Source organism: Marmota monax, unplaced genomic scaffold (genome assembly GCF_021218885.2).
Source record: "Marmota monax isolate L192 unplaced genomic scaffold, Marmota_monax_Labrador192_F-V1.1 WCK01_AAM20220418_F8-fsc00079, whole genome shotgun sequence".
Lineage (NCBI taxonomy): Eukaryota > Metazoa > Chordata > Mammalia > Rodentia > Sciuridae > Marmota > Marmota monax.
In genome coordinates, this window is record NW_026694099.1 from 8,073,098 (window position 1) to 8,316,890 (window position 243,793).

The window sequence follows — 243,793 nt, forward strand, 5'->3', positions numbered from 1 at the left end:
CCTAGAATATGGAACCCTTTCTTAAGATTGCTTTGATTACCTGATAAAATTTGCAAAAATTTTATCCTTCATAGAAACCTAATTACTTTCATTACTATTTATCTTTCTCCACTCCTATTTGTGTTTGTGTGTGTGTGTGTGTGTGTGTCTCCAAGAGTAATTTCATTAGGTCCATGATAAGACCTTTCATTGTTCTAGTCTCAATATGAAGAATTTCAGAAGGTTTCTTTTTAGTATCCTTCACATAAATTCTACCCGCAGTCAATTATCAAAACATCATAAAAATTTCTTATCTGGAGTTGTCCCTGAGATTCTGGTCTTGGGAAGGACTTCCTCTCTAAACCTCTCGATCCACAAGCAACTACATAAGCTAGGTTTGCAGCTGGAGATGGAATGGCTCTTAGGCTGGAGATTCAATTGACAAAGTGCTTAAATAGCAATTATAACTGTTCATAGGCTATTCGTGGGTAAGTCTCAGTATTCATCTATTTTGGGGTATATTTCTCCTTCTCCTGTGAATTTTCGCTACATTTCAGGTTCTTCTACTTATCTTCCCAAAGTAACATAATTTCACATGATAGAATTTACAGTAGTCACTTTTTTCGCTTTATAGGAACAAAATTATTCATTTGAAGGGCATCATAGAACAACAACAACAAAAAAAAAAACAAAGTGCAAATGGTGTACTGTACGTGTTTTTATTGGTATGAGAAAGTATGCCAAAGGAATTCAGATTCCAAAATTGCTCTATTAAAATATCCCTTGGCTAAGGCAAAAGAAATTTTTTAAATTAAAATTAGCCCTCTATAAGATATCTTACATCTCAACTGGAAACAAATGACCTCCATTCAACTCTTCTTGTTTGTGCTCCTGAATGTCCTATCCCTTTCTTCCTGACCTAATTCCCTTCCTTGCTGATAACCCAGTAGCACCTAAAGCTTAATTGCCTCTTAAAATTGAACGTACCTCAGAACAGGAAAAACACTGATGGTAGACTACAAATTCTAAGTAGAGAGTCACTGTGAAACTTCACAAAGCCTAGACAAGAAAAAGAAATTTTAGAAGAATTCAGTGTGATTTCAGGAAGATAAACTCCAGAACCTCAGCTCTATAGCAACTGGTTCATATATTTGTGAAAATTTAAATTTCAACTGTAAAAAAAATGGATGGAAGAAGTAATATGGGAAGATTCTAAGAGTAACTTCAGGACCCCAAATTTTATAGGTAATCCTAGCTGTCTAGAAAAGCAGTAGATATTGGAGGTTTTTTGGAGACTCCCCTAAGTTCATTTTATGTAAAAATATATTTAATTCAAGCTTCTATTTTTCTTTTTCAATTTTTTTTTAGTTGTCAATGGACCTTTATTTTATTTATTTATATGCAGTGCTGAGAATCTAACCCAATGCCTCACACATGCTAGGCAAGCACTCAACCACTGAACTACAACCCCAGCCCCAGAAGATTCCATTTTCAATTCCTCATCCAATGGAGTCGCCACTTCATTCTAATGAGTAAAATGCTGAGCAGGCTGGGAAAAAAATTACTCTTTTATGATCTGTAAGAGAGATGAGGAAACAGGACAAACGGTGGCCCCCAAATTAGATAGAAAAGTACAAGGAAGTTATAACTTATCAGAGCAGAAAAACTAAGCAGAAGAAACTTCAGCAGGAATCAGTGTCAGTGTAGAGAAAGCTGGACTGTAAACTGTCGAATCTCAGTGTGGACAAGCCAAAGAGCTAAAAGCTCCAAAGGAAGCCAGTCATGGAGGGGTGCTCCACAATTTTGTGAGGTTCACCTCCTGACGTTTGACCAAGTACTCTGGTAAATGTTCCGGAAAAATCCCCCCATGCTTCTGGCAGGGGGAAAGAAAAAGGAATCAAAAGAGTACACTGTTCTTCCTGTCAAGGTCTCCCCTAAAGAAAACAACCTGAATACAGGAAAATACCCATGTGGGGAGAGAGCCCCCACTACCATGCTGTCTCACCTAAGGGAGGAGAAAAGAAAAACCTGAGAAACTCTCATAAAAAACTGAGACCTAACCATAGGTCTACGGCAGACTTCTCCCTCCACACCTCACTGCCACATAACTGAGACCTATTTATGGTAATTCCTTACATCATGTCTAGATATCATGAAAAAATTACAAAGCTGACATGACATGGTATTAGAACTATCAGACAGACAATTTAAGGTTATAATTTTACTGTACACAGCCTAGTTGTGCTAGGGCAGCGGAATAGGTTTTCAAGAGACCAAAGACACCCAGAGATGAGATGTGAGACATAGTTTTATAGCTTGTGGAAAATGTCCAACGGCAATGGATGGATAAGTAGCAGACTTTTTTCTCACAGTGCCTCTAGTGCTTTGCCAGAGTTCCTCAGGCTGAAAAAATAACATCTCCATTTTTCACAGTATCTTGGACGCTTTGCTAAAAAGTCCTGTGGCTCTATGCTGGACAAGAAGCACTTCTGTTTCTCATATGCCTCCAGCCTTCACAATGCTTTGTCCAGTGGCAGCCAGCTGGATTTCCACCAATCCTTTCCACCAATCCTTTCCCCAGTTACCACAGGGAGAGGGGTAATATAGGTGAGGATACAGAAGCAGTGACATCGCTGACTTACCTTGCTTTGCCCCACTGTAAGTCTTTCTAGAAGGAAGGAATTTGGCATGCATGCAAGAAAGCAGTTTTCTATAGATACCCAAATTTGCCTTAATTCCCAGAATACAAAAGAGAAAACCAGTGTCCTTCAAGATTATATTTATATGGACATTTCAGCCCAGACTTGCTCTCATTGATCCCTATTGTGGCTAGCTTCTTGGGAATGGGGAGGGGCATTTCAGGGACATGGTGTTTTACTGTCTTCCTTTTCCCCAAGGATGATACAATGATTGTGGTTTCCAAAGAAAGAAATAGAGAGCATGCAAGAACCGGTGGGGAATGTAATTAGAGACATGCAAATCCTAAGGGGGAAAAAAGAACAAAACAATGCTAGAGATAAAAAACACTTTAACAGAAGAAAAAATGTCTTTGATGGGCTTAGTAGTAGACATGACAAGGCTAAGGAAAATCTGAGCTTCTGCATATTGTGCATATAAAAATAGAAAATTCCAAAACTGAAAAGCAATGATAATAAAGACCAAAAAAAAAAAAAAAGCAAAATACCTAAGGACTGTGGGACAACTACAAAAGTTATTAAAAATGTGACTTGGGATACTAGAAGGAGAAGAAAGAGAGGGGGAAATAAAAGAAAAGTATTTGGAAATACCACATGAAATTTTTCCCAAATTAATGTCAGACACCAAACCACAGAACCTGAAAGCTCAGAGAATATCAAGTAGCACAAATGCACCCCCCCAAAAAACACATATATTTGTCATTATCAAACTACAGAAAATTAAAGATTTTTTTAAAACATGAAGAAAAAACAGGGGAAGGGGTCACCTTACCTGTAGCAAAATAATAATGAGCATTACATCTGACTTCTCCTCAGAAACTGTGTAAGCAAGAGGAAAGTGAAGTACTCAAAGTGTTAGGAGGAAAAACAACACTGCCAACCTAGAATTCTACCCTGAAAAATATATTTCAAAAGTGGAAGATAAACCAGGCACAGTGGTGTACACCTGCAATCCCAGCAGCTCTGGAGGCTGAGGCAGGAGGATCACAAGTTCAAAGCCAGCCTCAGCAATGGTGAGGTGCAAAGCAACTCAGTGAGACCCTGAGTCTCACTAAGTAAATAAAACACAAAATAGGGCTGAGGATGTGGTTCAGTGGTCCAGTGCCCCTCAGTTTAAACCCCAATACTTAAAAAAAAAAGTGGAGGATAAATACAGGCTTTTCCAAACAAACAAAAGTTGAGAGAACTCATTGCCAATATACCTGCCTTGCAAGAAATCTTAAAAAAAATTCTTTAGATAGAGGAAAATTCTATGGGTCAAATCTACACATAGAAAAGAAGAGCATCAAAGACTATGTAAAAGTAAAATAAAAACTTTTACTTTTTCTTATTCTTGACTGATTAACAGATAACAGCTTGATCAAAATAATAATAGTAAAAAATGTATTCAGTTACATATATATACATATATATATATGCATGTTCATGTGTGCTTATATATAAGTGAAATGAATAACAGCAATGATATAAGGAACAGGAAAAAGATATTAGGATTAGTTTTCTATTATTAAAGCATTCCTACTACCGTTTAAAGGGCATCGTATTTGAAAATGGGCAACTATTAAGAACAAAATTTAAAAGAAGATATTCTAAGAAAGAAGAGAAAATTGAATCATATATTTTGTTCAGTTATATGATTTTGCTCAACAAAAGGCAGGAAAAATTCAGAAACCACAATGAAAAACAAAGAACAAGGGCAAAAAATAGAAAATATGAATTAATATGGTAGATATTCATCTGTATCAATAATCACTTTGAATATGAATGGACTAAATGCAGTAGTTAAAAGACAGAAATTGTCAGAGTGGGTCAAAAACAATACTCAACTATACATTGCCTACAAGAAATCCACTTGAAGGACATATTGAATAAAAGTTAATTATGGAGAAAATATAGGCACTAATTTTTTTAAAGCAAGGATAATGATATTAATTTCAGACAAAGCAGATTTTAAAGCAAAAAAAAGTCAAAGATAAAGAGGAGCACTACATAATGATAAAGAGGTCAATTTGCTAGGAAGACATAACAGTCCTTAACGTGTATGACCTAACAACAGAACAATAAACCACATGCAACAAAAACTGATAGAACTTCAAGGAAAAAATAGATGAATCCACTATTATAGTTGGTGACTTCAACATCACTGTATCACAAATGGACAGATCCATGACCAATGCAGCAGTACACACCTATAATCTCACCAACTCAGGAGGCTGAGAAGGGAGGATCACAAGTTCAAGGCGAGCCTCAACAACTTAGCAAGAGCCTAAACAACTTAGTGAGCACCTGTCTCAAAAGAAAAAATAAAAATAAAGGGATAGGGATGTAGCCCAATGTTAAGTGCCCCTGGGTTCAATCTATGGTACCAAAAAAAAAAAAAGAGAGAGAGAGAGAGAAAGAAAGAACAGATGCACCAGGTAGAAAATCAGTAAAGACATAGCTGAACTCAACAATACCAGCAATTGGATTAAATTGACAACTATAGATTACTTTATCCAACAACAGCAGAATATACACTCTTTTCAAGTTCACCATTATAGACTACATTCTGTGACATAAAACACACTTCAACAAATTTTAAAAGAATATTTAGGGGCTGGGATTTGGCTCAGCAGTAGAGCACTCACCTAGCACGAGCATGGCCTGGGTTCGAACCTCAGCACCACATAAAAAAATAAAGGCATTGTGCTATATCCATCTACACCTAAAAAATAAATAAATAAATATTAAAAAAGGAGCTTGCTAAAAAAATATTAGTTATCCTACAATATCTCTCCTCAGCCCAGAATAAAGTTAAACTAAAAAGCAATAACAAGAAGATAACTGGAAAATCCCCAAACCACAGAGAGATTAAGCAACATACTTCTAAATGGCACGTATCAAGGAAGAAATCTCAAGAAAAAAAATTTTTTAAATATTTTGAACTAAATGAAAATGAAAACACAATAAAAATCTGTGTGATATAATGAAAGCTGTACTGAGAGGGACATTTGTATAACATTGAGTATATATATATATATATATATATATATATATATATACTCTCTATATATGTATATATATAATATACACATATGTTACAAGAAAATAATACAGATTTTAAAATCAATAAAGTTTTACCTTAGAAAAGTAAGAAAAAAGAAATCCAAATTAAATCAAAAGTAAACAGGAAAATGTTAATTAACATATTGTTATTATCAGAACAGAAATCAATAAAATTGAAAACAGAATATCAATACAGAAAACCAACAAAACCAAAAACCATTCTTTTCAAAAACTAAATAGAATCAATTTACCTCTAGCCAGATTAAGAAAAAAAAAGAGAGAATAAAAATTACTAGTAGCAGAAATGAAAAAGAGAACATCACTATAGATCCCCTGGACATTAAATGGATAATTTTAAAAATACTGTTAACAGTTCTCTGCCCACAGATATGATATCCTAGATTAAATCAACCAATTCCTTAAATGACACAGAATACCAAACTACACACAATAAGAAATGGACAATCTGAATAGGTCTTATTTAATAAAGAAATTAAATCAATAATGAATAATCTTTCAAAACAGAAAGCATCCAACCCAAGTGGGTTCACTGGTAAATTGTAGCAAACATTTAAGGAAGAATTTGTAATAATTCTCTATACTCTCTTTTAGAAAATAAAAACAGAAGAACTACTTCTTAACTCTGTAAGGGACAGTATTACTGTAATATCAAAACCAGACCTACACACTCAAGCAAAGAAAATGTCCCTCATAAATATATATGGGGAAATACCCAACAAAATATTAGCTAATTGAATCCAACAATACATAAAAAGAATTATACAACAAAATCAAGTAGAATTAATTCTGTATATACAAGTCTGGTTCCACAAAAAAAAAATTAATGTAATTCATCACATCAACATGTTGAAAAAAATCCCATGACCATATCAACATATGCAAAAACAAGCATTAATAAAATCTAACACCTATGAATGATAAAAGCTCACTAAACTAGCAATACAGAGAAACTTCCTCAGCTTGATAATGTATGTCAACAAAAGAACCTACAATTAACATTACACTTAATAGTGAGAAACTCAAAGCTTTCTCACTAAGATCGGATTTGAGGCACAGATGTCCCCTCTCACTACTTCTTTTAAGGATCATATTGGAAGTCCTTGCTAATGCAATAAGATAATAAAAATAAATAAATGTATATAGGTAGGGAAGAAGGAAATAAAACTGTACTTATTCTCAGATGACATGATCATTGATGTAGGAAATCCAAAAAAAAAAAAAAAATTAAGGAAAAACACCTGGAACTAATAAGCAATTATAGGAAGGTTGCAGAATACAAAGATACTATACAAAAGTCAACAGTTTTCCTATGTATCAGCAATGAACAAGTGGATTTTGAAACAAAAACACAATATCATTTTCATTATCACCCAACAAATGAAATACTTTGGTATAAATCTAACAAAATATATATATATATAAAATATATATGAGGAAAGCTACAAAACTCTGATGAATTAAATCAAAGAACTAAATAAAAGGAGAACTTGTCCATGTTTGTGGGTATAAAGACTCAATACTGTCAACATGTCGATTCATCCCAACTGATCTATAGGTTTAAAACAATCCCAATCAAAATCTCATGAATTTAAATTTTGCAGAGATATATAAAATGATTCTAAATGTTATGGAAAGGAAAAAGACCCAGAATATCCAACATAATATTAAAGGAAAAAAGATAGAGGAGTGACACTATGTAACTTCAAGACTCATTATTAAGACAGTATGGCATAGTTGAAGAAGTAGACAAGTAGATCAATGCAACAGAGTAGAGAGCCCAGAAATAAACCCACATAAGTGCAATCAAAGCAACACGATAAAGAAAAGATAGTCTTTTCAACAAATGGTGCTGGAATAACTGGACATCCACATAATTAAAAGACGAGTCTAGGTATAAACACTACATCCTTTGCAAAATTTAACTGAAAAGACTATAGACCTAAATGTAAAATGCAAAACTATAAAACTCATATAAAGTAACATAGGAGAAAACCTATATAATCTTGGGTATGGCAATAACTTTTCAGATACAATAATAAAATCATGATCCACATAAGAGAATTGCTAAACTAATTTGTTAAAATTAAAGACTGTTCTATAAAAAACAAAAACACTGTCAAGAGAATAAAGTCACAAGCTAGGTATAAACATTTTATAAAGACATATATAGTAAAACACTATTCTCTAAAATATACAAAGAACTCTTAAAACTTAACAATAAGAAAACAAACAACCCATTTTTAAATGGGCCAAGACCTTAATAGACACCTCATAAAAGAAGATACAAACACAGCAAATAGTCATGCAAAGAAGCTCCACATCATGTGTCATCAGGGAAATGAAAATTGAAACAACAATGAGAAACCACTACACAACTATTAGAATTGCTAAAGTCCAGAACAGTGATAGCACCTACTGCTAGTGAGAATGTGGAACAACAGGAGCTCTCATTCATCACTGGTGGGAATGCAAAATGCCACGACTACCTTGGAAGACAGTTTGGCAATTTATTATAAAACTAAAAATGCTCTTATGATATAATCCACCAACTGCCCTCCTTTGTATTTACCCCAAAAGTTGAAAATTTGTATGGCCATACAAAAACTTGAGCATGGGTATTTTTGGCAGCTTTATTCTTATTTGTCAGAACTTAGAAGCAACAAATTGTCCTCCAATAGATGAATGGATAAACAAAATGTGGTATATCTAGATAATAAAATATTATTTAGCAATGAAAAGAAACAAGTTATTGAGTCCTGCAAAGACATGGAGAAACTTCATGTTACTGAGCAAAAGTCTACAAACTTTACAATTCCAATTATATGCATTCTAGAAAAGGCAAAATCATGGAGATAATTAAAAGATCAGCAGTCATTGCCAAGAGTTTTTGAGAGTAGATAGGCAGAAGCTTTTTAAGACTGTGGAAATAGTTTATATGATACTATAATGATGGATATATATCAAATCCATAGATTTTGTACACAACACCAAGAGTGAATTCTAAGGTCAATTACGGGTGATAATAATGTGTCAATGTAGGTTCATCAAGTGTAACAAGTACACACTTTGATGAGAGATGTTGAAGATAGAAGAAACCATGTATGTATGGGTAAGGGGGAGGGGAGGTATCCAGATAGTTTTCTCTTGAATTTGTGATGAACCTAAAACTGCTCTTAAAAAATAAACTCTTTTATAAAAATTAAAATAATTAAAAATAACTCAGCTTTATAAGCAAAAAGAATGAATCCACTGACAAGTTCAAGGACAGCTCTCAGGAAAAACCTGTAGTGGCACCAGAGACTCTCAATTTAATGCTTAGAAAATTTACATGAAATTACCCACCATGGTTAGGAACAAGATTGCCTACAGCACTCAGTGGGGAAAAAACTTAAAACTTTCTGAGTGTGCCTCTGGTGCATGTCTTTGTAACCACCTGGTGTAGTTCTAAAGATGTAGAATTCAAGAGCTCAAAACCTCTGTGTTCTCTGAACATCTCCAAATGTTTTCCATATAACTTTCTGATATGTTTGTAATATATTCTAGTTATTGTTTGCTTGAGTTGGATTGAAATAATCCTTTGCCAGAGAGCAGTATTCCTCAGAGTAACAAAAAAAAAAAATTACTTGATTTTGTGTCCACTATTTTTTTACTGGAATTTTGCAATGCTCTTCTACTTAGAAAATCATGGTCCATTTCATCCCCAATTTTCAGGAAAGGCAGAGAAAACAAATGATCAAATTAGCATAGTTCTTAGGACATTTCAACTTCCATGAGCCAAAGTATTTTCATTTGTTTTAATAACAATGAGATCAACTTCTCCTTGAGTTCATACTCTTGTCTTACAAATTATACTGTTGCATGAATCTAAGAATATCAGCTCTAATTCCATACTCTATTTTAAGTAGACCTAACTAAATATTGCTAGGTATTCATGCTGTGTACTTGGTCTGATCATCAACATATATGAGCTACCCTTTTTCAACATCCTGCTAAAAAAATTCTTGCATAACGTAAAACCTAGAGACCCTGTGCCCTGAAAGAGACATCAGGGAAAGATAGCTTTTGAATTCCAATTCAATGAGCCTCCCTACCTTGTAATATTTATAACTAACATAGCAGTAAAATTGAAGGTGTTGATTCTTAGACTCATGTCCTTAAATTAAGGAGGAAAGTTCTATCTTTGAATAATTAAAAGACTTTCCCAGCCAGAATCTTTAAGCTAAACATTCTTAGCAATCCTCCAAAAGTTGACAGTCTTCAGAGGCAGAGTTTCCACCCAAAATCTGTGAATCAAAATCTTTGATGTTTGTGTGAGATGTCAACAGCCTCACCCAAAGCTATGGAATAAGACCATAAATTACAACACTTTAATTTACATTCCTTGACTCTTTTTCTAGTTGTCTTCTTGCTTCTTTTGCTAGCTTTAAGACTATCTTTAACTGTGTTGCCCACAAAACATCTATTTAATGTTGTTTTTTTACATGCTTAGTTACATAATTCCAATATACTTACGAACTAGCTAAGCACACAGCCACTCTTACTGTTGGGTTTATATAAATTTTCCTTTGGAAGTCACCCAGCTTCCTTTGGTACCAGTACTTTATAACTATTGGTTTCCTGGGTAATTTGGTTCAACCATTAAGGAAATTTAGATGGCAAATACAACAGACAAGAAATTCAGAAATCTAAAATGTCCTATTACACTGTGATGAAAGGGAGGCTTCTATCTCTCCACCAAATAGTGGAGGACCTTTGTGAGAGCTAAATTTTATAACCAATTGCAAAACATAGAACATAAAAAAGAACTAGAATATGTATATTTGAAAGTAATGTCACTCTCACAGACCTTACAAGACTCAATACACAAGTTGCAAATACTTTTGCTTTAGATTGTTTGGTTTTGATATGTATATTTATATTTATTGCATGGCACCAGACCATTCTTAATGAATAGCCCCAAAATTTTACATTAGTATTTAAGACACCATATGGGTATTTGGTACAAAACATTAATTTCAGTCCTCAACAACTTATATTGGATTTGCTACATAAAAGTCCATTGACTTACAGAGTAGATGCAGTTGTTTATTTTTTATTTGAAAGACCTCTATATTAAGTGAAAATAAAGCAGATTGCTGAATAATATAAATGAGCCATATTGATAAAATATGTATGTAGAGAAATATTTTCATTTCCAGAAGAATCTTTTGATTACTTCAATATGCCTGTTTGGGGGATATAGTCCCTGATATTACTCTGGGCCCCCCCCCAGAAAAAGAAATTATAGGTAATTCAAAAAGTAGGAAAAATTTTAAGAACCAAAAGCCTAATCACTCAAGAGGATTTCTTTTCTCAAGCCTCTTAACTTCATGCTTTACAAGAGGTTCAGAAGGTACTACTATGAGTCACAGAAGACATGGCCCAAGGCTTTAGAATTTACTGAAAATTTCATGAAATGGGTCAGGAAATGATTCAAAATTAGAGCTCCTTTAGATATGACATTGGCTCTTTTAAAAAGTGTTTTTTTAAAGAAGGAATACTGTATTTTCTTTTTGGGGAGTAGAGGGTTTCTCAAATATTACTAAAAGGTACAGAAGCTAGCAGTTTAAAACCACAAAATTAGAAAATATGCCTAACAACCCCATATCTGCTGGTTTGGAAATAGTATCCATCTCCCTTGGTTTAATTTGGCCATGCTTTCTTAGTTGAGAAGATACTGCAAATTCTCACCATTATCCATCCTTCAGTATTTATCTGTGATGCAATGCTTGGATGTATGAAGCCCAGTCTTAAATGCAGCTATGTAGCCACCACTCAAAGGACCCAACAAATAATTTATCCAACAAAAAGAACAAAAAAAATGATGTTTCTACATAGAAATAGCCACTCTGGAAACTTGACATGCAGTCTTATTCACATAGATAGATAGCTAGAGGTGAGCAGAACAGGAGAAGAGGGAGATAGAGGAAGGGAATGGCTGTAAAGGACCCCTGACTGTTAATTGACCAAGAAATACCTGTCTTCTTGCACATTCCAGAAAGAGGATTAGCATTCTCTCCCTAGATTTGTGGGCACACATCATGTTCCCAAGGTCATGCATGCACCCACAGGATGTTCCTGTGTTATCTGATCATTATATGACTTTCTGCTGACAATGGTAGGCCAGAAAGGGCAAAAGTGACCCAAGTAGGCAGACACATGTCCTTAGTTTTTACACAGCACAGGTGTATGACTTCCCCCCAATGGTCAGCACCACTCCAAGGTTTCATATCACTGCAAGTTTCCACCCCCCTCCTAATAAGAGCCTAAAGTTTAATCATTCTGAGAGATTTCAGTCCCTAACCAATGTACCCACCCCTCTCTCTGGGGCTTCTCTCGCTTTACTTTGCCTTTTCTTCATCTTAAAATAAACACTATCTCTGCCTTGCTATATCTCTGTTTCTTCACAGAGGTAATTGCCCAAATTTTAGGCATTACACCCAAGAACCAATGACCAATCCATAGTGGACCCTCAACCTCTGGTAACATCAGATCTTCTCATACAATAGTAAACATACAAAGTGATCACAGATGCTGACCATCTATTCTGCTCAAGCTGAAGAATGCCCATAAGTGAATGGAAGACACCAAAACTAAAACCATATCTGTCCACACAGCTGACTATCTGCATTAATTTGCATATTGTTCCAGGCAGTTCTTGCAGAAGAAGATGAAGTTGCAAATAATGTAATTCAAACAGTACATTACTCAACTTTTTCTCATTAGAGTAAATACCCTCTTTCAAGACAATAGCTCAACCAACTCATCAAATTCCTACTTACTCCTTAAGACTCACTTCAAAATCCTCACTTTGCTATGTATACCAATTTAAAATAATTATTATAATTTTGCCTAATTCTTTAACAAAGCTCCCCATGTTAAAAGACCTATTTTGAACCAGATCCCAAAACATCTTAAAAAATCTCACCTTTCCTTTCTACATTTCAAGTTATTACTAAACTTTGTCAATATAGGATCTCCTGTTTTTAGTCGGCTTCTTTGCCACTTCAATGAAAAGATCTGATGGGAACAATTTTAGGGGATGAAAAGTTTATTTGGGGGCTCACAGTTTGAGAGGTCTTGATCCATGGACAGCAGACTCCATTCCTCAGGGCTCTAGTTGAGGCTGAACATAATGGCAGAGTGTGTACAAGAGGGATGCAGTTCACATGATAATCAGGAAGCAGAAAGAAATCTGGCTCCCACTCGCCAGATTCAAATATATACCCCATAGCCACGCCCCCTGTGAACCGCTGCCTCCAGCCATATCCCAACTGCCTCCAGTTACCGCTCAGTTAATCCCATCAGAGATTAATTCACTGATCAGGTCAAGGCTATAACCCAATCAATTCTCCTCCAACCCTTACATTGTGTACAGACCCAAGGAGCTTTTGGGGGACACATACAAACCATAACATCCACCCTAGTCCATAAGCCATAAACTCAGAAGTACTTTATTAATAGACTTGTGGGATGGTATTTTGGAAGAACCAACATTCAAAGCCACCTTAAAGTTTGGCACCTTGTTTTAGCAAAATAGAAGCGTGTCATGTTGCAACAGAAGCAGAACCCTGAGCCAATTTTGAAGTGAGTCTAATGCCCAATCTGGGCAGTAGATTTCTAATGTTCATAAATAAACAAAATAGATATGTATGATTCAATCCAAAGCTAGAATTGAAAACGTCTATTAAAAAGAACCAGTAGGATTGAATCACCATGTTTTCCAAGAGGCCCACAAATGATAGAAGTATAGTAAAAGCAATTATAGGTGCTAAGGAAAATAATTTTAAAATGGGATGTCAAGGCTCCTTACCCATGAGCCAGCTCATGTAATTATTTCAGGAAAGTAAATAGATGAATACATAAATAGCTACCATGATGTAAGCCGTATAGGTATCAAAATAATGCTTCACAGTCCTAAAGGAGACTGTGTATCAAAATAGACATTTCCACTTTTCTCTTTTTATGTATATTTTTAGTTGTAGATGAACACAATACCTTTATTTTGTTTATTTAGTTTTTTAATGTGGTGCTGGGAATGAACCAAGTGCCTCATGAGTACTAGGTAAGTGCTCTACCACTGAGCCACAACCCCAGCCCCATCTCCACTTTTCTTAAGAAGATGTTTCTTACTAAAGCTTTCAAGTTTATAGAAAGATTTTTGGTTTTGGTTTTGCTTTTACCGTTGGGTCAAGAGTTTCCAGTCCCTCTCAAGAAAGTGAACTGTCATCAGTCAGTTCTGGAAAAACTAAAAGAGTAAAAAGGATAAGAAAAATAACAAAAATAAGAGGAAGAAGAGACCATGAGAAATCCTAGGACAGACTGAAGGCAGTTGTAAACTGGGTGGGGAAAGGTGACTGTAGTCTGGGCCAGAGAGTAGAAAGAACAGGTCAGAATTACATATCAGACAAACTCAGCCAGGCAAAGGACACATATCCTAGGACAAACTCATTGAGTTCTCCGTTAAGGGAGAAAAGTCAGGGACTTAAAATGCTAGAAGAGGAAGGACAGCTGAAGCCAAGAGGAAGGACAGCTTAAGCCAATAAGCCCCATCATTTACTGGTTTAGGAAAGAGTGTTCAGGCAGATCTGGTGAGGGTCTGATGTCATGGGAGTAGGGTGAATGTCATGGTCTTTATCACCTTCAACTGGTTAGAACCAGTTATGAAGAAACAGCAAGACAGTGATATCGTCTAGACAACTGTTGCATATAGAGGAAATTTTCTTTTACAAAAACGTCTTTATAAAAGGTATAAAAAGTTTTGGGTGCTTCTTTTACCTCTCCTTTCCTTAGCTCAAGAGAATTTCTGCCCACCCAATGAATGCCGAAATTTGAAAACATAGCCCAAGTTGCCAGTGTCAGCAGGAAATATCAGGGTGATGCAAAACCACTTCTGGGGAAGAAGCTGATGAAAAAAAAAACATGGAATCAATCATTCTCTCCAAATCTGGGGACTGATGGAGACTGGCTTCTTCTAAGGACAAAAGGTACATCCATGATGAGAGTAAGTCAGTCAGCATCAGAAATGGTCAGCAAGGATCCTGCAGTTCCCAGGGCTTTTCAGCATAGCGCCCAACACTTCCCTCCTGAGGATTACAGAATGATCTTTGGCCCCTCCCGTACTCCCACCGCAAAGGAACCTCAGCTCCAAGAATATTTAGACACCTAAGGACTTCAACAACTTGAACAACATGTAACCAACTAAAGTGAAAATATTGAAACAGGTATCATAAGAATATAAAATAAATATAATAAATATACTTAAATAGATAAAGTGATAAATAAATTTAAAACAGAAATAAGAATTTTTTGTTTGTATGTCCCTTCCCCCTCCACCCAGTGCAGGGGATGGAACCCAGGGCCTTGTGCATGCTAGGCAAAAACTCTACCACTAAGCTCCGCTCCCAGCCCAAGAAGTTTTTTAAAAAGCTGGACCAATTCCTGAAAAATGTATATTAGAGATTTAACAAAAATCTGACCAATATCAGATCCTTAAAGACCAATGATATATTGGGGGGCAGAGACAGCATGCTATTTTACTTCTAAACCAGTTATATGTAGTGTTACAGATAATCCAGTTGTGAGTTAAAACTGTTTTAAACAATTGGAATTGTGAGTCACAGCTAGGATTGAGAGATTCTGCTTATGCTCTGTTTCCCCATTTCCCATATACACTAAAGAAAAAGAAAACACAAAAGCCTTGCTGGCATCTATTTGAAAAGAGAGAAAAAGAAAGATTCCAGAACCTAAAATTTGGTTTTCTGTATTGAAAGCATATTGCTTTTATTACAAAAGAAAACTTTATTTCCAGAAAAGAGTCAGTGTTTCTTCTCCTACCTTGGAAATGAGAGAGACCACTTAGTTGTAACAGTTCATTGATCTCAGATTTTATCTAAACCCACAACCACTAAGAATCAATGCTAAGTGAGCAATAGGTAATATTTCCCCATGCCTGTATTTGATTTCTGCAATTACATTCATTTAAACTGAATTTACAAATTGCAATGCACCAATGTAAGGAAGCTTTTGCTTTTTTTGTTTTATTTTTGAATTGAATTCCCAGTATGTTTTTTACTCTGCATAAATGATCCATAGCAAAACCACACAACACCTTTAGACATAACTTCCTTAGAAAAACAATCTGAAATAACTGTAATTGTTATCAATGGAAAATGCCAATAGAATTGTCCAAGCATTATCTACAGAGATACATAACAAACCAAGAGTGTTTTATAAGAAAAATTATATCTCTAATGACTCTGAAATATCATACATATAAAAACTCAATTCTGTTCAGGGTTCTATCTTTTAGTTTCTGGTCCCATACAAATAATTTAAAAGATGATAAACAAAGCAACACTGAACACCTAATCTTCCCTTACCATTCTCCAATCTGAGACTCTTTCAGGGTTCCCTGCTTAGTGAATGTCATTATATCCCTTCAAGCCAAGAAGTCATCCCTGACACATCTCTACCCCCATACCTAGTCCTTTCCGAAACCCTATGGGTTCGTCTCCTGGTTATCTCTCTGATTTTTCTATTACTGTCCCCTGTCACCATTCTGAACCAAGTTATTATCATTTCTGGATTTGACTACTGTAGAATCCTATCTCCTAAAATCCACTGATTCATATTTGAATGCATTCTTGAACTGCAACCAGACAGAACTTTCCTGATTAAAAGCTGATATGTCCCATATCCCCATACCTTGTAGTCAAAATTAAATAAAACAAAAAGCATCTAAGCAATCTAAATTAAGAGCTAAATATTTCCTTCCTAAGCAAGTAAACATCTGCAAGTGAAGAAATTCACAGGTAATCCACTGTGGGCAGGGAGAACTCAAGAGGTGTTTAAGTACAAGAAGGGGAGAATTCATGGTGTTTGTACTAATTAAGCATTGAAAACCAACACTCTAGATTGAATAAAATGAGCCCAGGGGTTTTTTGTATAGTTGGTTAAAATAAGTGAGTCCCACTGTTCATTGGTGATGAAAGAGCCTTCAGTTAGATCTAATAAAAGTCTGATATCCTAAGGTGGCAGGGCTGGTGGGCAGAGAGAATCATTTAAGTTCAGGGTCTTTTGTCAGCTTCGCCTGGTGAGAATCATCTGTGATGAAACAACAGTTTCATGAAAGTACCATTATTTGGGGCTAACATTTTTTTTTTTACATTACCTCCCTCATTTCCAGCTTCTAGTTATTCTCTGATCTTATCCTTTTCTCTAGTTCAGTCATGGTCCTCTTCGATCCCTACATATATTTCCCTTGTTTCTTTTCTAGATATCTTGTACTTTTCCTCCTGCACTAAGAAATACTGTTCCTGCCAATGCATTCTGCCTTCAGTTTCGTTGTCTTGGCATTCTTGAGATCTCAGTCCAACTATCATTTCTTTCAGGAAGTTTTCCTTTTCCCTCTAGGGCAGGTGAAACTCTCATGACATAGCTGCCAACAAAGCCTGTTTCTATTCTTTAGGATATTTGTCTCAGTTTATTCCGTCGGTGGGTTTAGTTAGTCAATGCATGTCTCTTCCCCTTAATTAAAAGCTACCTGACAACATTTCTTATTGCTCACCACCTTGGCTGCCAGTGTCTTCCCATATGCCAAACAGAATCAATGCTCAAAAACAAAAAATGAATGAATATATTGTTGGATAGAAAGATGAGTGTTTCTTTACTAGTGAGAGGTTCAGACTACAAATATAATAGAAGAAAGGAAAATTTATCGAAGTCTTATTCTTTTTTTGTATAAGATTGAATTTTAAGGATATGAAGAAACTTGATCTATGGTTTAAATAAAACATTTGGTAATATGAGAGAAGCAATGAGGAGAAGAAAGAAATCACAGTCTCAGTTATTTCATTACACCTGCCATGAACTCATGAAAGTCATTTTTGGACTATCCTACCACCTACATAACTTGATACTGTCATTCTAATATCATCCTCAGGCTCAGAGTGGTTATAGTTAAATCTACATTACCAACCACAATTCTCAATTTCATTATTTTTTGTCAATTGAGGTCACAAGTATAATGTTAATTAAATGACTATTTCTGTACTTGTGCCTTTTGTTTTTAAACCTTCAGCTGGTTCTGTTAGCCATAGTAAATCCATTCTCTAAAAAGCAGGTTTGTGTAAATATGCTTTCATTAAATGGACTTATGCAAATGGACTTCAGAGAGAAAAAAAGATACCTATAGTTACATATGGTGTTAATGACAATAAAACAATTGTGAAATAACTGAAGCTCAAAATACTGTCTGAGTTTATGGAGTATGCCTTTACAATAAGAATTATAAAATTATAGGAGGAAAATCAGATCACTTCATTAAGCTATCATCTTCTATTACTTATAGTCATTATCACTAAGCACTTTTTAGAAATTGCATTACCATTATACATGACAAATTAAACCCAAGTTTATTTTGAGTCCCTTCTGAATGACAGTGAAGGAAGATAGCCTGCAAAGACAAAAAGAATAGAGTTACCACTAGTTTAGAAGCTGGAAAGCAGGTACATGGATGATGGTACTGACTTACGAAGTCAAAAAAGCATAAATTCAAGCCTGGAGGAGGAAGCCAGCAAGGAGCAAGTCAGTTCTCACCCTCCCTTCAGAACTTCTGAGGGGTTTCAGAATTAGAAGTACCTGGAGCATCAGGATGGCTTGGGATAGAGCTGTAGACTATAGAATTTGTTAAAGGAAACTATAAATCGCTGTGAGATTCTCAAATCCCCCTCCACAACCAGAAAGTAGGTTCACTCTCCCACTCTGCAGAAATTACTCTCAGGGGAGATTATCCTAAGAACTCTGGTTTTGGATCATCAAATACTGCTAAGGGCAGAAGTACCATAATTAAAACAAAGAAATTGGCTCAATGTCTGTGTAAGTCCCAGAGCTCCCTTCCCCCATTTGACTCCAAAAACACTGGCAGTCAAGTTTGTATCCCTTAAAACAAAAAATTAGAAGGAAGTGCTCAGGACCACCACCCCACAAAAAATGTCAGTATATATACTGACATTTGAGGATTCCTCAAAGAAAGGGTTCCTAACATCCTATGCCAGTAAGTAAACACCAACTTTTAAATTTAGAACATTATAGTGTATCATTCTCAACTGTAGACAACCAAAAAGCATTTGTCAAAATTCTATCATTCTTTTAAAGCTCTCTTTGGTCACTTTCTCAATCAACGAGAGTTTTCCTGTGTCATCAACTTAGTGTGGCATTAACTGTAATCATTAAAAACATGCATTTTTGTGTAGTGATTACATATGTCAACATCTATTAAATGTGTGCTGTCCTTAATAGCAGGGATTTATCCACATGCATAGCTACCTCCTAAACGGCCACTTAGATAGTCAATATGTTCTTCAAATTTAACATGTCTAGCACTGAACTCATTCTCCTGCTTTCCATACCATGTTTCACCAAACATTGCTTCCATCTCTCCAGTTGTCCTTGTCCCAAATCTAGCCTCTCTTCTACTTCATTACCTTTCACAAATTTTCTTCATTCTACTTTTTATATATATCACAAATATATCTCTGTCTTCACTTCTTACTAAAACACTTCAGTGGCTTCCCATCCCACTTGAAATGAAATCTGAATTCCTTAAAAGAAACTAATGATACCTAGCACAATCTGGTTTCTGCCTCCTCTCCAGCTTTAAAGGCTCCATACTCTCCAGAATAGGAATCTTATAAGACTTCTCTCTAGTTGGAATGCTTTTCCTCCCACTCTTCCTCTAACTCCTAATTATCACTCCCATCTCAGACAAGTTTTCTCCCCTTGCCCCAAAGCACACCAGATACCCCATCATCCTCTCTTGTGGCAACCCATAGCACCCTGTACTTTCCCTAGCATAAATGATGTGTAGATAACATTTATATATATGATTATTCATTTAATAGCTGCCTCATCTATAACCCATAAATTATGTGAAAGCATGAGAATTGCTGTTTTGCTGACTACTATATTCCCAGCTCAGGGCATAATCTATTAGAGGTACTCAAATACTTGTTGAACAAGTGAATGTCTATTGAATGAATGATGATGCTTTATTTACTTGAAATTCCAGTGCCTCTCGAGTGCAGGAACAGAGAATCTTTAATTCCTGGCAACAAAATGGATGTGGAAGACGAAAGAAGGAATGAAAGATGAATTGGAAGTCTGCTGTGCCTAAGGAAAGGACAGAGCCACCAAAACAAGTAGGAAATTTAGAAAGAGATGTTTAGATAGGGAAATGATGGATTTGGGTTTGTTTGGGTATGTTGAGTTAGAGATGCTAATTTCATCTAGGTTTAAACTGCCAGTATGTAATTTATAATAAAGGTGTACAACTTTGAAAAGAGGCTGTGATTAGATAAAGCTAATTTTTGACAGTGGCTCAGGAGGCTGAAGCAGAAGAATCACAAGTTCAAAACCAGCCTCAGCAATGGAGAGGCACTCAGCAACTCAATGAGACCCTGTCTCTAAATAAAATACAAAATAAGGCTGGGTGTGTGGCTCAGTGGTCAAGTGCCCCTGAGTTCAATCATTTATATATATATATATATATATATATATATATATATATATATATATATATATCACAGTTTTTTGAGTCATTTTAGTGGTGACAGCTCTTTCATTTTATGAAAATTGAAAATTTATATATAATATATAAATTTTATCTAAACATCATATATATTTATATATTTATATATATATATATATATATATATACATATATCTTGGTCTTATCTTTTGTAAAACTTGTCACACTTATAATGGCATATTCAGGCTGCTTTTCTCCCACTAAGCTGTAAGTTCCAGAAAGACAGGATTGCTCTTTCCAGGAAGGGAGGCCCTTGGCTACTTACATGTAAGAATTCAGGGAACTCAGAGGTTATAAAAGCTGAGTCTCAGGTTGTTGAATGGAGAAATATCCCCTTTTCTCCAACTGTAGCAACAACAGTCACTTTAAGAAATTGGCATTGCATGATGTCTCAGCTTTGTTCTACCAGTGGGATGAACAAATTGTTGTGAATCAGTCAGTTGGCTAGTAAGATAGTTACAATTAAATTTGTGGTTCCCAATCCAAGAACCTGTCTGGTGGGTGTGCAACTGCAATGCACATGTCTACTAAATATATACTGCAATCCACCCTGACTTAAAAACAGATTGTCCCGCTACCTTATGGATGTAAGTTTGCCAATTTTGGAAATACTTTAAGGCTTTCAAGATATAGTTTGATAACAGAGGGACTCAGATTCTGATGTATCTACCCAAATACCTTCTCCCTCTGCTATTTTCTATATTCTGCTATTTTCTATATTCTGCTATCTTCTACCTCTGCTTTCTTTCACAGAGATTTATATCCTATTAAGTCTTTAAAATTAATTTTGAAGCTCAAATTGTAGGCTTTTTGGTTATGTTATATAGATGCAGCTCAAAGAACTTTCCCAGAAGTTCTATCAGAGGAAGTGATTGCTATGAGTAGTGTGTCTTCTATCTACAGGTAATATGAGTTCTATTAGCTTACTTTAATGTTTTAATATGATGAAAACAATCAACATTTTCTCCCTTTATTAATCTTTCTGCTCCTTGACTTCAATTAAATTTACCAAAACATATGCTTGAAGCAAAAAGGAACATAAGTATTTCCTGAAACGAACTGAGAAGTACTGCTACATCATTCCCTGCTACTGGAAGATAAATTAATACAGAGCCTACCTTCAAACAAAAATTCAAGATTTCTGCCATTAACAGTAACCCAGTGCTGATCTACTCTTAATTCTGTTTTACTTTTTGTGAACTGTGTTATATTGTGAAACCTAAAAACCAATATTAAAAGCTAAATTATATGCCTGCATTTATATAAATTATATAATTGTTCATGTGGTAGATTATTATAAAACATTATCAATTCATGAGTTATAACAAACCTCTTTTCCAAAGAGTTATATAAAATACACATGGAATTGCTTCATTTTTAGTTTTTCCCCCCACAGTACAAATCATTTTTTCTTGGTATAAGATGTCACTATTTCTCCAGCAGGTTAATCCCAGGAGGTTTGGCAACTGCAATTACTACATTTAAATATTCCACATATCTGTCAAGACTTAAAAGAATTCTGTGGTGTCAGTTTAAATATAAATATATAAAATTCTAGTTAATCATCACTTAAGGCAGTTTTGAAAACCACATTACTTGCTGCTGCAAATGTCAGTGTTACATTGTGTATGTTGTGTAGTTGGCTACATTGCAACTCTTTCTATTGATTTATTGGTTAAGAAAATGTCCATACTGATTCTGCCAGGCATAAGTGTTCTCTTTATACAGAAAATACATAGTTTCTCACTGAGGTAAACTTGTCAAGATCATTTCACCTAATCGTTGAAGAGAAAAGAACACCAGAAAAAATCACTTTGTGCTTTACGTAGAGCTCAAAGTGAGGTTGGAAATCTCATATAAATACAGTATTTCAAGAAAATGCTAGTAAAACATATTACAAGCTTTTCATTTGTTTCCTCTGCTTCTAAAGGAAACCTTTATATTTACCAGTGACCACACTAACGGTCAATAGCTTTCATTCTTCTTTTGCTTTTTAATGTAAGTGCAGATTTTGTGCATTTTGTAATTTCATCTTATAAACAGCTTCAATGGCCCTGCAATGAAAATCAAGCATTTTGATGGAATAGTAACTACAGCTACATAATTTTGCACCAGGATGGGTCATAGGGTTGCTATATTTACCTTTAAGTTAGATTTGTTCATGTGTCTGTATTTATTTATCCTACTTGAATAGCCCTTACAGTGAAGATAAAAGTGTAATTATTTTTATAACAATGAAAGATTCAGGGTGCCAGAACCTAATATCTTAGTGCCCAGCAACCATAACTAGCACCAGTGAATAGCACTTCAAGGCTTTTAATCTCCATGACAACCTACCTTGCGTTCTTCAATAAAATACCACTTTGCATGCATACAAACATATTCTTTACACAGTCTACTTATTAATAAATATCACCTGCACTGAACATCAAGAAACCAGACTTTCCTTTTATAAAACTCTGAGTTTTCCCTATAAAACTAATTAATTGAACTCAAAAGGAACTTAATTTATATCTTTACATCTACAGCACACCTATGCAATAAGCCAGCAAGATTTTCTGAAATGGATGTTGAAACTGATACCTTCTCAAATATGAAATGGTATAGAGATGCTACCCCAAAACCCTCTTGGTCATTGTATCAAAACGACTTTCTTGCAGTGAGTAGGTCATTTCACCGTAGACCTAGTTGTCACTGATGTTCTGCTGTGTGGGGAACATACTGCTGCAGGACTCGACTTTTATTCACTCAAGTGTCAAAGACAACTCCCTAGTTTTTAGGGTAAGTCTCACAGGTTTGTTGATTGTTCTGGTTCTCACCTTCTCTCTTGGGACACAACTTTTGTTTGCTTTTACAATCAAGAATATTCTGGGAACAACTCTGGAACTTCCTGATGGTGCTTATTCCTGCCCACCCTATTTAAAAGTACTGAAATAGAAAAAGAAGATAGAAGAGGGAAGCAGTATCTACAGTAAGATTGGAGCATCTCTGTTCATCTGGTTTATCTCTATCTCATTTTTTAAGGGGAACAGAACTAGTTTATTTAAGAGAATCTCAGCATCTTTTAAAAATTGTCAGTCTAATCAGAGAATTCACAATGTGCAGACCATTGAGGGTTCTGGCCAAAATAGATGACAGTTTACTTTTACATGGTGCTTTGTCTGATGAAGTTATTTCTTCTTTTGTGTCTCTGGTTCCTTTATGAAATAGATTTTTGTTGTTTTCTTTTTAATTCTGTTGCCTACCTAAGAGAATAAGTGCTGTAATTACTATACTGATCATACGAGACTCTTAATAAATTTGGAATAACTATTTTGAAAATTTCATCTAAGGAAAACAACTAAAGGACCCTTTTTAAATAAATATAAAGCAAAAGATAAATCCAACTTTCCTGAACTAGCATTTTCTTTCCAGTTAACAGGTTAGCTGTATTATTATACTGAATTATTCTCCCGATGCCAATAATTTTCCTAACATTATAGTATCAGCTTCCCCAAACTAAAATAATGTGGCAGCAAAGCTCTTCCTGTCTAGATAATTCCAAATAGGCTATATCATCACATCTGCAGGACACTCATTTTGCTGTTACCTGAACAGGATGGCATGTCTATTTTCCTGTCTTCTCCACCACCATGGCAACATTCTGAAGATCCTTGGATTCATGCTACTCGTTTTATCAAACAGGCAGGAAAGAATCAGAAAAAGCAATTATGCGCTCTAACAAATTCTAACAAACATTTTATTAAAATAATTCATTGTTTTCTTTGAATTTTGCAAAACAGCCAATTTAAATAACATTTTTATTGTACCGTATTTTTTTCCTGAATTGGCTGGTTATTTTGTTATGTAAAAATACTTTCAAGTGTACTAATTATCATATGACTATGGCAGACAACCAGACAACCAGCTTTTTCAGGGTTCTGAATACTTACACAACTAGGTATACTTTATAAAACACCATGAATCTAGTGTTGAGATTTGTGTAGCTCTCTAACAATGATGGCTTTTTTGTTTGTTGGTTGGTTGGTTGGTTCGTTGGTTGGTTTACTGGCAGCCCCTCAACTATACTTCGACCTCCTAGAGAGCCAGAAGTGTATATTTCCTAATGGTCTCTATTTTAAAACAGTAACCACCATAGAAAAAGTGTCCCACAAATGTCTGTTTAATTGAACCAAGTTGAATTCCTAGTAAAATCACTTTCAAGCACAACATTCTTTTTTTTTTAATTGATTTTAAAAAATGACAGTGGGATGCATTACAATTCTTATTACACATATATACCACAATTTTTCATACTCTGTTTGTATATAAAGTATGTTAACACCCAATTCGTGTCTTCATACATGTACTTTGGGTAATGATGTCCATCACATTCCACCATCTCAAACACAACATTCTAATCTTTAGTTTTTAGTGCCTTTCTTGCTTGCTATTGAGTTAGAAATCTTCTGCATTTAGGAAATTTTAAAACTGGTCCACTTAAGCAATTTCCAATTGCTTTGATCAGCACATTAAAATCAAGTGTCAACATTTCTATATTCGTGTCTTTAAATGTTGCTACAAATAGTAATAATGCATCAGCAGCAGTAGTCTCATTCGCTGACAATACCATGGTGAGAAAAGCACTATAGTAAGACCTGCTAACTCTGATTGAAAAGAAAATAGCATTTCCCCAGCTTATTTGTTTTTAGGTGAATATAATTCTTAACAAAAATGTGCCCACCAAAATAAGGTTTTATAGCTATAGAAATCTAAAAGCAACCATCAGAATGCCATGTGATTTCCTGTCTGCCCTTATGAAAAATAAAATCACAACCTCCCAAAACCAGCATTCTAGACTCTGGAAAGTATCCATAGAAGGAGACATTAGGATATTAACTTGTCATACATTCTTATGATTCACCACACTTACACACAGCCCAAATCACAAATTCAGCTAAACCATAAACTTAACATTTCCTGCTTAGCCTTCAATATAGCAGTAAAATGTCTTATTATATAAGGGATATAATAATTCTCAGGCCCTTTTGACATTGTTTACTGCAAGACCAAGAATTTAGAGCCGCAATTGTTCTTACTACCCCAAAATTCACTATCCAACCAGACAGCAATTTAATGTTTTCATTTCTGGTGATCCATTTGCCAAGCTCATGTGAGACTGGGTTTTACCAAAATGAATGAAGTACATAGGCAGCCCTGTCTCCACTCCTGTGTTTCTGCAGAATTTCTAGTTAATTTTTGTACTGCAAACTGAAATATTCTTTCAGGTCGTACAGAGATACTGGTTACCTATGGTGTCCTCATAAGCATACTTTCTAGCACCAAAACCTTAATTTATAGTGTTGCCAGTTATCATGGTATAAATGCTGCCACCATGGTTGATGTCCAGTTGCCAACATTGGGTTACTGGCAGGAAGTTGGGAAGGTGCACATAATATGTTCCCCTGAATCAATAAGAGCCAATTCCAACACACCATACTATTGAGAAATATTTTTTCTTTATAAAGTAATTGGGATAGAAAGTTGGAAATCATTAAAAGTAAAAAAAAAAAGTACTAAAATAGCCTGAAATTCTAAATGTCAGTGATATTGTTAATTCTAAACGTCAGTGATACACATGGTTAATGTGATATATATATATATATATATATATATATATATATATATATATATATATGAAGAATACAAACAACAATAAGTGTTGGCAAGGATGTGGGGGAAAGGCACACTCATACATTGTTGATGGGATTGCAAATTGGTACAACCACTCTGGAAAGCAGTATGGAGATTCCTTGGAAAACTTGGAATGGAACCACCATTTGACCCAGCTATCCCACTCTTCAGTTTATACCCAAAGACTTAAAAACAGCATACTACAGGGACACAGCCACATCAATATTTATAGCAGCACAACTCACAATAGTTAAATTGTGGAACCAACCTAGATGCCCTTCAATAGATGAATGAATAAAGAAACTGTGGTGTGTGTATATATATATATATATATACAATGAAATATTACTCAACATTAAAAGAGAATAAAATCATGGCATTTGCAGGTAAATGGACGGAGTTGGAGAATATTATGCTAAGTGAAGTAAGCCAATCCTAAAAAACCAAAGACCGAATGTTTTCTCTGATATGTAGATGCTGATCCATAATGGGGGGGGGGGGCGGGCATGGGAGGAATGGAGGAACTCTGAATAGGGCAAAGAGGAGAGAGGGGAAGGGAGGGAGCATGGGGGGTAGGAAAGATGGTGGAATGAGATGGACATCATTACCCTAAGTACATGTATGAAGATATGAATGGTGTGACTCTACTTTGTGTACAACCAGAGAAATGAAAAATTATGCTCTATATGTGTACTATTAATTGAAATGCATTCTGCTATCATGTGTAACAAATTAGAATAAATAAGTAATTTTTTAAATGTGGTATATGGCACTAGCACTTACCAAAAGTAACCCTTATGCGGAATTTTAGAATATCTGGATGTATTTCAGTATTTTTAGACACCATAGAAATTTCAATATATTCTCAAACTAGAATCACTACAAATGAGAAGAAAAGGATAATTTGGAATTCATGAGGAAAGCAAAGAAATTGACTAAGCATTAGTAGAGGATTTAGCAATGAATTCTTAGTGAAAGATGGAAACAAACACAGAACTGTGTCCCTATGTTTGTGAACTCAAGGACACGAGGTTGAAGAAGGAGCATGTGCTTTGGGCAAGATATCATCAAGGCAAACATCACATAACCTTGTATATTGAAAATATTTGAAAAATACAAGGCAACTAAGATGAATTAATTAAATAATTGCACAATTTTTTCCATCTCAACTATCTGAATAACTATGGATCTCTGACACCAAAACATGACCCTAGAAGTGGGAGTCAGCAATTCTGAGTCATATCACAAAAGCAATGAGCACAGAAAAACATGAGTTTTCTTACTATGCATATTATCTACAACATAACAAAACGATTTTATAAATATTTTATAAAAGAACATAGAAAGATGAGAGACCTTCAAGAGTAGGGATGGTAATAAAAAAATATTACAAATTTCAAGATATATAAAGAAGCATTAAAAATCTCCTTAATTATAGTACTGCCTTTATTTTTTTAAATAAACTACCAAAACATTTACAAGAGATTCTATAGGGTCACCCATAATGTGGTTAAATATACATGATTATAAATTATGGAGGCCTTCAAAATTTTTATAGTCAAACATTTCTTTTATATATTTGCCTTAAAATATAATTTCTGTGGACTGATATACTTCTCTTTGTGAGATGATTAATTAATTGTGCAGCATCTTTCAAGAATTTAAATAGCCTGATCCTAGCCATTTTTTAAAATAAACTTGCTTATTGAAGTTTATGCCTATGGAAAAGTACACAAATCCTAAATGCCCAGATCAGAGAATAAATAACAAAGTAAACACACCCATATAAACTGCACCTAGATCAACAAACAGACCACTGCTAAGCACTTTAAAGGTCCCCTGGTCCCTTATCCAGCAGTTTCTCCCCAATGAGACCACCATCCTAACAGCAAACACCAGAGATTAGTTTTGCCTTTTTGAATTTCACCATTATTTTTACCTAATATACAATATTATGCTTATTGTTTGCATAGCATATATTCTTGTACATCTTTTTTTTTTCCTTTCAATTTATTTGTCTTTTTTTTTTAAATGTATATCTCTTGCAGACAATTGGGTCTTTCTTTTCTTGACCCGTCTGAATTTCTGCTTTTTAATTGCACTATTTAGCCCAATAGTATTTTTTAAATAGTTTATTAGTTGTCAACAAACCTTTGTTTTATTTATTTATATGTGGTACTAAGGATCAAACCCAGTGCCTCACACATTCTAGGCAAGCGCTCTACCACTGAGCCACAACCCCAGTGACCTCACCAATCGTATTTCTAGTAGTAGACCCAAACCCACCCATATTTACATGCTTGGATTTAGAACTACCATTTTGCTATTTGTTTTTCATTCATCTTCTCTTTTTTTGTTCTTTCTCTATTCCTGTTGTTCTGCCCTTTTGGGAGTTAAATATTTTCAGTGATTCCATTTTAATTCTTCTATTGGTTTTTTCACCATGCTTCTTCATTTCTAAACTAGGGATAAGTATATTTAACTTTTCACAATCTATTTAGACTTGATATTATACTACTTCATGTGAAATATGGGAATCTTAAAATAGTATAGTTCCATTTACCCTCTTTATACTGTCAGTGTTGTGAAAGTCCATTAATATAGAAAGCAGTGTTATAATTTCTGTATTTAATAATGTCTCTTAAAGGGCTAGGGCTGTATCTCAGTGGTACAGTGCCTGCTAATAAATAAATAAAGATATTGTGTCCATCTACAACTAAAAAAAATTTAAATAATAATGTCTCTTAAAGAAATTAAGGGAAAATGTGTATACAGCCTTTATGTTGTTTATCCATATATCTATCTATCTATGGTGCTGGGAATTGAACCCAAGACCTCACACATGCTAAGCATATATTATACTACTTACTGAACTACATCCCCCAGCTCCTATATAATCTTTTATATTCACTCAAATAAATCATTTATACTTATTATTTCTAATGTTCTTCATCCATTCCTATACATACAAATTACAGTTATCTTTGTTTCCCATCAACCTAAAGAATTTTCTTTAGCATTTCTGTTTTACAGTCTGAACAGCTAAAAATCTGTTTTTGTTTCTCTTCAAATGTCACTATTTTACCTTCAATTTTGATGAATTTTCTCCAGTTTTAGAATTCTGGCTGATTTTTTTTTCTTTCTTTCTTTCAGTGCTTTAAAGATGTTCCATTGTTAACCGACCTCAATCATTTTGGTTGCAAAGGCAGTGACATAAGAATGTTAACTGTTATTTCCTTGAATATATTATGTTTTTCTCTGGCTGTTTCCAAGGCTTTCTCTGATTTAAAATTTGTACTGTGATGTTCTGAGGTGCAGTTTTCCTTGTGCTAATTCTTTTGCAGGGTTGTTATTTCTTGAAACCATGAGTTTATGTCTTTATAAATTTTTTAAACTTTTTAACCACTATGTCATGATGTTTCAAAGTGGTTGTGTTTTCTTCTTCTTCATTCTTTCTCCTCACCTCTGGAAATCCATTTATGCATATTCTCAGACCTCATGATACTGTCTCATGCGTCTGAGACTCTTCATTTTCCTCCAAACTTTCTCCTCTGTGCCCTTCAAAATAATAATTTCTAGATCCATTCTCTCGATGCTTTTTCTGCCACTTTTAATCTGCTTTTACTACTATCCAATAAATTTTTCATTTTAGTTTAGTACATGTTTTATTCTGGAATTTTTGTTTGATTCTTTTTTAAAAAAAAAGTTTCTAGTTCTTTGATAAAATTTTCCATCTGATGTCTTGTTTTTTTCTTTAAGCTTTTGAATGTATTATAAATAGCAATCTTAAAGTCTTTATTTTTTAATTGTGGCAGCTGAATCATTTTGACAGTAGATTTTAATACCTGTTTTTTCTCCTATGGATCACACTTTTCTACATCTTTGTATATCCAGTATTTTTATTATATACTAGACACTATGAAGGCTATTTGTCCACATGTAACTGTTTCCTGTTCTGGCTAAACTACTCTACTATTTCTAAAACCTGAATCTAATATCTGTTTTCATAGTCTGCTCTTTTGTTTATGTTATTATCTTAAGCTGTTGCATGAATTTTTACAGTGTGATATTGCTTTATGTGCTCTAATATGTGTATTCATTACATCTGCTGATTATCTAGATTCAGAGCCTTTAATTGTACCTTTGTATGCAAAGTCCTAACATTATTCTGTACAATTGGTTCACTCTGTTAGCAGATGAAAAATCAGTCATTTGATGTTATGAAACCAAATTGAGACTTTCCTTTAATTCACTTTTGAACAATATAATTTAATTCAAATAATAGTATGTCTATAATCATATTTAGTTATAAAATAATTTTCTTGTTTTTCTCATGTTAGAAACTTCTCATTCTTCTGATTTAAAAAAACTAAAATTGATTTTCATTTTTCTACTATATAAATTTATAAGGAAGAGTTGTGATTTTCTGTTTTACAGTTACAGACTCAGCAAATTTTGACATAAGAGAAATCAATAGTTTTTTCATCTTTTTTAATTTTTTTTAGTTGTAGTTGGACACAATACCTTTATTTTATTTATTATTTATTTTTATGTGGTGCTGAGGATCAAACGCAGTGCCTCACACGTGCTAGGTGAGCACTCTACCACTGAGCCACAACCCCAGCCCTTGTTTTTTCATCTTTATGGCAAAAAGTTCACTTCTCCATGGGTCATATGAAATTTCATTCACAGAACATTGAGCTAAAGTTCATTTATTCAGCAACTGTCTCAAAAGTGTTTCTTATATACAAATGTATGCAAGGAGAAGGGACACTAGAATAAATAAGATACCGTCCAGCTCCTCCAGGACTTATAACCTATAAGCAAAGACCAAGTTTAAAATGACAACAAATTAAAATGAGTATTAGTGGTAACAAAGAGGAAGAAATGATAAAATTATAGGAAGAAAATACTTAACTTTTGGAGAAATCTAGAATGTCTACATAAACATCAACTGTTGTGTATTACCTGGAAAGATGACTATATTTACAAAAAGCAAGGGCTTAAGGAGAAATATCACTATACATGGAAGTACTTTATTGTAACAGATGCAGTAAGCAAGGGGGAAAATGAAATTAGAAAAGTAGGCAAGAGCCTTGGTAATTAAACTTAGTATAAAAGTATCTGAACTTTATCCTGTGATAGATGATGAGAGAAGTTGGTGCCATATTTTAAGCAAGAATAACACAATTAGATTTAAGTTTTTGAAATATCACTCTGATTGCATAGAGAATAGATTATGTAAGAGCCTAGCAAAACTTTGTCTATTAAAAAAAAATATATATAGCATATATTTGGGGCTTACAACTACTCAGCTCTGCTGTTGAGGCATGAAAACAGCCATAAATAATATGTAAATGAATAGTCATGGCTGTGTTCCAATAAAACTTTATTTAGAGGGCTGGGGTTGTGGCTCAGTGGTAAAGTGTTCACCTAGCACATGTGAGGCACTGGATTCAATCCTCAGCACCACATAAAAATAAATAAATAAATTAAAGATATTGTGTCCATCTACAACTAAGATATATATAATATATACAGTATATTATATATAATATATAATACATATTACATATATAATATATTTTATATATTTATATTGCATATAGTTCCCAAAAAAACACCTTATTTACAGAAAACATCAGCTGGATTTAGTCCATGAGCCATAGTGTTTGCCAACCCTTGGATTCCATTATTCCAAAGCAACAAGATTGCTGGGAACCTACTGCAGTAGTCCAAGTGATAATAAGAGCTTGAATTAGAGCAGTGAGCATGAACATGCAAAAGATAATTCCAGAAAAAAAATCCATGGAAGGATTTGGTTACCAACTGAATTTTCTGGCCATAGGGGTAACTTAGTACAATGCCAAGGTTTATAGTTCGGGTGACTGGAGAGATCATGTTACCACCAACACCAATGAAAAAAATAAAGAATCAGGAGGTCAGTCATCCAAAGACCTGACCAGGTCATGTTTATAGTGTATCTTATTCAGTTGCTATAATACAGTAAGTATTTTAAAATCACTAAGTGCAATGAACATTTTTTAATAGAACATTTTATTTTAGATCATGTCAAAGGGGAGTGTGTATAGTATAAAAACAGACAGGATAAAGCTCAAAATGAAAGCCCCAGAAAATTAGTCATTGGATTAATGTATCATGATTATAATTAATTAAATTCAGATTCTTTTATTCATACCTCTTATTATTTTGCAAAGTTTATTGTTACCCTCTCTAGATTTTCATTTTTCCAGAAAAAAATTAGTTTTGCTTTTTCTTCCAAGTCTTTTTTTTTAATATTACATTCTTTTCTTTTTAAAAAAATTTTAGTTGTAGATGGACACAATACCTTTATTTTATTTATTTATTTTTATGTTATGCTGAGGATCAAACCCAGGACCTCATACATGCTAGGCAAACACTACCACTCCAGTCCCTTTTTCAAATCTTAAGTTAGTTACTCTGCTTAGTTAGTTGTCACTATCTAGATTATAGCTGTCTTTTTTGAGATACAAAAACCAGGTATGCACACAACCTTCCAGATATGGATTTGCTGTACTTCTATTAGGAGGTAAGTTTTGTTGTGTTTTTTTTTCTGTTTCCTAGTCTATGCCAATTATGACAGATATTTTTAGTATTTGGGGCTCTGGGGACAATAGATTCTTACGGAAACTTTATCATTGTTGATTCCTGAAAAGATGATTTGTAATTTAGCATTCAACAAGTTGTTAGTTTTTAAAATTCTTATCAAATTAACAGTCTTTTACTAATATCTAAGGATATATGCTATACCACTTCATTAGTCCTTCACTATTTTATTTTATTACCTAGAAGAATATTGTCGGACTCCAGCTCCAACAGGGAGTCTCAGGAGACTAACGGATGGTGAGGATTCGGCGAAAGAGGGGTGGAGAAACAACACAGACACCAAAGTGAAGGTGCTGAATCCCAATCTTTACTTGTGAAGTTAATCATATATACTTTTCATTTTGGCAGGCTCATAGTACTTTGTGGTTACAAAACAGGAATCATTATTCAAAGAAACAAAATATTACCTAGCTACAATTAGATAAGAAGAATGTCTCTTGGCTTAGGCATAAGTAAGCATTTTTCCTTTCAGTTCATGTTTTGCTTTGAGCTGTTTCTGCTTAGTTATCTTTAATAATAGTTAGAAATGTCCCAAACTATTGGCCTATACCTTGACTATTCTTTCTTGACTTACTGACTGAAACCGGTGCCGTGGTTACAGCAAGTGGTTAACTTGTTATTAATTTTAATCAAACAAGAGTAAGAGCACAAACCATTGTGCACAGGAACAAGAACAAGTTGCCCAGTACTAAGCACTAATCTGTCTTCTTAACATTAATTCTTCTTCTCTAGATTTTAATTTAATTTCTCAAAAACTTCCTTGACAGGAATACAGGGAGTTTTTCATTAAACATTAACAATTTACTCTCCACAGCTGAATCATTGCATTTAGAGCAAACAGATCTATTCTTTAGAAGTAGTTGCATTAATTGGGAAAGTCATGTTTTTTTCCTTCATACTTAATGGTCATATGAGAAGTCGCAACTATACTTATTAAAGGAATACAAAAACAAACCAGCCCATTCCCAGAAACATACTGCGCTCCTCCAGAGGATGGATGCCTTGCACCATCCACCTCAGTAGGGCCTTGCCATTGCCTGAGTCAGGGGACGGGCGCAGCAGAATATAATGTCATCAGCCAACATCTAAGTCTATTTGGACTGCTATAACAAAGTACTTGAGATTAAATGGATTTTATACAACAGAAATTTATTTCTCACGTTGCTAGAGTCTGCAAAGTCTAAGATCAAAGAACTGGCAGATTTAGTGTCTGCTGAGGCCCATTTTCTGATACATAGATGCGGACTTATTGCTGGGTCCTCAAGTGTCGAAAGGGGCAAGATAGTTCTCTTGGGTCTCCTTTATTAGAGCTTAATCCCTTTAATGAGCATATATTCTTCATGATCTATCACCTCACAAACACCCACTCCTCCTAATTCCATCATGTTGGGAATAGGACTTCAACTCATTATTTTTAAAAATTTTTATTTGTTCTTTTTAGTTATACACAACAGTAGAATATATTTTGACATATTATACATACATGGGTATAGCTTCCCATTCTTGTAGTGGGGCATGATGTGGAGTTATATGGTACATCCATATATGAATATAGAAAAGTCATGTCAGATTCATTCTACTGTCTGTCCTATTCTATCCCCTTCCCTTCCCTTCATTCCCCTTTCTCAAATCCAGTGAACTTCTATTCTTTCCTACCCATCATCCTTATTGTGTGTTAGCATCTGCATATCAGAGAGAATATTCAACCTTCGTTTTGTGGGGATTGGCTTATCCCAATTAACATGATAGTCTCTGTTTCCATCCACTTACTGGAAAATGCCATAATTTCATTTTTTTCTTCATGGCTGAGTAATATTCCATTGTGTATAAATACCACATTGTCTTTGTCCATTTATCTGTTGAAGGGCACCTATGTTGGTTTCATAGTTTAACTATTGTGAATTAAATTGCTATAAACATTGATGTGACCATGTCACTATAGTATACTGATTTTGAGTCCTTTGGGTGTATGCCGAGGAGTGGGATAACTGGTTCAAAAGGTAGTTCCATTCCAAGTTTGCTAAGAAATCTCCATACTGCTTTCCAGAGTGGTTATACCAATTTGCAATCCCACCAGCAATGCATGAATATACCCTTTTTCCCACACCCTTGCCAACATTTGTTACTTGTATTCTTGATAACTGCCATTCTGACTGGATATGAAATCTCAGAGTAATTTTAATTTGCATTTCTCTAATTGCTAGAGATGTTAAAAATTTTTTTCATATATTTGTTGATCATCTGTATTTCTTTTCTGTGAAGTGTCTGTTCAGTTCTTGTGCAAATTTATTGATTGAGTTATTTGGGGTTTTGGTGTTAAGTTTTTGAGTACTTTGTATATCCTGGAGATTAGTGCTCTTTCTGAGGTGCATGTGGTAAAGATTGTCTCCCATTCTGTAGGCTCTCTCTTCACATTCTTGATGGTTTCCTTTCCTATGGGGAAGCTTTTTAGTGTGATACAATCCCATTTATTGATTTTGATTTTACTTCTTGCACTTTAGGAGTCTTGTTGAGAAATTCAGTTCCTAAGCTGACATGATGGAGATTTGGGCCTACTTTTTCTTCTAGTAGGTACAGGGTCTTTGGTCTAATTCCTAGGTCCTTGATCCACTTCGAGTTGAGTTTTGTGCAGGGTGAGAGATAAGGGTTCAATTGCATTTTGCTATATATGGATTTCCAGTTTTCCCAGCACCACTTGTTGAAAAGACTGTCTTTTCTCCAATGTATGTTTTTGATGCCTTTGTTTAGTATGAGATAACTGTATTTATATGGGTTTGTCTCTGTGTCTTCTACTCTGTACTATCGGTCTATGGTCTATTTTGGTGCCAATACCATGATGATTTTGTTACTATAGTTCTATAGTATAGTTTAAGTTCTAGTATTGTGATGCCTCCTGCTTCACTCTTCTTACTAAGTATTGCTTTGGCTATTCTGAGTCTTATTTTTCCAAATAAATTTCATAACTACTTTTTCTATTTCTATGAAGAATGGCATTGGGATTTTAATAGAAATAGCATTAAATCTGTATAATGCTTTTAGTAGTATGGCCATTTTGATAATATTAATTCTATCTATCCTAGAACATAGGAGATCTTTCCATCTTCTAAGGTCTTCTTCAATTACTTTCTTTAGTGTTCTGTAGTTTTCATTGTAGAGGTTTTAACCTCTTTTGTTAGACTGATCCCAAGTTGTTTGTTGTTGTTGTTGGGGGGCTATAGCAAATGGTGCAGTTTTTCTAATTTCTCTTTCAGAGGATTCATCACTGATGTATAGAAATACATATTATTTATGCATTATGGGGGTTGATTTTATGCCCTGCTACTTTCCTGAATAGTTTATTAGCTCTACAAGTTTCTGGTGGAATTTTTTTGATCTTCTAAATACAGAATCATGTCATCAGCAAATAATAATAGTTTGAGTTCTTCTTTTAATGTTAATTTTCATCAACCAGAGATTTCCCTTAAATTGGAGAGGGAGGTAAGAAGGGAGGAAAAGAAGGAGACAGAGAGAATTATTTTCTATTTTGTTTTGTTTTGTTTTTGCCTAATGTATACCAGATGAACATACTGGAAACATACAAGAGAATACTCCTTTAACTCATTTAATAAGCAATATATCAAGAGTGGATCCAGGTTTTGTGATACTTAAAACTTATATAATCTGGAAGTACCATCTTTAATTAAAATAATATAAATTTAAGTATGAAAGCAAATACTTGTTTTTAATAAAAGCAACTAAAACATTGAAATTTTTAATATTTATTTTTTAGTTGTAGTTGGACACAATAACTTATTTTATTTTTTATTTTTATGTGGTGCTGAAGACCAAACCCAGGATCTCGCACAAGCTAGGTTAGCCCTCTACCACTAAGCCACAATTCCAACCCCTTGAAAATTTTTGAAAGTTAAAAAATGCTATAAAAATCTCAAATACCAGAAAAAAAATATAATAATTTTGTGAATTAACTGCCTGATGCAGCTCTGTAATACTTTCCTCCTACATTTCTTGGCTCTGTTTTCTTTGAATCTTCTTCATATAGCAATGATTTTACAATAGTCTCTATAGAAAGAATAATAGTACCATGACAGGTTTGTGCACTACAAACATAGGATCATGAAATGAATTCTATCTCAAAAAATTCCTATCAACAGAGGAAAAATTGTAATTGTCTCTATTGTATTATCAAACCTGATAGGAAAGAAATTCCACTTTGATTGGGATCAGTAGGAACTCCATCCCACAATTTTCCACAGGTGATGATTAGTTTCAGACTAGTTCTGGCTTGATACATTTTCAGTGTATTTCTTCCCTACTACACACATATTACTGCTAGTTATTTCATAACATACATATATATATATATATATGATAATCCTCTGTCCCTGAATCTTTACATTATAGCATAGTGTGAATTGGCACATAGATAGTAGAAGTATTCTCAAGCACTCTCGCAAATAAAAATATATTGGCTTCCAAATTAGGAGAGGGTTTTTGCTTTGATATCTTTGATAGTTTCCTGGTTGTTATAATCTAGGTATATTTTGCATATCAAATGATAATATATTAAAGATATTTTATCTTTTGAAAATGAGAAAAGTTCAGTGACTTTTAGCCAAAGGTTTTTCTTTCATTCGCTCCCTGCTTCTTGATGCAAGTATGCCTGTGATGGTGAATAGAGCGTGGCCTGTATGCCAAAGCTGGGATCATCAAGTGGTTCTAGCACTGATTAGATCCCTCTTGAATCTCCTAATCAACTTTTATTTTTATTTATTTATTTATTTTTTAGCAAAGTTGGGGCTCAAACCCAGGTCCTTGCACATGCTAGGCAAACACTCTACCACTAAGCTACACCCCCAGCTCTGACCAACTTATAAGTAGCCATGAGGTGCAGTGGTACACACCTGTACCCTTAGCAACTCAGAGGTTAAGGCAGGAGGATCACAAGTTCAATACCAGCCTGGGCAAACTACTAAGACCCTGACTCAAAATAAAAATCAAAAGATCTGGAGATGTAGCTCAGGGTTCAGTGGATATAGTTCTAGTTTCAATCACCAGTACTGAAAGGGGGGAAAAAACTTAAATAACAGATCTAGGGGCTGGGGTTTTGGCTTAGTGGTAGAGCCGCTTACCACGCATGTATGAAGCACTGGGTTTGATTCTCAGCACCATGTATAAGTAAATAAAAAATAAAGGTCCATCAACAACTAAAAAACACTTTCAAAAAATAACAGATCTAAAGCTAGTTGGGCATGTTAGAGCTGTCAACAGAAGTATATAACAATGAGGGCAAGACCTGTGATATCTATGTCCTCTCAGGCAGTGGTTCACAGTGTGAGCTGCATGCAAAACTCCATGGGAGATTTAAGAAATCTCAATGCCTTAATTGATCCCTAAATCAATTAAACTCAAACCTCTGAGGATAAGATCCAGGCACCAGTGGGGAATTTTGTTGTTGTTTTATTTTCTTTAAAAAAAAAAAATTCTATCGTATAGCCAAGGCTGAGAACCACAGGCCTTAGCCTTGCAGGTATAGTAAGTCAATCAAGGCAACCTAATCAGCACTCAATTGCACTTTAACTCACCATTGGGGTGACATCTCTCTGTACTCTTGTATAATTGTATAGTTCCAAAATTTTCTTACTGCCTCGCCTGGCATGACACTCTCAGAAAGAGGAGGAAACACAGCAAATTTAAAGAGAAAGGGCACTAAAGAACTTGAACCCTGCTTACTCATCTAATTAATGTTTCAAAGAAAATTGATAGCAGGAAATTGTACCATCCCCAAGATTTACTGAGAATAGTTTACCAAAAACAGCACACTACTGAGAATTTACTGAATTTCTCAAAGAGCAAGTCATTTTACATTCTGAGCAAGGTTTATTTTATAACAGTGTTTTGAAGTCAGCAAAATTGTGGGGGAAAAACAATTCTTTTGTAAGTCTGAGTAAAATATTCTGCTTATGTTCTGCCTTTCCTTTGAAAATCCTCCTATCAGGTAATAACTGGAGATTAGGCTACAATAACTTTGATTAAGAAGAGCATTTTTCAATTTATGTTTCTTGAAATACAAGTTTTTTACAATGTTAATAGGTGTTATATGAAATGATACATATTCTTCTTTGAGAGTCAGAACACATATTTGTATGGCAAAAGCTCCGAGTTTTGCATAAATAAATCTATTTAATATCATCTAACCAAATTTCCCGAAGTCATGTGACCACGGAATCACCCTCTCCCACAGACACAACATCTCAGGTATTTAGTGGTTTGGAGGGTTGGAAGAGTTGTTCTTGTTTGTATTTTTGTTTTTCTCTGTTTGTTTGTTTGTGGGTACCAAGGATTAAACTCAGGGGCACTCGGCCACTGAGCCACATCCCCAGCCCTATTTTGTATTTTATTTAGAGACAGGGTCTCACTGAGTTGCTTAGCACCTTGCTTTTACTGAGCTGGCTCTGAACTTGAGATCCTTCTGCCTCAGCCTCCCAAGATAGTGGGATTACAGACATGTGACACCGCACCTGTCTCCTTGTTTATTTTTTAACAGAACACCTATAGGACTAGTAGTGTTCTGAGAGCCATGGTCTGGAAAAACAATCTCTCTCAAAGAAATCAAAACCAAAGCTAAAAGATAATGCTTTCATCCTGGAATTTTAGGCATGTAAGGACAGTAGATTTTCTCATAGCTACTTATACTCTTAGAGATAGGCAGTTATTTGTCATTATCCAGCATAAAACCCCTTATTATAACTATTGCTGTGTCATTAGTTCCAGATTTGGGGTTGGCCACTTCTATGGCACACAGAAAGCTATAGCAGATTGGGCCCATTTTGAGTCACAGGCAAAATATTCATAGATTAAGTATTTACTGAATTTTACTTGCGAAAAATTTTTCATGGCATGTGTAATGTTTTTAGCTCACTAGTGATAGTCTTTAACACCAGCCACATTTCACATTTTACATGAGATATGCAGTCCTATTTCGATAAGGACTCCCTCCTTGGCTAAACCCTAGTCAGGCTCCGCTAAACTCTGTTCTCAACCAGGCCTCAGCATTTGGACTTCCATGTCAGTCTTTGTATTACTTGGTTTTAGGGGAAAATCCTGCTAGATCAATTTAGTAAAAATCCCCCACCTTTGATATCTCATCACCCTAGATATCTGAGCAAATCACTCATTCCACCAGCCACCCCCACATAATATGGGATCACCTCCACCTGCCTTCAGTAAGAATCCTATCAAGTTGGTTCAACCAAAATTCCCCCATATCCCTGATGTTTCTTTCCTCTTAGTAATTTTCCATTCTACCAGCTCCCATCCTGTTCCTTGGCTATAATTCCTCAGTCATCTGTGCCATATTCAGAATTGAGCCTAGTTCTGTTCTAAAGTCCTTTTTCCCATACTGGAATAATTCCTGAGTAATTCTGTTTTTACCACTTTGATTACTGTTTTTTCTTGAATAACACATAAGCTTGTGATAATAAATTTACGGTGAAAGTAATAAACATTTGCATCAACTTGGAAAGTTTTTATTAAAAGTACTTAAATATATTGAAAAATTAGACTGACAGCTTTGAAACACAAAGTCCTCTGTTTATCCATAAGATGCATTTATGATTGCCACCAGCAATTCTGAGCTTCCTTTATGAGTGTACCTCTGTCTACCCCTCAAGAGAGTGAGAAGAGGGTTCAGATTCCAGGCCCATTAGATTCTTGGCTCCTCTGCTGAGACTGCCAATTAGAGCATTTTGTGATATGGACATCTGTCCACTGGACTGAGACCAGCTCATTTCACAAAGCAGTTGTCAAATGGTATCAACTTTCTGTGACAACCTGTGTTGGATTCAAACCCATGCCCTTTGAGGTCACATGGCTTCCTCTTCTATCACTAAATCTTTCGGATGCCCAGAAGTTAGGCACACTTATTTTCAAAGCTAGCTAATTATAAAACCAGAAAGTCATCCTCATTTCCCTTAATTCATGGAAATTTTATTGATGCTTGCATTTATTATAGAAAAATGATCCCTTTAAGAGCATATTTATTCTTGGAAATCTGGACCTTTTTCAAGTAATTTTGAAAGAAGTTTATATATTTAACATTGTTTTAATGGGTGCTTCTCAAGAAACTATTATCTCACGGTGGTGTACAAATACTACCTGCTTCCTTTTATTGTTTTTGTTTCCAATTGTTTATTTTTCTGAACATATCTGCTAAATATCTGAGAAATACATTTTGTCTCTTCACTATAACTAATTTTTCTTTCCTTTTTTTTTAATTCAGTATAGTGCAAGGTAAGAAGTTTCATAAGGGGAAAGGTAATGTTTGAAGTTACATTAGTTTGAGTGTAGTTTAGTTTTTCAACTATATATAATTACTTTGAGAAGAAAATCATAAAAATAGCTTTATTGTTACATTTTTGCCAGTGGGTGTGTGAAGTGATTTAACTTACAGGTAATGATTATGTCATTGTATCGATAGGAGGGCATGCAGCCTCCCAAGCTTAATGAATCATCCAGACTGACAAGAGGAGGTGTAAAGATCCTGCCTCCTTCTTTTCTGTCTCAGATTCCTGCACTTATAAAGGAGAGAAAATCTTTCTCACAACTTGGGGAAGGCAGTGGTAAGTGAGGAATCAAAGCTCCAATATCACAGATATAAAATCATCAAGATAACGAACGTGTCAAATCCTTGAACTAGAATTTAAAAATTAATGAGGTCGTGGTGAAGCACCTAGCCCAAATGATGATGGGGGCATAAGACATACATTGTAAATGGCTGTCAGAAGCCACCTACTGTACAGAAGGAAACAAAGCTCTAAACTTTATAAAGCTAAACTCAGAAACAAATTAATCTCACAGAACTATTCCATGTTGTTTGTCCCTGTTTTACCTCTATAGGATACATTTGTTGCATAACCCAACCATTTATTTGGACAGGAAGAAACAACAAAATATAAAGGTCTAGTCATAGCACTGCATCCCAGGGTAATTAAAATTTCTATTTTTGCAGCCAATATCCCCTATAACCGCAGCTTATTAAAAGAACAAAAATTTTATATCTGGAGAATATTTGTGCCAAGGACAATGCTTGACCAAATATAATTAGCTGAATTTAGATAAATTCTCAATCTGGCTTTCTTTAACTTGAATAGAAAAATCACACACTTCATTGAACATGAATGGATTTGAAAATGAACATTTGGATTATCTGTGAGGATATTTTCCCAGAATAATAGGCCTAAGATTTTTTGATGTGCTGCATAGAAGTTCTTTGTTGACCCAAAGAATGTATCAGCCTTCTGTTTTTACTTTCTTGTTCTATTTGCTGATTTTTGTTAGTATTTACAATAACAGAAATAGTAGGCGAGGAAAACCAGGAGAATAACAGATCCATTTAAATCTTTACTCTTTGTTTTTTCAGTGCTTCTTGTTCTTTTTCTTAGGGATAATTAGAGATAAATGGTATGGTATTATATTTGCTCAGATAGCAATACAAAAATGCCTATTTCCATCATTTTCAGTAATAGACTTTCAAGCTATATTTTCCTCAAACTTGATCCTCATTATTCCAGTAATATTTAAGCTATTAATTTCTCCAGAGAGTGCTTTTTGAAAATGGTAAATTATAAGACAAATCCCAAAATTACATTTTCTTTAATTTACAGTATTGTTCAAGCTCTACTGTTAGCATAAATGAATAGTCTGAGCTGCAGTCTGAAATAAAGCCTTGAGCATTAAACAGTTGGCTTGGAAACAGAAACATTAAGAATATGATTGAAATTTTTTTACAGAAGATGAAATAACAGCATGCGCAAAAGCTCATTTATGATAATTCTAACATTTCTGCTAACAGTTATAGAAAAGTAACAACATTTACCCAAGAAAAAGGAAGAAAGAAAGGTTGAAAGGTGAAGGGTTTCACTTTCTGAGCAATTGCAGTGATATCAATTTTGCCCTTAGTAAAAACTGATTTTCATACTTACATAGGTTTTTTTCCCCCCTTCTCAGTTTCAAGTTTACCATTTTAAAGGAACACTAAGCAGGCCTTCTCAAAACAAAAAGTCAATGGCAAAAGTTTTCATACTTGATATCTAAAATGCTGTCATGGTATAAACATGTAACAACAGCAATAAATTCAGAAAAACAGCTCAGAAAGATAATGAAGTCTATACAGGCCTATAAGCCTATAAACATCAGCACGTTGAGCTTATTTTATTATAAAATGACATCAATTATGCTAATGTGTAATTAAATTATATGAAAGTTTTCCATGCTTCTGAAAGTACATTTCAACCATTTATTTAGCCTGTTTCATTATACACTAATTTTATCTGCTGGCTTTTTTTTTTTTTTTTTTTTTTTTTTTTTTTTTGCCTTTTTTAGTGGTCGGAGTGTGAGAAAGAGGATATACCTTTTCTAAAATTATGAAGATCGAACTTCTTGAAGATTCTTATAATATGGTAAATTGCTAACAATAACCATCAGATGCCTGAGCAAGCATTTGTGATTCTTCAAATGAAAAGCTTCAAATTCTCTGACTAAGAAAATCACTACCTCCATCTAGTGGTAATCGGTTGTGGTTTGCCCAAAATTCCAGGACCCTTAAACTTTTTAAAAAAGTGTCCTTTTGTTTTTACATCCATGCTTGTGTCAGTAATTTTCCATGTACTTACGTGGAAAATTAAGCTAAATTTTGGTAATTTTCTGGAAGATTTCACTATAATCTGAAGAAACATGGCATTATGGCCTATAGTATTTCACTCATAAGTCAGAATGCATGAAATACAGCCCTTGTCATTGTGGGGTTTATAATCTAGTTACGGAGGACATGTATATATAAAAGATGAACGAAAGAGAACACGTATTAATTATCAAAATTATAATGAATGATAAAGGCAATTCCAAGACTCAGAATACAATGCCCCACCAAATACTGCACATTGAAATATCAAGTATTTAAGCCGAAGGAAATAGAACCCCAGAAGCAAGAGCCTCTGTCCTCTCTTGAAGATCCTCACGTGAGAGGTATACTGCCCTATACCTTGAAGGAAGGAATGAGACACCCCAACATGTTACAAAGCAGAATCTGAATGAATAGGCCTTGCTAAATCTTCCCCAGTTTGTTACTACAAGATCACATCCCCTTTCCTACACAACCATCCATTAAACCTAAGCATAAAAATAAACTTTTTCCTCATTTGTTGGGTCTTCCTTTCTGAAGGCTTCTACATCAGTTAAAACTATCATTAAATAAATGTGTTGTTATCCTCTTATTTATCAGGGTTTTGCTTTAGTTGGTTTTGTTATAGAGATGTCAGCCATGAACCTTCTGATGGGTGAAGGAAGATGTCTACAGAAGAGTTCCCTTAAGAGGACGCAGAGGAGAGTGTGGGTTTTTGTTGGTCAGAGGTTATTGGAGAGGATTCAGAGAGTATGTGAAATTGAAATGACCTTTAAAGAGGGGATGGGAATTAGATACCAGGGAACACTGAGGACGCATCGCAGGGAGGAGCAACAGTGTCAGACAAGATTGGGAGACAAGATGCATCTGGCTCAGGCATTTGGGGAAGATTACAGGTAAATCCTTCCCCACAAAGATAGTTCTGTGTATGATAAGAGTAAGGGTAGGGTAGAATGTAAAGTTATTATAGCTATCATAGATACAATTATCATAGAGGTTCTTAAACGTCAAGATTTTAAAATGCTGGTCTACATCCATGGGCCATTCATGGTTTATAATGGACTTTGGTGTCCAAAAATTTCTTGAAATAGTAGGGGAAACCTGTACATGATCATATATGTAATTTTCTAGGAAGATGTCCATAATTGTCATCAGATTATTGATGGGGTTCATTGCTGTGTTAATGAGCAAATATCGAATGTTTTAAAGAGCAAACTGGCATATTGAGCTTTGGAAAGGTTTCTCTGGCATTGATGTGTTGAAAACTTTGAAAAATCTCCATAAGTGTGTCCAAGATTTAGGCTCAATGAGTGTGTGTGTGTGTGTGTGTGTGTGTATTTAACACTGATGTGCTTTCTGCTTCTATCTGCCTTGGATTCAGAGCTCATAATGATGGCAGCAATCATAAGTGTTTCCATTTGTTGAAGACTATATACTTAGCACAAAACTAGGTACGTTTGTTCAACAACTACCTCCCGGTTGGGACTGGGGTTGTAGCTCAGTGATAGAGAACTTGCCTCGAACTTATGAGGCACTGGAATCCATCCTCAGCACCACATAAAAATAAACAAATAAAAATAAAGACATGCTGTCCATCTACAACTACAATAAAATTGTTTTTAAAGAAATAGAAAATTTTAAAAAATACCTCCTGATTGCTTATTATGTTTCAGATAGGTTATTAGTTATTCTTAAAATAATTGAATGAGTTAGTTATATTCCCCTACTTTTATACAGCAGGAAAATAAAGTTTAAAAGGAAGGCAACATTCACATTGTCATCTTGTTGATAGCTAGTACAGCGTTGATATCAACCTAGATCTTTCTGACTCAAAAAGCTGTGTGAAAAGTGAAACTGTAAACGTATTTGGCCAGAATGCAAGATTTTTAAATGCCTACATCTTGCCCTTTTATAGCTTTACCTTTTCTTTCCCTTCCTTTCCCTCCCTCCAACCTGTCCTTACCCTCTCTAACCTCTACCATTACAAAATACGCACGAGATACAGGCACAGAGCCCAAAGCCAGGTAAATGTGCCTTCTTTATTACTATGAAGCTTTTATCTAAAACTCCAGTGTATGAGCCAATGGCCAAACCCCTTTTCTATAGGTTGGTGTTTCCCAAACTGTTTTCCTAAAACTATCAGAAATAAGCTACTTGGTATAATAGAGCACCAATAAAAGTAACATCTTTTCCTCAATTATTGCAAGGTTCATGACTAAGGTCCCCATAACAAAAAAACAGATTAACAACAGAAAAAGTATACAAATTTAAGTTTTACATAGTATGAGGAGCCTTAAGAAATGAACACCCAAAGAAACAGAAAAACCTGTGCATTTTTATACTGACATTGATAAAGAATAGACAGAAGTATGACTAAACAGAGAGGGTATGATCCAAAGGTAATAAACTAAGGGGATTTAACCAGGCCTGTTTGTTCAGATTCTTCTTAGTGTCTGTCTGCCTATGTTCTTTTCCTCCAGGTACAGAGAGGAGATCTCTGGAACACAGGTTTTATTATCTGCTCCAGGGGAGAAGAAACGGGGGGAGGTGAGAGAGAACTTTGAGTTTCTGTCCTTTTCTCAAATACCGATGTGCCATAATTGGGGTAATGTGTTCTGAACCCCATCAGTATGCCACTTAATGCCATATTATTATTCCAATGGAAAACATTATGGAAATATCATATTGCACATTTCTCTTCAGGCATTTAAGAATGAACAATCACAGATTTAAAAAAAAAATCCAAGAAACTCTGCAAGAAGAAGATAAGTGAGCTCAAGACACCTTTTTTCAAACTTGTTTGACCAAGAACTCCTCACCATAAAGATACTATTAATAATATTGCAGAAAGTGACCCATGTTTGGGAGGGGGCGGAATGACAGGTTTAAATAACTGACAATGCTAAAATAAGTCCCCTCCTCTTCTACTGAAGTTAACATCACAACTTCAATACCTACAAAATCAAGTTTCTCTAACCCCCAAAATTTCATGTATTTAATTTTCCTAAATGCCAAAGATTCAGCATGATAATAAAAATGAGTGCAAGCCTCATACTAACACATACACACACAAATACAAAACACAATTAGGTTACAAAATCAATGCAACTACTGCTACAGAACTTTACAATGTAAGCATCAATTACTTGTTAAATTTGATTTCCAAACAAAACCCAATGCTACCAAATCAGGAAATACTAAAATCTAGAACACATGATTCTAACCAGCCATAAAGTATGGCAGAGAAAACAGAAGAGAAGAAAGCAGTCTTCTTGGTTTCATTTCCCCTTGGGTGCCCTTCATTTCCTGTCTCAAGAGCCTTGGGGCCTCATCCATGGACTCAGATTTCTTTTGGGTGAAGGATCCCATGAGGAGTTCAACTGTGATCCTAGAATCCCATATCCGAGGGAAAATGGAAGCAGATGGGGAATCCATCGTTCATGCGCACTGCCACCCTGCCTCTCTCAGAGAATACTTTAAACGCTCTCGTTTTCTTTGGAACTTTACAAATTGCTCTTTTGGTGCCTCCACTTATAAAGTTTTTCCTGGAAATCCCATCTATTTAGTATCTGTAGAGTCTCCAACTTTCTCTTCTTTCTCTTTGTTTTCTGCATTCTTATCACAAAGGTCTGCATTGACAATGGGTTCCCTCAAGGAAACTTCCAGGCCTTCTTAAGATCAAGGAACACCAACCACAACAGTATCAGGCAATTCTCACAGCCCTGATCATTCATTCATTCATTCATTCATTCATTCATTCCATTTTCTTTCCCTCTCTCCCTGCCCCTCACCCCATGTGATACCCTGATTTGGGAGGCCTAGGGCTGCCAGACAGGCTGCTGGTCTTGTCTGCTCCTCTGAAATTCCTCAGGCCAGTCTTCATTTTCCTAGCAGAAAAAGCTCCTTCTCCCCACATTTTTGCCACATGGACAGGAATGGCTCCATCATTTTTAGCACTAGTCACTGTTGGTGGTGTGTCTTTGGGATCTAATGTTAGAGCATCCATAGTCTCAGGATGAAATCTGGGCCTGTGTTGCTGTTTTCAGCTGAAGCCCTAAACAGAAGGCATCTGCAGAAATCAGACCCAAAAAGGGAGGAAAAAAAATAAGAAAAACCTCATGCTTTCAAACGTACCAGAGTATTTGTCAATTTAGCCTGGAGAGAACAAGCATCTTTGTAGTGAGAGACTCTCGAAGAAATCATCATGAGAATATTTTCATTTACCATTATTTGATTACTTAATGGACAGTGCTTTAATTCTTATTTGCTAGAAAATATGAGGATCTTGGCCTTAAAACAAACAGTCTCTCAAATTTATAATTTTATTTTAATACTTATATGTGTCCCACAATAAGTATTACTGCTAACACTACATGAGGGGTGCTACCTCAAAGTTATAATAAATCATGCATAATTTAGTCTCTTTGAAGGTCTATAAATACAGTGTGAAATGTTCAACTTGGTATTTGATGCAACATCTGAAATCAGATTGCTCTGGTACAAATGTTTATCTCAGTGTTAGAATTGCGACATGAATTTACTTTGTTTGCAAAGAGCATTTCATTAATTAGACTCAAGAGTATTTGATTTTTTTACAGCCATCATTGTCAAAGCTTCTGCAAATATAAATATAAAAGTATGACTTATTCTTTTTTAAAAAATATTTATTCTTTTATTTTAGTTTTTTTTTTAGGTAGACACAATATCTTTATTTTATTTTTCTGTAGTGCTGAAGATCAAACCCAGTGCCTCACGCATGCTAGGTGAGTGCTCTACCTATGAGCCACAACCACAGGCCATGACTTATTCTTAAGAATAAGTTTCATTAAATGATTATTAAAATACCACTAAGGGGTATATTTTCTGAAAATTTCTAAGCATTGAAGTTTTATCACTCCTATTGCTTCTCATTACCATTCCATATTGTTATTTTCACAAAAAACAGAGGGTAAGGATCTTATCTTGGTATTCAATTGCTATTAACTAAGATATCAATCCAATATATTTAGCTTATTTTATGAAAAATTGTCTATAATTCTTACTTTGATTTTTATTTCTTATTGTCAGACTATTGATTGTGTTTAATTTTCACATAGGAATGTGTTAGCTCCATTTATTCCCATTTAAAAGTATGACTTTCATTCTTAAAATACATATTTTTGTGTGTTTTATGATTTTTTATTGCAAATTCATGCTTACTGGAACTTTGTATATGAGATTTATTTAAGGGCTGAATTTAAAGTGAGTTTCTTCAGAAAGATTTTAGTTTGCTTCTAAAAAGTACCTATGGAAACTGCCAACCTGAATTTTTTGGAAAAGACGACACAGATAGTAGGATTTCTTTCCCCAAATCTGTAAGCACCAAGCTAGTAATATTCAGGTGAGACTTTTTTTTATTCCATCACTATACTAATAGCATAGTGATTAAGACCACAGGTTGGAATCACAAAGCAGCCAGTTTATACCTGTAATGTTATGAACCTCCATGTCTCCTCATTTGTAAAGTGGGAAACATAGTTGCTGGGATTATTGTGAAGATCAAGTCAGCACTTTCATAGTACTTGGAACTTGCCTGGTACATGGTAAAAGTCTCATAAACATTAGAAAATGTTATCTCTAAAATATTAGTAACTGATTTTCTGTTCTTATGTCAATTCAAGTCTTCCAAAAACCAAATACCCAAACAAAATTTAGACATAAGAAATGTATTGGGAAAAACACCTGAGAATGATTAAGGGGAAGAGAACAGAAATAGGCGGGTAGAGCCTTCAGAACACAATACAGGAAGATTTTTCAAACTATACACTTGTTCTGAGAAAATCTTGGCCAAGTTAGAGGAGTTTCACTGAGAAAGGGCTGCCATTAGAGAAGTCCTGTGGTGGGCAGAAATAAACCAGCTCTAATGCCATGCTCATTCACTAAGAAAAACCTTTAGGAAGCATAACCTTAGCATAAATGCCATAGTGGATCTAAAGATACAGCAGCTAGAGGCTGTCAATCAATTATGCTCCCAGCAACAGATTCTCTTGAATGGAGACCTAAAAGACATACTTCCATGGCCACCACACAAGTGCTAGGGAATGTATTTTCTTATATCATCATGGTGGCATTTCCGGGATTAGAGGGAAAGAATAGCCATGCAAACTTCAGGAGTTTCAGAGTTGCCATAGGTATCTGAGGTCCACAAAAGGAATGTAAAAAATCAAGAGATGAAACAGAAGCAAAAGCTGTCTTAAAGAGGTATTGCTCAACTAGAGAACCAGTTTACTATATTGAGGGAAAACAGAAAACACTACTCTGTAGAAGTAGGTAATCACTGCCATTTGTTAGAACACATGAAACAGCACAGAAATATCCTTGAACCAGGAAGAAACAATATGAGGCTAATTGGATGAGGTCCAATTTCAAGTCTTTTATTTAAATATTATTATATGACCTGTTTAGGGTATTGATTTAACATCTGAGCAGCCATCTTAAATGTAAACCACCATCTTATGAGATAAGTTTCACTTTCCTGTACCTTCTTTTACCGGAACTCCCCCCACCTCCATTAGTGACCTACCCCATGGTGCTATAACCTTAAGCCAATCCCAGAAGGATACGAACCCTTTGCTCTGGAAAGCCCCATGGTGCCATTGACCTAAGACAATCCCATACTATTCCCACCCACCTAGCTCTGATGCAAGCACCCCCAACCTAACCCATAGCACCACAACTACAAGTCCAAACCCCTACCCCACAAAAGCTGAACACCCAAACATCTCAGACCTCTCTCTCCTATAGAGAGATGGTCTTTATTTGTCAGCTTTGACAAATAAACTTTCATGTGGATCTCTGCCTGGTCTCTGTCCTTCATTTCTCACTTGCCCGACTCTTGCTTTTCTCACTTTCCTTTCAACCTGGATTGTGGGTCCTAGGAAAACTGGAGCTACAACTACATACACACACACACACACACACACACACACACACACACACTTCCATTCTCAATGGTTTGATTAAACTAGCACTTGTTTCTGATTTCTCCTCCCTATTTCAACTGTTTTACCTTTGGAAGCTATCGCAGTAGCTTCCAAATTGGCCCGGGCTATCAGAGTTCAATCTTTTTCAATCTCAACGTATTTTTATTGTTGTTACAAGAATTCTGTGTCTTAAATTCACCTCTAATTACATTTTCCTGTATAAAAACATTGCATCGTTCAACACCACATAAAGGATATATTCTAGCATTCTTTAAATGGCATAAGATTCACTATTAACATAAACTTAACTAGGATGATTATTCCAATTCTCTTCCTTCATTAAGGTAGTGAGCAATATTTATTGAGTGCCTACTCTTTCAAGTATGCATTTTACCCAGAGTCACCTGAAGTTGCTGTTGTTTTAACCAACATGGTCTTTCATTTTTCTATCCTTTGCACATGATATTTCTGATGACTTGACTTCAAATTCCCAATCATTCAAGACCTAATTTAAATGCCTCATCTTCTGTGAAGCTTTTCATGACCTGCTGCTGTTTGCTTCTGTCTCCTATGTACTTCCTCACATTTTTGTATACAACTTAATATAACGTTATATTCAATTTACCCAACATTTATTGAGTGTCTATTGTATTTCAGGAATAGTACTAGGTATCAAGAATACATAGATGAGATGTGGGCCATTCTATTGAAGACCTTAGAACTTCTTGTCTCTTTTTCTGCATTAGACTTGGAAGTCCTCATGAACTTGAGTTTATGGTTCCTGAAGCATAGCAAGCCTTCAACTGTTTGTTGGAGAAACAAATTATCAAGTTCAGTTGCTGCTGTCTTTTTTCAAAAAAAAAAAAACCCTTCATTTTATTTTACATGTTTTTCTTCAAAACTTGTGTGTTCTTTTGAAGCCAAGCAAAGGTTTGTTTTTTTCTAAGCCTAAAGATATTTCTAAGGCCATCTACTCTACCAATTCAATTCACCTCATAGTGGTATTTGATGTTCTTTTTACTAAAAGGTGACAACTACTTCTCCTTTTAAATATGGGGTAGCCATACAAACTTAATTTTATTGAATAGAGGGCTGCAAAAGAGATGCTGCATGTCTTTCAAACCTGGGTTAGGGAAGTTGATATTGCTTCCACCTGGTTCACTCTTGGAACCCAACCAAGCCACCATGCAGGGAGGAAGCCATGATGCTACTTGTACTTAAGCATTCTGACCATAGCCCCAGCTGAGGCCCCAGCTGACAATGTTATTCACTGCCTGATGTAGGTGACCCCCATCAGATGATTCTAGCCTTCTCAGTTGATGCCAAGTGCAGCAAAGAGGAGCTGAAATGGCAAACTCTGCAGAATGAAAGATTTATAAACCAAACAAATATCATTATTTTATGTCATTAAATTTCAGAGATATTTATTATATAGCAATGGATAACTGAAACAACACTACAATGAATACAACAGAAATGCTAAAAGCAGCTCCTCAGATAAGTCACCAAATGTATACAAAGTCCATTCTGGAGACTCACAATCACCAGAATGCTCCAAAACAGCATTGATGCAGTTGCTCCTTAAATTTACACTTGGATTCTTTTATCAGCAAAGTTCAAGATGCATAAAGTTGGTCTAAAGCTTATCTATGTTATGATATTTATCTGTTACAAATCTTTCTACTTCCTCTCTTGACCACCATGCATGTACTCTATTCTCCACACAGCAGCTAAAGGAATCTGCTTAAAATATTAGTCTTATATTGCCCTTTTCCTGCCCCCAAATTCTTCAGTAACTTTCCATTTTACACAAAACATAATTCCAATCATTCTCATAGCCAAAAGGTCTACAATCCAGCCTCCCACCTACCTCATTTCCTTCAACTCTGTCCCACATTCCTCCTACTTCAATCAGTTGACACCCTTCCGGTTCCTAGAACTTGCCAAGCACATTTCTGTCTCAGGATTTCCCTCAGCTTATTCATTCATATTTGTGTTCAAGATCACTTTAGTGTAGAGGATTCCAACAACTTCTCAATACAAAATAAAATCTCCCCTACTCTCCATTATTTTGCTTTGTTGTTTTTCTTCATAGCTTGCTATCATCTGGTATATTATATAAATATTCATTTATTTTTTTATTTTGTGTCTCCATTAGAATGTAAGAACCATAAAAGGACTTTGTTGCTCTGTCTTCAGGGCTTAGTACAATACCTGGCACTCAATAATCACTCTTAGTTACATGAATTAATGAACACTTTTAAAGAGGAGAGCCAAGAAATATACATTTTAAACCATGTATACTCATTCTAATTGTCACAAGGGTATTCGCGTACTATTTTAGCCACATGATTTATGTTTCTGTTTACAGAAGCACAAGGAGTTATAGAGATTTTAATAGGAAACATTGACTACATTTCATGAATGAGATGAAAAATACCACATATATAAAAGATATAGCGTGAAAAAGCTCAGATGTAGAAAAATTAATTGGCAATACTTCAGAAGGTTTAATGTGAATGATTTTCTATATATTTTTTCTATCATAAATATTGTTCATGGATATTTAAAACCTTGTACTATAGTTAAAAGTTCAGAGACACAAACAATGGACAGTTCCTAGAAACAACTTATAAAACTGTGATCACTTTAACACTACTTACCCATTTCCAGTATTCTTCATTTCTTTCCATAGGTGTAAATTTCCATCTAGTATCATGTTCACTTTCTTTCTACTTGAAGTTTCTTTAACATTACCTATAGTGCAGATCTGCTGGTAATAAAGTCTGAAAGGATATTTAGTTGATCTCTTCTTGAATGACTTTGGTAATTCAATCCTTGTCTGTTTTGTCTAAATTGTCAAATTTACTTCAGAAAGTTATTCATATCTCTTTACCTTTCTGAAATAACCTAAAGATATTACTGATATTGGTAATATGTAAACTCTTTCTTTTTTATTTGCTAGTTTTGTTAGAAGTTTGTCAATTTGATTAATTCTTCTTTCTTTCTCTCTCTCTCTCTCTCTCTCTCTCTCTCTCTGTCTTCTTACTTTGTGCTTATTTTCTGTTCTTTAAAAAAATTGTAAGGTAGAAGCAGGCCATCAAAGGTCATTCTTTTTTATTACATAGTTGTTAGTTTTATAAATTTCTCCATATGTACTGCTTTAAGTGGCTTTAAACTATAAATTCAATTGCTTTAAAACCTTCCCAGAAACAAAACTCAAAACCTAGTCAATATTACTAGTGGATTCCACAAATCATCAAACTTGAATGCCAATTCTACAAAAACTCTTCCACAAAATACTGAAATATTCCAGTATCATTTTCTTTCTTCTTTTTTATTTATTTTTAAAAAATAAATGACAGAAGAATGCATTACAATTCTTATTACACATATACAGCACAATTTTTCATATCTCTGGTTGTAAGAGGCCAGCATAACTCTGATATGAAGTGTTAGAATGTTTGGAAAAAGTGAAAATTATACATCTTATAAAGATCATAATATGAGAACTCTCAAATTCTGTAATGAGAAAATAAACACCTGAATAAAAACGGATGAAAAATTTAAACCCATGCTTCACTGAAGAAAGTACACACATGGAAAGATGCCCAACATCATTAGTTATTAGAGAAGGAAAATTCAAAAGCACAATAAGATGCCACTAAACATCTTTTAAAATGAATGAAAATTAAAAAGACTGAAGTTAATGAAACTGTCATTCTACTACACACCTATTACAATAGCTAATAATAAATAGGTTAATCATACTGAGTGTTTGCTGACAAGAATGGAAGTACTGGAACCGTTATGATTTGCTGATGAAGTGTAAAATGGTACAACCATTTTGGAAAACCATTCAGTAGTTTATTAAAAAGTTAAGTGTTGAGAGCCACAGCCCAAGGGGCCCCAGCAAACTTCCAGCTGCCAGCTGATGATTGGCTCACATCAGCCACAGCAAACTTCTAGCTGCCAGCTGATTGGCTCCTCTGCAGTGATGCTCATTGGGCTGTTTCCCCGCCCTTTCAGACCATGGAGCTGCTCATTGGGGGACTTTTTTTGGCTCCACCCATGCGACCCAGCCAATCGGTCTCAAGAGCAGGAGGAGTGGGGGAGATTGAGAGGCTTGTGGGAAGCTGGTGGTGGCAGTTGGGCTCTGAGGGAATTCCTGAAGAGCTGTGTGGTGAGGGTGTATTCTAAAAATAAAGTTCGTTTCTTTTGACAAGTGGCTCCTGAATTGTGCCCAGCCAGACTGCGCAGTTAAGCATACTCTTACAATGTGATCCAACCATTGTACTCCAAGGCATTTACCTGAAATCATATGTTCAGATTTGTTGCATACACATAATTTTACAGCAACTTCATTTGTAATAGCCCAAACCTGAAAACAATGAAATACTCTATCAAGATAAACAACATAATATACAAAACAGTGTGGATGCCTCTCCAAATAACTATGCTGAGTAAAAGAAACTACACAGAAAGGAGTACATATTTTATGATTCTGTTCTTATAAAATTCCAGAAAATGTAAATAACTCTATAATAACAGGAAGCAGATCAGTTGTTGCCTTGAGATAGAGTAGGGCATTAGAACACAGAAACAGGAGAGATGGATTACAAAATTTATCTGAAATTTTCAAAAGAGGAAAATTGGGGGATAATAGATATGTTCATGTTGTAATTGTGGTGATGGTTCCACAGGTGTATACAAATTATGTGCAGTTTATTGTACGTCAGTTACACCTTAATAAATCTACTAAAGAAGTGGATTTTACAAAAAAGATAATAACTTGGATCTTATTTAAATAAAGACCTCCCACTAGGCCCCGCCTCCTGAAGGTTCCACTGTCTCCCAATAGCACCATAGTCTGGGGACATGGTCTTCAACACATTGGCCTTTGGGGGACATTTATCCAAACCATGATAATGGTCATGACTGGGTTTTCTGATGATGGGCTGGCAGTGTAAAAAAACTCATAAAACATAAATGATACATATTCTGTAGTACAAATAAAATAGCAATAAGCATTGGGGCTGTGGTGTGGCTCAGCAGCTGAGTGCTTGCCTCGCATGGATAAAGCGCTGGGTTTGATCCTCAGCACCACATAAAAATAAATAAATAAAATAAAAGTATTGTGTCCAACTACAACTAAAATTTTTTAAATAGCAATAAGCGTTTATATTTATATATTTACCCTACAAGTGCCTTTTCTTACATTCATTTTAGAAACTTCTTCAATCACTTTAAAATCCTGTAAATTTAATTTAAACATTTAAAAATGTGTAAATTAAATTGTATTTGTCAAGGTTGACGATTATAATGTCTTATCTAACAGTTATCCCCCAATTTAAAGCATTTCAGTTAGCAATATGGCAGAAACACTTGTGCTTTTTTAGCTCAAGGGACATAACTTATTGTAGTCATGCCTTTTAAGATAGATTGAGAGATGGTGAGACTCCAGGATCCCAAACACTGCACTCCCATTATGCCACAGCTCCACTTCTTGCCACATTCCACCAGGGATTTATATGCAGAAAGGACAAGGCTAGGTAAATGTTTGCTAACATGAGGATTTTTCTCCAAACTCTCTAGTGAGATGAAAAAAATGATCCCCCAGATGAAGAGTCTGGCATTCTCTCTACACTAAACCAGTACTGTGAACCTCTTCATATCTCTCTAATATTTAGCTGATGTAGATGTTTAATAAATGTGTTGAAAAAATGCCTGTGAGTAGAGTAAAAATAAGAAAATCATTTCTAATGTATATTTGATTAGAAATTATTAAAGAAGATCTGATATATTAGCTGTCTAGCAGAATCTGTTAAAATATAAATATATATATTTAAAATTTAGAGCCTGGAGAAATACAATGTGTAGTATTTGGCTTCTAATCAGAATTTTTATTGAAATAAGCCTATTATTTCTTCCACGATGAAAATTTTTATTTATATCTTCTCTCTGAACAAAACATTAGCAAGCGTTAGCAAGGGTTGATTGGAGGCAAGAGAAGAATAACAGGAGGGAACCTGAATAGATGCTGGCAAGGGCTCCCTTCCTGCTGACTTTACTATTTTCAAAAGGCAAATGAAGAAGTATGGAATTTATTTAGTGGAATATGTAATAGTTTTTTAAGGAGCTTGGTTTCAGTGTAAAAACACTGACAAGGGCTATTGACATTAATTTACTTGAATAGACGGAAACATAGTGAAATTTTATTTAAGAATATTATAAACAATAAATTTCATGAATATTTATTGCAAAACCTACCAAATTATAATTCTTTACAGTGCACTGTTCATCTAAAATTTCACTGTCATAAAGTCATAACACAGTCAGAGTCTGGAATGCCTCATATAAATATTTACTGAGTGAATTACAATCAAGAGAGGCTGCCCCACTATTCCAACTTTCTCTGATACCAACAGAGCTTTTCCTTCTGAGTCACCACACCTAGAGGAACTATAGGAGGTCCCTAGAGGAGGAGAAACTTCCCTAAAAGGACCCCATTCTTCAATAGCAAAGGCCCATGCTGGTATTCAGTTAACAAAAGAAGGTGTTCATACAATGCATTGAATTGGACACTCAACCAATTTTCAGGCAAATGTGGGTATCCTGAGGAGGTAGGTAGGATCCTTGAAGGGATCCAGTATATCTGCATCCATTTTAGTCTCTTATCTTTGTTTGGTATCAATAATGTGCTTCTATCCTTTCAGGACCCAAATATTTCATTCTTAAGAGACTTACCTGAACCCTAAAAGTAGTAAAACTTGCATTGATGCTGCAAAGCACTTTAAATTTTTCCCAATACAATTAAAAATGATGCTGCCAACCAGATAACAAGTTCAGAAGTGAAGGAAAGAGGGAAAGTCACAAAGAAAGAATAAGTCAGAGAATCAAACACTCTCAATCAAATGGCAAAGATGCTGTTAAATAATTGTTGGCAACTACTGGCTAGTGAGTTAATGTAAAAGAGTGAAGACATTTTCACTCACTATTGATCGGTGAGAGAGAAAAGGAAGGAAAGGGGGGGGGGGACTGCAAAAAGAGTAGCCACATTATTTGCAAGGTTTATTTTAACTCTAACAAAATATTCTGCAATTCGATCTTTGTGATTTACAAGTCTGTAAATAAACCATCATTGAATTAAACACCAAACACCAGTGAATTTTATGGTATGGGAATTATATCTCAAAGATTTTTTTTTAAGTTAAAATTGATAAAAGACTAAAAGTTTAAGTTTCCTTAGCACTAACAAAGTAGAGAAATATATTGTTCTAATGGCTAGAGAGCTAGGTGGATATTGAAAAGTTAGACAAGGGTCTCTGATGTTGACTAACAAAAGAGGTCCCATCTGCACCAGCTTGTTTCTTTGCTGAAATGCTCTTCCCATTTCTCTACCCAGTCCCACCTCCCTATTAACAAGGCTTCATTCATATTGAAGGCTCCATATCACCTTTTTATAAAAGTCATCTCCAAATGCTTAATCTGGAATAGCCATCAATTCATTCTATCACATACCATTTAATTCTTTCATCAACTATAATTATCTGCTATGTTTATGATGGAAACTAAATATACTTGTTTCAAAAACTGAAACCATATACACCATTAAGTTACTGTCTACATAAATATGACTTCACTAATCTGCTGTCAAAACTTCATTATTCCTCTTCATTGACATAATTTATTTTCCAGAAAATTCTCACCCAAAAAGATAAAAGTTGCAAACAAGTTTTAAAAGAAGCTTGGGTCCAAGATGGCAGGCTAGAGGGAGGCTGCATTCTGTGTTCATGACCTGGGATTCAAGTAGTGGGAATACTTTTTCTCTGCAAGTGATTAGAGCACAGGAATCACGGCCACCGTGCCCTCACAGGTCTCCAGGCCTCAGCATCAGCACAGGACTACTGGCCACCCACCCATGCAAGAATCCCATTCACCACTCCCATGCAGGACACCCAGATGCTGCCCACATGCAGGACCTCCAGCTGCCACTCCCCATCTACCAATGTGAGGCTATCCTGATCGACTCCATCTTGGGACACTGAAACCAGTGCCATAGTCCCCAACACATGGTAGACTGCACTGGGGACATCACACAGAGTCTGGAGACAGCCACCAGTTACAACAATGCACACCATGAAGCTGCATCAACACGCTACCCACCACTACCTCCCGGCCCCACCCAACCTGACACCCCATCATTGAAATCAACCACCTCCATCTTGTGACACTTTCATCGCCATCTTTAGTTGGGGCAACTCCCAGCTTGGAACACCAGCTGGGGCTTAGAAGCAATATCAAGGCACCTTTAGTCTGCAACTCCCCCCTCCTCCTGGCAGCTGCTAACCTGGCACAGTTCTTGCAGCCAGTCCATAGCTCGAAAAATGTGGTTCTGAACTGCCCAATACAAAATAGCTCTCGGTGACAGATGCACAGCCCCCAGAGCACAGCCCATAAGACCTCTGGAGAGAAACATTCCTGATTGGGAAGTATAAAAGGAGGGGGTGAGTGAGATACAGTTTACAGATCTGGAATTGTGAGGTTTACAGGTGACATAAGGAGATAAGACCAGGAGCCCACATCATACAAGTGGCCCCAAAGGAGATCATAGGGGTATAGTTTTCCATCAGGAACTGGCAAGTGCTACACCTCACCTCCAGGAGTCTGCCCCCAAGACCAATCCTCCAACCCTAATAACCTTCACCATCCTGAGGGCAGGAATACCAGCAAACAACAGACAACCCCACCTATTAGACAAGAAGGGAAGCAAGAAAGATACTGATCTCCAGCAAAAACAATCCTTGTATCTTCCTTCAAGACTTTTTTTCTCTTTCTCTCTTCACATCCCCAATATTTGTGAAACCAAGTACTTTTCATGAATTAGGTTACTGAGGACTGGGATGTCTGAATAGTATATCACAATTATATTTTTTATCTCCTATTTTTACATTTTTAATTTTTCTTAATATTTATGTTTGTTTGTTTGTTGTACTCTATTGTCTTCCCACTTATATGTCTCCCCAAAAATCACTTTCTGTCTCTTCTCCTGCTACTAACCAACTTCTTTAGATTCCTCTTTCAAGTTTTCTAAGATCTAATAACTCTATATCCTCACCTCCTACCCCCTCAACATCTCATCCTACACCTCACCCCTGGTTCTTTGTCCACCATCAGAAACTATAGACCCTTTTGAAATCCTACTGTTCATATTGTAGATAATAATTGAACTCACCATTTCTGTATATTGTGACAAAATCATAAATGTTTAATAGCAGCTTTTTGGTTTAAGGTTGTATATTGTTTGTATTGCGATCTGTTAATATTGTACTCTCTCTTAAAGGAGAGCTATTAGAACCCTGGAGGGACACTATAAGCCTATAGGATAAAAACTGTAATGCCTTGGATCCGCAGTGCTAGAAGGGAAGACACACGAACAACATGAAAAATCAAGGAAAGTAGTGCCCCAAACAAACCAAGATCCTACATTATTAGAATCCATGGGCAACACAACAGAAGAAATTACAGAGAAGGAGTTCAGGAGGTACATAATTAAAATGTTCTGTGAACTAAAGGATGGTATAAGAGAGCAAATACAGTCAGCAAAAGATGATTTTGATAAAGAGTTATATGAGCAAATATAGAAAGCAAAAGATTACTTCAATAAGGAGATAGAGGTTCTGAAAAAGAAAAACAGAAATCCTTGAAATGAAACAAAGAATAAACTTAATTAAAAACTCAATAGAAAGTACCACCAACAGATTAGATCATCTGGAAGATAGAACCTCAGACAATAAAGACAAAATATGTAATATTGAAAAGAATGTTGACCACACAGTGAAGATGGTAAGAACCTTCAAAAATTATGGGATAACATAAAAAGACCAAATTTAAGAATTATTAATATAGAGGAAGGCATAGAGTTCCAAAACAAAGGAATGAACAATCTATTCAATTCAATGAAATGATATCAGAAAATTTTCCAGACATGAAGAATGAATTGGAAAAATCAAATACAAGAGGCCTACAGAACACCAAATGTACAAAATCACAATAGATGCACACCAAGGCACATTATAATGAAAATGCCTAGCATACAGAATAAAGAGAGAATTTTAAAAGCCACAAGAGAAAGGAATCAGCTTACATATAGGGGGAAGCCAATTAGGATATTTGCAAATTTTTCCAAACCCTCAAAGATAGAAGATCCTGGAACAACATATACCATGCTCTGAAAGAATATGGATGCAATCAAGAGTCCTATATCCAGAAAAATTAAGCTTTATATTTGAATGCAAAATAAAATCCTTCCATAGCAAACAAAAGCTAAAAGAATTTACAACAAGAAAGCCTGCACTATACAACATCCTCAGCAAAATATTCTATGAGGAGGAAATGTAAAACAACAATGAAAATTAGAAAAGGGAGATATTACACTAAGGGAAAAACCAATCAAAGGAGAAAACAAGTCAAATTAAATACCAAAAATAAATAAAATGATTAGGAAAACAAATCATATCTCAATAATAACCCTGAATGTTAATGGCCTAAACTCACCAATCAAAAGACATAGACTGGCAGATTGGATTAAAAAAAAAAAAGACCCAACAAATGACTTCAAGAGTCAAATAGACCACAACACAATAATTCTAGGTGACTTTAACACACCTCTTTCACCACTGGATAGATGATCTTCCAAATAAAAGCTAAACAAAGAAACTACGGAACTCAATAATACAATCAATAACAGACTTAACAGAATATTTCATCCATCTATGAGTGAGTACACTTTCTTCTCAGCAACACATGGATCCTTTTCTAAAAGAACCATATATTATGCCACAAAGCAACACTTAGCAAATACAAAAAGTAGAGATACTATCCTGCATTCTATAGGATTACAATGAAATGAAATTAGAAATCAATGATAAAATAAAAAATAGAAGCTACACCAACACCTGTAGACTAAATAATATGCTACTGAATGAACAATGGTTGCAAAAGACACCAAAGAGGAGATTAAAAATTTCTTAGAGGTAAATGAGAATACTGATACAACATATTGAAATCTCTGGGACACTATGAAGGCAGTACTAAGAGGAAAGTTCATTACATGGAGTTCATTCCTTCAAAGAAGAAAAAGTCAACAAATAAATGACTTAACATTACTTCTCAAAGCCCTAGAAAAAGAAGAACAAATCAACACCACAAGCAGTAGAAGACAGGAAATGCCGCAGTCCGGCTGCAGCAAAATAACTGGGGGGGGGGGGGGGGGGGGACGAACAACTTGTGTACGTTGATACAGCAGGAGTGGGAGCCGTTTATTGAAGGACAGGAGTGGTATTTATACATTCCACACAGCTTATCTAATTAGCATAAACTAGATACATCAGTCAACCAATAAGGAATCTCCACACTTAATGGCTCAATGGCATTACTTCACAAACCACTCCCTCTGGCATTTTGCCAGGCACCATCCAGACTTGTTTACGAACTCTAACATTCCCCTGGCAAAATGCCAGGTGTTATTTTGACTTGTTTACAGACTCTAACAAGGAAATAATTAAATTTAGAGCTGAAATCAAAGAAATTGAAACAAAAGAAACAATCGAAAAAATTGGCAAAACAAAAAGTTTGATCTTTGAAAAAATAAATAAAATTGATAAACCCTTAGCCATGCTAACGAAGAGAAGGAGAGAGAAAACTCAAGTTACTAATATCTGTGATGAAAAAAGGAAATATCACGACAGACACTACAGAAATACAGAAAATAATTAGAAATTATTTTGAAAATTTGTACTCCAATAAAGTAGAAAATATCAAAGGCATTAGTGAATTTCTAGAGTCGTATGATTTGCCCAAACTGAATCAGGATAATATATACACAAGTTAACAGATTAATTTCAAGCAATGAAATAGAAGACACCATCAGAAGCCTAGCGATCTAGAAAGCCCAGGACTAGATGGATACAAAGCTGAGTTCTAAAGACCTTTAAAGAAGAACTGATACCAATACTCTTCAATTTATTTCATGAAATAGAAAAAGAAGGAACACTTCCAAACTCATTCTATGAGGCCAATATCACCCTGATTCCAAACCAGGCAAAGACACATCGAAGAAAGAAAATTTCAGACCAATATATCTAATGAACATAGATGTAAAAATTCTCAATAAAATTCTAGCAAATCAAATACAAAAATATATCATAAAGATAGTTATACCACAATCAAGTGGGGTTCATCCCAGGGATACAAGATTGATTCAACGTATGGAAATCAATAAATGTAATTCATCACATAGATAGACTTAAAGATAAGAACCATATGATCATCTCAATAGATGCAGAAAAAGCATTCCATTTAAAAACTAAGCATGTGTAGAGCCAATAGATTGTGGACTCTCTTTTCTGTACAGCTTGTGTTAGTGACAGCCTCTGCACAATCTCAGAACACTAGTCCTTTTCTCACTTCTAAAGAACTTTGGAATTTACAACTACCTCACCTCACGTAGTTATACACCACAGTATGTGACTGAATTAAACCCAGACCAACCCTTATAACAGTAAAGACATTATGGTATTCCCGGTGACTATGCTAAGCTTTGAAGTACAAATTTCACTTCTACACAAGCCCCTATAAAGGCATTAGGTGTTTGAAAAAAGTTTAAATGTGAAACACTGCATTTAGTTTTAGGAACTTGGCTATGAATGAGATCACTATTCATTTAGTAGTTCCCCAAATGAGTTAGAAGACTATATAAAAAGAAAGGAAGGTCCCTTGGAGACTTGAAATTCTGCAGTAGCACAATCCCATCTTCTTTGTTCAAGAAGACTGTATTCATTTTCAGAATTCACTCCAGAATCCAGTGATCTTGGGATGTCAGCAAACCCACCAGGGCAAGAGGTACACAAAGAGGAACAGCACCACGTCCAGGAGCACGAAGAGCCAGAGGTCCAGCCAGTACGAGTGTTTCTGCAGCCGGTTGGTCCCGGACTGCTGGGCCTCTGGCTGTCCGACCAACCACCGTTGGCCGCATGCCTCCATCCTGCCCGGGCTGTCCCTGCCTTGCGGGACCACTCAGGAAGCCCGAGGTGGGCGGAACCCTAGGACCAATTATTAAAAAGACTATTTTTCTCCCACTGAGTTGTTTTGGCATCTTTTTCGAGAATCAATTGACCCATGAGAGGTGCAGTGGTGCACTCCTCTAATACCAGCAGCTCAGGCTGCTAAGGCAGGAGGATCGCGAGTTCAAAGCCAGACTCAGCAACTTAGCAAACCCTGTCTCAAAAAAAAAAAAAAAAAGGCTTAGGATGTGGGTCAGTGGTTAAAGGCCCTGGGTTCTAACCCTAGTACCAAACATATATATATATTTGGTACTAGGGATATATATATATATATATATATATATATATATATATAAAATTATATTGTGTGTGTGTGCCTTAGCAGTCAAAGTTACCTTGATAAAGAAGGAAAAAAGCTAAAGACTCACATTCCCCATTTCCAAATTTATTACAAAGCTAACTATAGTAATTAAACAGTATGGTACTTGCATAAGCATAGACATATAGGTCAATCGAAACAACAGAGTCCAGAAATACCCAATATATATAATGAATTGATTTCAGTGAGTGCCAAAACAATTCAATAGAGAAATAAAATTTTCTCTCCAACAAATGGTACTGGACAAATGGATAACCACAAGCGAATAATAAAATTGGATCCCTACTTCATGCTATCTACAAAAAGTTACTCAAAATGGATAAATTTAAGACTTAAATATAATAATTAACTGTAAAGCTTTTATTTAAAAAAGGGAATTAATCTTCTTGTGTTTGGAAATGTATTCTTAGAAATGACAGCAAAAACACAAGCAAAGGAAAAAAAATAAATGGGACTTCAAATCTTATAGTCTAGTAATCAGAATATATAAAGAACTCTTAGAACACAACAGGAGAAAGACAGAAACAAAACATAACAAAAAAAAGTCAAGGACTTGACAAAATAGTTCCCTAAAGATGTATGAATGTGCTGGATTCAGTGGTGCATTCCACTGATCCCAGCAATTCAGGAGGTAGAAGGAGGAGAATTGCAAGTTCAAGGCCATCCTCAGCAACTTGGTGAAGCCCTAGGGATATAACGCAGTGGTTAAAGCACCCCTGCGTTGACTTCCCATTGTAAATAAATAAATGAAAAATATATATATACACACACACACACGAATAGTAGATAACACTTGAAAAAATAACATACTTAGTCATAATGAAATACCATTTCATATACATTGAGATAGAAAGGAAAACAGAAAGAAGGAAGGAAGAGAGGGAGGAAGGAAGGGAAAAAAGAGGTAGGTAGATAGGAAGGGAGGGGAGAGCACAATGTTAGTGAGAACCATCACGCATTACTGGTGGGAAGGTAAAATGGGACAGCTACTGTGGCAGTTTGCCTGTTTCTTAATAATCCAAACACATCATCACCATTTGATGAAGCAATGGAACTCCTAGATATATATCCAAAAGAATTGTAAAGGGTGCTATAGTTTGGACAAGTGTTCCCCAAAGCCCCTGTGTTAACAACTTGTGGTACTATTGAGAGGCGGTACAACTTTCTGGGAGGTGGGACCTAATGGAAGGCTGTTAGGTAACTGGGGTCGTGCCCTTCAAGGGGATACTGGCATCCCAGCTCCTTCTTAGTTTTCTCTTTGCTTCCTGACACCATGAAGTAAACAAGTCTCCTCTGTCCCATGCTCCCACCATGATATACCATGCCACCACAGGCACCAAGTAACAGGAACAAGCAACCATTACACTGAAGCCTCTGAAACTATAAGCCAAAATAAAATTTTTCTCCTTTTAATTTTCTTAGGTATTTTGTCACAGTAATGGACAGGCATCCAAACAAAAATTTGAATATGAATGTCTATAGCAACACTATTCATGACAGCCAAGAGGTAGAAACAACCCAAGTGTCCATCAACTGAAGAAAGATTAAACAAAATGCAATGTGTCCGCAGAAAAGAACATTATTCAGTGATTTAAAAAAATGAAGCACTATACACGCTTCAGTGTTGTGAACCTTAAAAACACTATGCTAGTTAAAAGAGGTCAAACACAAAAAATCACATGTGTATGACTTCATTTATATGAAACATTCTGAATAGGAAAATCTATAAAACAAATAGTTGCCTTGTGATTTCCAGTGGATAAAGGGATGAATAAATAGGAGTAAATGCTTGCCGGGTATGAGATTTTCTTTTGAGTGAGGAAAATCTCTTGGAACTAGAGAGAGGTAATAGTTGTATAATATTGTGAATACATTAAATGCCACTTTACGTACTTAAAGTGGTTAATTTTTATGCTTTGTGAATTTTACCTTAATTTAAAAAAAAATCATATGAACGTAATGTAAAGGTATCTCTCAACTCTCAACTTGACTCCCTTGATCAATATGCCTACCTTTATACTACAAAAAAATTTTTTTTGGTTCAAGAATCTCCTGAGGGTGCTGGGGTTCTGACTCAGTGGTAGAGTGCTTGCCTCGCATACATGGGGCACTAGGTTGATCCTCAGCACCACATAAATAAATAAAATAAAGGTATTGTGTCCATCTACAACTAAAACAAAAATTTAAAGAATCCCCTGAAAAACTCATTTAAGTGAACGCCAAAGTTTTTGTCTTTCCAATAAATATTATCAAATGACTACTTACTCCTAAAGACTTCAAGGGATTGTTTCAAAATTCTTTCCTTGATGGGCCCACCAATCATAAACTATGTGATCACAATCTTCATCTAATCCTAATTAAAACTTCTTCTGAAAGAATTACCTTAAACCATGCTCCTAAACTGAATAAATATCCTATGTTTGTCCTCCCCACTTTCAAAAACTATTAAAACAATTATCATTTATCAGGATGATAATCTCTCCTTCCACAGTAAGATTAAATTCAGCTGGGTTTGATTCTCAGCACCACATAAAAATGAATAAATAAAATAAAGGTATTGTGCCCAACTATAACTAAATATATATATAAATGGGCTGGGGATGTGGCTCAAATGGTAGCGCACTCACCTAGCATGCGTGAAGCACTGGGTTTGATTCTCAGCACCACATAAAAATAAAAAAAATAAAGATATTGTGTCCACCTAAAAACTAAAAAATAAAATATAAAAAGAAATCAGCCTAGTCTCATCAACAAATTGTTCTATTGAAACTTTCAGCAAGGCAGCATTCAATGATCTTGCAGTTCCCATCAAGAACCTATGAAGGTTGTATTTTTTTTCTTCCCTTCCCCCTCACACCATCGTATATGTATTTTATGTAACCATGAGGGTCTCCTTCCATCTTCTGTGCAATCCCCCTTCTCCCTCCCATTCCCTTCCACTTCTCTTCCTTGTTTCGTAGTAATCTTCTTCTCATGCTCTTCCTCCCTACTCTGTTTTGAGTCACCTCTCTTATATCAGAGAAGACATTCAGCATTTGTATTTTAGGGATTGGCTAACTTTGCTTAGCATAATCTGCTCTAATGCCATCCATTTCCCTGCAAATGCCATGATTTTGTTATTTTTTAGTGCTGAGTAATATTCCATTGTGTATAAATGCCACATTTTTTATCCATTCATCTATTGAAGGGCATCTAGGTTGGTTCCACAATCTAGCTATTGTGAATTGTGCTGCTATGAACATTGATGTAGCTGTGTCCCTATCGTATGTTCTTTTTATGTCTTTTGGGTATAGTCCGAGAAGGGGAATAGCTAGGTCAAATGGTGGTTCCATTCCCAGCTTTCCAATGAATCTCCATTCTGCCCTCCAAATTGGCTGCACCAATTTGCAGTCCCACCAGCAATGTACAAGTGTACCTTTTTCCCCACATCCTCTCCAGCACTTATTATTGTTTGACTTCATAATGGCTGCCATTCTTACTGGCATGAGATGGTATCTTAAAGTGGTTTTAATTTGCATTTCTCTGATTGCTAGAGATGGTGAGCATTTTTTTGTGTAATTGGTGATTGATTGTATATCCTCCTCTGTGAAGTGTCTGTTTAGATCCTTGGCCCATTTGTTGATTGGGTTGTTTTTTTGTTGTTTAACTTTTTGAGTTCTTTGTATACTCTGGAGATTAGAGCTCTATTTGAAGTGTGAGGGGTAAAAATTTGTTCCCAGGATGTAGGCTCCCTATTTACCTCACTTATTATTTATCTTGCTGAGAAAAAACTTTTTAGTTTGAATACGTCCCATTTGTTGATTCTTGATTTTAACTCTTGTGCTATAGGTGTCCTATTAAGGAATTTGGAGCCCGACCCCACGAGATGGAGATTAGGGCCAACTTTTTCTTCTATTAGACGCAGAGTCTCTGGTTTGATTCCTAGCTCTTTGATCCATTTTGAGTTAACTTTTGTGCATGGTGAGAGAAAGGGATTCAATTTCATTTTGTTGCATATGGATTTCCAGTTCTCCCAGCACCATTTGTAGAAGATACTATTCTTTCTGCATTGCATGCTTTTAGCACCTTTAGGATTGCTGTATGTATACACATGGATGTGATCCTGCAATCTGTACACGTGGAAAAACGAGAATTCATACCCTATTTGAATCAAATGTATGATATGTCAAGATCATTGTATTGTCTTGAGCAACTAATAAAAGAAAAAAAGGAACTATGAAGGGACTCTGGCTCATGGTACACATCTCTAATCCCAGCAACTCAGGAGTCAGTCAGATAAGTTTTGAAACAGATAAACACCCAGGAAATCATCACCACATTCAATCAAACAATGAACATATACATGACTCCCCCAAATTTCCTCATGCCCCTTTATAATCTCTCACCCGTTCATACCTCATCTCCAGGCAATCACCTAGCTTTCTTTTATCTCCATAAGTTGCATTTTCTGAAATTTTTCATAATTAATATAGTATGTATTCTTTTTCTGGCTTTCATTAAGCATAATTATTTCTAGGTTCATTCTTAAAATAATAGTGTGTATAAAGTACTTCTTTTTTATTGCTATGTTGTATTATATAACTATACCATATTTTGTCATGCATTTATCAGTTAGTGAACTTTTCCAGGGTTTGGTTATTGTATACACAGCCACTATGTACTTTTGTATGCAAGTCTGTGTTATAATAACTGGGTCATATAGTAGGTAGGTTTCTGTTTTCTAAAGTGGATGTATCATTTTAAATTTCCACAGTGTATGAGTTCTAGTTCCTCTGTATTCTTGCTAACACTTGATACGATTACTCTTTAATTTCAGTCATTTTAATATTATTATAGCCACCTCCCTGCTTTTGATTACTATTTACATAGAATATCATTTTCTACCCTCTTATTTTCAATCTGTTTTTGTCTTTGGATCTAAAATTTAGTCTATTGTAGATAGTGTGTAGTTAGATGTACTGTCTGACTTTTCATAGATTGTTTTGGTTTGGTTTTATCCATTCTGCCAATCTCTTTTTCCTGGAGAGTTTAATCCATTTATAAATAATTACTGATATGGTAGGATTTATTTCTGTCATATGGCTATTTGTTTTTCAGATACCTTATTGCTTTTTTGTACCTTATTTCCTGCATTACTATCTTCTTTTGTGTTTAGTTGATTTTGTAGTAAAATGTTTACCTTTTTTTTCCTTATGCTTTTTTGTGTATATACTTCAACAATTTTCTTATGGTTACTATGAGAATTACATTTAGCACTCTAAAGTCATAAGTCTGTAACTTGAATTCATACCAGTTTAACTCCAATAATATACAAAATATTCTGCACTTGTGTGTGTGTGTGTGTGTGTGTGTTTAGTGCTGGAGATTGAACCCAGGGCCTTATGCACTCAATGCAAAAGCATTCTACCAACTGAGTTATATCCTCAGCTTTCTACCAAGTTATATACTCTGTACTTTTAACAGCTCTGTCAACAACCCTTTCAATCAATGTCAAAAAATGACCTCTTTATTTGTGTTTCCAAAAACATGAACTAAAAAGTTTTTAATACATGAATGTATCAATTAATGTAGAGAAGATAGTGTAGAGTTACAAATGAAGGTTACAATAACACTAAAATAATAACTTTTAGAGTAATAATTTTAATAATTGTTAATCATTAAATTAATAAATAATTTTAATAATAATAACACTTTTAGAATAACAATTTTTAACATAACAACCTCTGAAATCATATAGAAAACAAAAAGTGGAATAATACATCATTGTTATAATAATAGAATCATTTCTGGGTATCTGTGGGAGATTGGTTCCAGGACCTCTGCACAGATTCCAAAATCTGCAGATGCTCAAGTCCTTTCAATAAAATGGTATAGCATTTTAGTATAACCCATGCACATCTTCTCATATACTTTAAGTCATTTCTAGATTACTTGTTATACCTAATACAATACTTACACTATGTAAATATTTACTATGCAGTATTTAGGGAATAATGACAGGAAAATATATCTGTACCTTTTCAGTACTTACGTAATTTTTGTCCACAGTTGGTTGAATCCACAATTGTGGAATCCACAAATACGGAGGGGGAAAAGGCTGACTGTCTAGCTTTTGTAATTGTCCATGTATTCACCTTACTGAGATTATTAGTTCTTCATGCAGCTTCAAGTTACCATCTAGTATCCTTTCATTTTAACTGGCAGGACTTCCTCTAAGCATTTCTTGCAGAACAGGTCTGGTGGAAATGAATTCAATTAAGTTTTTGTTTATTTGGGAATGTTTTAATTTATTTTTCAATATGGAAATATAGTTTTGCTTTGACAATTTTTTCTTTATTTAGTACTTTGAAAATATTGGCCCACCATCCTCTAGCCTCTAAAGTGTATCTTAAGAAAGATATGTGCAGTTAATCTTAATGACAATTCCTTGTATATGACAAGTCACTTTTTCTGCTTTCAAAATTATTTTTTTTTGTTTTTGTCTTTCAGCTTTTTTTTAGTACAATGTACCTTGAGTTCCTCATATGTTGATTTCTTGAACATTTATATTGCTGTCTTTCATCAACTTGGGGAACTTTTCAGCCATTATTTCTTCAAATATTCTCTTTCTTTCCTCTGAGACTGCTATAATGTGTGTATTGTCTACTTGATGGTATCCCACAGGTTCCTTGGACTCAGTTCACTTTTCTTTAGTTTTTTCCTTCTGATTCCTCTGAATCTGTTATTTTCATTGTCTTATTTCCAAGTTCACTAATTTTTCCCCTCCACCTGCTCAAATCTGCCTTTGAATCCTTCTAGTAAATTTTTTTTCATGTTAGATATTTGTGTATTTTGGTAGTATATAATTTCTTTTTTGGTTTCTTTTTAGGCTTTCTATTTCTTTATTGGTATTTGCATTTTCTTCCTACATCATTTTCATAATTCTCCATGTCTTAATTCTTTGATCTAAAGATGCTGTTTTGGGGTCTATGTTTGTCTAGTAGATCTACTGTAATGTATTTTGCAGGGATAGTGTATTAGCTTATTTTTTTTTCCTTTGTATGGGCCAGAGTTTTCTGCTTCTGTGCATGCCTTGTGTTGGGAGTCTCCCTGAGAGCTCCCCGGGCCTTTCAGACATGGCGGCAGGCAAATTGCCAGTGGGCGGCTAGAACTCCCCGGGCCTTTCATATAAGGAGCCCCTAATGCAACATGGCAGCGGGCAAGTTGCCAGTGGGCGGATAACAAGTTTTGAAAATTTTCTAATTGGTCCTCCCGTTTTCCTCGCTCGTGGACAGTTCGTGCCCCCCATGAATCTTATGCAGGGCGGATGAGCGTGCACCATAGGTGATAACCTGACCTTTACTGTGATTGGCCCCGGGAGCTTCCTGGTTTAAGATAACGGACTCTCACTTTCTATATAAGCTAGAACCAGCTTGCAGTAAAGTGCTTCATCTTTGTCACTGCTATCTGTGTGTGTGCATTTTAATCTCCGATGACAAACCTTGGCCTTTCACCTTGTGACTTGTGTTTGTGTGGAGAATTGGAGGTTTGAATTTAATAATGTAGTAGTTTGGAAACTGGATTCTCCCTCTTGGCCAGGGTTTGATTGTTTTTGTTTTTAGTTTTTGATTGCTGCATGCTGTCTCTGTGCCAAGGATCAGCCTGAGGTATAAATTTAAAGTCTTCTTGGTTATTTGCTGAGCCTGTGCCTTCACCTGTGCATGCATGACTTTCTAGTTTCCCCCATAAATGTGGTTTCTTTTAAATGTCCTCTTCTTCAATATGTGGCTCCTAAAAAGGCAAAAAGAGATAAATAAAGGCAGGAAAGCACTGGTCCTTTATGTCTCCTGGATACCACTTTAGCCAGAGGGAGAGGGGTCTACAACAATGAAGGGTGATGCAATTGTAATGGCCACCACCTTTTTGTCTACCTCTGTGATCAGATACAGCAATCACTCAAAGTACAGATCCCCAGTGTTTGGAAATCCTTTCTGCCCACCCTGGTTCCTTCAAGCTGTGTCCAAGCTGCTCCAGGAACATAGGCAAACTACCCAACACAGAGGGAATGGGTAGCTACTACTCCACTAAGAGCTGCAATTGACCACACACACACACACACAAAAAAAAAAAACCCTGCAATTTATCCTTGAAGACTTCCCCTGGAAGTTGCAAGTTGTCAATAGATTCCAGAATTCCAAAACGGTTACATCAAACAAATTGTCATCTAGGTGGATAGACAGATTTCTGGTGCTTCCTACTTTGCCCTCTTTGAAGAATTTTCCTCCTGAATTTTAGTCATTCTCATAGGTAAGTAGAACCTCATTGGTTTTAATGTGCATTTCCCCAATAACCAGTGATCTTTTTCATCTGCTTATTTGCCATGTATATCTCTTCTTTGGTGAAGTGTTTCTTAAAATTGTTTGCCCATTTATTAATAGGACTTTCTTATTATTGATTTTTTAGTGTTTTTAATGTATTCTGATTACAAGTTCTTGATTTATAAGTATTTTTTCCCAACTTATTTGCCTTTTCATTTTCATTTCACCACTTAGATTTCTAAACAGTGTCCTTTGAATAGCAAACATTTTTAATCTTATAAAGTTTAATTTATTAAATATTTCTATTATGGTTTGTGGTATTGTGTCTATGAAATCTCTACCTGGTCACAAAGATTTTTGTCTTTTCCTTTCTCTACAAATCTTATTGCTTTGTATTTGGCATCTAGGTCTGCTCCATTTTGAGTTAAATTTTTTTAAGAATTTTTTAATATTTATTTTTTAGTTCTTGGCGGACACAAACAACATCTTTGTTTGTATGTGGTGCTAAGGATTGAACCTGGGCCCCACGCATGCCAGGCGAGCGCACTACCGCTTGAGCCACATCCCCAGCCCCTTGAGTTAAATTTTGTATGTAGTTGAAGGTATGGATAAAGTTCATTTTCTTTCTTTTTTTTATTTATTTTTTAGTTTTCGGTGGACACAACATCTTCATTTTATTTTTATGTGGTGCTGAAGATCGAACCCAGCGCCCCGCACATGCCAAGCAAGCGCGCTACCGCTTGAGCCACATCGCCAGCCCCAAAGTTCATTTTCTTACAAATGGATATAAATTGTTCCAGTGTAGTTCACTGAAAATACTGTCCTTACTCTACTGAATTGCCTTCCACCATTGTCAAAAATTAGTTGTTCATGTATAGATAGGTCTAATTCTGGATTTATTCTGTTCTATTGTTCTGTTTGTCCATCTTACAACCAGTTCCACACTCTTTAATTATTGTAGATTCATAAATGTCTTGCACATAGTTTTAGTCTTTCAACTTTACAATTCTTTTTTACAATGTTTTGGATATTCTAGATTATTCACATATCTATATGAATCTTAGAATACCTCGTTACTTTCTATAACAAAAAACTTCTGGGATTTTAGTGGAAATCTTATTGAATCTATTAATCATATTGGGGAGAGCTAGTATCTTAACATTATTGATCTTCGTGGTATATCTTTAAATTTATTTAGTTTTTTTTTCATTTCTCTCAGCCATGTTTTATAGTTTTCAGTGTATAATTCTTGCACAATTTCATTACATTTATCCCTAATGTATCTTATTTTTATTTCTATAGTGAATAGTATTTTACAAATTACAATTTCAAATTCTCTATTGTTAACATATATACAAATTTTTTTGCATATTGATCTTATATCCAGAAACCTCATTAAACTTATATGTTAGTTCCAGTTTCTTGTTGGCAGATTTGTTTCAGGATTTCTACATAGACAATCATGTCATTTACAAATAATTTTATTTCTTCTTCTCCTATTTAAACCTTTTTTTTTCTTCAAAGACTTGTTCTTAATATAAAGTTTTGCATTTTTAATTAGTTGGCATAAATCCAATACCTGGTTGTAAACTACTCATGAATTGGCTGAAGCATCCAGTTTGACTCTTGGAGTTTGTATACATTTTCCTTCGAGAGACACCCATTTTTTTCTTGGCACCAGTTTCTTGAAATGAATTAGTTGGCTTCCTATGTAATTGGACTCAATCATTAGATGAATCATTTATTTTACCATCAGATGGTAAACAACATAATAGGCCAGAAAGCATAAATTTAAAGTATCCAATCATATCATTCCTATGGCAGAAATGGAGTTTCCTATCTTTGCTGAAACAATCCTCAGGGCTCTTTCATAAAGGCTGGCTTTTGTAACTAAGAATTTATAGAGACAGAACTTTGAAGATCTCTAGGGAGCACATAGTGTGCATCTGGAGGCTGTCTCACTGCTACAGATCTTGCAAGTAGGAAACACCACTTAGATCTATCCCAGCCTCTCCATACCACTGATGACATTGCCTGGTGTCAGATGATGAGTGAAGCCAAAATGTTACCACGCTATTTGACAACTCCTGAGGGAATATTTTAGCAGAAAACATATCACTGGGTGGTCCTCAATGACTGGGACTGGATTTGTGGTACAAAAGCCTACTGACTACCATTTACAAACTGGATAGAGGCTTGTTACCTTGATAAAATGATGCCAGACTTTACCTGGGTTCACTTTAGAAAATAAGTTACCCCTCTTGGAAAAAGAAATCTTTATATAAACTTAATTAAATGAGAAGAAAAACTGGAGCTAGATTTGAGATCCAAATACTCACTACTCAAGGGAAATTAATGACTGCTTTCTGTTCTACATTCTTTCCAATACATGCTTTATAAAAGGCCCCTAATTTTAGTGTAATTTTACATGTTGTGTCTCAGAGAGTAGTGGAAGTGTTAGACAATGCCATCTGGGCTATTGAACTTTTTGCCTGGGAGGTTCATAAAATTGGACAGGCAGTGTTTTAGAACAGAGCCACATAGATGAAATATTGGCCTCTTAAAGGGTAACATATGCTCTTTTAAGGAAAGAATATTGTGATTACATGCTTGCAGACATCTCTAGAATTTTTAATATTACTTAAATGGTTTAAGAAGCAAACAGACAAATCTTTGGTGCCTTCAGATTGGTGATGAATCTATTCTGTTGATTTAATATTGACACTCTTGATTCTGGATGAGAAATAAACTTCAAAATCTGATCATGATCCTTCTGCCAGCATTTTTCTGTGAGGTAGTGTTCAGATGTGTTGTCCCTCTTGTGTTCAATGCTGCTGCATAGATACTGTGTCATCAAATGATTTAGCAAATCTTGCTAAAATGCAATTTAAAAAAAAAAAATCATCGATGACCAAAAAACACCATGACCCCTGATATCTATGGAAATAGGAGAGCCAAAATGACACCCCAAAACCTGATTCATCATCATGACGTACAAATAGAGTAGAAGGTGGGGAACTGATATGTCCCCAGATGTGAATGATCTATCCTTCAGTTTAGGGTAATAATGACCATAAGGAGGAAATGCTAGGAATGGGCCAGCTTGCTGACCACACTAATAAGACTATACTATTTTGCTGTCTTCACTAAAAATCATTTTCCCCATGTCTTCTTTAACTTGATTTCACAATTTCAGGAATTTCTTGCCCTGGAAAACAAAAGTGACAAATAACTTTAATTTTGTTTCAGAAATGTTCTTTAAAAACCTCACTTAAGTGAAATCAAACGCTTCACAATTTTAAGACAGGATTAAATAACTATTAATTCTCCAGATATTTTTTATACCTTTGCCTGGAAATCTTCACCTTGATGTGTCCACAGTCTTAAAGAGATTATAATCCTTACCCAATCCTAATCAATTCTCCCACCCTCATTGAAATATCCCTCTTAATTCAAATCTAAACCCTGAGCTCTTCCCTTTTGGAAATGATATGAAGACTCAGTCAAGGTTGTCCTCTCCCTTATTATGGTGAGGATAAACACAATTTTATCTTTATAACAAGTTACTTGACAGTATTTTGGGGGCACCTTGCTATAGTTCATTTGATTATCATCTTTCTCTTCCACTGTTTTGTATGCTCTGTAAGAACAGAGGTCAAACCTTCCTTGTTCACCAGGCACAGTGGCACATGTCTATAATCCTAGTGGCTCAGAGGCCGAGGCAGGAAGATCACAAATTCAAAGCTAGCCTCAGCAATTCAGTGAGGCCCTCTCTCAAAGTAAAAAATAAAAAGGTCTCAGCTGGGGTTGTGGCTCAGAAGTAGAGTGATTGCCTAGCATGCGTGAGGCACTGGGTTCGATCCTCAGCACCATGTTAAAAAAAAAAAAAAGGTAAAAACAAAATAAAAAAATTAAAAGGTCTTGGGCTTTGGCTCAGTGGTTAAGTGCCCCAGGTTTAAATCCCTGGTACAAAAACACTTTAAAAATTTTAAAAATTTTCCTGTTTATCTCAGAATTCCAGTGCCTAGAACAAGCCTGGCAATATCAAGAGCTAAGTAAGTATTTGTCAGGTGAGAGAATGAAAGCTGAAAATGTTAGAAGAGTTAATGAAATTGTCCACACTAAGAAAACAACAAGGATGGAGAAAAGAGCCAGAATGGAATCTTCATATATTTGGAGTGTTTCAATATAGAAACTTCTGAATTATTAATTTTAATATGATTCCATTATAGAATTATACTTTGACTACAGTATACATTATTCACTTATATACTCATATTGCTATATATGGGAATTTAAGGGAATGTTTTAGAATAATGTTTACTATACTTAACCTTAACCTTCTTGGTTGATCTTAGAACATAATTTCTTTGCATGATGTGACTTTGCCATATTGAATTTTTCCTAAAATATAAGCATTTTAAAGTATGATCTTCTTAATTAGTTTCTTTCAGCTTTTTGGTGGGAAAATATTTTATATTTTATAAGATGGTGTTCATGTTAATGACAGAAGTTTTTTTTCACTTTTTTTTAAGTAATGCTAGGGATTTGAACCTAGGGTCAGGATTTTCTGTATGCTAAATAAAATTAAACAGAAGTGTACAGACTTAAGAAGCTCTACCACTGAGTCGCATCCCCAGTCCTTCTTTTCTACTTGATGCTATGAATTGAATGCATTCCCCCTCAAAAAAGATATTTTGGGGTCCTAACCCTCAATACCTTGGAATGCATCTTTATTTGGTTATCAAGTTAAAATGAAGTCACAAGGATGAATCCTAATCCAATATTGAAGGTATCCTTATAAAAAGAAAATTTGGACAGAGACATGCATATGGGGAAAATGCCATTTGAAGATAAAGTCTTAGGTAAGGGTGATAATCCACAAGTCAAGGAATGCCAAAGATTGACAGCAAACTACCAGAAGCTCAGAAAGTCATAGAACAAGTACTTCCCCACAGTCCTCAGAGGGAGCCAACTCTGCTAACAACTTGATCTCATATTTCTAGCCTGCTAAACAATGAGATAATACCTTCTGTTGTTTAAAGTATCCAGTTGTGTTTTGTTAATGTACTCCTAGCAGATGTATACCATTGGCAAAATTAGAAGTGCTGCTGCCCAAAATTTTGGAAGGATTTCTGTCTTTTTGTTTGTTTGTTTGCTTATGTTTACTGGCACTTAAAAAAATCAAAAGCCTAAAACTACTTTTTAGTTATTACTTAGTTCTATAGCCCTTGAAATTTTTGGATTTCTTTATGCTCTTAAAAACTGAACACCACCAAAAGATCTTATGTAATGGAACTGCAAATTGGGGCAACCACTCTGGAAAGCAGTATGGAGATTTCTCAGAAAATTTGAAATGGAAGTACCTCTTGATCCAATTATCCTAATCTCCAATATATACCCAAAAGACTTAAAATCAGCATACTACGGTGACACAGTTACATCAATGTTTAAAGCAGCTCAATTCACAATAGCTAAGCTATAGAAACAAACTAGGTGCCCTTCAACAGATGAATGGACAAAGAAAATATGGTGTATATACACAAGGGAATATTAGTCAGCCATAAAAAAGAATGACTTTATGAGTTTGGATGGTACACGGATAGAACTGGAGACTATAATGCTAAGTGAAATAAGCCAGTCCTGAAAACCCAAAGGCTGCCAAATATTCTCTGATATGTGGATGCTAACACACAATAAGCAGTGAAAGGAAGAATGGAAATTAAGTGATTAGACAAAGGGGAATGAAGGGAAGGGAGGGGAGATGGGATTAGGAAGGACAGTAGAATGAATTGGACATTATTTTCCTATGTTCATATAATACACCACCAGTGAAACTCCACATCATATACAACCACAAGAATAAGATCCTAATTAGAATAAGTTATACTCCATGTATGTGTAATACACTCTACTGTCATGTATATCTGAAAAGAACAAATAATAAAGATTTTATGTGACTCACGTTTATTATTATTTACCATACTAAATATTTTATTCATTTTTTGTATTCTTTTTTTAATTGGTTGCTCAAAACATTACAATGATCTTGACATATCATATATCATACATTTGATTCAAATGGGGTATGAATTCTTATTTTTACCATGTGTACAGATTGTAGGATCACATTGGTTATACAGCCACGTTTATACATACTGCCATACTACCATATTAAATATTAAAGCTAAGAAAGTTTTAACATGTATATTTAATTCTGTTAAAATAAGTATACATAGTACATGTTAACATAATATTTTTATTTTCCAAAACAAAAATAATTCAGTGAGAAGAGTGGCATTTATGCAAATCTCTTATTGTCTTATTATTAGAAAACCACTGGATTTTCATATGAGTTTCTGCATTTAATCTGTTGCAATATCATATCTCACATAGTCTCCAGAAAGCCCCACTGTACACTTGTGGGAGAACATAAATAAGAAAGGTAAAAAGTCTTAGTATTATAATGAAAATGGCTAGAAAAACCATTACAGTAACAAGTACTTGAGATAATCAACTTATGAAGAAAAAGTTTTATTTTGGTTCACAGTTTTAAAGGTTTCAGTTCATGATCAGTTGCCCCTGTTGCTTTGGGTTTGCGGTGGCACATCATGGTAGGAGTGTGTGCCAGAGCATACCCACTCACCTGATGGCCAGGATCAAGAGAGAGAGGAGGAGAACAGACCAGGGTTTCACAATTCCCTTCAAGGGCATGCCCCCAATAACACAAAGACCCCCTGTTAGGCCCCACCTCAAAGGTTCCACCATAACACAAAGCCCTAATAGGACCAAGCCTTTAATGTATGGGCCTATTGAAGACATTCCAGATCTAAACTATAGCACCTCATGAACCACATTTTGAGAACCAACAATCTAATTCAACCTCCAGTCTAGTACTAGAATCTTCTCTGTAGTAATATTAGTAAAGCTTCTACTAAAACAAGATAATATTTTAGGTCCTATATCAAATTAACATCCTACAATTCTACAGATGAGTAAACAAATCTTCCATAAGAAATAAACTCTGCTAATAACTGATTGTTTTAGGTTAATATTAGGTTTCTTATAGCTACTCATATACAGAGTATGTGAATTGAAATATTGTAATGGAAAAAGAACAGGTTTCACATCCAAACAAGCTGGAGTTAAAATAAACAATTCTGTTTACTGTGGCCTTGGGCACATATTTAACAATACTTAATCCTAGTTTTATCATCTATTTTATCAGCATTTAAAATCTACGTTTAAATAGTTTTTTCACAGTATTTATAAAGATATAAAGTATTGAATAAAAATTAACTCTCTTGGGCTGGGGATATAGCTCAGTTGATAGAGTGCTTGCCTCACATGCACAAGGCCCTGGGTTCAGTCCCCAGCATGGCCAAAAAAAAAAATAGTTATCTTTTTTTTTTTCCCGAAGGTCTTTTATTAGTTAGCCTCATATACAGGAACCCTCACTGCCCCATTATGATCACTGGCAAAATATTGAAGTACAAATACCAAAGAAGAGTCACCTTTGAAATAATAGACTTGCAAAAACTAATAATAATGAAAAATAGAGGGGGGTTAGATAGAAAATATCACATGTGACTACCCCATAAATTCTCACTATACAGTTCAGCTACAGGTATAACTTATTAGAGCTAATCTATAAGACCCTTATATTGACATGGGTTAATTTTTCAGATTAGCTTCCAAGATGAAAAGTAGGGAACAGGTGACTGAGGAATTTATCATGCTATGAAAGGAAGAAGAGCAAGAAGCTAAGATCCACCTAGAGGAAAGAGTCTTTTCCTGACTCAGTGGATTGCCAACCTAAGAATGTTGGGCTTGAAATTCACCTACCACTAAAAGGCAAAGAAAGGGAACATCAGCCTTATGATTTTCCCATTTGTCTAATCATTATTACCATTTTGAATGTTTTCTCATTTAGCATTCACAAGAAACCAAGGAGGTAGTTATTATTATTTACGTTTTACAAATGACTGGTAAAGCTCAAAGATGCTTCCAACTTAGCTTGGAAATAATAGAACTAGTGTTTAAACTTCAGCCTGTCTAGCTTTAAAAAGTCCAGACTCTGGACATTGCACTTCTAGGTCTTGCTGAAGATTTTTATTTTTCCACAAGAATGCCCTAGGGTTGAAATTAAGCATTAAGCAAGTGCTTGCTTCCTAAGTGGCAATTTGATGGCCAAGACCCTTATAAGAATTTGAGGTTTTCTTCCACCCCTATCAAGACACAGGTGAGAATTGAACTGCTTATAACTGAGTCATTTTTATCAACTCCTTTTCCTCTAGTATTCTGAGAGGAAATTAAAAAATTAAAATACACAAAATAAACTGAGAACACTTTTGATTGCCAGCAACTATATCCAAGAATGTTAAGACTCAGTTCAAGCATCTTGCTCACTACTGGGTGGTATTACCAGTGTGTACTCTTGCATTTGGAGTTATCTTAATTGTAAAGAGGCTCTGGTTTCTATGTAAACACTTCAGGACAAAGACTGCAATTAAAAAAGCATTCAGACAACCATTTATTTGAAACACCAACCTGAAGAAGGATAATGTGAACATAAACAGTCATACTTTTGACCTGCATTAGAATACCGTGTCTCATGTCCGCCTCAAGGAAATTTTCAGACCTTCTTGCTAAAACCACACAGTTACTCAGCAGGAATAGTATCATTCCAAATCACTGCTGTTAATATACCTACTCATTATCCAAACAACCCTGAAAGAAGAGACCTGAAATTCACTGTTTTGGGTGGTGCTTCCTGCTGCCAGGAGGTGGTATGTTTTACTTAAAAGACACTTAACCACAGTTAGATTACAATTGTAGATCAAAACATTCAAGGGAATGAGACAATGAGAAAAAGATCCCTGTTTGGTAGCAAACAACCTACTTTTCCTAAAATATATTTTAATTTAAGTTCAGAACTAGAAATAAAAAGATTGGTCTGGCAAACTACAGTAAGGAACATTTTGGTGAACACATGAATAAAACTCCATTCAGAATTTAGCACTGCTAACAGCATAATAAATGTTTGACAAATACATACTAATCATGAAGTCATAAACTAACAAATGATCATATACTTATTTTGTACAATATTCTCTTTATAACTTAATGCAAAAGGTGATTAGTCCAATTTTTTTAAATTATGGAATGAAAACTTCATACATAGCATTCATGCCATCATTAGGGATATTAAGTATATGCCAAAGAATTCCAATATTTGAGAATCAGAAGAACTAAGAAACAGACAAGGAAAATAAGCACAGAGAGGGATATGGTCAAATAGTATGATACATTCTAATTTATTCATTCAGTCATGTCTCTCTTGATATTTGTTTTTAGTCAGGAGCCACTACAAGTACTGTTTTCAAAAAGCACTAGCATATTTATCTCTGTAGGTGAATTCCAAAGTTGAGAAAATTTGGTGGAATTTGCTTTCCAAAAAAATTGTAGCAACGTATGCCCTTGTGACTAAGGGTACATTTTATACCATAACTTCCCAGTGTTGGATGTTATGCATTGCTTTAACTTCTGTTGATCCAAGAGAGGAAAATTGGCATTTGGTAGTTTAATTTGTATTTCCAAAAGTGAGGTAGTGAGACTCATATTTTTGCTTATTGTATTCTTTCATTTTCTTTTCAATGAATTACTTGTTCATTTCTTCTACCCATTTTACTGCTTTGTGAAAAAAACAAATTTCAAGAAGTTTTTACATTAGAGTTGTTGATCTAGTATCCTAATTTTTATAAATATTTTCACACAGAATCTCTTTATCATATAATGTTTTATGATGACTTTTTCATACAGATATTTTACACTCTAACTTTAGTTTTATGGCTTCTAGGATTCCTGCCTTAAGTGTAATGGCACCCTCTTTCTCCACAGAAATTCTTCACTGGGCTTCTCCAGAAATCTTCACCATAGCGGAGTTTAGGACTGTCAGCAAAAGAGTCTCTATAAAAAAGTTCAATGTAGATAAACTTCCTGTTTTCCTGTTGCCCTGTTTTACTTGGCCTCTGGCCAGGAAGAAATCAACACTCCAGGTGCTGGACACCCCCTTACTAGTTTTTCACAAATATGTATCCACTATAGTATTTTGTAGAAATGTGTAAAGAAGGCATCTGGCCTTGAGCTTGGCTTCACAGAGATGTCTACATTTCTAAGATAAGAGAAGTTACCAATTGGGCTCCATGGTAACAGCTGGCAGGGGAAGGAAAGAAAAGGGAGAAGAAACTCTCCCCTTCTCAGGTGTTGTCCTTGAAAGGTTAACTTGCCCAGAACAGTAAAAGAAAAAAAAAACAACTGTTTTTATGTGAACTTCTGCAGACTGTAAACCTCTGAGCTTCTCCTCTACATGCTGGGTATAAAACTCTAAAACTACCTGAACTTGGGGTTCAGGGGATTAACATTACAGCAAAAGCTGTGCCCTCTGAACCTGGCTGCACCAAATAAAACTGTTTCCTGCTATCTTTGGTGCCTTGCCTCATTTGTCCCTACAATGAGAGAGAGAGAGAGAGAGAGAGAGAGAGAGAGAGAGAGAGAGAGAGATGAAAGAGAGAGAAAATAGAAGATTAACTGTGACTTAAGGGAAGAAAAGACTTCTTATGTTGTAGGGACAAACGAGGCAAGGCACCAAAGATAGCAGGAAACAGTTTTATTTGGCTGCAGCCAGGCTCAGAGGGCACAGCTCTTGCTGTACTCAATCCCCTGAACCCCAAGTTCAGATAGTTTCAGAATTTTATACCCAGCATGTAAGGGGCGAGGCTCAGAAACTCACGGTCTGTAGAAGTTCACATAAAAGTAGTTTTTTTCTTTCACTGTTCTGGGCAAGTTAACCCTTCAAGGACAATACCTGAGAAGGGGAGGCTTCTTCTCCCCTTTCTTTCCTCCCCCTGCCAGCTGTTACCATGGAGCCCAATTGGTAACTTCTCTTATCTTAGAAATGTAGACATCTCAGACATCTTGAAGCTCAGCTCAAGGCCAGAGGCCCTGTTTACACATTTCTACAAAATACTATAGTGGATGCATGTTTGTGAAAAACTAGTAAGGGGGTGTCCAGCACCTGGAGAGTTGATTTCTTCCTGGCCAGTGGCCAAGTAAAACAGGACAACATAAAAATAGGAAGTTTAACTACATTGAACTTTTTTGTAGAGACTCTTTTGCTTATAGTCTTAAAATCAATTATGGTGAAGATTTCTGGAGAAGCTTAGTTAAGATTTGTTTGTGTGTGTGTGTGTAGGATAGGGTGCCACTACACTCTCTCAGTTGGTCTCTCTCTCTCTCTCTTCCCCCCTTTCTCTTTTGTCTCTCTCTTTCATATATCTCATATATATAAGTATATACATATATGCACATAAATTATTTGTTACTGTTTAATCCTTCTAGAATTTTATTTTGGTATATGGTGCAAAGTAGAAGCTTAAGTTTGTGTTTTCCATGTGAACAGCCAATTATTTTCAGCATTGATCAATTTATAAATGAAACTTTCCTGTTCCTGAAACTGAAATGCCACCTTTATATTAATGTAATGTAACAGGAGTCCACTTTGTACTTTTGACTATAAACCTTGTGGCTCACCCACATGTAGCTTATTTTTAAATTGACGTTTTTGTTTTGTTTTTCCTCTTTTCTTCCTGTGGCCCACGCACAACAGGAGAAACAAGACTAACATTTTTTCCACTCCATGCTAAGCTATTGTGTCCTTCACTCCTCAAAAGAATATCACTGCCCACAAGAATAAAGAAACTCCAAACCTGGAGCAATGACTTTCTCAAGGACACTTTATATCTCCTGACAATATTTGGATCTTAGCCCTGAAGTTCTCTCTTCTCTTCAGAAGAAAGAATCACAGCCTCTGGAACAGTAGTCCCCTGTGTTTCTCGTTAGCTAGCCAATCAATCAAATTTCTTTTTCCTTTTTCTCAAAACCTTGTCCTTATTATTGAATTGTCAAAGGAGACATGGCACTAGTATGGCAATATGTAAATTAATGGATGTGTAACTGATGTGATTCTGCAATCTGTGTATGGGGTGAAGGTGGGAGTTCATAACCCACTTGAATCAAAGTGTGGAATATGATATGTCAAGAAATTTGTAATATTTTGAACAACCCACAATAAAAAATTAAAAAAAAAGGAGACATGGACCAAGCTTTTAGTATCATTAATATTCCCTATACAGTTAATTCTAGATTATCTATGTATTTGTTGTGTCTGTGTGTGTGTGTGTATGTGTGTGTGATATATACTGGGAATTTAACCTAGGGTTTCACATATGCTAGGCAACTGCTCTACTACTGAACTACATCTACCAGTTCTTTTTATTAACTTTATTTTCAGTCTGACCTTAAATTTACAATCCTCCTGTCTCAGATTTCCTAGTATGACCCCACTCCTTGTATTTGTCTTTTTAGGCTAATACTTTTTTTGTCTGATCTGTTTGACTTTTGTTGGTTGGTTTGCTTGTGCAATTGTTTGTGTGTGACTACTAACCTTTGTATTAGCTTTGTGGCAAGTTTTACTTTAGCTTTGTGGTAAGACAAAATATCTATCCTCAGCATTCGTGAATCTTTTTTTTTCCCCTAAACTATCTTAACAATTCTAATTATTTTTTATGAACATTGCAATCACTTATATTCTCCATTACATTTTTTAAAATGTCAGGCCCTATATTATTCTTTAAATTTCTTTCTAGGACTTTTTACTGTTTTTGTCACTTATGTTGGTTGTGCTAAGAATCTTTCAAGGTAAACTGTTGGAGCTCTTCTGCTGAAGCATTTTGTATTGGCTCTTGCATGTTAAGCTGATGGCTGTTGGTCCACAAATGTTTTTGTCTTGCTTTCTGCTACATGTGAAGTGAATGAGAAGGGGAATACAAGGAAGAGAGAAGTTAAATTAGCTATGATTGAAATTGTCTATGGATTCAGTTCTCAGCTTGTTCAGATTACTGAGGTGTTATGAGAAACTAAAACAAATCTTTGTATTCTTTTTCTTCTTCAGTTTTGCAGCTTTTATTAGATGAAATACTTATATAAGTATATTTTACTTAATTTAAAAATGTTATTACCTATCAGATGATGGCCAGATTTGTTAGTATGTCCAATACAAATATTTTCTTTAAAAAATGTGTAAGTCTGGGGGCTGGGGCTGTAGAGCGCTGCCTAGCACATGTGAGGCCCTGGGTTTAATCCTCAGCACCACATAAAAATAAATAAATGAAGATATTGTGTCCACCTACAACTAAAATATATATATATTTACATGTATTTTTTTAAGAAAAATGTGTAAGTCTGTCCAGACACAGTGGAACACACCCATAATCCCAGCAACTTGGGAGGCTGAGGCAGGAGGATAGCAAATTTGAGGTCAGCCTCAGCAACTTAATGAGGCCCTAAGCAAATCAAAACTTACGAATGGGGATGTAGCTCAGGGCTAAAATGTCCCTGGGTTTAATCCTCAGTACCAAAAAATAAAAATAAAAAGTAAGTCTGTTTCCTCCAGCTCTTTGGTGTAGTCGGTGGATATTTACTGAAGATTTTATTTTGTTCATGAAATGTTGTAGCATTACTTATTATAATTACCTATACTAAACTCTGATGGGAAGAAAGAAAAGTTTAAATAGTGTAAATAACTGGAAATGCTACTCAATGCATGAGTGTTATAGGCAATTTATACAATTAAGTCTGGATAATGTTAGGGGGAAAATATATACAAATGAAGGCTGGGGTTGTAGCTCAGTGATAGAGCACTTGCCTAGCGTGTTCGAGGCCCTGGGTTCAATCCTCAGCACCACATAAAACTAAATAAACAAAATAAAGGTTGATCTATAACTAAAAATATATTTTTTAAAATATACATGATTGACACTACATAGGGTCCTTCAATGTTGGTAAGAAATTAATCTCAGCCTGACTGATAGCTAGGCTGCTGGGTGATGGTGACTTTATCAACATTTTAGTGGAAGAGATTGAAGAATTCATTAAAGGTCCTAGGGAAGGATTGAACACAGGAAACAATTATTTTTAGAATCTTGCCTATAGTTATATAAAGACAATAATTATATAATTGTCATTACATACAATATAATATATAATATTTTGTGATTTTTGTCGGGGCTTTTCAAGGGCAATTTAAGAATATTTAACTTTACTTGCAGGTCAACTTGAGAATTTAATTCCTGTGAAGTAAGAAACTTTAATGGTGGGAAGGTACCAAGAATTATGAAAGACAGGAAAATATGATTTAGTTTCTGTCTTTGAGCAACTTCAAGAAGTTATATGTTTAATGGGGACATATTAGAAATGTGGAACACTGAATAATACAACATATCATGAATGATGAAATGTGTGGTCCAATCATTGAAGGAATTGATGAATGAACGCAGACTATCCAAACATTGTAATTTATACATTTATTAAATCGAATTCTGTTTCCAGAATATACTCAATTTCTAACAATCTTATTTAAAAACAAAATTCCAAAAGTAAAACATTCTTATTATTTAAGAAATTCGGCTGGTTATAAAGTGAAAAGTAAAAAACCTCCATCTCTTACCACCCCTATTTGCCACTCCTGTAAATAACTGTTCACACTTTTTATGCATCTATCCTGAAATTTTTTATGCTGATATATATTTACAGGATACTGTAGTCATTCTAAAACTCGCCTTTTCCAGTATTTGAATAGCTACTGATCGTTACTTTTCGTGCCTGCAATGTATGCCAAATCCTAACATATAACTTACTTAACTATTTCTTTAACCATTTCCTTATTGGTGGACACAGATTATTTATTTTCCATTGCTAAAAACAATACAATAAATACCTTTATACTTCCTTGTGTCAGATTATCTGTAAGATAAATTCCTAAAAATCTAGCAAATCTTTCAGATTGTATTTTTGACAGAGACAGAAATGTTGCTGCCATGGCTCAGTCTGAACTCATCAGTTTAGGTAAATCAACGCCATTAACTGTGAGTACGATCCCTCTGGTGGCACCATCAATCAGGACCCCAAAGGTTGGAGTTAAGATTCTTTCTCCCACCCCGCCCCCTAAAACCATGTTCAATTCTTTCTTTAATTTCTTAAAGCTCCCAGACGTAGCCCTTCAGAAGCTTAAGACCTTTAGGATCAAAAAATATGCAGTTCTTTGTTTAAAAAATAGGACACTGCTGTCCCAAGAACCTTACAGAACGGTACGTAATAGTCTTGCAAAATGATCCTTTATACGGGGTGGGGACAGTTATTGCTTTCTAATATTTATTCTCATATATTTTGTTTGGAACCGGGAACCGCTCTGACCTCTTATTTTCAATTTGTGGCCGGGTGAGGGGTGACTGGCAAACTTGTCTTTTTGTCTTCCTCAAGCAGCGGATGGAAAGCGTTTAGAGGTGCTGTCGGGCGCGGTTCCGGAGGGCGAAGGAAACCTGTGCAGAGTACGTGGAGGTTTGCCTTTTTCCTCTGGCTGCTCCTGCTTCGGTTTACGCCAGGGTGAGGGGAGAGGTAAAAAACCTCCCGGCGCAGTAGTGCTCCCATTTTCCCCATTCCTTGAAGACGAAGAAACTTTAGCACGTTTCCATCCATTTTAGAAACAAGCAGCTCAAGAGTCACCAGGCAGAAGCCACCGCCCGGCCCTCTCTGAGAACCTGAAAAGAAGAGAGACTGGAAAAAGCCAACAAGCCGCAAACGGAAAGGCTAGCGGAACCAGCACCCAGCAACATAGCCGGGGCGCTATAGCCCCTACCCCACAGCCCGCGCCCCGCGGGTTCCTCCCTGGGGGGCGGGGCCGACCGCTCCTTCCGGGTTGCGGGCGGAAGTGAGAGAATTTGAATCCTACGGGCCGTTGGATGGGGCTGGTCGCTGGTGGCTTGCAGTAGTGCTGCGCGAGAAGGGAAAAGTGACGCGGCCACCCTGGAACTTATGCTCCGCGAGCCTCTGTGAGTAGATGGGGAACCGGAAGAAACTGAGTATTCCAGGGAGAGAAGCGGGGCCATCGGATGGGATAGCTGGGTCGGGAGGCCGACTGCGTAGCGGGGCTTTGGAGAACCTTTGCGGGTGTCTGCAGGGACCAGGTGTGCAGACCATGGGAAGTCGGGGCGCGGGGGAGAGTCACCCTGGCCAACACTCCCGAAGGTTGCGCATACCAAGCCAACCCTGAGCATTGAGGATTTGGAGGCCTGGCCGGCCCCTGACATCAAGACTTGTTTATACGCTGTCTGGGTGACTCTTTCATAATCGCAATTTAGCGTTTCCATCAGTTCTGCAGCTTTCTCAGTACGTGAATGTCATAGCGAAAGCGATACCACAGGTAAAAGAACGACCCTTTATTAAAGATGGAAGGTCGGGGGCAGCTTTAGAACGAAGAGATGCTCTGTGGCTCCGAGTTCCTCCTAAGAGGGTACTCCAGCGTTCTGTATTACCCTGGACCGCAGGGAAGTGACAGTCTTCGAAATGCCTGGTGGGGATTTAAACTGAAACCCGAGTCTCCTTTGTATTTGAAACCCGGATATTTTTCTTCCACGGTTGACATTTTTCGTGTACCGCAAAAATCCGAGACTCTTGCTCTTTTAAGTTGGTCACAGTAACCGAGATGATTCGCTGGGTCTTAGTTTCCTAACAATAGGGATAAGGTTTAGTTCCACCGCCCTGCTTTTTCACCCTCTTTATCCATTGGCCAACTGAGTTAATACGGGGTCATTTGTGAAGAACTCAAATGCTTCAAGAATCGGGTTTTGTTCGAATTTTCTTTTCTTTTTTGCTCATTTTTAATGAACTAAACTCTCACCCGCCCAAATAAAGTCATACCTTTTTGAATAGTTTAAATGTGGATGGTAAATGTAAACTGTACTTTAAATGTTTGTAGGTTTTATATCCTGCCTTATTAAAAACTGTCAGACTAATTTTGTGTTGCTTTACAGGAAAGGATATTAAGTTCCTTATAAGGTTTTAGCATCAGGGTATTGTACCATATAAATGTATAGATATCTTTTTTTAAAGTAGGACTTAATATTTAAGAATAAAAACATTCCCTCATCCAGTGCTGACTCCTCCTCCTCCCCTGCCCGGGTCCCGCCCCAGCGGGGTCCAAAGGGTCCTGAAGGATGAGTGGCATTGGCGCAAGGAATGAGACAGGAATCGTTTTCTTGGAGCAATCTCCAGAGAGAGAGAGCTGTAATGCAGCTTTCTCTGGGTCATCTTTTATTACAATTTTTCTCATCATTATGAATTCAGAATTATTAATAGAATACATCATTGATTTTTGCAATTTTCAGATTTTCCGCGAGATGTGACATTCGCTTTGCAATCATATGGGTATAGAAAAATGTGTCATCAATTTACATTTTCCCAGGATGTGATATTTCCTTAACAATCATTATGGGTACAAAATCATTAATAAAATGTGTCACTAATTTGCATTTTTCAGATTTTCCCAAGATGTACTATATTTTCTTATTGACAGATGCCAAACTATGTAACCAGACTCTAAGTCTCCCAACCTATCATTAATCTTTAAGTTTAAAGTACACCTGTACTTTATTTCTAATATAAGATCCCCATTTAAAGAAGTCCCCTTAAATCTTTTTTTTTTCTGATTTTTTATCTTGTTTTTTTTTTTAATTTTTATTGTTGGTTGTTCAAAACATTACATAGTTCTTGACATATCATATTTCACACTTTGATTCAAGTGGGTTATGAACTCCCATTTTTACCCCGTATACAGATTGCAGAATCACATCAGTTCCACATCCATTGATTTACATATTGCCATACTAGTGTCTGTTGTATTCTGCTGTCTTTCCTATCCTCTACTATCCCCCGCTCCCCTCCCCTCCCCTCTTCTCTCTCTCTACCCCCTCTACTGTAATTCATTTCTCCCCCTTGTATTATTTTTCCCTTTCCCCTCACTTCCTCTTGTACGTAATTTTGTATAACCCTGAGGGTCTCCTTCCATTTCCATGCAATTTCCCTTCTCTCTCCCTTTCCCTCCTACCTCTCATCCCTGTTTAATGTTAATCTTCTTCTCATGCTCTTCGTCCCTACTCTGTTCTTAGTTACTCTCCTTATATCAAAGAAGACATTTGGCATTTGTTTTTTAGGGATTGGCTAGCTTCACTTAGCATAATCTGCTCTAATGCCATCCATTTCCCTGCAAATTCTATGATTTTGTCATTTTTTAATGCAGAGTAATACTCCATTGTGTATAAATGCCACATTTTTTTAATCCATTCGTCTATTGAAGGGCATCTAGGTTGGTTCCATAGTCTTGCTATTGTGAATTGTGCTGCTATGAACATCGATGTAGCAGTGTCCCTGTAGTATGCTCTTTTTAGGTCTTTAGGGAATAGACCAAGAAGGGGAATAGCTGGGTCAAATGGTGGCTCCATTCCCAGCTTTCCAAGAAATCTCCATACTGCTTTCCAAATTGGCCGCACCAATTTGCAGTCCCACCAGCAATGTACAAGTGTACCCTTTTCCCCACATCCTCGCCAGCACTTGTTATTGTTTGACTTCATAATGGCTGCCAATCTTACTGGAGTGAGATGGTATCTTAGGGTGGTTTTGATTTGCATTTCTCTGACTGCTAGAGATGGTGAGCATTTTTTCATGTACTTGTTGATTGATTGTATGTCCTCCTCTGAGAAGTGTCTGTTCAGGTCCTTGGCCCATTTGTTGATTGGGTTGTTTGTTCTCTTATTGTCTAATTTTTTGAGTTCTTTGTATACTCTGGATATTAGGGCTCTATCTGAAGTGTGAGGAGTAAAGATTTGTTCCCAGGATGTAGGCTCCCTATTTACCTCTCTTATTGTTTCTTTTGCTGAGAAAAAACTTTTTAGTTTGAGTAAGTCCCATTTGTTGATTCTAGTTATTAACTCTTGTGCTATGGGTGTCCTATTGAGGAATTTGGAGCCCGACCCCACAGTATGTAGATCGTAGCCAACTTTTTCTTCTATCAGATGGCGTGTCTCTGATTTGATATCAAGCTCCTTGATCCATTTTGAGTTAACTTTGGTGCATGGCGAGAGAAAGGGATTCATTTTCATTTTCTTGCATATGGATTTCCAGTTTTCCCAGCACCATTTGTTGAAGATGCTATCCTTCCTCCATTGCATGCTTTTAGCCCCTTTATCAAATATAAGATAGTTGTAATTTTGTGGATTGGTTTCTGTGTCCTCTATTCTGTACCATTGGTCCACCCGCCTGTTTTGGTACCAGTACCATGCTGTTTTTGTTACTATTGCTCTGTAGTATAGTTTGAAGTCTGGTATCGCTATACCGCCTGATTCACACTTCCTGCTTAGAGTTGTTTTTGCTATTCTGGGTCTTTTATTTTTCCATATGAATTTCATGATTGCTTTATCTATTTCTACAAGAAATGCCATTGGGATTTTGATTGGCATTGCATTAAACCTATAGAGAACTTTTGGTAATATCGCCATTTTGATGATGTTGGTTCTGCCTATCCATGAACAGGGTATATTTTTCCATCTTCTAAGATCTTCTTCTATTTCTCTCTTTAGGGTTCTGTAGTTTTCATTGTATAAGTCTTTCACCTCTTTTGTTAGGTTGATTCCCAAGTATTTTATTTTTTTTGAGGATATTGTGAGTGGAGTGGTTGTCCTCATTTCCATTTCAGAGGATTTGTCGCTGATATACAGGAATGCCTTTGATTTATGCGTGTTGATTTTATATCCTGCCACTTTGCTGAATTCATTTATTAGCTCTAATAGTTTCTTTGTAGACCCTTTTGGGTCTGCTAGGTGTAGAATCATGTCACCTGCAAATAGTGATAATTTAAGTTCTTCTTTTCCTATTTTTATGCCTTTAATTTCTTTCGTCTGTCTAATTGCTCTGGCCAGTGTTTCGAGAACTATGTTGAACAGAAGTGTAGAGAGAGGGCATCCCTGTCTTGTTCCAGATTTTAGAGGGAGTGCCTTCAATTTTTCTCCGTTCAGAATGATGCTAGCCTGAGGCTTAGCATAGATAGCTTTTACAATATTGAGGTATGTTCCTGTTATCCCTAGTTTTCCCTTAAATCTTATACTTAAAATATCCTGAAGTCTATAAACTATTCTCAAAGCATCTTAAGGACCCATACAGCTAAAAATTTAAGAATTCTAAACTTAAGAATCTAAATAATATTTCTAACATTTTTCTAAAAATGTGTCTTATAAAGCTACTTTAATTAATTCCTACATTTATTCAAAAAACTGGTTGAGCTACTTTCTCAAAGAGTTTCTTTTTTTTCTTAGTCAAGGTACACTAGTTCTTATATCTTTGTAATCTCTCTCACTGAAAGGCAAGTTCTGAACATCAGTCCACTTACCGCCAATATTAACTATGCTTATCATAAGTCCCTATATGAAGTAAAGAGGATTTATAGAAAAGGGGGAATGTATCTTTATTTGCCTTAGCTTTCCTAAGTGTATAACATAACTTTCCCGTAATCAAATAAAACTACATATGGTGGGCTTTGTGCAATAAGCATAATAATTAGGCTTCCTAGAGGCCCAGAGATATGGGCCTGGGTTCTTAGTTGATATTTAGTGTGGTGCCTAAAATTCTCATGACCTTTCGGAAAATGATTGTTAATTGTCAGTTTTGTCCTAAATGTACTGAGATAGGAGAACAGCCTTCTATTTTGTCCTCAGTATGCTGAGAAGTAGTTCAAGGCATGCACTACCTGTTGTGTTCTAGCCATCTGAAATTTAATTTGGTTTAGCAATAAGCATACTCATGCTTCCTGTAAGGAATATGAGCATGAAAGTAAAAAGTCCCAATTACACAAAAAAGGGTCTCATGGTTTCGGTTTCCCACCAGTGCGGCTTTGCCAGCACTTATCCTCACTGTGACCTTGTCAAGACAGTGGGAAAATGGGAGTGTCTTCACCACTCCCCAATCCCTGCCAATGAATTTTTGTTTTCAATGTTAGGGGAAGGGGGAAGAAAAGGTTTAAATAGGCAGTGTTTTAAACATTTTTTATAAGACTGCATCAAAGACCTTGGCTTTCCTTTGCTAAGTATTGCATATAGACATTCTGCTCATTTCATATATGCCACTAGCAAAGGCTAATCTCTCTTAAGGATTCATTTCTACATTCTAATTTGTTACATTTCCCTTCTTGGACTCTTCATTGAATTTTCGTTTTATCCACCTAAATCAGTGAGTTTCATACTTTATATTGTGTATACACTACTTTGTGGGTTAGGTAAATGCTGATTCCTAAACTTCAAATGTCAGAGATTCTAGATCAGTCGTTGTGGAGGATGGGATGAATAATCTGCATATTTAACTGAAAGGTTAGAACATTCTACCAGAGTTTTAAAAATACTCACTTGTTCTTAGAGAAGCAAGGTACTGTATTTTTTAAAGGCATGGAACTGGAATTGGATTGCCTTGGTTTGAATCCCATCTTTTACCATGTGATAGCTATGTGACCCCCTAAGCAAACTGTGTAAAACTCTCTGTGTTTCAGTTCCTTCAGCTATTTATTGAGGATAATAACTACCTTGTAGGATTATTGTGAGAATTAAATGAGTTAATACATGCCGGGTTTCTGTTCTCGCGACTAAAAGGCTCAGGGGTTACTCTAGTTAAACTGGGCTAACTGGGCTGCACGAAAAACCACACAAGAGACACAAATACCTTTTTCTTTGGGGTCACTGTGACGGCTTCTCTGACCTTAAGGGTCCGCACGCAGAAAGAGAGAGAGCAAGAGCACACGCTGACCCCTTTTATTGAGGGAAGCTATTCAAATGAGGCAAGGGGTCAGGTTTCAGGGGGCTGAGTATCTTAGTGATGTCCACTGTCAGCAGGTTGACTGACACCTGGGTAGGCCACACCCAAGGGCACAGTTAAAGGAGGGGACACACACAAGGCACTTCCATGGAAGATTCTATCCTAAACAGGGCAAGGGGTTATATTACAAAGGAACAGGTGAGCATAGCTTCACCCATGGGGCTGTAGCAAGACACACCCATACATGAGACACCGACCCTCGCACCCAAGAAGGGTGCCACATTTCTGCGACTGAGAGCCTCTGCACCCAGCCGGGGAGTGTGACCCAGTCACGTTTAAGGTTGGTCTCCCACAAATACATGTAAAGATTTTAGTGTGTGGCACATAGTTAATAATCCATATGTCTCTTGTTATATTGAGTTGCAAAACATTGTACAAACCATATTACATAAACTATCATTAATCTTTACAATATCAATGAGGTAGCTACTGTTTTCAGATAAGAAAACAGGTTAAGAGATTCAGTAATTTGTTCTCACACAACGAATAAGATGTTTGAAATAGGATCAGAAACTAGATTAACTGAAAAAAAATTGTCTTTTAAATAAATGCTTCTTACCTCTTTGCACTCTTCTTCCAAATGTTGCTCCATAAAAATCTCTAATGACTTTTTGTTGTCTACCATGTATAATTCAAAATCTCAGCCTTTTTCTTTTTTTAATATTTATTTTTTAGTTGTAAGTTGGGCGCAATATCTTTATTTTATTTATTTTTATGTGGTGCTGAGGATTGAACCCAGGATCTTGCACATGTGAGGCGAGCGCTTTACCGCTGAGCCACAACCCCAGCCGTCTTTTTTTTTTTTTTTAACCCAGCCCTGCATAGTCTGGTTCCACTCTATTTCCAAGCATCGACTTCATATTTTTCCACACTCTTTCTGACCTGCTGATGTTCCATCCTTACTACTATGATTCTCCAGATCTGTTCTTTTACCATTTTTATGTATACTTTGCCTCTGAACTTTTCATTTACACTTAAGATTTTACCCATATCCAGCAGAGTGTTTCTTCCTCAGTTCAATTTGGTTATAAACATAGCATTAGATGATAGTTCTTGTCCTCATCATCATTATGTTTGCATTGTGTATTTATACTCTGAATGTGTATGTTCAGTCAATACTTGTGTAATTTTAACAATTAAGCACATCATGTCTTATGTTAATCTGGAAAAGTTAAAAAATAAAAAGCTTTGCTTTTTATCTGATAGAATATAATTCTGTGTAGTTCCTTAGAGATTTTAGTGATATATGGTTTGTAAACCTCACAAATACGAAAAAATAAGTATTGATATCTTAATCTCAAAAGACATTTCAAATGAGAAAAATCAAGAGCAATGTTTACTAATATTCGTGGAATTCTAAATGCTTTATATATATTTCTCACTTAATCCTCACAACCATTTTATTGTTATCCCCAAATTAAGAGGAAACTGAGGTGTCAAAATATTTGGTAATATTACATTGTATTTTCTTATATTTGATTTCCTGGTGACTTTTTTTAATTATTAGAATGATATATGTTAAATATAATGAGAAAAGAACTTAATTCAGAGCGTTAGGAAATTAAAAGAAAAGGTTGCTTCTCTTTTTCAGTTTGAACAGTTAAGACAGTTACTTGATATCCAAGCTACCCAATATTTTAGGGTCATCGTTCTAAACACCAGTAGGTGGGGTTAGTTTAAGGAGCATATAATATTAATATGCTCTCAACTAACACCTCTGCTCTAGCCAAAGCAAAACAGATATTTGAATCCAGCTGCATGTTTACAGTGTAGACTAGACCACTCACATGATTTCTTCTTGAATTTTGGCCAAGCTGGGAATTCTTTTTATGTATTGGTTGACATTGGAATCATAAAGAAATATCAGCACTGGGCATAGGGAGCCAATATGCAGAGACACAGGGGAAATTTGTTTCCTGAAGACTAGATATATAAGTCAAGATAAAATTTAACTCAATTTTCTTTTAATTTAAACAGATATCCTTAATAAATCCATCTGGTAATTTCATTTATAAGAGTTCATTGAGTTTTAGTGAATATATTTCATTGCATATATGCCACATTTTTTTAAAATCCATCCATTGATGATTATTCAGGTTGCTTATAGTTTTTAGCCATTATAGATAAACCTACAATGGACATTTGTGCACAAAGAAAAATACACCATCATTTTTCTTGGCCATATCATATGTACATTTGACAAAAAGTAGGTGTACATTTGATTCTTTTTTAGGGAAAATGTACATAAAATTAACCATTTTAAATTATAATTTAGTGACATTTAGTGTATTCATAGTGTTGTAAAACTATTGCTTCTATCTAGTTCAAAATTACTTCCATCATCCCAAAAGAAAACACCATATACTATATTAATCAGTCAGTGCCTACTTCCTCATTCCTCCAATCCCTAGAAACCACAAATCTGCTTTCTGTCTCTACAGATTTACCTAGCCTGGATATTTTCTATACATGATATTATACAATGTGTGACCTTTAATGTCTGCTTCCACTTAATATTTTTGAGATTCCCTTATAGTAGCATATGGGTTTTGCATATTCAAATTCAACCAACCATAGATTGAAAATATTTAGGAAAAAAATGTGTCTGTGCTGAACATGTAGACTTTTTCCCTTGTCATTCCCCAAACAATACAGTATAACAAGTATTAGTATTTACATTGTATTAGGCATTATAAATAATCTAGGATACTGGAGGTTCTGGTAGGCTATATGCAAATACTCTACCATTTTCTATAACACTTGAGCATCTAAGAATTTTGTTGTCTGTGGGAAAGAGTTGGAGGGAGATGTTAGAAACAGTCCCTCACACTTACTAAGGGATAATTATACTTCATTCCTTTTTTTTTGCCAAATAATATTACATTGTGTAGATATACTGCATTTTGTGTCCATTCATCATTTAATGGACAATTGGATTTTTTTTTTTATTTGGTACCAGGGAATGATCCAGGGGTCTTAACCACTGAGCCACATTCCATCCTTTTTTAATATTTTGTTTAGAGACAGAGTCTTGCTGAGTTGCTTAGGGCTTCGCAGAGTTGCTGAGGCTGGCTTTGAATTCATGATTCTCCTGCCTCAGCCTCCTGAGCTGCTAGGATTACAGGCATTGCCACCACTAGTCTGGTGATTGTTTAATAATGATTTAAATAGTGCTGCTGTGAACGTTTGTGTACAAGTTTTTCTTTGAATACCTGTTCAGTTCTTTGAGATATACACTTGGTAGAATTGCTGAGTGAAATGACAGTTATATTTAACATGTTGACATACTGCCATACTGTATTCCCCAGTGGCTGTGTAATTTTACATTTCTACCAGCAATGTATGAGGGGTCCAATTTTTCCTTATCCTTGCCAACACTTGTTATTTGCCTTTTCTTTCGTTTCTCTCCACCCACACTTTTTTTGACAGCAGAGATTGAACCCAGGATCTCCAAACCACTGAGCCACATCCCCAGCCCATTTTGTTTTTTATTTTGAGACAGGGTCTCACTAAGTTGCTTAGGGCCTTGCTAAATTGCTGAGTCTGGCTTTGAGCTGGCTATCCTCCTGCCTCAACCTCCTGAGCCACTGGGATTACAGGCTTGCTCCATGGCTCCCTGTTCCACTTTGCCTGACTCGGTGGCACACACATTTTATCCCAGTGGTTCAGGAGACTGAAGCTGGAGGATCTTGAGTTCAGCAACTTAGCAAGACCCTGTTTCTAAATAAAAAATATTAAAAAGTTTTCCTGGGGTCGGGGGGAAGGCCTGGGGATGTGACTTGGTGGTTAAGCACCTCTGGGTTCAATTCCCCAATCGCCCCCCCCCCAAATAAATAGCAAACCTAGTATGCATTAAGTGGTATCTCATTGTGGTTTTGATTTGCATAAGCCTGTAATGATGAACATTATTTCATGTGCCTGTTGACCATTTGAATATTTTCTTTGGAGAAGTTATTCAGATGTTTTGTTCACTTTTAAATTGGGTTACCTATCTTTTTGTTGTTGAATTGTGATATTCTAGATACTAGGCTCTTACTAGATATATGATTTCCAAATATTTTATCCCATTCTATGAACTGTCTTTTCATTCTCTTGATGGTATTCTTTGATGCACAGAAGTTTTAATTTTTGAGGAAATCTAATTTATTTTCTTTTTGCTTGTGCTTTTAATGTCATATCAGAAACTGTTGCCAAGTCCAAGGTCACAGAGATTTGCTCTATATAATATTATAGTTTGGGTTTTTATATTTAAATCTTTGATCCATTTTGAGTTAATTTTTTTGTATATGGTATGAGGTAGGAATCTGACTTCATTTCTTTTTATGTGGCTTTTCAGTTGTCCACACCATTTGTTGAAAAGAGTAGTCTTTCACTTTTGAATGGTCTTGGAATCTTTATTAAAAATCAATTGACAATAAATGTATAGGTTTATTTCTAGACTCTTCTTTTCCACTGATTTATGTCTGTCTTTATGCCAACACCATTTATCACTGTATCTTTATAGTAAGTTTTGAAATTGGAAAGTGTGACTTTCAACTTTTGTGGGTAGGGGTTGTTTTGTCTATTTAGGGTTCTTTACAATTCCCCATAAATTTTAAGACTTGTTATACCATTCCTGCAAAAAGGTCATTGTGAATTTGATTGGAATTAAACTGAATCTATAGGTTGCTTTGAGGAATATTTTCATCTTAATATAAAGTCTTCCAACCCATGAATACAGAATCTTTTTATTTATTTAGGATTCTTTAATTTCTTTCAGCACTGTTTATAGTTTTCAGTGCACAAGTCTTACTTGTACCTCCTTAGTTAAATTTATTACTAAGTAGTTTTTTATGCTGTTGTAAATTAAATTTTTTAATTTCCTTTCTGGATTGTTCATTCTACTATATAGAAAGACAACTGATTTTTGTATGTTGATCTTGTATTCTGTTACTTTGCTGTATTTATCAGCAATTAACAGGGTTTTTTTAATTCTTTAGAATTTTTCTATACATAAGATCATATTGGGGCTGGAGCTGGGGCTCAGCAGTAGAGCGCTAGCCTAGCACGCATGAAGCCCTGGGTTCAATCCTCAGCACCACATAAAAATAAACAAGTGAACTAGAGATATTGTGTCTAACTACAACTAAAAATAAATAAATAAATATTTTTTTAAAAAAGATATCTTCTCTGAATAGTTAGTTCTTGCTTTCAATTTGGGTGGATCTTATTTCAAAAGCCTTATTCTGGCTAGAATTTCTAGTATGTTAATAAGAAGCAGTGAGAGTTCATATCTTCATATTGTTCCAGATCTTAGGTGGAAAGCTTTCGGTCTTTCACCATTCAATATGTTAGTTGTTTGTCCCCATAGATAACCTTTATCATGCTGAGGAAGTTTCCTTCTGTTCCTAAAATGTTGAGTGTTTTTATCATGAGAGAGTAGTGGATTTTCTCAAATACCATTTCTGCATCACCAGAAAATTGAGATGAACATTTGACTTTTTTAATCTGTTGATACAGTATATTACACTGATTGATTTTTATATGTTTAACTGCCATTGCATTCCTGAGATAAATCCCAGTTGATCACGATTGATAATTCTTTTTAGTAAGGATTGAATTTACTAGTATTTTGTTAAGGATTTTTGCATCTTTATCCATAAGGGACATTGGTCAATAGTTTTATATATTTATCTGACTTTGTATCAGGATATTACTAACTTTATAAAATGAGTTAGGACATATTCTTTCCTCTTCTATTTTTTTTTTTTTTTTTTTTTTTTAAGAAGGGTTTGAAAAAGATTGGTGTTAATCTCTGGTGTAGGTTTGTTGAAAATTTCTTTTTGAGTCAGTTTTGTTAGTTTATCTGACTTATTTAACTTGCTAATTATTTAACTTAGCATTACAGCTATTCATTGTAGTCCCTTATTATCCTTTTTACTTCTGTTAGGTCTGTAGCAATGTCTCCCTTTCAGTTCTGATTTTAGTAATTTAAGCCCCCCCCCCACCTTGGTCAGTATAGCTAAAGTTTTGTCCATTTGAAGAACTATTCAAATAACTTTTTTTTTCATTTTTTCCCTAGTCTTTATTATATTATATAAACTCTAATCCTTATTATTGCTTTTCTTCTACTAACTTTGGGCTTAGTTTGCTCTTTTTTTTTGTCCTTCAGTTACAAAGTTAGGTTTATTGTTTTGGGTCTTCCCCCTACCCCTAGTACTGGAGATTGAACCCAGGGGCACCTTACCACTGAGCCACATCCCCAACCCCTTTATTTTTAATTTTCAGACCGATTTTTGCTTAGCTACCCAGACTGACCTTGAGCTTGCTATCATCCTTTCTCAGCCTCCCAAATCACTGGGATTACAGATGTGTGCCACTGTGCCCATCTCAGATCTTCTTTTTTAATGTAGGCATGTACAGTTATAAATTTCCCCGAGTCTTGTTTTTTTGCTGCAGACATTAAATTTGAATATACTGTGTTTTTATTTCATTCTGTTTTTAATTTCCCTTGTGATTTCTTCTTTGACCTTTTGTCTAATTAAGATTGTGTTATTTAATCTCCAAATTTGTGAATTTTCCAGTTTCCCTTCTGTTACTGATTTCCAGTGTCATTCCATGTGGTTGAAGAAAATACTATGTGTGATTTCAGTCTTTTAAAACTTATTGAAATTTCTTTTGTGGTCTGACATATGGTCTATCCATGGTGAATGTTCATGTGCATTTGAGAAGAATGTGTTGTATTCTGTTGTTGAATGGAGTGAATGTTCTATGTATCTGTTTGTTAAGTCTAAAATTATTTCTCCATTTCTGTCAATTTTTACCTCATATATTTTGGAGTTCTTAGGTGAGGGTTTGTTTATATTGTTATATCTTTTTGATGGATTGAACTTTTAATCAATTTTTAATGTCTTTCTTTGGGTCTTGTAACAGTCTTTGATTTATAATTTATTTTGTCTCAGTAGAACCACCTAAGTTCATATTTGGGTTCTATTTATTAGGAATACTTATTTCCATACTTTAACTTTCAACCATTTATGTCTTTGAATCTAAAGTGGGATTCTAGTAGACAACATATAAGGATGAATCTATTTTTTTAAATTCTGTCAATTGCCACCTTTTAGTTGGAGAGTAAGTTTTTTATTAAAGTAATTACCACTAAGGAGAAATTTCTGCTATTTTCTATTTGTTTTCTGTATTTCATATCCCTTTGTTTCTCAGTTCCTCCATTACTGCCTTCTTTTGTTTAATTGATTAAACAAATTATCATTTTAAATTATCATTTTAATTTCTTTCTCATTACCTTTTCTGCATTTTTTAGTTATGTTTTTAGTGGTTATATTGAGGGTTACAATTAATAATACAAATTAATGAAAATACAATTAATATCTTAATTTTATAACAACCTTGTTTGATTAATATCCACTTAGTTTTTATAGTGTATGAAGAATATGCTCCTATGTGAACCATCCTTCCCCCTTTATGTTGTTATTGTGATACATTACATCATTAGGCATTTTAGTGCCCATTTTGTTTATATATAAGGTGCCCTTAGTTTATACATATTGTGTCCAGTAGCATTGCTTTATAATTATTTCATCTATTTTTCTTTTGAGTCATATCGGAAAAAGGAGGAATTACACACCAAAAATATAATACTTTTGGCTTTTATGTTTACTTCTTCTTCTTTTTTTTTTTTTTTTAGCTGCAGATGGACACAATACCCTTATTTTATTTATTTATTTTTATGTGGTGCTGAGGATTGAACACAGTGCCTCGTGTGTTAGGCACAAGTTCTACCACTGAGCTACAACCCCAGCCCTATGTTTACTTCTTTAGTTACCTTTTACCAGTGTTTTTATTTTAGCATATGACTTAGAGTTACTGTCTAATGCCATCATCATCTCTAGTAGGCAGATCTGCTAATAATGAAATCAACTTTTGTTTGTTAATGTCCATAAATAACAATATTTAAAGAAAAAAGTGAGAAAATTTTTCATTTTTTTCTCACTTTTTCTTTAAATATTTTTATTTTCTTTAAAAGTTATTTTTTAAAAAAAATTTGAAGTAATTTTCATTGAAACAGTAGTATACTCAGTGGCTCAGGAGGCTGAGACAGGAGAATCATGAGTTCAAAAGAATACACAAGGAAAAGGTCTCCCTCCCACCTCAGACCCTGGATCTTCTGATCCTCTGCAGAAACAAATCACTTTTATCTACCTCCTGGATGACTTTCCACACAATGCAAGCTTTTTAAAAACCTTTTTATTGATATATAAGATCCATTCCAAGTATATTTGATTACAAAATAAATCATGTTCATTGTAAAACATTTCAAACTATACCAAAATTTATAAAGAAAATTCTTACCCCATCTCTTCCCCAGAGAAAACCATGATTAACAATAAGAGATCTGGAAACCTTGTCATTCTTGAAGTTAGAAACCTTAGATACTTGCTGAATTCCTTCCACTCTTCCTCTTTCCATTAACTCTATCTTCCACTTTGCATATAAGAGTCCTAACAGGTAAGTGGTAGAATCCCCATTTTGCCACTAAGGAATTTGAAGCCCAAAGAGGAAGTGGGCTGTTCACTGTTACAGGGAGAGCCAGGAATGTGTGTGAACTAAGTCTTGGATTCTTTCTCCCCTTGTTCCTTTGCCTGGTTCCTATTCAGAATCTTCACGGTTTAATTGCTATGTGTCAAATGAAGTAGCAGATAAATTTTCTTATTAGGGGCTCATTTTTTAGGAAAGAGAGGACTTGGTCCTCTTAGAGCTGTGACTGAACATCTTTTTGTTGCTTAAGCCCTGACCATAGGTGGAAATGTTGACAGAACTGGTTGCATAGAGCCTGACTTGGTCAGTAGGAGGGGAGCTAGGATTGGAATGAGACCTTGCCTACTGAGGAATAGTCAAGCCCAGGCGGAAAATGTCCAGGCAATGGAAGGCATTGTATTATTATCTAATTATCCAATCCAAGAAGATTCATATAGTTCAACCACATGGTGGAATCCACTAAATTGCAAGAAGGAATTCCTAACATTCTTCAAACATCTGTGATCAAGTACACCAGTATACTTTTGCACATACTCTGCTTAGAATGCCTTTCCTATCATACCTGCTCAACGTATTTATCCTTTACAATCAAATTACAATGTCATCTCCTCTATGAAGCCAACCACTCTCTGTATAGAATTTACCACACTGTTTATATGAAATACTTGTTTACTCACCTGCCTCCCATAAGAGTGTATGAACTGACCTCTATTTGTGAAGCACAGTTTTGCTGCATATAGAATTCTTTATATATAGGTCAGTTTTGTTTCTTTGTTTTTCATTTCTTGGCATATTTCATCCCACTACTTCCTGGAACCCTGATTTCTCATGAGAAATTAGCAAATGATCTTATTAAGGATTCTTTTGTGTGATCAGTCACATCCCTCTTGCTACTATCAAGATTCTCTCTTTGTGTTTACTTTTGTCCCTTTGTCTTTATTGTGTCTAGTTGTGGATCACCTTGAGTTTGTCCTGACAAGAGATCCTTGAGCTTCTTGAAAATGTGTAGATTGAGGTCTTATATTAAATCTAGGGAAGTTTGGAGTCATTATTTTTTCAAATATTCTGCCTGCTCCTCTCTCCTATTCTTGGACTTCCATTAAGTATATGTTCCAGTAAGCATACTGTCATAGTATCTCACCATGTCTTAAGTTCTGTACATTTTTCTTTTTGCTCACCAGGCTAAATAATCTCAATAAACTTATCAAATGTGCTATTGAATGCCTCTAGTACATTTTCCATTTCAAATATTTTACTTTTCAGCTGCAGAATTTCTGTTTGTTTCCTTTCTGTCATTTCTGTCTCTTATTGAGATTCTCTGAGACATTTTCAATTACAACAATTTTTGCCAAGTTTTTATGTTTCTGAGGAGATATAGACCTCTCCCAACCAGAGCTCCTGGCTTCTGCCATTTTTTAATGTCCCTTATTATTGAGTTTTGACAATTTTTTCCAAAAATATATATACAAGTCCTTTTTCAGATTATGATTTGCAGATACTTTCAGTCTGAAGCTTGTCTCATTTTCTTAACACTGTTCCTTGATAAGCAAAAGATACTAATATTTAAGTGTCTGTTCAATCTTTTGTCCATTTTATTTCTTAATTGTGATATCTTTTTATTGAGTTGTATTATTATCATTTTTTGCAAATGTTTTCTTCCCAAGTGCCTTGCTTTTGTATTTTCATGCCAGTATCTTTTGATACGGAAATTTTAATTTTGACATTTAGTTCATCAATTTTATTATTATTTTATTATTTTTATGGTTCACAGTATGTCTATCTTACATAAGGAATCATTGCCAAACATGGGATCATAAAGGTATTTCTCTTTTTCTTTTTTTAGAATATTTTTTTGTGTGTGTGTGTTTCATTTTTGAATTACATTCAGTATGTAGAATCAGTGTTTATTTTTCCTCCAAATATTCAATTATTCTAGTACTATTTATTGAATAAACTCTGATTTCCACAATTGAATTATTGTGATATCTTTGTTGGAAAGTAATTGTCTGGGTCTATTTCTGGCCTTTTTAATTATCTTCTATTATAATCTGCCTGTATAATCTTGTCTTGATTGATATAACTCTATTGGAAGTCATGGATCATAGTACAAGACCTCTGACTTTGACCTTTCCATAAATATTTTTTGCAAACTTAACACCAAAAAAATAAATAACCCAGTCAACAAATGGGAAAAGAAACTGAACAGACACTTCACAGAAAAGAAATACAGTTAACAAATATATGAAAAAATGTTCAACATCTCTAGCAATTAGAGAAATGTAAATTAAAACTACACTGATATTTCATCTCACTCCAGTAAGAATGGCAGTTATCAAGAATACAAGTAACAAATGTTGGCAAGAGTGTGGGGAAAAGGGTATGCTCATACATTGCTGGTGAGATTGCAAATTGGTGCAACCACAATGGAAAGCAGTATGGGGATTCCTCAGAAAACTTGGAATAGCATCACCATTTGACCCAGTTATCCCACTCCTCAGTTTATACCCAAAGGACCTAAAAATCACCATGCTACAGTGACACAGCCACATCAATGTTTATAGCAGCTCAATTCACGATATTTAAACTATGGAACCAACCTAGGTGGCATTTAACAGATGACTGGATAAAGAAAATGTGGTATATATACACAATGGAATATTACTCAGCTATAAAGAAGAATGAAATTATGGCATTTGCTGGTAAATGAATGGAACGGAGACTATCATGCTAAGTGAAATAAGCCAGTCCCAGAAAACCAAGGCCAAATGTTCTCTCTGATAATGTGGTGCTAATGCATAACAAGTTGTAGGGTAGGAAAGGGAATGGGGGTGGGAATAGGAAAGACAAAAGAATGAGTCAGACATAACTTTCCTATGTTTATATATCAGTGTAACTCCACACCATTTACAACCACAAGAATGGGAAGTTATACTCCATGTATATATAATATGTCAAAACACATTCTACTGTCATGTATAACTAAAAAGAACAAATAAAAAATTTTTAAAAACATTTTTTGCTTTAGGTACATTTTATGTACTTTACATAAAGTAATTAAGTTGAACCTTTCTAATTAATGATTTAAATCAGATCATTCCTTTAGGAATGTTTATTTTTAAAATGCTAAATTTAAAAGTCAAATAATTATTTCATCAAACATATTGTGGGTTTTTTGTGGGTTGTTTTTTTTTTTTTTTATGCTCATATATCCTTTATTTGAGCTTTACTATTATCAATTGGATTAGAACTTTAGGAAATGTTGAATGGGCAAGATCTGAAGTTTGTTTATTCAAATGATTACTACCAGGTGGAAGAGAGTGAATTTGACATCAGATGCCCCATGAAATGAATCTCCAGTTGTTAGGCTGCAATCATTTGAACACTTGATTGGGGCAAAAGGTTTGCTTCTAAGATGTCCCTCACTCAAGGGTCAGGAGGTCTCTATTTCTTCCTAAATGGGCCTTCTTCCTAAATGGAACATTTTGAAAGCTCTGTGACAACTGCAGCTAGCTTCCTTCACAGGTTATGATTCATGATTCATAGAGAAGGAGGAAGTCACAATGCCGTTTATGACATATCACACATCGTCATTTGTGCCATAGACTTTGGTGGAAGAAGTTACCAAGCACTAAGTGCATTCACAATCAAGGCAAGGGATATCAGGCTTTACCTACTGAAGGCAGTATCAATCTATATCACTGACCAAGTAGAGGTAAGCAATGGAAGACATATAGAATACCTTTTGACAGTGACTTCCCAGAACTTCATTAAAATGTTCTAGGAAGAGAGAAAATTTGACTTCAGGTACCCCACGAAATTACTCTTGGGTTGTGAGGCTGCAGTCATTTGAAGGCTTGATTTTCCAAGGAAAATAATTTTGACATTGTTTCTAAGACCAAGACTATTACTAACACTTGGACTGTTATTGAGATACATACTTCTGTACCATTGCTGTACTCATTCCACTTAGGAAGTCTAAAATTCATGTATCTGAAGGAAAGCACCTAAAACAATTATAAAATTCAACTTTTTTGCTGAAGTTTTGTTTAGGAAATTTTTAAAATAAAGTGATTCTCAATTAGGACTTAGAAAAAAGTCCTGTTTATTTCAGATGCTGGGAATTGGGAAGAAGGCTCATGTGAACTGGTCAAAAGTATGAATTATAGAATGTCTTTAGAAAATCCAACTTTTGAGTAACTTAATTTTGTTATAATTTCAAACTTAGAGAAAATCTTAAGAATAGTATAAGGAACTCCTATATACTCTTTCTCTGGATTCACCAATTATTTTCTGCCATTTGCTTTATTATCTTGCCTGAGCCAAATCAACTTAAAACCATATGGGTAAACCTATAGTTGATAAAATTAGGTTTACTGACTCTTGGAGTGAAATTACAGACCAGAGGAGCCATAGGGCTTTTCACAAAAAAGGGGGAGAAAAAGCATTCTTACAGGGTTTTGGAGCATTAACATTTAGGTGAAATATTAATGAAGCAGAGGGCTGGGGTTGTGGCTAAATGGTAGAGCCTAGTGTATGTGAGGCACTGGTTCAATCCTCAGCACCACATTAAATAAACAAACAAATAAATAATTAAAGATGTTGCTCCCATTTGCAACTAAAAAAATAAAAAGAAAAAGAATATGTAAATGCAGCGCCATATAAAAATAAATTAATAAAATAAAGGTATTACACCCATCTACAACTAAAAAAAAAAATTAAAAATATAGATAAATGAAGCAGTGTTTTGATAGGCTCAGAGCAAGCCAGGGCTGTGTTTAAAGGAGTCAGCATCAGCTGTGGACTACAGAGTGGACCCAGAGTCTTGTCTCCTCGAAATGTATAAAATGATGTGTTCCAAAAGCCCTGATCTAAAATTCTGTACATCTGTTGGAAAGCAAGATTTCTTCTCTGCATCAAAGTTGCTTAGGGTTTCCTAACAAAAAATATTTCAGAAAATTTCCTTATTTTCCATTCCAGTCATTTTCCTACCTACAAGGATTGTTCTGATATTTTTCATAATGGCATTGCTTTGCCTGTCTTAGAACTTTATATGAATGAAATCAAATGTATTTAAATAGTGTGTAGTTTCATTTGCTCAGCATAATGGCTGTGAAATTCATCTGATGCATCTTTTCATTGCCGAGTAATAGATTGTGATCCTCAATAACTTGACCAGTTAGGGCAGTCTGTAGTCATTGTATGAGCATGTACAAACACCAGAAGTACCGTCATCTACAGAAAATCATTAGTGCATGTCAAAATATAAATGTGTGTGTGTGTGTGTGTATATATATATATATATATATATATATATATATATATATATACACATACATACATATATATGTATGGGTGTGTGTGTGTATGTGTGTGTGTGTGTGTGTATATATATATATATATATATATATATATCCATCCAAGAGACAAAGGATTACTTCTTTAACCCTTCTTTAATAATTGTGGATTTTCTTAAGAAATAGCAATCTTGGTAACATAGAAGTTGAATTTTTAAAAGGAAAAAAACAAAATATTAGTCTTGGGATCAGTATGATTTGAAAAGTTGGGCTATAACTGTTTATGAAAGCACAAAAGCATTGTATAAGAAATTCATATTTAAATTCAGAACAGTTCTTATAGTCAGTATGAAATCTGAAGTCTAAATTGTAAGAGAATGATATCAGTTTATTTTCATGCATAGTAGTAGCACATTATCCTCTAGCCACTCAGTTATGGGTTGTTCTATTTCTACTTTCTATAAACTTTGACAGATGTTTATCTTTCTGTGCATTGATTTTGCAACTATAAAATGAGATTTATTTACCTAGTAGCATTACAGTTTATTCTTTTTCATTTAAATTTCAAGAACTTTTGCATACCTTATTAAACTTGAATCTCATAATAAAATTTCAGTAAGCTGTTCATATGCCTCTAGTAAAGTCAAACTAATGTTATTAAGATGTCTTCTTCAGGCCTTTGATCTTTTAGGGAAAAAGTTGTATTTCAGTAATTGTAACTAGTTTTATTTGCTTAATAAAAGATAGTTCAATTTCTTTAAGTATTTGAGCAGTTGAATACTACTATACTACAGAATGTAATGAGGCAGTCAGATGCTCACAGCTCTATATTGAATACCTTGAATGCAACAGCCACAAATATAAACTTAATAAAAGGATTATTTTATATACTAATCAAATACAAACTGATGATGTGATTTTCTTTTTCGAAACAGTGAACAATTCTTGGTAAAATTTTGAACAGAAACAAATTTATATGGACATTACAGTCTACAAATGTTGATTTAGTCCTAACGGGGGAGGGGGTGGAGAAAGACTTGCTATTTATGTATAACAAAGGCTCTAGGTTATACGAAAATCTAGACCATTTGTTGTAGAGGACTTCTTGGTGTACTGGAAAATGTCCTGTAGTTCTGACCTCTTTCCACCAAATATCAATAGTCATCATAAGTGTTTTGATAACTAAACATTCCCTCCAATTAAAAACAGTCTTCAGACTCTGTCATCCTTGCTGATAACTAGTGTTCTTATTTGGGCTAAGGTGAAGAAATTAAGTACTATACTAGAGTAAGAAATGATTATGTGACTCATTTAATCATAACTAAATTTAATTTAAATGATTAATTTGAGACTTCAAAAATTAAGTTGGGTGTATGTTCTTATTTTTCCTAGTAAAATGAATGAAAATAAACCTGGTGACTCACAGACTCTTGGTAAGTAACTATATTTAAAACATTTCCTTTACAGTACATCTTTTTAGAATACTGCCCAATCAATAGGAATGATTTTTCTGATGCATGCATACTTTCTATGGCCATGTACTAAAGTATATTATTAAGAGTATTCATTTTCACAAACAAATCTATTAGAGGACAATTTTTTCACCAAATTTTATTTGTAGTCTGTATATGTTTTATATTTATTTTATATAGTATCTGTTGGCTTACAACCATGAGAGATGAAGAATCTAAATTGTTACTCTATACTCTTCTGCCACTATTTCTCCCTCGTCCAGTTTTTTAGATTTTTAAAAATTCCCTCTAAAAATATTACACTTACATTTCTCAACCATCAATTTTAGAGATTTTCTGTGGACTCTACCTCATTTGGAATAGGGAAATTGGTTCCTAAACTTCCCTCAACTCTCTTTTCTTTGCTTCTGCCTCCAGTCTTCTATCAACTATGCTGATAGTTGTAAAATTTTAATAATTTGTGTACTACCTTCATTCATTTGCCAAATGCAAATTCATCCGTACTTTTTCTTCCTTGATTTTTCCCAAGATTAACTTTTTACTTATACGAATGCGTTTAAGGAGGAAGCTTTATTCTGTTATTATAATGAAAACCAGTATCATTTGCTATCATAGAGGGTAATCTTAATTATAAATATGATGAAGTCAGAACAATTTTACTGAATTTTAAACATTGAAAAACCAGCAAGTACAAATACATGCAAAAGTGATTTTCTAATAAAAATACTTTCCTGAGCCGGGTGCAGTGGTGCACACCTGTAATCCCAGCAGCTAGGGAGACTGAGGCAGGAGGATTGCTAGTTCAAAGTGAGCCTCAGCAACTTAGTGAGGCCCTAAGAAACTCAGTGAGACCCTGTCTCTAAATAAAATACAAAAAAGGCCTGGGGATGTGGCAATGGTTAAGTGCCCCTGAATTCAGTCCCTGGTACCAAAACAACAACAACAACAACAACAAAGCATGTCTGAAACCTACTCTATCCTACATCCAAGGCCCTCCATATTGGGAGAAAGGAGACAAGAGAAATGGAAACAAAGGAAATCCACAATAGCAAATGCACCTTAATACAGGATTTGTGAGGACTGTGGTCCCTTCTATGGTCTCTGCTACTTTATGAGGACTCTTCTTTCTACATGGTCTCTGCTAATTCTGTGTATTTCTCTTCCTCTTAATAGCAGCCTGTACACTATAACTAAAAGTATAGCTATTAGGGACAGAAGAGTTAACTAGTGTGTAAAGTGTCTGATATGAACAAATGGTAGTTTGCTGGTGTTAATGTGAACAGGTTCTTTGTATGGAGAGGAAGGGAGCAAAGATGATGAGGGGCTCTAAATTATGATATATTAAACTAGAGTTAAAGAGGGCCATATAGTAAGGATATTTCACATTATGAAATTTAGCTGGTACTGTTCCTTTTAAGTGCTGGATCTATTTTATGAATAGCCTGTTAATAAAGTACTTTTCAATGCATCCATTATGATTACACTTATTTATCAAGGTAAATAACACTATATATATATGTATACATACCTGCTGTAGTAGGTAAACTCTGAAGTCTTAATGCTTTAACACAATAAAAGTTTATTACTTTGTCAGGTTATAGTCCAGTGTGAATTTAGGGAAGATAGAAGGTTATGCTTTGTTTTTAATTCAAACTCCATCTTGTATGGATCTGCTACCTTGAGATGTTCAGCCTCTTCTCTTTAGCTAGTGGTAGTCTACTTGTTTCATTGTAATATTAATAGAATTTTAATAATTGCATAAGGTATGTAAGATAAACATGAGACAGAAAGACTGGTAATTATAGTACTGACATTTATTCATTTCTTTCTGTGTGCCACACCCTTCTAATTATATTTATGTGCATTGTTCCTTTTTATCCTCATTAAGGACACACATAGTTTGAGATAAATACTATTGTTGTCCTTTTTTGATGGGATGTAGAGGCACTTAACCACTGAGCCATATCCCCAGCCCCAGTTTATATTTTTTATTTAGAGACAGGATCTCCTTGAGTTGCTTAGGGCCTAAGTTGCTGAACTCATGATCCTCCTGCTTCAGCCTCCCAAGATGCAGGAGTTATAGGCATGCGCCACCACACCTGACTGTTTTCCTCATTTTTAAGATGAGTAAATGGAGTCATAAAGTACTATAGTGAAATGTGCCAGGCACAGAAAGACAATATTTTGCATGATCTCACTTGGATGTGGAATATGAAAAAATAGAACTCAACACAGCAGAGTAGAAAGTTAGTTACCAGGGGCTGTGGTTAGTGGGTAAGGTAGCAATTGGAAAGATGCTGGTCAAATGATTCAAAATTTCAGTTAGGTTAATTTGACCTTCCTCCCCCCACTCTGGTGCTGGGTATTGAACCTAGTACCTCACAAATGTTAATAAGAAAGTAGAGTTTAAGGGTTCTCACCACAAATACATGGTAAGTAAGTATTTTAACTCTAATGTATGTGATGATTAGCCATTCCACAATATATATATTTTGAAACATCATGTTGTATACCATAAGTATATATAATGGTGGCGGGGCGGGGGTGGAGTGGGGAGTGTGAAGCCAAGTCTTAATTTAGATCTCTCTGACTTCCCAAGTTTTCTTTGTGTGTGTGTGTGTGTGTGTGTGTGTGTGTGTATATGTGTGTATATATATATACATACATATACACACACATTATTTGAACTATTTAGAAGGGTACATTTTATTTTATTTTATTTTGGGTACTGGGGATTGAACCAAGGGGCAGTCAAGCACTGAGCCACATCCCCAGCCCTTTTTTTTTGTATTTTATTTAGAGACAGTGTCTCACTGAGTTTCTTCCGGCCTCACTAAGTTGCTGAGGTTTGCTTTGAACTCAAGATCCTCCTGCCTCAGCTTCCCAAGCCGCTGGGATTACAAGCTGTGCACCACCACACCCAGCCAAAGGGTACATTTTAGTTTGTTCACAAGGCTGTGAAACCATCACCATGATCTAGATCACCTACAAAGGAGACTACTCATTAGGTAGTCACTTCTCATTTTCCCTGACTGCAACACTAATCTGCTTTTTCTCTAGATTTACCTATTCTGTATAATGTAACCCATTATGTAGATGAAATCATATAATGTCTTTTTATGCATGATTTCTTTTGCTTAATGTCATTTATTAGCTTATCTGTGATGTTACATATATTGGAACATCTTTGCTTTTAATTGCAAAATAATATTATATTGTATGGAAATACTGTAGTTAAGGTTTGTTTCTACTTTGGCTATTGTGAAAAGTACTGCTGTGTACATTCACTTGAACATCTGTGTTCAGTTCTTGGCTTGTATACCCAGGAATGGAATTGCTGTGTCATGTGGTACCTTTCTGACATTTTGATTTTAGCTTTCTTTATGTGTGTTAGGTGTTATTTTATTGTGGTTTTGTCTGTTGACTGCCTAGTGATATAAAGCATCTTTAATGTGTTTAGTGATTATTTGTGTATCTTCTTTGGAGAAATAGGGATGAGATCCTTTGCCCATTTTTAAATTGGGTTGTTTGTGGTTTTGTTATTGGGTTGTAAGAGTTTCTTACACATTCTGGATACTCCCTTAACAAATGTTTCCCAAATATGTTCTCCCATTTTATAGAGTGATTTTTCACTCTCTTAGTAAGAGCACAGAAATTTAAATTTTGATGAAGTCTAATTTATCTAGGCTTTTGTTACTTCTGCTTTTCATGTCATGTGAATTATAAGGAACTATTGCCAAATCCAAGGTCATGAAAATTTACCCCTATCTTTTCTAAGAGTTTTATATTTTTGGCCCTTATGTTTAGGTCCTTGGTCTATAGTGAAATCAATTTTTAGATATGGCATAAGGTGGGGGTTCAACTTTATTATTTTACATGTGGCTGTGCAATTGTTTTAGCACCATTTACTGAAGAAATTTCTTTCCCCATTAAACTTTGATAACCTTATCACAAATAAATTGTTCATAGATGTTAAGAGTTTATTTCTGGATTCTTTTGTACTGATTTACTATCTCTATACTGATTTGATCACTGGTTTTGTTGTAAATTTTTACTCTTTTCTTTTCTCTGTCAGTCTAGCTAAAAATTATGGAGTTTGTTGATCTTTTCAAAGAACTAGCTTTTATATTAATTGATTCTATTGTTTTTCTGTTCCCTATTTTGTTTATATCTGTTTTAATCCTTTTTCTTTCTTGCTTTTGCTAGTTTTGGATTTAGTTACTCCTCTTTTTCTAGTTCTTAGGTATAAAATTAATTAGGTTACAATTTGAGAGCTTGCATTTTTTTCATATAGGCTTGTATGAACCTAAAGATCAACCAAAGGTAAAAGTTTAGGGTTTCTGATGTCTTTTTGAAATTATATACCTCCATTGGTATGCACATGCATTCTCCTGTGTATATAGGAATTTTTTAAAATCCCTTATTTAACCCATATTTACTTTTATTTTCTAGTCTCTCTCTCTTTTTTTTTTCCCTAGACATTTTGGTCTGTCAGCTACTTTAAAGCTATTATCTTCTGTCCTTGGCTATTGCAGCTAGCATTTTTGTTTTAACCTTATAAAAGTTCTGAGGTAGACAAAAACAAAAATAAGTATCTGAGCCCATCCCTCAGGGACCTGCCATATAGTTCAAAACACATAAATCACATATATTTTGGAACAAGGTTCAGTAGGTATTGGAGGGGCTGGGTTTGTGGCTCAGCAGTAGAGCACTCGCCTAGCATGTGCAAGGCCCTGGGTTCGATCCTCAGCACCACATAAAAATAAATAAAGGTATTGTGTCCAACAACAACAAAAATAAACATTTAAAATAAAAAGAATTTAACACATCAACTGAGAGAAACACCAATTCCATGAATCATTTTGAAATTTTAAAATATATTTTGTCTGTTTACTTTTTTATTATTAGCTTGTGTTTTCTGCCGAAAAAATGATGACTGTCCTAATAAATATGGAGAAAAGAAAACAAATGAGAAGTGGAATCTCACTGTACATTACTATTGTTTGGTGAGTACAATTTATAATTAAATTCTATAAATTTGGTGAGAATTAGATTCTGACACTGATTTCTGAGAACTGGACAAATTGTTTCTATGTGTTAAGATGGTACTTTTTAATATATCAAATTCTACAGCTCTGAAATTACATTGTATATATAAAGATCTATCATTACCTGTTTGTCTAACTGGGAGGGGGAAAAAAGGAAAAAATGATTAGGTCTGTAAAGGAAGGGTTCTTTTTATCACTTATTTCCTTACTTATTAGTGACAAGTCTCAAAAGAGGGTTCAGGGAGTAGAAGGAAAGTATTTATTTCACAGACTCCAGAAGGAAAAGTTCTGGCTAAAGGTATAACATATAAGTGGAAAAGGAAACAGGTTAATGTATAATAGATCACTCAGAAAAAAGTAAAACTGATCTGTTTCCTCTTCTCTCTGCCAACTTCTCATCACACTGAATCTCTTCCTTAAGGTAGCGGTGCCATTAATACCTTAGCATGCCAAGGTTGTATTTGTACATATCTTAGAATTTGATAAACAGGTAAGTTATCATCATTTAACAAATTATTCTGAAATTTAGCAGATTAAACCAACATTTTTCCCCCAACATTTATTATCACAGTTTCTGAGGGTCAGGAATCTGATATCTGCCGAGTTGGATAGTTCTGACTCATAGTCTCTCATGAGATACTTATCATCATGTCAGCCAAGTTACATCTGAAGATTTTACTAGGCTAGAGAATCTACCTACAGTGGCTCACGTGCCTATGACCACAGTTCCTCCTGGCTATTGACAAGAGGCCCCAACTCCTTACCATCCTGTGCGTCTCAGTAGGGCTATTCATAGTATGTTATTTGGTTCCCCCCAAAAGCAAGGGATGAGAGACACAAACCAGATGGAATCATATTACCTAGTCTTCACAATCACCTGTCTCTATCCCTTTTGCTTTATTGTATTTGTTAGAAGTGATTATTAAGTCATAGCCTATACTCATAGGAACAGGAATTAAGCTCCATCTCTTGAAGGAAGGAGTATTAATAGATTTATGGACATATTTTTAAACACACCACCATCTGGGTTAAATTCTTTAACTGCTTCTTTGGAAAACCATCTAAAGTATTCCTTTGTGGTCCTCTAAATACTAAGGTTTTCTGTCTCAGGTACTCTGTCGGTTAAATATACTTGAACACTGGTCTAATCACCTTGTACGGTGTCTTCAGAGAACATGAAGTTGGCATTCTAAATATGCTCATATCTAGTTCTTAATATGTATCACTTGTTTTTCAGAACACTATATTGATGAAAACAAACTTACATTTTTTAGAACATTATATTGATGAAAACAAACTTCTAATTATAAACTTGCTCTGCTGAAGCATATTTTAATTATTTAATTAAGTTGAGCATATCAAAATTTATCTTAGAGTCTGTCTTATAAATGAATATAATACTTCAAAAGAAGTATTGACCCCAAGTTCAACCCTTTTAAGATTCTGTTTCATTATGAACAGGGAAATATTGTAATGTTACAAGTGGAAACAGAATGTTAGAACCAAAAGAGACTTAGAGACATGTTTAAGGTAACAACTTTAAATTCCTTGCCTAGAGGTTCCAGAAGGTTAGGCACAGAGCCTGGTTTGTAGGCCAGTCCTTTTTTTTTTTTTTTTGATTCATGCTTCCTTAACATATTTAAACTGTGAAGTTAAAATGAGATTTTTGAAAAGAGAAACATTTGTTATCAATGATTGATTCGATAGGTTTCCCTACAACTATGCCTTTTATGGTTCAGAATTCCAGTAGATTTAAAGTTAGCCTGAAAGAGCACTGATAATCTGTATTGGCTCCATGGATTTCAATTTATTATTACATTTACAGTATTTTGTATTTACCACTCCTTTTTTCTAAAACTAAATTTTCGGTGTTCTTCCACCCCCCCCCCCCACCAATTTTCCTTCCCATCCACCTATATTCATACATTCCCTTTCTACCATCTTTTTTATTGTTGTTGTTCCTGAAATACTTTTAGAGTTCAGTTTGGGTATATGAACTATTAATATAGTGTCTTCCAAATCAAAGGATGTAAATAGCTTCTTACTTTGGCCAGGAAAAATAGTAATTTTAAATATATATTTGAAATTTGAGTCATTTATGTCCATTTTTATTAGAATAAATTATAGATTTTAATCCAAATTAGTTTTTTGGAATTTATTTTCTCATTGAATATGTTCATAGTTGATGTCAAGTGGAATTTGGCAGAGAGGTAAAGAAGAAGAGGGAGTTTATGGTTTTCTAATAGAAGACATCAGGAAGGAAGTGAATAGAGCATCTAAATTGGTAAGTAAGTTATTTTACTCATTACACTAGAAATTTATGACTTTTTAATCTGGGCATGGTGGCGCACCCTTCTAATCCAAGGTTCTTTGGAAGCTGAGAGAGGAGGATTGCAAGTAGGTCAGTCTTAACTTAGGGATGTCATTCAGTTGGACATCTTGGATTCAGTCACCAGTACCACTAAAAGGATATAAAGGGAGAGAGGGAAAAAAAAAACTTAACGACTTTAATTTTGTTTCAATGTATATTTTTGTTTAATATAGTAAATTTTAATAAACAATTGGTATTTTTGCAAATGAGAGTTTAACTGACCCTGAATAAATTCATATGACAATACTGTAATTCATATGACAATACTGATTTCTCTTTCTTATTCAACCTACCCATTATTTTACTCACTCTTAAATCAGCATATGACCATAGTTCTATCCCTGCTGATCTACAAACATTTAATTCTGAATCACGACAACCATTTATTTTTTTTATTTCTTATAGCTCAATTGCAGAGGTTGAAATGAGTGGAGGTTAAAATTTATACAACTATGAAATAATTTATGATCTCCATAACTCTTGTGACCCTGATATGACATTGTATGTTTATGTTCAGTGAGTGTCCCCTTCTATTCTCCAAGATAGGCTTTCTAAATTTTAACCCCTTGTCCATTAAATTATTTGTGAATCTTCTATATGATTGCTACCTTGCTATGTGCAAGGAAAGGGACTGTAGGTCTCCCTATGGTCTGAATAGAAGTAATGATAGAGAATGAATGAGAAGATTGAAATTATAGGAGCTTAAACATCCTTTTGGAGAACACTGTTCATCCCACTAGAGGTATCTAATACTTCTTCATTTTGGTTAGGACAGAGTAATTTTAGCTAGTAATTTACAAATTCAACTTTATTATTATTTTCCTATTCTTGGAATTTTTAAATTTTTATAATTTCCATTAAGATTTTATTGCAACTTTCATTTGTAACTATTATGTTTATAATATTTAACTCATTACACTATATACCATAAAAATTGTCAATACTTGCAAAGTCTTTTCTATCAATTTCTGAACTAGAAATTTATGACTTTAAGCCAGGCATGGTGGCAAATACCTGTAAGTTTAAAATGTTTTAGTAAGTAGGAAGGAAAGGGGACTTCTTCCTTATAGCAGTGAGTCTTTGATATCTTTAGATTATTTCAGAAAAATTTTTTAAATATACTATCATTACAACCATTATGATGAAAATAATACCTTGATCATATTATAGTACTCAATTTTTTTTTTTATTGTGGCTCTGTTTTCTTGTTTTCTTCTAGAAATGCTGTGTTTGTAAGAAAAATGGTGCTTCAATTGGATGTGTTGCACCTCGATGTAAAAGAAGTTATCATTTCCCATGTGGACTTCAGAGAGAATGTATTTTCCAGTTTACTGGCAACTTTGCGTGAGTTACTTAACTGTTAAACATGAAATGTGAATGTTAAAGAATAGTTGAAAATGAATATCACAATATAATTCCCTTAAAATTACAAAGTAATTTTACATGTACATACTGTACGTACTGAGTTTATATGTACATGCTGTATATGTTTGGGTGTGTATGAAAGATATTTATAAGCTATATCACCCTCTTATAGCATTATTTTTGTCTGCTGAGTCTTGAAAATAGCAGTGTTTAGAATGGGCCTGATGATTAATAGTCACCTGCAACTTTCAACTCTAGGAAATAATATTGAACTTCAGATTTATTTATATTCAGTAAAAATTTCTACCTTACATTTTTCTAGATTTTGATGTCACTGTTTAGAATTAGTAGTCCAACTTTCTTTCACAGGGCCATATATATTTCTCAAGAAGTAAATTGAAGGGCTGGGACTATAGCTCATTGGTAGAGTGCTTGCCTAGCACATGTGAGGCCCTGGGTTTGATTCTCAGCACCACATAAAAGTAAATAAATGGAATAAAGGTGGTGTAGAAGATAATTCTTTTAAAAAGAAGAAGTAATAAATTGAAGGCATATAAATTTTATTGAGTCCAAAAAAATAAATATTGTGCCCTGGGATGCCCCTGAAAATATTTGCTTCCTGAATAACTTCAAATGGTAATATTTTATAAATTTTGGAATTAGGTATTTCTTTTTAAGTCTTCATATTTTGACCTATGTAATGGCTGTTACTATGTAAGAAAACAACAGTTTAGAAAATACAAGTGGAAATAAAGTAGATTAGTAATAGGTTATTATTATTTACATAATTCATATGATTAAAATATTTTAAGTGTAAGTTCCTGCCTCCTTTAATTATATACAGTGTTGGGTTTAACAATATGTATACTTATTTGTTGAGACAAAAGTATACGTAATTTATATGTAATATTACATAGGATTCTCAGTATAACATTAGTTTTACTGAAATTTTGTATGAAATCTCACCACCAAAATTTTTGTTTTGAAAGGTCATAGAGACAAATTTTATACTGCAAGGCTCTAGTCTGTTGCAGATTATTTATGAGAGAGATGCAAGCAAATTTTCTCTTAAATTGCTGGGTCTTAAAATTCATGAGATATTATTCTTAAATATTTACATTTTAGGTCATTTTGTTGGAAACATCGACCTGTTCAAATAATTGCATCCAATAATTACAGAGATTCCTTACCATGCACCATTTGTTTGGAATATATTGAGCCTGTTCCTACTTATAACATACTACGAAGTCCATGTTGTAAGAATGCTTGGTTTCACAGAGACTGTTTACAGGTAAGATATGTTGTATAAGCTTTCTCTGAATGATATAAAATTTTATTGTTTGCTGATTTGAATTTTAAATTAGAATTGGAACGTGCAGATGTTTGGGATTGAACTCAATGCTTTGTGGATGTTGGGCAAATACACTTCTACTGCTGAGCCACATAACCATCCCTACTTGGTACTTCTTAAAGTAACTAAAGCATTCAATTTCTAGCATATTATTCATATGAAATTTTTCCTATTTATGGGTACAGTGAGCATTTAATAAATACTTTAGATGCCACCTTTTAATATATTTTTGCTTATAAAATTTTGTTTTTACCTAAGGAGTTTGTATTTCACAGTGAATAAAACACAAATTTTAATTCCTAAGTTCCATTTAAATGTTCAAGCTAGAAAACCAGGAATTGGCTACTAGTAAGTAATACTGAGGACTTAAATTTTTTTTTTAACTATAATAAACTCTTAATCATAACTCCTTGACAGGAAAGTGATTGCTGTTGGTGAATTGAAAATATTGGTTCTTCTAAAGTCAGTTTGTACATCAAACACATTGACTATTTTTCAAATAAACAGTATTATAAAACACTGGACATTGGAGCTAGGGATGTAGCTCAGTGGTACAGCACTTGCCTAGCATGCACGAGGTTCCTTGTCCAGCACTGCAAACACCCACACACATACAACATTAAACATAATTTACTATTTCTTTGTTTAAGAAAACTCAAGAATATTTTAATAAGATCCCAACTATTAATAATATTAAATATGTAGTATACATGTGTGAAAGTTCTACCTGTTAGACATAATGCAATGCCAAATAACAAAGGATTTACTTAAGTTTAATCCTTTTTTTTTTTTTTTGGTAGTACTTGGGGTTGAAACTAGGACATGCTAGGCAGTCCGCCTCCCAAGTAGCTAAGATAGGTATGTACCATCCCACCCAGCTAGGTCTGGTTTAACTTTTTTTTTTCCTTAAAATTAGGATATATAAATTTATTTATATTTCAATGAAATCTTAAAAGTCCTAACATAGTCAAAGGACTTTAGTAGATCTTGGATGGCTATTTTCTATTTCGTACTTTTTACTTTTTTGTATGGTCCTTGAACTTTTATACTTAAGACCATCAAGGAAAATAAGAGCCAGGTACAGTGGTACATGCCTATAATCCCAGCGGCTCAGGTGGCTGAGGCAGAAGGATTGCGAATTCAAAGCCAGCCTCAGTAACCATGAGGCACTAAACAATTCAGTGAGAATCCTGTCTCTAAATAAAATATAAAATAGGGTTGGGGATGTGCTCAGTGGTTGAGCTCCCCCCTGCAAAAAAAAAAAAAAAGTTGCATCAGAGCCTATTTTATTGGGGAAATATTAGAAATTCTGGTAATTGTTGCAAAACGTGTGCATAAAAGCATCCCAGGGACTGCAGTTAATAAACAACATCATAAAGTATTATCCTTAGCTATTGAGGAAGAGGTTCACATGTGAGAATTTTTAAAAGGTAATTTTTCCTAATTTAACAGTTTATATTTGAATAAATGTAATTGCCAACAAATTGTCTTGTTAATTTTCTGTTATTATTCAAAACAAATAAGATTTGCCTCACTTATGTGTTAATAATGAAGCAGAGAGAGGGTCTACAACTTGACCTGGTATTTGTAGGGGTCTTGTGAAACTGAAAATACTGAGTTTTAATTGTCATTGAAAAGTAGAAATACTATTCCTAACAAAAAAGTAGAGCTATTTTATGCAAATTAATTTATAATCACAGCCTCACAGACACTTGTCTGTGATATAAATATCAATAAGCCATTGTTACTTGATTTTCACATACTAAGGACTAATTCTAGAGTCACTTTCTCTAAAAGACCTTCAGTGGCTTTTTCGTTTTGGTGCCAGAATCTCAAATGAAATATAGTATGTACTCTACCCAGCCTAGATAGCTGTATGTTGTTAAACAAATATCATTATTTGAAACCACTAACAAGTGCTATACGTAGGAATTTTGTGAGAAGAGATTAAAGGTTAGAATCAAAGGAATTGGTAAGAACTCACACTCTCCCCCCCCCCCTTATATATATAGCCTTCTAGTAGGGAGGAATTGTCACTATTCTTGATTAGTTTGGATATCTCTGTCATCAAATTGGTGTTTTCCATGTGTCCTATACTGTTTTTTTTTCCCTCCCTTCCAAATACTTTCTTATAAAATATCTTATATTTAGTAAGATCTCAGCATGTATCTTCAATTGCTTAAAGCTCCTTTAGGTTCATAGATTTTGGTAACTTGTTGCTTCTCTCTCATGTGTTCAATGTTGAGTGTACCATTTATTAGTTCTCTGAACCTGAGCTCCTCTTTACTTACTTTTTTCCTTCACACTAACTGTTCTGCTTCTGGTTTATATTTACCCATCTGGCTTCATTACTTAGTTCAGCTTCACCAGAATGTAATCCCTAAATATATTATTAATTGTAGTTTCCTAATTACTTGTTCTCTGTCTTTTCACAGAGGCTTGATATATGCCATTCCCTATCCTTGGACTATCTATTATCCTATTTTCCTAGTAAACCTCTATTCTTCAAAACAGCTGTGGCCTCACTATCCCTGTAATACTTTTGTCATTGTAGACTAGGTACTTTTTCATTTTTCTGTCCATGGAGTTTTTAAGAAATCAGCACTTGTACACAATATTATGGTTGTATACCTGTATTGTGTACTTGCTAAAACTCCTTGAAGTTTAGTCATTTTATGTCTCTATTTTTGATTCACAACATAGTATTTTCATCTATAAAGTATGAGTTAACATTTTTGTTTTTAATGAATGTGTGTGACTGGTTTTTTATTAGGGACTGACTACTCTTCCTAGTAGGCTTATAGCTTCCAGTTTCCTTCTGAATATACCACGTGACTTCTTTATTTGTGTTTGCTATAGCATTGGTAACAGGTTTTATACTTTCCCCATTTGGGGAAGAAAATTCAAGAGGTATAAGTGAAAAACAGAATCAGTAATGATTTATGAATAACATGTAATTAAACATTCTTTCTGGATGAAGTAGCTAAAGATTTTCACTGGTTTTCCCACAGTGTGGAGGACAACACAGTATTTAGGAACTGAAAATGCATTAGGCTACAAAAATTGAGAAAAATATTGGTGATGAATATAAAGCTGAACCATCTATTCGTTAGACCTGGGAATCGGGGACTCTCCAAATTTTGGCCGTGGGATAGCTTAGTTTATAAGTTTTGAGAACCACTAGTTATAGAAAATGTTTTCATAACATATAAAATGAAAAACAGCACATGTTCTATTATGTAATTCATAAACTGGTAACAGGCTTAAATTGTTAAAAATAGATTTTCCATTTTCCACTATAGGTTCAAGCAATAAATGCAGGAGTGTTTTTCTTCAGGTGTACAATATGCAGTAATACTGACACCTTTCAGAAAGAGATGTTAAGAATGGGAATTCACATTCCTGAAAAGTAAGTAATAGTTAGTCTTTTGACCAAAAAAAAAAGTTATTTTAAATGTTTTAACTTTAGGATTTAATAACATTAGATATAATCATTTATGTTTGACTAAGTGATCATGGACAGGTAGCCATTTCCAATGGCAAGATATAAAGCTTACTTGTCCTCAGATTGCTGAGGGACTTTGACATAAATGTGTCATTTACTAATTTTTAGTCTCATTTTAGTAAGTATTCCAACTGTCCAATTGATCAATTTATACACAAATCATCTTCGAAACAGTATTTATAAATTATCTAAGAGAATCAAAATGGTTTTAAAATGAGTGAGAAGAATTTTCTTAATGCTTAAAGATGAATCCAGAAGTAATTATAGTAAACCTGAAACTAAAATTTGGAAGTGAAATATTAGAAAAATGTAAGTTTTAGAAAATTTCTGCTTGATTTTTCACTTAAATGTTTGAAAATTTACTGTGAGATTAATTATAGGTTAAATGACATGATGGATTTATATATTGAAAAAAGGATATCCTAAAAACGACAGGTTTTTATCCTTGTTACTAAGTATGAGAAAGGTTTTTAGATTTATTACCAATCCTTTTATATAACATTTAGGTCAAAGTATATTTTATATCTTGCTTCATTTATAGGGATGCATCTTGGGAATTAGAGGAAAATGCTTATCAAGACCTTCTGCAGCACTATGAGCACTGTGATGTTCGAAGATGTCGTTGCAAAGAAGGGCGAGACTATAATGCACCTGATAGGTATTTCTGGAAATTGAATTGTGCTTAATGGTTCCTTTAAACCTTTAGCTGAGAAAGCTAGTGAAACAGTTTTGCTCTTTTAGGGAGTTTGATGTTTTAACTTGAGATAAAGTATATTTACATCTGTGTATGGAGGAATTTTTTTAGTACAGCTAACCTGTTTCTCTGGTATATTTTCATGAAGGTCCTTTTCCTAGATAAACGACATCCCATACAGTAGATATTAGCCATATGTGGCTATTGAGCCTTTGAAATATTGCTGTTCTAAATTGAGAGGATGCTTTAAGTTTAAAATACACTCTAAAGATTTAGTTCACTAGGACTGCCATAACAAAAGACCACAGACTGACAGATGACTTAAACAACAGATATTTGTTTTCTCAAAATTTTGAAAGTTAGAAGTACAAGATCAAGGTGATTACAGGTTTGGGCTTCTTCAGAGGCCATGGCTTACAAATGACTTTCCTCTAGCTGTGTCCTCTCATGGTTATCTCTCTGTTGGCTATGTCCTAATCATTTTTTTATGATGGCATTTGTCATATTGTTTTAGGACTTAACTATAGACTTCATTTTACTCTGATTACCTCTTTATAGCCCTTTTCTTCAAATATAATCATATTCTGAGGTAGTAAGCATTAAAACTTACCTGAACACTATATGAATTTTAGGGGATTGGCACAAATCAACCTATAATCATATGAACAGAAAAACTTAAAATTATCTTTAAGTTTGTATTGATTAATATGTTAAAGAAAATGATAGTATTTTGCAAATAAAACATCTGAAGTAATTTTACCTATTTTGTATTACATTTTTAAATGAGGCTACTAGAAAATTATTGTGCTTCTGTTGAACAGTAGTACTCTAGAGGGTAATTTAGATAGTTTAATCTGTTTCTTTTGGGTCATTATAAAATGGGTTTGGCATTTGAAATTTATTGATTACTCTTTTGTAATGTCAATACATATCTGCTTTTATTTTTAGCAATCATTTTGTGTCTTGTGTATTTCACTAGAGATCAAGAGTCTCTTTAAGATGAGGATAAACGTCAACAAATCGAGTTTTATTGAAATTTATGTAGGAAGTTTTAGTACATTATTATTCCTGTTACATAGTCTTCCTTAACATAGTCAACTTAGAGTGTAGAGTAGAATATTAGGAGCCTTATTTCTCATGGAAAGTGATTTGGCTGGATCAGCTACTATTTATTTGTGAAGAATTAGCTGAGGTCTGACCAACATTGGAAAGTTTACCCTAAGCAATTCTTCCTACTCCTGATTCCACATTCAAGGCTACAGATTTCCTTTATTGTGCTTGGTACAATATGTTTTCTGCATGTCATTTTCTGCATGTATCTATAAAGCACAATCCTTTTTCTTTTTAGCAGCATCTTTTTGAGATTGTTATCACATATTGCTTTTTCTCCTTGGACACAGATATCTGCTGACTGAACTCTTGCATTGTAAACTTAATCCCTCTTATCCCAGTGAGAGGAAGGCAGTATTGATGAAAAAGCAGCATGGTATAATAGATAAGAATATGGGTCTGAAGCCAGGTAAACTGGGTTGGAAACCTGACTGAGGCTTAACCAGTGTGACCTTGATTGGGCAAGTTATTTCTCCCTCTATGCTTAAATTTCCTCTTCTTGACAATGAAGGTAGCAATAGTTTGCCTTTAAAATTGTATTAAGCTCTTCATATAAAGAGTAAGAAGTTGACCTGTTGAATGAAATATGTATTCATGTTAGTTGTCATCTTCCTTCTCATCAGTGAGCAGACCTATTTGAGGAAGAAGGAGAGACACATGCATACACACCTGCACACCAACCCACAGAGGGGGATGCTATGACCAAACCTACAGCAGAAGTGGGAGTATAGTTAGCTACCCATCTTGCCACCCACATTTACACATACTCAAGAAGCTTATATCTGTTTTTGTACACTACTATCCATACAAAGAGGAGGGAGCCTCACACCACAATTCACACCCATACCGACAAGTAAATATGAATATGAACTGCCACATGTCACATGGCATAGTGGGGAAACATGGAGTGGTAGGGAGAAGATGAGAGAGAATATGAATATAAAGCCAGGTAGAAAGTCTGAACCCTGTTGTGCTCCATAAGACCTGAAGTATCTGAGCAAGTTTTAGGAGATATTTACCTTGAAATGTACTGAATGTTTTTTCCTTATCAGACATACTGATACAGTAATCTTCTTGTGAACAAAGTCATCAAATATAAGAGGAAATGCTTTTTTTCCCTCAGTCATACAGCCTTTCTAATGTTTCTATTCTTTGTGCATGTGCCTGTATGTATATATGTTCATACTAGCTTAGGGTTTTAAGTTAGGGGGATATTTAGAGAAGGTGATTACAAACATAATAAATGAAATTTTTAAATATATTTTAGAAAAAAGTAATATAGTATCAAAGCAAGATAATCTGTTTTTCCCTCTTTCATAAAAGGGTTAGTATTTGTATGGCAGAGGGCAGACCTGCTGGTGGTTGGAACTAGATTAAGATAATATCAAAACATATGCATCTGCTTTTCTTTATGTCCTCAGCAAATGGGAAATAAAACGCTGTCAGTGTTGTGGTTCTAGTGGAACACATTTAGCCTGTTCCTCACTACGATCATGGGAACAAAATTGGGAGTGTTTGGAATGTAGAAGTATTATCTACAATTCAGGTAATAGTTTGTAATTTTGAATAAAAATGTTTAAATGCATGTTATTAGAAATTTTTCACCTATATTTCTTTTAAGCTAACATTGGAATTTAAATCTGTAGATTTCCAAAAAGCAAAAAAACATGCATTATCCAACTCTAATAATGTGGCAATTACTGATTGTTTGTTGGAAGAGTCATCACCTAAGTTACCCAGACAGTCACCTGGAGCTCAGCGTAAAGACCTGCTGAGGTGTGTATTTTGAATTTGAGAAAAATATAAAAATCTTTTTGGAAAAAGAAATTAAAGGAAGTGCATCTACACTTAGGATGTTAGCTGATCATATGATAGTCTAGAAGAGTATTTTTCAAACTGCAGAACCCAATATTTGATCAAGAAATACATACAGCCATCATCTTAAAAGAAAAAAAACGAAATGGGATAGGATGGGATGCAATAGAATGCAAAATATGTCGAATTGTATTACATGTAGAAAGAATGTGTATGAAATCATTTATTTATTGTATATTGAATCATATTGTAAAACATTTTTTATTATAGATCATTTTCAAGATAGTTTGAAAAACACTGTTCTGGAAAATGTCCTTAAAATGTTATTTGATTATAAAAATAGGAAGTTAAAATATGAAACATACCATGTAACTCTGTGAAAAGGGTGGAATCTTATTTAACATGAGCTGGCTTATTGGATACTATAATCATTGTTTCCTTAATATATTCATTGTCAATGCTAGAAGTTTAAATGTCAGCTCTTTAGAAGGTTTAAGACATACCTATAAGTATTGTATTAATTCCTATGTCCACTAAATGGCAAAAAACTAACTTTAAAGTCATAAACATTTAAACAAGAATGGAATTACAAATTTATATTGCATCAGATATTTGTTCAATCGTAGTAATGATTTATGTTAACTTGGCAAAAGTTTTTAGAGCTTTGGTTTACCCAACAGGAAGAAAGTAGAAAAATAACATTTGTAGCTAAGCTTGATGGAAATATTTGATAATTCAATTTGCCAGATGGATAAAATATTAGGGATTTGTCAAACTGAGGAATTACTGTTTTAAAAATTCCACTTTTGTTATTGCAACTGTAACAGCTATCTCATTTGTTATATTTTTCATATAAAAAGATGTTCACGTTATTTTTAAATAATTTTAATATCTGGTTTCCAAATATGTTACAACAGGGAAGCTTGACTCCTTGCTCCTGCTTTCACTTGCAGTCGTATTCTAGAAGAATAGCATCAACATTATCACTGATCCAGGTGGGAGCAAGGAATCAAACTACTATAAGAAGGTGTAATTTTGATTTTTCTTCAACTTGGACTAATGAGTAGTGGATCCTTTGGGGGGGAAAAAAGTGAAAAAGCAATGCCTGGACCACAATGGCACATTAAATTGTCTTGGTATGGGAAAAATTTATACTTAGATATAGAAAAGTGACTTTTGGGCATAGAATACATTAATTCCAATTACAAGTGGAGCAACTGAGGCAAAGAATGGTTAAACTGGTTTATATAATTCACCTGGATTGTTAAAATAGTAGAGATTATGATTGTGTAGATGTGCTATGGGACTCAATAATTTGCATTTCTAACAAGTTCCCAGGTGATGCTACTGGTCAAGGACCACACTTTGAGAATGACTGGTCTAGACTAAAAGGTACCATTTAATGGATTGTGAATTCTGTAATATTAGCTCTATTATTGATTATAACTTTATGGTTTAAAATACATTGTGTAATCTCTCAAAGCCATAGTTTTCTCATACATATGCAGAGCTTACATTTTCTTTTTTTTAAGATATAGCAAGTATGAAACAAGGTACAGTTAAGTTGCTTTAGCCATTACCCAGGAAGTAAGAGTTGAGCTCTAAAACCTGAATCTGCTGGATTGGTCAAATTTGAGATAATGATCTAACAACATTCTTATAAATGATTTTAATTTAGTTGAAGATGGGGGTGAGGAATCAATAATTTAAAACCTAAGATTATCAAATAACTGTTTTTGGTTCTAGTAGCAGCCATTATTTTGGTTTTGGGTCACATTCAGTAAAGAATTTCCATTTAAAATTTTTCTTTTGTTTTATTGTCAATATAACTCCTGTTTCACATAAAACACTTTGAAATACTTACCTCTTTGTTTAAATTCATGTTTTTATAGGCAAGGCAGCAAGTTTAGAAGAGATATTTCGACTATTCTGATAGAGTTAGGATTCCAAATTAAAAAAAAACCTAAAAGATTATTTATCAACAAAGCCAATATATGGAATAGTGCCTTAGATGTATTCAGGAATCAAAAGTTTAATCCTTCATACGCAATTGAAATAATGTATGTTAATGAAAATGATAAGTTTGCAAGAGAGCTTCCTGGATCAAAGCAGGAATTTCTGAGTCTTTTGATGCAACATCTTGAGAACTCATCATTGTTTGAAGGGTCCTTATCAAAGAACTTGTCTCTAAATTCTCAAGGTAATTATTTTATTTATTCTTATACATATTTTATATAGCAGATATAAGAAGTGAAATGTTAGTTAGAATTAATATTCATTAATTGTGATCTGACTATAATTTAAAATAATAAACTACCAATATGATCACAGGAAAGGGATAAGATACGTGTTGTTGGGGCTAGGGATACACAGCTCAATGATTGAGCACTTGTCTAGCAAGCACAAGACCCTGGGTTTGATTCCCAGGACCCCAAGTAAAAGAGAAGTTAAGTCTTATGATGAAACATGATTTAAGAATGTCTATGCTTTTAGCAATATCCTTAAAATCAATTTATAAATGAGTATAAGTTTGAATACATTCACTTGAATTTCATTGAATATAGTAGTCAGATGGAATATATGATTATTTGAACTCTTCTTATTTATATATTTATAATTTGCACTTGGCATATTTCTTTAAAGCATAGAATTTGTATTTAAATGCTTTTCTGGACCACATATTACGTTTTTTGATGTGCTTTTTGTTTCCAAGAATTTTCTTTTTACACAATTATGTGTATATTTTTCTTTTTGGTGAGAACTTACTACAATAGGAAATTTAAAAACAATGAGAAGAGTTGTTCCCTTCCATTTGAATTTCTTCCTGTAGACAAACTCTAGATAGGGCAGAGGGGTGGGAAGGGAAGGGAGGAGGGCAGGGGTTAGAAATGATGGTGGAATGTAATGAACATCATTATCCAAAGTACATGTATTAATACATGAATTGATGTGAACATACTTTATATATAACCAGAGATATGAAAAATTGTGCTCTATATGTGTAATATGTTACATATGTGTAATATGTTATGCATTCCGCTGTCATATATTTAAAAAAAAACAATAAAAAAAGAATTTCCTTCTGTATTTTCCATAGAACTTCATCATTGCCACAAACATTTTTACAATAGTTTGTATAGAGAGTTTAATTCCCCATTAGGGTGGGTTGGGGAGACTCTCAAATAATCAGTAATGTAAATTCAAACTTTGTTACATGGAGAATGCATGAATTTAAGTCACAGAATCTGGATTCGAGTTGGTACACATCCACAAGTCGTGGTGATATACTCCTGTAATCCCACCTACCTTGGAAGCCGTGGCAGGAGGATCTGAGATCAAGGCCAGCCAGGGCAACTTAGTGACCATGTCTAAAAATTCAAAAATAAATATAAAGGGCTGAGGATGTAGTTCACTGGTACAACACCAACAATTTTGAAAACCTTTAAAGCTGTAAGGGTATGGTAAAGTAGCATATACTATTGGGAATAAAAAGTCTGTATGTTTTTGGCAGATAATTTAATGACATACATTAAGAACTTAAAAATATTCATGTCCTTTGACCCAGTAATACCAGATGTTAGAATTTATCCTAATCAAATAAATACATAAATATATGTAAATAGATGTTATTTATGACATTATGTTTTATATAATAAAAAATGTCACTCAACCAGAACAGCCATAATAGGGAAATGGCTTGCCTTGTAGTACATCTCTAAGTTAGCCTTAATGCATCCAATTAAAATTGAGTAATTTTGAATAGCATAAGGAAAATCATATAAAATAGTAAGGGGAAAAAAGCAGAATTCAAATTGTTTATGTATAGGTTTATATGCAGATAAAAACTACACAAAAGAATGTACTGTGATTATTATGGTGGGATTATAAGTATTTTAGTTTTTTAGAAGACTTTCTCTATTTGTCTTTTTCCCCCCTATGATAGACTATTACTTTATATTCAGATTTATTTATTTATTTATTTATTTTTTACATATTTTAGTAAGGCCTGTGTACCAGGTTGCTTCTAATGATTACTATTTTACATTTGTCTAATGTTTAGATTTGGGGATTATTTTTAATTATATATATATATATATATATATATATTCATTTAAAATGATGGTTATAATAATAAATAAGTATGTTCAATGAATTTTCATCTGTATTTACAGCTCTGAAAGAGAATCTTTACTATGAAGCTGGAAAAATGCTTGCCATTTCTTTGGTTCATGGTGGTCCTTCACCTGGTTTCTTTTCTAAAACCCTGTTTAACTGCCTTGTTTATGGACCAGAAAATACCCAACCAATTTTAGATGATGTTTCAGACTTTGATGTAGCACAAATTATAGTAAGGGTAAGAAATGTACCTGTTTATTAAAATGTAGATTTTATTCTATTTTAATATATTTTAATATGAATGAATGGCTTGCAATAGTACTCTATTGGAGTAGTTACATGTTGTCAACATACAATATTGCGTTTACCAGCAGAGTTCACAAAACAAGTGATAAATGTAAAATTCAGATAGCTGGAGGTGAAACTGTCAAGTTTAATATTCATAAAACTAGTTGGATAATGTGTCTTAGATTTGTGGTCAAAATGACTAGATGGATCGGTCCAGGGTAGAGCTAATATGTGGCAGGTTCCTAATCTGCTTGCTAAAGAACAGATGAAAGCGCACCATCTTGGAGGCAAGTAGTTTTGAGGAAAGGAAAGATTTGTGTCTCCAGTGGGAATGTTTACCCTTCTTTCTATGGGGAAGTAATAGAAGGAGAGAAAGTAAGTCATAGAAGGAAAGAAAGACCAGGATTAATTTCTTCCACATGGAACAAGTAGGCGGGTGGTCTCAATGCTTCCCACCATTCATTGTGCACTTTACTACACTCAACATATGTATAAACTCATTTATCATAATGCCCTATAAGTGAGATTTTGGTTTGAGTATTAGGCCATTTAACTACTGTATGACCTGGGCATGTTAATCTTGTAAAGTCTTGATTTCTAAACCACAAAGTAAGTACTATGGAAGTATGAGTTGCTATCTGTTGAGGTTTAACAGGTCTATTTATTTGACCTAAGACTGTTCATCCTAAAATCATATTTTGAATTGACTCCAACTTCATTTTTCTTTTTGTCTTCTTTCTTTATCAGAAGCAGTTTCTTTAACTTCATTTTCTCTATTTTCTACATATCTTCACTTCTTAAAATCATTCTTCTGTTCCTACCACCAGTCTCCTGAGTTAGCTTATTCATAACTTCTATTCAGTGATCCAAATCCTCAATATTGAACCCTTTCTTTTCTAATTCTTCATCTTTGTTGTTGTTTTTTCTTTTTTTTTTCCTCCACGTGTACAGATTGCAGGATCACATTGGTTATACAGCCACATTTATACATACAGCAATACTAGTGTCTGTTGTTGAGGGTCTCCTTCCATCTTCTTTTTGTGGTACTGTGGATTGAACCCAGGGGTACTGTACCACTAAGCTACACCTCCACTGCTTTTTATTTTTTAATTTAGACAGGGTCTTACTGAAATGCCAAGGCTAGCCCTGAACTTGTGATTCTCCTTCTCAGCCTACCGAATGACTGCAATTATAGGCATTATCTTCCCTGACTTTTACAATCAGTACTTTCTTAAAATTCCTCCCTATTGTTTTCTTTAATTTTGTACTACTTCCTACTCTTGGTTACTACTATCTTCCTTAATGCTTCTTCTCTTACCCCCCCTGACACTTAAGAATTTTTCAGTGTTGTCTTTAACAGTACTCATTCTTATTCTCTGAAGAGTGATTTCTCTCTCAAAACCTTTCTGAATGATTCATAGCCTGTATTTTTAATCCCCATATTTTATGCAGATATGATCTGGGGCTTGCTAGCACACTAGGCCGCATGTTTAACCCATTTTGTCCCATTGCCATAGATATGGCATACCTATAAAACTTAAATACAGTATGTAATAAGAAATATAATTGTAGTAACAAGAATATGATCATAGTATAATGATGTTAATATATAATCTCTAGATTATGATTTCCAACCTATTTTTAGGCACCTATGTCCATTTCATTGAAATGTTCACAGAATTGAAAACTCAGGATTTAATGGGTTAAGACAAAACTAATCCCCCCTCCTAGACTTTTTTAAACAAAGTTTAAACTCACAATAAAGCATTTCATGGCTTTATATACTCTGCTTTCTTCACTTCCTAACAAGAAGTGTTTTTTTCCTTCATTTAGTCAGCAACTACACACAGTCAGCAAGATAACACACAGTGTAGTATGTTATCATTGAAGACAGAATAATGAACCAAGTTTCTGTCTTCTTACAGGAAGGAATACCACCATAATACAAGAAATACCACCATAAAGTAAATATATATTATGAAGATATATATAGCAGAATAAAAGGAGTTGGATAAATAAAAGTTGATGTATATTAAAGTTAGGGTTTAAGCTAAGCTTCTTTAACAAATAAGCCCAAAAAGATGGTGGTCCAAATAAAGGTAGATGTTTATTTCCTTCTTAAATCTTGTCTAGACCATGTCTGCTTATTGGAATAAAACCACACCCCTTTGATATGTATCTGTCTGCTTTCACATTTCAGTGGTAGAGTTGAGTATTTGCAACAGACACCATATAGTTCACAAAGCAGAAAATACTGTCTGGCCCTTGACAGACGAGGCCCCTATTTTAAAGTACAGTTTCAGTACTCTAAATCATCTAGGGTAGTATTGGGTTCCTTCTTTTCATTTTGTTTACTTAGAACATTATCTTCATCTTGTTGAAAGTAGCAGAGCGCAGAGAAGTTTGACACATTGTTTTGACTCATATCCCATTAGATAGACCTTACTCATTAGCTCCAGAGAAAGTCTGGCTGGGTGTCCAGCTAAAACTCAGGGATTTGGGGGAATGGAGCAACATATACTAAACTATGAATTTTGACAGAGAATACAGGTAATATTTTGATCAAAGTAATGAGAAAAAAACTTAAAAGAGATTTCAGCAGAGATTTCAAAAGAATGAGGGAATCATTAATCTCTGGAAGAAGAATGTTTTGGAAAGAAATTTTCTATGAATGGATTATTGATTGCCTCTGTTTTTATCTTTCTCCTACTATATTTTTAAAAATATTTTTATGTTGTTGATAGACCTTTATTTACTTATTTATATGTGGTGCTGAGAATCGAACCCAGTGCCTCACGCATGCTAGGCCAGCACTTTACCTCTGAGTTACAACTCCAACCCTACTGTATCTTTTTTTTTTTTTTTTAACAGCTAATCTATCTATATGCAAGTATCTGGCACATAAATAGTTAAGTATTTCTTTGTTTCTTTTTTAACCCTTTATTTTATTTTATTTTTATGTGGTGCTGAGGATCGAACCCAGTGCCTTCACGCATGCTAGACAAGTGCTCTACCACTGAGCCACAACTCCAGCCCCAAGTATTTCATTTTTAATACTGAATTTTTTTTTTTTGGTAAATTTTATGCATCTTTTAGGTTTCAGCCAATAGTTTTTCTCTTTTGTGAAATTTCCTCACGTCATCTCTTTTGTCCCTCTAGAGCTATAAAATTCTCTATTTCATTGATTTTTATATAAACAATTTCTTGTATTAAACTGGCGTTATACTCTAGATCTTGAAGGCAGAAATATACAATATTTGTTGAACCAGATTTCAAACATTGATTCTAGAAAATATTTTTTAGTATATTCCACTCTACCCTGATGTACTCAAAAATTGAGTATAAAGGGGCTGGGGTTATGGCTCAGTGGTAGAGTACTTGCCTAGCATGGGTGAGGCACTGGGATCAATTCTCAGCACTGCTGAGAAAAAATAAAGTAAAATAAAGGTCCATCAATAACTAATAAAAATATCTTTTTTAAAAAATTGAGTATAAAATAATGTGTCATTTGAAATGTAAGTATCACTCACAATAAATGGGTAAAGTAGGTATATTTTCTCCTTCATTACAGATAAATACTGCAACAAATATGACTGACTTAAACTCAGTAGTAAATGAATGCTACAACTACCTAGAGCTTATTGGATGTCTTAGACTTTTAACAACATTAAGTGATAAGTATATGTTGGTAAAAGACATACTTTTCTACCATGTAATTAAGAGAGTCCAAGCACCCTTTGAAAGGTAAGCAGCTTTTATGTTAAGATTTTCCCAAATTATGTTCAAAGTGGTTCATTATCTTATAATGAGATACATTTGTTTATTTTCAGAAAAAAAAAGTTATTTTAAAATAATGCCTTAAAATTAACCTCTCAATGATGATCATTATTCTTTGATCATTCTACTTCATTTTTTGGGCAGTGCTGGGGATTGAACCCAGCACCCTGTACATACAGGTGAACACTCTTACCACTGAGCTCTATCCCCCAGCCCTTTTCTGATCAATCTATACAGAATTAATTAAATGTATTATGCTTAGGAGAAGTAACCATTACTTCAATTTATAATTATTTTTCTAAAGAAAATTACTTTGAAAACTTTTACTACATATGCTTACTATTCTGTCTATCTCATTCTTTTAATAAATATTGAGTACCTCAGTCTGCTAGGTAACATAGGTCCTAACCATGTAACAAGGTAGATCTGATTCTTGCTCTTCTTCAGTTTAGAACATTGGTCTTCAAAATTTTGTCCCAATAACCCTAAAAATATGTCTGACAACTTATGTCTCCCCTCACAGTCATTTTTTTTAATAATGAAAATTTTCAAATATATATGGAAGTAGCCTGTGTGATCACCGTCTAATACTAAAAGTTATCTACCTGTGGCTAATCTTGTTCATCAATGTCCTATTCTATATTCTTATTCCTATTATTGACTTCAGTATTATTTTCAGTCAACATACAATATTATTCACCATACACAATATTATCTCAGAAGTGATCATTCATTTTTTAAAAGTTCAGTATCACCTATGGATTTAAATATATGTGATGTGTTTAAAATGATTATTATTTATCTTTACTGAAGTTTTGTATTATCTTATTTTTGACCTTTTTAACTTTTTGTTTCTTTTGATGTGACCCTTAATAGACTTTGATAGCTTTCTTTCTATATTGTGTGATGAAAATATTCAGATTCATTTTGTACATTCTGGCCTAAGGAAGCATTGTTTCTTTTAATGGGAAATGGTATTTCAAAAACCATTGTGGGGCTGGGGATATAGCTCAGTTGGTAGAGTGCTTGCCTCCCATGCACAAGGGCCTGGGGTCAATCCCCAGCACCACAAACACACACACAAAAAAACAATGTGGATGGATGCTAGGGATGCTTATTTTTCCAGGATGATTACTGTTAGCCTTTTCAGTGGTTTTGTTTTTTGCAGGGTGGGTACAAGGGATTGAACTCTGGGGCACTTGGCCACTGAGCCACATCCCCAGCCCTATTTTGTATTTTATTAGAGACAGGATCTCACTGAGTTGCTTAGGGCCTTGTTAAGTTGCTGAGGCTGGCCTTGGACTTGGGATCCTCCTGCCTCAGCCTCCCAAGCCTCTAGGATTACAGGCATGCATCACCACACCCAGACCCCTTTTCAATGGTTTTATTGAAGTTGTTTTGCTTTGGTTTGTGAGGGTTTTGTTGTCGTTGTTGTTGCTATACTATTTGTTTCCTTTTGTTTTTGCTTTTTGTGGTTGGTTTTGTTTTGTGTTTGTGTTTGTTTTTTGTTTTGCTTGTTTTGAATACTGGGAATGAACCCAGGGGTTCTTTTTTCTCTCATTTACCACTGAGCTACATCACTAGTCCTTTTTTTCTTTTTCTTTTTAAAGACAGGGTCTTGCCAAGTTTCTGAGCCTGGCCTCAAACTTGCAATCCTCCCAATTTGCTGAGATCACAGGCATGCACAATCATGTCTGGCTGGTTTTTTTGTTTTGTTTTTTTGGAGAAGAGTTTGAAAGATAAAAATACATCATGGATTCATACTGATACTTCAAATTCATTATTACATGACTTAAGTTTTTCTATATCCCATGTTAAGAATCCCAATTTTAAGGACACCAGGGAATTAAAGTATAGTTCTTTACTCATTCCTCATTTCCTAAACGTTTGTCTCAAAATAACAATACTAACATTTTTACCAATAACATAATATTACTAAAACAAATTTAACTTATTGTCCTTTTGTTTTTTTGTAGAACTGTACAATTTGTTTTTCAGTTATATGGAATAGTTATTCCCTGTGTTGCACTATAAGTTGGATATACTTTTCGTTTTTAATATTTTTGTGATTTTTTTTATGAAATTTTTACTTAATAGTTATATAAAGTATTTGCATGGTTCTGAAGTCAAATAAATAGTAAAAGCATATAAAAATATGCTTTTGTGATGCATTGTGTATTCAAAGAAGTGTAGCTTTCATCCTAAACACATTCACCTTCCATCCCCTTATGAAGTAATCTTTTGGCTTTTTTTTTTTTTAATGATTTCTCCTTACATTGTTTGTTTTTCTTTTTAAAAATAGCAGATAATATGTGAGGATATGTATGTATGTGTATTCCTTTTATTAGATAAATAGTAACATGCCATCCACCCTTTCTTCTTCTAATTTTTCACTTGACAGTGTATTTGGAGTTCTTTTCTGTGATAGTACATGAATAGACATATTACTCATTCCTTTTTAGGGGTACTCAGAATTCCATTGTTTGAATATATTGTTTTTTCAACCAGTTTGCTGTTGATAGACTTTTGGGATGTTCCCTAGCACTCTTGTACACCATAATAATACCATCATAATCTTAAATAGTTGCAAAAGATGTGATTTTCAATATATTTTTAATATTGCAGCTTAAAATACTACTATCATACAGCAAAATGTTCTCTGGTATGACTTGAATAGTAAAATTTTCTTAGGAACAGAATTATTACTTATAATTATGATTATAAATTATATATAAGTCATATATAAGGTTAGTATATAAAATCCTAGTATATTTTAGATTTGGTTATTATTAGTAAAATTTTATTTGAAGTGCATCTCTTAGTGAGGTATGTGTCCCCCCCCCCCCAGTTCATTTATCTACAAATGGATTTTTCTCTAAATTAGAGTAGAATCATTGTCATTTATTTCTTTTTTTGTTTTGTTTTGTTTTGTTTTTAGAGATATGAGTAGTCTAGATGTCAAGAAAGGCTTCTGTATGTAAGAGTTTTTAAATTAAAACCATAATGATTAGTAGTTGTTAGGAAAATCAAAATGAAGAGGCAAGAAAAAAGAAGTTGAAAATTAATCCCTCCTTTTATATAAAACATACAAAGTTATATAGCAAAGTGTGTTTTGACTTATAAGAAAGTAGCCCCACAGATGTAAGAAAGAACAAAGAAACCAAATGCTAAAGTGCCTTAGCTGTCATGGAAAGAAACAAAAACCCTCCACTTGCCTCAAACTTGTTTTTGGACTTTCTGTGTGGTCCCCAGTCTAAAGAAGAATTAAGAATTAATTTAGGATTCATAATAGCTTGTATAGTGCCAGACATAAGCAAATATATAGCAGCAGTGTAGGGAAATTTCTATAGCTCAAGTCTAATGGGAATGCTTAAAGGTAAAGCAGTCCTCTCAAATTGGGGTTCCCAGTAAAAAATGGCAAAACTTACATCTGGCTGAAAAGCAAGAATTGGGAGAAATAGCACAGTAAAGGATTTGGGCAAGACAACAAAGTATTTTTGCAATGATTGTAAAGATTTTTTTTTTTTTTAAGTTGTACCTTCATTTTATTTACTTATTTTTATGTGGTGCTGAGGATCGAACCCACGGCCTCACACATGCGAGGCGAGCGCTCTGCCATTGAGCCACAGCCCGAGCCCAAAAAGATTTTTTTAAAAGCATTGGAACAAAATAGAAAATATAAAATTAATCAAATAGTATTTCTGTATTAAAATGTTTGTGGACTTCTGCTTCTGAATAAGATGTAGACATCTTTCTATTTCTCCTGATATCTACTGTTCAAAAACTCCAAATGTTATATTAAAACAAGCAAAAGAAAACTTTGAAAGGTGGAGAGCGAACTGTCTGTTTCTACTAGGAAGGACCCAAGGAATGACACAGCAGAGTGAAGGGGAAATCTAAACAATCTATGTGAAGGAAAACTCAAGAAAATTTGTCACCAGCAGATATACCCTTTAGAAAATGGCTATACAAGTTTTTGAAACAAAGCAAGTAATTCAAGATTGAGTCTTGGAACATTCTTTTTAGTGAAAAGAATAAAAACATGTTTCTCCTCCTGTGTTTTCTAAGTCATGTTTGATTATCGAGGAAAGAATTGTAACATTACTTCATGTGGTTCACAGTGTATGTAGAGGAAATATTTAAGACATTAAATCATAAACATGGAAAGGTAAAGGGATTTAAAGGGAGGGAAGTGTTCTGTATTTTACTTGAAATGGTAAAATGTTGATGCTAGCAGATTTTTATATATATATATATATATAAAATATTTATTTTTAGTTGTATTTGGACACAATACATTTATTTTATTTATTTATTTTTAATGTGGTGCTGAGGATCAAACCCAGGGCCTCACACGTGCTGGGAAAGTGTTCTACCACGGAGCCACAACCCCAGCCCGATTGTTATATATTTTTTTTAAAACTGTATACAGAGACACTAAAAAGCACTATAAATTAAAAAATGGAATTTTTTTAAAGCCACAGGAAGATAGGAAAGACCAACAAATGATCATGGAAATGAAAACCTGATGGTTATATTAAATGCCAGGCAGTTGAAGAGAAAGTGTAACTGAAGAGGAATAGGAAGGTTTGATTAGAACAAAGAAAGGAAGATTGAAATAAGAAATCAGTATTAAAGTTAGAGTAAGAGCATCCACTTAACTAAGATAGGGACAGTTTACAGAAAATACTACTTGAAAAATTCCTCAGATTCACAAGGCTTAATGAGCCAAAGTAGCTTACTTTGTGATGGAACAGCAGCATGTGCAAAGACATTTGTAAAAGTGAACATTAATTATATTGAAAGCAGAAACAGCCAAAGTTATAACTTCATGAAAGTAGTCTGCATTATTCAAGGGTCAAGAAAATAAAAGTAGTGTTGTGGTTGTAGTTCAGTGGTATAGCGCTTGCCTCGCACACATGAGGCACTGGGTTCGTCAGCACTGCATATAAGTAAATAAATAAAGGTCCATCAACAACTAAAAATATGTATATATTGAAGAATATTTCTGGACAAAGTTTACTTCTTAAAGGATTAGTAAATTATATACTTCAGGAAGAATGAAATTGTAACCAGAAGTTTAAGATAAACAAAACAGCAATGGACAAAGAAGTGAAAAGGAGTGGGGTTGGGGGCAGAAACTGGGTAAATAAAAACAAGCAACCATTAAAATACTACTACTTTTTTGGCAAGAAAAGTTTCAAATAATTGAAATTTTAGAAAAAGAGTACTATGTAAAATGGTAAGGGAAGTTAGTGGAGTTATTGTTTTAAAGAGCTTGTATTGTTGAGGTAGTACTATGGATGCATTAATTGGCTTTAAACTTTATTAAATCAAGTATAAATATTTTAAGGAAAAGCTCTGAAATTATACAGATAGACTGTATATATCTTCCAAATAGTTTGAAGAGGGGATGGGGCAGGGGAAAAATCAAGAAAACCTATTTAATCTCATAGCTTAGACTTTTGTATTACAAGACTAAGGACCTTAAATTTGTTAAACAACAAAAAAAGATAAAAGACTCTGATCTTTAAAAAATAAATAAATAAAACCTGATCTTAAAAGATCCTCAGTTCTTTTTTTTTTTTTTTTAGAGAGAGAGAGAGAGAGAGAGAGAGAATTTTAATATTTATTTTTTAGGTTTCTTTTTGGCGGACACAACATTTGTTTGTATGTGGTGCTGAGGATCGAACCCGGGCCGCACGCATGCCAGGCGAGCGTGCTACCGCTTGAGCCACATCCCCAGCCCGATCCTCAGTTCTTTAGAAAGATTAAACAGTCTTGAATCTGTTTGCACCTAACTATGTAGTTCCAGAATATGTAACACTAAACTAATAAGATGCAAGAAATTGCTAAATTTATAGGTTCTGTTAAGAAATTTGAAACAGATCTCAAGAGTTTATTTTAAGCATGCAAATAATTACTGAAGTCCTATAATAGCAGTGAATAAAAATATCAACTCTGAGGAAGATTTACATCAGGAAGCAAGTTAAGTGCAAAATTGAAAAATTCATTGTGTACCATGCTAATAGATTAAAGGAGAAAAAAAGCTAAGATCCTTTTATAGTCAGAGACACAAGAAAGCATTTGACACATCTAAACATTTATAGTTAGTTTTAAATTAGCAATTTAGGAAGAGTATGAATAATGTTAATCTCATATAATGAGAAATTAAAATGTCTCTGTTGATAAAAGAGTATCTTATACATATTCAGCAAACATCCCTAATGGCAAAATATTTTAGGTATATCCTCCCCTTAAGACTAAAACAAGTCTAGGATACACACAACTAGTCCCTTCTTTTAATAACATGTTGGAGGTCTGAGCAGAGTAACAAATTAAACAAACAAATGAATATTATTAAAGTTTAGAAAAAATAAAATCATTACCTTTTTAGGCTATGTAATTATCTGTATAAAACAAGACATTGTATTTAGAGTTAAGCAAGGTTACTGGATATAAATGGTAAGAAGGATTCTAACAGAGAGGTTTTCAAGGGAGAAAGAGTGGTGAATAAAGAAACCGATAAAAATAAACACTGGTTGTACAGAAAATTAATGTCTAATTTGAGGGATTACAATACAAGTAGGAACTAAAATAATTTTTAAATAGCATAAGTAGTATGAGAGTGAGTAGAGTTATAAACATAAGGTTTTTTGTATTCCTCAGGAAGAAAGTAAATATATTGATTCACTTTAGATTTCAAAATGTTTGTTAAAACCTTAAGGGAGCAATAATTTTAAAACTAAGAGTTACTGTGACATTAAAATAGGGTGAATTGGTAGTTTAGAAAATCAGTAAATACAGAAATTGGCAAGGAGTAAAAAAGTATTTATAAAAGATAGTTCAAACTGCCCTAATTAAAGTGGCAGAAATGGTTTCACAAATAAGTGAAAATTACTCTGAAAAAAGCAAGTAACAGAAAAACATTTATTTAGCTTTTGCATTGCTGTGACCACAAAAGACCTAAGAAGGAGGAAAATTTATTTTGACTTACACTTTCAGAGGTTTGTTGTCATCTAGTTCCATAGTTTTGGACCCAGTGTGAGGCAGAATATCATTACACAGGGTGTGGAGGACGAAAGCTGCTTAGGACATGATAGCGCCGAAGCAGAGAAAGGGACAGAATATAAACCACAAGGTACACCCCCAGTCATCAACTTCCTCTGGACACACCCTACTTGTCTATACTTATCACCCAGTTAATCCATTTAAGTGGATTAATCCACCAATTTGGTTATAGTTCCGTTGGGGATGCAAATCAGGTCGAGATGGCGCCTGGCACTTTGCCAGGAGGAGTGGTTTGTGAAGCAATGCCGGAGCCATTAAGATGATGAGGATTCCTTATTGGCTGACTGCTGTATCTAGATGATGTTAATTAAGTTAAGCTGTGTGTAATTAGTTAAGTAAATATACCTCTGCTGTCTGGCAGAGAAGCGGCTCTATCTCGGGTGCCCTCTACTTTGAGTTCTCACTCAGTTCCCGCTGAGTTCACTTGCAATAAAGTAGTTCCCGCTTCAACCTTCAAGTTGCTTGTCACCTCTCGGTTATTTTGCCCAGCCGGACTACGGCATAGTTCTTACGATTAATCATTTCAACCCTGACCATTTCTGCATTGTCTCACATAAGAGCTTTTGGGGGACAGCACATATCCAAACTATAACACCATATGAGAGCTTTTGTGGAAAGTTCTAAAAGGAGAAATAAACCAATCTAAGCAGATTATTTGAGGAAAAGGTTAGGGAATCCAGAAAGTCAGTCTGATAGACAACACTGGTACCTCTGTTCTTTGCTTATTAATGAGAATGTGCATTTGAATATTCATTTGTTATTTGCATTTCTTCTGATAACTATACATATTTTTCATGCACATTTTCCTATTGGATTATTGATCTTTTAGAAAAAGATTTGTATTTTTTGTATATTAGAGAAATTAATATTTTGTCATGTATACTAAAATATTTTCCCACTTTGATGTCTTCTGATTTCTTTGTAGTAATACGTTTTAAATTTTATAACAAATAGCTCTGAAGTATAAAATACTTAGGACATTTACTTCTTTCTCTTAGTAAAATGTTAATTTTGAAACTATAAAGTCAAATAATATAGTCATAGAAAACACTCATTAATGTATTTGCTTGTTATTGACATTAAAGTATCATAGTGTATCCATAAAGTAAGTTTGCTAAAAATGTTTTGATTCCCTAATAAGGTAATACCAAACAATGTTGGCTTGTTATTTTTCCTCTCAAGTTTTAAGCAGGGTCTGAAAACTCTTGGTGTTTTGGAAAAAATTCAGACTTACCCAGAAGCATTTTGTAACATCCTCTGTCATAAACCTGAGAATCTTTCTGCAAAGATCCTTAGAGATCTTTTTACAGTACACACATTACCTGATGTACAAGCTTTGGGGTTTTGGAACAGTTACTTACAGACCGTTGAGGGTATGTGGATATTTTGTTTTTATTTAACTATCTCGGAATGTTTGTCTCGACATTTTATTTCTTACAGAATTTTACCTCTTGATATTCATAAGTCTTATTTCATTTATTTCAAAACAAGTTTATATTACTGTGTTGAAAGTGATAAGAAAAGGCTTACCTCTAGATAATTTGAGGTGAAAGGCATTTTCGCCTATATAACTTTAAAAATATGGATGATGGCCACAGCACATAATAGTCTTAAACAGTCTTAAAGCTAATCATTTATTTTATCTTTTTCAATCTGAAGTTCAACTTAATTATAATTTATCCTCTGATCAGGGCTGTGCTGATGATATTTAACACTGAGCTTAGCAATGTAAATCCATTTTATAAAGAAAATTTTATCTTTCAACCAAAGTTCAATTAGCTGTATTTTTGTTTGTTCACCATTTAGTTTTTTCTCTGCAGTTGTTTAAATAGTATGTTAATCAGTGATGATAGAAAAGAAGTCAAATATATCATGAGTAGTTGTATTACTTTATGAATCCTTTGAGATTCATTAATTGAATGTAATATTTGCCTATTCCTACACTTAGTGATTTAATTTGCCTAAGATGAATGTGGGGAGTCTTCAATTTTCTCAGTCTAGTTGAGGAAGAGACTATGATAATATCAATATGTAACTTGGATTTTTTTTTCTTTCTTTTTTATTGGTAAACTTCAGATGGCAAATCTGCAACAACAATGGAAGACATTCTTATTTTTGCAACTGGTTGCAGTTCCATTCCACCTGCAGGATTTAAACCCACTCCTTCAATTGAGTGTCTTCATATGGATTTTCCTGTTGGAAATAAGTGTAATAACTCTTTAACTCTTCCAATCACCAGTACATATAAAGAGTTTCAAGAAAATATGGACTTCGCCATAAGAAACACTCTAAGACTAGGAAAGGAAGAAAGTTCTCATTACAATGAACATTAAAATGTTTCTTTGAACAAAGAGATGCTTCTTTAAAAGCTGCTATTAAAAACTTTCTTTTGTTTCAAAAATCTATTAATCATCAGTTTTGAACAAACTTGTCACCTTCTTGACCCAATAAAATTTATGATATAAACATAAAGGAATGTTTTGGCCATTTAAACAAAACAGAAGTTTTTTCAATTAAGGCGTTCTAGTCAAAATTGGTGATGTTTTTCTGTTTTCTTAATGTACAGGCTTCATAATCTTCAATGTAATTACTTTTAGAATGGTTGTACAAACTTGATTCAGGTATAATAGCATGGCAGGTGCCATTTTCAAATTTTTCTTTATTTTAAAGCATTAAATAGAAGAGCTAATTGATTAAATCCTGCTTTAGGAATCAGGCATAGATTCTGGGGTTTATACATTATATTTATGCTTTTCAAAGATGGCACTAAATCCATTGCTAAAATATTTCTAGATCACTGATTTATGTTAAAATTACCCACACTGCAATTAGGTTATTTCTAATAGGAAGTATTATATAAAAAGCAGAATTGCACAAAATTGTCTGGATTCTGGGCATGTTCCAGAGGCTTAAAAACACTTCTGAGGTGGATACAATGTAACTGAAAATACCTAAGAGAATAGTATCTTCTAAGTCTTGGTTTTAATCATAGACCTTTTTAAAAAAAACTGTGGTATTCAGTATGTCTAATCCATAATCACTTTAGGTATCTGAATGATCTCTGTGGATTATAATGTGTTATACATGGGTTTTGACATTATTAAGGTGGTTGTATTATAGGCAAACCAGCTCCATACCATTGTACAATTGTCTTCTTTACCCTAGAAAGATATCTTTTTATATAAGCAATGTATAAAGTAAAAAAGAATATAAATAAAGTAAAAAATACAAACAGAATGAAAATCCCACTGTAATCTCACCATACAGATTAGTATTGTTTCTGTATATTCATCTATAAACTCCTGTCTTGTCTATTTTTAACAATAGTAATGCTACTAAAATTAACAAGAAATCATGTAAAAATAATTTGAAGATATATAGTTTCATACTCATGTTCCCATAGTTGTGCTCCTACCAAAAAAATTGAGAAATTGGATGTCCTTAATCTATTATCAGATCCCAATCTATTATGAAATATAAACGAGACAAAGCCCTGGTTTTCTGCTAAAGTAAATCATTATATAGTAGGTAAGGCATTATGAGAGGTAAAATGTTTTAACCACAATTTTCTTGCTACATTTAAGTATTAGCTATGATCATAATCTCATCCTCCCCAAGATGAGACTCCCCAATACTCAAATTATTAATGTTTTTTAAAGAAAATTACCAAGATTGACTTATGGTAATACATCTCTTAAAACCAAAGGAAAATGAAAACAATCCTAACGTAATTTCCCTTATTACCTCATATTTTTCAAATTGTACTAACAGACCTAGCAAATTACTTACTTTAATTATTTAACAATATTAATAAACAAGGCATTTCTTTGCCATGTGTTAAATTGTTAGATTATCAAAAGTAATTAAAGGGTCAGTTATTTTAAAAGTTTAATATCTAATATAAACCTCAAGCTCACCATAGAGCTTTTATTCAAAATGTTTTGATAAATCAGGTATTTTATTTCTTAATGCATCTAGTTTTTATAAAAATTTAAAAGCCATTAAATCAATATAATCCTCCCCCCCAAAAAAAACAATTAGATCTACTTTCTGGTTTGTAGTTTTGATTAATTTCCCCTTGTATACTAATTAAAACCAATACAATACTCGCATGCTTTGTGAAGGTGGGGGTAGGGACTAGGAGCAACATGCTTGGTTAATAATAATTAAAACTGGTATTTCATTTCCTCCTTACACTTAAGTATAGAGAAGGCCTTAGTATAAGATGGTGTAAGTAATAATTCAGAATATTAGCCTCTTAAAGTGAAATGTAAATATATTGTAAAATGTTTTCTGGTTTGAAGGATGTCCTGTTATGATTTTTAGGTTAATCTGTACAGTCAAGGCATATCAGAGAAACCTGTTGGTTATTTATTTTCTGCAGTGTTACTTTGTCAAATGGTTTGTGTTATTCTGTTCCTATTCGTTTTACAGCACAATTCTTAACTGATGCGGAATTTTATAAAGGAATTATGCTACAAAGTTTGTATATGTATTTACCGTTTCAATTGTCTAAATGTCGAGTATTATTTTAACCTTGTTTTCTTTTACTTAATATTGAAGAAAACCATAAATTGACTATTATGCACCTATTATTAATGGTTTTTATTAGTTTTATATTCATTTCTTTAAAACAGTTTTAAAATTGTTTCTAGTATGGGTTCTTTATCTGTCGGTCTTTTATACAATACTATTCTTGTACTTGGTCATTTTACTCTTTTAGAATTTAAGGTAAGGATTCTTTAAAATACCAAAAAGTTTTAGATTATAATTTTATACTTTGTAATATTTAGTTTCTACATTATGACAATTTTTTTTTAGTAAAGCAAAAGTCTTCATTTGTTTACTAGCTTGAGAATTTACTTTGACTTCTATTTAAATCATAATTTTTCCCTAATTATATGGAGAAAGCTATTCAAATCTGCACTCAGTACTAAAATGCTAAGTAAACGGGAAATATGGATAAGTTTTCTCAGTGACTTTGCCTTTAGTATTCAATCATAATAAGAAAATGATCATTGATCATAAAATTTTTCTATTTATAAACATAATTATTGTATATAGTGATTATCATACTCTATTATTACTTTTTCTGTAAGCTGTTAGTTTTTTATGCTTCAAGTAATGCAAAGTTTTGTGCTTAAAGTAATGCAATACAAAACATAAGAAGAACACATGTAATGATGAAGTGGATGTGTATGACTTGTAGTTTAAGGAAATTTGGATTGCCTTGAACAGACCCAGTTTTCAAGTTCTGATTTTGACCCTTTTCAAATTCCCAAACATACTCTAATACCTACTGTATGCCAGGTGTTATGCTAAGTGATCATTTATATGTGAGCCTATTTCTCCCCATCTTAAAAGTGGCCAGATGTAATCAAAAAGCATGACAATGAAGTTTTCTGAATAAATGTGCCACTAAATGTGCTTATATAAACTAAATTAAAGAACTTGATGGGATTTCACAAGGTTAAGATTCTGACAAAACTGAGTAACATCCAAAATCCTGTACTCTCCACATTTGAGAGATCCTATAAGCAGCTGACAACCAGGAGCCTCTCTATACATGAAATATTCTGAGGTAGTCTGTGATAACAGAATGCATTTTTATTCTTTGATTCTAATAATACAAAAGAAATACCATAATCTCAGCCCTTCAAGTATTATTCATCTGCTGCTACTGTTCTTCTCTGGGGTATATTTTTCTGTAAATTTATTGCCCACAGGACAGTTTTTTTTTTTTCCATACACATAACATACACCTACTAAACATAAATTTACCATTGTCTCAGTATTTTATGTTAGTATGACTCATGTAGTCCTCAAAAGGAGTCTTTGATGGAACTGAAACTGTTACATGATAGATTTGCATTTGTAAGTGGAGTTGGGTCTATGTTTTATATTCCCTGAAGAATGCAGTATGCAGTAGAACTTACCCATAAGGCAGGAACTGTCATTTGTCTAAAAAAAGACACTAGTTCATTGAAGATTTTTTGAAAATAGTTGTAATACCATTGAAGAAAACACTAGTTTCAAAGTTAAGCTTTTAAGGCATCATCTATTATTTCAGAATTTTATGCAACTTCAAAAGAAACATTCAACAGCTAGCAAAATGTCAGCAATGAACCTTGAACATGAGAAGTTGTATATCCATTTTTGACATCCAATAAAAATCTATGGATTATGGAAATTATCAGTCTGTTCTGTTGTGATCGCATGACTTCAAGTATACAAACATCAACAATACCCAACCCTCCCCACAGATACACACCCTACTTCAGTAATGTTTTGTGAATTTGTAATTAAAGACATTTTTGGCACCTTCCTGACTCCAGTATCCATGCAGGAAAAAACACCATAAAACTAGAGCACTGAGAGAGAGATTGAGATGAAAAAAATCTACCATATAAGGGCAACGCTCCAAACGTCCTGTGTTTCTAGAAAAGGAAGGGGAATCCGGAGTTTCATGTACTTTAGTTCTGTGATTCTTACAAACCTTGAGTATTGTTACCATTTAAATGTAAGGACCAAAATATCTGTTCCGTATCATTAGCTTCCTAACACAGCAACAAATTCCTACTCTAGGGGATTAAATTCCTACTCTACATTTGAGAGGGTGTAGCTAGAAAGGAAACACCACCCGCAATTCAGACGTTAACTTCAACAGGATCTCCAAACTGTGTCCCAAGAGCCCAGGAGAAGCGGTCGCGCTGGAAGGCGGAGTGTGTTCCAAGCCCCGCCCCTCCGACCTCTGCTTCCGGGGCGGAAGGGACCGCCACGTCATCTTCTGGCTCCGCTCGCCAGCCGGGCAGTGGATGGTGGGAGTCAAAATGGCGGCAGCGGTGGCGGCAGCCAGTATTCGGGAGAGACAGACAGGTACAGACTTATTTTCTTCTCTGTGGGTTTGTGCCTGCGCAGAGACATCCTTTCCATCTGCTTGTCGTCCTCATTTGGTTGTGGTGCGTGTAACTCAAAGACCGATCTCCAGGAGTTTAGTCTCCTAGTGCATCAAGAGCCCCTCCCCTTTGAGTTTTTGGTGAAGAGATGCAGTTCGCTTAAAGACTTGGCCCTCACCTGTGGTACCTGAGAAGGGGCTTCCGGAGTAGGCCGATTACTACAGTCTGCCTTTTACTACCGAGGCTCAGAAGGCTGTCAAGACAATATCTGGCAGCTGGTATTTTCTTTTCCTCTGTTGCCACTTAGGAGATCTCGAGGTTTGTATCTGTGCGTATTGCACGTCTCCCTCTTTTGTTTTTCACTTTAGTTTTAAAGTTTAAAGAACTCCATTTTCCTTCACCTGCACCACAGTTACAGAATTCAGAGATTCTTTTCAGAGTGGCTTTGTGCATCATCTCTCTCAGACCAGCCTTTTAGGGGAACCTAAAGAAAAATGCCTGGTGATACAGATTTCCTTCTTAAGCTTGCTGGAAGGGATAGAAGAATGGCAAAGCAAATTAACTAATGGCTTTCCCATTTCAATTGTTTGACGGATTAGTATTTTAAAACATGATAATTTTATCTTCAGTAGAGCATGTTTAAATAGCTTCCATTTATATAGCGAAATCTGGTAAAGATTCATATTCCCTTGAGTTTTAATGTTTTTCCATGTTAGATAGTTTTAGTGTTTCCTTATTCTTTGTAAACTTTGTGATGACGACTTGGTTTATGCATGTTAGCTCTAAACGAATGTTTATACCTGTTAACCAATGGTCTTGAAGTTTGTGAAGCTATATATTCTGAGGAGTTAATAAAAATAAACCATCTCCTTTTTCCCCTTTCCCATTGATATTTTTCTCCATAGGACTTATGATCTCATATACTGTGTGTCTTATTTGTTTTTACTAGTTTTTGTCCCCCAACTGAAATGAAAGCTACATAAGGACTGGTCATTTTTATTCGATTTGTTTTGTTTAGTGCTAGTACCCGTATAGCTAAGGCAGTGTCAGGTACATGGTGAGCACTCGCTAAACATTGAATGAATGAATAGAAAACATAGATGACATTTATTCAGTGAATGAGTGAAGACAACATTCCAGGTAAGGATGAAGTTACATTAACCAAGTCTAAAAATATGAATAGTATATTTAAAGCCAATAAAGAAAACTAGTTTATTATTTCAATTAAAATGCAGTAATATAAGCCTTGGGGAGTTAAACTCTGATCTTAAAATTACATTCTTATATAACTCTTATATATAAATGTATTCTGGCCATGTACTTCATTAACAAATCCACTGTGTCAAACTATCTTTGACCAAGTTAACAAAGAGTCAGTTGGAGAAATTTTCCTAGATTGGGCTGAGAAAGCAAATGTGAGACTGTCTATCTTCTCACACTGGCCTCTTTCAGTTAACTAAGGTCCAACGCTAGAGAACACTAAATGCCTGAGGTCCACATGGCAGCCTGACTATATAGTTCTTCCTAGTTGTCACATATCAAGAATGTGAACAGCTTTTTCTACAGAAAAGGTGTCTTTCTCTAGGACTGTGAGTGCCAGAGTAGTGTTTTTTCTTTATTTCCTGGAGGTGGGAAAAAGAGCTGTGCTAAAGCAATGGGAGAGTTAACCCAGGGACATCTTTTTGCCTCTTGTAATATTTTAATTTTACATGCAAAAGTGTTCTTTTATTTATGTATATTTTTATGTAATACCGTAATATCTCTGAGGCTTTGAGATAGGCATAAATTGTTGGTAATGTGCATTATTAACTGGTCATTAGGTGCTAATAAACATTCTACTAAAAATGTTTGAATAAACCCACTTAAATATTTAAGCACAGTCAGCCCACTGTATCTCTGAGTTATGCATCCACATAGTCAATAAAGTACAAATAAAAAATATTCTAAACAAACGTGTCTGTACTAAACACATGCATTACTCCCTAAATAATACAGTATAATAGCATTTTCATTGTCTTAGATATTATAATATAGCCATGACTTAAAGTATATTGGAAGATTTGCATAGGATATAAGCAAATACTATCCCATTTTATATGAGGGACTTGGCCTCCAAGGATTTGGTATCCATCAATCTCCTGTGGGACAGTTATCAAGGGACAACTGCATGTTATTGAAGTGTAATCTCTTCAGTGATAAAGGTGTTACAGCATTATTCCTACCTCAATATACAAGCATTTAATAGAAGTTTCCTATGAGTAAGTAGGGCATATAAATAGATTTTGGGGTGATTTTAGTATTATGTAGTTCTTTCTGTGGTAGGAGTTCAGAATGTGAGTATTTCTGTATTATTTAATAAAGTGACTCAAATGCTTTTTAAATTTTTATTTATTTTTGGTACTGGGGATTGAATCCAGGGATGCTTAACCACTGAGCCACATCCATAGCCCTTTTTATTTTTTGAGACAGTCTCACTAAGTTGCTCAAGGCCTCGCTAAATTGCTGAGGCTGGCTTTGAACTTGTGATCCTCCTGCCTCAGCCTCCCAAGCCACTGGGATTACAAGTATCCACCACCATGCTAGTCCCTTTTTAAAATCAAGTAGATTTAATGTTGCCAATCTTTGAAATATTAAATCACCTAATACATTTTCTTGAATATTTGACTATCTCAGTTTCATATAGAAGTATATTAAAAATTTTTCATTTTCCTTAGAAAATATGTTTAAGTCTACATGAAGAGATGAACAGAAAAAAAAAATACAAAATTGTACATAGGTCATAACTGCTGTGGTTATTGAAATTGTATATTTTCTTAGCCAGAATTATCAGTTATCTAATACACCCATGGGAAAGTCTCATTTTCCCTCCAGCATAGAATTTTCAGCAACATAACTTTTCAGAAAATCTGATAGGATAAATAGGTTGTAAAAATGTACTCTTGGGTAACCAAAAAATAGATCTGCTGCATATAACCTATAGATAATTTTTTGCCTTTAGAAAGACTGATCTTAATCTATGCTTTCAGCCAGGCAATAAATAGACAACAGCACCAGTTATCTGTTAAGATCATGATTAAAAAATTTGTTTTTAAATCTACATAAAATTCAGTGTGGGATAGTCAGGAGAAATGGAAAAACATTTTTTGCTCAATAGTTTTTACAATTTCATTTGGGACAAATAAATGCCTCTTATAATCAGTTCTGCATTTTGTTTTTAGATAGTTAATAATAATATAGAGAAAATATAAAGTCCTTTAAAAATAGTAATATTTGACAAAACTTTTTATTTTCAGTGGCTTTAAAACGTATGTTGAATTTTAATGTACCACATGTTAAAAACAGCACAGGAGAACCAGTATGGAAGGTAAGAGCTTTTTTTCTTAACCCTTATTGATGGTAATTGGTTGAAATTTCTTTGTTAATACTGAATTTATAATTTAGTTATAGTTCATGAATATTTTGTTTTTATTTACCGTGGCATCTTCATATGAATTGTTTTGATAAACATTTTATGGAGTGAGACTGGCAAAAAAAATAGTAATTATCTAGAACATCCTTCTGATTGCTTAGGTGGGTTCTCACTGATAGTTCTGGCTGATGTTTTGTTTCTTAGCTTTGCAAGTCTATACATTGGCTCTTACAAGCTTTCTCAGGATTAGGTAGATTCAGGAGTACTGATCCATTTTAACCAGCTCATTGGAAAGTGGTCTATTTATAAACCACAGTGCCAATTTATTAATTTATGAGCTTTAAAACTGTTCAGTAGACCCAGAAAGCAACCTACAGTCTTCAAAGAGATTAAAATGTCATTGATTAGGTTTAAACTTATTAGTTTATTATCATTTATATTTGTCTCTTGGTAAGAATTAAGAACAAATCAACTTGGTTAGAATTATGGGTGTTATGAATGATCTAATGAGTCTTTATAGGTCCTTTAACTCTCTGTGGGGCTAAAATGATTCATATTGCATTCATAGTTTAAGATTCAGTATCCCCTAATATCGCCCTTATTTTCTTTCTTTGTTTATTGTTTGAGGTTGGGGGGGGGTGGTTTTTTTTTGTTTTGTTTTTTGGTGGGCTTTTTCTTATTGCTTCTTACACAATTATATACTTGTTTCTTTATAAGTTCTACATTGAGTCTGTGAGTTAAATAGGTGGAGAAACTTCTTGGGTACCGTTTTGTCAAGATACTTTCCCTACCCATCACTTTTATACCACCAGATAAATAATACAGATATAGTCTCCACCCTCCTTATCTGCAGGGATACGTTCCGAGATGCCCAGTGAATTCCTGAAACTGCAAATAGTACCATACCCTATGTAGTTAGTCCTCTATATCTGTGGGTTCTGTGTACATGGATTCAATTAGATTCTGTCAACCACAAATCCAAAAAAAAATTTTTTGATTTTGTCTATACTAAACACGTACAAACTCTTTTTCATTATTCCCTAAACAAAATAGTATAGCAACTGTTTATGTAGCTTTAAAGTATACAGGAGTGTTGTGTGGATTATATGCAAAACTGTGCCATTTTATGTAGGGTACTTGAGCACCCAAGGATTTTGGTATCCGTAGAGGATCCTGGAATCAATCCCCCAAGGGTACCCAAGAATGACTAGACATATATGTTCTATTCCTATATATACACACATATGGTAAAGTTCAATTTACACATTGGGTGCAGAAAGATTAACAACAATAACTAGTAAAAATAGCAGTTATACCAATCTACTGTAATAACATTTCCAGCACTATTACTGTTTAGTTTGGGGGCTATTATTAAGTAAAATAAGGGTTATTTGAAAACAGGCACTGTGATACTGTGACAAGATTTGATAACCAAGTCAGCTGATAAGTGACTATTAAACAGGTAATATATACCACATGGACGCATTTGGACAAAGGGGTGATTCATGTCTTAGGCAGTATAGAACAGCAGCATTGTGAGAGTTGGGCAGGATACAACAGGATACATGAAATGTCATTTTGCTACTTAGAACAGTACACAATTTAAAACTTACATATTGTGGGGGATTTTCCTGGAATTTTCCACTTTTTTGTTTGTTTGGTACCAGGGATTGAACAGGGGCACTTAACCACTGAGCCACATCCCCAGCCCTTTTTGTAAATTTTATTTACAAAATAAACTCACAGTCATCCTGCCTCAGCTTCCCCAGATGCTGGAATTATAGGTGTGTGCCACCACACCTGGCTCCACTTAATATTTTCTGACCCCATTTGACTGCAGGAAATGAAAACTGCAGAAAGTAAAATTGCAAATAAGGGAAAACTAATGCATATTGAGATTTAAAGAGAAGACTTTTGAGATCCACAACATCCAACCTCTTATAACTATGGCAGAAAGAGTTTGAAATTCTCTAAAGAAAATCCTAGCATTTAAGAAAACTGTTTTTATAATAGCTCATTTCATTCTCAGTAGCAGTTTCTTTCTCTGTGAAGAATTATTAAAGTAGTTGTGGAAAACACCAGTTGAAGTTCTCTTTTATTTGCTCTCACTCTAAAATTAATTTTAAGTTAAAAGACCCAGTTGTAGTTTTTAATCATTCCTCAAAGGTATCAGTTTTAATACTTTTAGAATGGGGAATGCATTTGATAGAGGAAGTCTATCAAGTACTCTTTAGGGACTTAATTTTTTAAGTGAATGCTTTATTTACCTGAGACACCTAAGTTATCAAATTTTCTTTATGACAGTGGGACTTGTTACATATTGGTTTTAAAAGTGGCTAATTTCTACTTTTTGTTTTGTTTTTTGTTTTGGGGGGTTTGTTGGGGTTTTTTATTTTATTTATTACAGAGATCAAAACCAGGGGTGCTATACTACTGAGCTACATTCCCCATCCCTTTTTTATTTTCAAGACAGGGTATTTTTAAGTTGCCCAGGCTGGCTCAGACTTTCAATACTCCTGCCTCAGCCTCCTGATTGGCTGGGATTACAAGCATGTGCCACCTTGGCCACTACATTATCATTTTTAGAAAGTATCTATGTGAACCGGAAAAAAGCAAGCAGAGGAGTGTGCAAGTTTGCTGTATGTTGTAAGTCCTTTATAAAGTTTAAAATAAGATTTCATAGTCTCTTGGAGAGGTTTTTGTTTGGGGGAGGGGGTTAGAAAAAATATAAGAAAATTATATAATTATTGATTTATTTTAGCCTAAGCAGTAATGCTTTTAATATTACTTCATGGGTGGATGTTTTGATAAATAATGTTGGAAAATATTAAATTGAGACAAATATAACATTTACTTCAACATCATCTTAATATTGGTTCCCTATTGATTATTCACTAATAATGATGTTTTTAAAAACATGTTTTTTTTTTCTTTAAAGGTTCTTGTTTATGACAGATTTGGACAAGATATAATCTCTCCTCTGTTATCTGTGAAGGAATTAAGAGATATGGGAATCACTCTTCATTTGTGAGTTTTATATATTTTCTAATAATAACATTTATTTTCAAATAAATTATCAAATATTTTTTTACCACCTTAAAATCAAATTATTCAGGAACATTGAGAGAGAAAAATAATATTCACTTACAGATTCTGTGTAATATAGGAATAGTCCCCCTATATCTTCTTTTATTCACCTCTCTTTTTCTGAGGTTAAAAAATAATCCTCACTCCAAGGTTATACAGTTTCAGAATTTAAATTTTCTCTTGTGTCCTCCCGTAGATTTGGTTGACCATCTGCATGAAGGGAAAGAACTAGTAGTCTACAGCTCTCTTCCAGTTCTATAAGTGTTCTATTTCTTTAATTTAAATGTACCCTTTTTAAAAAAATTTTTTTAGTTGTCAGTGGACTTTATATGAATTAGTTTATCATTAATATGAACAATTTATTTGACAACCTGAAGTAATGACTGTTAATCATCATAGAAGACTGTGCTGTCTTAACTGTTAAGTTTACTTAATTATATTGCTTCTGATGTGTTTGATAAAAGTAAAACAAATTATGCTACATTAAATACTTACCCAGTAGAACTTTGGAGACAGGCTGTGTTCCTGAATATATACTGATGCTATTGTATACTGAGGAATCCAGTTTTATTGTGTTCTAACCTATTTGCATTTTGTTCTATTCTTGAAGTTATAACCAATTTTCACTTTATGGTTTTATAATATATTGAAGTATAATCTTAGTGGAAACATGGTTTTAGATTTTCAGTGAGTCCCATGTCAGAATCTGGCTTAATAATTTTAATTTTTTAAATTATATAATGAATGTTTATCTAAAATTAATAGAATATGGTGTTGTATCTTCTCCTTCCTTCCTTCCTTCCTTCCTTCCCTCCCTCCCAGTGCTAGGGATCAAATTCAGAACCTTGAGCGTGCTAGGCAAGAACTCTACCATTGATCTGCACTGCCACGCCATATACATCAATTCCAAATATACTTTACACTTTTTTGTATTTCTTTGATTGGGAGTTGTATTATAATTGATGGCTTGCATAATTGGCAGCATTTTCTTAATGTTATACATAATATGTTTTAAAATTGATACCACCTTGGATTTGATGAAATACAGTATTTGACAGGTGTTTTTTTTTCCCCCTTTGATTTTTTATTAGATTTCAAACAAAGTTGCTTTGGTAACATATTAATTCTCATGAACTAAACTGAAGTTTAGCTTGTGTTATCCTTGGAAATGATGGATTATTAATAAGCCTAGTTTCCTATGATACTTTACTAAGTATTTAACTCCTTTATTTTAATAGTTTAAAAACTCAAATTTAGAAAATATAAGTGATTGTCCCACAATAGAGCAACTACTTAATAGCAGAACAGTATGGCCAGATTGCTTGTCTCCTAATTCTATGCTATTTGTTTTTTGAATCATAATAGCTCAATAACAGTGCCTAATAGAAGTGAAGCCTAACTAGGTATTTCCTTAAGGGGTGACAAAATAGAGTGAGGCTTAACTAGGTATTTCCTTAAGGGGTGCCAGTTTGAAAGTCTAGGAAGCAGGGAGTTATTGCCATGAGAGCATGGAAAGATTGCATTAACTACCATGGCAAACTCCTGTGAGCCTTGCTTCTAACTATTCTTCCCTGTTTTCTGGAGAATATGACAATAATTTTCCTCTGCAAGCTAGTTTAGATTGCTATGTAGGATACAGTAACCACAAGTTTATTGAGTATGAAATGGTGATTATAGCCTGTTAGATAATTGGGAAGCTGGCATAAAAAGAAAGCAAGCCATCAAATGTTCATTCTCACTATCAGTAGCAGCAGCTAGACTGATGGAAGAAGTTATTAAATGCAGATCCACTAGGGGTATGTGAATTTTCACTCTTCTTGATTAAGGAAAGGTGACTGGAATGGGGTGAATAGTGTAGAAATATAATGTTAGTCATATTTCCTGATATAAGCATGGTAAAAATCTTACAATGAAGAATAAAGAAATTTTATGACTAAGATATTTAAATAAAAATATTCCCCTGATAAAAAAGAGAAAACTCTCTAGTATATAATCTGTGGGCTCCTTAGGTGATCTCTCATGAATTCTTTTATAGCACAGAAAATATGCAAAAGTAAATTGGGGCTGGGGTGTAAGTCAGTGGTAAAATGTGTGGTCAGCATGCTTAAGGCCCAGGTTTTGGGCTGGGCTTGTGGCTCAACGGTAGAGTGCTTGCCTAGTACGTGAAAGACCCTGGGTTCAGCACCATATAAAAATAAATAAATAAAGATAGTGTGTCCAACTACAACTAAAAAATATATATATTAAAAAAAAATTTTTTAAAAAGGCCCAGGTTTCAGTACCCAGCACCACATTTTAAAAATAAAAATAAGTTTTAAGGAAACATTCATTTTCATTTTAAAAACAATTGATTTCATGTGTGATTAAATTTTTGCATTGCTTCTAAGAATTCCACCTGCTTTGTTTTCCCTTTTGGGTATAGCTACACTTTTTCTTCCTACTCACAACCTCTGCCTTATATTTCTGTAAAAAATGGGAATAAATTGATTTTGAATGTGCTTTAGTTTTCATTCAAGAAGATTGATAGTAGAAAAGAATGTCTGACTATAAGAGATATTAAAAATAATTTGAATGAAATGAAAACTAATGAGAAATTAGACTCTTCCTTATAAATAATGTTAATACTAACTAACTGCCTGGACATTTTTGTTTGTTTCTTAAGAATAAAGTTAGGTTAACTAACTGATTAAGAGCACCAAGAACTTTAAGAGCAATGGTCACTGTCCTTGAGCTGGTGAGCTAATAGTTTGAGAAATAGTGTTCTAAACTATCTTTTTAAATAAATGACGAAGAAATAAGTGAGTTTTATGTTTTTTATGTCTTCTAGGCTTCTGCACTCTGATCGAGATCCTATTCCAGATGTTCCTGCAGTATACTTTGTAATGCCAACTGAAGAAAATATTGATAGAATGTGCCAGGTAATATGCGTTCTTATTTTACCTGACACTTGAATATTGATCCAGACATTATTCAAAAACTGTCTTGGATGTCTAGTGTAGAGAATCAGATATTTCTTTACCCAGCTTTCCACTTTGATGTTTTTTAGGCTGTCTTTGAATTTTAAATAGCTCAAGAGATTTTTTTTTTCTTTTTTTGTAAGACTGTAACTGAAGAAACATTCTATCAGTAGAGGCTGAGTCTAGCCTTTTAAAAAAAAAAAAAAAGTCTAAGTATATTACCTTTAAAAATAGAGTTTTGAGCTGGGCGTGGTAACATACACCTATAATCCCAAAGCTCAGGAGGCTGAGGCAGGAGGATAGTAAGTTCAAAGCCAGCCTCTACAAAACCAAGGTACTAAGCAACTCAGTGAGACCTTGTCTCTAAATAAAATATAAAATAGGACTGAGGATGTGGCTCTGGTCAAGTGCCCCTGAGTTTAATCCCTGGTACACACACACACACATACACACACACACACACACACAAATAGAGTTTTAAGCCAGGCATGGTGGCTCACGTCTATAATACCAATGACTTGAGAGGCTGAGGCAGGAGGATTGCAAGTTTGGGGCCAGCCTCAGGAATTTAGTGAGGCCCTAAACAACTTCATGAGACCCTGTCTCAAAATAAAAAAGTAGAAAGGGCTTAGGATGTGGCTCAATGGTAAAGAGCCCCTGGATTAAATCCCCAGAACAAAAAATAAAAAAGAATTTTGGTTTACTCACGTAGTAGGAACATTGAGAATAGGAAATCTAACCTCATGTAGAATTACTGTAATGTAATCAAATACCCCACTCTTTCTATCTCTTTTAGTTTATTGGGTTTTTTTTTTTTCATCTTGCTTGTTGCTTCATGGATGTAAGGTGGCAGTTGCAGCTGCAGACATCACATCTGTGTTCACAGCAAGAAGAAATGATAAATGAACTGTGCCAACCTGTCTGTTCATTTAGATCAGGAAAGCTAAACCTTCCCAAAACTCCAAAAGGCATATTTAAGTCTGAGTGGAATTAGTTTCAAGAGATGCTACGTTAATATTTAGATGAATGTATCGACACCCCAAAGAAAATTTGGATTCTTTTAGCAAGGAAAAGGCAAAAAATAGATATTAGATACTAACAGTGTTTGCCAGAAGTCACAACTTATGTCCGTGTTCTAAACTATTGAATCAATTTGTTATATAAATTTTTAGTGAAGGCACATATTTTTGTGTTTTGTAACTTTATGGATACCCATGATACCCAGCTACCTCTTTTACCCTGTACCAACCCAACTGTGTCATTTTTTAAAGATAAATTACTTCGATCTCTTCATTCTTCCTTTTTTAAATAACAGGGTTTTGTTTTGCTTTGTTTTGTTTTGTTTTTTGGTACCCAGGATTGAACTCATGGGCACTTAACCACTGAGACACACTGAGTTGCTTAGCACATCACTAAGTTGCTGAGGCTGCCTTTGAACTCATGATCCTCCTGCCTCAGCCTTCTGAGCCACTGGGATTACAGGTGTGCTTCACTGCGCCTGGCAGCTTTATTATAATGCAATTTACATACATGCCATATAATTTGCCCATTTAAATTGTAAAATTCAGTGGCTTTTAGTATATTCACAGAGTTGTATAAGCCTCACCACAGTCAATTTTTATCACGTCAAAAAGAAACTTTGGGGGCTAGGGTTGTAGCCCAGTGGTAGAGCACTTGCCCAGCACTTATGGGCACTGGGTTCAATCCTCAGCACCACATAAAATAAATAATTAAGATAAAGGTATTGTGTTCATATACAACTAAAAATATTTTACAAAGAAATTACTCTCTTACATCTCTAACCCCAACCTTCATCTGCTCCTGTCCCTAAGCTACATCTGTTTCTATAAATAATGTATATTCTGTCCATTGCATATAAATGGAATCATAATATATGATCTGGCTTCTTTCTCTTAGCTTAATGTTTTCAGGGTTTATTCATATTGTAGCATGTGTCAGTACTTCATTCCTTTTGATGGCCGAATAGTGTTCTATTGTGTGGATATGCCAAATTTTGTTACCTGTTTATTAGTTAATGGGCATTTTAGTTGTTTCCATGTTTTGGCTATTGTAGATAATATACTGTTGTAAACATTTATGCACAAGATTATGTGTGGACATGTTTTCATTTTTCTTGTTTCCATAAACTATGGAAATGAAATTGTTGGTTCAAATGATAATTCTATAGTTAGCTTTGAGAAAATGATGGACTATTTTCCAAAGTGGTAGCACATTTTAAATTATCACTAGCAGCATAAGTATTACAACTTATCCGGATGTTTGCCAACACTTACTGACATTTTTATTGTAATTATCTTTAAAGATCTGAAGAGATGTCTCATTACAGTTGTAATTTACATTCCTGTAATGCGTGATATTAAGCATCTTTTTTTTTTTTTTAATAGGGTACCAGGGATTGAACCCAGGGATGCTTAACCACTGTGCCATATCCTTAGCCCTTTTTGTGTTTTATTTAGAGACAGGGTCTTGCTCAGTTGCTGAGGCTGGCTTTGAACCCTCCTGCCTCAGCTTCCCAAGTCGATGGGATTATAGACATGGACCTTTTAAGCATCTTTTAACATGCTTCCCATTTGTGTATTTTTGGAGAAATGTCTGTTCATATTTTTTACTCATTTTTTTAATTGGGTTGTCTTTTTAATCATTATGTTGTTAGGCAACTTTATATGTTCTGGATAGTAGATTCTTAACACATGTATGGTTTGTAAATATTTTTACCTATTCTGTGGATTGTTTTCACTCTCTTGATAGTACCCTTTGGTACTCAATTTTTTTTAATTTTGATGAAGGCTAGCTTATGTCTGTTTGGTTGTTTGTTTTTTCTTTAACTGCTTGTGCTTTTGTTGTCATGTTTAAGAAGCCATTCCAAATTTCTGTTTCTTTTCCAAATTTTATAGTTTAAGCTCTTGCATTTAGGTCTTTAATCCATGTGGAATTAATTTTGTATATAGTGTTTGGTGGGGTGCCCAACTTCATTCAGTTGCTTGTGGTCCAGTTGGCCTAGCATCATTTGTTGAGGAAACTATTCTTTCCTTGATGAATGATTTTGGCAGGCTTGTGAAAAATCAATTGACAGTAAATTTATTTCTGGACTCTTAGTTCTGTGCCTTTCATCTCTACATCTTTCCTGGTCCCTGGACCAAGGAAATTTGTATTGCTTGGTGGCAATGTTGAAATAAGAAATTGAGTCCTTTTTGTATTTCCTTTTCAGGATTGTTTCTACTTTTTAGAATCCTTGAATTTTCAAATGAATTTTAAGATTAGCTAATTGGTTTTACAACAAAGTCAGCCAGGTTCCAATATGGATTGCAATGAATCTGTAGATCAATTGAAAGTATTACAGTCCTACCAATATTAAGTTTTTTGATCTCTGGACATCTTTCCATTTAGATCTTCATTACTTTTTTTAATAGTACTATGTAATGTTTAGAATATAATTTTTATGTTTCTCTTATTTATTTCTTCATATGAATACAATTGTTGTCTTAATTCCATCTTTATTATTGTTTGCAAGTATGTGGAAATCCAGTTGAGTTTTGTATTTATCTTATATCCCTCAACCTTGCTAAACTTCTGTGTCCTTTTGAAATGTGTCCATTACTCTTTAACCACTTCCTAATTTCTCTGCCCAGCCCTGAATTCAGCTAGTAGTTTTAGGAACCTTGGTTGCTTTCTGTAGAGAATGATATTCAGAAATCAAGACCTGAGCTGACCTGCTCATTGTAAGTAGAGTGTCAGTATTCTTAGGTCCTCTCAGAGTACAAAGCTAGAAAATACATATGTACATGCACACATACACTTTTACGTCTGCATTTATTTGTATAATTCTTTAGGGCCTCACTGAATAGCTAAGGCTGGCTTTAAACTCACCATCCTCCCACCTCAGCCTCCTGAGCAACTGGGATTATAGGCATGGGCCACCACACCCACAGCATTCTTTCTTGATGGTACCTATTACAGTTGATAACATCTTAGATTTGAGGAAATGTAGTTATTTAGATATCTATATCTAGAGTTTAAGAAGATAAGTAAATTTGATTTAAGAATTTATATAACTTAACTCTATTTTTGAATGAATTGGTAATTAGAGTATGATGTATCTTTGTATAGTGAAGAACATGTGTCATCCCATGACCAGAGCAATAGAAGGTAGTATCTGCCAAATATAGCAAACATTTTATTATGTTAGATATTTTTAGATATTTATTATGTTGGGTATTTTAAGAAAACATGGATAAGCCAGGCACAGTGGCACATGCTTATAATCCCATTGGCTCACAACGTTGAGGCAGGAGTCTCGAAAGTTCAAAACTAGCCTCAGCAACTTAGCAAGGTTCTAAGCAACTCAGTGAGGCCCTAAGCAACTCAGTGAGACCCTGTCTCTAAATAAAATGAAAAAGAGCTGGAGATGAGGCTCAGTGGTTAAGCATCTCTGGGTTCAATCCCTGGTACCCCAAAAAAGAAAAGAAAAATATAGATAAGCTATTTCAGAGCAATTTTGTATTTTGTTATTAATAGGATTTTGTTAATAATAAATATAACTTTATTAAGATGCCTTTAGTAACCAAATGCCTAATACTTCTTCATAACTTTGTTCTCTTGGGGTGTGTGTGTTTGTGTGTGTGTGTGTGTGTGTGTGTGTGTGTGTGTGTGTGTTAGAGATTGAAACCAAGGTATTTTACCCTTTTTTATTTTTAGACAGTCTTGCTAAGTTGATGAGGCTAGCCTTGAACTTGGGAGTCTCGTGCCTCAGTTTTCTGAACTGCTATGTACCACTTAAACCGGCTTAGGATAATTTTCTTGATTGTCACTTATATATTTTATCTTTTAAAATAGGTTTCTTATCCTATTTTATTCATGATCATCCTTTATACTGCCCTATAAGAATGAAGTATTTTTGGTGTTTGTAGGATCTTCGGAATCAGCTCTACGAATCATATTATTTAAATTTTATTTCTGCTATTTCAAGAAGTAAACTGGAAGATATTGCAAATGCAGCATTAGCAGCTAGTGCAGTAACTCAAGTAGCCAAGGTAAAAGATTTTGGTCGATTGATAACATTTTGTTAATATAAAATGTAGCAGTGTTTTGAAAGCTGTTAATTGACATAGGTGTCTTATTTATAATGACCAAAACAACCTAAGAAATGTTTAGATGCAATGCTTTTAGAAAGAATTCTGATAATGTAAATTGTCTGTATCTTAAACTAGGTAAAATAAAGCAAAGTAAAGGAACCTACTTTTCAGTGAATACAAAAGACTGAAATAAAAAAACATCAATTTTTGCTTTGTATAGTTTTTAGCTTAATTTAGAAATAGTTTGAAATTGTGTGGTAATGAATTATGTTAATTGTATTAACATGGTTAAGAACTTTATTGACATTGTTTTTTCTAATCAGGGTAATTACCATATTATCACCAGATCTTTTCTTACTTAAGCAAGATGCTCCAAAGAGGCTATGTGTTATATTACAAAAAAAAGGAATTCACAACAGGCCAGCAATTCTATACCATAGTGACTTTTTATCAGGTTCAGCTTTCAGTTATAAGTGAATTTGTGCAATATATTCCTGCTTTTGGCCCTGTTACACCCTATCCTTCTTGAATTTGAAGAAGATGTGAAAATTTTAGGGCACTATTTAGGCCATAAAAGTCTTTAGTATGCATTTTTCCCCCACTAATAGATTTTTTATTCTTAGATTTAGATAGTCCACTAGTGCTTCTTACTAGTTCTTGCGACTTCTTAATATTCTTGCTTGAAATTTCTCATTAAAAAATAGGAATAGTTTTCAATTGGCTTAGCTAAGTTTAATATATTTCAAATAGTTTTATTAATTTTTCTCTTTATTTGCACCTCCAAAGACCTGGTATAAATTTTCCACACTATATTTTTTAAATTTGTGGTATAAAAACAATTACTATGACTTTCTTAGGAAAGTATGATTATAATGAACATAAAAATTAAAATTGTGATTTTTTTTCAAAATTAATATTCATTCCCATCATAAGCACAATTTAAATTTTTCTGCTAAAATTTTGATTTCTGAAAATGTTACTCTCCTCCCTTATACTTATTGTCCTAAAGCTTGTTTTTGTTATTTTTTTAATATTCTTAACCTCCTCTTTACCCAACTAGACAATCTTTGCACAGTTTTTTATTTAGTGAATGTAATTATGATGGTTTCCACTTTTGCCATTATTAGATTAAATCAGATTAAACTTTCTTTAAATATGGCTATATTATAAAATATATACATAAACCTTTTCTTTTGTTTTTAGGTTTTTGATCAGTATCTCAATTTTATTACCTTGGAAGATGATATGTTTGTGTTGTGTAATCAAAACAAGGAGCTTATTTCATATCGTGGTATGTAAAAATAAGAATATTGCAATTCATTGTTAACAAAGTGAACAGTACAGTATATACAAAAAATAAGTGAACATGTATATAATGTACTCTAAAGCCAGATTTATTTACAACAGTGAGCTATTAAAAAATTTTTAAAGCACATAGAGAAAACAAGTCAGACTAAATTCTCTCATATATAAACATCTAATAAACTTGTTTTGTAAAGTTAGTGAAGTACCAGTTCTCTGACCTTTTAAGTGCTCCCATAGTAATTCATATGAATGGTTCATTCATACCAAGTAAGACACTATTTTAATTCAGGATAAACTTAATTGCCTAGTCCTTACCTTAGAATAAGACACTTCACTTTTCCATACTTATAAAATACTAGCTCACATGATAAGCTCTCTAAGGAAATAGAGTATGAATCTTTTGGTTTTGTTAAGATCGGTAATATGCTATCTTTTCAAATTAAACAAAATCTCTAAAAGAATGTATTTGCTGAATTATCAGTGTGAGAGAATTTCTCTTTTTTTATAGTGGTTGTTATTCACAAAAGTACCCTTACAATTAATTGGTTTGTAAATTAATTAGCAACTTATTTAACATGTTTAAAACCTAATATTTCTTAAACGTTTAAGTTATAAAAATAGGCACCTTTACTTTTTCCTTGATTAGTTAAATTGAACAGATTAAAGTCTCCTAATAATCAGAAAACTTAGTTTTTTAAGTTACCTTAAACATTTTGCATTATATCGATAGGTTCACTGTATTTTCTTTTTTTAAGTAATTCACATACCAGACAAGGCAAATTTATAAAATGATCAAGCTAAACTTGCCCAAATATTTAGTTAGTTCTTTTAAAAAAACTAAACTTGTAATCTAAAATTCATTAAGCATTCAAATATTAATAAATTTAAATTTTCCTATACCTGTCAACTTTTTCATAAAGATCACAAGTTTCAGTATAACACAGGTTTTTAATTCTGCCAGTATTTCAAAAAAATTTACAAAGGGTTATTAAAATGAGTTGGAAACCATAATCTAGAGCTTGTTATATAATTTATTAACAATAATATTATTAGTAATCATTCACCTGTTTTCTCAAAAAAAATCTCTGAAAACATAATTATTTCAAAGTTATCATAAATGGTTTATTTGTTGCTTAAGTTTTTTAAGTGTTTCATGAATGGGCTAATGGAACTAATGGATTAGTTACTAATTTAATCATATAGCTAATCACCCAGACTCTCAATAATAATAGTAGTAGAAATTACTTGTTTTATGCCAGTCATTGTGTTAGCTACTTTATAATATAAGCCTGTTTACTCCTCAGAATAAGTTTGTGAGGTAGGTATTATTTCCATTTTCCATAGGAGAAAAATGAGGAATAGCTATTTAAAAAAAAAAGCACCTTTACTTTTGGGTCAGGAAATAGCAGATAGTTCTTTTAACCAGTGAGTAATTGTATGCCAGATTCTCTCAAGCATTATTAAGTGCTTTAAACAAAATTTTAAACAGATATTCCTAAACATATTAATAACATGGATTTGATTTTTGGTCTTTTTAAATTCTGTGAATTGGTGAGTTATTTATCTAATAAAGGAGACAAATTTGTCCTCTGGAACTGAGACTGAGAAGAGAAATATTATCTCAGACAAAGTAGCTTGTTATCTCAAGTTGGATTAAAGTATTTGTGATTTTTAAGATTATTTCTCATTTATTGATGTGAAGCCAGGGTTTAAGATCAGAGGGCTGAATGCAGTCTCTAACTGTACCAGGTGTTTGACTGAATAAACCATAATTCATGTTTTCTGAAATCATAAATTTCACATTGTATCCTTAGGTCACATCTTTCATCTTAGTTGGATAGATATCATTCTGCAGCATCTTAGTAATAGCACATTTTCTTCTACTGGATTCTGTATGCCTGATTGAATTCTTCATTAGACCTCACTTTGTTTAGATACTTTGATATATCCAGTGGGTTCAGCTTTCTTCTAATGCTAACCACAAGTTATATCAAATGTTATATTTGTTTTTATGTTCAGAGTATTGGAAAATTTAAAATACTGTGTAGCCAGGCACGGTAGTACATGCTTGTAATCCAAGTAGCTCAGAAGGCTATGGCTGGAGGATCACAAATTAAAAGGCAGCCTCAGCAACTTAGTGAGGTGCTACACAACTCAGTGAGACCTGACCTTGTCCCTAAATAAAATACAAAAAAAGGGCTAGGATGTGGCTCGGTGGTTAAATGCCCATGGGTTCAATCCCTGGTACCAAAATAAAATACCGTGTAGATAATATTTAGTTTAGTCAGTCTTTCCACTAGTACTTTGTCAGACAAAGGGTCTAAATATTGTGAGAAGGAGATAACTGAAAGTAAGTCAAGGTCTTTGACTGTCAGGGACATTCTTTGCAACAATTTTCCCTGGAGTATAGCCCCAAGTTCTGTTTGCATCATAACCCTCTAAGGTGCTTATCAAAATTAGTTTTCTTAGAATTACCTCACAGCTGTTGAATTGAATGCATGTAGGAAAAGGGCTCAAAATCTTTAACTTTTTTTTATACCTTTTATTGTATGTATTTATTTACATGCGGTTCTGAGAATTGAACCCAGTGCCTCACACATGCTAGGCAAGTGCTCTACCACTGAGCAACAACCCCAGCCCCAGAATCTTTAACTTTTAAAAGCTTTCAAAGAATCTTTTTCTTCCTTTGTATTCCCAGGGTGATGATTATACCAACAAAAAGTTGGAAACTGTTTATGTTCAGTCTTGTAGATTAGAAAAGAAATACATTTAACTTACTAAAATACAAAAATATGTGGTGTTGGTTTTACCAGCATTGTTCTTTTATGATAGTAATTGATTAATAGGATATGTAATTTCTGGAAGCCATCTAGTGTTTATGAATAAAATCATGGAGCACAGTATTAATTTTATTACGTCTGGCAAAAATTCTGTACAGTTTATATAGTGAGAGGATTTGTTTTTACTACTATTCTAATAGTAAGGTAGGATTTTCTGTGTGTTTTGTTGTGTTTTTGTTTTTGTTTTTTGAGGTAGTGTAATGTTTAATATATACTTGTTTACTTAAAAAATGTTTATAGGCAGCTGGGGTTATAGTTCAATGTAAGATGCTTATTTAGCATGCATGAAACCCTGGGTTCAATCACAATACCTTAAAGTTTATAGCAAAAAATTTTACTTGAGTGTTACAAGTGATATCAAACTGCATTTGAATTAGTTTAAGGGTTTAATAAAGATAAGGCATAAGTTTTGTTCTTTTTTTTTTCTCCTTTTCCTGTGTCATTGTAGCCATTAATAGGCCAGATATCACAGACACAGAAATGGAAACTGTTATGGACACTATTGTTGACAGCCTCTTTTGCTTTTTTGTTACATTGGGTAAGTTTTCAAATCTTTCTGGCTATTTCTTCAATGTAAATGAATTGTTTAACAACTCGTTTTAGTCAACAGCACCATTCTATGATCCTTTTATCCTATCTGAATCTCTAGAGGCTCTCCAGTTAGGGTACATTATATAAAAACATAATTCTTCTGATAACTTAATATTGTTATACCTCTTGAATTGGTATTCAGCAGATGTTTTGAGTTGTCACCTTAGATAGCATGGTAATTGTGACTTTTTAATATATTATTTAAATTGTTGGTGGTAACTTCACAAATGTACCTGCTAATTTTCTTTTCATATTTTATTACAAAAAATTTCAAACATACTTTTTTTTTTTACTTTAATAGAATTTCACTAAAAGAAATTTTAAAAACTGTAATGCAGGGGAAAGAAATAGACCTAGATACAAGTAAATGGAAACTACAAAAATTTGTGATATGCTAATTAAGACATATATAGTGAAAATTAATGTAAATATGTTTAAAAAAAAAAAGATGCAGATACAGGAAAAAAGTATCCACAAGGTATTTGCTAAGTATTTAGATTATTTTGTTCTAAAAGAAAATTTTAATCCTATCTTTTTTTAAATTATTCTAATCAGTAATACACAAGCAAAATGCTCTTCAGTTCATTGTACACAAATGGAGCACAATTTTTGACGTCTATGGTTTTACCCAAAGTGGGGTCACACCATTTGTGCAATCTTACACGTATCTAGGGTAATGATGTCCATCTCGTTTCACCGTCTTTCCTACTTCCACGCCCCCTCCCCCACTCAAACATACTTCTAAGAGAAATGTGCTTGATAACTATTAAGGGAAATGCCAAAGCCTCTAGAAAACACTAAATTTGCTTGTAATACTAATCCACCTATGTTCTAAAATTTTTAAATATTTATTTGGATCATCTAAAATTACTGTTAAGCTTCATTATGTTTAAAAAACTCTATGCTTTATTGTTATTAATAGATCTGTTTATAACCCTAATTACAGTTTTAATTTTATAGATACTACAACAAATAAAATGATACTGACAGTATCATTTATAAAACTGAAAGTTTTACAAATGAGAAAATTAAAGAAGAGATATCATGTATAGTGTAGGATTTAGACAAATGTTTGAAAATTTGTTTGCAAAATTAGGGCTCCCTCCTTTAACTTCTAGCTCTGAACTCAGATCTTTGATTTCTCACCTCAATAATCTCCTGTTTTCTGCTTAGTCTTTTTTCTGTGTGCATGTAAAGTACCCTCAGGACAAAAGCTGGCCAAACATGTATTGCATCTCAAGTGATTCACTTCTTTGAAGAGTTTAATTTCTATCCACTTTCTGTCTGAGCTCTCAATGCCCTCAAATGAGTTGAGTTTGTTTTTGTTGTTGTTTTTTAAAGACAATACGTATGTATAACTAGTCATTAAACAGATAATTATCTTTCTATTTTGCCAGCCTATACTATCTCCAAATTTCTGCCTATTGCTAGGGGTATTGTGGGAATAAAGCTTATTTTTGTTTGGTGATGCTTATTTTTGCTTGGTGATAACTATGTTTTCAAAGTAAGGATAGATTAGAAAAGAGATGTATTAAGGCCACTGATGTGTTAGGTAATAAAGGCCACCTTTATTATATATGGAGTGCCCAAAAGTGACTTTTCTCCTTCAAAGGAAAAATTGAAATTACTACTGCTCTGACCTAGAAGAATATTAATACTCAATTAAGGTGTGGGGGGGGGGGGTAATTTTTCAGAACAGTATCTATAATATTTTTGTTTTTCATACATGTGCATACATACACAGGCTTATTAGATTATATTTAGAAAACAACCTAAAGGAGTCTATTTCAAGTTCTTAATGATGACTATTTGGGGTGGTGGCTAAAATTAAGACTTTCCATATTTATAATATAATTTAAACCTATATAACCTAGGCCATAAGAAGAAAACATCATTTTCAAAATCTTGCTAATATTCCATGTTTCTACATTAACAGTTGACAAGGCGTGTGTTCCTATAGAGTCTAAAGTGACACAGCTTCAACATGTGATCATTACTGTGTTTTTAGTTTGTTTCAGTAGATTTCCAATGCAATGATTTTGTCTGTTACTTTAATATTTCAGCCTTTACTAACATGTATTGCAATAATAAAGGACAAGAGAAATTAAGAAGTCCAGTGAGTTGATTTGGTAATCAACTGAGGTGGCCCAATTTTAAGAACATTACACATGAAGAATATATTTTCTATTATCTTTTAAATTAGTGTTTTCTAAGAAGAAAATTCTCTGTTAAAAAAGATCCTCAGTTGTTAATTGGTAAAATAAAAAATTGCAATTCCAAACTGCAAAATTGGCTAAGGTCTTTTCATTCTTTTGGGTCAAATTAAACTGAAGTCTTCAAGAGTAAACTTATTCTTTGAAACTACCTGCAAAAGGTCAAAATGTTGATTTAGTCAATCTATTGGGGGGTGGGAGGGAATCAGTGACACTGATTAGGTTACTTAAAAAATGTTTTTTTCATGTTCCGTGTTTTCTTTATTAATGAGAAGGTTCATTTCTGAAACATTACTTTTACTCTTGAGATTATAAATCCTTTTATGTAGCCTGAAATTATATACATCTATTTATTATATATTATGTTTTTTGTTTTGTTTGGGTTTTGTTGTTTTTGTTGTTGTTTTTATTTTGACAAAGTATATATATATATATATATATATATATATATATATATATCACATAAATTTACCATTTTAACCATTTTCAAATGTTTTTCTTTTTATGTATGTTTTGATGATGTATTTTATGAACATCCATTTTAATTGTGAGCCAAGATCATCACTAACATTTATTGTTAAAATAGGTGCTGTTCCTATCATCAGATGTTCAAGAGGAACAGCAGCAGAAATGGTGGCTGTGGTGAGTTTATGCAAATTGTACTTGAATATAAATAATACTGTGTGGATTGTTTCCCCATAAGTACCTCATGTGGTTTTGTTAATATTAAGCATTTGATTATTATAGGTTATATATTAAGTACCAGTGACATACTTTTGTTTTATTATATTTGGATTCCACAAAAGATAAAAAAGTAATCATTTTTGTACTTCTATGTGACAAATTATTTACTCTAATGTACTACTCCAGCCTATTTCTTTTTTTACTAAAATATAAATTCCTCATTCAGCTTTGTATCTCCAAGCAGTATTTTACACTTATTTTTCTCCCAAATCATTTAATATTTAACTTCACTGAGCAGTATTTATTATGAAACCTGACCATTTTTAAAATAGTGAAGTACATTTTAAAGCTAACCCATTCTCAGAGTAAAATATTCGGTATAAGTTGAACATTTCACAAATTTCCTTTAAAGATTAAGGGAAAAAAAAAGATAAAGAATTTCTGAAAAGGAAAAAGGCAAGTGTTATGTAAGATAGGAAAACACATTAACATTTTGTAAGTAGTATTATCCCAAATGAATCACTGACTAATGGAGGGCTGATTTCCTGTATATTCTTTATTTCTTGGGCCTGTCACACCCTACACTATTCTTTCCATTCCCACCAACCCAAATGAGCATTTTCTTTGTGTAGACATCTTCCTTGGAACAACAGAGCCATGCTTAGGAAGAGAGGGTGAGTCATTATTGCGAAGTGTTTCCTGTACCGAAAGTAAAATTTGTGAAAAGTGCATATTCATGAAATGACCTGAGTCACTGTAAAAAAGACATTGATATTTTTCAAACGAAAGTTATAATGATAGTAAATAGTTAAGCTAAAATATTTAAATTTTAGAATTGCTATTTTATAAAGAAATTCTAAACTTCTTGGTTATGAGACTTAAGAATAAAGTAAATTTCCCTACATAAAAAGTTAAAAGAGAGTTTTGAGTTAATTTACATTTTGATTTTTCAGAAACTAGATAAGAAACTTCGAGAAAATCTAAGAGATGCCAGAAACAGTCTTTTTACGGGTGACACACTTGGAGCTGGCCAATTCAGGTATTATGTTAGTTAAATACTTACAGGACTGAAAATAAAACATGTAGAAGTTTTGTTATTTTTCTTGTATAATAGAGTACCCTTATCCTTATAGTAGGAATTTGTTTCTTTTTAATCAGGATCAGAGTTTTGACTCAGATAGTTCTTATTTATAAAAATGGAATTTTTTATTCAAACTATCTTCTTTTGATAGAAATTTCTATGACATCTTATCATCTAAGAGAAATTTTTCTGTTTTATATGATCTTGAAGTTCAGAGCCATTTCAGTTATCATTAAACCGCATGATAATTTAAAAAGTGAGAAACTTTAAATACTTATATTTGTTTCTATTTTTATTATTAAATTTCTGTTTTTACATTGCAATACTAATAGCTTATGTTTGCAAAGTATTTCTGTCATTGTTAACATTTCTAGCATGTGTTAGTAATGCTAAAGTCACTGATTAATTATTAGTGTTGTATTATAGTACATTTTGATTATTAGTAGTAATGGAGAATGTTGAAATGTAGTAAAGAAACCTGCTCAAAACAACAAAAAATTGTTTTGTTTTGTTTTTTGTGGTAGTGGCCCATGGATGCTCTATCACTAAGCTACATCTCAGCCCTTTTTCTTTTAAATTTTGGGACTAGGGCTTGCTACATTGCCCAGACAAGCCTTGGACTTGCTCTTGCTTCAGTAACCAAATATCTCTAGGATTATAGGCATGCACCGCTATGTCCAGAATGCTGAGAATTACTTATAAAGAAGAGACAATATTTTTGGAAAATTAATTCTTACTCCCACTTTGGTGAACTAATGAGCTAGTGGGATGAGGAGGAGAAGTCCAGTGAAATGACTGCCCACTAGCAATACAATTTCATGATAAATGTTCATATATTTTATTTCAATTCAATTTTGATGGTTTCTATAGTCTTATATACTGCTGCTATAATTCATAGTTCACTCTAACATTGTGTTTCAATTGCTTGGCCATCTTTATTCCCACATTATTTTAAATTGTTCTCTGATTTAATTGCTGGTCCTAAATATTCTTCAAAAATTTTCTCATTAAGCAGAGCAGAAACATCACATTTTCACCTGATTTTTGTAACCAGAAGTAGACATTATATTATCCTTACTTAATAATTGCCTTTTCATATAGCTGGGGCGTAAGCCTTAGAAACTAACATCAAGGCACTATTTTTTTAAAAAAATTTATTCATACTACAATATATTTGTCTTGTTTCTTAATTTGTTAGATGTGTTTTATTTTATTTTAATCAGCAACTTGTTGGACTGTTGTTAAATATGCTTGAATCTACCCATAAGCTAGTGATTCTCAATCAGGGCACCTTTTGTACCCCACAGACATTTTGTGCAGAAACATGTCTGGTCGTCACAACTGGGTAAATGCTACTGGAATTTAGTGACATGCAATGCTAAACTTCCTATAAGACAAACCTTCATAATGTCAGTAGTGCTGAGGTTAAGAAACGCTGCTATATACCATCCTCCCTTGCCTTCAACCTATCTCTGGAGTAATCAGTAATAGCAGGGGATGAGGTTGCCACTGTGACTGCCCAGTCAGTACAGTGGGCGTAAGTCCACTGACCTATGCCCAGAAAGGTGTAATGAGTTAGTAAAATGATCAGATTTATCTTGCAAAAGGAAATGTGTATACTTAATATACTCAGATAACAGTGACTTTTGAAACCTGGAGTGTACTTCTTTCTGATAAGAATACCACCTCTGAACAGTATCTCTAAAACTTCTATAGACATCTGGTAACCAAATGACTTTGTGCCTCTATTTGCTTTTAGTCTGTTCCTTATCTAAATTGTAATATAAAGTGTGTATGCCTTGTCTGTTAAGTGAGTACTTATATAATTAAGTACCATTGTGGCTTAACTTTTTTCATTTAGTATATTATAATGGGATATGGTTTTTTGAGACTCTTTTCTAGAGTCCACTATTTTGGATTTGTATTTATAAAAAAAAAAGTTGTAATTCATAACTTGTTAAACTGTCAAACATCTGTGTAAATTTATAAGATTCTGCTCTTTTTCATTTTTTTTCCTGAATCTGATAATATTTATTCCTTTTTGCCCTTTTTGGAAAAATGTGAAACTTATATGAGAAGACCAGCAACTTATTTTAACTACAAAAATTATTTTGTAAAAGTATTTGTACGGATTATGTCCTTGAAGAAATTTCCTTGAGTAATACAGTCTAACATTATGCATAGGTTCTAAGTAATCCAAATCATTACCATAATTGACTGAATATATTCAAAAAATATTTTAAAGCAGAGTATTATGGAGTTCAAAATCAGCATATTGTTTTTATCAAAATGGCATACACTACATAAAGTATTAGAAAATTTTAGATGTATACATTGCCATCAAGATTTATATAATTTTTTTTAATATATTTACAGCTTCCAAAGGCCTTTATTAGTCCTTGTTGACAGAAACATAGATTTGGCAACTCCATTACACCATACTTGGACATATCAAGCACTGGTGCATGATGTACTGGTAAGAGGCTAAATGTAGCACCCATTACTGAAATGTGGTAATGTTTGAGTTGATATGGCTACAGAAACAAAGTTGTGAAGGATAAAGCTGAAAAATATGAAAAAATAAAATTAATGATGTTGATGCTAGAGAATAGTGAAGAATTAAAGTTTAAAATTCCAAATTTATGATCTTTATTATAGGATAAATTCATGGTATTGTTGACAGTGACGGGAAAAAATAATACAGGAAAATGAACAACCATGTTTTTAGTTGTTAATTTTTCATACTCAGTAAATTTTATCAAAATTAAAAGATGAGCTTTCCCTAAGGAAAAAAAACTGTAATTTCTCTCATTTCTGTAGGAGTCAGTTAAACCTCATTTTATGCTAAAATAAATAACTTTTAAAATATGTAATACTATATGTTTTCTGAAATAATTCCCTATATCTAATTTTATACTTAAAATTAAAAAATTATATTTATCTATACATATGTTCATCAGTTAAATATTGTGTTTAGCATGTGATGTACACAGATAAATAAAACACAGCCTCTATTTTCAAAGGCAGTAGAAGGAAAGAAAATATATACACATATAATTTCAAGACACTGTAATAGAATGAGAATAGTCTCCATTTGATAGAAAATCAAAAGAAGTTTAAGAATTTGAACCCAAATCATTGACTCTAGTATCAGCACTCTAGTTTACTAACTCCTAGCCCAGGCCTTTATGGATTATAGTATATAACAGTATCATTTTAAAAAGATTGCCTGGAATGCACATAAACAGGAAATGAAAGATATGTAATAGATGATTTGGCTTAACAGTTCATTTCTTTGAAATCTAGATATTGCTCTAAAGGGTTTGTTTCAATAAATCAGCTTTAAAATTACTGGCAGAAATTGGCCATTCTACATAATTCTTGGTCCTAGAATCCTATGCCATGACTCTAGAATGCCAAAGAAACACCAACTCAGTAGACAGGGTGGAAAGAATCAGGAGAACTACCAAATTAAACCCCGAATAAGACATAGAAGCTGGTGGTAGTATGTAAAGTAAAAGGTTGAGTAAGACTGATTCAGTTTAACTCAATTCAGTAATTGAGTGCCTACTCTTTAACAGACATTTTAGATCCTGATGACAGCAATAACAAAGACACAAGTATTCCTCTTTCTGGAGCTTACTTACATTCTAGTAAGAGATAAGAAGTAAAATAAACATTTCAGAAGGTGGAAAGAGCTGTGGAGGAGAATAAAGTAGATGATGGTGAATAGGATTGAAATTTTTAAATAGGGAAGATCTCTCTGAGGAAATGATATTTGAAAAAAGATCTAAAGGAGGTAAGGGCTATATGATTATACAGCTATTTAGGAAAAGAACAATCTAGGCAGAAGGGCTCCAGATACGTTTGAAAGATGGGAAGGCAGGTAGGTAGCTGCACTAAAGTAAGAAATAAGGTTAAATAGGACACAGGAGACTGTATAACACAAGACATCTTAAAGATGTTGACTTTTAATTTGACAGAGAATAGGAGCAGCTACCATTTTGAGTAAAAGTGACATCTATATATATTTTAAGTTGGAGGCTATTGGAATTATTTAAGAAAGAAATGATGGTGGCTTTCAGCAGGATGGAGATGGTAAGGATATGATTATCTGATGACTATAAAGTATAGAATTGTCAGTGAGTTGAATGTGAAATCTAAGAGAAAGACCTTAAAGTTGACTTCAAATTTGACCTTTGCAAATGGAAAAATGTTTATTGGATGGAAAAGAAATGGAAGGGGGTATAAGATCTGATGGCTAAGAAGTCACCATTGCATGCAGCAGTGTTAGGGTCATTTGGTGACTTGGGTATCCCACAGTGCAGAGCAAAACAATGACCAAAGTGACTTAAAAAGAGATTGGAAGGAGAAACATTTTAAAACCTTTAAAGATTTTTTTTTCCCCCTGTATAGGACAGCTGAGAAAGGCAGTGATTGCTGGATGGGTAATTTGAGTTTAGAAAAGGTTTTTAACTGAAAGACATTTGTGTACCAATGAGAATAATCAAAGAGGAACTGAATTAAAGCAAATTATATCCCATGCTTTTATAATTACGTCAAAATGAATCCTAATATTATGTACAACTAAAAAGAGCCAATAAAAAATGATTTACAATTTTTTAAAAAAGTTAATGATGCAGGAGATGCGAATGTACTGCAGGTGGCAGTGGTGAGTAATGTAGACCAGGATTTCTCAACCTTGGTTTTGGACCTGAAGATTCTTTGTTGTGGGGGCTATCCCATACATTGTAGAATGTTTAGCATCAACCCTGGCCTCAATCCTCTATAATAGCGCCAATAGCATTCCCTAAGTTGTGAACCAAAGTGTCTTCACACATTGCTAAACATTCCTGGGGATGGGGGGTCCTAGAAGGAACAATTTTGTCCCTGATTGAGAACCACTATTACAGGCTGATAATCAGAGTTTCAAAACTAGAATTGTTTTAGAGAAGAGAGTAAGTAAAGGATATTGGAGTAGCAAGGAAAATATCTAATCCAGTTCTAAGACCAGTGATATGAGCTGTGTAAGAGGTTTAAAAACAAACAACAGAAAAGTATCTTCTCAAAAGTCTAAAAAGGCTAACTAGCTATTTGGTATTCACTTAGAGCAAAAAAGGTACGTAAGTTGGCAGGGGGTGTTCAAAATGGGAGGTTTTGTTGGTGACTGAGTGTGAGTTTCAGAAGTTATAACAAAAGAATTTCAAGAGTTGGGTGAGAATGGGAGATGAGATATGAGGATGTCAGGGGCTAAGGAGTTAATAGGCTTAGTGAGGAAGTTTTAATTGTCTCCAACCATACTGGTTTGTGGAGCTGTGACTATTGAGTAGGAGCAAGAGGTGAGGGTCTTAGTGAGAGTGTACAGATTAGAGGTCACCTCTTCACTCTTGATGGTTGTGAAATAGAAATTATCCAGATCACTGAGATATTTAGGAATCATTTCAAATTCCTGAACTTGAAAGGTTCCTGACACCTTCTTGACTTCCTTCATGGAGGAAGTTAAAACATAAGATGCTGTGAGTACAGGAGATGAGGCACAGGTACAAATAATTTCAGTGTAAAGAAATATGCTGAGTCTTCTGTCAGAAGAGAAAACTGAGATACGTAACTTAGGGCAGAGATTCCCAATACAGAACACTGCTAACTAATTCAGGTCCTTGATGAGGTTTCACTGTTCCAGAATGAAATGAGAATAATGAGGAGTATTAAGAGATTTTAAATTGGCTGATACACTAATTTTTATTTCCTAGTCTTTAAAATCAAAATTTTTTCTATAAATAAAAAATGATGAAAGAAGACAACAAGGGTTGTTTTTGTTTTAATCTTCACATAGTAAAAAGTTGTCAGTCTTTGAAGAGTTTGGTTATAATAAATGCACAACTTACAGTGACCTAATTCTTTTCATTAATTTTAAAGCATTTTCTATATGTGAACAATAACCATGTTGTTTAAAAACCACTACTTTTTAAAGTTTCTTCAGTGCTCTTAAAATTCCTAATAATTATACCCTTTGCCTCCACAAGATAGAGTAGAAGTTCTAGATAGAAAATGTTAACTTAAATGTTGCAGTTTGCTTTATTTATCAAATATCTTTGTCTAGAGGGGTTGGGGTTGTGGCTCAGCGGTAGAGCGCTCACCTAGCACAGGAGAGGCCCTGGGTTAGATCCTCAGCACCACATAAAAATTAATTAATTAATTAATTATATTGTATTCGACTACGACTAAAAAATAAAGATCTTTAAAAAAAGTATATCTTTGTATAGAAATCTGGTCCATTGATAATTATGTATATATTAGAGCCCGAAATCAACAGCGAAAATTTAGACATCTTTCCTCTGTGTACCAATGAGAATAATCAAAGAAAGATGATTGTTTTCACTTAAAATAGGAAGTACACCCTTCTGATGAAAAGCTCTGTAATGCCCCTTTCCTTAACAGGACATAAAAAGTAAAATTAACAATTAGAAAATAGTGATTTCTTTTTTACTATATCTTGGTTGTGGGAGGGGTGGATTTGATTGTTAACTGCAAAGAGTGCTAATTACCCTCAGTCAGAGGGGTGGATATTTCATCTTAGTATCTTTGTCTTTTCAAAGCTTGCAGTTTCTTTTTATATCTTTTTGTCTTCTGCAGACTCTTGCTATTTGAAACATTAAATCAGAATTTATACTAAAATATATAGGTAGTTTAATAAAATATATATTTTTGCCACTCAATACAACAGGAATTTGTTTCCAAATAAATATTTATTTTTAAAAGATTATCAGAAAATCAACACCCATTCTCTTAAAGATGTGTAATTGCACATCTATTCTATTCTATTCCCTAAAGACCTAAAAAGAGCATGCTACAGGGACACTGCTACATCGATGTTCATAGCAGCACAATTCACAATAGCAAGACTGTGGAACCAACCTAGATGCCCTTCAATAGACGAATGGATAAAAAAAATGTGGCATTTATACACAATGGAGTATTACTCTGCATTAAAAAATGACAAAATCATAGAATTTGCAGGGAAATGGATGGCATTAGAGCAGATAATGCTAAGTGAAGCTAGCCAATCCCTAAAAAACAAATGCCAAATGTCTTCTTTGATATAAGGAGAGTAACTGGGAACAGAGTAGGGATGAAGAGCATGAGAAGAAGATTAACATTAAACAGGGATGAGAGGTGGGAGGGAAAGGGAGAGAGAAGGGAAATTGCATGGAAATGGCAGGAGACCCTCAGGGTTATACAAAATTACATACAAGAGGAAGTGAGGGGAAAGGGAAAAATAATACAAGGGGGAGAAATGAATGACAGTAGAGGGGGTAGAGAGAGAAGATGGGAGGAGAGGGGAGGGGAGGGGAGGGGGGATAGTAGAGGATAGGAAAGGCAGCAGAATACAACAGACACTAGTATGGCAACATGTAAATCAATGGATGTGTAACTGATATGATTCTGCAATCTGTATATGGGGTAAAAACGGGAGTTCATAACCCACTTGAATCAAAGTGTGAAATATGATATGTCAAGAACTATGTAATGTTTTGAACAACCAACAATAAAAAATTTAAAAAATTTAAAAAAAAAAAAAGATGTGTAATTGCAATGCCATAGTATAGGTTGATGCTTTGGGTCCATGGTTGATGTTCTTTTGATCTACTAATCTTTATTACTATAAAACCTCATGGGCAGCTACTGTGATAGCCTAGTTTTATTTTATTTTTTTTTATTTTTTTTTTAATTTTTTATTGTTGGTTGTTCAAAACATTACAAATTTCTTGACATATCATATTCCACACTTTGATTCAAGTGGGTTATGAACTCCCACCTTCACCCCATACACAGATTGCAGAATCACATCAGTTACACATCCATTGATTTACATATTGCCATACTAGTGTCTGTTGTGCTCCGCTGCCTTTCCCATCCTCCACCATCCCCCCTCCCCACCTCTCCCCTCCCCTCCCCTCCTCTCTCTCTACCCCCTCCACTGTATAACCCTGAGGGTCTCCTTCCATTTCCATGCAATTTCCCTTCTCTCTCCCTTTCCCTCCCACCTCTCATCCCTGTTTAATGTTAATCTTCTTCTCATGCTCTTCATCCCTACTCTGTTCCCAGTTACTCTCCTTATATCAAAGAAGACATTTGGCATTTGTTTTTTAGGGATTGGCTAGCTTCACTTAGCATAATCTGCTCTAATGCCATCCATTTCCCTGCAAATTCTATGATTTTGTCATTTTTTAATGCAGAGTAATACTCCATTGTGTATAAATGCCACATTTTTTTTATCCATTCGTCTATTGAAGGGCATCTAGGTTGGTTCCACAGTCTTGCTATTGTGAATTGTGCTGCTATGAACATCAATGTAGCAGTGTCCCTGTAGCATGCTCTTTTTAGGTCTTTAGGGAATAGACCGAGAAGGGGAATAGCTGGGTCAAATGGTGGCTCCATTCCCAGCTTTCCAAGAAATCTCCATACTGCTTTCCAAATTGGCTGCACCAATTTGCAATCCCACCAGCAATGTACAAGTGTACCCTTTTCCCCACATCCTCGCCAGCACTTGTTGTTGTTTGACTTCCTAATGGCTGCCAATCTTACTGGAGTGAGATGGTATCTTAGGGTGGTTTTGATTTGCATTTCTCTGACAGCTAGAGATGGTGAGCATTTTTTCATGTACTTGTTGATTGACTGTATGTCCTCCTCTGAGAAGTGTCTGTTCAGGTCCTTGGCCCATTTGTTGATTGGGTTGTTTGTTCTCTTATTGTCTAATTTTTTGAGTTCTTTGTATACTCTGGATATTAGGGCTCTATCTGAAGTGTGAGGAGTAAAGATTTGTTCCCAGGGTGTAGGGTAGCCTAGTTTTAAATATTTACCTAAAAGTATTTGTGGATAGGCAGTTTATACAGAAGGGATGTAGGCTGGGTAAAAGGCCAGAAGATATCTTTGATTGCATTTATTTTTTTAAATGGGATCATTTCATTATATCTCCATATAGCTTGGATTAAATTTTTATCTAAGTGAGAAAAGTATGTACTATTTACTTACTTACTTTCTTACTTATTGATACTGGGGATTAAACCCCCAGGTGCTTATCTGCTGAGCCACATTTCTGCCCTTTTTTTGTTGAGGGGTTAGTATTACCAGGGATTGAACTCAGAGGCACTCAATCAGTGAACCACATCCCCAGCCCTATTTTATATTTTATTTAGAGACAGGATCTCACAGAGTTGCTTAGCACCTTACTTTTGCTGAGGCTCACTTTGAACTCAAGATCCTCTTGCCTCAGCCCTCCCCACCCCCCAGCCACTGGGATTCCGTGCACTATTGCGCTCAGCTCTCAGCCCTTTTTATTTTTCTGTTTTGAGACAGGGTCTTACTAAGTTGCTTCGACTGGCTTGGAACTTGAGATCTTCATTCTTCAGCCTCCCAAGTTGCTGGGATTACAGAAAGAATGCTTGATTTGTTATTTGTTAACTTTTAGAAGGAGTTAATACCCTAACAGTCTTTAAAAGCAGTCAGTAAGGTGATTGATTTTTTTTTTAATATTATTTTATGAACTAGGGAATTTTTATATCTGAAATATATATCTAACTATTGTAGTCATTCATTTTGATATATAAATTGTCTCATCTTTGGCTCATCCTGGCCTCAGTGTCCTCTTGGCATGGCCCTTTAGTCTTTGTTTGCTTACTTGTTCAGGTGTTAAAAATTTTCTGACTCATCACTTTCATTTTCTCTGCAGACTTGGACTCGGCCATTTCCCCAAAAGCCCTGGTTCCTTTAAATGGCAAATAGGGTTTAAATAACAATCTGGATTACTAGGATTGTTAATCTCTACTGGAATGTCTTTGCTTTAGGCGTTTTCAGTGGTGAGAAAAATAGTACTTTATGGTCTTTCCCATTCTTTTTTTTTTTTTAAATATTTATTTTTTTAGTTGTAGTTGGACACAATACCTTTATTCCATTCATTTATTTTTATGTGGTGCTGAAGATTGAACCCAGGGCCCCTGTGCATGCTAGGCGAGCACTCTACTGCTGAGCCACAATCCCAGCCCCTTTCCCATTCTTTAGGAAAGAACCCATTTTGTTATAACTTTATTATAGTAAAGTTATAAAAATACAGTAATGACCATTGATTCTTGTACACAATTTAAAAGCATCAGTGTAGAACTCTTTATCTTAATGAGTATATTTTAATCTTGTTTTACTTGAGTTTTATTTGACAGACTGATTTGTATGAGCCAAAGAAAACATAACTGTTATGTAAATCAGAAACTATACAATTTAAAGCTCATGCCTCGTCATCAAGAATGTTGTTTCTTCAGTCTCTCGAGAACAGTGTTAGTAGAATTACAGATTTATACAATTTTAGCTGGAAGCCCACTGTATTTAAAATGAATGTATCTGTTGTGGAGTGATAGATGGCGAATAATGTGTAACTTTGGTTCTCAAAGCTTCTGGACTCTTCTCATTGAGCGCAGTAGTTATCCATGCTCACTGAAGTAGGAGATTGCTTAATAGTTGTATCTAATTGCTTTCTCAGTAAGAAATAGAATTTCAGTTTCTAAGAACTTCCTCTAAATTAGGTTTTTTAAGGCATAATCACTACTATTGACCTAGAACTGGTTCTGAAGCATTCAGGGACAGTAGAAATAAATTTAGATTACTTTTTGCTTAGGAACTAAAATTTCCCTTCATGGTTATTAGCTTTAGGGAAGAGCTTTGAAACATTAATTTTTCACATAATGCTTTAATTTCTGTCTCTCTGTCTCTCCTTCTCACATGCACGTGTGCATACACACACACACAAAAGAAAACATTTAAAATAGTTAACATGCAGTGCCTTTAGATTGAAACCCTGATGTATTAATCTATTGAATCATGTCTTGTTTTTTAATTGCCTTTGACAAGAGGCAATGAAACTCCTAGTTTCTGTTTAGCTCTCATATCTCAAGTCTGAAGGAAATAACTGATTTAGAAGGGAAAGTATTTACCTCTTCTGGAGAAAATGTACATAAGTCATCACACTTTTTCTTTATCATCTCTTCTCATACTGATGTTATCCCTAGTCTCCAAACTGACTCTTAAGGCAAAAATTTTCTCCAGAAAGTCACATTCCTTTTTGGAGTTCTCCTGAGGTTAATGTGCAGGGACAAGATAACATAAGTACTCATCTTCAAATGATTGAAGATGCATTTCCTTGCTTAGAGTAAGTTAGGAGCCAGAGCCTTAGGAGATGGTACAGCTGCTTTGTGGTTTCCTTTCCTGGTTTTATGTTTTCCCCTGAACTGTGTTTTATTTTTCTCTCATTGCTTATTTTGATAGTTCAAGTTAAAGGGTCTCCTTGATACGAGCTGATGTCACCTGAATGTTAAAAATGTTAATCGCTGATATTTGATTTATGGCTCCAAACTGCATCTGTTGAATTACTTAGCTGTTTATTCATGGCTATAATAGTTTTTGGAGTTTAAGGGGTAGTAAATTCTTGCCAAAATAAAAATTTGTATTTTACTTTGCATTTTTTCACATGTGTAATAAATCTCAGCTCTGCATTAATAGGTGTCACCTCTGGTATCCAAACATTAGCCATCTGTTGCTCTACCTATATCTGCTTTAACTCGTGAAAAGAAACAAGACTGTTAAAGACTTCTAGATATTTTTAGCATTTCCTGGTGGGATTTTTTTCCTCTTTTTTTTTTTTTTTTTTTTTTTAAATATATATCAGGCATTGAACCTAAGGGCACTGAGCCATATCCCCAACCCTTTTTTATATTTTATTTAAAGACAGGATCTCACTGAGTTGCTTAGGGCCTCACTAAATTGTTGAGGCTGGCGTTGACCTTGCGATTCTCTTACTTCAGCCTACCAAGCTGCTGGGATTACAGGCATTTGCCACCATACCTAGCTCTGATGGAATTTATTTTTATCTAGGATTTTAGGCAATATTGTTCAGTCTATTAAGTCGGGAAGATGTTGCTATCAGAAGGAACAGATTAGATTCTTCCATTCCAGCCAATTCTGCTATCTTATTTGTGCATAAATGTTCAGTTGTGTTAACGTGATTGAGTACAGCACAGGATGTACTAGTTTCCCAATTTTGAAATTGGAAATTACTTTTCCTTTTTTGCCTTGCTATTATGCAAACAGTGGAAATGTTCTTGCTATTATGTTATTTCTTAGAACTCTTAACATCTTTTATTTCTTCATTATTTTGTGTTTTAAGTATTCAGTCAATACTTATGTAATAATATGCTCTCCTATTTTTAGAGCAATGATTTTATTAACTAGTTACTTCTATGTTGAATGAACTGTGTCATCACCATGGAAATTGTACTTCAATTTCCTACTAGAAATTCTTAGTATAGCTTAACCGTTTAAAGATGTTTCCCTTTTGTATCTTTTGTTTCCTTACATATTTTTTTAAAAGCTGGGCTTCTTTGTAGATGTACTATAATATCTATTTATTTTTCATATTGTTTAAAGTGTTTTCCCACAGTTGTGCTATTTTTACTTTCTTCCTGTATTGGTTAATTTGCTGGGCAAATTAAAGATTGGACAGAGGGATAGGAAACTGAGAGGAATTTTAAAAGATCACTGATGTTCTTGACCTGTGATAACATGAAAAATCTATAGGAAAGACAATAATAACAGGTTGAAATATAACATGATATACTCTTTTTTTGTCATCCCAGCCATTTTTTGCAACTCTCTATAGTCTTTAAAAGCCAATTTATACCACCTAAGGCTACCCAGATTCTACCCTGCAAGGATTTCTAATAAAGCAGCCCTCTAAAATCACTCTACCTAGGTTTTAATCTTGTTTTTCCCACATATTTCTGCATAACCTGGGAAATAAATTTCTTCCTCTGTGCTTTAGGTTTTTTTTTTTTTTTTTCATTTTTGAAATGGAAATTTTATTCTTTCTGAGGGTTATTGTGAGGATCAGATAACTTATACAAAGTGCTGAGAATAGTGCCTTGCACATAAAAGGTACCTAATCTTTAGAGATTTTTCTCTTTAATGGATTTCACACATATATGCAAAGGCTGCCTCATTGTTCTTATAATTTATTTGATAGAAAATAGATGTGTTACTTCACTGTGGCAGTTAGACATCTACATATTTCATTCTTTTTTATGTCAAAGGGGAAAGCTTAGAGGAAATAAGCTGTTGTAAAAGATTTGAGAAACTTTCAGAGTATACTCAAAAGTATCTAGAGTCAGTATTGAACCTTATTTTATTAGAGGAGATTAAATTGTGTTCAATATATTTAAGTTGCCAAGACTTAGAATAATCATTAATATATATGATACCTTAGAACTAAGATAATTATATCACATTTCTCCACATAGTTTCTTTATTGCGTATTATTCTTTTACTCACTTGTTTATAGCCATGTTTTACCTCATTAACTCACATTCTTGAACAGAGTTGACCCATAAAATACTGCAGGAAGGGAATGAAGAAGGGGATGAAGGAATAAAGAATATAATTACTTTTATTTTTGTCTACTTTATGTTTGTTTTTTGAGAAAGGGGGGAAAAATCAAGCCACACATTAAGTGAAATTAGTCCCAAGCAGAAAACCTTAACAACTACTGGTCTGACTGGCTGTTAGAATATATGTGAAAGGGAATGCTATTATTATTATTATTTTAATATTTATATTTTTTTAGTTGTATTGGACATAATACCTTATTTATTTATTTATTTTTATGTGGTGCTGAGGATCGAACCCAGGGCCTTGCATATGCTAGGCGAGTGCTCTACTGCTACTGCTAAGCCACAACCCCAGCCCGGAATGCTATTATTTTATTATTATTATTATTATTATAGATTCTACCTTAATTTTTAAATTTAATCAGTCAAGAAACATCAGAATACTAAGATTCTACAAGAGTTTTAAAATTATTATTAAGAAGGTTTTTTACTGGAAACAACCAAGCATCAAGAGGCCTGTTCAAGTAAATTGATAGAGCCAATCATTGGACTAATTTGTGTAGCCATGGTAAAGATAAAATAGCTATACCTACAGAGCTCTAAAATATATTAAATGGGAAAAAAGGGGCAAATTATATATGTATGTTATAATCCCATTTTAAAGTAAACCTAAGAGCTATCCAAATGCATAAATATTTTTAGAAGGATACATAGACCTTAACATGATTTTTCTCTTTATATTTGAAATTTTAATCACATGCATCTACTACTTCCATTAAAATTCGTAATGAAAAGTGCATTTGAATATAACAAAAGTTTGGAAGGATGTCTTTTAAATTTTAGATCTGTATTTTATCCTTGTAAATATTAGCAAGGGCAGCAAAAATCTATGTTTTATTTTCCTTGTTGTGGGAAATGTTATGGCTATTAAACTCAGAAAATAGTTATTTAAAACTGTATTACTTTTCCCTAGGATTTCCACTTAAACAGAGTGAATTTGGAAGAATCTACAGGAGTGGAAAACTCTCCAGCTGGTGCTAGACCAAAGAGAAAAAACAAGAAATCTTATGATTTAACTCCAGTTGATAAATTTTGGCAGAAACATAAAGGAAGGTAAATAAGAGAAATATCAATAAGTAAAAGATTTACCACTTAAAGAGAAATTAAGATGTCATCTAGCCAGTTGAATTTGAGAAAAATATCCAAAGGGTCATAGTGGTTCATTCACGTAATGAGCAGAAGCTATAATTAATATCCTTGATTTTTCCCCATTCCTGTTTTTTGTTAGCTGTTGTTTTGTAGGGACTACTTCTCTTTTCACTAAGCTTATCCCATATAATTTTGAACATTCCTCAGATTAATAGAAGAATGCTATTTGTCAACAATTATGTAAATATATTATTTATTATTTTTAGTTTTTAATATATCTATGTAAATATAGATCTATCTACAGCCTCAATATAGCTATTCTTTTGGGCCTTGTTTTATATTTACATTTGAAGAGATATAGATGTGGTTCAACATGCAGTGGCTGTGTGTGTGTGTGTGTGTGTGTTTAAATATTTACAGCTTTGTAAAAAACAACTACAAGTTTGGTGTGGTGGCACACACCTGTAATCCCAGCAGATTGGGAGGCTGAGGCAGGAAGATCATGAGTTCAAAGCCAGCCTCAAAAGCGAGACACTAAGCACCTAATCAAGACCCTGTCTCTAAATAAAATACAAAATAGGGCTGAGGATGTGGCTCAGTGGTCAAGTGCCCATGAGTTTAATCCCCAGTACCAAAAAAAAAAATTAAAATTAAAACCTAAAAAAAAGAAAGCCTGGGGATGTGGCTCAGAGGTTAAGCACCCCTAGGTTCAATTCCTAGTATCCAAAAAACAAAAAAAAAACACAACTGTGGAAAATCATATTGCTATAATAGAAATCTTCAGAGAAAAGAAATTGTCTTTCTGGCTATGGTAGTTTTAGGTGTTTTACTTTAAATAATTTCTTTCCTTTGAAATTTCATAGTTTATATTCCTTCAAGAATGCTAAAATACAAAACATTGCATTTCATTAGAGAGGCATTTTTTTGTGGAGGATACAAAATATTTTGAAGTTGACATTTCCTAATAGAGAAGAGCTTAAGAGAAAAGATCCCTTAATTCAAATAGGGAGATTTTGAGTATTTTTTACATGATATGTTTAGGAACAAATTAAAAGATGATTTGAATAGTAGGAACTTTGTTTTCAAGTAACAATAGCCCTTTTGCCCTGAAAATTGTACTGCAATAAAAATGTGAACACAAAGACACTGGGAGATGGCATAGAGTTAAATATATGACTTAACCTCTCTGAGCTTCATTTTCTTATCAGTAAAATAGAAAGATGATAATTCTACCTTTTGCTCCAATATCTCAGAAGATTTTTAAGAAGATTGAGATAATGAATATAAAGAAAGTGGTAAAGTCTAGGGTAGAACTCAGTTCTGACAGATCCCAAAGTGCCTCGTCTTAACTATTAATGATAACCACCCAACAAACTGGTTATGATTAAATAAAATAACAGAGATAAGTACTTGACATACCATTTGATACACAGTAAGCACTCAATAAATGTAAGCAGTTACTATTCTTCATTATCTCTGAGATCTGAAAATATGAGAGATTTTGAGGATCATGGATTTCACCCAGTACATTTTACAAATGAGAAAGGGTAAGAGCTTTCCTAAAAGTAGTTTTCATTATAATTAGATCAAAAACTTCTGACTCTACACTAGAGTGCTAAGGCCTTAATGCTGTTTTTTGCCAACAAAGACCACTGGAGCTGGGTAAGTGCCTATGGTTGTCAGGTAAAATTGGACTATGTTCTGAATCTTTTCCAGACTCATCTTTTCTGCCAGTCTCCATTGGACGAAATGTGCTGATCATTAGTGAGATATTTCAGTTGTCAGGGTTAAGGAAGGGAGGCAAGGTTTTTATTTCATTGCTAATAAGATATAACCTTTTCTTAAAGGAGAAAAGGCTCTTGCCTTCCTTAAAGCTATAGATGAAAAATACTCATTTTAAGAATCATTTTATCCTCAACATATGTTTTGAAGTCTATGTAAATTATTGCTGAACAGCACTTCCCTGGAGGACAATAACAGGCTTTAGGTCCACCAAAACTATGATTCAAGTACTATTTTTTACCAATAAGGATATTAAAAGTACTGAGTTACAAAGGCGTTTATTTTTGTTCTAATAGTGTATAGGTGAAGGGAAAATGCAATCTCACTATTGAAAAGAATAGAAGTAAATTTTATATTTGTTTAGATTTATAAGTATTATGATATACATTTTATAGTACAAGGTTTTCTACGGTGGTGTTATACCACTGAACTACTTACATTCCCCAGCCCTTCTTTGTTTTGTGTTTTTCTTTATTCTAAGGCAGGGTTTGTTTCTAAGTCTCCCAGGCTGACCTCTAAATTTTCTATCATCCTGCTCAGTCTCTCAAGTCCCTGAGATTATAGGTTATGCACCTAAGTGCCCCATTTATCATAAAGATTACATATATAGTTTTATTTGTGTTGAACATTCTCTGCCCATGTTATATATAAAATATATTCAAATACATATGAGTCCATTTAAAATAATAATAAATATTCATTGTATATATTTCAGAATCCACACAAAAATCATTCTTTCAGTGTCATAGTTTCTCTTGTGCATATTGTTTTAGTCCATTCCCAGAAGTTGCAGAATCCGTTCAGCAAGAACTAGAATATTATAGAGCACAAGAAGATGAGGTCAAACGTCTTAAAAGCATTATGGTAAGATCTTCTTTGCTTTCTAAGTATTATAGGGAAGAGGAAGGGCATCTAAAAGGATAGAGAGGTTTGCTTTCTTTTTTCTCTAAAATTCAAGGCAATTTATTGCTTTAATAACAGGAAATTATTTTCAATTTATTTAAGCAGTCTTTTTCAAAAGAAACCTAATATTGAGATCAAAATTTGTTTAAAAAGGAGCTGGGGATATAGCTCGGTAGAGTGCTAGTTGTTTAAAGAATAATATGAAGTTATGATATGAAAAAAATATATAATGTGACTTTAGAGACATATCTTTCAGTATTCCTCAATCTACCATACTTCAATCCACCTTCAAATTTCAGCTACACTCTTTATACTGTGTGTACTGTGTAATTGCTGGCAAGTCTCTATAGACTTGCTTTCTTGCTGATCCATAATTTGCTTCTCTGGACATGCTTCCTTGCTGACTATAAATTTACTTAGTCAACCATTTATTAAACTGGTGGTGACTAGAAATTTTCTGTGACTGTCAGAAACACATGTGTTTCTGTGTTATCCTAGAAGAGAAGAATAGTTATCCTAGGTAACCTAAATTTTATTGTTTGTCAGTAATCTTAGGAATGTGTTGATTTTTATGCTTGAGCCTGGAGATTTTGAATAGTTTTACTAAAACTTTTTTTTTTTTCCCTTCCCAGGGACTAGAAGGGGAAGACGAAGGAGCCATAAGTATGCTTTCTGACAATACTGCTAAGCTAACATCAGCGGTTAGGTATGCAGTATATCCTCTTCAGTGTCTTTCTGTTATTAAATTTATTTGGGAGGTTATAAATGATTAATATTTTTAATAACAGGAAATAGTATGTAAAAGCAAATACACCTGTAAGCTAAAAGAACTAAATTATGCTTTTAACATGTTTAAGCTGATTTCAGTTCCAACTTAGAGCAAAACATTTGCTTCTTTCACCAATTAGAAATATGAGATGGGGATAATTTTACTAAGAAAACAGTATTAACGAGAAAGTAGGGCAAATTGTTGTTAATTTTACTGTTGTAGCCAGTTTTCTTAATTGAAGGTTAAGGAATTTTTATTACTTTAAATGCCGGCAAGAGGAAGAGGATTTTATGTTTTAGAAATATAGGTAAAAGTGTGTTTCCATTAATTTTAGTCAAAACTTTAGAAGCAGAGAGTGAAATGGTAGAAATAATGATATTTGGTACGTAGATTATTTTTAAATGAGAGGCATTTCAGCTGTATTAAAGTAATACATTCTGTATGTGTTCTAGCCTGGAGATTAAATTCAGTTGATAATTTAATTTGTCATTTTGTCACTATTTCAGTGTTCTGATTTTCCTTCAAGGAAAAAACAGGCATGGGTTTTATTAGAGACTATATCATTTTCTTAGAAAATTTTGTCGTTAATTTTCCATTTTTTGGTACTTATAGTTCTCTGCCAGAACTCCTTGAAAAAAAAAGACTTATTGATCTTCATACAAATGTTGCTACTGCTGTTTTAGAACATATAAAGGTAAATTTAACTTTCCCCTCACAATATGACTTGTATTTGCATAAAGTTTATAATTATACTTTGTAAGATGCTTTCATATTCATCCTCATTTATCCCTCACAGTAACACTATGAAGTATAATTCTAGAAGGTAGCAGTATTTTGTTTTGTTTTGTTTGTAAATAAGGAAACTTAAGAACCCAGAAAAATAAATGATATGCCCAAGAAAATCATTTTAATAAATAGAAATTAGGATCTGTGATATTTCTGTTATGTTGCACTTCCTTAATACTGTCTCTGAACATCTTACTCCATTAATAATTAATAGTAATGAAGATTTAGAAATCCTTTTTGCTGTAGTACTATCTAAAATACATATCAGGGACTGGGGCTGTGGCTCAGTGGCAGAGCACTTGCCTTGCATATGTGAGGTACTAAGTTCAATCCTCAGCACCATATAAAAATAAACAAATTACTGTCCATCTACAACTACAAAAAAAAATAATAAAATAAAATACATATCATTTTATATGAGTTGGGATTTTAGATGAATCTTTTAACATTAAAACTTCTTATTTTCTCTCATTAGAGGTGATTTATTTTAAAACAAATAAATTGGAGCTTCGAAACATTGTTATCATAGATCTTTTTCTCATTACCTTATTCATGATTACCACTTGTCAGCTTACTTAATAAGTCCATTAGTATTCTACTGTCACTTTTTTCTCTAGACATGGAGCTGAATTTCAATGGCAAATTGTGCTAAGACTTGGTTATTACTATACTAACTTCAACATTTCTTCAATATGATTTATTTGAAACTGCTTAAAAAGATGAATATAATTGGACCTATCAAAGTTGATACTATCTTGATTTATGCAGGATTTAAATGTTTTATTTTTTTAATGACTTTAAAACTCATAGAACATTGGAAAGGAATTCATATAGATAGATAATGAACATTGTGCAGCATAGATTTTTAAACTGAATAATTTCTATTAAGCTGACAGCCTAATATTTTCTTTGCTCCACATCTTTTTTTTGCAGGGGAAAGGGCATCAGGGATTGAACTCAGGGGCACTCAACCACTTACCCATATCCCCAGCCCTTTTTTGTATTTTATTAGAGACAGGGTCTCACTGAGTTTTTTAATTTTAATACCTTACCATTGCTGAGGATGACTTTGAACTCGCAAGCTTCCTACCTCAGCCTCTCGAGCTGCTGGGATTATAAGCATGCACCACCACACCCAGCTTTTGCTCCATATCTTGATATTGATGCTTGATATTTTTCATGTACATACAGGAATAGAAATAAAATTGTGTAGTCTGAATAGTATATAATTGTGCTAATGTTTTCAGTTCCATATGTAATACTTCTGTAAAATGGCAAAAAGCTGTTCCAATATGTTTACTTGAGATCATTGTCTATTAGAAAGAGAACATGCTATATAAAACCAGATAAAATAAAACAACTCTTATTGAGAATTTTCTTCTATAGGAGAAAAAGGTTTTGCTTATAAGGCTATATAGGAAGACTGAATCTAATGCAGAAAGTAAAACTTTGCTGCCCTAAAAAAATAGAGATAGGGTCTAGTTTACATCTATTTTACTATGATTATATAATTAGGGCCCTATGATCCATTTAACAAATATTTTTGAGTATTTCCTGTGTGCCAGGCACTGTGCTAAGTACTGGGTGCAAATAGACAATTAACAAATTTTAGGAAGTTGTTAATGGTCCTGTGAGCAATTTGATACTTAAGCTGTTCTCTAGATTTTCTTTGATTTAATGGGGTTTTTGTTTTGTTTTTCCATTATCAAAAATTATTAATTCTTTTTTAAAATATTTTTTTAGTTGTATATGGACACAATATCTTTAATTTTATTTATTTTTATGTGGTGCTGAGGACCAAACCCAGGGCCTCACATGTGCAAGACATGCACTCTACCACTAAGCTACAACCCCAACCCAGTTTATTAATTCTTATATTTTACTTTCTGACTTCAGTTCTCCCAGCTGTAAAATAGGGAAAATGCCAGACTTAGCTCCTGATACCGAATAAAGTTGCATGACCCAAAGTGACTAATTGCTATGAAAAGTACAGTTTAATCTTATTCATGAAACCTTACAAACATTATTCTTCCACAAATATATATGAACATACTCTTCAAAATAGCGCAGGGATAAAAGCCTATGGTTTCAGAAAATTTTGGTTAAAGTAGTATACTTACTCAGTCATATTTGTTGACCATGTGTATTGTCTTGGGCCCTAAAGACAAATAGTAGTACAAAACATTCTCTTCTCTTGAAGCTTATGTTATAGTGACAATAAGCAGAATAAACAAAGTAGAAAGCAGCATAAATTCTGTTTTTAGGTGGTATAAGAATAACAAAAAGAGTGATATGAGGCAATAGAGAATGACTGTGAGAGACCTACCTTTCTGGAATTAAGTAATTAGGATATCACCTTTGATGATGTGATATTTGAGTTGAGTCTTGAATCATGAAATAGAGCCAGTTAGTGAAGATCTCAGAGCCAGAGGGAATAATAAATGCAAAGGCCTTAAGACAGATTTGATATATTTGAAAACTTAGAAATAAGAATAATGTTCTTTATTGAGGAGGGAGTATTAGAAAATGGAGGGAAAAAAAGTAGGAACTTAGTAATTATGGTGGGAAGTCATTGGAAGTTAATGACGATCTGATTTATGTTTTAAATGGAGAATGGACTGAGGAGTGGTAAGTTCTGGAAATAAACATAGAAGCAGAAGACTTGTACTCTAATTGTCTAGGCAAGTACAGTGTTCTATAAAGTACAGTTTACTTAGGAAATTGTTTGTGATTATTTACCATTTTACACTAATGGTCTTAGGTGAGTTTTTCAGAATCAGTTTGTGTTAAAAAAGGCCACCTGTCCAAGACGGTATAATATGACACCATGCCTTATCTGCACAATTCTGCTTGAAGAACTGTTGGTCCTATGAAAAAAAGTGTTTCTTCTAGGACTGCTCTTTCTCTGACAGAGCAACTTATGCTAGAAATGGATTGTCCATTCAAGATAATGAGTCATTTTATATAAAAATTAAGATATTTTTCAATCATTGTTTTGTTGTAACTCAAGAAAGATACCCTTTTCTTAACAGGATCTGATTTACAGAAATTGCCATAAAGGACATTTGCTTTATAGAGGGAAAACAATATCATGTATAGCATACAATATTTCTACTTGTGTTGTTTTAGGAAACCCAATTAATATCAAAAGAGGTATTTTATATCATAGATAAAGAGCTATTAATTTTAAATATTTACATATAAATTATAGCTGTATTTAGTTAATCATATACATAGAAGCTATTATATTAGTATAGGAAATTGGAATATTTTCTTCTGTGACAATTCCTCATTTAATATTGACCATTTTAAATTCCTCATCCTTGTCAAAACAAGCACATAAACTTCGTTGTTTTCATTTCTCACTACTGCCAATTATAAAATTTCTCCTTGTAGTTTTCCGTAACTATTACATTTCCAATTTTTATTTACTTTTAAGTGGCATATTTATTTGTATCATTACTGTGGTACAAATGTACCACAAATCTGTAGCCATCTACCACTGGCTATAATGTTAATCAAGAATTACTCCTCCATAATGCCTTACTCTTTTGCCAGAACTTCTTGACCATTTGAACTTCACTTCTTTGTAAACAGTTACCTAAACAGTGTTTTTATTACTAAGAGTATTATGTCTTTTTATGCAAAGTTCTCAGAGCATTTCTCTTGATATTTGTCTTTATTGCAGTTGTATGTATCTCTTTGGAGATATCTAGAATATAGTTGCTTCTTACATTTCCTTTGATCAATTTAAGAAATTAATTTCTAGAGAAGTTCTGGTGGTTCTTTCATAATCAGTATTTTGGCAGAAAGTTAAGATCACTCCAGCCCCACACATGTAATTCCAGCCATTCAGGAGGCTGAGGCAGAAGGATCAAAAGTTTGGAGACAGCTTCAGCAACTTAGCTGGACCTGTCTCAAAAAAATAAAAGGTGACAATACCACTCAAAGCTGTGGTCTCTGGCTGACACCACCACACCTGCCCTTGCCTCCCGTGTACACTAAAGATCCAAAATCATAACTAACTCCAAATACTTTTACAACTAATAAAAAGGATGAAATCTTTGAATTAAAAGCTGAACTCAAAAAAGAAAGGAGGAAGAAGGCTGTGAAGAAAGTGATTGCTGCTGTAACAGCGGGGAAGGATGTTAGCTCTCTCTTTCTAGATGTAGTGAACTGACATCTTGGAACTGAAAAAACTTGGATATCTCTACTTGATGAACTATGCCAAGAGCTAGTCAGACATGGCCATCATGGCTGTCAACTGATTTGTGAAGGATTGTAGAGATCCCAGTCCTGGGAGATTTGGGCCTTGGCAGGTACGACCATGGGGTGCATCCAGTGGACAAGATTACAGAATATTTGTGAACCCCCCCCCCCCCCAAGTGCTGGAAGGATGAAAATCCCTATGTTCAGAAAATGGCAGCAGTTTGCATGGCATAATTCCATGATGATATCAATGCCCAGATGGTGAAAGATCAGGGATTTCTGGATTCTCTATGAGATCTCATAGAGTTCAAATCCTATGGTAATAAACTGCTTTTATAAAGAGAACAATATTTAAACTGTGTCCCTTTTCAAGACATGTTTGACACAAACCTATCTTTGGGACATTAGATCACAGGTACCTATGGAACCATGACTACTGTGTACCTCTCACCCTCAGTTTTTTTGAGGTGAGACAGTTGCTCAGAATATAAGCACTAAAATACAAAGTCTTAAAGTATTGTACCTACCCCTGTGTTTACTCAGAAATAAACCAGCACTAATCATTAAAAAAGTAATGATAATAATAAAAGGGACTGGGGATGTGGCTCAATGATTAAGCACCCCTGAGTTTAATCGCCTATACCAAAAACAAACCAAAAAAACCTTTGCTATGAGTTTGGCAAATATTCTCACTTAAATTTATTGATATTCTAAGAATTTTAATGGCTTTGGTCTATAAAGAGGAAATTGTTGAGTACTCATTTGTTTTGAGTATTTTGTGTTTTTATACCTTTGCTTTGGTGTAGTACTTTCTGATGCATGTGTAACTTTCCCAAGTTCTGGTTTTTGGAAAGTGGCTTCTGGGATTTAGAGATTTAGCCCACCTACTAAATCAGAAGTCAAACTGAATTAAGTACTCTGTAGCATCAGATTCCTAAGAAAAGGAAAAGAAGCAAGCAAATGCCCCCATCTGAGAGGAAGACCTCTGATATCTCTCTGTTTCTTCTTAATGTAGTTGGCAGAAAATAAACTGTTAAAAAAGCTATGCCAAGCAGTGCTTGGTTGTTACCAGGTCTTTGTTGTCTTTGTGTCTGTTTTACTAGAGAAAGTGGAGAGGGACTGATGTTCATCTAAAGACATGATCTGATGAGGTGATGAGGTCTGTATTCTGAACAAGGCTAGGGTTCCTACTTATAAGGACTAATTTTCTTTATTTCTTTATTTCTGCTTTTTTCTTCTTTGGGGAAAATAACCTTTCAAGAATCTCTTAACCGATTTATACTTAGTGTATTTTCCAAATTAACTGGTGCCCTTTTTTCCCTCTATAAAACATAATAGCTGATGGCCACATTGACTTCCTGACAACTCATAGCTAATATACTTCCTTCTTATTTCATTTTTTATTCTTATGGGCTGGACTTTTTGCTCACCAAGGAGTTACTTGTATTTAATTTCAGTCTATTTATATCGATTGTAAGTATGTGAAAAGAAGATTGCGTCAAGTTACACATTTTAGAAAGACTGAAAAGGTGGTGATTTTAAGTATTATTTGGAATGATTGTGGGTAAAAATGTCATCTATAAAATCTTGAAAAATACTATACAGTCTCATTGCTTTGCAGTGCCTATTTCAATCAGTGAAACTCTATACTCAAAAGGTCTTGGACCTATATTAGTGACAGACAAATAGTTCTATAATTTAGGTCTTAAAGACAATGTTTTTAAATGTACATACACAACACAGATCCTTTTTTATTAGTCTTTACATTAACTGATTGATAAGTACTATTCCTGATCACATTAGAGGTCTTTTGCTATACTAGAAATAAAAACACTTCTCTGGCTTGATTTTGTACTGATCTGTCTTAAAATAATTTCTTGTCTTTTATACATAGAAAGTGAATAATTATATGACCTTGGTGTCTTCAAGGTAGAGATAAACTATATTCTGTACCAGAGGGTCCCTAGTAGACAAATTATCAGTGTCTTTGCTTCTTATCCCAAATAAGATTAGTCAGTATTAGAACCTGAAGTTTTCTTTACTCCCAGTGCATAAAAGATATCTCTTTTTAAAAAATATATGTTTATTTTAGTTGTAAATGGGCTTTTATTTTATTTATTTGTGGTGTTGAGACTCAAACCCAGGGCCTCACACATGCTAGGCAAGTGCTTTACCACTGAGCCACAACCCCAGCCCCTAAAAGATACCTCTTGAGTGAGTGGAATGTACTTAAACTTCTTAGTCACTTTATCAATTTCTTTTTTTTTTTTTCTTTCTTTTTTTTGGGGGGGGGGGGGCGGGAATACCTTTTTTAATTTGTTCTAATTAGTTATACGTAATAGTAGAATGCATTTTGATACATCATACATAAATGGAGTATAACTTCTTATTCTTCTGGTTGTACATGTAGAGTTACACAGATCATGTAATCATATATGCACATAGGGTAATAAGGACTGTTTCATTCTACTATCATTCCTTCCCATACTCCTTACCCTCACTTCAGTCATCTCTAATTCAAAGTACCTCTATTCTTCCCTAGACACCCCACTTTTTGTGAATTAGCATCCACATATCAGAGAAAACATTCTGCCTTTGATTCTTTGGTATTGGCTTATTTTGCTTAGCATTATATTCTCCAGCTCCATCCATTTACCAGCAAATGCCATAATTCCATTCTTCTTTAAGGCTGAATAATATTCCATTGTGTATATATACCACATTTTCTTTATCCATCTGTTGATGGGCACCTATGTTGGTTCCATAGTTTAGCTATTATGAGTTAAGCTGCTATAACCAGTGATGTGACTGTCGCTGTAGTATGCTGATTTTAAGTCCTTTGGGTGTAAACCTGAGAGTGAGATAATTGGGTCAAATGGTGGTTCCATTTCAAGTACTCTGAGGAATCTCTATACTGCTTTCCATAATGGTTCCACCAATTTGCAATCTTACCTGCAATGTTTGAGTGTACCTTTTTACCTCACATTCTCACCAACGTTTTTTATTAGTACTTGTATTCTTGATAATTGCCATTCTGACTGGAGTGAGATGGAAACTCAGTGTAGTTTTGATTTGCATTAACTTCCTCTAGCTTTTTGCTTTTTGTATTTCTTTGCCACCGGCTATTGTGGAAATGAAGCATTGTCATGTAGCAGGATCCAATAATTGATTCATAAAGGTTAAATTCAAAGGAATAAAGATGTCAAAACTCAGTAAGGAAGCAAACAAATTAATGAGGGTTCTTCAGCGAAAAAGAAACAATTGTTGGCTGAAAATAGGAACATTTTTTTTCTTTTAAAGGAAAACAAGACTTGTGTGTATGCATTTGTATGTCAAATAATTTAACATTGTATGACTATGTATATTTGTATGTGTGTATTTCCCCATTCTACAAGGGAAATGAATCTCAGACATTCTTAATACTTGTCTTAAGATCATCTGCTATAGATTGAATTTGAGCTTTTAAATCCCAGACTGTAGTTCCTTCAAAAAGATTCAGCAAAAACATAATGAGAATGGTTTGCTCTTTGATAATCCCTTTGGAGTAACCATAAGATTAAAAATAATTCAAATGCAAACAATCAGTGAGGGCTGAGGATGTAGCTCAGTGACAAGAGGGCATGCCTAGCATGCATGAGTTTATTGATGGTTTCAATCCCCAGCACCACAAAAAAAAAAAAAGATTTTTTGCCATATATCAAATATATTTACATCCATCAAATATGTTTTTTGTGTACTCTTTGTGTTCATTATAAATGACATACATGCACAACACACATATACCAAAAAAAAGAAAATAGGAATAAGGAACCTCAATTGTTTATTAAAATACCTGATCACTTAATGTGTTTAATTGCTCATTTAATGTGTTCAGTCACTCCAGTTGTTTTATTAATTTTCATAAAACAGATATACTTTTTCAACAAAAATTTTTCCAGTTTTATTGAATTGTAATTGAAAAATAAAAATTATATATTTATGGTGTACAACATAAGGTTTTGATTATGAAATGATTTAACACAATCAAGGTAATTAACATGTCTCCTTTCATAGTTGCATTTCTTTTGTAACAAGATTGAAGATCTACTCTCATCAGATTTCAAGTATACAATGCATTATTGTTAAGTAATAACCACATGCTGTATTTTAGGTCTCTAGAAATTATTCATCTTTATAACTAAAGTTTTTTGGGTTTTTTTTTAATTTTTTTATTTGTTCTACTTAGTTGTACATGACAGCAGAATGCATTTCAATTCTTCATACACAAATGTAGTGCAACATTTTGTTTGGAAGATCTATCCAGTGGTAAGAGAGGCGTGTTAAAGTCACTCAGTTTTATTTTGTTATGATCTATTTTCTTCTTGAAATTGAGAAGTGTTTGTTTGATATATGCAGATGCTCCATTGTTTGGGGCATAGATATTTATGATTGTTATGTCTTTTTATATATATATATATATAACAACAGAATGCATTACAATTCTTATTACATATATAGAGTACAATTTTTCATATCTCTGGTTGTATACGTAGTATATTCACTCCAATTCGTGTCTTCATGCGTGTACTTCGGATAATAATGATCATCACATTCAGCCATCATTAATTACCCCATGCTTCCTCCCTTCCCCTCCAACCCCTCTGCCCTAGAGTTCCCTCTCCCTATCCCACTGTGAATCAGCCTCCTTATATCAAAGAAAACATTTGGCATTTGGTTTTTGGGGATTGGCCAACTTCACTTAGCATTATTTTCTCTAACTACATCCATTTCCCTGCAAATGCCATGATTTCATTCTCTTTTATTGCTGAGTAATATTCCATTGTGTATATATGCCACGTTTTTTATCCATTCATCTATTGAAAGGCATCTAGGTTGGTTCCACAATTTAGCTATTATGAATTGTGCTGCTGTAAACATTAATATGGCTGTGTCCCTGAAGTATGCTGTTTTTAAGTCTCATACATATAATTTTTTTTTAATTTTAATGTGGTGCTGAGGATCAAACTCAGTGCCTCACGCATGCTAGGTAAGCACTCTGCCACTGAGCCACAACCCCAGCCCTACTTTTCCACTTTCTATTTCTATAAATTCAACTTTTTCAGATCCCACATATTTGTCTGTCTATATCTGTTTTATTTGACTTAGCATAATTTTCTCCAGGTTCATCCATCAAATATATTTTTAATATATCTTTTGTGTTTATTATAAATATAGGACTAGGTGCTGCTGAAGCCCAGGAAATTTTTTTAAGCACATGCCAAATCATCTTTATATTCTTTTCTTTTTGCTTCATTTTATACATTATGCATGAAGAAGCTGGAAAGATATTCAACCTATACAAAATTTCCCAAGAATTTGCCAACACTCTTTATTAGATAAGAACCTTTTATTGTCCTGTTTACATATATTTGTTTTTTTAATTAATAGATTCCATTTATTTTAGTGCAGTTTTATGTTTACAGGGAAAAAAATGGAGAGTTCCCACATATTCTTTTACCCACATACTTCTAGTTTCCCAGTGTTAACATTTGCAATAGTAAGACATTTGTTATAGTTGGTAAGTCAACATTAATATATTATTACTAACTGCAGTCCTTAGTTTACCTTAGGATTCACTTTTTGTGTTGTACATTCTGTAGGTTTTGACAAACACATTGACCTGTATCAATTATTACAGAATTGTGTAGAATAGTTTTACTGGCCAAAAAACCTACTGTTTTCTGTGTTCTACCTGTTTATCCCTCCTTCCTCCCTGTACTCTTTTTTGAGGGGTTGGGGGCAGCTACTGGGGATTGAACTCAGAGGCACTCGATCAGTAAGCCACATCCCCAGCCCTATTTTGTATTTTTATTTAGAGACAGGGTCTCACTGAGGTGCTTTGCACCTCGCTTTTGCTGAGGCTAGCTTTGAACTCGAGATCCTCCTGCCTCAGCCTCCTGAGCCGGGGGCATGCCCTACTTTCCCTATACTCTTCTTCCTCCCTTAAGCCTGGCAGCCACTGATCTTTATACTGTTTCCATAGAACTACCTTTTCCAAAATGTCATTTAGTTGGAATTACAGAGTAAGTGGACTTTTCAGCTCAGCTTTTTTCACTTAATAATATCTAAGGTTCCTCCCATTATTTCATGACTTCTTAGCTCACTTCTTGTTATTGCTGAGTAATATTCCCTTGTGTGTATATACCACAGTTTGTTTATCCTTTTACCTACTGAAAGATATATTGGTTGCATCCAAGTTTGGGCAGTTACAAAACCTGGTATAAACATTCATGTGTGCATTTTTTGTGTATGCATGTTTTTAACTCTTGGACATATACCAAATATTCTTGAGCACATGATTGCTAAATTGTATGGTAGGAATAAGTTTAGTTTTGTAAGAAACTGCCAGACTCTAAAGTAGCTATACCATTTTGCATTCCTACCTGCAATAAATGAAAGCTGCTATTACTCCATATCCTCACCAGCATTTGATATTATCAGAATCCTAGTTTGGGGCCATTCTAATAGTGTATAGTGGTATTTCATTGTTATCTTAATTTGCATTTCCCTGATGACAAATGATGTAGGGCATTTTTTCATATTCTTATTTGCCATCTATTTATCTTCTTAGTTGAAGTGTTTTTCATGGATCATGCTTTCAGTGTTTTATCAAAAAAAAATCATCACCATATAGATTTTCTTATTTTCTAGTTGTTTTATAGTTTTCCATTTTACATTTAGATCTGTGGTCTAGTTTTAGTTGATTTTTGAAAAGGTGTCTTTTTCCATTATATTGATTTTGGTTCTTTATTAAAATTCAGTGACTACATTTGCATGGGTCTGTTTCTGGGGATCTCATTTCTCCTGTGTTGATATATATGTACAACACTGTCTTGATTACTATAGCTTCATAGTAACTCTTGAAGTCAGATGGTATCACTCCTCCAAGTTTGTTCTTCTCCGGTATATTATGTTGGCTGGCTGGGGTCTTTTGCTTCTCTATATAATCCTTAGAATCATTTTATAAATATCCACAAACTAACTTGCTGGCATTTTTATTGGGATTATATTGAACCTGTAGATCAAATTGGAAAAAAACTGACATCCTGACAATATGAAGCCTATTTGGTTTCTTTCATATCAGTTCTGTTCTATCATTACAGATCTTACACCTGTATTGTTGGATTTGTATATAAATATTTGGGGAGTTTAGTGCTGGTAAAGTGGCACAATTTTTAATTTCTGTTTCCTATTGTTCATGCTAATATATAGAAAAGTCATTGGCTTTTATATGTTAACCTTGTATCCTGCAACCTTGACATAATTGCTTATTAGTGCCAGGAGTTTGTTGTTGTTGTTGTTGTTAGTTCTTTGGAATTTTCAATAAGGACACTTATATCATCTTCAACCAAAAATTGTATTTTTTCTTACCCAGTTGCTATGCCTTTTATTTCCCTTGTTTATTTATTGAATTAGCTAAGACTTCCAGTATAGTAATAGGGATAAGATCTTTATGGGAAAGAAATTTAGTTTGTCATAACTGGCATTTTGTTTTGTAGAAGACATTGTGGGAAATTGGTGTAATTTCTTCTTTAAATGTTTAATAGAATGCCCTAGTGCATCAATCAGGATCTGATGCTTTCTGTTTATTAGCCACATTTTTAAAATAGATATAAATGCATTCAGATTACCTATTTTTCCTTAAGTGAGTTTTGATAGCTTTTATCTTTTAAGAAATTAGTTCATTTCATTTGGTTACCAAGTTTGTGCACATAGAGTTATTTAAAACAGTACTTTATTATCCTTTTAACGTCATGAGCTTAGTAGCAAGAGCCCTTCTTTCATTTCTGGTATTATTAATTTGTATCTTAACTCTTTCTTCTAGGATTTTTAGTTTCTTAGGTTATCACCTGAGTAGAGATTTATCAATTTGATGTTTTTAAATAACCAGCTTTTGGTTTCTGTGATTTTGTTTATTTTTCTGTTTTTAATTTCATTGATTCCTGCTCTGATTTTTATTATGTATTTTCTTCTACATATATTCTATTTAATTTGCTCTTTTTTGTTTTCTGAGTCATAATAAGACTTATAGCAGTTTATAAGTCCTACATAAATGTCCGTACAGAAATATTATAGAGCCCTAATACAATAAGACAGTAGTTTACAAGTGCCACATAAATCTCTATTCTCTACAGAAATATTGTTGATAAAGCAATTTTCATTATCTAATGATAAGGTCACTTTTATTTGTATTTGAAATACTTGTAATCTATAAAGATCATTTTTGTATGTTTTAAATTTTTGGTATATACATTATTTTAGTTTGAATTAAATAAATTTTCAGCAAACATCAATATGTAGGATAAATTTATAGATTAAAGTTGTTTCCTTAGTCTAAGTCTGATTTAGGACCACTTCCACAAATAGCACATTAAAAAATGAGATAAAAATTCAGAATAGTTTCTATGTATTCATATTGTTAATTCACAAATGTGGCTTTGAATCTTCTGGCCACCAAAATTTTAAAAGGGAGCAAGAGAGAGATAAGTTTTAAAAACTTCTGGCAGAAAGTTGATTTTCTTACTTTTAAGAAAAGCATTACTTAATGTAACATTACAAAAAATATTGCATTATATTATCTAAAGTAAACTATGATGTAAGGATATAGTATTTAATATCAGTTACATTTACGGATTTCATATGACTGTTTTGTATGGCACCTTTAATGAAAGCTAAGGGTATAATATTAAAATACAATTCAGTGAGAGTAGTTCTATCAGTTACCAAGGTAGTAAGATCTAAGTTCATAGCCTTTTAATGGTTCATCTTAAACTTAGAATAGAATTTTTAATATCTAGAATAGATGACTACCAATTTTTTAAATAATTTATAATATCAATTTTTGATTGGATTTTTGATAGGATTTGATAAAGCAAAGTTGATTCTATATTCTTATTTGAATGCTAGAAATTTAGTGTCTTGATAGAAAAATACGAAGATTTAAAAATGAGATAACCAAGTAGTAAGGTTAACATTCTATTGTAAAAATTGAAGATCCTAACCAGTTTCCTCACCTTAATAATACATTGCATTTTCCCTCCTCTGCACAAAATTGAGGTGAAGATGAAAGGATTAATTTATGTCATTCTGACATATAAGCAAGTGTTTCAAAGTGATTATTTTCAGCTACTTGTCTTATAAAACACTTCTAAATATAACTTAATGGATCATCCAGTTACTGTGAAATAATTTCTTATGTTGGCAAACTCATGCATGCAGTGGCAAACATTTCAGTGTGAAATTCATCAAAATACCCACCTAAATAACTGAAAATAAATTAACCTGATATTTTGTTATATTAGGGAAAAAAATTGTTTTTGAGAATCCCAGTCATCTTGTAGGGCCCAGTGTACACAATAATGAATGAGGAGTCTTGAAGAGTTCATAATCTCATGATATACACCAACCACAAACTATTAGAATAATGCATTACCACTGCTACCCACGTAGATGAAGGGAGATAGAAGTACAGCCCTAATAGATGGTACAAATTAAACTCATGAAGAAGAAAGAAAGAATAAAAAAGGTTGAAGTATAAACAGTCTTCAATTTAGGTACAGATTATATTCTGGAAGTCTAATTCTAAGTTTATTATAGCGTATAATATACCTTCTTTAAAATATTATGTGGTAGATAGGTTTCTTTCCCATAGAACCTGTTTAGTCTACAATGTAGAGTTATTTCTCATATTGCATTGTAACATAGAAGGGTTTATATCCTCCCTCTCCTCTCCCCTCCCTCCCTCTCTCTCTCTCTCTCTCTCTCTCTCTCTCTCTCTCTCTCTCTCTCTCTCCCCCTCTCCCTCTCTCTCCTCCCCCCCCCTAAGAAAAATAGAGAGAAATATTGAGATTTTTAATGGAAGAAGGAGGTAGAACTCTAATTCTTTCTTGCCTTTTCTTTCACTGCTAAATGGTACCAGGGGATATAATTGGGGCCTAGAGATGAGAAGGACTTTGCCATCAGTCAGTCATTAAACAGAGGTAAGAAATGAGGCTAGCAATGAAGAGAGAATTCTATAATGGTGATATCTGCTAGAATAGAGAGAAGAATGCCAAAGAGATGGAAGATCTCCAACAATTATAAGGAAAAGAATTCTGTTTATATCCTGTGTGGGTATCTGGTACATGTTTCTAGGTAACAGATTTTCAAAAAGGCAAAAGGTGTAAACAAACTATACTTCTCAGATGAATCTTAAGAATTGTCTATTATGAAAAGGAATTGTCCATTACAGTAAAGGAAGAGACAGACTAGCTTTGGAAAATGTTTTCTTTAGATTTGTTTTATTTGTGTTTTTTCCAATCCAGTGAGCTATAGGTAGGCAAATTTTAACAACATATATGCAGTATTAATTGAATATAAATTCTGAGACAGTATACTAAAAAGCTTCATTGTTAACTGGAAAGAAATACTAAATTTACTTTTATTATATCCTTGCTTAGAAAGCCCTTCTAAAGCAATTCTTGAGAAATTCATGTTTCTCATAACTCATATTCACAATATATTCACTGTGTGTATAATCTGTATTCCATGTGTAGTGCTTTTGATTTTCTATAATAGTCCCTTTTATAGTCCCTTTTATCTGTTTATTCTTGATATTTAATGTAACTACCAAAAATTTATCTTGATGTTATTTTATAATTTTTAAGTTGTTCATTTTTAATGTCACTGTTACTATGCAAATTGTATTATCTATTAAGCCCATGTTGAATAAGAATAACCAATCTTTGAAGTTACCAAGTTGCCTCTCTCAGTATTTTCCTTCATTTGAAGAATTTGAGAAAAGACCTATAGATAAAAGATCTCTGGCCAGAATGACCTTTTGCCAAATATATACAAAAATTATATGTATTACCAAAAAGCCAAACACGTACTAATTGACAAATATGCTTTTTTTCATAAAGCAAAAGAAGCAATAAATTGTTCTTGAGGAAAATATAAATTTCCCTACTCTTTATCTGTGGTGTACATTGAAGTATGACCTGGATTTGAATCTCAACTCTCTACTACTTCTACTCTGGTAACCTTGAATAAACTTAAGTTTCTTTGTGTCTGCTTCTTCATCTTTAAAATGAGACTAACAGTTCCTAGCTCATAGTGTTATTTGGAGAATTAAACAAGATAATTTAAGGTAGTGGTTTTTAAACACTGTTCTCTAGTACCCTAGAGCTCTGTAGAGACATTTCATGGGTCACTTATATGTTTTAGTATACTCACAGAATTGATGAAATTTATAATCACAACCTGATGTTGGAACTTTTTTATCACCAAAAACAATTTTTTTTTAATTTTTTTAAACCCTGTCCATTACCACTCAAACTAAATTGTTTTGGGACTCGATTTACATTGCTCCTTAGAATTTGGAATACAAGTTAATATGTCAAGAAAGGAGAAATGAATCAGATGTGTGTATACCTGCATAAGTTAATGAAACATTGTTTTTTCACTGATCCATATAGACATTTGATTCCCTTGTAACATTTAGCATGCTTAATTCTTTATATTAAAGCACTAAAGGTTAGATTATTTACATTTTTTATTTCTAGAAGGTCATTCACCTATTTTTATGATTTTTAAAAATGACTGCTTGCTTGTATATGTCCTGCTCTTAGTTTTGAAATTCAATAAATTCAAGTACTTATTATGAGCCAGGTTCTTTGTTAAACTCCTAGGTTAAACAATTAAGTAGACACATTCTAAGGAGTTTATAATTTTAGGAAGAAGACATAAAAAGCAAAGGAGAGTAATGTGATGTGATCATTGTTGTTATGGAGAGATCATTGTTATTATGAAATGCTTTTGGTACAGGGAAAGGAGTAACGAGTTCTGGCTAAGGAATATGAGGGAGAGAGCAGAGAAGCTGCAAATAAGATGAAATGAATAGAATTCACTGGATAAATGATAGAGAAGTAATATATCCTTTAAAAACTACAAGAAATAACTTGTGCATAACCCTGGAAGGTTAAAAGTATACACTATGCTTAATGAAAATTTGGTGAGCTATATGGTGTACTGAGGAAACCAAGTCTATAAATAATGCTGAAATCAAAAAAGTTGGCTGGGTCATACTGTGAACGGCCTAAATAATGCCATATTTTATTGCCTTTCCGTTTTCATTCCTGGCTTTACAAATAATAGCTTTTCCTAATCTAATATTCACATTAGCATAGTTCCTACTATCATTTTAGTTCCCTGGGAGTTTTCTTTTACTTCTTTCACTACTGTTGTTTCTCATATCCTTTCTTGTGTTAATTATTAAATATCTATCTTCTCTGTTCCCTTAGCCACTACCCTAGTCTTTTCTATAGGATCTCTCTTATATTTCTTTTGTCTATTTTTAATATTATTTCTAGGATTTTGTCATTCCATAGGATTTTACCTCTTTTCTGTTATAGTTATAAAAGTAGCACTACATAGTAGCTAAAATAGTTCCTATATCATCAGGGAATATGAAGGCACAAACATTTTATAATAAGGAAGAAACTTTTTCTATTATACTCTCATTAAGCACTCACTGGTAAAGAAAATTTTCACATACTGATGTAGTCTATGTTATTCAAAAAGGGGCAGAAGAGTATAGCATATTAACTTTTTGTGTCAAAATGGGGAGGGATATTAGAATGTAGGTTCTATTTCTTTATGTTAATACAGTGAAAAACTATAGAAGAAATAATTAAAATGCTGATAGAAGCAGGTGGAAATGAATGGGAAGAAGACTGGCAAGAACTGGAACTTCTTTGTCCTTTCTGTGTTGTTTATTTTTAAACTACCTGAATATTTCATTCTTTAAAAATCTGGCTTTGTGTGCCACTGCAGGGGAGTGGAATTGAAAAGACTGACTTATTTCCCTATTGCCCGTGTATGAAATCCACTCTTTAGTCTACTATTTGGATGTCTGCACTCTGTTGTACCTTGGTATGATCTGTTTAACCTAAATGAGCTATATCTGAGTTCCCAAGTCACTTTTAATTCAAAATATATCACTTCCTCTTCCACAAAAGTTTATTTATTTAATTATATAATTTTAGCATAAAATATTTACCTTCTATAATTATCTGTTGATTCTTTATTGGTATTGTTGAGTATCCAAATTTATTTCATGAATGGTTTTTATTGCTACTTTAACTTTTAACTCCTTTGTGTTAGGAACAAATATGTTCTTTTCTGTTTTGTTATAAGAAGCATAATTTAATAGATATTTGAGAATAATTACTTTTATTTACTCTAACTTCATTTGGATCAATGTCACTTGGAAACATTTTACTACTTTTTTGTTATCTAAAACTTCAACATATCAAATAGAACTAATGAGGGGAAAAAAGTTTAATTTTTAAAAAACATTGAAAGCAGGCTAATTAGGGTAATTTTTTGTTCACTTAAGATAGAAAAATGTGGATTTGCACACTAAAAAATGTAAACAGCATGGCCACAATATTAATTTGCATGGAGTACAATGTGATTTGTGTTCTAGTTGGTAATTAATACGATTAGTGTGTTTTTATTTTTACTAATATATGTAAGACATGTACAGTTAATTCTGATACATTACAAAATAGTTAATCTGTTGGCTAGGATTTATACATGTATGTATATGTGTATATTAAGTGTGTGATTAAAAGCAAGAAACTTGAAATTGTACCAGGAAATGAACATTTATTTTTTAAATTGATTATAGAAAATAGAAACTTTTGAAAGACTTTTAATATATTTTTATTACTTGATGTAGTCTCATCTAATATTTACTTTGAAACAGGCAAGAAAGCTGGATGTATATTTTGAATATGAAGAAAAAATAATGAGCAAAACTACTTTGGATAAATCTCTTCTTGATATAATATCAGACCCTGATGGTATGTACCATAAGTTTAAGGTTAAAAGTTTCACATCTTATGAATCCACCATTTTCAATTTGAGCAAAATTTAAGTAGAATTACTACTTTTCTGAGTCAATACTAATAACAAGGAAGCTCAGTGAACTGTTTTCTGTTGAAAACTTTCAACGTAGTAGTTCCTAAAGTGGAAAAATGATTTGTATTTTATTTACTGAACTTTCCTTTGATATTATTTAAAGCACTTTTTGTTTTTATTTCTAAATCTATTTTATATGTTTAAGAAATTCACTTTGAGAAAACCTTGTAGTCAATTCTTTATATTTGTATGTCTAAGTATTTTATGTTAGATTGTATTGAAACAAAATACAACTATTTATAATTTGAAAATATAACCTAATTATAACTTTTAATTATAGTGACTGTGGAATGTATGTAGGGGGTTAGCCTCTAAAATATTCAAACCTTAAGAGACGTTTTGATTATTTCAGAATAGTTCTGAATCCAAATTTCATTGTTTCCCAAAGCAAATATAAAGCCCATGACCCATTTTGCAGATATGGAGTATTCAAGCTGTATAATGACGATTTTTAGTTCAAATTCGGATATAAGCTTTAGACTTTTTTCCAAATTGAAAAAAAGAAAATCCAAACTAATGTGTAAATAAAGATTCCATTCATTAAAACTTCTGAGGAGCCACAAGTATTGCTTATACTTTTAAAAACTAGACTTATAACGTTTTGCTATGTATGTGCACTTTGCAAAGAGAGAAACATCCATCACTTCCGAGGTATTCCTTGTTATTTGTAAAAAATTTCTGAATACAATTAAAACAATAAATGTGTTGATAAAAAGGCCTTTCTTCTTTGTTTCTCACACAACTTTTTCCAAAAGACATTAAGTAGGGCAGAACAAAGTCGGCATTCATGCACAGTGGCAGTCTGGTGCCACTTTAGCCCAGAACAAGATGTTGGAACCTAAGCAGGATGGCAGGAGAAACTACACATGGGGTAGAGGGGAGTGGGTAACCTAGCGTTAAATGTCAAAGTTCAAGAGGGGATGAACAGTGTATCCACATGTAGGAACAAGTTTTGCAAGAGGTATAAAAGCCCTAACTGATTAAGGCAAGTGATCCCACACAAGCTCAGTCTGGGCACAGGTAGGTTGAAAAGTATGTCCAGGTGTGTGGTGGTTCCATCATAGGGAATCAGAGTTCAAGTGAAATAAGAAGATCATCCCTGCAAGCAAAGGGATAGCAGCAGATATGGATACTTATTACAAACAGAGAACTAGTTAAACAAGTAAATATGTCGATTAGTTTAAAGGGAGCTGGATTTCTTGTCATCAGAGGAAGAAGTATTAAGTACAGAAAGGTAAAAACTAGAATGAAGTAGTATTCAAGTGTTGTGAATTTAGTGTTCTCACTATATATTTGTCAGATCTAGAAATCAATATACACACACACATATGTGCACACTTATGTATTCCCTAGCTGAGGAGGCCTGGGAACAGTAATATCCCACTGCTAAAGATTTTGGCTCATAAATACCATTTTCCACCAGGACTCCTTGGAGAAGTAACTGATTCCAGGACTCAGGTAGGGAAAGGAAGTACTAGATGAGTCTGGAACATTTTGTTGTAACAAAAAGCAAGGAAAGAACTCAAAATATGATAGAACATGTCAAAAAGTCCCAGAAGTCAGCTTGACAAGTCTCCAAATCATGACAGTTGAATGTCAGAATAAATAATGAGTATAGCCCATTGAATGAAACAGCTACAAGTCCTCATAGACAAAAAAATAAATAAATAAATGGTTACCTTCAAATTTTACAGGATATTTACAGTTTCAGAGTACTTACTTAAAAAATATTTATTAATTACAAAGAGAGATATAGTAACTTTACAGTGGAGAAGCCTAACAAATACCCTATTTGATTATCACATTAAAATCATCAGTAATGAGATATTCGGAAATACTGCAGCACCTACTATGATTCATTGCAAAGAATACAGCATCCTTTTGTAATATTCTTGCTAAAAATGTATAATCTGAATCTAATTGTGATGAAATATTAATTGCACAGTATGCTGCCAAAAAAAAAAATGTAACCTATAATTTTAAAAAATACCAAGTCATGCCAGTCAAGGAAAGCTGGAGGAACAATTTTGTACAGAAGACTAAAGAGGCATAACAATTCTGTGCAACACATTATCCCAAAGTTTGCCATGAAAGATATTGTAGACAGTTCATTAAACTTGAAATGGGATATGAGAATTAAACAATAATATACATATCAAGTAGCAGATTACTACATCTATGTAACAATGTATCAACGTCAATTTTCTGTTATCAAAATTATATTGGAAATGTCTTCGACTTTGAGAGTAATGGACATTAGCTTAGCAACTTAAATTTTTCAGAGATTAAAAAAATGCTTTCCAAGCTATTCTTAAAACTTTTCTCAAAATATAAAGTATGACAAGAGGTTCCAGGCTGTAGCTACGTGCTATAGACTCTTGGTTTAAAAAGAAACATTTTATGATTTCAGTTTGGTTCATATATAGTTATATGCATCAGGATGCTCTTCAATCCTTACCATAAGATAGCTCTATTGGCAAAGAGACTCTAGAGGGAGCTGCGGTTGTAGCTCAGTGGTAGAGCACTTGCCTAGCATGTGTAATGCACTGGGTTTGATCCATAACATCTTCCAATAGTAGGTAATACTTTGCTTTAAAAAGAAGGAATAGTTCCCATTCCTCAAGAGGAAACATATTTTATAATATTAGTGTTAATAAATGCCCTAGGGATTTTTAAAATTTTTTAATTTTATTTTTTAAATGTGATTGTATTTTTATAGTTTTATTTTATTTATTATTAAACAACTATTAATTTTACCAACCTCTTCTTGCCATCTTACAAGTATCCCATTCTATATAATTGTATTATTACCTGCCTATATCCTTCCTTTTCTTTTTGAGTTTTTTAATCTAAAAAGTAAATCTCAACACTATAGTTTGTAAGTTAGAATGAATTTGTTTCCATAATCACAGCCCTCTAACCCTACGATTAATCTTTTTCTGTATCTGTATTTTATGTGGTTATAATTATGGTAATTATCAGTTGAATCAAGAACCATATTTTGTTTTGCCACATTTACATATGCCTTGAATTTTAATGTACTTGTAAATGTTGATTATCATAACCACAATTATGAAAGTTTTTTGTTGTTATTTTTCTTTTGTAGCAGGAACTCCAGAAGACAAAATGAGACTGTTTCTTATCTATTACATAAGTACACAGCAAGTCCCTTCTGAGGTATGTGCTCTAAAGAATTATTGGGAGGAATGCTTATTTGCAGTTATAACAGAATTTCAAAAATAGAAATAAAAATCACTATGGCTAGATAACTACTTCATTCTTTTCTTTAAAAGAAAAACAATTTGTTAAGGCTCATTCTGTTTACTACAGAGTTTGTGGCAGTTTTTATTGTCACCAGGGGAAACTGTCCATTCAGGAAATGTCTGACCACTATTAAGTTGTTAAAATATGAACTGAATTCAAGGTGCCAAAATTCTTATTTCTGGAAAATAACTACTCTAAAATAGGTTGATAGGATTTTTGAACAGACAGTCTTATAATTTTAAGATTGTTTTGAAACTAGTATTCCATAGAAAATATCCTATATCCTCTATTATGTAGGAAAGTGATGGGTTTTTGGTGTCAGGCTTCTTACTGAGTTAGAGATCATTGACTCTTTCTCAAGTATAGTTTTACTAGGTGAGCAAGAAGTATGAGCAACTAGTTTTACTAAATGAACTTCTAAGATTACATCTGGAATAACATGGCTATTGTAAATTTCCTTTGCTGGTAGCAGTTACTTTTTAATGTCTAGTAAATTGTCAGGCTTCTGCAGATCAAAACTTTTGGGCATGTTAAAACAGCAAAGATCAAAACTTTGGGGCATGTTAAAACAGCAAACTAAACCCAGTATTTGCTTTAGGCCATTTCTATTGTACTATAGGAATACATCTATCTTTTGACTTCTACTTTAATTCAGTAAGTATGGTTTTCTTTGTAAAAATCTCTCATCAATGGGAGTTTCCCATTATATTGTATAAGATTCTAACAGACTTTATTATGCTTTCTTAAGACTATGATTTTTAGCTGGGCACAGTGGTGCATGAGTGTAATCCTAGCAAAACAGAAAGTAGAGGAGGGAGGATCACAAGTTCAAGGCCAGCGTCAGCAACATAGTGAGACCCTGTCTTAAATAAAAAGTATAAAAGGATGAAAGTGTAGCTTTATGGTAGAATGCCCTAGTTTCAATCGCCAATAAAAATATATATATATATATATTTAAATCATATATAAGTGATTTTAAAACAATAGTTTAATTGGGCATTAATTTCATTTATTTTTGTATAAAAATTACATCTTTTCAGAAGTTTCAGTGATGATTAAGAGGCTTAATGCAAATTATGGCTACTGGTATCAGATTAACAGCCCTTTAATACAAAGTAATGAAAACTCCTGGTTGATGGTAAACTTTAACCACTTCTCCCTTGTAATGTTTTTATAGTATAGTTCTTTAACTTACACAGATTCAACTGGACTTACTCATTAGGAAAAAAAAAGCTCAAGGAAGAGAGAAAAAAACAGCTATTTAAGAGGTGTAGGACACTCAGACCCCAATCTGGGTGGTGGAGGGGGTGTAATACACTGTTTTTCAGTTAATGAATCTGGACCCCTAGAATATATAAGATGGGAAACCTGAATCAGCAGTTCTTTTCAGTCCATGTTGTTCTCCTGTTACTTCTGGTTCTGAAATATTCTTGGTCAAGCCAAATCATTAATTTAATGCTTGTCCCAAAGAAAGCCAATCTATGTTAGCAATAGAGAAAAAACGTGACTGTTGAATTTACTGAGGGATGATAAAATACTACACTTTATTGGTGATTTGGGAACCTGTTAAGTTATTTTTATTTTATATGATTTTTGTCTCAGATCCTCACTTGGGTATTCAGTAAAGATGCAACTCCATTCTATTTAGGTACCAATAATTTAAGCTCATGCTTTTGGTATTACTTGCTGATTACTCAAATGACAACATTCATGAAAGCATAAATTTTTGTCATACAGTTCTTTTCTTATTTCAGGCTGATTTGGAGCAGTATAAAAAAGCTTTAACAGATGCAGGATGCAACCTTAATCCTTTACAATATATCAAACAGTGGAAGTAAGTTTTATTTTCTTTATTCCTGTCATTTAAGGTAAGGGCACTGTTAAGGTTTTGTTCACAAGAAAATGGGAATGCTAATAAGGAAATTAAACAGTGCCATTGTTGATTTTTATATCCAGTGGTACAAATATTTCCTTATCTGACCCACCCTATGCACATCTTAAAATTATATAAAACAGTAATGACTTTCTTTTTTAGACAAGCTTTATATTTTCTCCACTGATAAGGTAAAAAAGTCAAAGACTGAAGTGTCTTAAAAACATTAAAAGGTAATTTTAATTTCACAGGTAATACAGATTAACATAATGTAAAAATGTAGAAAATATTGTGCCAAAGATGATTAATTGGCAAATTTGTACTGTGTTGCTGTGAATATAAATTGTCACTCTTTTTCTGGATGATATAAAAATGCTTTTAAAAAATGGCTTGAACCTAACACATTCTTCTCTTAATGATTTATCCCAAATAAGTAACTGGAGTTGTAAAATCTTAGAAGTAACTAAAATGATGAAATTTTGAAAATCAACTTAAATGTCCAGTGGTAAGATTGGTAAGTAAATTGTGCATCTCCATAAGGTAGAATACAATTGAATCACTAAAAATCATGCTGTAGAAGACTTGCTGACATAGGAAATGTTCATGTATTTTTTAAGGAGAAAAAAATTGTGTAACAGTCTTTATTGATCCGTTTGATAAATACTTTTGTTCTTCCATATTCATGGTTTCTATATCCACCAATTGAAAATATTCAAAAAAATTTTTTTCTAAACACACATGTTGTAGAGAGCAGTGACAATAGAGCAGTGTCTGAAGAATTACTCCAGCAATCTTTACTTATATATGTCTCATTAATCAGATTAAAGACTGTGCAAGCATTAGTCTTTGTATTCATGAAAGTTAGTTAACAATATTATGCAGCTTATTCTGCAATTACATTCTACAGTTGCATTGTGCAATATTAGGAGCTTTGGGTAGCTCTCAAGAAAGTCCATTGTTTAAAGTTATGTTGTGTGGACAGGTTCAGGAGCAGTGGAGCTGGCAAAACATTGTGGTTTTCTAGCCAAAGAGTTCTTTCATTCCTAGGAGCTGAGTGCCTGAGATCAAGATCGAGGTTGATAAGACTCTAGCACAGAGCCTCCTCACAGAGGGCATTGCCATAGCAGCTAGGCATCCTGCACCTTTGCATAGAAACTTTCCCAGGCATCAAGCATACCACAGCCATGAAGTCATCAGAGACCCCAATCTCAGACACTGTTCTCCCATTCTCTATCACTGCTCTCCACAATATGCACTTTTTTCCTATCATTATTCCTATAACAATACAGTATAACAGTTATTTACATAGAATTCATATTTCGTTAAGTATGCTAAGTAATTTAGAGATGATTTAAAGTATATGGGGATTGTTTGTATAGGTTTTATGCAAATACTATGCATTTTATTTAAGAGACTTGAGCATTTGCAGATTTTCATATCATTGAGGATCTGGGAACCAATCCCCTGTGAATGCTGAAGGATGACTGTATTTTCTAATAGTAAAGCCTAATAAGCAAGGCCCCACTGGCAGTGAATTTATCTTAAGGGAATAGTTAACAAGTAAATGAACAGAATGATGCTATGCCATGTTAATCAAATAAAAAGAAATAAAGTTGAATAAGATCTTAATTTATTGGAGGTAAGAGCTAAATATGTTTAGGAGATCAGGGAAAACCTCTGGGTATATCACATTTGAACACAAACTTAGATGACATTTTTTACAGCACAATCCCTGTTTATCCATTTTTCTGTATTAGTGTGTTAGTATACACATATATACATTTAATTGCATAAGTGAAATGACATACCTCTGAATGTCTTAGCAGGTAACTCCTAGTGGTAGATTTTTTTTTTCTTTTAACCACTTTATTTTCCAAATTTACTTTAATAAACATTACCTTTGAAATAATTTTTAAATCAGTTTTTAAAAGAGTAAGATTGAATTGTGCTTTCTGATCGCCAGTTATGTCCCAAAAAATGTGCATAGCAAGAGAAATGTACCAAATGAACAGTGGTTATTCTGAGTAGTAAGTTTTTGAGTATTATCTATGCTTTCATGTTCTCAAATTTCACTTGACTGTATTCTTGTAATATACAACAAACCTTTTTTTAAAAAGAAAAACTAAAAACTATTTTTTTCCAACTTTTATAATATACAGACATATTTGGCAGTGTGACAGAGTCATTGTTCTTTTTTAATATGTTTTTATTTGTTTTAATTAGTTATACATGAAAGCAGAATGCACTTTGATATACATAGATGGGGCATAATTTCTCATTTTTCTAGTTGTACATATTGTAGAATCACATCTGTCATGCAGTCGTATATATACATTGTTTGTTTTATATTATGATTTACATGCAATTCTTTAATCAGTATTTAGAGTTATGGGGGGGGAAACAATCTTGGGCATTATTTTACACAGTCATAAAATATATAAACTCTAATTTATAATAAAGATTTTTTTTCCCATTGTAAGAGCCATACCAGTTTATTGAAGAAAATTTGGAAAGTAATGTATAAAGAAAAAGTAAAAATTTACTTGTAATCTTGCTATCCAGAGATTACAGGTAAATGTTATTGTATATCCTTCTGTTTTGTGCATGTATTACATATATTTCTTAAAACTGGAAGATCATTTTTATAAGGTTTTGTTTGTCATTGTTCTTAAGATAGTCTCCAAGGTTAATATTTGATGTTTGCATAATATTCAGTCATACAAATATAATGCTATTTATAAACCCCTCTTAATCGTTTACATATAGTTTCTAGTAAAAAAAAAAAAAACACAGATTTTTGTTAAGACAGAAATTCCAATTCACTGCTAGAAATAGTTGATTCATATCCTCCTTTCTGAACAAAACATATTTTTGTGTCAAGTTTGGGATTTCTATTGACAGATTTTATAAAGATTGAGATTGAATATTGTCTGCATATCAACTACCACATCTTAGTGATTCCCATTCTTTTTTACTTTTATAAAAATTTTCTTAGGTCTCTTCCCACACACATACACTTTATTTTTATTTACAAAACAATTGAAATAATTAAGAATCATGAAAGAATAGTTATTGACATTAAATGTTTATAGTAATACAATGCTAATTTTGATTTTTAAACCATGTACTTTATGTATGCATATGTCCAAAGATTAGAAAAATGTACACCAACATCCTAATATTTGGTTACCTCAAAGTTGTGGAATTCTTCTGGAAGCATTCTGTATTTTCTAGATTCTGTACAGAATGAGAATAGACTCAGAGGAAAAATTTTTAAAACACACCTAAATGCCTTGTTTTCCCCCAACCCTTAATAATGTTATAGTATAGTTAAAGACACTCTAGATACTTCAAAACAGTTAAAAGTAATGCAATTAAATATAAAATTGTATGGTACAAAATACGGCTACAGGAAAAAAATCATTGGATAGTAGAAATTGAAAGAGTAATGATAAAGTGGTTTTGAACTGAGTCTTAAAAGGAAATGGGCACTTTCCACTGCAGAAGGTAGTGAGTTTTACTCTCCAGAGGTCACAGTGAGCAAAGGCATGTATTTGGGAACAAGAGAATACAGTATATGGAAACAATAAGGAGACTAAAGTTAATCAATACATGATTGTTGTCTTAAGTTAGTAGGTGTCTGCCTCAGTTCTTGTCCTTGATCAGATGGGAGTGGATAAAGAAATAAAAATTGTGAAGATTAAAATGCATTTGTGTTTTTAAAGAATATCAGTGTTTCTGTTCTAAGTGAATATAGTTATGTTGGTTTAAAAAATTATTTCTCTTTTTCAGAAAATGCATAATAGAAGTTAGAGTTGGCCAATAGATATTTTAATACCATAATACTCAATAGGAATTTTAATAGTCACATCTAAATATAACTTTCTTATATCTTAGGGCTTTTGCCAAGATGGCCTCAGCTCCTGCCAGCTATGGAAACACTACCACTAAACCAATGGGGTAAGTATTTTTAATAATGCTGATTGAATCCTTGTCCTCCAGGCTTTAATTAGACTTTCATGCCTTAAAAACACAATACCTGACACTTTGAAGAATGTTTTTGTTATGATGCAGGATAAATATCACCATGCCTTTGGCTTCCTTAGATGGTTTAAATTTTTTTTAAATGTAATGCAGTATCTTTTACATGATATGAACTTCATGTGCTTCTTTGTTCTTAAAACATTACCTTTTTCATTTTCAGAAAATATGTGAAGGTTAAAACTATTTTTATATCAATGTTGATAATTAACATAGACTTGAAGCTAGTCACTCAGACCTAGGTGTAAGACAGATCCAGGCATGGTGCTGAATGATAGCTAGGAAGTACCCAGGACTGTGGATGACTTCTTACTCCAAAGACTCATATAAAGTTTATGTAATTTTCAAAAATGATGAACAAAGATAATTCTTACTGTTCTCTTCCATACCATGCAAGTTTCAAATTCCTAACTTATTTTTTAGAGCTAGAATAAATAAAGGTATGCAGTTCAAAGGAAAACTGGCTCATCCTAGCTCCATACAAGTTTTAATGAAACATTTTCCAGAAACAATAGAACTCTGCCTAAGGCTTGCCCTTTGTAAGTCCTGGGCAAAATGAATCCAGCTGCAGAGAGTGCTGTGCAGTTTATATGCCCTTCAGAGTTGCCTGTGTGTATTCCAACAAAGATTACTTTCTCTTATTTCTGTTAATTAAGGATATCCATCCTGTCCATCTCTTCTTTTCAGCAAGGGGGTAAGGATAAAACAGGGAAGAGGAAAATAATTTTGGAAAATAATTCACATGTATTTAATAAAAGAGATTTTCCAGTTTCATGTCTTAAAATTTTAAGAAATATTTAAATTAAGCTTATTAGATTTCTTATGTATTTTTAGTTGGGGATTTTAATAAAAAGTGTTATAATAAAAGCAATTTGCAGGCTATCCCTAGTCCTCTAATATCATAAATGTATCAGAATTACTCTTCTGTGCCATGTGAGAGATCCATGTGAGAGACTGAACCATAAATTTAAACCCAGTGTGACAAGTCATTTGTTGGCATTCTTTTTGTTGTTCAAAGTTCAGACAAGAGCCGGGAGTGGTAGCACACACCTGTAATATCCTCAACTTGGGAGGATGAGGAAGGAGGATTGCAAGTTCAAAGCCAGCATCAACAACTTAGTGAGGCCCTAAGCAATTTTGGCACTCTCAAAATAAAAAAATTTTTAAAGCTGGGGTTGTGGCTCAGTGGTTAAGTGCCCTGGGTTTAATCGCTGGTACAAAAAAAAAAAAAAAAAAAAAAAAGGTTCTGACAATAAGCATTCTTCAGAATTGAGACAGAATTCATGAAGTGGGTTATACCCCACATTTTTATTATAGACTTTCTATAGGACATAGTATACTGTTCAGGACTGGATCCTTTCTACTGCTGCGAACACAGTAGAAAGAGACAGTAACATTTGACCTTTTCATAGTACTTAGTAAGCATATGTATTTTCAACATGTGTGTTTGAGCTCCTAAAGCAAGTTGTCTGGGTTACTATTTTTAATTACTTCAAATTATACTTTGCCTAAAAACTGTACCTAAGATTAATATTTATTTGAGAACAAATTTTTTTAAAATAATTACTGACTAATCTCATCATCTTATGGCTAAATAAAATTGTAGCAGTGATACCCATGGAAGCAGAAATTCTCAGGGTCTTTCTGTTTAGTGAAAACAATGGTAGTAGGTACAGTGAGCATCAGCATGCAGTGTGTAAGCAAGCAGATATTATATCTGTAAAAAATTGGAGTAGCATTACTTACTGAAGTCCTTCTCTTTTGCCTCTACCTAGTCTCTTATCAAGAGTCATGAATACAGGATCTCAGTTTGTGATGGAAGGAGTGAAGAACTTGGTCTTGAAACAGCAAGTAAGTGCTCCTGTCAAAAGCATACTAGTAACTTTTTAACATAAATGTTGACAGGTTGACTACTGAGAACAAGTGAGGAATAAAATAAGGTCAGGAAGTCCTTAATTGGTATATATAAGAATATGAGAATTCTGAAATCTTAATACTTTTTAAAGATTGGCTCATTTGGACTTTACTTATATTTAATTTTTCTTTGTCATCGGGTTTATGAAAATACATTATTTGAAAAAATGAATTGCCACATAATATTTTATTTTAATTTTTCATAAAGTGGGTTTCTAGTTTAAAAGTAAATTCTTTATTCAAATTCTTTATTTGAATAAGTAATGTTCTATTACAAAAAACCATGGAATGTTAGTAAAGAATAGTGGAAAATCCTAATTTGCTTCATTTAATTACAAGGCTGATTAATTTCCAAATTTCTCCTTTCAATAATTCCAAACATGTTATTTCATAAGTACTTGGGGAATACTTTTTAACCTCATTATCTCAGGAATTCTAATTAATACCTCCCATTCTACTTCTTCTCTTGCAAGGAACTACTACTAAATATTTTTTTTTAATATTTTAAAAATATTTTTTTTAAAGTGGTTTTTTTAAAACTGGTGCACAGTACTGCCAAGTCCCCTAATGATACCTGCAAGAAATGTTTAAATTGCCCTATTTTAATGTGCTAACACAATATTTGTTTTATTTTAGAGTTCATAAGATATAAAAACAAATTGTCTTTAAGACTTCAAATCCCTTTGCTTTTCTTAACATTGCAGATGACTACTGCTTTGACAGAGGCAAATTCTCACTTTGAAATGATCTGTGATTACCCCTATCAATGTAACATATCTGGTACTACCATAAGAAGAGCCATGGTATTAAAAAAGAATAAGATCAGCATAAGACAAAATATGTATTGACTAGGGGTGTGTGTGAGTCATTTTATTCTGCAAAGTGAACTTAAAAGTAATACTGTAGCTGGGCACATTGATGTACACCTGTAATCCCAGCAGCTCGGTAGACTAAAGCAAGAGGATCACAGGTTCAAAGCCAGCTTCAGCAACTTAGCAAGACCCTGTCTCAAAAATATAAAAACGGGCAGGGGATGTGACTCCATGGATAAGCACCTCCCCCCACCAAAAAAAAAAAAAAAAGTCATATTATAGCTAGATGTAGGTGGCACACCCCTGTGATCCCAGCAGTTTGAGAGGCTGAGGCAAGAAGATCTCAAGTTCAAAGCCAGCCTGTCTCAGAATAAAAAAAGGGCTGGGGATGTAGCTCAGTGATACGAACTCCTGGGTTTAATCCCCAGTAACAAAAAGAAAAAAGAAAAGTCATATTACAAAACAGCAAATCCAAATGATCGTTTTTGTTGGTTTTTGTTTTGTTTTAGTATTAGAGACTGCACTTAACCACAAAGCCACATCCCCAGTTCTTTTTATTTTTTATTATGAGATAAGGTCTCGCCAGGTAGCTCAGAGCCTTGCTAAGTTGCTTAAGCTGGTCTTGAACTTATACTATTCCTGCCTCAGTTTACTAGCTGCTGGGATTACAGGCGTGTACCACTGCATTTGGCTTTTTGTTGGTTTTTAAAAGAAAAAATAGAGAGGACAGAAGGATATATACCAAAGCTTTAAATGTTAGTTTTTTTCTGGGTGAGTATTCACCTCATATTACTTACACCTACGCGATAAATTCTTAGAATTGAATTATGAAATATAAGGGTGTGGACATTTGTAAATGTTCTTAATGAATATTATGAATTTACCCTCCAGTAAAAAGCTTCTTGTTCTAGAAATATTTATTTTAAACTCATAGAAATCTATTTTAAAAGTTGCAACGTCATGGGGCTGGGGTTGTGGCTCAATGGTAGAGTACTCGCCTAGTGCATGTGAGGCGCTGGGCTCGATCCTCAGCACCACATAAAATAAATAAATAAATAAAGTATTGTGTCCAACTACAGCTAAAAAATATTTAAAAAAAAAAAAAAAGTTACCACGTCCTAATACTTAAAAAAGGCAATTGGGGGGGGGAGGTGTCTCTGAGGCAATTTGGGAACTAAGAGGTAAGAAGTGTCAAAAGAAGAGCCCACCTGTAATCCCAGCAGCTCCGAGAGGCTGAGACAGGAGGATCGGGAGTTTGAAGCCAGCCTCAGCAATAGCAAGGCACTAAACAACTCAGTGAGAGCCTGTCTTAAATAAAATACAAAATAGGGCCAGGATGTGACTCAGTGGTTGAGTGACCCTGAGTTCAATTCCTGGTACCCCCTACCCCCCCCCCAAAAAAAAAATGAAGAAGAGATTGCTAAGAGATTGGTTCCATCAGTTTCACAGTTGGAACATTATGAATAATTTATGCCCCTTAAAATTATATTGTTTTGAAGGTCGGGCATGGTGGCACATGCCTATAATCCCAGCAGCTCAGGAGGCTGACACAGGAGGATCTTGAGTTCAAAGCCAGCCTCAGCAATTTAGCAAGGCACTAAGCAACTCAGTGAGACCCTGTCTCTAATAAAATATAAAATAGGGTTAGGGACGTGACTCAGTGGTCAAGTACCCCTGAGTTTAATCCCTGATACCACCCCCCCCCAAAAAAAAAAATAGACAAAAACAGTAGGATTATCTGTGTTCAGTTTTCTAGGTTACTTATAAGAGTTTTTTATGTTTTGTTTTCTGAGCAGCATAAGTTTTATGCATCACAAGTATCAACTATCACATAAAACCAGTTAAATGATATTCACAGATTCAAAATATATTTGTAATGTGATGAAATTATGCACAAAGTTGCATAATTTAGAAGTTTTTCATTCTACTTTCTTTGACTTGTTTGCCAAAATAATCCTTCTCCTAAACATGAATTACCAACAAATAAATTACAAATAATGGGAATCCACAGATTAAAAAGACTTAAAAACTGTATCTAGGGGCTGGCTATAGCTCAGTGGTAGAGCACTTGCCTGGCGCTTGTGGGGCACTGAGTTCAATCCTCAACACCACATAAAAATAAATAAAGGTATTTTGTTCATCTTCAACTAAAATATATACATATGTATATTTTTAAAAACTATATCTAATTGGAATATATGACTGTTAGTTAAGATTATGATTTAAATAAGAAAACTATAAAAAATTATTTTATGCCAAAGGAAATTTTAATACTGACTGGATATTGAGCTGTGTACAGATATCAGAACATCACATTGTACATTTTTAGTACATACAGTTTTTTGTTAATCTTACCTCAGAAAAGCTGAGGAGAAAAAAATATTGTTAATTATTTTTAGGTGTGTTTAATAGTTTTATGGGTCTTTTTTTAAGTGTTTATATTTTAGAGATGTCTACTGAAATATTTACAGTTTAATGATAATTTTATGCTGGGAACTTTTTTAATACCCTAGGGGAATAAGGAGTAGGTTAAAGTACAGACAAATAAGATTTACAGATCACTGTTGAAGCTGAGTAATGAAGGATAGATGTGTTGGATCTATGTAATTCTGTTTTCTTCATTTTTTTTTCTTTTTATTCTAATTGTACATGATAGTAGAATGCATTTTGACACATTGTACACAATGGAGTATAATTTCTCACTCTTCATGTAATCATATATGCACATAGGGTAATAAGGCCCGATTCATTCTACTATCCTCCTTCCCTTATACCTGCTCCCCTCCCTTTACTCCCCTCTGTCTAATCCAAAGTACCTCTGTTCTTCCCTAGCTCCCCACCCCCTTATTGTGAATTATCGTCCACATATCAGAGAAAACATTCATTCTTTTGTTCTTTGGAACTGGTTTACTTCACTTAGAATGAAATTATCCATCTCCATCCATTTACCGGCGAATGCAATAATTTTATTCTTCTTTAAGGCTGAATAATATTCCATTGTGTATATATACCACATTTTCTTTATCCATTCATCTGTTGAAAGGCACCTGTGTTCCGTAGTTTATAGCTATTGTGAGTAGGCTGCGTCACTGTTGTAAGCTGATTTTAAGTCCTTTGGGTATAAACTGAGGAGTGGGATAACTGGGTCAAATGGTGGTCCCATTCCAAGCTTTCTGAGGAATCTCCATAATGTTTTCCATAACGGTTGCCCCAATTTGCAATCCCACCAACAATGTCTGAGTGTACCTTTTTTGCCCACATTCTCATCAAAATTTATTGTTAAGAATATAAGCAACAATAACTGCCATTCTGACTGAAGTGAGATGAAATCTTTGAGTAGTTTTGATTTGTATTTCTCTAATTGCTAAAAATATGGGACACTTCACGAATTTGCGTATCATTTGTTTTCTTCATTTTTATTGCCATTACATGCTATGATTTTTGAGTGGAAACCACCTTACATGTTTTATGGTTTCCTCATCTCTAATGTAAGAGTATTGGGTTTGCTCTGTAGATTCCCTTCTGTTTTATAATTTACAGTTTTTGAAAAGAGATGATCAATCTTATTCCCTCTCCTACTATCTTCACTGGCAACTTTCCACCCTTCTAGCATTGATACATATGCCTCATTCCCAAAGTGTTCCCAGTGTCTTCGCATCCCATCTTATTCTGTACTAATCAAAGCCTTCCAGATAAGCATCCTTCCTAAGGAAGTGCCTTTTCATTCTCCAGAGTTCTGATATGCAGGACAGCAGCAACCCTTGTCCCAGCCCTGCTTTCAGCTCCATATCAAAGTATCATTCCAAGCCTAGGGATGCGAGCAAAAAGTTAGAAATTGTCACCACAGAGCAGATGGCAATATAGGTCAAGAGGTGGCTAATTCTAGAACTCAAAGGGGAAAAAAATGTTCTGTTTTGGTTATAGAGCTGACACTTGTTAAATTGGTTTTTAGAATTTTTTGCATATTTTGTTTTGTTTTTTAAGCAATAACCCCAGCAGAGATGAAGTTAGCATTATTTTTATCTAAACTTTTCTAATGACTAAAATTACAAAACACTATTAAAGTAAGAAGTCAGGGTTTTTAGACACAAATTTCCTACCATATTTGTTTCTATACATAAATTTCTAGTTCATGTATTTGAAATTTGAGTATTTTAGAAAAACTGATCCTTAATTTAGGGTTTTTTTGTGTGTAGGACTCTTTTTTTCTCAAATCTGTATCTGTAATGGCTTTCTACTAATTATTAGAAATTTAATAGTAGTTGATCCTTTTAGTGTTACTAACCTACAATAATGCTTTCAGTTTTATTTCTAAATAGCGATTTCCAAAAAAAGAAAAATATGCTTGGGAATTTTTTAAACAATTAATATGTTTTTCATTTTATTAAATTTCATTTATATATCTTACTGAGGTACACAATTATTTTGTTTCTAAAAACAAAATAACAGTCTCTGCTAAGCAAAAAGAGATATACTGTTTTGTTCTGATGCTTTCTCTCTTCTATTACTTAAGATGCTACAACCCAGTTTTTCCGTCAATAAAAGTCAATTAACTTGTATGTAAATTATTCTCAATCTGTAATTTATTTTAAAAATTATTAACCCAAGCCTTCATTTAGGCAAAGAAAACAGCTGAATAGAGTGCCAGTTGGTGACAAATCTTAAAAGCTGTTTTCTAATGTACTCTTCCTTATCCCTTTAAAGACATTATGTGTGTGGGCTGGGGATGTGGCTCAAGCAGTAGCGTGCTTGCCTGGCATGCGCTGGGCGCTGGGTTCGATCCTCAACACCACATAAAAATAAAATAAAGATGTTGTGTCCACCGAAAACTAAAAAATGAATATTTTTTTTTTAAAAAGACATTATGTGTTTCCTTTATCATTCTCTTCAACTGGAGTTGCCCTTAATCTCTGGCAGTCTGTGAATATTACATGGTACAGCAGTTATAGTTGATTGATTTAGTGTCTGATCATAAAGGCCAGGAGAAAATATAAGAAAGATTTGTCCCTGGGCTTTTGAATTTTTGAACAATTTTTCTAGAAAGAAATTTTTCTCAAGTTATTTAATGTATTTATTGACAGACTTGTTATAAGAGATAGCAGAACTATAAAGCACAAAGTAAAATGTAATTGCATCCTTTAGGGAATTTTTATACTAAATGAAGATTTATCATGAAATATTGGTTAAGTGTCCAAATTTCCAATTATTTTCAAAAGTATAAAATATGACTCATGATTTATCATATGTGAAATCTTTTGATTTTTTTTCTCCATTGCATAGCTGTAATAGTGCAATTCAAAATGCTAAACAGAAGTTAGTCTAAATAGATAAATGGGTTAAAAAAAAAAAAAAAACTCAATTTTACTAAAGTCTTACCAAATAATTTGTAATGTTCCCTTGCTCCAGAATGTATTATTTCTTCCTCTACTGTTGCAAAGTGCTTCATCATCTTTTGTTCTTATTACTTGAAACAAATATTTAACTATAGTTTTCTCCATCCCTAGAGAAATTTATGGTTTAGGCCTATTGATAAATGAACAAACTCAATTTTTTTCAAACAAAAAAGGTAAAATTTTGAAGCCGCCTTTTAAAATTTATTCTAAAGATTATTCAGGAAATACATTCAGTTTGAACATATGGTTCTCTTTTATATTTAAAAGTTCCTGGCCAACACAAATTTCAGAAAATTATGAAATAGCTTTAATTTAATTTCACTTGTGTGAGACCATCTTAAAAGATTTTTACTTCATAATCTAGTAAAAGGGAAAAAATGTTTTGTTTTTTCTAGGGAAAATAGCATTTTCCTTAGTGCTAGTCCACTTTAGTGACAATATGTTTTATGACCTAAGAAAATTTAAATCCTTGTTTTAAATCCTTAGTTACATTTTTTTGAACAATCAGATTTAATGTTGCTTTTGTTGTGTGAAGTTTCAAATAGAAAATTATTCTGTACAGTTCACAAAGGAAATACCAGTTCAAAACAGGCAGAATATCAGCCCAGTAGAAATGCACTTTGAATAGACAGTATAGTCATTTAGTAAATTTTCTGTACTCGGTGTTCTTATGTTCAAATTAATCAAACTTGTTGGATAGAAATGTAACAATAGTATATCTCATCCCAAATCCTATAAGCATGTTAAGAGAACAGACTTATGCCAACACCAGTGTTGGTGTTGTACATTTCATGTTCAGAGTCAAATTTGTTCTGTAAAAAAGATAATGCAGTATGATATTGAAAAATTGGAATTTATCTTAGGCAAAATAAAAATGGTCAATAAAATTGTGTATGTATTCATATCCCCATTTTTCAAAGTATACAAACGTCTTTTTATTAGAAATGAAAGAAATCTGTTAGATCAATTAATTTTGTGCATTTTTACAAACTTTTTAAAAGTTACTGAATTTATAAAGAAAACTTTTTTGTTGTTCCTTTTAGTTAAACATGACAGTAGAATGTATTTGACATACATGGAGTATAACTTCCCATTTTTGTGGTTGGACATTATGTGGAGTTACACTGGTCATGTATTCATATATGAATATAAGAAAGTTATGTCCAATTCATTCTACTGTCTTTCCTGTTCCTATCTCCCCTCCCTTCCCTTCATTTGCATTTTTCTAATTCAGTGAACTAATATTTCTCGCCACCCCCACCCTCACTCCAGCTTATTGTAAGTTAGCATCCACATATTAGAGAGAATATTTGGTCTTCGATTTGGGGGGATTGGCTTATTCCAATTAACATCATGATAGTCTTCAGTTTCATCCATTTACCCGCAAATGCCATAATTTCATTCTTCTTTAAGGCTGAGTAATAGTCCCTTGTGTATATACACCACATTTTCTTTATGAAGACATCTGTTGAAGGCCACCTAGGCTGGTTCCATAGCTTAGGTATTGCAAATTGAGCTGCCATAAATATTGATTTGGCTTTGTCACTATAGTATGCTGATTTTAAGTCCTTTGGGTATATGCCAAAGAATGGTGTAACTGGGTCAAATGGTGGTTCTATTCCAAGTTTTCTGAGGAATCTACATACTGCTTTCCAGAGTGGTTACACCAATTTGCAGTCCCACCAGCAATGTATGAGTGTACCTTTTCCCCCACATCCTCACCAACATTTATTGTTACTTTTATTCTTGATCATTGCCATTCTGACTGTCTGAAGTGCAGTTGGCAAAGATTTTCTCCCATTCTGTAGGTTTTCTCTTCACACTCTTGGTTATTTCTTTGTTATGAAGAAGCTTTTTAGTGTGATAGCATCCCATTCTTTTTTTTTTTTTTTTCTTTTTGAATTGAATTCAGGGGCACTTGACCACTGAGCCACATCCCCAGCCCTATTTGGTATTTTATTTAGAGACGGGGTCTCACTGAGTTACATCGTGCCTCAGTGTTGCTGAGGCTGGCTTTGACAGCAATCCTCCTGCCTCAGCCTCCCACACCCTTGGGATCACAGACATGCGCCACCGTGCCCAGCTGTTGGTAGGAATTTGATGGCATCTTCAGTTTCATTCCTTGAAATTTATCTGTTTAAATTTTCTATATCTTCCTGATTCAGTTTGGGTAGGTCATATGTCTCTAGAAATGTGTTGATGTCTTCAGGATTTTCTATTTTATTAGAGTACAATTTTTTTAATTTAATTGATTTTATCTCTGATTTTAATTATTTCCTGTCTTCTGCTTTTGGTGTTGGTTTATTCTTTTTCTAGGGCTTTGAGATGAAATATTAGGTTATTTATTTGGTGACTTTTTATCCTTTTAATGAATGAGCTCAATGCAATGAACTTTCCTCTTAGAACTACCTTCATGATGTCCCAGAGATTTTGATATGTTGTATCGCTATTCTATTTACCTCTAAGTATTTTTTTATTTCATCCCTGACTTTTTGCTATCCACTGGTCATTCAATAACGTATTATTTGGTCTCCAGGCATTAGAGTAGCTTCTATGTTTTATTTTATCATTGACTTCTAATTTCATTCCATTATGATCTGGTAGAATGCAAGGCATTCCCTCAAAAAATTGGAACAAGACAGGGATGCCCTCTTTGAACATAGTCCTGGAAACTAGCCAGAGCAATTAGAAGAAAAAAAATCAAAGAGAAAAGAATAAGAAAAGAACTCAAACTATCGGTAAAGAAAACTCTTAACTGACAAAAGGAAAAGTGAAAAAAAAAAAATAACAGTGATATTCTTGATCAGAACAAAAGATTGCAGTTACTAATATTGAAAAGCAAATATTCAACAAAGTAAAAAGCCCAAACATATTGTCTACTAAAACCTGAATACGCCTACATATTAAAAGAAGCTTTTCATTGAGAATGATATTTTTCTGTGGACACTTAAGTGCCAAGGATATTTACATCTGACATCATTAACTCTTGCAGTATACTTAATCTTAGAATGTGTTTAATTATGATTAATCCTTAACTATAAAATTACTAGGTTGTCTTGTTAGTAGAAAGGAACTTTGGTTTATTATTGTTAATAAAATACTAATCTCTTTCACAGAATCTACCTGTTACTCGTATTTTAGACAATCTCATGGAGATGAAATCAAACCCTGTGAGTAGCATGTTACATTGAACTTGTAAGTTCTTGAATGTATCAAACTGGCTAATGGGAAAGGTAATGATACATATTGAATTTCTTGTGTTCTTAATCATAGCAGAATAATGAGAGAAAGAAAAGAGTTCATGTTCTAAAAGAGCTCTGGTTAGCCATTATCACAGATACTGGGAATTGATTTTCTCCACTGCTACAAACATTCTGGTCAACTCCCATCCAAATTAAGTGTATATTATGTTCTGTATGTATAATTACATGTAAATTTTATCTTAAGGAGCAAGTTTCTATAAATGAAAAAGGACTAGTTGGTATAGTGTAAAGAGGATTAGATCAATTTAAGTTTAAGAAAATTAAATTAGGAGAGAAATGCTTAGTAAAAATTTTAAGTGCCTATGTTCAAATGGCACTGAAGTCTTTGGGACTGAAGAAGCAAATTGAGGGAAAGAAATCATTGGTAAATATTATCACATTTACTTGAATAGTTTTCTGGATGTCTGTTTACAATTCAAAAAAGAAATACAAAAGTCCTCAGAATTTCTTTGGTAAAAATAACTACCCTGATACTATGGCTAGAGTCTGGGATAAAGAAAAACACATGGAAGCTGGGTGTGATGGTACATGCCTGTAATCCCAGCAGCTCAGGAGGATCTCAAGTTCAAAGCTAGCCTCAGCAAGTTAGCAAGGCCCTGTCTCAAAATTTAAAATTTTTAAATGACAGGGGAGGAACTGGAGATGTGGCTCAATGGCTAAGTGCCCCCGGGTTCAATCCCAGGTACCAAATAAAATAAATAAATAAATGGCAGCATGATCCTACCCTCATCCAAACCCTAGTGGCACATGCCTGTAATCCCAGCAGCTTGGAAGTTGAGGCAAGAGGATCACAAGTTTAAAGCCAGCCTCAGCAACCTAGTGAAGCTCTGAGCAACTCAGTGAGACCCTATCTCCAAATAAAATACAAAAAAGGACTGGGGATGTGGCTAAGTGGTTGAGTGCCCCTGAGTTCAATCCCCAAGATATAAAAAAAAATAAATAAATCCAGTTTGGGTTGATGTGAATCATTGTAGACTTGGCAGTGAGGCACACAATTCCAGACTTGAAAAGGAATGAGGGGGTTTAGGATTTAGCAAGTGGCAAGAGCACTTGCCTAGCACGCACAAGCTAGGTTGAGTTCACTCCTCAGCCCTGGAAAAAAAAAAAAAAAAAAAAAGGAAAAAGAATGAGAATAGAATGTTCAGATCAATGGGACTTTTTTGGTAATTATAAATATTATTTCAGTAACATTAAAAGAAATTAACAGAAATAAAATTTTAAATTTCAGTCATGTGAAAACATAGCCTAATAAAATATCCAACAGCAATTATCATTATGAAAAGAATGGAAGAATTATCTGTAAGGATAACCTGAGAGGATTAAATTCTTTCATTTTGGAATCAATATAGATAATAGTGGTATATAATATAGTAATAGTAATAGTAGACTGTCACCGTATCCTAGAATATATGAAGAAGTAGTACTTCTTTTTTTTTTTTTTAATTTTTTATTGTTGGTTGTTCAAAACATTACAAATTTCTTGATATATCATATTTCACACTTTGATTCAAGTGGGTTATGAACTCCCATTTTTACCCCATATACAGATTGCAGAATTACATCAGTTACACATCCATTGATTTACATATTGCCATACTAGTGTCTGTTGTGTTCTGCTGCCTTTCCTATCCTCTACTATCCCCCCTCAAGTAGTACTTCTTGAAAAGCCTAAGAGAGACATTAATGTCTGTATCAGAGAATACTGCTTTGTAATGGGCAGTAAACTGCTGGAACATATTATTCCAAACAGTAATAAAGATTAAAAATATAAACATTTAGATAGCCAAATATACAAGAGGTTAAGGGAAATTATGATATTTTGTTATTGCCCTTGATGTTGACATGAAAAATAATGACCACAAAATTAACACCTAACATTATTGCATACTTATTAAGTATTATCAGATATTGTATACTTATTAAGTACCGAGAACCATGCAAAGCATTTTTCACCTGTTATATCATTTAATCCTCAGTAGAACCTTCCAAGAAGAGTACTGTTATTTTTATTCTCATTTCTATAGATGATGAAACTGAGTCACAATAAGGTCATTAAACTTGCTCAGGGATATACAGCTAGTATGTGGCAGCATTGGAATTTTAACCACAAGCCAAATTGTCTACCATTATACTTTGTTGATTAGGGTAAGAACCATGCCTTCATGGAATCACAGAAATAGAGTTTAAGGAAACATCCTAAATCATTTTAACAATGGAGGCAAGGCAACCTAGAGAGGTTAAGTAACTTGCCAGGTCACACCTTTTTAGTAGCAGAATTACAATAAAAATCCTACTATTGTCCTCCAGTCTAGTACTCATCCCAGCATACACAATCCTTCTGTATTTCTCTGGCAAAACACATCAATGGCTAAATTGTGGGTCTTAAATGTTTCTCCAAGTTGTAATTACAAGTTCATTTATTATTTATAAAGTCAATAGAACTGAAGGCACATTACTACAGACAGATACTTTAATTAGAAAAAGTAAATGTTTTCTGTTTTGAAAGCATTTCTTCATCCATCTGCTAGGTGAGGTAGCTGCCTGCACTCTTATACCTCTCCTGTTCCCAGATGGACAAGTTGATTTGGAGGCACTGAGGAGATTAGCAAAATGCTGAAGAGATAGCAAAGTGTACTAAGTTAGACCTGGCAGGTAATCTTGAATGTATCCTATCTCAAATGTTTTAAAATGCTGTTACCTATTTTTAGATGCATTCTTATGACATTTATTATTCTCCTTTGTCTTAATAAAGTTAAGGCAAGATATCAGATAGGTTTATTCTTGCCTTGTAAATCTGGTTGGTAGTGGTTTCTTGAAGCAAACTACTTGGAGGATTCTGACACTACACTTGGGTTTACTGAGGGTGCTGTGGTTGATTGAAAGTATCTCCATTGAATGCGGGACTAAATAATAGCAACACATGTAGTATATCTGTACTTTATCAGGTTTTAGTGAAACCATCCACACTCCAGAAGAAGAAAAGATGAATTCTCTGGATGATTCTGCTATGGAAGGAGAGGCAGGCAGAGAATGGAAAGTCATTATTCAATAAGTAATAGAGCAATACTTTCCAACTTCTTTAATCAAGGCGTTAAGTTTCCAGTATAATATAGAGGTCCACAACCCCTTATTCACAATTTCTGAAAAATCCAAAAAGCTTTGAAAACTAAAAGATTCTGTATAACTCATTTGGTGGCAAAATCTGACCTGGACTCCAGTTGAGGCTCTTTATAGTTTTTATTTATCCTATTTTCTGTTAATGTTCACATATGTAGAAATAGAAGTATTAACATATTTGATGATGAGGTGCTACCCATATTATATGTAGTTTATGCCTGATATTACCTATCTAAATTTTTTTTAATCCTAAACTCTGAAATACATATCACTCCAAAAATTTCAGATAAGAGATGTGTACCTGTGTTAGGTATTCCATATATTCGGTAAAATCATGAGATAAAATTTATACAGATAAAATTCTAAAAAACAAAAATACTTCAGTACATTAACTACTTTAAGACTTATAATACTTATTTTTTTTCAGACTTATTTTTGAGAAACATTATAGCATGAGAGTAGAGCTTGGACATTGAAACTGCCTTGTTGCCAATGCTAGAGTTCCCGTACTTATTACATATGTAACCTTAGGAACCTCTCAGTCCCCCCTCAACTTGCCAATCTGAAAAATGGGGATAGTAATAGTAGCTACTTGAGAAACTCAGGATTAAATGAGTAATTTCACATAAAGCACTTAAATGATGCTTAGCACATTGTAACTACTCATTAAATGTTAGGGGTGGTTGTTGTACACGCTACAAAATTGATAGATTCATGAATATAAGATAACCGTATGCCAGAACTTCTAAAGAAAAATTCCATTGTCAAGGTTTTTTTGTTTTTAAATAGGAAACTGACGACTACAGATATTTCGATCCCAAAATGCTACGTGGCAATGACAGGTAAACAGTTTCTGTCTTCTGTAATATGTTGTAGGATTTCCCAAGAATGAAAATAATTGGTTTTGTACTCTAAAGCAGCACTGCTTAATATTAAAAATTTAAACTGTGTGGAAAAACTGGAAAGGAAGCAATATGTGTGCTAATCTCTCAAAGATAGTATTAAAGATAGTATTTTGTTGTTTTTCCCTCCAAGTATATATACAAATACATGTAGCTGTTTACTGGGTTTTTGTTTTGAGGTGTGTGTTTGTTTGTTTTGTTTTGTTTGGGGGTTTTCTTATTTGGGGGGGCTTTTGGCATTACAAACTAAGTGTAGGGGAGGGAAATTGGGATAATGTGTGTTTTAAGAATATTTTTATCAGACCAAATGAAGAGAAAGGAGCTTTATATTTGGATACTGTTTTGTTTTTTTTAATGTAGCTCCTACAAAATCCAATTCTTGGGAACCATTGCTATAAAAACACTTGCTGACAGTGAAACATTCTATAAAGAATTTTTGTATTTTATGACAGGCATGATGTAGTAAGGTAGCCTTTGTTTATTACAGATATTTTTCAAGATTTAATTCATGGTGATACAAAAAATAGCTTATAAATTATAGAAAAAATGGGCAGAATTAGGAGGGAAGGAGGCAGAATTAGAAGGAAGTTAAGCATTTAGGAGGCATTTTGATCAGGTAGATGTCTAACCACTTTGACAGAATATTTAGACAGACTAAAGATGTTATGAAAGGTGATAGAGCTATGTTTAGCCACTGAGTAATTGAGAAAAGTTTCAACTATCCTTGTTAATCACACTGTACAGCCTATTTTAGCACTCAAATATGTATCTGATACACAAAAACTTTGAAAAAATGTCCTTATTAAAGATCTCTAGATATCAAAGAAATATTTTTAAATATATAATAATGTAATAAAGAAAATATAATTTACTGCAAAATACAGATCCCTCTTGCCATTTTCTTTTTTCTTCCTATGTTATCTTATAGGTGTTTATTCATTTTTTCTGCAAATATAGATACCCATAGACAACATAAATGACATTTGAAGTATGTTGAAATTTACCACCAAAATACCTGCATATATTCAGGGACCTCTGCTCCTCAGTTTTCTAGAATTTTATTTCAAAGTCAATAGGATGCCCATTCCCTTTTAGACACGTATTCTACATTTTCTGGCTTCTTCCTCTGCAGAACTCAAGTACCCACTACCCTCTTGAGAAAGAGGAGGTAAAACTGTAAATGCCTAACATACCTCTGGAGTATATGTTAATGTGGTATTTCCCATACCTGTTTTACCCATAATAAAAGCCATGAGTGAGATTTTCAGTATAGTTTTTCTCTATTACAGCTCAGTTCCTAGGAACAAAAATCCATTTCAGGAGGTAAGTTTCACATGAAAATTCTGTGCTCCTAGAAAAGATAAAAGGTAACCTGAACAATAATTTGTCATAAACATGGCTAATATGATTAGTGCATGGTGATTTGGATAAATCCAATTCTGTACCCCAAGATTTTTTTAATTCTCAGCAACTGTATTTTCCTGATTTATAAAACTATTTATACTTATTATATTGAAGCTTTAAAGTGGCTGAAACTTATGCAATTTGCCAAAAAAGAAGGCTTGCAGATTGCAGTGAAAATTTTCTAAGTGTGGAGCTTATAAAATTGGATTCCATGCATTTGTGAAGACTGCTTTAATTTAAAATGCAAATAGACTTCTCAGCAAATACAGTAAATAACATACATAGAAAATTATATAAATGCTGGTTTTTCTGATTTTCCTGCCTATAGTAAATAACTGCAAACTGAAAAGCATCCTTTGAAGAAAGCCCTTTGGATTTATTTGCTATTACTTATTAGAAGAATAATAAGTATCTCTAGTGTTGGGCACAGTGGTGCATGCCTGTGATCCCAGCAGCACAGGAGGATCAGAAGTTCAAAGCCAGACACAGCAACCTAGTGAGGCCCTAAATAACTCAGGGAGACCCTGTCTCTAAATAAAATATAAAAAAGGACTGGGAATGTGGCTCAGTGGTTGAGCACTCCTGGGTTCAATCCTTGGTACTAAAAAAAGAAGTTATCTTTAAATTGTTTCTGAAAACTTTGTCTCATTTTACCACTGAACAAGCATTAAAATTTATAAATGTATAAACTTTTTAGGAATTTCTTAATTAAATACCATTAGATGCTTCAGCTGTGGCCTTTGGCTAGCTAGTGTTTTTGTCCCAATTGTAGAATAGGTTTCAGACTAAAAACCATGTTACTTGAAAATTATAACAATGTTTTTAACTATTTCTTTCAATTTAGTTTTTTGTTTGCATTTGTAGGCAATTGTTTTTGTGGTGGGAGGAGGCAACTACATAGAATATCAAAATCTTGTTGACTACATAAAGGTATGTTTTGGCCTTCTTATTCTATCATGGGATAGTTTTAGTTTTATATCTTTAGAGCACAGCATTCTTTGGTGGCTGTCCTGACCTTTACGTAACTACTCTTCTAAGAGATCACTTAAAAATCCTGCATATAGGGCTGGGGATGTGGCTTAAGTAGTGCACTCACTTGGCATGCGCGGGCACTGGGTTCAATCCTCAACACCACATAAAAATAAAATAAAAATATTATGTCCACCTAAAAAAACTAAAATAAATAAATTAAAACAGCTTTATTTAAAAAAAAAAAAAAATCCTGCATATAGGCAAAGCAGAGTGGCACATACCAATAAGTCCCAGTTACTCAAGAGGCTGAGGTAAGAGGTTTCTCAAGCTCAGGATTTCGGGACCGGCTGGGTTACATAGCAGGAAGTGACAGAAAAAAACTAAAACAAAGTATTCTTAGAATGACATTTTGTAATCTTAATTTATTCACCTAACACTAGAAAATGATGATTATTATTTTTATTCTCACTTCATATAAGGCTCTAGTAAGGTAGAGATCAAGGTATAACAGGAAGAAAAAACAGACCTCCAAAACTGATTAGTGCTGCTGGGAGCGATAGTGCACTCCTATAATCCCAGTGGCTCTGGAGACTGAGGCAGGAGGATCTCAAGTTCAAAGCCAGCCTCAGCAACAGGAAGGCACTAAGCAACTCAGTGAGACCCTATCTCTAAATAAAGTACAAAATAGGACTGAGGATGTGGCTCTGTGGCTGACTGCCCCTGAGTTCAATCCCTAGTACCACCCCACCACCAAAAAAAACCTGATCAGTGCAACTCCCAGGATCGTTGCCAGGACACACTTTATCTTTGGATTATGAACTCCCAATATGTATGTAGGATACAAGTGTATCTAGAATGTATCTTGATAGTTAACAGTTAAAAATGATGAGTCTTGTGCTACTGAGATAACATCCTGACATCTGTCCTAGAAATGTTGAACCCCTCTGATGTTTTCTTGGGCTTGCCTTCTCCTTCTATACTATAATCTCTGCCTTTATTAATAGCTCATTTATGTTCTCTATAGCCTCAAGAATCCTAGTTATATGACCTTCTGTAATTGCTGCATGTACCATCTCATTTTCTAAAACTGTAAAGGTTTTTTTTGGAGGGGGGAATGGGGGGGTACCAGGGATTGAACCCCAGGGGTACTTAACTACTGAGCTTTATCCCCAGCTCTTTTTGTGTTATTTTGAGACAGAGTCTTGCTGAGTTGCTTAGAGCATTGCTAAGTTGCTTAGAGCATCGCTAAGTTGCTGAAGCTGGTTTTGAACTTGTGATCCTCCTGCCTCAGCCTCCTGAATAGCTGGGATTATAGGCATGCGCCACCACACCCAGCCTAAAACTATAATTAAGGTGTAGCTTTTGTTTTTTCCGTTTATAGACGGCCATCTAGGACATTTATTCATTTTCTATTTATTTTTTTATTCATTTATTATTTTTATTCTCACTTCATATAAGGCAAGCAGTTATGTTTATTTACACATCACAGAAATGTCCTTTTCTTATATAACAAAGCCAATTTTTTTTTATTCCTTGTTGCATTATCAAATTACTTTGTGGGATAAACTTTTTACATTACAAAAGAAATCTTATGAATTTAACTTCAAGTTCACAATACATATAGGAATTGCATTTTCTAGTGGAGAAGTTTCAGTGTTGTAATTAGGTTCCAACATTCTGTGGAAATAAAATAAGAGTTTCAGAGTGGAACAGGATATTTATTAACATGTAAATACTATTGCACTAGTGAGACTGAAATTACAGTCCGTACTACCTGCATCATATCCTACTATGCTAAACATAACCAAATTAATATTTTGCTTCAAGTAGCATAGATCTTTAAAAGAATGTTGTGGTCTCAGATTTTTTTGGATAATTGTTGATCCTATGAAATGTGATCATACTCCTATTTTTAGTATAATAAATCATTCTTATGCCTATTTTACCACTTTATCCCTCTTTATTTCATGCAATTTTAGGATACACATGTACACTGAAATTCAGCAACACCACTCACAAAGCTAACAACAAAAAAAGTCCTAGCAAGTTAATATTTTTTCATAGGAAAACTGAAAATGTATTTGTTACTCACTTGGATCTGAGTTTTTATTCATGATTTCTGTTTTTTACAGGGGAAGCAAGGCAAACACATTTTATATGGCTGCAGTGAGCTTTTTAATGCTTCACAGTTTATAAAACAGGTAAAGTATACCTTTTTTAGTTTGTTTCTCTTAAGTTACCATTGATATTTTTCAAGAGAAAGAGAACTATTTATTCATCTGGACCAGTTGAAAACTGTAGAACTCAAAAATTTGTTTTAACTAACATTTTCATTATTCCAATTCTTTATGAAAAGGCAAATTGACAAAATTTAAAATTGGAGTAGTGTACTTATTTAGGCAAAATTCAATTCAGCTTTCCATATATCTGATTTTGTGATAGAGTGTCATAGATTGGGCCTGAGAAATGAAGTAACTTCTGGGCAATAACATATGTTCAGTTGATACAGGAAAACTATGTTCACCTTTAAAGTTAATGACTGCAATAACTGAGGCATATTGATTGTCCACATGGTCCTTTTAGGATTGTTGCCACTAACAATCTTATATTGATCTTAGCTTTCAGTTGGGATGCTGACCCATAATTGATTATACCCATTTTGACTGGAGTGAGATAAAATTTTAGTATAGTTTTAATTCACATTTCCCTCATTGTTAGAGATGTTGAACATTTTCTCATGTTTATTTGTTGGCCATTTGTTTCTTCTTGAGAAATGTCTATTTAGTTATTTTTCCCAATAAATGAAATTTTTGTCTTATTTAGGTTAACAAGGGGAATCTCAAATTTGTTTACCATTTGAATGAACCAGATGTTGCCTTTGTTACTATTCTCATTTGTTTTCTATTTCTAATCTATTAACTTTTTTCCTAGCTTAAGTTGAAAACTTATTAACTTTAGTTCTTTCCTAAAATAAGCATTTATAGCCTTAAAATTAATTTCTGCCAAACAATAATACTTAAGCATATTCCACAAATTTTTATTTTATTTTCATTATCACTTTTAAATATTTTGTAATTTACCTTGTGATTTTTTCTAAGTATTATTTATAATACTGTTCTTATATTCCAGGGTTTTATAAATACCTAATAGTGCCTTGTAGTTGTAGACCACTTTCTACATAACTTCAGTTTAAAATTGAAATTTCTTTAAATTGCCTAACATATAGGCCTGTCTTGCCAACCATTCCATATACTCTTAAAGAATGAGTTTCTACAGAAGTTATGTATAGAGTTCTGTAAATATCAGTTTGGTTAGGGTATCTGAGCATTGCTCAGCTTCTCTGTTAGTTTGAAGTGTGCTTTCTGGTTTTGGTTTGGAGGGTGAGTCCTTTCTATCATCTGCTATTAAAATTGCCAAATAGGATTGTGGAATTCTCTTTCTCCCTTTACTTCTATCCATTTCTGTATTTTGGGCTATTGGATATATACACATTTTATGATTCATCATTTTTCTAATGGCCACTTTTATCATTATGTGGTATTTCCCTACATATCTAATAAAACTCTTTGACTTAAAGTCTACTTTATCTTATATTAACATTGCAAATGGTAAGCATAAGAGGCTAGAGTAGCAATGTTAAAACTTTTTCCACCTATTTATTTTCAACTTACCTTGTAGACAGCATATAGTTGAACTTTTTAAATTAACCATTCTGAAGTGTCTACCTTTTAATTAGAGTCTTTAATTACTTAGACTCTCAGTAATTACCATCTAATGTAATTACTGAGAGTCTATGTCTACCATTTTACTATTTGCTTTTCTTTTAGTCTCCTGTTTAGGATTCTTCTGTTTTTCCTTACATGCTTCCTTTGGATTTTTGAAAACTTTAGAATTCCATTGTAATTCATCTACAGAATTTTTTTAAGCTACATCTATGCAGTATTAATTCAGTATGATCTCTAAAGCAACTGCTATATACATCTTTAACTATTTGTAGACTAGAGTTAATATTGTCCAGTTGCACTAAATTTAGAAACCTTACAACTATAGAACTATTCTCCCATATTTTACATGTGTATACACCAATAATTTCACAAGACAATGGACAGTGATGTACACAACTGAGGCAAAAATGATGACAAACAAATCCTTTGCTTTTATACAGATATTTATGACTCTCCATTTTCTTCTGTTTCCAAAAAATTTTAAATTCTATATTGACTGAAAAACATCATTTAGAATTTACCATGTCTCAGGTATGCTAGCCGTGAATTTTCTTAATTTCCTATTATGAAAATATCTATTTTACCTTTACTCTTCAGTGTTAGTTTTGCTGTATAGACTTGAGATATTTTACTGTCTTCCAGCCTTCATTTTTTCTGATAAGTCAACATTCAGAGTTCAGTAAAACTATAAGGTCATACTCTTGAAGAGTATGACATATATGTCTTGGTTGGGGAAAACTGGGTATAAATTTCCTGGCTAAGTTTATATCTTCACTAAATTTAGGGAATTTTCAGACATTTTTTTCTTCAAATATTTTTATGCCCAATTTTCTTTCTCGTTTTAGGACTCCTTTTACATATTCACTAGCCACATAATGATTTTTTAGTCAACAACAGCCCATGTATACAATATAATACAGCTGTGCTCTCATAAGATTATAACACAGCTGACAAATTCCCATCATCAAGTGATATCAGAGCCATCATAATGCAGCACATTAGGTAAGTGTTGTGGTGCTGTGTAGACAGACCTATTGCACTGCCACTCATAATATTTAGCACATATGTTTATGTATATTATATACTTGATTCTGATAGTAAGTGTTGAAATTTAATGTAGCCTAAGGCATAGTGTTTATAGTCTACAACAGTGTACAATAATGTTCTGAGCTTTCACTCACTCAGACCAACTTCCAGTCCTATAAGCTCCATTTATGGAAAGTGGCCTATATAGGCACATCATTTATCTTTTATACTATTTTACTGTATTTTTTTCTGTTTTGATGTACAGGTTTGTAGCCTAGTAGCAATGGCATTACCAAATAACCTGGGTATGCATATAGGAGGTTGTACCACTCAGACCAGATTTGTCTAAGTTTACATCGTTGGTGTTTTCATGATGATGAAACCACCTAATGATATATTTTTCAGAACATAGACCCATCATTATGCATTATTGTAGGACTGTGTGTTTGGCATATATATTGTCCCACAGATCCCTAAGAATTCTGCTATTCAGAATGTACAATTTATATTGCTCTAAGTCTTTTATTGTCTCTCTTCTGCTTTTTATAATGTATTTGTCAATTCTATGTTGCAGTTTTTTTAATCTTTTAGTTGTAAATGGACACAATATCTTTATTTTTATGTGGTGTTGAGGATTGAATCCAGTGCCTCACATGTGTGAGGCAAGTGCTCCACCACTGAGCTACAACCCCAGCCTCGCAATATTTTTTAATTGGTTCTTTTTAGTTATACAAAATAGGATTCATTTTGGAAAAATTATAAAAGCATAGAATATAATTTGTTCTGACTTAGTCTCAGTACTTCACCTTTCCTTTCCTTCTACTATCTTTCTGCCATTGACTTAGTTGTTTTTAATTAGTGTCTTGTGGAGATACTTATCAATTCTAGAATTTTCATTTGGTTCCTTTTGCATTGTTTCATTTTCTCTGCTGATATTTTTTTTATTCTTTGGGAGCATATTTTTCTTTACTTCATTGAAGGTAGTTAGAGCTGCTTTTAAAACCTTGTTAAATTACAACATAAAGATCATCTCCCTGCCAGTCACAATTGGTTGTCTCTAGAGTATGGGGCACATTTTCCTATTTCTTCATATATTGATTAGCGTTACATTATGTTCTTAACTTTATAAATGTTCTGTTTTGAAGACTGAGTTCTGTTTCTCTTAAGAATATTGATTTGAAGATTAGGCAGTTACCTTGATTGGACTCACTTCAAACTATTTTCTTGGACAGGATCTCAAATCCTGACTTCTTAGTCTCTCCCATTTATGAGAAGTTCAGGTTTCATGATAGATTTAGGAAATGTCTACACAGAATTTAAGGATTTCATTCCCATCTGTCTCTCTCTCCCTCCTTTCCAGGATCCCCCCTCACTTTCCAGTTTCTTTAGTTGCCTTAAGCACACTCTGATTCTTCCAGGCAAGGAGGACTGCCAGTTTTCTCTCACAGTTCTAACTCCCCAGTATAACACCAGCTGGGGCCTGACTCCAGCTGAGAACCACAAAACCAGGGAATCAGTCAGGGCTATTCCCTCCTTCTAGGTGGTGACTCTTTTCTAGTTGCTGTCCACTGCCTTTGGCTAGTTGATTTTTACATTTGGTTTAAGTTTATCATTTTTATATCTGGGAAAGTTAGTCCAATAGGAGTTGTACCCAGCCTTCCAGAATTGAAAGACTTGACTTCTGTTTTTCATGATCTACTTTAGAAATACATATGAAGAAGAAAACTATCAGCAGTAAAGTTAAGAAAATGTAAAGGAAAATATCTTATTTTTTTTTCTACTCTTTTTTTTTTTTAAGAGAGAGAGAATTTTAATATTTATTTTTTAGTTTTCAGCGGACACAACATCTTTGTATGTGGTGCTAAGGATCGAACCCGGGCCGCACGCATGCCAGGCGAGCGCACTACCGCTTGAGCCACATCCCTAGCCCCAGGGTTGTTTTTTTTTTAATTCAGTTGTTAAAGTTTATTATTATTATTTTAGGAATGCAGTGAATCAAATAGGAAACCTAAATTTTACTGTGATGAAAGTGAATTTTCTTAGGGTGTTTACAGGTATATTTGAAAGCATAACCATTCTTTGTGATTTTTTTTTTTAAGTTATAATTTTGTGTTTTGTTTTAGCTGTCACAACTTGGACAGAAATAACACAGAAGAACCTTAATATGATAATCCGCTTGGAGCTTGGATAAATGTTAAAAAGAAAAGTCAAAAGAGCCAGATATTTTCCTTTCTAAAACAATGTCCTAACAGTGAAACCCAAGAGTTGTTAATTTTTAAGGAAATTCTATACTTAATATAATGTATACTGATTAAAAGAATAAAGCATTTCAGAAATAAAATTTTAACATTTTTCTTTCTCCTGTTATGTTTAACAGATGACTACGATTGACCTTTAAAAGTCTAAGGTTATCCTATACAAATATTACTTGACTGGTTCATGAATCCCTTACATACATTTTTAATTGTAAAACTACTTTTTCATAGTTCATTGGTTTTCACATTATAAAATGTACATAAACGTGTGCCAGATATTAGGTGAAGTTTCTTGTTTGTTTTGGGTACTAGGGATTAAACCCAGAGGTGCTATACCTCTAGGCTACATCCCCCAGCCCTTTTTATTTTTTGAGATGGGGTCTTGCCGAATTGCTGAAGCTGACCTCAAACTTGCAACCCTCCTTTCTCAGCCTCCTAAGTCATTGGAAATATAGGCATGAACCTCCACATCCAGTGTAAGTGGAGATTTTAAAACCACTTTAATGTCTATTCTCCATCTGGCACACCTGTATACATTTTATAAGTCTTTTCCTTTCTGTATGTTGACAGGACAACACTAACATGGTTTGGAATGAACAAATACAAATAACATTCATCCCATTAAATTCTAAATAATATGTATTAAATTTGATTCCATGCTTCATGGTGTGCAATGCCAACAAGAAGTGTTGTTCAATTATGTATTCATTATTCATTTTAATAAAGACAAATGAGGGCCAGGAGCTGTGGTGCACACCTGTAATCCCATTGGCTCTGGAGGCTGAGACAGGAGGATCAAGAGTTCAAAGTCGAGCTTTGTAATGTTTTGAACAACCAATAAAAAAATAAAATAAAATAAAATAAAAATAAAATTAAATTAAATTAAAAAAAAAAAAGAGTTCAAAGTCAACCCCAGAAACTTAGACTTAGATCCTGTCTATGAATAAAATTAAAAAA

General features: G+C 33.9%; 2 protein-coding genes across 4 annotated transcripts; both read left to right on the forward strand.

Annotated features, from left to right (window-relative positions):
* The first annotated feature begins 87,872 nt into the window (after positions 1-87,872).
* G2e3 (G2/M-phase specific E3 ubiquitin protein ligase) lies at positions 87,873-147,880 on the forward strand. Of its 2 annotated transcripts, none has more exons than XM_046465218.2 (15): positions 87,873-88,018; positions 109,100-109,140; positions 114,088-114,185; positions 116,410-116,511; positions 117,818-117,942; positions 119,089-119,254; positions 122,617-122,723; positions 123,361-123,477; positions 126,045-126,169; positions 126,270-126,399; positions 128,331-128,638; positions 130,611-130,792; positions 134,414-134,586; positions 142,873-143,063; positions 143,767-147,880. In XM_046465218.2, the coding sequence occupies exons 1-15, from the start codon at positions 88,002-88,004 to the stop codon at positions 144,021-144,023; spliced, it is 2,139 nt and encodes a 712-aa protein (XP_046321174.1). In that variant the 5' UTR covers positions 87,873-88,001; the 3' UTR covers positions 144,024-147,880. The 2 variants fall into 2 exon arrangements, with proteins under 2 accessions (XP_046321174.1, XP_046321175.1); XM_046465219.2 differs by lacking the exon at positions 87,873-88,018 and adding an exon at positions 88,053-88,389.
* A 542-nt stretch (positions 147,881-148,422) lies between these two features.
* Scfd1 (sec1 family domain containing 1) lies at positions 148,423-242,935 on the forward strand. Of its 2 annotated transcripts, none has more exons than XM_046465220.2 (25): positions 148,423-148,566; positions 151,880-151,950; positions 154,934-155,022; positions 157,910-158,000; positions 162,968-163,090; positions 164,336-164,423; positions 167,726-167,815; positions 170,668-170,723; positions 171,719-171,804; positions 174,223-174,322; positions 186,247-186,386; positions 188,978-189,068; positions 189,740-189,813; positions 190,489-190,570; positions 208,661-208,757; positions 211,982-212,052; positions 213,894-213,973; positions 217,910-217,972; positions 219,829-219,904; positions 229,289-229,342; positions 233,342-233,394; positions 234,744-234,777; positions 235,723-235,788; positions 237,963-238,031; positions 242,705-242,935. In XM_046465220.2, the coding sequence occupies exons 1-25, from the start codon at positions 148,506-148,508 to the stop codon at positions 242,726-242,728; spliced, it is 1,929 nt and encodes a 642-aa protein (XP_046321176.1). In that variant the 5' UTR covers positions 148,423-148,505; the 3' UTR covers positions 242,729-242,935. The 2 variants fall into 2 exon arrangements, with proteins under 2 accessions (XP_046321176.1, XP_046321177.1); XM_046465221.2 differs by lacking the exon at positions 148,423-148,566 and adding an exon at positions 148,772-148,904.
* Positions 242,936-243,793: the final 858 nt, after the last annotated feature.

Bases quoted from the DNA above. Each gene is read 5' to 3' on its own strand.
- Scfd1 (XM_046465220.2), top strand. From the start codon at position 148,506: ATGGTGGGAGTCAAAATGGCGGCAGCGGTGGCGGCAGCCAGTATTCGG. The intron at 235,789-237,962 runs GTATGTTTTGGC...TGTTTTTTACAG, and splicing joins ATCTTGTTGACTACATAAAG to GGGAAGCAAGGCAAACACAT. The intron at 238,032-242,704 runs GTAAAGTATACC...GTTTTGTTTTAG, and splicing joins CTTCACAGTTTATAAAACAG to CTGTCACAACTTGGACAGAA.
- G2e3 (XM_046465218.2), top strand. The intron at 114,186-116,409 runs GTGAGTACAATT...ATATGTTCATAG, and splicing joins CTGTACATTACTATTGTTTG to TTGATGTCAAGTGGAATTTG. The intron at 123,478-126,044 runs GTATTTCTGGAA...TTATGTCCTCAG, and splicing joins GACTATAATGCACCTGATAG to CAAATGGGAAATAAAACGCT.